Source organism: Epinephelus lanceolatus, chromosome 23 (assembly GCF_041903045.1).
Source record: "Epinephelus lanceolatus isolate andai-2023 chromosome 23, ASM4190304v1, whole genome shotgun sequence".
Classification (NCBI taxonomy): domain Eukaryota; kingdom Metazoa; phylum Chordata; class Actinopteri; order Perciformes; family Serranidae; genus Epinephelus; species Epinephelus lanceolatus.
Genome location: NC_135756.1, coordinates 29,351,379 through 29,639,736, shown reverse-complemented (window position 1 = coordinate 29,639,736; position 288,358 = coordinate 29,351,379). Strand labels below are relative to the sequence as shown.

At 41.5% G+C, this 288,358-nt stretch overlaps 5 protein-coding genes and 1 pseudogene across 9 annotated transcripts in view; 3 read left to right on the top strand and 3 right to left on the bottom strand.

The window, feature by feature from the left end:
- Positions 1-29,507, bottom strand: part of LOC117249299 (NXPE family member 3-like) — a 58,945-nt gene extending 29,438 nt beyond the window's left edge. Inside the window, exons 1-7 of one of the 4 annotated variants that reach the window (XM_078165064.1) lie at positions 28,541-28,812; positions 26,668-27,108; positions 25,573-25,868; positions 22,812-22,882; positions 4,965-5,168; positions 4,394-4,882; positions 1,777-2,498 (exon numbers count right to left, since the gene is read on the bottom strand). In XM_078165064.1, the coding sequence (XP_078021190.1) occupies positions 2,470-2,498; positions 4,394-4,882; positions 4,965-5,168; positions 22,812-22,882; positions 25,573-25,868; positions 26,668-27,108; positions 28,541-28,642 (1,632 nt within the window). In that variant the 5' untranslated portion in view covers positions 28,643-28,812 and the 3' untranslated portion in view covers positions 1,777-2,469. Of the gene's footprint in view, positions 1-1,776; positions 2,499-2,931; positions 4,883-4,964; positions 5,169-22,811; positions 22,883-25,572; positions 25,869-26,667; positions 27,109-28,540; positions 28,813-28,833; positions 28,904-29,399 lie in introns of those variants that run through there. The other 3 variants (XM_078165062.1, XM_033614868.2, XM_078165063.1) reach the window with 3 other exon arrangements.
- A 37,053-nt stretch (positions 29,508-66,560) lies between these two features.
- On the top strand, positions 66,561-107,618 carry LOC117249638 (NXPE family member 3-like). Of its 2 annotated transcripts, none has more exons than XM_078165326.1 (7): positions 66,561-66,698; positions 83,375-83,523; positions 83,701-84,144; positions 87,461-87,756; positions 101,947-102,017; positions 103,075-103,278; positions 103,366-107,618. In XM_078165326.1, exons 2-7 carry the CDS (start codon positions 83,422-83,424, stop codon positions 103,917-103,919), a joined length of 1,671 nt encoding a protein of 556 aa, XP_078021452.1. In that variant the 5' UTR covers positions 66,561-66,698; positions 83,375-83,421; the 3' UTR covers positions 103,920-107,618. The 2 variants fall into 2 exon arrangements, with proteins under 2 accessions (XP_078021452.1, XP_078021451.1); XM_078165325.1 differs by having other exon boundaries at positions 83,698-84,144.
- Positions 73,297-74,748, bottom strand: LOC144461823 (general transcription factor II-I repeat domain-containing protein 2A-like). Its single transcript, XM_078165498.1, has 2 exons — positions 74,569-74,748; positions 73,297-74,039 (listed from the first exon to the last, which is right to left on the bottom strand). Exons 1-2 carry the CDS (start codon positions 74,746-74,748, stop codon positions 73,362-73,364), a joined length of 858 nt encoding a protein of 285 aa, XP_078021624.1. The 3' UTR covers positions 73,297-73,361.
- Positions 107,619-107,949: 331 nt separating the features above from the next.
- LOC117249140 (uncharacterized) lies at positions 107,950-148,379 on the bottom strand. The gene is made up of 19 exons (XM_033614545.2): positions 148,256-148,379; positions 148,114-148,172; positions 147,962-148,022; positions 146,514-146,668; positions 146,364-146,428; positions 146,158-146,251; positions 143,424-143,687; positions 138,543-138,836; positions 137,130-137,381; positions 132,350-132,664; positions 132,127-132,248; positions 128,667-128,883; positions 128,411-128,569; positions 124,830-125,020; positions 121,380-121,531; positions 121,003-121,260; positions 120,736-120,889; positions 117,267-117,399; positions 107,950-109,313 (listed from the first exon to the last, which is right to left on the bottom strand). The coding sequence occupies exons 1-19, from the start codon at positions 148,306-148,308 to the stop codon at positions 109,189-109,191; spliced, it is 3,123 nt and encodes a 1,040-aa protein (XP_033470436.2). The 5' UTR covers positions 148,309-148,379; the 3' UTR covers positions 107,950-109,188.
- LOC144461770 (E3 SUMO-protein ligase ZBED1-like) lies at positions 109,521-115,999 on the top strand (annotated as a pseudogene).
- A 4,359-nt stretch (positions 148,380-152,738) lies between the features above and the next one.
- LOC117249433 (cAMP-regulated D2 protein) lies at positions 152,739-181,187 on the top strand. The gene is made up of 8 exons (XM_033615087.2): positions 152,739-153,293; positions 156,916-157,117; positions 157,621-157,754; positions 161,286-161,413; positions 161,667-161,785; positions 162,347-162,487; positions 165,739-165,911; positions 179,932-181,187. Exons 1-8 carry the CDS (start codon positions 152,808-152,810, stop codon positions 180,382-180,384), a joined length of 1,836 nt encoding a protein of 611 aa, XP_033470978.1. The 5' UTR covers positions 152,739-152,807; the 3' UTR covers positions 180,385-181,187.
- The last annotated feature ends 107,171 nt before the right edge of the window (positions 181,188-288,358 follow it).

The following is a 288,358-nucleotide window of genomic DNA, read 5'->3' as shown; positions in this document are numbered from 1 at the left end:
ATTCGCCTTTCGTTTCTGCTGTTGGCTGAAATCTGTACTTGCACAGCGTGCTCCTGAATGATTTCTTTTGCTCGCACAAAACTATTTTTAGTTCGGTGGCTGTGGATAACAGCAATGGATAATTGGATATAACGTCTGTCAGTGGAACGCGCTTTCAACTCCATACCTATCAAAGAAAGACCAGCTAACATTAGGCCTACACAGGATTAAAGGGATAGTGCACCCAAAAATGAAAATTCAGCCATTATCTACTCACCCATATGCCGATGGAGGCCCTGGTGAAGTTTTAGAGTCCTCACATCCCTTGCGGAGATCAACAGGGGGAGCGGCTAGCACACCTAATGGCAGACGGCATCCCAGACTAATGTCCAAGAACACAAAAATGAAACCACCAAGTATCTCCAACATGCCCATCCATAGTGATCCAAGTGTCCTGAAGCCCCGACATGAAAAGTTGTTTAGTAAAACGTCATATGAACTCTGTTTCTATCCTCATTGTAGCCTGTAACTCTGACTGCTTCTCTGTGCTCCGCGCTCACGTGTGCGCGCTCAGGGTGATCGGTGATGCACAGTCTCTGAAGAGCAGAAGTCTCGTCAGCACTGATGTCCAGATTCTCAAGTGCAGGCATCGCGAATTCCCAGTCTGAGCAGCAAAGACTCTCATCCGTTGGTATTGCTTTGCATCTGAAACAACTACACCACCAGGTTTCCAGTGCTCGACTCCGGTGTTCTGCGGCTGGCTGAGGGTTAGGCTCATGAGCTGCAGCGGCTGCTTCGTCCAGTAGCCTGAGTTCTGCGTCCGTATACACACGGACACACGTGTGTGTGTGTGTGTGTGTGTGTGTGTGTGTCAGAGCATGTGAGCGGAGCGGGGAGCCGGAGGATTTTGTGTTGAACGAGGAGCGGCTATTTTTTTTAAAAGGTGGAGTGGAACCTTATCTCTTGCTCCAATTTCGCTCCGGTCGCTCATGCCCCACCCAGAATGCATCTATGCACCTGCGCACACCCACACTATTTTCTTTCAAAACTATAGAGTTTACTGTGTACTTCAGAAAAGAAACTGAGAAGAAAAGCAGCGGTACCTTGGAGAATGGTCCCTAACTGCAGGGAGAGGCGAGAGGGCTTCGGAGGTCGGCCGCTTAACCTGGTCCGTCTCCTCTACACTTTGACTTATTTCCACCCTGCCAGCGGTACCGTGTAGAACGGTCCTTAACTGCGGGGAGAGGGCTTCCCCGGAGAATCTACCAAGCTCATGTTTTATTGGTGCCGTAGCATTGTTCTGACCTCTCATTAGTCCGACGTGTGATTATTACTGTATTTGTGTACCATAGAGGATCAGCAACGCGACAAAAGTAGGCTACTGGTCGAGATACAAGTGTCATAGAGAGGAGAGAATGAAACACCATAACCTCCTGTTATTAACTCTGGGGTCGGGGTTGTGTGGGGAGCTCTCCGCGGTGCTGAACTGCTCCCGGCGGGCGTATTTCTGCCTTGATGGTGCGCCGTGACCGGCTCTGGGTCAGCTGGGAAAGGCTTGAGGCGAAGCAGGCTCACGGCTTATGTGTTTGCCACTTTCTTTTTCATTTTAACCCACACCATGATCTTTTCCTAACCCTAACCAAGTGTTTTTTGTGCCTAAACCTAACCAGACCTTAAACACAGGGCATCATGATGATTTCGGAACAATGGGACTTCGGAACAATGGGACTTCGGAACAATGGGTTTAATATGGTTGGAACAATGGGTTGTCAGACCAATGGGCTGCCGGAAAAATGGGCAGACCCCGTTTTATTTGTGAATAGAAGATTACAGGTTAGGGTAGTACAACGCAGTTTTTTTGAGCGGAGTGGTGAGCGAGTGGAGCGGGATAAAATTTATGATGGAGCGGAGCGAAGAATGCGCAGAACCAAGCGGAGCGGACGAGCGGCGCAAAGTGACAGGTCTGCGAGCAAGGAGCAGAAATTTTCACCGGCTCCGCTCCGCTCACATGCTCTGGTGTGTGTGTGTGTGTGTGTGTGCGCCTCATAACTTGTAACTAGGGCATAATAGGGCCCCTCATAATAGCGTGCACTGGGGCCCATTACAACTACCTTGCGCCACTGGACCATCTCTAAATGAAAAGATGCTGAGAAATTGATTCATGCCTTTATTTCAAGCCCACGCGACTACCATAACACACTTTTTACTGGCCTCCTGAAAAACACCACTGAGAGACTTCAGCAGCTAGGCTATTAACCACAACCAAGAGGAGAGAGCACATCGGGCCAGTCTTAGCTGCTCTGCTGCTCCTGTTACATTTAAAATTGATTTTAAGGTTCTCCTTGTTGTAAGCACTTAATGGACTGGGACGAAGCCACATTGCTAAGTCCCTTGTTATCAATTTGCCTCCATGAACAGTGCGATCATCTACTGCTGGTTTAGTGGAGGTTTTCAGCAACAACTGGAAGATCGGGATGCAGCCTCTGTCAATTATGCCCCAAAGCTATGGAACACACTACCTGTAGATATCAAGGAAAACAGCTCTCTAAATATTTTTCAAAAGAAAGCTAAAATGTATCTGTTCACTTTAGCCTTTAACTAGCTCTGACTTTCCTGATACAGATCTGAAACTCTTTCTTTTTATGCTTCATGCTGCTGAAACTCTTATTTTAAATTGTGTACTTTTACAATTCTATGATTGTATGACCTTTTCTGTTTTATGTCCATTATTAACAATTTTCATGTGAAGCAAAGCCCTCATTGTAAAGCACTTTGTGTTGCATTTCTTGTATGAAAGGTGCTATTAGATAAAGATTAAATTTATAATATAAAGTTATAGGCCTCCAGTTTTCAGTTATCCATAAATCTTTATGTGGTTATGGTATTAAGGAAATAAGCTATTGTGACATATTTGGAGGTAGCTTCCCAACTTCAATTGCTTCCTTAAAAAAAAGAAGAAGGAGAAGAAGAAGAAGAAGAAGAAGAAATAAATATATATATATTTATTAGGACATTAACAGAAAAGTCGATTTGTTGATTTGTCGACGTCAGTGGCACAAGTCGACACCCCCCGGGAAGAGTCGACAAGTCGTGTGTTTTTTCCCCTCTCTCTCTCTCTCTCTGTGCTTGTGTACGGAATGCAAACGCTGCCTCTGATTGGATACTTTATCCTTTTTTTTTTCTTTTTTCATTTTTTAAAGATATTTTTTAGGGCATTTTGCCTTTATTGGACAGGACAGGTAAGCATGAAAGGGGGAGAGAGAGAGGGGGGGATGACATGCAGCAAAGGGCCACAGGCTGGATTCGAACCCGGGCTGCTGCGGCAACAGCCTTGTACATGGGGCGCCTGCTCTACCACTAAGCCACCGACACCCCTGGATACTTTATCCTTGAGTGAACATACTCGGGCGTACTATTAGCGGAGCGGACTCTGCGAGGAATGTCCGCAGTCATTCGGGCTTTCATAGTCGAGCGCACTTCCGTGTTGTAGTTTCCTGTAAAAATGTCCGTGAAAAATCCCCGCGATGTGAAAAATACATGCCGGAGATACTTCACTTTCCTCCGCCGTGTCAATGTGATGACGTCATCAAATGACTTGTCGACTCGACTTAGACTTTATTGACAGATAAGTCAACCTGAAAAAATTCAAAACGGCTGTCCCATGAGTAGAGAGAGCTACAGACACAGTGGAGATAATGTTATATAAACAATGTTCGAAACGCTTAGTATGCTATCTACAGAGATAGCACTGGCGATCTGCACCGGTCAGTTGAGAAAAAAAACACTTTTAATGCGCAAACTTATACGGGACGCATTTGCCCCCGTTAATGTTTTAGCTTGTTTCGTGGCTCCCAGTTGCATCCGCCTCCCTCAATACTGAACCAATTTTAGAACGAGTTGTACCTATGAATCATACGCACACATACAGTACACATGGGGAAATAGGGCCCAGGTTGAAAAATACCGAAGTTATCCTTTAACTACTCAGAGGTTTGCTACCTGCCATCATTACAGCAGCAGGAAGCTGTTGCGATAACTTGACCATAATTTAGGTCACAAAGAAGAGACAAATTGGCATCATGTGAGTACAAAAAATTTGTAGATATTATCCTTTGTCCTTAATTGCATCACGTTTAACACATTAATGCTGACAACCCTAATTATAATGCAGTATTATTACAAAATTATCAAACATACTCTGAATAAAAGTTGATTTATAAACACTGTTGTCGGTCTGGTCTGTGCTGGTGACTACTGAAGGCAAAATGCAGCATTTGGTAGAAACACAGAGACAACATGTAAACTCAGTGTGCACTTGAATCTCCACTTCTCCCCCAACACACACACATCTAACCACCCTTTTGAGGACATACATATGACAAGAGAACATTAAGCATATTCTTAATAATGGTACCTGATGGATGGATGTCATGCGGCAGGTGGTGGGCCACGACCATCTCCCAGGCATCAACCAGATGAACATTCAGTCCTTTGAACATGGCTCTGAGCATCTTATCATGCTGCAGCGAGTACCAGTCACCGAAGGTTAGCGCCACGTCAAGTGCCGGAGCTCTTGGGTTCCCTGTCCGGATGATGACCACTGTGCCTGGAGCCCTGTCGAGCAGCCGCACCACTGCCCTGCGGATGTTCTGCAGCCGCCGGATGTACACCTCCATGGGGAAGGGGCAAAAGTGAGCCCCGATGCCAAAAACTACAACAGTACTGGTGCCTCCAATTAAACCATCTAGTTCATTGGCAATGTAACGAAGCTCGCTGATTGGGACAATGGTAAAACTGAGAGGAGGACCGTGGCATCGGAATGTCACCAAGATGTTGTTTGCATAGTCCAAGGAAATGTAAGGTCCAACTTTCCGCGGGCTGTGCAGGTCAAACTCCTTAAGATCTAAAAGTATGACAGATGGAACAGATTACACTGCAGTGTGAACAAAATCAAACTGTTGCCAGAAATCCTGTGGATCAGCTACCTGGTAGTATGGCGTTGAGGTATTCAAACCACTGCCTGATGGTGGAGTCTCCATACATGTGGACCACCTTGTCTTTCAGACACTGACTGATGGCAGAAATGTTGAATTGGTAAACTGTGGTGCCATCCAGTGTTTGCCACAAACCCTGGTAGTAATAGCCAGAGGGTCTAGATGTCACATTGCTGCTCTTCACCTCTGGTTGACCTGAGAGGAAGTCAAAGGACAAGTATTGTCCACAAATCTCACGAAAAGACTAAAATCAAGGTCTCTCTTCCTTACCTGCTTTATCTGTGGCACTCTGCCTCAAGTCAATTTGTTACTACCAACATATATTTTCTAAACAGAACTGAGCACTGTTAGACTATTTTTAGCAAAGCATGATTACACATTTGGTGCACTAATGATAAGCAGGAGAGTGAATGTGAAAATGCATTGCAACAGTGCCCACATTCATTGTGGCAAAAGAACATGCCACTCAGCATAATGGTGTCACTCATTGATGTATTTGTCATAGTTGTAGGAGCTCTGTGGCACAGAGGAATAATAATAATAATGATTAGGGCCTAAGCACAAAAGAGCACTGAAACTGCGAGGAACCTGTTGTTTTAGTGGAGATTACTATTATGATTATTAGGGCCTGAGTATGAAAGTGGCAGGGCCTAATGGTCCTAGGAGTGAAAGTGCTAGGAACCTATTGTTTTTGTCAAATTTTTTTTTTTTTTTTTGGGCTTGAGTACTGAAGTGTGAGAAACTGTTGTACCCAAGTTGCCTCAGCTCGAACCAGAAAAGTAGACTTTTGCATTGACCAGTACTTTGCAAGAAATTATTTTCATTATTAGGTCTAGAGCGCTGACCAGTGCCCATCCCTATTGAGGCTGAAGGAATCATCATCATCATCATCGTGCATACACTTTTTGGGGTGCAATCTCCGGATACCTTACGAGGTACCCGTAGCCTTCAGCCAGGAGCAGATGTCCTCAGGTGGTACCCAACCTTCATTGAGTGTTTCGACCCTTGACCACAACAGTCTCCATTTGGTGGGCCAGCAGCGGTGGCCAAGTCACTGCCCATTTCGCTCCTGGCTTCCAGCTTCCCTCTTCCTGTCTACTCCATATCCAGTAGGAAGCTCGTTATGCCTCCCCATCCTTTGAGATGCTTGTTTCTTGCGCCTTTCGTCCAGGCACAGAGCTGACAACAATCCCCATGCTGACTTGGCTGGGAAACCTCTGCAACTGATCTCCACAAGGAACAACTATGCCTGCCATTCCTAATCCCTGCAATCCTGAACCAGGGACTGGTACTTTCAAGGCCTTTCTCTCATGGGCCTCTTCGCATCACTCCTCCCATGGCACTGTCAGTTCAACCAGAATTTTCTTGTCTTCTTTTGACCACAATACAATGTCCAGTCAGAGGGATGTGTGCACCACCTCTGGGAACTGCAGCATTTTCCCAACATTGCTCCTCATCTCCAAGGAGGTGGCAGTTGCTGTCAAGTTATTCTGTCTGTTAAGCTTCTGCCCAAACTTGAAAATGGCCTGGTCAACAATAAATAGGCACAGGAACAACTCTTTTCCTCTTCACAGTTTTATTTTGCCATTAGGGGTATAATAGGTTGAAAACCTTCAAATAGAAACAGAAATTTACAATCATCAAACAATGTTTTAACTCATTTTTAAATATTCTAAATAATATAACTTTAACTTAAATGGTTTTAACTTGCAATATTTGCTATTTTAACATTTCAAACATGCTACATCAATGCATCTTAAATGACCAACGTTTAAAGAATGCAGTCGTACTGGCCTCCACCTGCCGAAGGTGTTTCAGTGTGTAGACTCTTATATTACAGAGGAGCACTCCAAAATATACCTTCATAGTGTTTAGCTAACATTGACTACTGGAATGCATATTTAGTGAGCAACAAACTACTATTTTGGCAGAAGCATATGCACTGCAATACAGTTTCTTTACACACAGGCCATTTTGTTTCTTGAAAATAATTAATTCTGATAAATATCCACTCCTTGTTAAATATTGTATAACTTACATCAAACTCTAACTCACAGACAGAACATTTATTTAACATCATTGGTTACTTTAACATTGAAGAGTGAAATCAATGTGTAACCTGTAGCACTTTAAACAGTACAGTATTTTACACAGAAACATAAGTAAAAGAGAAAATCAAATCTAAGCAAGCCATTTCATTCAATTAATTAATTCATTCATTAAGACAGTAAACATTTTGTCAGTATCAATTCATACCAGTGGCCTCTTTGTGGTTTCCCCCAAGCTGAACAGTTGTCTCTCTGTTGCCTGCTGCAGCCACTCTGAGGTGCAGAGTGAATCTGTTGGTGCACTGCAGACAGGTGCTCCCACTCAGCTGATGAGCTGATCAGCCTGGAGTTTCCTCACCTCAGCAGGGAGAAATGTACTGCTCCACACAGCCTTCAGGGGGCAGCATTACTGATTGACTGGGGTGACTGATCTGACACTGTGACTGTGGACCTAACAGTTGCAGAAGATTTGGCTTTGGTCTTTTGGTTGAGAAAGGCCTGGGCCCCTCCTTAATGAAGGTGATGGCCTTTATCAATCTAATACTGGTTGGCCTCTTCTTGCATCTCTCCTACTTGAGTGTGTCAGTAAGAGACAAGAGGCACTTTGTCATGGCGCCCTCTATACCGTCCATGGGTTAGAGATGTTTTGCAGGCAGAGAGTATGTGTGCAAATATCCCCTTTTGACCACAGAGTCTGCAGTTTGGGTCCTCTCTCAGGCCCCATGTGTGCAGGTGTAATGGTGAAGGAAGGATTTCGTACACAGATTGTAAGAGAAAGGAAATACAGAGGGTCTCCAGTCTCCACATTCCTGCCCATGAGATCTTGTGCTTCAGCAGGTCCCATTTTGTCCATGCACCCTGAGAACCTTTTCCTACTGCTCTTGCCATCTGCCTTTCCTCCTCGCAGGCCCGTACTTCTGTCTGGACCATGTCTTGTCTGTTCCTTATGTCTACATTTCCTCACTGCTGAAAGTGTGGAGAGCCAAGTCCTTGCCGCTCAACACATGGGTTTCCCAAGACGTCACTCACTGCCTGCTCTAAGGCTGCACTGACTGCTCACTTTTGCCCAGATCTGGTCGTCACACCTGCATACCTGCATACTAGGCCGTTGTTGGAGTCCCTCAGGCTTAGTAAGACTCTGCATTTAGCCACCCTGAATTCCTCCACAACTGACAACAGGAAGGAGCTGTAGTTGCCCGGAGTGGAAATGGAGGCCCACTGATTAGAAGATTGGAGGAATTCCCAGCCATCTACGCAGGGGCTTGTTGGTTTTCCTCTTGTTGCCCTCTACAGCACTCATGGGGAAAATGCAGATTGAGACGGCTATTTATGTTATTTACCTGGGTTACAAGCACTCACTTAATTTCAGCTTCTATTCAGTCTTTCTGTGGTGCAACAGTGGTCTGTTACACTCACCACTCCACTGTACAGGCAACAAAAGCCCCTTAAGCAAATGGCCAATAAGGGTTAATATGCTGATGTAGCCTAATCTGCACAATAAGATGGACAGACGACTAAGGTAAACACTGAATGGAACACATTTCATTCAGGTGGGATATCTCAGTATCTCAGGCAAGGCTGCAATGAAGCAACAAACACTGGAGAGTAGTCTCCTAAAGAAACAGAGAAATCCCCTCAAGTAACAAGGCCAAAAGGATTACAGAGAGGGTCTGTTATTGTGTACTTATTTTGTAAAAAATAATAAAATAATAATTTTAAAAAAACCATAAACGAACAGCTCAGAGGCATTCATTGCTAATGGACGGTAAACACAGCCTGTAGATTGATTTTATTACGCTGTAGATCATGAGGCGGCATGATGGAGTGAATGGGCGTGTCTTCTCTTTAACAGGAAGAGTAAAGTTACAAAAGCTGTTACGCTAAGGTAGTGAACAATGTTAACGCATTGAAGAAGTTATCATTAATTACTTCTGTGATACAGCCACAAATGTTATCATACTAACATATGCTAACTTAAGCACGGTATACACCGTCCAATTCTGGGCTATCCCAGACAAAAGATGACCAATGGCGATATCTTTGGTTGTAGCTGTTCAACGGTGGTCCTACGTCACATAGTGAGAGAGGTTCAAGGATGGCCATTGTCACGTTCTTGCGATCAAAGGCAGCCTGGGATAAAATTCTGCAGTGTCAGAAATTTGGGAAGACCATCTCACTGTGTGACTGCTGTTACGACCTACATCTACTAACCAACCAATAGAAATGCAGCATTAAAGGATGCACTGGTGCTAAACCCAATCAAATAGACTGATAGCAGTTCGCCTTGGAGGCAAAACATGCTAAAAGAAAGGTGTGGGATTTCAGCAAAGAGGAAAACCTTGTCAAGTTGTGGCAGCAGAAGCCTTGCCTGTATGATGTGTCCTCCAGCTCTTACCATGATCAGAGGGACAAAATATGGAGGGAAGTAGCAGCAGAGTTGCAGCTGCCAGGTGAGCAACCTAGCAGCTAGCAAACACACACACACACACACACACACACACACACACACACAGACACACCACAGTATACAGTGCCCACAAAACTTGAGGTTATTTAATAATGTGAGCCTTGTTGTGCTTCGCATTTAGAGAAATAATAAACAGAGCTGTGTATCGCCACCGATTTCGTAAATTGATTCGATTTTGATTCACAAGGTCCCGATTAGATATGATTGTTGACTTGATTCAATATGGATTTGATTGGGGATATTTCAGTTAAAATACCTATTTTTGCTAGTGTGCGAGAGAGATTCTCAGAGAAGTAATACTGTAAATTTTACAAGGAATTCTTTCAAAAAAGAATACATTCAGTAATAAACTGAATATTTTATAACCAAATCTTGTTTCTAGAGCAGCAACAGTAATATTAAAACAGCCACAAATTGAACCCAATATCTCACTGGAAAAAATCTAAATCAACACAAACATCAGTCAATGTCAGCCCTTCTGTCCTCTCTGCTCCTCCCTCTACTACTGAGGCGAATCACTGTCTGCAGGTAACATTACCGTTGGTAATGTTAAGATCAGTGGCAAACTAAGCTAAGCCATTAGACATAAACAGTTGTTTCAGCTTGTTAGTAACAATTTGCTATTAGATGGAAAGCGCTCTGTACTTGTGTATAACATAATATTAGCGGTGGTCATGGGCGGATCTACCGGGGAAGCATAGGGTGGCAAATGCCACCCTAAAAGAAAGCCATGCCACCCCTGCTGCCACCCCAGTTGGCAGTAACGAATTCAAAGAAAAGTTATGGCCAATTTGACATTTACGAGCGCGAATCTCCAATGTCTGTCTGCAGTGAATGCAGCACGAGATAACGCCACAGCGGCAAGAGACTGCTTTGTTTGGAAAACTGAGTGGAGCCAGAGGGGTAGCCTATTCCAGAAAGCGGGTTTAGTGAAAACTCTGAGTATGTTAACCCTGAAATGAGGGAAACTCTGGGTTTTCAGTTCCAGAAAGAGAGGTAAATCAAACTCTGAGTCAATCACCATGGCAACTGAGTCTGTCAACCTAACCTGCTCGCTGGTTGGGTTTTTTTTCTGTCTCCTCCCTCTTGCATGCTGTTTCATTTCCTCATTCATTCAGTCCGTGTCAAAGCTTGTATCGAAACGCATTCATTAGCGGAGATTTACCGCCTGTCACAGTCTAAATCCTGCTGGATATTAGTTTGTTACTCAGGACTGTCTTAAGTTACTGAATTTATGCACATCAATCATTTCTTTGGACATTAGTTTTTGTCTTTACATTCAAATATTACACAGCGAGAATTCACCTTCAGCTCAGAATTAAACCTCTGTCCTTTTTATATTTATTATTTTTTATAACACTGTGCACAAGGATCAGACTGTCAGTCTGCTAAAGCAGCTCCTAAATGATTATTGCACATAATGTGTAGGTCTAATTATTTAAATTTTAAAAATCGGTATGAAGCTTTAGACACGTAGTATCAATGACTAATGATCTCTATCACTGATGTCATTGGTCACATTGATGGAACATAATTCCTACGGCCTAATATTGGGGATTATATGTTAATATTTCTGAGTGAGCAATGGTGCAGCGTTTCAGTGTCTTTAAATTTACTACATTTGTAACTGAAATAAAGTCACTGAATGCTGTTGAGTCAAGATACAAATAGATGTCCAATATTTTAAAATCTACTGTATTTTAACCTCAACGTCTTTTCAAGTGCAAATCACCAAACATATTATTACTGGGTCAGACTGTGAGTTTACAGTCACGTCTTTATGTCTTTGATCTATAGCCTAGCCTATATGTTTTAAATCTTCCTATTTTTCAGTTGCTGCCTCCTGTGTTTTTCCCCATCAGATTAAATCTAACAAATATATTATTATATATTATTAATATAATGTAATGTATCGACAGCCTGACACACAGTCAGATTCCACCACTTTATCTCCATTAAGGAAATGTAAGTCTGGTAAATGATGAATAAATGGACAACACTGAATAAAACTTTTTTATTAACTTTATAGTTAACTTATTTACACTTTCCTCACTCTGACTCAGGCTCTTCTTTTAAAGATAAACGTGCACCGTCTGCTACACATGCATTAATATCTCTACATCCACTGGATTAAAATGGAGGCGCTGTCTTTTATTTACCTGTTGCCATGGTGAATCGTGGAGTCGGAGCTCCATTGATGATGGCTTTTTATTGTCGGCTTAACTCAGAGTGAACATACTCAGAGTTGACTGAACTAACTCAAATCAGCTGTTCTGGAACCGGTAACTCAGAGTTTCCCATCTCAGGGTAAAGCAACTCAGAGTTCAGGGTTAGACTCGGGGTTTGTTTAGTCTCGCCACCAGACAATCAGAGATCTCCGCCTTCTGATAGTCTGGGGACATTCCTTTCTAAAGTGTGTTTAACACACCGGCGAAAACGGCTGGCAACAAAGCAGCGTCTCTTGTATTTTTGAAAAGGACACGCCTTCTCGGAAATGTGCGCTCCTCCTTTTCTCGTCCGCAAGGAAACAAACACACAGAGAGCTTGAAAATGGATGCCGAGAGATTTAACTCCGTTTTATCAAACGTGTGCTCATCCGTGAAGAAAATATTTTTGCCAGCGGATGTCTTAGTTACAACATGATTGAGCTAACTGGAGTAGTTTCATGTCATATCTGACAACGGGAGGCTTTTAACAGATGAAGTCCTGTTACCTTTGCTGCTGCTGTTAGCTGTCCCTGTTGTAGTTTCCTAGATATACTGTTGTAGTATAGCTTGACTCCCGAATGCAGGGTGAGTATATGTTCCTGTGAAACTCGTATAATTACCAGGACACGGAGACGATGTTCAAAGTATAACGGCAGCCTTTACTGGAAGCCATGTCAATGAACACAGACACGAGCAATCGAGCACTGATCAAATACAGTACAGGTGAACATAGTCGAGTACTGAGTGCTCGATCAAGATATATCACATCCCACTTTTCCAAATTGGGAAATAGACTGGATCATGCTATATTAACTCTTACTGTAACCTCTAGTGACAAGCACTTTCAAGAACACTTCAATAAATGTATCTCAATTAGTTCTGTTTGTTTTTCTCAATAAGAACTTCAATAAAGCATCAAGATAACACTCTCAAAGTATTGCAACTTGACATTTCAATAAAACATTCCTGAACATTTCAATCAGAATTCTCCTCCCTTTTTTTTAATCAAGCAAACTTAACTTAGCAACTAACTCAACCGCTCTATTACTTGTCCATGACATAGTCTTTGTATCTGGCAGGGTGCCTGACTGCCCTACCACTCCTGGTGCAGTGTGTGTGAGAGCGATCAGTGCTCTCTGCTGGAAGATCTTGTGGTGGCGGGTCAGCTGACCTGGGTGTCTGAGGACGCATCTCCTCTGACAGTTCATCAGGGTTATTGTCTCTGTACAGACTTGGGTGTATCTTCCTTAGATGACGCCTATTCCTCCTGAAAGACTTTCCGGTAGGTGTCTGCACAGTGTAGGAACGCGGCTCGTCTCTTTGATGTATCACTACAGCAGGTTCCCATCCACGCTGTGTCTGCATGTGCACGGTGGTACCTGGGTGCAGTGCTGGTAACGGCTTGGCGTCTTGGTTGTAGTAGCGCTGCTGGCGTGCCTGCAGATCCTGTAGTTTGCTGTGTACATGCTGTGGAGTTGACTGCTGCAGCACAAGGGTGGAACATGGGAGTGTGCTCCGCAGGACTCTTCCCATCAACATTTGTGCAGGTGACATGTGCAGGCCTGTCACTGGTGTGTTTCTTAGTGACAGCAGGACAAGATGCAGATCTGTGCCAGTTTCCAGTGCTTTCATCATGGCATGTTTGACAGTCTTTATGGTTCTCTCGGCGAGCCCGTTCGATTGTGGATATCCTGGGCTGGAGTGTGTGAGCTTAAATTCCCGTGATGTAGCAAACAGCTTCATCTCATAACTGGCAAATGGGACATGGTCACACACCACCTCTTTGGGGATGCCATGCCTGGCAAAGACAGTCTTCATTTTTTTGATTACCGTGTGGGCTGTCTTATCGGACAGGTTCAACACTTCTGGATACTGTGACAAGTAGTCCACCAGTAAAAGTTATGACTGTCCTCTCAGCTCGAAGATGTCTGCTCCGACCTTCATCCATGGTATCTCTGGAACCTCATGTGTGATTAGGGGTTCTTTATGCTGCTGTGGCTGCAGCTGCTGGCACTGGGCACACTTCTCCACCATCACCTCAATATCACGTGACATTCCAGGCCAGTAGAGGACTTTTCTTGCTTTGGCTTTTGTGCGTTGAACTCCTTGGTGAGCTAGATGTAGCTTCTCCAAGATGATTTTTCTGAAGCTCTGTGGTATGATAATTTTGTCTCCGACCATCACAATACCATTTTGAAGGCTAATGTTGTGTTGCATTGGCCAGTAGCTGTGTAGATTTCTGTCCACGCTGCGTCTTTTAGATGGCCATCCTGTCATGTGTTTTTCACACACAGCTTGCAATAGATAGTCTGCTGTAGTTGCCTCTCTCAGTTTGGCAAGCGTCTCCTCACTCAGTGCATCTGTGGCTTCCACAGCGTACACAACTCTTTCTTCACAGGGGTTCTCATCTTCTCCCTTCCTTTCCACTGTTGCACGTGACAGCGTGTCAGCAACATACATGTGCTTGCCAGTTGTGTATGTGATGTTCAGGTCATACCTCTGCAGTTGTAGCAGCATACCTTGCAGCCGTGCTGGTGCCTTGCATAGCGGTTTCTGTACAATTATCTCTAGAGGCTTGTGGTCTGTCTGCACAGTCACTGCCCTGCCATAGATGTACTGATGAAATCTTTTGGCTGCGAAGACTATGGCGAGCAGCTCCTTCTCTATCTGAGCATATCTCCGTTCAGTCTCAGTGAGAGCTCGTGATACATAGCATATGGGGTGACCTTCCTGAAGTAGATATGCTCCAAGCCCGTCTTTAGAGGAGTCTGCCTGCAGTGTCAGTGGTTTCTTGTGGTCATAGAACCTCAATACCGGTGCTTGTGCGAGGGCAGTTTTTAGTTTGTCCAGTGCTGCACTGTGGTGTGGATTCCACTGCCACGCAGCATCTTTCTTGAGCAGCTGTCTGAGAGGCGCTGTCAACGAGGCTTTGTTTGGGATGTACTGTGCTAAGAACTTTGTCATTCCCAACAGGCGGTGCAGGCCTTGTTTGTCCTCTGGGGGTGGCATGTCGACTATTGCTTTCACTTTTGCTTCATCAGCTCTCTGTCCTCCTGCTGTGATGATGTGCCCCATGTATTTTACTGTGTTGACTTTGAACTGGATCTTTTCTCTGTTAAACTTCACATTTGCTGTCTTTGCTCTCTCCATTACCTTGTGCAGGATTTCGTCATGCTCTTGGTCTGATGACGCTGCAATGATCATGTCATCTGCGATGATATGCACACCCTGTATGTCACCAAAGGTTTCACAGTTCTTTTGTTGGAACACTTCACTTGCAGATTTTATCCCGAAGGGGAGCCTGAGGAAGCGGAACCGGCCCCATGATGTGTTGAAGGTGCACCGTTTTGAAGATGGCTCGTCCAGTTTAATCTGCCAGTATCCGTCTTTCTCATCAAGGATGGTGAAGATGGATTTTCCTGACAATTTACTGCGCACATCCTCGGGGGTGGGAATAGAATAGTGCTGGCGTTTAACGGCCTTATTCAGGTCACAAGGGTCCAAACACACCCTCAGTGAACCATTCTTTTTTGTTGTGGCAACAAGACTGTTCACCCATTCTGTCGGTTCTGTGACAGCCTTTATGACCTCCCTTCTCTCTAGGTCATGTAGTGTGTCTTTTAGTTTGTCCAAAATTGAGAGGGGAACGTTCCTGCAGCCATGTATCACAGGCACAACATCTGGGTCAACATGTATGTGGTGTACCCCGGGAAACTCACCCAGCCCTGTGAAGACCTCTGCAAATCTTTCAACCAACTCCTCTTTGGTGGCTGGAGGTTTTGGTGGCTTCGGCAGTGTTGTGAGCGCCTCCACCCTTTTAACCAGGTGTAAATCCACACATGCTGTTCCGCCCAGGATCGACGTATCAGTCCGACTAGTCACATGGAACCGCAGAGTTGCTGTATGCTTGGCTGTCTTGCATTCCAGAAACACAGCACCTTCTGAAGGCAGGCAAGCTCCCCCAAAAGCAACTAACACTGTCTTTGTTGGCTGCAGCTGAAGGGGACCTGGCAGCCGTTGGAAAATGGACATAGGCAGCACATTTGCATCGGCTCCTGTGTCAAGCTTGAACTTTATGTCCATGCCTCTGACGCTGGCCATTGTGTACCATGGGTTGACATCTGTCTGTGCCTCAGCACCCTTTATATCACTTCCTAGCTGGCCAATATACAGAGAATCAACTTCGCTCTCTATACAGTTCATAGTCCTTGTTTTATTATTGCCAGTGTTGTGGCTGGCCGCTCGACATACCTTGGAAAAATGGTTCTTCTTTCCACGTGTGACACACTGCACCAAAAGCCGGACACTGGCGTGGCTCATGTTTTCTTCCACATTTTTGACAGTTGTTGGTTGCTGGCGCTGCATGCTTTTTGCTGCTCTTGTTCCAAGCGCCCACTCTCTTTTGTCCTGATGCTTTCTCTATAGCTTCCACTGGAGCCTCATGTATGACATGTGTAGCCTGCATTGCCTGTATCTGTGTCTTGGCTAGCTCTGTTGCTCTGCATATTTCTATGGCTCTGTGTAGTGTTACGCCATTTTCACGTAACAGTCTCTCTTTCAGGTGAGAATCATTTATGCTGAATACGAGTTTATCTCTGAGCATATCATTTTCACTTATGCCAAACTCACAGTCTTTGCTTTTCTGCCGCAGCTCTGTGATGAATCTGTCCACGGATGTACCTCCTGTCATCGGATGTGACCAAAACTGATGTCGTTCAAATACAACATTTTTCAGAGGACTGCAGTAGTCTTTGAATGCGTTGAGAACGTCTTCCATTGTCACATCATTATCAGCTGGAGTAACTGTGAGTGTATTGTACACTTCAAGTGCCTCCTCGTCGATGGTGTGAAGAAGGATCGCTACTTTAACCTCCTCTTCCTTGTCACACGCACCTGAGGCTGTTACATACAGCCGAAAATGCTGTTCCCATCTGCGCCAGTTTTCAGCGAGGTTACCGGTTAGATTCAGCGGCGATGGCGGTTTGAACTGCTCCATTTTCGCGCTAGCCTGTTGCTATCCCCTGTTAGCTTCTTCTGAACTTCGTCAGTCACTCCGTAACTCCGTCTTCTGACACCATGTTGTAGTTTCCTAGATATACTATTGTAGTATAGCTTGACTCCCGAATGCAGGGTGAGTATATGTTCCTGTGAAACTCATATAATTACCAGGACACGGAGACGATGTTCAAAGTATAACAGTAGCCTTTACTGGAAGCCATGTCAACGAACACAGACACAAGCAATCGAGCCCTGATCAAATACAGTACAGGTGAACATAGTCGAGTACCGAGTGCTCGATCAAGATAGCTGTCAATCAAGGCTATCAAGTCAGCTGCAGCCACTGATGCTTTCTAGACATCGTGATTTCCTAAAACTGAATAAATACCACACATAGCAACACAAAACCGCTTTGCTAGCTCAATCATGTTGTAACTAAGATATCAGCTGGAAAAAATATTTTTTTCATGGACCGTTTAATGAGTTATTACCTATTACAGACACTGCTAACGGCTAACAGGGCTAACAGCTAACAGTTAGCCCAGCTAAACGTGCACACAGAAATAGTAATGTTTGTTCAATCATTGTGTTTATAGATTTTACAAACATCGGATTAGTCCAAACGGTGATACAGTGATGTGAAAAACGTGATATATAGGCTATATATATAGCTAAAAGCTCTGCTGGTTTTCTACGCAGAAGTATTTGTAAACAACAAGGCGATTCCCTCTATAGTCCGGCCAGACGGATGAGTCATGGCCTTGTAAAAGATTATGTTTGTTTCTTTTAGTTGGCGAGAATGTGTCGCCGCAAACGCGACAAACACCCACTAACTTTGACGGCGTTTTCTGCGAGCACGGCTGAGCCATTTTGTACGTGTTTCTAGTGGGACTATGTTTACAAGCACAGGAGTTCAGCGAGCCACCGAAGGACCGCCCTGCAGATTTACTATTGGTTCTGCAACGTAGGGAGTTTTTTTAAACTCTGAAATTGTATCCGCCCATCTAAACACAAAATCAGGGAGAAAGTCATCAGTCTTTAGTTAAGCAAAGCGTCTAAAGACTGACTTGTGAGTCTAGGGTTTGTTGAACCTCCTTCAACACTTATTCCTAATATGAACTGTTTCACATGAAACCTCAAATGCAAGACATTGATTGCATGAGATTAAGTTTGCCTGTATGAGTTTGTAAATGGCAGCCCGTGCCCTTATGTAGTGTGAACATACTATTTCTCATCAAGCTGTGATAACTGCGATTAAATTCAGTATATATACGTCTGCCATATGTTGCCACCCCTCAAAAATTCCTGCCCCCCTCTTGCCACCCCATAAATATTTTTCTAGATCCACCACTGGCGGTGGTGGATGAAAGACTGTGCACAGAGCAGATAGAAATATGGCTTTCCTACATGTTTACATGTTGCTGAACAACTGTATTAATAAAGAACTGACTTTTTTCATGGAGGTTTTATTGCACTTACAGTATCAAGTGTAGCTGTTGTCAGCTCAAGTTATCTTCACTTCCCTGTCTCTACCGCGGCATCTTTACTCCATGTTTGTGTGTTTATGTGTCTGTGTAAAAGCGGCGCAGCAGCCCAGACGCACGGACAGCAGGAGGAGAGGCTGTTGCAGCATGATAATCAATAACACCAAAACATAAAAAAGTAAGCTTAGAGTTGCAAATAAAAAAGCAGGTAACGTTGGAGCTTCTTAATACTACAGTCATTAATAATCTAGCGCCACAACCCATTTACTAGGTTAAATTAGGGCCAGAGGACCCTATTGAAATACAAGGAATAAGTATTATTATTATGTACAAAAGAGTCTCTTGGAGCCATACTCCAACAGGAAGTCAGCAATTTTGTATTTACTGAGCAATTCTGGTGAATTTTGGGCCATTTACAAGGGTCATACTTTAACAAACCCTCCAAGATATATAATCCCTTTGACTTCAAATTTTGTCTGTCCCATTTAAAGGATAACTTCGGTATTTTTCAACCTGGGCTCTATTTCCCCATGTGTATGTGTGCGTATGATTCATGGGTACAACTCGTTCTAAAATTGGTTCAGTATTGAGGGAGGCAGCAGCCGCAAGGTAGATATGGGGGCAAATGCGTCCCGTTTGCGCATTAAAAGTGCTTTTTTTCGACACTGACCAGTTCAGATGGCCAGTGTTATCTTTGTAAATAGCATACTAAGCGTTTCCCTGACCCTTCACCTTCTCCCGGCTGTGACTGCGTCATCTTGCGAGAGCTTTGCTTGTTGCTGGAAGAAAACAGGGTACAATATATACGAGGGCAAAGTATGCAACAGTAAATGTGCGTCTCGGAGACTATTCTAGGTATCAGTATTACATGCATAAAGACATATTAGTTATACTTACTTGATGGATAGTTGACCATTTGGTTCCTGTGGTTTTGGCCGCCTTCTCCAATTTATAAAACTGGGTTTTATTTTTTGAGACCGACCGGACCGCATACTCAGGCAGAACGTACGCAGAGCGGACGCCGCGGAGGTCCGCCCGGTAAAAGTGGATGTCCGCAAGCCCTGTGTGCACAAAGCACAACCACGCGGACTTCGCTCCGCGCACCAGTGTCACACAAAAGACTGTTCGGCATGTATTTTTCACATCGCAGGGATTTTTCACGGACATTTTTACACATAGTCTGCTCCGCTTATAGTACGCCCGAGTCTGTGAGCACCTGTGTCTGCCTCTTCACCAAGCGCACAGCAAGCAGGAGAGAGAGGGGGGTGGGGCGGGGACTGAGCTAGGAGGTGCGAATGCACATGCGCCTCTACTGTAGTCTGGAGTTTATTTAATAGTGACGGGGAGTCGATAATGGCGGACAATTTAGTCTCGACGAAATCAAGGAATAGCTACTACGGCAACACTTTGGCTTTGAACCAGACAAAGGAGGCAACCCTTATTTGCACTGATTGAGTAAGCTGCAAAATTTATTTGTAAGGAATAAAAGAAACAACTTGTTACTGTCACTCTGTTGTCCTATGGTAGTTTTTTATTTTAAATGAGTCAATTGCGCCCCCAAGTGGCGAAAATCCGGTATTACCGACTTGATGCGTTTTTTGGGGGTTTTTTTACAAAAACCGGACCGTTTTTTTTTTTCTCATACCGACCCAACCCTGCTCGTTGCAACACAGACATTCTTCCTCTGTGGGCATGGAGTCACAGCAAGGAGCACCACCAGTCTTCGGAGATTCGCGTTCATGCAGCCACTGCTTCACCCTTGTCTGCTCGTTGGCTCTCTCTCTCTATCCTCGTCTGCTCTTCAATTTGTAGGAGCTCCTCGTTCGTATACTCGGGCTCAAATAAGTACGGGTGACCATCGTAATAAAAGGGCTCATCCTCATTCTCGAAATCGGGTAAATATGCAGAAATGACACTGATGCAGTAAAACTCTCAACTGTACGCCGGGACAACCAACGCCACTCTGAGCGGCGCTCAGCATGGCTCCTCTGTTTTCTTCCGACAACAAGCAAAGCTCTCGCGAGATGATGTCACAGCCGGGAGGAGGTGACGGGTCAGGGAAACGCTTAGTATGCTATTTACAGAGATAGCACTGGCGATCTGAACCGGTCAGTGGCGAAAAAAAGCACTTTTAATGCGCAAACTTATACGGGACGCATTTGCCCCCATTACCGTTTTAGCTCGTTTCGCGGCTCCCAGCTGCATCCGCCTCCCTCAATACCGAACCAATTTTAAAACGAGTTGTACCTATGAATCATACGCACACATACACATGGGGAAGTAGGGCCCAGGATGAAAAAATACCGAAGTTATCCTTTAAAGACCTTCAACATGAAAAGTTGTTAAAAGCTTGAGTTTCTGTCAAACTGTGTGACTGTGGCGTGGCATCAAATTTCCATGTTTCGCCACAAAACAAGAAGTGGTTTGTAACTCCCCTGTAGATGTTCAAATCTACCTCAGACTTCATATGTTTGATAAGTCACAGCCTGAACACATCTACATGCCAATATTTAGTTATTTCCTGTTGCCAGTAAGTGGCAACAGAAAAACAGGAAACAGCTATTTTGTTCAACAGTGTTGCCACAATCCCACTTCCCTGTTCAGTTTTACAATGCACAGCTGCATCAGCCAGTGCCCTGCCAGTACCCACATCAAGCACAAAGGTGAAAGGGCCTGTTCATCACTGCTTGCCGCTTTAATTTTAGTTCCATTTTGTGTTTTTCCTTATGTAGCATAAAGGGACAACAACTGCTTTTGTTGTCAACTCTGCTTTGTACAATGACAATAAATAAATAAAAACAACCTGAATGATTAAATAACAAAAATATGAAATACTATTATCCATCCCTTGATGCAATACTTTTATCTACAATGACAATCAAACTCATTATTTATAGACCCAAATGGTGTAAAAATGTTGTAGCTTGTACCTTTATGGGGATCAAAACCTATCTGGAATTAATATAAGCCTCAGCTACCTCACCAGGTGTATGAATGTAGAAAAATGTTCTTCAAAACTGGGAGAAACAATGAGGATGCTAATAAGAACATGAGAGCATCTATTTTAACTGTTAAATGTGTAGGCTATCTGCAATAGACAGGTAGTTGTTCAGTTGTTGTGCATTGTAATGATACGCTGGTACATACAAATAATCAATACTCCCTCCACACAGTTGTGAGAAACAAAGCACTAAAGCAATATCAAGCTAAAACCAAGTGACGTTAAGCAGTTGCAGCTCCTCATTATGGGGATAACAGCTGGTATTCACTGACTGTATAAATGTCTTATGCCAGGTACACACTATGCGATATCAGCCCGCTTGTAGCCCGACACAGCGAGGTACGGTGGGCATGGATGGTAAACGCCAATGAGTGTTGTAAGCTTTCCAATCCACAATCCATCGTTTCATCTCATGTAGAGTGTCATAGTTAACGACGTTCAAAGCCACGTCTGAGACACCTCACAACGATCAAACAGAAAGTCCAGCATGTTTGATTTTCTTCTTTTCATTCAAGACTGCTCCCGTCACAGCCGTCACTTTGACCATAAGGAATACAGAGCGATAAGCTGCCGTAGACAACTGCATGACAACACCAGCCCAGGGGTGTTTGATATTTCCTCTAGGGATGTTACCACACAGAGTAAAAAGGGGAAAAATGATGGTGATAAACAGCAGAACCACTTTAGCAACCCGGTGAGTACTGTCATTAGCATGAAGTTAGCAAACAATGTTACTTCTTCATAATGGAGATGGACATTAAGTAAGAAAATGTAAAAATATTGGATGGGGCTTTTACTCACCACAACTGCAGAGGCTACGAGCTTCATTTGAAACAGACTACCTTATAAACGGGCCGTTATTTATTATTCCCTCTGTATTTGTATATTTTTATCTTTTTATCTGCTCCTGTTTGCCTTGATAAAGTTAATACATCACATCGTCATTTAAAACTCAACACTTCCTGTATCCGTTTCAAATTAAAAGCCCCTTATAACTTCGGTTGAGAGAATCTCTTAATTTTCTAAATAGGCTTTTATTGTGAAACATTTGCAGGAACTTGTTGTGGAGGATTCAGTGACTTGTATGTTTGCCTAGGGTACTTCAAATGTAGCTCCTGCCACCTGCTGGCACTTTTTCTCTTACTACAACAACATTTCAGCTGGCACATGAGCAACCAAAGTGACTGGAATAATAGTAATAATAATAAAAAATAGGACAAGAATAACCTGATGACATCATACACATCATGATTGGTGTGGACCATCGTGTAGTCTGTCAAGTCACGGCAGGATTTTATGACTCCACAATCGTGTAATGTGACATAGTGACTGTCGGAATGGACAGAAATGTTGCATAGTGTGTACAAGGCATTATGAGCTAACATTACTCCAGAGAGACTGGTCACACTGCTAACAGCTGGTGCCATGTTTGATAAACTTTTAGCGTAGTGCTCCATGTTCCCAGTGCTCTTCACAATTTGGGCTAAATGCTTCCCTCTACAGAGAAATGCTACCCAGAGTTAAGTGGCAAGTTGTTCATGTATGTTTTTGCGTCTGTTTTACATTCACTGTCTGTAGCACATTCAGTTTTGAATTATAGCCAGTGCTGGCAGTAGAAAAAAATGTGCCTTACCTATTGTTTTTGGCAACACATCGACATTGGCAGGTCCTGGTGCCCGAATGTAGACTTTCAAGTTGACATCCCTAAGAGGAGATCCACACGATAAATTATGTCTTACACACACTACAACATTAACAACATAAATACAATACTGGACAAAATCTGAAATCATCGTATGAAGTTAAAACTACAAAAATCAAACACTACAATAGGAAACAACTACGTAAGAGTTCATTTTTAGCTTCTAAACATCCACTTTGTGAGTTAACTCTGCACTAACTAATATTTTCATCTAAGCAATGGTTCCAGTGACTATGTGTAATGTGCAAGGTGCTGCTTGCAGTGCTCAACACACAGATAATTATCACTGGAGTTTGCAGTTACCCTCAGCTCTAATGTTGTTTTGGTTGTACAATCTGCAATGTTGCAGACCTAAACTGTATGCCATTGCTGTATCATATTCCGGTTTAATTCACGTCAACCGGAAAAACCGGAGGAGGAAAAAAAAAAAAAGCTTTTCACATCAGTGGCGTGTCAAGGGACTATATTCAACTTATCTTGCATTGTAACATGCATTATGACAAGTTAATAAGATTTATGTTTGTTTATAAATGAAGTGGAGGAGCCTACAAGTGCTCTGTTTAGTTTGTCTCAGAGGCTTCAGAGGGACTCTGCAGCTCCACTCAGCTGTCTGCTGCTGCTGCAAGAGATCAAATTTCATTGGGGGCGGGGAAAAGTGCGAGGGAGTCAGCAGTCATTCAGTTTGTTGCCCTAGTAACCCATTTCCACTTAAGACGTTCCTGGTATTATTTGGGGGACTGGAACTACTACAGGAACGTCCTCTCGCTCGGCCCTCTCAACCGCCGTGTCTCCACTGAGAGAGCGGAGTCGGAGGAAGGTTCCTTGGTGTCCTTCTGCGTCTTCTTCTTCTTGTGTAGCCTTGTGTGTATTGGCAGTTAATACAGCATTACCACCACCTAGTGGATTGGAAGCGTATTACACCTATAATGGGCTTTTATTGGGAAAAATAGCTCAAATGCGACCCCCAGTGGTACAATTAGGTATAATTCGATATATCGGTTCGGTTAGATATTTGGCTTTAAATCAAACCAGTTGGAAAATTTTCAAACCGGCACAAGCCTAGTGTGTATCTTAAAGTTTGTGAGAAGACCACATGTAAAATAAAATGTAAGACATTACAATAAAACACTGACTAACAGCAAATACTATCCAGTTTTCCCTATGAAAGTCAACTTTACATGTTCACATATATTGTATAAGAGGCGGGACCAGGGGCGGACTGGGACACAAATTAAAGCCCAGGACATTCAGGCACACCGGCCCACACGTTTCTACCTATAATCCTCTATATGCTTGTACACACTACACAAACGCTGTCCTCAGAATCAACTGCATAAGAAAATCAGCAGTTATTGTTTAATTCCAGACTATAAAATAAATGCAATAATGAATTGGCCACAAATGGCTATGTGCTTATGTCCTGCCCAGTCCTGCTCTTGTATTACATAACCCCAGTTTATATCTCCATGGCTCACAGCCATGAACTAAGGAGGTATAAATTGGGCAATAGGCCCTATAGTCAACTTTTAGTCAACTTATTACTACAACAAAAAAATCCCACTTAATACTACTAAAAGGGTTTTCCTCTGGCTAAAATGTAATGCATAGTAAGCTATGCCTTCACATTGCACCTGTCATATTTCTGGTCTCATCCTCCTCCTCATCACGACTGGGGTTAGTCTGTCCCTCAGCTTCATTGTCCTTGGGACTGGGAGCACCACTTAATGTTAATTACATGCATCCACAGGAAAAAAGCAAGCACATATTTTCTGTTAGTACAGGTTTAAATTATAATGACTTACAAAACCTAATAGGCTAGTTGGCCTCTTGAACCAGACACCTAGAAGAAATACGCAATTCGCCAAAGTCAACCTTGCACATTACACACTAACATTAATACACCTGCTATAATGGCACTGTTGGCTCCAGCTCCATCTCTATCTCCGTCATTAGCAACACCAGCGGCCTCAGCCCGTCAACCAATGCCGCGGCCAAACAGGTCGGTTATTTTGGAGCACTTTGCTGCCTCTTCTTGTACAGAAGATTTTTTATTCAAGTTTTTTCCACGCCACCCTTTCTTGTTTTACTGACTTTATCCATGTTTTCTGTCTACGGTCAAACTAGCCTGGTCTGCCAAGAGTAATGACTGATGACTACAGCTGAGCCAGTCAGATTTCAAGAAAAACCAGAGCCTCTTTCGCATTGGAGGAGGCCGCTCTTATCTCCTCCTTCAAGCATCGAAACACAAGATTGACACCTACATTCCCTCTGAACATCTCACAGCAAACAAACAACATGGGAGGGACGTGCATTGCAGTACTGACAGCTAGCAACTAGCTTGACATTCACTAGTCTCACCGGGCCACTTGGTGACTGCCCTCATGAAATGCCCACGCGCATATGTTCGCTTCCCCAAAAAAAAAAATTTTATCATTGGATCTACACGATTCACGTACGTCACCTATTTTGTATTCAAAACGGCGAATTTCGCCGAAAGGTGAGCAATTTTCATGCCTGGACTGATTAGTTTGATTTGTATTATTTTTAGAGCATCAAACATTATTAGATTTCATTTTAACTGCCTACACTTATAAACTTCTGGAAGTTCCCATCAAGGAGACAAACAGGTAGCATTGGATGTATGTCATTGGAAGTTAAACAAAATGCCAGTCCTGTCTCTCTGCTGCCTCACCTTTGAAAGAGCTTTGTCTCATTGGCCTCAATGTTTACTTTGTATCTTGCCCTGGAATGGTTGATCCTGGAGTCACAGCTCAGCTTCTTTGGCTTGTAGCAGAACCAAGGCTCGCCTGTACGGACGTCAGTGTAGTTGCACAGCGGCTGCTGGGTTGGACGCAGGCAGACGTTACAGTCAGTAGTTTCAGAGAGTGAGCCTGAGCGGAAGAGGCTGTGGAAGTAAATCCTGTCAGGATGTTCTCTGGTCAGCCTGCTCAGCACAGTGATAGCCTCACTAGGATGAACCAGCGTCACCTGTTTAGATAGAGAATTAGAGTTTTCACTAAGTCCAATCATGTTCACTCATATCAATAAAAGACAAATAAAGTGAATACTACTTAAAGCCGCATACTGTGAAACGTTTTAAAAAATCATTTCCTCCAAAACCAGATTGACTTGGGATGAGAATCTCCAGAGAACTGTCCATTTACTAAACCCCTCCCCCAAATGGCAATTGTCCAATCATAGCTTAGCAACCGCAACTAGGCGTGGCAGGTCTGTCAAGCTTTGGATTTCTCCATATATTGAAGTAGTGTGCATGGGGCTGTAGTAACCGGGATACTCTGCATTTAAAGTGTTTAAAGAGGATTGTCTTTTTTTTAAGCCTTTTGAAAAGCAAGAACACATATGGGAAAGTGCAACAAATTAATTAATCAAGACTATTAAAGGTTTGTTGTTTTAAAACATGTCTACTGGTGACAACAAAATTTCAGCTCCACGAGTTACTGTTTTCATCCAACTCACAGAGCTACAGTATTAATTAGCAAGCTACAGCTGATAAAACCTATTAGTGACAGTTTGCAGCCAAAAGATCTACAGTTGACGGCCAGAAATGAGACCCTGCTTTTGTATGAAATGAAACAGTCCCATTGTTTCAAAAACGTGTGGTAAATCTGTCATTGTTATTACAAGCTGCATCTGTGCTGTTATAAGTAAATGTTAACAGGTGTAGCAACAGTAACTAAAAGGGGTGGAGCTTGGTGAATAATCATTTAGAAGACAGGTTTAACACCTGCAGTACAACCACATTTAACATAGTAGTATTTAGCATCACCTCAACCTGCGCGTCTCCTTCCCAGGGTAAAGAGAACACAGCAGAGTAGCTCCCATTGAGATGATCCAACACTTGCCCAGCTACACCTGCACCAAGCTTCAGGTTGTGGAGCCGGGCGAGTAAGAAGTCCCCCCCATACTTCTTGGGACGACCATGGAAGTCAGACATTTTTATCATGACCTCCAGCTGATCCCCTACATGCCACTGTCCTCCTCCCCTCCTTGGGAGAATGGTGAAGGTGCTGTGAGCTGGATCACTGGTATTCTCCAGGGAAACAGGAGCTGGCAAAAGTGGAGTTTCAGGCCAAGCAATGGAGTCTAGTAGGAGGCGTTCCTCCAGAGCGTCCTCACCGGAGAGTGGCTGGAAGGTGCAGAAGCTGTGATTCATGTCAGGATCAGTGGAAACTTTTGGGACGATGATGGACTTCATTATATGCTGAAACTGGCAGGGGGTCAAGAGAGAGAGATGGTGACAAAGACGCATCAAACAAATGCAAATGCAAGCTAATTTACTAACGAAAGCAAAAGGGTCAAGAAGGCCCAAGGTCAAAGTGACTGAATATATTTGGGGGATTGATAAGAACAGTTGATCTGTTAGCTGGAGGAATCTCTACCTTTCCCAACTTCCCATGTGGCCCTTACTCTGTTGTTGGTTATTGAGCCATGGAGAGCATGCATTTTTTTATGCTATTCAAATTCAAAGATTGTGTGTGTGTGTGCATGCGTGCGTGCGTGCGTGCGTGTGTGTATTTTAAGGTCTTGTTCACTAAAGTTCATGTTTCAGGGTATTTTATTTCATTTGCCCAGAAGCCATTTTGAGGCTGTTTCACTTCTGATGGTGTGACATGAGAGTAAGATTTTCATGGCCAAAAGATGCATTGGATTTTGTTGCATGCACAATGGACTGAGCTGGTGATGAAGAGAATCCAGGAAAAAAACATTAAACCTCATTGATTTTTCTCTCATTAATCTTTACAGATCACAGTGGAGGAGAAGGTAAAATGAAGTTGATGATTAAGGAGGAACAACTGTGCTCGGAAGTATGTGTTGTTGGTTATGTTATCTGTGACCACATCCAGTGATGTCATGATGTCATCAGAGAGTGTTGGGTTACTTTTTCTACAGTGCTGTGTAGATTTATACAATAAAAATCTTTAATAAGATGTATGATAAGTGCAGGATCTTTTACACACAGACTCTGAAAAAATAAAATCATTGACAATGAGTCTGGAGTAGGAAGCAGTTTTCGCAATTGTGTTATTTTTCATTGTTTTGCCCTCCACTCCAGTTTCTTTTTAAGGTGAGTGTGTGAGTATTTGACCTGAAGCTGCTTTGATATTGTTGACAATATTCAGAAAGATTGTAACAGTTCAAATCTTAAGTATTTCTTTTTAATATCAAATATTCATGACCAAACAGGAAAAAAACTATTTTGATCAGATCTGATTGACATTGACAACTGTCATCAGATTTTGATTCAAATGTTGATTTGTTTATGTGCATGATTGGTGCATGTAAGTATATGGCATCAGCTTGTTCAGACTGAGCCCTGCCCAACTCAAACCACTGAAAAGAGCACAGAGGAAAACAGAAATACAGAAATCTCTGATGGGAAGCAACCAAAAAGTAGGACAGAAAACACTGAGGATTTTTATCTTGTCGGGGGTTTACAGAATATTGCCGGCATAATCACAGGACTGGGAGGAAAATTAACATTTAACTCAAACTGCATTTAATTACAGTGAAGCACATTACTGTTATCTTGAATCACAGTGAAACACATATTTAAAAAGTATACCCTGAAACCTGACCAACATTAAACATTTCAAATGGGGTCCATCATTCAAGTGATCCCACTAAAAACAGGTTCTCACCTCCAGAACGTCCATGTTGTGTAGCAGTAAGATTAAGACAGCCACGGCCAGAATGAGGAGGATGGTGCTGTACTGCCTTCTTGTACAAGCTCTGACCTTCATGACAGTCCTGATCTATGGCTGTAGCACAACACTGTAAGCACTTCCTCTGGTACTGGAAACATAAAAGACAAAGAACAAAGAGGTAACTGAAACCTTGTAATGCTGAGACTTGAACCTACTTGTAAAATTCTCTCTATACAAGTAGTGTGACATGTCCAACTTTCAGCTATCACGACTACATCCGGTCTTACAGGTAATTCCTTTGATCAGCCATCAATCAAATTCACAACCAAAGACAGCAGCCTCTCTGTCTCTCTTGCAGTTTAACGCCAGTCATTAGGTGACCACATAATGAACACTGCAACATCATGTAAGTATTTGAATAATACAGTTGTTACACCCCTGAAAAACAGGTCGTAAGAATCACAATGAGCACTTAACTCAAACAATTCTTCTATGTAACTATTTACAAAGAAGTATGGGAGAAACATCTTTGTGTAGAGAGTACACACTTTTTCAGCTAGCTTGGTAAATACACACAGTATTTACCAAAGGCAAACTCCTGCTTGGTCAACTATTATACAGCAAAACTTCTTAACCTCAATAAACTCTCACAAAGGGTCCCCAAAGTGCATGAAACGGTGTTATTAATGCTGATAACAGTAAAAAAGATACCACAACATGTGAGTTCACAGTTTATACAAAATGGCGGTGCCACTCTGCCTGGCTGCGGGTTGGTCTGTGCTACAAAGCGGGAGAGGGACCCAGCTGCAGACATGATGGCGGACATGGGCGCCGCCATATATCCAATCCATACCGGAAGTTGGTCTGTGTGTGTATTATTCTCCGCAGAAGAAGAGGAAGAAGACAACGGAGAGGATGAAGAGAAGAATGCAAACAATAGGCTCGTTCGAGATGAACTGCGCCTCGCCTGGAAAGTAGACGAGAGCAGGCGGCCGCAGCGGGGGGCGGTGACAAAAAGCTGCGGTGAAGTCAGACAGTTTCCAGCAGCCTTCAGTCCGTACAGGAAGTCACAGACACACTAACATCCCGTCTGGAATGATGTCAGTTCATTAAAAAAGTGATCAGACCCATATATCAGTTTGTTTTCACCATCAGTCACACAACATGTTTTTTGTTCACAGAATAAACCTTCAGGTCAGACAAATACAATCTTAATCTCTAAAATTCAACAAAAATGAGTAGTTTATCTAAAACGTCATCTCGTTGAGTTGACATCTAAACCAATCAGCTGTTAGATCAGGTGAGAGCCAGGCGCTGCAGTCGGTGGAGAGCAACTGCAGCGCCTGGCTCTAAAAACTGCGGCCGCCTCACTCTCGCGGCTTTATCGCCGTCCACTTTTGTAATACGTCAGAGCAAGTCGGGATGAAGTCGGACACAAAACTAACCGGCATGCACTGTGCGCCGATCGCCGGTGATCGAATCTGCGCAGGACTGGCTCATCTCGAACGAACCTAATACACGTACGACCAAGAGAAAGAGCGGTAAGGGAACGAGTTTTTTTTAATTAATTAGACAACTTTATTGTCATTGTACATTGTACATTGTACAATGAAATTCTGTTCGGCACTTAGCACTAGCAGTACTAGCTAGTAGCTAGCACTAGCATAGAGTACCAAGCCGCTGCATTTATATGCGCCGTCATCTTCATTATATTTTAACACGTGTGTTATGTTCTCTAAGATGCAATTTTACGTAATGTATCGAATTATAAGGGGGACGTCTGTGTGGGGAATCTTGGTATGCACAAATTACTACCACCGGATGGTGTTGTTAGCTACATTTGTCGTTTTTTTCCCCGTTAAAGGGTGTTTTTTTGGGGGGAGTTTTTCCTTATCTGCTGTGAGGGTCCAAAGGACAGAGGGATGTTGTATGCCGTAAAGCCTTGTGAGACAAATTGTGATTTGTGATATTGGGCTTTATAAATAAAATTGATTGATTGATTGATAAAAACCAGGGCATGATTGGTATTGTAGTGAGTGACGTTGCTAGGAACTCGGTGCGTTGCTCTGGAAGAGTGTGTTGGCACTGAGGGTGATGAGCCAAGTGATTGCAGCTGTGAGTGTGGCAGGTAAGAGTGAAAAGAGGGGGAGAGAGGGGCGGCAGTTGTCTCTGGGGAGCGGAGCTTGGTGAGTGTTACCGGGCTAAAGCCCAGCCAGGCAGTGATTATTGTGCACTCGATCTCGGGGGGAGGGTGTTCGCACGCTGTTTAGGGCTGCCAGTGGCGAAGATAGTCAGCGGGGAGCAGGGAGAGGTTCCTGAATCCGACAGGGACACGGGGAGGATAGTGGGGACCATAGGAGTGCTCCTGTCCGCTCTCCAGCCATGTGTAGAGGCTCTCCTGTAGCCTGTGCAGTCGCCTCGCTGGACTGGCCGGTTCCCCTACCACAGTTAGTGCCAGTGGCCGTCCCGCGCCAAAGCTCAGATCCCGGGGGAGGGTCTCAAACCCTGGGAGAGATAAGTAGCTTTTAAACATCATTTGTCTGTGTGTTAAAGTGTTTTCTTGTGTGTGTTATTGTTAGTGGTTTTAACCAGAGCAGTATTTCACTCTTGAGCCGAGCGTGCCACAGGCGTATCCACAGGTGCCTTAGGGGGCCCGGGGCCCATAGCCCACAGTGTGATTTGATGTGTTTTGTAGTGCAATATGGTGACATGCCCTGCGGGGGCTTATCCTCAGTGTGAGTTGCAGTGTGTTTACTGAGTTGCAGTGTAGTGAGAGTTTTGCAGTGCCTTATGGGGGTCGTTGGCTTGTGCCCTTACGCATGTATAGGCCCGTTTCCACTGCAGGAACTTCGGGGTAATTTTACGGGGCCGGGGCCGTTGGTGCGTGTCTCCACTGCAGGAACCACCGCCGAAGGACAGAGTTCCGGAACTTTTACAGGGGCTAAACAAGTCCCTGCCTCGGAGTAGGTACTCAGGACGGCCCCGAGAGACTCCTGGCTGGAGCTTGTGCTGATTGGATATACTCAAGGAGGGATGTGATGTCAACAGAAAGCAACAAAATAGCCGGCATTTTTAAAACTCAGCAGACAAGGGTTAGCTCGTTCTTATAGCTTCCGCCGCCATGTAAAAACACTCACTAAATGGCCCGTGAAAAAAATATTTTTTCCAGCGGATATCTTAGTTACAACATGATTGAGCTAGCAAAGCAGTTTTGTGTTGCTATGTGTGGTATTTATTCAGTTTTGGGAAATCACGATGTCTAGAAAGCATCAGCTAACAGCAGCAGCAAAGCTAACATCAGGACGTCATCTGTTAAAAGCCTCCCGTTGTCAGATACGACATGAAACTACTTCAGATAGCTCAATCATGTTGTAACTAAGACATCTGCTGGAAAAAAAAAATTTCACGGGCCATTTAGTGAGTTATTACAGACACCGCTAAGGGCTATCAGCTAACGGCGTCCCTACGTCGCCCCGGTAAATGGTCGCGCAACGATTACGTCACATCCAGAGCCCGTAACTTTACAGGAACCTTTCTCGTACTCCGCTCTCTCAGTGGAGACACGGCGGTTGAGAGGGCTGAGTGAGAGGACGTTCCTGTAGTAGTTCCTGCCCCCCAAATAGTACCAGGAACTTCTTCAGTGGAAACGGGCCTAAAGTTACTGGTCCACAGGTGGTTCTGAGGAGAAGCCTACAGTTCATTCAGGATCTCATCTGCTAGTGGAGCTGTTCTTAAATGAATTTAATGCTATGAAATAAAGATTGATTGTTTTTTGACTTACCTTCGTGGTTCCCTCCTTCTGTCTGTGCACTTTACACTCCCATGCAGATGCCTACTTCTTGTATCAAAAAAGGTTTATTACAGTATTCACTTAACGTTAGCTGCTCAAGGTCTGTTGTGCTCCCTTTCATCAATGTCTGTGTGTAAACAGTGTTAATGTTGGTCAGAGATTATTACCGTCCTTGCTTGATGTGTTGGTTAATTTAGATGTGTAGTTTGCAGCGGGGTTAATATGTGTTCCTCTGCTTTTTGTTGTGTTGTGGTGTAAAACATCTGTGCACACACTCACTGCACACAAGCAATTTTTTTCCCAATTTTTGGTTCACCTGGTCTCCTTGTGTATTAATGCTTGTATAACTTCAACCCTGCACTGCTCAATCAAGTTATATTTATCTTTTTTTTTCCCGGAGATATTCTAAAAATAGTAACGAGAGAGGGCCACGCTTTTCAAGGCACTGGAGGTCAGTCCAGCCTTTGCTCCCGATATTGTTGCCTGTTGTGCCTTCTTGCACAATCTGTGCCTTAAGACAGATGACATCTTGGAGATGGAGGACATCGAACCCGAAGACCACCCAGTTCCCCTCCATGTCGCACCTGGCAGAGCTGAAACATCCGGACATCACATCAGGGAAAGGATAGCTGCCCAGTTGTCTGCACCTGCCCTCCTTCCACAGCACCTGCAGGAGCATGATTATTTCTGAACATTTCAAGGTCATTGTAACCTCCACATTTTGTGGAGCGCTTTGTTTATTCTGTGAAGCATTTTGTTTTATTTTGTGAAACAGTTTGTGTTGCATTTTTATTGTATGAAAAGTGCTATATAAAGCAAGTTTGATTTGATGTAACCTATTATGTACTGATCCATACACATCTAGAATGTGTCTCTTTCCTTTTTGCATTGTTCCTGACAAATAAACCAGTCTATGAAACAAGGTCCCAGCAAAAATCATTTTATTTTTTGCTCTGAATAACTTAAATTCACTGGACAAAACTATAAATTCCAAGAAAAAACAAAAGCAAAAAAGTGCTTACTGTATCTAAGACAAAATAAATTCCTGCATATTTCATTGATAAAAATAAAAAACAAATTACATTTTATCCACCATTTTCTCAAATGCCGAAACTAAACGTTCAGTTTGTTTATTGTCTGTCTCTGGTCCTCTTTTGCCGACTCCTTTTCCAGGAATTGTAGGACACCCTGACGTGCATGTCTCCTCCTTTTGGAGACTGGTGGCTGGGGAGAGTCAGGTGAGGGCCTAGGGCCAGGTGTATGATCTGGGCTTGAGGGGCAGATGAGGGAAGGGGAACTAGAGGGGTCAGGAGGGCTGGTGGGACATGAGGGTCCAGGACTGCTCTCTGCAGGTGAGGGAGGGAGAATGGTGGGGTCTGGCAAGCATGATGACACAAGCACTGGGGGGGGATATTGAAGGCCTTGCCCCCAGTGCCTCATGCATTTCAAGATAATAAGGCCAGGTGCTTGGAGTGTCCTCTCCCCGGTCAGTTCCTGACCCTGTTGGGGGCTTTCTCAGTTCCTGTGGGTAATGTACAGTATGTTAGCTCTCAGCAGCAATAACACTAACGATTAACCAGAGATAACATGATTCACCTTATATTTCTTTTTAAGATTTTCCCACTTTTTGGAGGCCTGCTTGTGGGATATGGCGTCCTGCAGCCCCATCTCCTTAATCACAAAGCTATTGTACAACACAACATAAAAAGGAGAGGAAGATGCTTGTCTTTGGTGTAAGAACCTAGCCCATTTAAGCAAGGTAAAGCTGGGCTGCTTTAATTGTACAGCACACTTTAAACTCAAGACAATTCAAAGTGCTTTACATAAATAAAGAACAGACATGAGGACAGAACATAGAAGCAAAACAGTGCAATATGAAGGACAAAACATTTAAATAGGATTTGAAATGCGTTAAATCAAGACTAAAATATGACATAAAATTGAACATAGGAGTTACAATGTTATATAATCAAAAGAATAACCTTGTTCATGTGTTCTACAAACAGGATTTACAAAGTGCCATGTGAAATTGATTAATCAAATACTTACTCCCATGCCTGTTTTGCAGCATTTCTCTTCTTTGTGAAGAGGCTGTCATTTTTCATTCTGAGCTCTATCAGCTGTTTTGTTTGCTTCACTGTCCCTGTAAACACATAATATCTCAAAACATGAGATATGAGGTAGATGATGTTTATTTATGCATACAAGTATTTGTGGGTTTGCCACAAGTCAAGCGACCTTAGGGACAATGTGATTATCTCCTTTTAATTTATGTTTTTTTGTTGGTGATCTTTTAACTCTACATATTCTATGATTTAGTTTGAGATGTCAGTGTGAGGGAAATAACGGTGTGTGTTTGATCTAAAATACTTGAAAAATTAGACGGAACTTACACTTGAATGATGTTTCCTCCATTGTCCGGACGTAGTTTCTGCTGGAACCATTGGGGAGCCTGCACCTGTGCAGACTCGCTATTTAAGGGTTTGACAAGCCACTTCCACTCAGTGGTAATTGGTTTGGGACAGCCCTTAATATGGCGGAGCTCCACGTGACCGCGCAAACGGAGGGGGAGTGAATAGGGCGAGGGGATAGGGGCCGGTTTGGGATTTGGCCTGACAGTGACATTTCCTCAAAGTGAACTTTACACGGATAAGGAATATTTTGCGAGTTCCCAGGTATGTGGGCGGAGACAGAAGCAATCGATCTCAGGATCTTAATCCCCATTTCCATCAAGCAATATGGCAGGGGCGTAGCCATCATTTCAGAAGTGAGGGGGACAAACTGTTCAGAGGTCTACTGAGTGATTTATCATCCTCTCGTATTCAGTTGCACCTCTCCTTAGTGGCTAAAGAACCACATAACCACAGACAGCCACAGTACAGCACCAGGGTACCGACTTTAGTTCTTTAAAATTATATACTGAAAAAAATCTAAAGTTTTAGATGAGTTGACACAGAATGACCTTCAAGCATCTACAGGGTAAGTAGAGATAAGATAAATAAAGCCCAACTTACAGGCTGGAGACCATGGTGAATAAATGTGTAGGAAAATGATGTAGAAACTCGATTAAAACAAAAAACAAAAACATACACACTACAGTTAGTAGTCACGTTACTTGTTCAATAGGTGAAGGACCCTGGACACATACGGTAAATACACCAGTTGTAAGTAACTTTTAACATACATGAGTCTTTGTGACTCTTGGCTCTTGTCCCCTAACTAACGCTTGTTTCTGTTTCACTAACAATATTTTCACCCGATTAAGTCACATCCCGTTATTTCCCGTTATTTCCTCTGTAAACCTAACTTACAGCAGCCTACAAGCATGCTGTGTCAATAAACGCATGTCCTTACTGTGCATATTGAATCTTGAATCTATATGTTTTATGAAGACCCTATGTGCACTCAAAGCTGTGGCACAAGTTATGCACTGAAATCTGGCAGAAGAAAAATAATAAGACGAAAAATAAGTATGAGGAATAACAAGTGTGTTCCTGTACGTGCTGTGCACATCAGGCACACAAATAAAATGAATCATCATGACTATAATTTATCATAATTTGTCCGCACATATCCCACATCTGCATGCAAATATGAGATAGTTTATCGCATCCAAAAAATGCGTCAGGGCAGAAGCACATCCATCCTCCAAACCTGCGGCATTCAGATATCAGGCAGCTGACAGGTGTAATTGAGCTCAGCTGGAACCTCATCAAGGGACGCTCCACCCGCTACTCTATATTAAGGCGTTGCCACATCACACGTGTGTGAGATACCATGGCTGCTTTACAGCATATTCTTGCTGCTAACCAACAGCGTCGAGTGTGCGAAGTCAAACCGTATATGTAAATGCATTTGTGCATCAGCCCTTCAGCCCACTCGACGTGCTGTCAGACTGGGCTGTCCAAATGAAGTACCGGCTGCCCCGTGCTGAGATACAACGCCTTATCAACTGTCTCCACACATCCGGAGGGCAACCTGGTGCAATTTCGCCCTCAGCCTGGAGGTGCAGTGCCTGGCTGTGCTGAGTTTTTACACAGTGGGGAGCTTCCTGGAGGTGGTGGGAGACGGCACCGGCCTCAGCAAGGTGTCTGTGTTTTTTTTTGTTTAAATATAATACATTTCCTCATGATTATCTTACCAAGACTACTTCTTATTTAGTTGTAGTCTTGTTTTCGTCATGAAAGTAGGTAACAAATATTTATCGTCTTAGTTTTTCATTAGAATTATTAGAACACACAAACACACAAGCGGCAGGGAATTGGTGCGTTGGGTAGCAGCACTGTGTGTGACTTATGCGCTGATTAAGTGGTGGGTAATTGATTTGCCTGACATAGATTGATTTAGTTTCAGCACCGTGGTAGTGGGCAGCTCCTGTTAAGAGCTTCTTAAAGGAGAACTATTATGCTTTTCCTCTTTTCTGACCTATAAATGTTGATACAATGTTGCATACTCGTGTTAAACGATGCCAATGCATCAAATAATGAGGTTCGTGCATTTGGAAGTGAGCCCTGCAAGCTGTTTTGGATGGCTCTGCACGCTGTGTTTTACAGTCTTTTTTAAACAGTGTAGTCCGTGTGACGTTAATGCGTGCCGGACTTACTTATATGGTCATGCCGGCAGCGCTCAGTAGCCCTTTGGAAGTCCTCGGGAGTGTGACCAATCACAGTGGAGTGGGCTCGGCGGGAGGCGAGGGGCAGTGGGTGGAGTAAATTACACAGACCGTTTTCGCGGGATGCAGGAAATACAAGGAAGCAGTACAGCAAGAGGCACAGCGTCCTGAAGATCCACAAAGCTTTGTGTGCAGGTAATCGTGTGTAGCTGCTCTATAGGAGTCCAGAAATCAAATACAAAGGCCCGAAAAAGAGTGATCTTAAAAGCGATCCTAAGAAGGGCATTAAGAACTCATCTGGGAAACACTCTTATCTTGGTGACCCTTCTTAGCTAAATGTGGCCAATGTAGGTAAAACACCTCATATTTAGGTTCATTTTCTTGTGCAACAAAAGCACATGGTTCGGTTTATAAAGCTCCTTAGATACTGTTCTTTTCTTATCAGAGGAGGGTGGTGACTGGGGTGTGACTTCGTTTTTTGTTTTTGTTTTTTTGACCCATATTGCCCATTGTGTTTTTCTGTCCACCAGGATTATCTTTAGCACCTCATGACAGTGTTTTAATCACCCTCTTTCCCTTTTTTGACAGGTGCTGTGGGTGCAGGGCAGCAGTCCAGTCCCCTGGTGGTGGTGTTTCTCACGATACCTTTTTCATTGGTGTGCAGTGTCACAGGTGGTTAGTTTGCGAACCCCTCTCCCCTTTTTTGGTTCCCTGCCGCCATGGTAAGCCCAAGCCCTGTCCTCACTCCCTTAAATTCCCCTGCCTGACTGCTAGTTCTTATTAGTTTGTTCACATTGATTAGTTTAAGTGAATCATGCTGTTCATGACATTTTAGCTTTACATTGCACCTTTTGTTAATTTTTGTTAAATACATTTGTTTTCTTTTGGTAACGGGTCTCTGTACCTATGAACCTGTGTGACCTGAGTTGCCTAAACTATTAACTTATTGGGTGAAATTCCCAAGGTGGTGGTGTTGCAACAGCAACTTTCCTTGCTTCCCCACGCCACAGACGGTACCGATAGAACCGTTGGTTCTATCGGTACCGGTGGAGCTGTGAACACTGCAGTCTGTTTGATCAATACCAGATGGTCAGTCCTGCTCAGGACTGAGCTGGTTTTGTATCCACTGTTCATACCGTGGAGAGTTTTACACTAGTTAAGTATAACTATGAAAATAAAGGATGTTTTGCTGCCTCTTGCAGCAGCTGTAGGCCGAGGGGGGGGGGGGGGGGACCCTCCAGTGAGTGCTGGATGGAGCAGTGAGCGACAACAACCCGCCAACATTTAAGGGTACTGTTTGTGGTGGAAATGCTAAACGGGTCTATATGCCTTGTATGAAGGGTTACTTTTGGTTACAAACTTACCATACCCAAAGTGTTTGGTGGAAATGGGGCTTTAGAATAAGACCATGCTGTAGAGCACAGAAAAAAACACTTGAGCTTCCTAAGCTGTTTGTAAACAGGCTATGGGTATTAACTCATCAAAAATGTCATCCTGACGTTAATCAAATATTTTCCTTTTTTACAAGTCTGTGGTCTAAACTTAACGTGGGGATCCTTTTCTGCAAGTTAGGACTTGAACAAAGGTCAAGGGTCATAATTCAAAAAGTCAACAATCCATATTCACAGTCCATGTCTTTTGACTGGCTACTGTATAAACAGTCCATAAACAGTCTTTCCACATGCTTTTGATCAACAGTCCACCAGGTTCAATGATCTGTATAAGCAGACTGCAAATCGTCCACTAACACCGTCTGTGGAAACGTCTATTTAAATAGTCCATGGTTCTAGTCAAACATGTCACCTCCGTAGGGTGATGCTTGCTGGAGTCCATACATACAGGGTTGCTGAAGATAGTATGGCTTTAGTGGTGGCAGCCATGAGACCAGTCCTGGTGCAGGGTAGACAGGAAACAGCTGCAGTGCTGTCTGGATGCTGTAGCAGGAAGGCATACCAAGCTGATCATAGGTGAAGTGTCTCTGTGGGTGCTTCGTGGCAGCTGGTAGGTCAGCTCCTCAGGTTTGGCAGCAGTATTTGATGACAAAGTATCTGGTGGGTGATCATTAGGAAGATTTCCAGCAGGTATGCTGAGCTCTTCCAGTTGCTTTCCAACAACAGGCTGTGCTAGAAGCGCAGCAGGGACTGGCTCTCCAACTGTTTTACTGCTGGGGGACTGTGTTCAATCTTCATCTCTGGTTCAGCATCTCTGGTTTCCTGCAGGCAATGTGGGGACCTGAAGTGACTCATAATGAAGGTCATATTCATCCTCATTGTCTTAATAAGACTCTTGAGGCTGTGATGTAGGCTGGAGTTTCCTTTTCTGGTTGCTCTTGTCCTCTTTGTTTACTCCAGAGGCCTGTACTACGGAGCTAGTTCAACTTACCCAGGATATCTTCTTGCTATCTGGTTTGACTAACCCTAACATTTGCCATCTGGATAACCGGTACTACAAAGCTGGTTATCAACTAGTTCAGTCAACTCTGGGTTTTCTTATCCAGCCACAAGCACGTAAAAGGGGCAAGGTTGTTAATTGCGAGCGTCATCATCAGAACCATGAATGAAGTACCCTGCTTCATATATGTGATGAAACGGTAGCGAAAGTGTTTAATCGAGGAGACAGTAACATGTCAGTAGCATGGGATTTAAACAACAATCTGTAATCATAAAATGGAAGATCTAGAAACATTAAAAACAATATCCAAAAATTCACAGTCACACCAGACTGAAATTACATGCAGGTATCACTGAGCTGAACTGACATTTGTATAGTAGAGTATTTTTGCCGTTTAGCTGGATGATGATAATACTACTCTGAACATGTCACATAAAACACTTTAAAGTAACACCAGACGGTTTCTGCTACTGATGTATAGGGTGGATATGCAGCCTAGTTAATGACTGATGAGGTCTATCTGATGTAAATGTTACATTTATAACAACGGGAGCCAATTAACTGATTATTTTACTAATAAAATATCTGTTTTATCCCAGTTCTCATCACACAGGTGTCTCCTGTTATTTTGAGCTGCAGCGATGGAATCAGAGTGTAAAAGTAGCAGCACTGTCAGCAGTCACTGCAGACTAAAATACACTTCATTATTTCAAATACTACTAAAATCATGTGTTTAGTGTGTAAATGATCAGCTGTTAGAAGTTCTGTTGTAAAACCAGTGGAAATAAATCCCTGAAACGATTAAATGATTCTACTGACCTATAACAGCATATGGGCTCCTCTTTTTTACCTGTCACTCCAGACTTTCATTCACGGACACTTTTTTCATCGGTGATCTGATTGGTCAGTTGTCCGGGTGTTGACAGTCTGTGATTTGATACCCTAAAGTTAACCTGCTCCAGAGCAGGTTAGCTGTTCAGCATAAGTTACCACGGTGATTTATCCAGGTAAAAAGAGAACCAGCTTCGTAGTACTGAAAACCCAGAGTTAACCCAGAAGTTACTTCACTAACTCCAAATCCTGCTTTGTAGCACAGGTCTCGGGTTGTGTCTCAAAAGGTAAATAGTCACAGGACATGAGCAGGTGTCTGTGCAATACTATGGAGCGTCCCTGATCCTTTTCTGGTCTCACTTTGTAAATCAGGAGGTCAGACCCCATTTGTCTAACTAAAGTGTAAGCTGTGTCTTCCCAATAATCACAGAGTCTACCTGGCCCTCCTCTTGGTGTTAGGTTTTTGATCAGGGCTTGGTCACCAGGTTGCAGCACTCAACTCCTTTCAATCTTTTGAGTCATAGTGCTTTTTACTCCTTTCAGCAGCTTTCTGAGTTTTTCATTTGTGATGGCGTATGCTTCCTCCATTCCTTGTTTCCATTTCTTCACGTACTATCGCTGGTTACTGGAGCCTGATTCTGTGTTCAATCCAAAGAGCATATAAACTGGAAGTCTCAGTGACCTCCCGAATAGAAGGTAAAATGGTGAATAACCTGTCACTTCACAATGGGTACAGTTACAGGCATACACCAGTTTGTCCAGAGACTCCTTCCAGTTTAATTTGTGTGTCTATCAGTGTCTTAAGCATTTGCAACAATGTCCTGTTTATACACTCCACTTTGCCATTCCCCATCGGGTGATAGGGTGTCATTCTGGTCCATTCTGGCCATGCCACTAAGTTTCTTTAACTGAGAGAACAACTGATTTTCAAATTTTCCACCTTGGTCATGGTGGATGAGGGAGGGGAAACTGAACTTCAGAGCAAAGTCATGAGGGTTGCAGCAGTTATTCCTGAATTTGATGTGGTGGCATATGCGTGAGAAAAACAGGTGAAATGATTCACAATAACAAGGATATTGTAGTGTAATGTACCTGTTTAGTCTTATGCTTCAGTATCAGTTGACCTTTAAAAATACATGTCCAGGCAGTATACTCTGCTTGATCATAACCAGTCACACCTTGGTTTATTGTTTCATGTATCCACATAATGTGCACGCACACACACCCATTGGTGTGGTGGACAGGGGCAGCAACAAAACGTATTTTAGCCACCTAAAAAAAAATCAATATCAGTTTAAGTGAATGCTGTATTGAGAGTATTTTTCACCACCTTGCTTTTCCATCAGTCAGCCTGTTCCATCAAGGAAGCTGTTAACAGTTTCAGCTCCCCCTCTCTGCTCCCGTCAAAGTCACTGGACTCCATTGACAAAAACAGTCACTTAAGCTAGCTGAAGCTACTGCAGGTGCTGGGGGGAGCTTGACTATTAATTGGAGGTGCTAAGGAGTTGTGGATATAGCCTACCAATATAAGCATGCAGAGTCCAAATCAACAAAAAATCATGCACATTGTGGAATTAGAGGGACCACACAGTGTGGCTGGTCAGGGACACCGTCCTTGGCCCTGAAAGAGCCCACACTAACGCAACACAACAACACTATCACTATGCCAGAGTATAATAAAAAATAATCCTTGTACTGTGCCTATGTCAGGCTAATACGTTGTTACTCACCCCTAGACGTCTTTACAGGAGAACGATGCGTCTGTTATTCCTGAATTTGATGTGGTGGCATATGCGTGAGAAAAACAGGTGAAATGATTCACAATAACAAGGATATTGTAGTGTAATGTACCTGTTTAGTCCAAGAGTACCTTGCTGCAGTCAAGATGGCCGACAAGGCGCCGCCATACATCCAATCCATGCTGGAAGTCACAACCGGAAGTTGGTTAATCGCCGCTCGATCCCGGAAATATGACCGAGCTAAAACAAAAATAAAAGCTTAAAAAACACGTACGTTTACACATAACATAATTTTATGCATTTTGTGCAGTTACATGTTTATCGTAACGGTATAAGTGACTAGTTAATTGTCTCGCCACGACTTTATAGGCTACTGTAAAACTCAGAAGTTAGTTAAAAGCCTACAATAATATCACTAAGTTATAATGCTAACGTTTCATGGATTTAACTTTAATATCAACGTTATGAATACAAATGTAAATATTATGTTTGTTTGGTGGTGGCCACACACACACACACACACATACACACACACACATTCACAATAGGACTGAAGAATAACTAAAGTTAAATAAACTGAATTCTCAGATTAAATAAACTGAGAATTAATAAAAAATGAGAATTTACACAACCAAATAAACAGCACTTTCAGATTAGGCTGCAGTTGCAACATGCACACATGATCACAACAAATGTCATACTTACTTTCACATTAGCATATGGTTAATATTAATTTATGTTAACAGTAAAAAAGAAGGCACTGTAAATCATTGGTGGTACAGTGTAAGGGTTGTACTGCCTAGACATTATGCATTAATCATATGATCCTTCCTTTATCTCCTGGATCACAGATTACCTGAGAGGAAGCGCACAGTATGTCAGGTTGGGGAACTGTGCTTCTGGGACATTAATGAGCAGCACGGGGGCTCCACAGGAGACTGTCCTGGCTCCATTCCTGTTCACACTGTACACAGCAGACTTCAAATACAACTCTGAGTCCTGCCACATCCAGAAATACTCGGACGACACTGCTATTGTGGCATGTATCAGGAATGGGCAGGAATCTGAATACAGGGAACTGATAAAAGCCTTCAGTGACTGGAGTCACAAGAACTGTCTCCTACTGAACACCTCAAAGACCAAGGAAATGATTATAGATTTCTGCGGGTCCAAGCCCCCTCTTCAGCCAGTGAATACCTGTGGGATGGACATCAAGGTGGTGCCAAGTGATAAGTATCTAGGTGTACACCTGGATAATAATTTGGACTGGTCCCTACACATAGACGCTCTCTACAAAAAGGGGCAGAGCCGCCTCTTTTTCTTAAGGAAGCTCAGATCTCTTGACATCTGTAGTAAGATGCTGCAGATGTTTTATCAGTCTGTGGTGGCAAGTGTGTTGTTTTATGCTGCAGTCTGCTGGGGAGGAAGGAAAATTGTTGTAGATTCATGGTGTATTAATCTGCCTCTGCTACAAATATCATTCAAACACTGTGCAGACACAGCTCCCCACACCCCGTTTGTTCAAAGGCACAGAAGAGCAGCTTAGAGAAATGACTTCAACCCTGCTGGTTGTATTTTCATCCACCAGGGATCTTCAGGGATGAGCGGGGACATCATGGGCAACACAATGGCGCCAGACATTTGTTACTGCAACAGAACAGGCATTTCCTGGGTCTAGAGATGTGTTCATTATCCAGTTTAGCTATTAAATGAATGCAATAATTATATTTTCCTATTGTCAGTCTTCTGTTAATTCTATTTTATTTCTGGAATCCAATAAAACACAATATTACACTATCATACTGGCAATAATAACTTCACTTGGAGTTCTCTTTTTTGTAAACAACGTCTTTACTGAGTTCAATCACAAATCAAAAACAAGGGAAAAGCATAAAACAGAACAGGCAAACAAATACATGAACATACAACAATGTCGCCTTTTTCAATTATAGAAGGGTGCATCTGGAAGAAAAGAATATATCAGAATCAGAATCAGAAATACTTTACTGATCCCCGGGGGGAAATTGTTAGTGTTACAGTTGCTCCTATTCAACAAAGACTGTAGTATAATATATAACATATAGAAATATAAAATGTACAACAATATATACAATACAATAGAATATATGCAACAATATATACAGCAGTGGCACACATACTAGTGTAAAAAAAAACAAAGTGTCGTTGCCATGGTGACATGATTGAAGGATGGATGAGGATGAGGAGGGATGTACACAGTCATAATAATGGCATGTGAAAACTCCTTTGGCAAATAACACGGCCTGAGTCCAATAGCCAACAGTTCTATGTCCGGGCAACAGATATGTTCCTTGATGGTAATAATAATGTGACCAGGATCACATTAACTATATACATATATATATATATATATATATATATATATATATATATATATATATATATATATACCGTTATATATCTTACCGTTATATATATACAGTACAGGCCAAAAGTTTGGACACACCTTCTCATTCAATGCATTTTCTTTATTTTCATGACTATTTACATTGTAGATTCTCACTGAAGGCATCAAAACTATGAATGAACACATGTGGAGTTATGTACTTAACAAAAAAAGGTGAAATAACTGAAAACATGTTTTATATTCTAGTTTCTTCAAAATAGCCACCCTTTGCTCTGATTACTGCTTTGCACACTCTTGGCATTCTCTCCATGAGCTTCAAGAGGTAGTCACCTGAAATGGTTTCCACTTCACAGGTGTGCCTTATCAGGGTTAATTAGTGGAATTTCTTGCTTTATCAATGGGGTTGGGACCATCAGTTGTGTTGTGCAGAAGTCAGGTTAATACACAGCCGACAGCCCTATTGGACAACTGTTAAAATTCATATTATGGCAAGAATCAATCAGCTAACTAAAGAAAAACCAGTGGCCATCATTACTTTAAGAAATGAAGGTCAGTCAGTCCGGAAAATTGCAAAAACTTTAAATGTGTCCCCAAGTGGAGTCGCAAAAACCATCAAGCGCTACAAGGAAACTGGCACACATGAGGACCGACCCAGGAAAGGAAGACCAAGAGTCACCTCTGCTTCTGAGGATAAGTTCATCCGAGTCACCAGCCTCAGAAATCGCAAGTTAACAGCAGCTCAGATCAGAGACCAGATGAATGCCACACAGAGTTCTAGCAGCAGACCCATCTCTAGAACAACTGTTAAGAGGAGACTGCGCCAATCAGGCCTTCATGGTCAAATAGCTGCTAGGAAACCACTGCTAAGGAGAGGCAACAAGCAGAAGAGATTTGTTTGGGCCAAGAAACACAAGGAATGGACATTAGACCAGTGGAAATCTGTGCTTTGGTCTGATGAGTCCAAATTTGAGATCTTTGGTTCCAACCGCCGTGTCTTTGTGAGACGCAGAAAAGGTGAACGGATGGATTCCACATACCTGGTTCCCACTGTGAAGCATGGAGGAGGAGGTGTGATGGTGTGGGGGTGTTTTGCTGGTGACACTGTTGGGGATTTATTCAAAATTGAAGGCACACTGAACCAGCATGGCTACCACAGCATCCTGCAGCGACATGCCATCCCATCCGGTTTGCGTTTAGTTGGACGATCATTTATTTTTCAACAGGACAATGACCCCAAACACACCTCCAGGCTGTGTAAGGGCTATTTGACCAAGAAGGAGAGTGATGGAGTGCTGCGGCAGATGACCTGGCCTCCACAGTCACCGGACCTGAACCCAATCGAGATGGTTTGGGGTGAGCTGGACCCAAGAGTGAAGGCAAAGGGGCCAACAAGTGCTAAACACCTCTGGGAACTCCTTCAAGACTGTTGGAAAACCATTTCAGGTGACTACCTCTTGAAGCTCATGGAGAGAATGCCAAGAGTGTGCAAAGCAGTAATCAGAGCAAAGGGTGGCTATTTTGAAGAAACTAGAATATAAAACATGTTTTCAGTTATTTCACCTTTTTTTGTTAAGTACATAACTCCACATGTGTTCATTCATAGTTTTGATGCCTTCAGTGAGAATCTACAGTGTAAATAGTCATGAAAATAAAAAAAACGCATTGAATGAGAAGGTGTGTCCAAACTTTTGGCCTGTACTGTATATCTATTTATACACACACATACATATATATGTAAGAAATAAATATGCGTGTGTGTGTGTGTATAGGGTAATACACACACCAAAAACGCTGAAAAAATTGCCATACGACTTTGCCAAATCCATTAGCATACTTTCTTTGGCTAAGCTAACGTTAGCCCAGACCATCGAGTCAAGCGGAGAAACAGCCTTCACGAGACGTGACACTCTAATTCTTCGATGCATTGCATTTGTAAATAGCACGAATTACATCTTAGAAACCATACCACACTCGTTGGATGATAATTAAAAGACTATTTTTCTTACCGTTCTCTCGTTCTCTGAACACAACCCGCTAATTCAATTCAATTCAATTCAATTTTATTTATAAAGCCCAATATCACAAATCACAATTTGCCTCACAGGGCTTTACAGCATACGACATCCCTCTGTCCTTAAGACCCTCACAGCGGATAAGGAAAAACTCCCCAAAAAAAACCCTTTAACGGGGGAAAAAAAAACGGTAGAAACCTCAGGAAGAGCAACTGAGGAGGGATCCCTCTTCCAGGACGGACAGACGTGCAATAGATGTCGTACAGAACAGATCAGCATAATAAATTAACAGTAATCCATATGAGACAATGAGACAGAGAGAGAGAGAGAGAGAGAGAGAGAGAGAGAGAGAGATGCAGGTAATGACAGTAGCTTACAACAACATTAATGAAAGTAATAATATTATAGTTATAGTTCTGGCTACTGTGGTACAATATGTTGAAAGTATGTATTAGTATCAGACAGTATACTTGTGTGACAATAGTCATATGTGTATAATAACAGTAGAAGTATGACTAATGACTAATGATGGCAGCAGCAGCAGGAGGCATCTGGCAGGACCACGGCAGCAGCACAACCACACACGTCACACTGTCCAGGCACCGCTGCGGTATGAGTTATTCTGAGAGACAGTGGAGCACAAAGGCTCCGGAGAAGAAGCCGAGTTAGTGACATCCAGAATGGCCGAGTTAGCAAGATGCAGTAATAGGATGAGAGTGAGAGAGAGAGAGAGAGAGAGAGAGAGAGAGAGAGAGAGAGAGAGAGAGAGAGAGAGGGAGCCCGGTGTATTATAGGGGGTCCTCCGGCAGACTAGGCCTAAGTCAGCCTAACTAGGGGCTGGTACAGGGCAAGCCTGAGCCAGCCCTAACTATAAGCTTTATCAAAGAGGAAAGTCTTAAGTCTAGTCTTAAATGTGGAGACGGTGTCTGCCTCCCGGACCGTAACAGGAAGATGATTCCACAGGAGAGGAGCCTGATAGCTGAAGGCTCTGGCTCCTGATCTGCTTTTGGAGACTTTAGGGACCACGAGTAACCCTGCGTTCTCAGAGCGCAGTGTTCTGGTGGGATAATATGGCACTATGAGCTCTCTAAGATATGACGGAGCTTGACCATTTAGAGCTTTATAAGTTAACAGTAGGATTTTAAATTCAATTCTGGATTTTACAGGGAGCCAGTGCAGAGAAGCTAAAACAGGAGAAATATGATCTCGTTTCTTAGTTCCTGTTAGTACACGTGCTGCTGCATTCTGAATTAGCTGGAGAGTTTTTAAGGACTTACTAGAGCTACCTGATAATAGAGAGTTACAGTAATCCAGCCTTGAGGTAACAAAAGCGTGGACCAATTTTTCTGCATCTTTTCGGGTCAGGATAGGCCTAATTTTCGCAATATTACGCAGATGAAAAAATGCAGTCCGTGAGGTTTGCTTTAAATGAGAATTAAAAGACAAATCTTGATCAAATATTACTCCGAGGTTTCTTACGGTAGTGCTAGAGGCCAGAGCAATGCCATCTAGAGAAACTATGTCATCAGATAAAGAGTCTCTGAGTTGTTTGGGGCCAAGAACAATAACTTCAGTTTTGTCTGAATTTAACATCAGGAAATTGGTGCTCATCCAATTTTTTATGTCTTTAAGGCAGTTATGGAGTTTAGTTAATTGATTACTTTCTTCTGGCTTCATCGATAAATACAACTGTGTATCATCCGCATAACAATGGAAGTTTATAGAGTGATTTCTAATGATGTTACCTAAAGGAAGCATATATAGAGTAAATAGGATTGGTCCGAGCACAGAACCTTGCGGAACTCCAAAACAAACTTTGGTACGTAAGGATGATTCATTACGAACGTCAACAAATTGAAAACGATCAGATAAATAAGATTTAAACCAGCTTAGTGCTGAACCTTTTAGGCCAATTAAGTGATCCAGTCTCTGCAGTAGAATTTGATGGTCAATTGTGTCAAACGCCGCACTAAGATCTAATAAAACAAGAACAGAGACGAGTCCTTTGTCTGAAGCAATCAGAAGGTCATTTGTAATTTTAACTAGAGCTGTCTCAGTGCTATGATGCACTCTAAATCCTGACTGAAATTCCTCAAATAAATTATTATCCTGGAGAAAATCACACAGCTGGTCTGCGACTACTTTCTCAAGGATCTTTGACATAAAGGGAAGATTAGATATTGGTCTATAGTTGGCTAACACCTCTGGATCCAGGGTGGGCTTTTTTAGGAGAGGTTTAATTACAGCTACCTTAAAAGACTGTGGTACATAGCCTGTTAATAGGGATATATTGATCATATCTAATATATGAGTGTTAACTAAAGGAAAGACCTCCTTAAGTAGCCTAGTTGGGATGGGGTCTAAGAGACACGTTGATGATTTAGATGAAGAAATCACTGCGGTCAATTCTTGAAGAGAAATTGGGGAGAAGCAATCTAAATATATATTAGATTCTACAGCTGTGTTTGAGGTTAGATAGGTAGGCCTACCATCCGAGGGCAGGAGGTCATGAATTTTGCCTCTAATAGTTAGAATTTTGTCATTAAAAAAGCTCATAAAATCATTACTGCTAAGGGCTAAAGGAATACAAGGCTCAATAGAGCTTTGACTCTCAGTCAGCCTGGCTACAGTGCTGAAAAGAAACCTGGGGTTGTTCTTGTTTTCTTCTATTAATGCTGAGTAATAGTTTGCTCTGGCATTGCGGAGGCCCCTCTTATAAGTTTTGAGACTGTCTGTCCAGATTAAACGAGATTCTTCCAGTTTGGTTAATCGCCAATTCCTTTCAAATTTTCGCGATATTTGTTTTAACCTACGGGTTTGAGAGTTATACCAAGGAGCAAACTTTCTTTGCTTTGTTAACTTCTTTTTAAGAGGAGCTACAGAGTCGAGCGTTGTTCGCAGCGAGCCTACGGCGCTATCAACAAAATGATCAATTTGGGAGAGGTTAAAGTCGGCACGGGAAACCTCTTTTACTGAAGGTATTGGTATTGAATTTAACGACGAAGTAATCTTTTCCTTAAATTTTGTGACAGCACTATCTGATAAACATCTAGTATAGTAACTGTTGCTAAGTGGCGTGTAATCGAGTAAAAAGAAATCAAAAGTAATCAGATAATGATCTGATAGCAAGGGATTCTGTGGAAAGACTTTTAGGTTATCAATTTCAATTCCATACGTCAGAACTAGATCGAGGGTATGGTTAAAACAGTGAGTGGGTTCATGTACACCCTGACTGAAGCCAATGGAGTCTATTAATGAGATAAACGCGGTAGCCAGGGAGTCATTATCAACGTCGACATGAATGTTAAAATCGCCTACAATAATAACTTTATCTGATTTAAGAACTAAACTGGATAAAAACTCTGAGAATTCAGATACAAATTCAGAATACGGGCCAGGAGCACGGTACACTATAACAAATAAAAGTGGCTGCGAGGTTTTCCAGGTCGGATGTAAAACACTAAGAACGAGGCTTTCAAATGAATTATAATCTAGTTTAGGTTTAGGGCTGATTAACAGACTAGAGTTAAAAATGGCTGCAACTCCCCCTCCTCGGCCGCTGCCTCGAGGAATGTGGGTATTATTATGACTGGGAGGAGTGGACTCATTTAGACTAACATATTCATCTTGACACAGCCAGGTTTCAGTGAGACTGAGTAAATCAATATGATTATCTGATATTAATTCGTTTACTAACACTGCTTTAGACGATAGAGACCTGATATTTAACAGTCCGCATTTAATTCTCCTGTTTTGTCTTTCTGTCACAGAAGAGGTTTTAATTTTTATGAGGTTGTTATGCACAACTCCTCTTTGTTTAATTTTAGATTTAAATAATTTAGGTGGTCGGGGGACAGACACCGTTTGTATAAAACTATGAAAACTATGGCTGGGTAACTGAACTAGAAGCTCAGAGAGGCGTTTAGGACTGCAACTCTCTGTCCTGGTCTCAACTCTGGGTTGTCAGGGATTTAAATTACTAATAAAATTTGCCAGGTTCCTAGAAATGAGAGCAGCTCCATCCAAAGTGGGGTGAATGCCGTCTCTCCTAATAAGACCAGGTTTTCCCCAGAAAGTTTGCCAATTATTAACAAAACCCACATCGTTTGCTGGACACCACCTGGACAGCCAGCGGTTAAATGATGACATGCGGCTAAACATGTCATCACTGGTCAGATTTGGGAGGGGTCCAGAGAAAACTACATCGTCCGACATCGTTTTTGCATATTCACACACCGAGGCAATATTAATTTTAGTGACCTCCGATTGGCGTAACCGGGTGTCATTGCCGCCGACGTGAATAACAATCTTACTGAATCTACGTTTAGCTTTAGCCAGCAGTTTTAAATTTGATTCAATGTCGCCCGCTCTGGCCCCAGGGATACATTTGACTATGGCCGCTGGTGTTGCTAATTTCACGTTCCTCAGAATAGAGCTGCCAATAACCAGAGTTTTATCCTCAGCGGGTGTGTCGCTGAGTGGGGAAAAGCGGTTGGAAACGTGAACAGGCTGGTGGTGAACCGTGGACTTCTGCTTGGAGCTGTGCTTCTGGCGAACCGTAACCCAACCTCCCGGCTGAACGGGAGTTACCGGAGGACAGTTAGCAGGGGCTAAGGCTATGCTATGTGGCTCCGCACCGGCTACAGGGGGCTGGCTAACTACCGCAGCTTTTGAATGGTTTTCCATGGTGCGGAGCCGCGCTTCTAATTCACTAAGCCTCGCCTCCAACGCAGCAAATAAGCTACACTTATTACAATTACCACTGTCGCTAAAGGAGGCAGAGGCATAACTGAACATTTGGCACACCGGGCAAGAAAGAGCAGGAGAAGGAGAAGCCATGGCTAAGCTAAAGTAGCTAACAAGGCTAAGAGCGTGCAAACAACAGCTAAGAGATTAGCGAGAAAGTCGTAGAAAGAAGGAGAGCTATAAGTGCTTAAACAGAACCAGTGTGGGTTATGACTTGAAGTAGACGTTAAAGCAGCGTTAAAGCAACTGAGGTGAGAAAGCAGGCTAGCAGAATTCACCAGAGCAGTACAGAGACACTGTCACAGAAACACCGGAAATGACACAACTCGCTTACCGCAATACGTCAGCACGTGAATCAGTATGACCGCCGAATAAGCAAAAATTTACACGAAGAAGAAACTTCCGCTTGGGACTTTCCAACTTTCCGGTATAGACTAGATATATGGCAGCGCCCTAGTCGGCCATCTTGACTGCAGTTGGGTCCCTCTCGTTTAGTCTTATGCTTCAGTATCAGTTGACCTTTAAAAATACATGTCCAGGCAGTATACTCTGCTTGATCATAACCAGTCACACCTTGGTTTATTGTTTCATGTATCCACATAATGTGCACACACACACACCCATTGGTGTATTGTATTGTATTTTAAGGGAGGTTGTCTGGGGTACTTAACCATAGTCAGTGTATTACATACAGTAGATGTCAGTCAGCACACTCCTAGTTTGAAGAGGCAGGATGGAGTCCAGCATGGAAGCTAAGCAGTGTAACGCTGTGGACAGGGGCAGCAACAAAACGTATTTTAGCCACCTAAAAAAAATCAATATCAGTTTAAGTGTATGCTGTATTGAGAGTATTTTTCACCACCTTGCTTTTCCATCAGACAGCCTGTTCCATCAAGCCTTTTGTTGCCGCACCCATCCACAGCAGTACATTGCTTAGCTTCTGTGTCACACTCCAGTCCAGCCTGTTTCTCTAAACTGGGGGTGTGCCAACTGACATCTACTGTATGTCCACAGCAGTACATTGCTTAGCTTCTGTGTCACACTCCAGTCCAACCTATTTCTCTAAACTGGGGGTGTGCCAACTGACATCTACTGTATGTCCACAGCAGTACATTGCTTAGCTTCTGTGTCACACTCCAGTCCAACCTGTTTCTCTAAACTGGGGGCGTGCCAACTGACATCTACTGTATGTAATACACTATTGATAAGCACTCCATACAACCCCACGTGAAAAAAAAACAAAACTATCTCTTTAAGCATCAAAAGTAAAAGTACTCATTATGTAAAATCTAATTGTAATTTTTATTCAACATTTATGTTAAAGTTATAGTTTCTATTCTTTACAGTTTGTGACAGAAAGTGACATTGTTACAGAATTGATATGCACATAATGTATTAATATACTGTAATACAATAGTGTCAGATTTCTGACATGGGCCATTCTGCATAATGAGTACTTTTTCCTTTTGGTATTTGAAGTATATTTTGATGCAAATATTTTTTTTCTTTTACCCACATGAGGTCTTGAATACATGTAACTCCTAACTGACAAAGTATACAGTAACTATAGTACAGTAAGTACAGCTTGTGAGTCTGTAATATATAACATGCATGTTTACAAAGCAAACTAAGGCTACACCAGTTTGTAAAGTGCTTACATTCAAAGCAGATGAAAACTCTCAGGTCTGCTGTGTCTCAGGTTGGTCGGTATCTGAGAGACTTTGGCCACAGTGTAGGCTAAATAGATAATCTGATCGGTCAGAATAAAGGAAAATTCAGTATCTTATTCTTTGGCAAATGGTGGGATAATGATATTATATTTTGAACGACACCCTAAGTTGCTTTTTAAATGTAACTGCTACACCAAGATGATTATTTATATATTTTAGTCTGCTGAGGGCTGTGCAGTACATTTGACAACAGAATATTTAAAGGATAAACACATAAATTATTCATGATTCTTTGTGAAGAAGTCAATTTGCAAAAAATATATTTAACTGGTTTTTATTTTTTGTAATACCCTCTGCCTATATCTCTAGTGTACATATTGTTCTGTTAATAGAGAGGGAAAAAATGTGAACCGAAGTGTACCAACATTCACCAACAGAGGGAGCCCTCGCACCGTGGCATACAGTAAACTGTCTGCTATCACTTTGCAGAGGAGGTGTGTATAAGACTGTCATAACACTTGTGGGAAATGAACATTTGAGATTGCGTATTGATTTTGATGATGCCTATTTGATTCTCTGTGTTTAAGTTGTGAGATAGTCAGGTGGCAGCCAGCTGAAATTCAACAGAGAGTTGACATTACAGGGCCATTGTACTGAGGAAGGCCTAATACACATGATTAATACTTGCATGAATCAACCTTGTCATGTGGTCAGCAACTTTTCTTTTACTTACCAGATCATATGTAAGGTAAAACAGGAAGTCTGGAAGAGAGAACACCATGTTTGAGTCTTCTCTCCATTCTCCAAGTCAGATTTGAGTTATCACACTGAGTCTGTAATTTTTAAGAGAACCAGCAACTCTCAATATTTGAGAATTTCTTCAACAGATTTGGCGATGAGGATGTGAAGGACATTACGTTGATCCTTACGTTGAACTTACATTAAGTTGGGCATACACTGAGTGATTTCAGCCTGTTAAGTGTTGTTTTTTGTTATTAACAGTTATATTCTTATTTCTTTCTTTCAGATTTAACACATAATTAACAAAGGAAAATCAGATGGGAAAAACAGGAATGGAAAATAAACAGGACAAAACAGAACTATATGTAACATATGTTTTTATTTTATTTTTTGTAATACCCTCTGCCCATATCTCACATATCTCTAGCGTACATATTGTTCTGTTCATAAAGAGGAAAACAATGCGTACGTAAGTGTACCAACAGAGGGAGCCCTCACACCATGGCATACAGTAAACTGTCTGCTATCACTTCATCATGTGTATAGAAGACTGACATAACACTTAACATAACACCTCTTGGTGGATAGGCAAGCCAGCATCCACAGGTGCTCAACAGTTACCCCAACATTATTGTCCAACTTCAGGCCCAGCAAGCATACTTTAGGGCACACAGGGAAAATGACATTAAAAAAATCTGACACAAGAGACACCACTTCTGACCATAGTGTTTTAAGAGATGGACAGTCCCAGAGTAAGTGAAATAGAGAACCTCTGTGGCCACAGTTATGCCAGCATAAGTCTTGATGTTTATCATCCATCTTGGATAATCTCACAGGAGTGATACATGCTCTGCACAGAATCTTATATTGTGTGATCCCAAATCTCACACACTTAGAAGAACTTAAAGCTGATCTCCAAATCATGTTCCACTGGGAGGCAGTCAGAGATGTATCATGATCATGCTCCCAAGCCAGCTGGACAGAAAAATATGGATTAGGGGCAGCTATGGACATTATGTTATAGATATCTGAGACCACACCTCTTGCCAGGGTTGCCATCTTTAGAAGCTGATCCCACTCTGGACATGAGGCAGGAACCACTCCCTCGAGTCCAAGAGGTCAAATTGATTTTTAAGTTGTTGAAATGGTAACATTGTTCTGCTAAATAGCTGTCCAGCTTTAGTAATGCCAAGTTTCTGCCATAATTTATTACCTCCACCAAGGAGGTTATGTTTTCGCCGGCGTTTGTCTGTTTGTTTGTTTGTCTGTTTGTTTGTCTGCAAAATAACTCAAAAAGTTATGAACGGATTTTGATGAAATTTTCAGGAAAGGTGGATAATGGGACAAGGAACAGATGATAAAATTTTGGTGGTGATCGGTTGAAGCAAAGTGGATAAAATAATGAATAAAATCTATTGTCTGACATCCTCAGCAGCAATTCCAATTTCTAATGAGATGGTGAAAATAGCGCCATCTGGTGGCCGGAAAGCACGTCTCGTTCTACTTGCTAAATATTGTTGTAATTCTAAAGTTGAAATTAATGTTCTGTGTTGCAAAAATAAAGTGAAAAATACAAAAAACATATTATATTCTGTGTTGGTACAAAATAAAAATGAAATAAATACACCACAGTGTCTCCATGGTGAAGGCATATATAACCTAATAATGATAGTGATGCAAATAACCTAATTGTGATGGAGGCTACATAATCTCATGCAGAGGGGGAGGGAATATCACCTACTTGGCGGAGATCTGTACTCTCTGGCCTCTAGTTTCGCAGACCGGGTGAGGCGGGGGCACAGCGCACCTGAGCTTCGCCAACTGGGTGTGGCCAGGCGGATTTTGCAAGTTTGGCATACCGTGCGCCTGGCGCAGCTACTCCTCTTTCCCACCTCCGTCCCTCCTACCTGCGCAAGTCGGAAAGAGGGAGGAGAGAAGGCGTGGAGTGGGTTTTACACACATCACACCAATCAAATGAGCCCCTCTCCTTGCCCTTAAATGCGCTGCGCGAAGGCGTAATGAGAGTTTACTCAATTCGCCATGGCAGAAGAGAGCAGCAGCGTCAGACGGCCAAACTTCTCCCAGGAGGAAACTGATGTTTTGGTCCAGGAGGTCCAAGCTCGCAGTGTCTGAATATACGGAACTGCGAGCAGACCTCCACGGGCTGATGATGCAAAGGTAGCCTGGGAGGAGGTCACCACAATTGTAAATCAATGCGTTTTTCTCGTGCGCGCGCACGCTTCTCTCTCTTTCTCTCTCTATATTTACATGTATATGTTCATTAATATGCACTGTCTCTTCTTAAATAAATAAATTGAAAATTGAAAATTGAAATGAACATGGCCGTGATACTTGGTGCACCCAGTCCTTGTCCTCCTTTGCCTCTGCTACTGAACCTGTGATAAGTTACTCTGTTCAAGTGGCCGCTTCTTCATTCAGCACATTTTAATTTCATGTTTAAATGTAAGCTGTTATGTGGCCAATAAAAAAAATGCTGAGTGTAAAACCTGACTTACTGTATCATACTGATTGTAACAAATTTATTGTGTGGGCGTGTCTTTGTAGAATTTCAACCAAGTTAATTTTTTAACTCAGAGTAAAGTAACTCAATTACTTGTAACACAGTTGATGTAATTTTATGAGTTTATCTGAAATTGAAAAAATGCATTGCATTCGTATACAGTATAACTTAGGACCCCAATTCAAGTTTTCTTCTTTTTTTTCCTTTGTTGAGATTTGACAGGGAAAATTGATTTCAGTACTGTTTTGTATGGGTTTACCAGACACTGCTTTAATCAGAAAAAACTTTATACTAAAGCCTACTTTACACTACATGGTTCAAGTGACCCAATTCCGATTTTTTTCCTCTCGAGTGGCACAGATCGGATCTGTAACATGAACGTGTAAACAGGAAAAAAACGCATGATATCAGATATTGTCAGATCAGATTCAGGCCTCTTTCATATGTGGAAATATATCAGATATGAATCAGATATCTGACAATAGGTCTGTAATCTAAACAGACAAATCGGATATTTCCGGGGCTGCATCCCAAGTCTCTTATTTTTATAGTGCTACTGCTAGCTCCTTGCTTGAACCGGAAGTCGTTCGAGGTCCGCCATCTTCTAGGCCGTCCCAAGTCTCTTATTTGTGCAGCGAGGAGCTAGCGCTAGGAGCTAGCAGCAAGCTTTAAGCAGCTACGAGCCTATGGGAGCGATGAGCGAGCATTCTCGGGGTGCGTCCCAAGTCTCTTATTTTTATAGTGCTACTGCTAGCTCCTCGCTTGAACCGGAAGTCGTTCGAGGTCCGCCATCTTCTAGGCCGTCCCAAGTCTCTTATTTGTGCAGCGAGGAGCTAGCGCTAGGAGCTAGCAGCAAGCTTTAAGCAGCTACGAGCTAGGATGGTCGAGAGGTTCCTAACAGGAAGTCTTTTTCAGCTTGAGGCTCTGACGTATAAATACCCACCCCCTACATCTGACTCATTTGAACGGGATGGCGGAGAAATAACGCAAGTGTACCCGTTACATGCATTCTTTGCAATGAAACGCTGTAATTCACATGCCTACGTGACTACAAAGAGTAACGTTAATGATATTTCCTGCAAGACTGTCATGTTGTTATTAAGTTTATTTCATTCACAACCCACTGCGTTGTTCAGCGGACTGTTGGTGATGTGTGGCTGTTAAATGTGCAGCTGCTCATGTCCAGAACCACACGTGCTGATATAATACTACGCACACACACACACACACACCCACACACACACACACATTTGCCCATCATTAATTGTCCTGCATGTCATGTGAGTGGAATAATGTTTAATAGCTTGTTGGTAATATTAATTATTAATATTAATATTAATAAATATTAATATTAATAGTTAATATTATTACTTTCATGGTGTTGTAAGCTACTGTCATTACCGTCTGTCCTGCGTCTCTCTCTGTCTCTCTCTGTCTCTCTCTTTCTGTCTCATTGTGTCATGCGGATTACTGTTAATTTATCATGTTGATCTGTTCTATACGACATCTATTGCACATCTGTCCGTCCTGGAAGAGGGATCCCTCCTCAGTTGCTCTTCCTGAGGTTTCTACCATTTTTTTCCCCGTTAAAGGGTTTTTTTTGGGGAGTTTTTCCCCTGCGAGGGTCCAAAGGACGGGGGGGCGGGGGGGCTTTGATCAGCAAATATAATTTTGATCAGCAAATATAATGTGACTTGGGATGTAGATATGCAGCAGATGCAGCTGTGCCACCGTCATCAGAAATGGACGTCGCTTCACGTGACGCTACAGTGGAAAGGACGTCTCATGTCTCTTAAACCGACAATGCTAGCTCATCGCTCCTAGCGCTAGCTCCTCACATTTTTTCCTAGGTGGGAGGGGCTAAACTGCGCTGTTTCTCCGCCATCTCGTTCAAATGAGCCAGATGTAGGGGGCGGGTATTTATACGTCATGGCGTTCAGCTGAAAAACTCTTCCGGATAGGAAGCTCTCGACCATCCTAGCTCGATCGCTCCTAGCACTAGCTCCTCGCATTTTTTCCTAGGTAGGAGGGGCTAAACAGCTAGCAAAGTCAGCTAGGTAAGATAACTAGCAGTAATTTAAGAGACTTGGGATGTACCCCTGGCAATCCACGTTGTACGTCATGAATAATGCTACAACAGCACATTTTGATGACGTGCTCATGAGCAAGGGAAAGGAAGGAAAGCCAAATAAATCGCACGTTAATCAAAAGTTATGAACCAAAAAAAAGCACAATCTATCCCGAGTGAGACAAACTGCTTGATCCCCGTCTCCAGTGTACCAGCAGAAAACCTGCAGAACCGAATCAGCGAAAAAACACACCGGGCTACACAGCCTCTCTACCTGAGCAACTGAAGCTGCGGCTCGCACCCTTGACACACACACACAGACGGTGCTTCTGCATGCCAGCCAAACGTGTGTGCAACTGTGAGAAATAAATATGTGAGGTGTACGCTGCTTTTCTATCTTTTTTTTATTTTTCTTTCTTTTTTTCTGTCAGAGACATACACTCCTAACACAGGACGGGTTGTTTTTATTGACTGAGTTAATTATTAAGCCATAGTGATGCGCGGATCGGCTCTGATAGCACCCGAATCAGCATGTACCTATCAATCATCCAGCCGCACCCGTCTGCAGCTGCACGGACATTCCCACCGCTCTGTGTAGGCTAAGTTACCTTTTAAATTATGTGGAGCAGCGCCAGCTTTCTAGGTGATTTATTCTTTAACGATTAACTTCAAATATTTAAAGTTAGTCCTTAAAATTGGTTTCAGTAATGTAAACATTTTCATGCGTGCAGTAATGTCACTGTAGCAAACACCGTGGGACATTTACACCGTGGTCAAGAGTGCTGGACCGGAAGTGTCGTACAAAAAAACGGAAACTGGCTGCGTTCTGTTTTGCCTCCGTGTCTCCGTGAAAAATAAGGTGAATAGAACATGTAAACAGCAGTCAGGAAAAATCGGATATAGGAAACAAATCGGATTTGGGCATCAAGACATTGTAGTGTAAAGGCAGTCTAACTGTCTTGTGTACCCGCATGAATCACGTGACCAATCAGTACTTAAGAACACCTGTGTATGCTTGGACCACACCTGTGTGCACCTGATGACGCTACACGCGAAACGCGTTGTTCACAACGAAAAAAAAGATCTAGAGTAAAGTCTACATATCAGTGTGCGGAGGTTTATCCCTATTATTGTTGTAAACATATTCCTGCCATCTACCAGCACCTGACCCTACCGGCTGTGCACGGATATCCACCTATCTACTAACTGTCTTGTATTTGATTAGGTGGTTCAGGAGGATATAACGTAGCTGAAACAGAGCATGAGGACTATTAAAAATATCAGGTTTATCATCAGGGAGGAGGAGGATCTTTTCCAGCCACTAATGGCATTGGTAGCATTACTGACTATGCCATAGTGTAAGCTTGTTTTGCTAACATGTATTTTTATTTGCACATAAACCTATCAAACCAAAAGGAAGTTGTTTCGTTGTTTGTTTTTGGAATTGTTGACTCAATGCACTTTAAATCTCTGAATAGGGGCCTACCTCAAATACTTGATATCACTTAAAAGAAGAAATAAATCTAGTTGTTTATTTCTGATGTAAAAAGTTGTCAGAATAAATGTTGTGAATATTACTTTGTGTTTGTGTCTTTGGAGAATGTTGACCAAGTTAATTTTTTAGATTTGAAATGAAGTGACTCAGTTATTCTTTAAATTGTTAATGTGATGTCATTAGTTTTTGTGACAGTGAAAAATGCATAGTATGCATATAACTTTCTAGTTGTGTAAGACTTTGGCTCAAGCCTGGCTTAAAGGGAAATTTCAGTTTATTTCAACCTGTCTCCTATCGTCCTAAATTTGTTTCAAGTCACTAGTGACATAAAAATAATAGTTAGCATGTTAGCATGTCCGCGCTTTGGAAAGCAGAGCTAGATGGTAAACAAACATGGCAACACACAGGTAAGGTAAGACAACACGTTTACATGTTGTTTTCTATATGTTCTCTGACATTTATCCTAACGATATGAGGTGGTCTTTGTGGAGAAAAAGCTTGTTTAGTGGACTAACTTTGCACTTGAAGGTATGCCCGTTCACTTACGTTTTAACAGGTCTGACGCTACTATGCGCCCCAGCTGTATCTAGGCTAACGGCTAACATGCTAACTATTATTTTTATGTCACTAGTCACTTGAAACAAATTCAGGACGATAGGAGAAGGGTTGAAATAAACCGAAATTTTCCTTTAAAATATATGTTGATGCAAATAATAATGATATAAGTTGATATATATAGTGCAGCCTTCGCAGAAGTCTTTTACCGACCGACACACCCCCCTGATTGGATATCAGTTATTGATTGGACAGCTGATCGGACTGATCTCATATGTCACAACGTCACTAGAGTTTCATACAGAATGAAGACAGATAAGTGATTTGTACATTCCTGAGCGTCATTTTGATGAGTTACAGAATTTTAATTTTCCCTGAAACATTTAACCTAATAGATCATTTCCAGTGTTCAAAGACATCATGGTCATATTCTGTGTTACTAAATAATGAACTCACAATCAGAATATCAATAAATACAGATGTAAATAATGAATACATTATATAAACATATTCTATGACTCTGAGCAGGACACAGGACAGACTATAGATACAAAATGCAGGTTGTTGTTCACGTGCAGGTGACTGTTAGAGAGAGAGAAAACACTGCTGCTCTGCTACTGAGAACTGTAGCTGTATCTTTATCATTATTTAAGTGAATAGAACATTATGTGTGTGCAGACACAAACTCATTAAAACTTTCTACAGCTGTCAATAAAGACTCCTGACAGCTGATCCACCTGTGATCAGATGCCGCCGTCATCACAAATGGATGTCACCTGACTCGCCTTACGTGACGCTTCAGAGGGAAAGACGTCTCAGTTCTCTGAAGACATATTTCCTCCTCTCTCCTTGCTTCTAATCCTCGCATCTGTCCCCCGTTGTTATACTTATAATTGATCATTATAATTATAATACTACTATAGTTATTATTATTAATCAGAGTTCCAAATTGCTAGTTAAGTGAACTTCATGAGACTGATTTCATTAACTGGCTATCATTGTTCCCTTTTTGGGAATGTTGCCCCACGAGGTGATTTAATGTAAATTGCACCATATAATTTAATTAAATCAACAATTAATATTAATAAATGTCAATAATTTCTGATAACCGTTTTGACACTTTGAACCAATGACTGGTGTGACCTGTTAAGAAGTGAGGTCCTAACAGTAACAAGAATGTTATCTATCTGCTTGACTCTAAGCGTTCCTAAGGTGTAGTCAGAGGGCTTGGTTTTTTATATTGTGTGCTTGCCAAAAAAACATCATCAGTGCTGGATCTGATTACAGGTACAACAGGTTCTGCTGTCGTTAGTGTCAGTGTTCCAGAACCGATGAAGTGCATGTAGCAGCATTTCTTCTTTTATCACCCATTCATTCTTTGTGAAGGCCTACCTGTGGCTCTTATTAAGAAAAATTAGTAATTATTTTACTATGAATAAAATGATCTAGCAGCCAGTGCTAGATCAGATCAGATCAGACAAGACAAGACACGACACAATCAGATAATCCTTTATTCGTCCTACAGTGGGGAAATTTGCAACATTACAGCAGCAGAGGGATTGTGCAAGCAGGACGCATCAGTAGAAAAAAAAATATAAGGCAATATGAAAGTACGTATCAATAAAAAGAAAAACATAGGTCGGTGTAATGAGTAAACTGTACAAAACAAAGAGCAATATAATAAGCAAACAGTGCATAAAAACACAGAGCAATATAAAAGAAGCAAAATATAATAAAGAGACAGACTGAGTGGCTGATTTCATATTAGTTACTGATGGGATAGATATTGCACAGTTTAGCATATATGTATCAGGGCAGATAAAATTGAGTATTTGCGTCACTCTGCAGGCATATTTTGAGGCAGACCACTTTGCCATGACCAAAAAGGGACTAGAGTAGGCTTAGAGTAGATGCCATTCTTTGTGCATCGCACTGAGATCATAAGGACAAGGGCCCTTACACCACACCACACCCTGGATCTGTAACAGCATTGTCATTGCCACTCCTAAATTCTAACATTAATGGTCCTCATCCTGCAGCATCACTGTAGTGTGATTCCTTAAAATATTTATTTATATTTTATATCCTCCTGAGACCCTGCACCCTCAGCTTAACTTAGACATGTTGTCCATGTTTGTGGACACTTTTTTGTGCTAGTGGTAGGAAGAGCACAAGACACAAATCCATGTAAAAACAAGATGGCAGCCATCCCTGCTAAGTCAGTCTGCAGCTGGTCCAAACACAAAAGCAGACAACGTTCAAAACCTGAAAAAAAAAAAAAAAAATATATATATATATATATATATATGGTTAAAAACTTGTTTATTTATGATGAATAATGTTTGCAGTTTGATATTGCATATAAATTTGACCAATTTTAGCCACAGTAACAAGCTAGGACACTGTTAATTTGGAAGTATCTGTTTGAGGATACTGGAACTTCATTATCATCTCGTCTGTGGACTTTGGGACATTATTATTGCAGTATTTCACACAGGACAAAATTGGTGTGACAGACTTTTCCTACAGACAAAAAGGACATTCCTAGCTTAGAATATGGAGCAAGGAACAATTATACAGAGTTACAAAAATGAACAAAACGTAGTTTTGCTTCTGCACAGTCAGTCAGGGTCTCAGGAGGATTTTACATATTCATTGTAATTACTTCTATAATCAATATAAAATGCAATATAATACATGACCTCATCAAGGTCCACTCAGCATCGATCTGCAGCATCCTCCATCACATAGCAGTCCTGCAGCACCCCTACAGTAGGTTACTGATATACACTAACAAGACTACATATATAATACTGTAATGGCATGTATGTTTAGCACGATCACTTATATAATACAGTAGTATAATGCTTTTAGTATTTATAATGATTCCCTATTTGGCCTAGTATGTTTCATTTTTCAAAATGACACACCCTGTGTTTTAAATCTCACTCAGGTCCTCGATCCCTAATCTACTATGTCTTTACCAACCTCCTGGAATATTTGACATCATGATGGGGTCTAATTACCAAAGACTTTAACATTTGTCATCCTTATGTATGTTACCCCTCTATACTGGTTCGAACCTAGCAGGCTGAAGAAACCATTCGCCTTCACTGCGTTTATTCTGACAAGAAGCACAGTAATGTAGTTGGTGATGATGTACTACACAGTCAGACACAGCTCCTGCCCCTACACATTAAAATAAAACGCAATAAATGCAAAGCTGCCGCCATTTCACATTAGCTGTGCAGTACTCCACAAAACAACAGTAAGCTAGCAAACTCATCTTCAATTGACCAAAACAAAAAACATAACAATAATTTATGCTTTCTGACGGTCACAAAACATGACAAGATAACTCATGACACTTAATATACACTTTGATTTGAGTGAAGTGAGGTTTACAGGGTAATATCTGAAAGAAAATCACGGAGCTGTTCACAGTACTGCAAAAATCAGCAGCAGCAAAAGGGGACGAGCTGACGTTTTCCAGTCGCTATAGTTACCACCACTGCCACAAGAGGGCATTCAAATAAAACACATTTAAAGAAGCTTGGCCTAGATAAACATATGATATTAAGCCATTTCTTAAACACAAAACAATGAAAATAAGCGCCAGCAAGATAACTTGTTTACAAAATAAAATGAACGCTCTATGATTACCGGAATTAATTTTGACAGACTTCAGTTATCAATAACAACTCAGTTAATGTGCACATGTAAATGAATATTCTTTTTTTTCCCAGAATGAATCTCTCCTGATTGAAATGGTTTAAAAGAAGGACATCTTACTATATAATGACGAAAACTCTGTCTGTGTGTGTGTCTGTTCCACGTTTTTCTCCTCACTGACTTGGTCAATCCATGTGAAATTTGGCACAGTGGTAGAGGGTCATGGGAGGATGCGAATGAAGCAATATTACATCAACTGGCCAAAGGGGGGGGAGCTATAGCAACCGACTGAAATTGCAAACTTTGAATAGGCATACTAGGCACACTTCAAATCGATCTCTTCCTAGGAAGTTTGACCGATCTGCATGAAACTGGGTGAACATAATCTAGGGACCAATATCTAAAGTTCCCTCTTGGCAAAAGTTGGAAAACTTACTAAAACTGCTTCTATAAGGCAATGAATATTGCGGAGGGCGTGGCTCATCACATAAAGGTGTATAACATCTCAAGGGTTTCAGCGATCACCACGCAACTTTGTAGGCATATGACCACACATAATCTGAGGGGACCCCTCCATTATTGACCCGATCAAACAAAATGGGGGCGCTAGAGAGCTAATTTCTTATCTAGGCCTAACCGCCATATTGATTTTTACTAAACTTGGTAGATATGTAGAACAGGACGCCTCAAGGTGACTGGAGAAATTTAACTCTAATTGGCAACTGGGTGGCGCTATAACAACAGAAAAATGCTTAAAATGGCTAAAATGTGACCGATCGCTGTGGCTCCCCCTGTGGCCAAATGTTTGGTTTTTTTTCTTCTAATTTTTGGTATGACTAAGTCATGGTATGGTATGCTGTACATAATCATGGAAACTGTCAGTCAGTCATTCTGTCAGTCCCACGTTTTTCTACTCACTGACGGGTCAATCTATGTGAAACTGCACATAGGCATGAAGGATTGGCATAGGTAGAAGGTGACAAAGCTACTTTTTCCAAAAATTACACTATTAGTATATGCTTTTACAAAGTCACTTTTAATTGAATTGTATGCATTCACCCCACGAGTTACTGCGCACACGCGTGTTGATATATGTATCCACCTCAAACAGACATCAGCTGTAGCTGAGCAGCGGAGTTACACTGTGCACGCGTGTTAATATATGCATCCACCTCAAACAGACATCATCTCAGCTGCAGCCGATAAAGGTAGGCTTATTAATTACTTAATTACATTTACACTGCTAAAACGTGCACACTGATGTCAAATTGACAAGCTAACCAATTGCCATGCTGTGTAGGTGTATGTGCGCGTGGGAAGTTGCCCCATACCCCTCAACTTTGCGTGTCTGTGTTTGTGAGTGTAGCTAGGGGAGACTTTAGATTTTGGTCAATTGTACTATCAAATCTCCAAAAAGTCTGTCTGAATACATTGCTCTTCTTAATGGGTTCAGTTGACTATTTAATCTGCAATTTCCTATGACCTGTATTCCAAACACACACCATGTCAAACTGTACGTGGACAACTGTGCACTCACTAGGTATGGACTAGTTTAAAGTAATTGGCTGCTCATGTTCAACTTTATGTGTATGGTATGTAGCCTACAGTATGTACAGCATTCTAGACTAATCTGTTAACATTATGTGAATCCACTTATTCAGGGGAGGATAATCCAACATGCTTTAATGCACATGTGAGTATGATTAAGATATGCTTAATATATAACATCTGTTTCTTCAGACATCTTACCTTTAACAAGTGCATCACAAACAGTTTTTTTGCAGCAACTCCACCGATGCTTACTTCCAGGAAACAATCAAGAGGCTCCACAATACACCGTACGGAGATGACGTGACTTTGATGAAATGGCACTTCAGGAGTTGTTGTAAAAGCAACAATATCACACCTGAGGCCATGCTGTTGTACTAAATATCAATATATTCAGTAAAACAGCACTCCCTCTCCTGCAGACATGTTCAAAGTGTGGCACAGGGGCCAGTAATGGCCCGCAGACTGATTTTAAACAGCCCTCGGCTTGTCTTTCAAAAAATACTAAATTTTTAACACAGTACTGGATCATCGACCAACATTACTTTGCATGTTTTTCATCCACCTCATGATGGCAGGACTATTATACAGTCTGTAGACATACACTAGAACTACACAGGCATAACTAATGTGTTTTCATAGACAGACGGTAAGAGCAAACCAACAGCAGACACAGCAGGTGTGGCAGAAGCAGCGAGGGCAACTGCCTCCAGGAGTGGCAGACAGTTGAATCGTTTCTTTAATTAAAGATTAAACTGTTGCATTTCTGTCATTTGAATGTAATTTTTTGAAAAGCAGCTGGCCCCCAGGTATTTTTACATCATCTAATCTAGCCCCTGTGTCATTACAGGGTTGGTTGTGTGAGAAATTAAAACTGTGCATTGACAATATAATAACACATCCATGAAATCTGAGTTCATTCAATAATCAGTCTTTATTTGTTGGTTGTCAGGCACTTCACTATTATGAACTGCAAAGTCAGATATACCGGTGCATTGTTTTTACGTGTTGGTTCTATTTCTAGCATTCCATCAATGCAAATAACCCCGCCCTCTGTCACAGCCTTTACAGTATTTCAAACCATGTGTGTGTCATTGCTGTTGCATTATCTGCGCTCATGCACAAGACAGGAGAAAAGCCATGAACGTATATTGAGAAAGGCAGTGAGAGCAAGACAATAAATCCAACCCACTAAAAGAGCATTGATGAGAGGGGTGAATTTGTTTGAGTGTTGAGTTGAGTATCAAAAATCATTCCTCAGAATTGCTGACCTTCATGAATCAGAGAACAAACTTTCCTGCAAACCAGCAAGATAAAGTGAAGGATTACACCAAGATTTCAACATTGTGTTCCCTACAAATTAATCTCTGCTGAGGTAAGACACATTCAAGTTTGATTCTATAGACAAAACTAAATGTGGCCACTAACCATTCTTATACATGTGTATACTTTTTAGGTACATGTATTGTATTTTTACTATTATTCTACTTAAACTTTTGCTCCACTACTCAGAGGGAAATACTGTACAGTACACTTGAGTGTATTTACTTGACAGGCTTCTTTGTTGATTAAAATTTACATACAATTATCACTTTGTTTTTGATGATGTTGATCAGCATGGTTCCAAGTTTAGTTTTGAGAACTCAATCAATGTGAGGTTTGAAGGCAAGTTCAGGGTTAAGCCATAAACAGTTGTTGAATGATGATGTCTAAGTGTAGATTGTAATGTTTATATAATCATGCATTCAAAACGTCTTGTTAGTAAAACTGCGGCTAATTTGATCTATATCAGGTTTAGCCTAATACTTGGATAAAATGAGTATCTGTGCTTTTTACAAGTATGCGTATCATCAGAGTAAAATATGACAATATCTTACAATTTAATGACAAAAACTCTGTCTGTGGGTGTGTGTGTATGTGTTTGTTCTACGTTTTTCCCCTCACTGACTTGGTCAATCCATGTGTAATTTGGCACAGTGGTAGAGGGTCATGGGAGGATGCGAATGAAGCAATATTACATCAATTGACCAAAGGGGGGCGCTATAGCAACCGATTGAAATGGCAAACTTTGAATGGGCATATCTCATGCCCTGTATGTCGTAGAGACATGACACTTTGCCCAGAGATGCCTCTCCTCATGAGGAACAAATGTGCCTCAAGAACCCATAACTTCCGGTTATATAGATTTTCTACCATTTTGAATTATTTGAAAAACACTTCAAATCGATCTCTTCCTAGGAAGTTTGACTGATCTGCATGAAACTCGGTGAACATAATCTAGGGACCAATATCTAAAGTTCTCTCTTGGTAAAAGTTGGAAAACTTACTAAAACTGCTTCTATAAGGCAATGAATATTGCAGAGGGCGTGGCTCATCACATAAAGGTGTATAACATCTCAAGGGTTTCAGCGATCACCACGCAACTTTGTAGGCATATGACCACACATAATCTGAGGGGACCCCTCCATTATTGACCCCATCAAACAAAATGGGGGCGCTAGAGAGCTAATTTCTTATCTAGGCCTAACCGCCATATTGATTTTTACTAAACTTGGTAGATATGTAGAACAGGACGCCTCAAGGTGACTGGAGAAATGTAACTCTAATTGGCAACTGGGTGGCGCTGTAACAACAGAAAAATGCTTAAAAATGGCTAAAATGTGACCGATCGCTGTGGCTCCCCCTGTGGCTGAATGTTTGTTTTTTTCTAATTTTTGGTATGACTAAGTCATGGTATGGTATGCTGTACATAATCACGGAAACTGTCAGTCAGTCTATCTACCAGTGTGCCCCACTTTTAAGTCAATACAACATATAAACACTTTAACTATCTGCCTTTCAACGTGCTACCTTAACTACTAATGTACAGCTTTAGCCCACTAACTATTGTTGGATTTTGGCTCACTCTATCACTAAATGTTGACTATGTGAGAGCCTGGTCCTGCGTGTTCTTTCATGAAGAGAATAGAGAAGATATTCGGTCTCAATCAGTAGATTTATTAAGCAGTAAAGGAATAAAGTTACAGAGCTCTGGGTCTGATCTACACATTCCTGATGAACAACAAAGTCTGTCAGTTCACCAAGTCTGACCTCCTGTCTCTCCCTGACCCAGTATATTTTGGCGTAACAGAGTGTCATTGTGCACGGGCGTGGTTCAGTCTTCTCATTGGTTGCTCGCTGCCTGCTTCCTCATTCTCTTACACTGCTGCCTCGTGTTGATCTGACTCGTTGGGGCTGATTCTTCCTGTTTTGAAAAGACAAGAGCAACATTTCCCCACCCCCAATGTACAGAATTATCTGAATACAACAAGCTCTGTTCTTTCTGCCATACATGATCATAATTATCTATTCTAGCTGAATGTTATTATGTGAGCTCATCCGTTACATCACTATACTTCTCCTTCTGTACTTCTCCACTCTGTAAAGCAAGCACATTTCAATCAGTTAAATCATCACAGTAGTTTTCCATTATATATGTCACACAGTTCATGTCTTAAATGCATAAGCAACACACCTATATTCCATTACTATCCCACTACTGGCAATGGTATTAAATAAAGACAGTATATGTTTGTACACTCTCCCCACGAATGCTTCAGTAGTTATTTGTAGTAGTCATAATTTGGATTAATTATATGTATGTAATGTATATGTTCCCTCATATTTTCTTTTGTTTGTAGCTGCACAGAATGGCATTTAGGTGTCTCTATATGTTTCTTAGCTCTACAACATTTACCACAAGTGAACACAAAAGTATCTGTGCATACTAAGGACGAGCTAAACTAACCTTGGCACACTGCTGTAGTACCCCTGAACATTGCATCAAAGGATTTACAAAAGAGTTGTTGCCTGTTATTGCTGCATGTCTGCTGAAATGGTAACCCTAACTCCATAACTTTATCGTAGAGGCCATGAGATCAGGTTGTCTGAACTGTTTTACACTGCGGATGTACTCTTTATGATACAAAAAAAAGAGTTCTGACCAGTGCTGCATTTCCAGATTGCACCCAGGGGAACAGGAGAGTAACAATGAAATTAAACCAGGGAAAAAAAGAGCAGGACAAATGTTAAATATGAGAACAATAGTTAACGCTTATTTACAGAAAACAAATAAAGAATACAAGCATGGTAGCTGGTAACTGGTAGCCAAACAACACCCAACACTAAGGCTGCCTGGCTGGCCCAGTGGTGCTATCTCCTCGGTTCTCCAGTCCTTTTCACCAGCCTGTCCCTGATGAACGGATGAAACTTGGGGTGCTCAACCACTTTTTGATCAGCATTAAAGGGAAGAGTGGAACATAGAGTGATGGAATGAAAAAACAAATGAACAATAGATAGAAAAGGCACACCCTACAACCTAATTATATGTACATTCTGGACAAACCAGTCTGAATACTTTGACAGACTCTCAAGCTACGCTAACAGGCTGTCCCAGTGGAAAGGAAAATTCTAAATAAGAGTATAATAAGTGTGAAATGATTACACAGGAGGCGATGTAACTTTAGCCAAAGCTATATTTTTTTGGTAGCATGGGTACAAGGCATACATACACTTGCGATAACATGCAAGATCTTGTAGTCTCTTATTAGACTTCACTGCAACTGTGTTACCGTGTAACACTTAGTAGTGCGCAGGCACATTACTCATGTTTATATGACATCTCCCCTTTTTTGTGTTATTGTCTCAGTAACATCAAAGACACTCTGCAACTGAAAATGGCTTTCTCGACAGCTCCTATCATAAATGTAAATGTGAATGTAAACTCAAAACGAGACAGTTCGGTAACACTTTACAATAAGGTACACAAAATTAGAGTAGTTACTGAGGAACTAATGAGTAGTTACTGAGGAATTAAGGTACACAAAATTAGAGTAGTTACTGAGGAACTAATGAGGAACGAATGAGGAACTAATGATGAACTATTAATTAGTTAATGGTCAGTTCTTCAGTAACTCATGATCAAATTTCAGAGGAGTAGTTACTGAGGAACTAATGAGGAACTAACTGTTAGTTAATAGTCAGTTCCTCATTAACTCATGATCAAATTTCATAGAGGAGTTAATCATGACTTAATGATTAGTGAACTAGTTACTTCATCAGTACAGAATCATTACTCAATAACCCGTCCATTAGTTAACCTTTTTATGTCCTAAAGTAAAGTGACACATAATGAGTAGTCTTTCATTACTTCATCATCATCTTTACAATTAGTTCATTAACAAAAAAAATCAGACAGCAGGATTCTTGAGAAGGGTTTTATTCATTATTTTAGTATGGTAAACATAAGAGTAGTACACTGAGTAAGAGGAGTATACTTTGGGTATAAGAAAAGTAAAATGTGAGTATAAGGTTAGTGTACTGTACATAGGAATTGTATAATTTAAGTATAAGAATAGTGAAAAGTGAAAAAATAAGAAAAGTGTAGTATAATGTAAGTATAGGTGCAATGTACTTTTAAGTATATGCAAAGTATAATTTGAGTTTATGAATAGTGCAATTCAAGTATAATGTAAGTGTAGGAGTAGTATACTGTAAGTATAGGCAAAGTATAATTTGAGTATGTATTAAGTATAAAAATAGTGCAATTCAAGTATAACAGTAGTATACCGTTAGTATTAGAATAGTATAATGTAAGTATTCGAATTGTGTACTTTAAGTATACACAAAGTATTATTTGAGTATTGAATACTGAGTACATATTTGAGTACATGTTAAGTATAATGGGGCGGCAGTAGCTCAGTCCACAGGGACTTGGGTTGGGAACCGGAGGGTCGCCCGCTCAAGTCCCCGTCCGGACCAAATATGGAGTGTGGACTGGTGGCTGGAGAGGTGCCAGATCACCTCCTGGGCACTGCTGAGGCGCCCTTGAGCAAGGGGAATTAATAATGTATAATTAAATAATGTATATAAAATTAAGAATTAAAAAACATAAGAATAGTGCATTTTAAGTATAGGAGTAGTGTACTTTAAGTATACACAAAGAATAATTTGAGTATATGAATGGTATACTTTAAGTATACGAATAGTACAGTTCAAGTACAACAGTAGTATACTATGAGTATGAGTAGTACACTACAAGTTCACTCATAGCATACTTTTAAATTTACTCAGCATTTACTTACATATATTTCAAGTATAGTCAGAGTTTACTTAAGTATACTTAAAAGTGGGCCAAATTAGGACACTTTTAGTATACAAGTATACTTAGTAAGTATACTAACAGTATACTTACTAGTACATGTGTAAATATACTACTAGTACATCGATATAAGTGCTACTTAAAGTATACTTGGGAAGTACACTTAAAGTTTACTTAAGTATACTTGAGAAAATGAACTTAAAGTATACTTATTTTTGGTATCACACTAGCCAAGTAGTATGCCACAAGACATGTGCTAGCCAGTGGGCTGTGTGACAGGGTGTTTGCAACAATGATGGTTTTTCCTGGAGTGTACTCTGCTACTGGGTTAAATCTTATGAGCCTCATGAGAAGATGCTGACATCACAGAGGTACATTGTCCAGGCTATGGCTGTTAATGAGGGGTACAAGCAGCTTGTGGTCAGTTACTAGCTTCAGCTGCTCCAGTCCAGTGAGATACCTGTCAAACTTCTTGCATGCCAACACACCTGCCAGAGCTTCCTATTCAATCTGGGCATAGCAGGTTTCTGCTTCTGTGAGGTGCCTGGAGCAATACACCACAGGTTTCCACTGCTCCCCGTGGAGCTGAAGTAGTACGCCCCCTAGTCCATAACTGCATGCATCAGCTGACACAGCAGTGGGCTTGTTGACATCGTAGTAGGCTAGTACAGGTGCGGTTGTCAACAGTTCCTTAATGCATTCAAAGGCTGTTTGCTCCAACCCCATGCATTTTTGGTTTTCAGGAGCTCATACAGTGGCTGCCTACTGCTGAGAGGTTGGGGATGTATCTTCCCAGATAATCCACCATCCCCAGTATACTCTTTAACTCCTGCACATCTGCTGGTGGTGACAGCTGCCAAATAGCCTCCACCTTGTCTGGGTCCGGTCATATCCCAGACCTGTCGATGAGGTGCCCAGGGAGCTGCAGCTGACCCTGCTTGATGGAACACTTTTCTCTGTTGAGCTCCAGACCAGCTGACTCAGTGCAGTGCATTACCTTCTCCAGGCAGCTGTCGTGCTCTGCCTCTGTGGCCCCATACACCTGGATGTCATCCATGAAGACCTCAACACCCTCCAGCCCAGGGGTGGGCAATTAATTTTTGAAAGGGGCCACATAAGAAAACTGAGTTGTGTTGGAGGGCCGAACCAACAATAACTTGAACTTAATTCTGCTCAGTATTAATTTTTCCCATTGTAAAAAGCATTAAATTATGTATTTTTGATTAGTTGCTACTGGTATTCAGAAGAATAAGGATATTCTGTAAATATTTATCTAAATATATGAAATTGTGGTGTAGGTCATATAGGAAAATACTCCTATAGAAGTAATAAACAGTAAAAACAATAATTGCATCAATGTTTCATTTTATTTTTAACATGTTAATCTTCCCAAATACTGAAAAGGTGTTTTACAGTATGTTAAAGATAAGCAACTGTCAACTTGATGCAAAAAGCAATAAATGCTTTTAATGTTTTACAGTTCATTTTACTTGTTCAGTGGGAAAAATCCAGCCTGCTTTGGGCTTGAGCAAGTGCACTGAAATCTGGCTGAATGTCTGAGGTGGATATGGGAAGGACAGCTGAGAGGTGGTCATCAGTGATAGAGGATCTGTATCTGGATTTGTTGAACTTCATCACTGAGAATGTCTGTTCACATACGTAGGTAGATCCAAAGAGGACTAGAATCTTCTGAGCATGCCTCCTCATGTGTGAAAAGTTCTCATCTTTGCGGGAAGAGTAGAAGTCAAGCAGTGAGACTGACAAGTGCTCTGCCAGAAGTGTGTCAGACTGCAGGTCAATCAGTTCCATCTGAACATCACTGGGTGCATTCTCCACACTGCAGGTGAAGGGAGAAGAAACCATGTGCATTTCACTCTCAACTGTTTAAAAGTCCTGAAATCACCTTGAAAACTCAACATGCAGTGCTTCTAACATGGATGAGTACTTGTCGAGGTGATCAGCTGATTCTGTGGCTTCCTTCAGTGTTGGCAAGTGGGTGAGAATGTTGTCCTTCATTTGGCTTGAGAGAAGCTGCAACTTCCTCATGAAAGCCTTTACTGCGCTGTACATTTCATGTACAAAAAGGCCTCTGCACTGCAGTTTGACATTTAGTTCATTCATTAGTGCCGTCACATCTACAGCAAAACCAAGGTCTGCAATCCAGTCTGCATCTGAAAGCTGTGGAATGTCATTTCCTTTCTTCACACAGAACTCATGAATCTCTTCTCTCAGGTCCCAGAAACTTCTCGGTACTTTTCCCAGGCTGAGCCACCTGACAGCTGTGTGGAAGCCTATGTCACAATGTTCAGTCTCACTTTCCTCCAAAAGTGAAACTAACTGTCTGTGATTCAATGCTCTTGCCCTGATGAAGTTAACTGTTTTAGTTACAACATCAACAACATGGTTCATTTTTAACACTGACTTACACAACACTTCCTGATGTATAATACAATGCAAAAATGTCAATTTCTGCTCAGGGTTCATTTCTGTCACTTTATCCTGCATTCTCTTCAAAAGTCCAACATTTTTCCCCGTCAGATTTGGACAACCATCCGTTGTCACACCTGCCAGCTTGTCCTATTTTAGTCCCAAACGTGCATTTACCTCTGTGAATAAATCGCTCCTGGTTGTTGTCCCTTTCATTGACTGCATGGCTGCCAGCTCCTCTGTGATTTTAAAGTCCGTAGATATTAGGGTGACCATATTTTGATTTCCAAAAAAGAGGACACTTGACCCGGCCACGAGATAGCCTACTTAAATAATACTCGCAGTTTACTCAAAGATGCCTTATTTAAAGTTTTTATATATGGATAGAAAATTCAGGTATATTACAAAATAATATCTCTCAGAGACAGAAATTTAGATAGGCTTCTCAGAGGTTACTCAATTTGCTTTTATTATGCCTAAAATAATCTTTTTGCAAGTTTCAATTGTACAAAAATAAATATAAATGTAAAATAAATGTAAAATCTCTGGAATGAAATAATGATAGAAATAATGTCTCTTCTGTATTAGAAAAATCAACTTGTAAAATAATAGCTATCTTTTCAAATCTTACTGGACAAATAAATAAATAAATAATATGAAATTATGTTCTAAATAATACCTCTTCTGTATTAGAAAATCCAACTTTGAGCTCCCCGGCACCTTTATTAGACACAGAATCATATGTGCCAGCTTTGCACACGGTGCACTCAGCCTCCCATATATCCAGACCGGGTCGGGACGGTAAGTTGGTAAATTTTTTCTGCAGTTCATCTATGAAGCTGCACTTGCACTTCGGCATCTTGGAAGCTAGAATAATGCTGCGCCGCGGGTGTCTGCTGCTTCCTCGTTGTGAGTGTTGGAGATCCGCCGATAAGGCAGCCTCTTGGGGATTACGCGCGCGCACACACACCCACACACACACACACACACACACAAGGAAAACTGGACATTATCATCGATTTATAAACACCCCCCGGACGCCCGGACGCCCGGACGCCCCGGACGGGACGTGAGAAGTGGACATGTCTGGGCAAAAGAGGACGTTTGGTCAGCCTAGTAGATATTCCACGTATGAAAATGAGTAGCTGGGCAGTGTCACATACATCGCAGCTCTCATCCAAAGCCAGGGAAAAATAGTCGAAGCTGACCGCTCTCTTCTTCAGCTGAAGTTCTAGATTCCCCGCGATGTCCTCAACCCTCCTCGTTACAGTCCGTCATGAGAGGGGGGCACGTTCTCAAAAGCTCCCTTTTTCTCCGGGCATATTAGGGCAGCAGAGTCCAACAAACACTCCTTAATAAACTCCCCATCAGAAAACAGTTTACTTTTTCTAGCGATTTTGTGAGATATGACATAGGCCTAACTTGTCTTGGCAGCTGCATCTCTGGATGTCCTTGTTGGTTTTGCAGCTTAGCTAGCAAAGCATCCGACTCAGTTGCGCGCTCTTGATCAGACAAGTTCTTGTATTTCTCCTCGTGTTTGGTCACGTAGTGGCGATTCAAATTGTAATCCTTGAACACGGCGACCTGTACACCACAAACTAAGCACACGGCTTTACCTTTGACTTCTGTAAATAAATATTTAGCAGTCCATGTCTTGTTGAAAACGTGGCATTCTGTATCGATTTTTCTCTTTTTGCTGTGGGCTGACATGTTGAGGGCTAGCTTAGCATCACATGTAGCTGTTAGCCTACACATGTGCGTCACTACGTAAATAAAAAAAACGTTACGTTACGTAAAATGTTACTTATTTCGTGTCGGGCAAACATGTTACAAAAGTAATGCATTACAGTAATATGTTTCATTTTAGCAGTAACGACATAATATAACGCGTAACTGATGGGATTTCGTGTAATATTATTACATTAACCAGGTCATGTAACGTGCACCTGAAATAAGCTGTTTATTGTATTCATTTTTCATTCATCCACACTGATTAACACCGCTCCATTTCTGCCAGTGCACCAACAGAAACAATATCCCTCGAAGGTTGTTGTGTGTTGTCATGTCATTATACTCTACAAGAGAGGTGCCGCCGGTGATAGGCACATCTGGGTCAGGCCATAGCCTGCTGGTAAAGGGTAAATGGACTTACACTTGTATGGCACCATTCTAGTCTTCCAACTACTCAAAGTGCGTTTTACATTACGAGTAACATTCACCCATTCACACAGACGTTCACACAGTGTTGGCCAAGGCTACTGTACAGGGTTCCACCTGCTACTCAGCTTCAGCGCGCTCACACGCCGATTTTTATTTATACAACCTTCTTTTTCTTTTTCAAGGGAGACCTGGCCAAGACAGCAGCGATACAGTCACATAGTTAGAGTTGACAATAATTAGAAAAACATTTACAAACACAGAACAAACATTCATACAATCAGATAAAACATTTACAGACTGATAGCCTAGACTCCAAGGATTTCATTCTCTCTTTAAAATCAGTCAAAGGAATCAGTGTGTGTAAATGTAGTTCAGACTGATGCTTGTTCCAAACATCAGGAACTGAAAACCTATAAGACTTCTTTCCTAATTCAGTCCTTATCTTTGGAACAACCAGTTTCAAAATGTCCATTGAGCGGAGATTGTGACTTCCTTGTTTCCAGCTTAATAGTGAACTTAAATAAGAAGGAAGTCTGCCCAAATTTTTGGGGGGCACTTTGCCTTATAATTGATTGGACAGCTAAGCATGAAAGGGGGGGAGAGAGAGGGGGAATGACATGCAGCAAGCCGAAGGCGAGGACCCTATTGTTTTTGCTCCGTTTATTCTTTATTAGGGACCGAGCCTAGAGGCAGAGGACTGCTCACAGAGCAGTCCTCGCCGAAGTCGAGGACCCTCTTGTTTTTGCTGCGTGCGTTTATTAGGGACCAAGCCCAAAAGCAGTGGACTACTCACAGACCAGTCCTCGCCAAAGGCGAGGACCCCCCCTATACTTTTTGCTGCGTTTATTCTCACAGACCAGTCCTCGCTGAAGGTGTGTTTATTATTATTATAAGGTGTGTTTATTATTATTTCTTTCTTTCTTTCTTTCTTTCTTTCTTTCTTTTTCTTTTTTCCGCCGCCTCTTTGAGCTGGAATTTGACCCCCTAAACATGCTCAAAAACTCACCAAAATTGGCACGCACATCAGAACCGGTGAAAAATTTTAGAAAATCATGACATTAACCCCTAAAGTGCCAAAATGGGCTCTCTAGCGCCACCTAGGCACACAAAAATGGCCACCATGGCCTGTAGGAACGTCGTAGAAACATGAAACCAAAAGTGGCGTGTTCGTCTCATGAAGACCTAAAAATCACTCGCTGACACCCGTGACCTAAATCCAACAGGAAGTGAGGTATTTGCGCTTTCAAAGTAAGATTTTGCCTTAAAACTGCCTTTCCTAAAAAATCTTCTTCTCATACACCGCTTATCCAATCGGCTTCAAACTTGCACACATGACAGATCAACTCGTTCTAATCAAATCTTATTCGTAACTTTTTCATTACTCGCTTAGTTTGGATTTTATGGCCTCCATAAGGTGAGATTTCAGAAAAACGTCCTGACGATCTTCGAAAGCTGTCCCATAGGAAATGAATGGCAGCAGGGGGGAGAAAGACACCAGTCTTAGGGCTTTTTCTAGCATTTACAGCATCTCCATACTTTGTGCTACAGACTCCATTCCAACTCTCAAATGTTGCCACAGGTCTCATCTATTACCATTTTTCATCTGTGCCTCTCAAAGTACCATGAGTAAAAGTGGAGAAATTGTCAGTTTATAATGGGTGTGTATTGCACGGAATGCTGCGCGCTAGAGTGGAGAGAGCTCTAAAAATCGTCTAAAACTTTTGTCTTTAACTCGCTGCCATGGCCACAATTTTCACTGTACAGACACAATTTATACCACAAAACGTAGGAAAATTTGTCCTGGTCACAGATATGTTGACATGGAATCTCTCACATGTACACATTTTTGCTGAGTGGCTCCAAAGCGAAGGGAGCGCCGACTCAGAGGAGAAATTTCTGGAAACAGCTTAGGTGCAACACATTTTAAACTTGTTCCTCTGACCACATTTTTGACTCGAGAAATATAAAACACAACACGAGCGTTCACGAGAAGTGGCTGGCTCTCACCATCACTTTATTTTCTTGATTGGACCAACGGTTTGGGAATGGGAAGAACTTCTTCGAGGAGTTAAATCTCCACTAAAACAGGTCTCTCTCTGTGTTCTGTCTCTCTCTGCTCTTCTGCCAAGTGCACCTACTTCATCACCATGGCAACCGCTGTCACACACAAACTCACAGAAACATGATGTGTGTGTGTGTCTAAATCTTACATGCAGACATGACAGGGGCACAATCTCCATTTTAACCCTTTAGGTGCCAGAGTTATTTGAGGAAAATATTCCATTTTCATTTCAACATTTCAAAAGACTGTGGCTTGAAAGTGGCGAGAGATAAAGGCATACTGTAAATGAGAAAACTATTCATCATAACCCAGACTTTGTCATGGGAGTAAATTAACTTATCTAATTTGCATATTGTGACATCACTAGGCGGCAGCCATATTGGATTTCATACATCTCAGTAAAACAACATTTTGAACATATTTACACAGTAAATTTATTTTGTTTTGTGTTGTTTTTGTTGTCTGTTCCTCAAAATAAAGGACGAGGAATCTGATGGGAATAAATTCACTCATCTAATTTGCATATCGTGACATCATTTATCCATACCTACAGCTACAGAAAGCATTCAAACATCAAAACGTTCAGCTCTGTAAGGATTTTCTGATGTTTGTGGCAACATGTTTGATATTTCTAAATAATTCACAGTGACGACATAAGCTGGGGGCCGAAACGGGCACGAGTGCGAGGTCCCGCCAAACGCTGCTTGCAGCTTTAATTTTGTTTTAGTGTTGTTCTCAATGTTGTTTTGTTTTGGGTATTGAATATTTCATGATTTAGTTAATGGTTTATTATTTAATAAATACATTATTTACATTTGTTGGAATGAGGAACTATATACATAAGCTGATTTGTAGTGTTTGTTTACATTGGGCAGAGTGATATGTGTCAATGAATAGTCAGTTGTCCTACTTTTCTAAACGGACATTAAAGTATTCACATGTTTTCCTCCGGTGAAGTTGTCCCTGTGCTGTTATTACCCACATTACCCTATATACAGTAGGCTATTATACAGTTAATGCTAACTCAATACCAGCATTACACTATATATGGAACCTGCGACACATTCCCTCTCCACATTTATTATTTATTTGTAACCAACAACAACAACAAAGGAAACAGTGCTACACTGTGCACACTTTAGTGGTCTATAAAATAAATAACCATTGAAAATTAACAAACCCTTGCACAACATTGAATAACGCTGTTCACTGAATAAATAAAATATTAAACAGTCTACACTCCAAACTACAAAGGCCTGTGTTGAGTTACAACAATCAGGCAAAGTGCATTTTCCTCTCCTCTCCTCTCCTCTCCTCTCCTCTCCTCTCCTGGCTTCCTTTTCCACTCCTTTCCATTGCTGTCCCCTTCTCAATTTGTTCCCCTCCTCTCCTCATTCTCTTCTCCTTCTTTTTTTTTAGTCACACACTAATTGTTAAAATAATCTTCTAAATAAAATGCTAATGTTCTTAGAATCCCATGGAACAGACCTGTGCAGCTCCTGCTCTTCATGTACCACAGATCCACACTGCATGTCATTTTTGTTTCATTATCAGCAAGCACATGCACAGATTGACCCCAGGTGGTGCCCAAGCACCTGCCCTTTCTGTCTATAAGTACCCTTTATGCAAGACATTTTTTCTTTTTCTTTTATCAGTTCTATATTTTTAAAATTTAGAATTTGGCCCATGGCATCAATTCTCAATTAAAAGTGTCTTGTGTACCCAATTACTGCTTTTCCTTCCATGATGGTTCATCCTCTTCTCCATTCTCAGGTTTCTGCTGCCTGAGGTATTCACTTAGCAGCTCATCTTTGGGGGCCATCTTTCTAATGTATTCCTGGATTTTGGTTGCCAACTTGATGTCATCCATGTAGAGGAGGTGACTGATGGTTGCTCCACTTCGGAACTGGTATTCATAGCCACTCTTTGTGATGAGTTGACTAAGGGAGTTTGGGCCTATGCAGAACAGCTCATCACCTTGGTATATGCCGTACTTGATGGTAACTTGTGCCGCTGGCTTTGAGTTGGCCCCCAGAGTCGTTTTCCCAGCCCCATTGAGTTCTTGATGAAGCCTCTTAGTGTCCTGTTGATTTTGTACATTTCCAAGCAGGAGATCAGGTGTTGCTGTCCAGCTCTTCATGCCCGATACTCTTTTTTGGATGTCTGGCATTGTGATGGTAACTGGCTCTTGTTCTGGGAGATTGCTGTGGTCTGCTCTAAGATCCACTAGCCACTTAGCATTGGTCTTATGTGATGCCTTTTTCTCCCATATGCTCTGCCAGTATTGTTCAATTTCAGCCTTGGGTGGATTTCTTCTCATGTTGTTAGTTTGCAACTGAGAGTACACTATGGATGGTTCGGTGGAGAACATCCTGTTTCTTCTCCTGGCTTCTTCTTCTCTTGTGTATCTCTTTAAGGGTGGGTAGCCAGAGCTGTGAGCCTTTGCTTGACAGTCCCCAGTGCCTCAGATATAGACAGTTTGTGGTGTTTGTTGTGTGCTGTGTTGTATATATATTTATTTATATAAATGTCCTTGATTATGGAGGATGATGGAGGAATTCCGGAATAGCTGTCCCTCAGTGCACAACTTATCCACAACCTGGCCAGCCTGTCCACCCTTCTGGCTGCACTGTGTGAGGATACAATACAGTACTTTCAATCACTCATTAATTTCTTCAGGAAATTGATCATTAATTCCAAATGCTGTCCCTTTCAGCTCCTATCCCTTCCTCTTGACGCAGTCCTTCTGCTGGAAATGTTCAAACTTTGCGATGATGGGATGGATTCGGGTTCTAACGCAGGCTCCAAGTTGGTGGTTTCTGTTGCAAGTTTCATAGTGGAGTGCGCAAAGTTTTTGAAAAGTTTTTCATGGTTGTCTGTTGTGGGTTTGGTGATGCCAGAAAAGATCAGATTATCTCACATGCTTCACTTTTGAATGTCAAGAACAGCTTCTTTCAGTATTTTCATTTCTTTTTGAATTGTGTCCATCTGAGAAGTGAGCAGTTCAACTGAGCTGTGGAGTTCTGTGTCATTTCTCTGGAGATCATCTATTTGATGGTGAGTAAATTCGAGACTCAATTTCAGGTCTTTGATCTCTGCATGAAGCGTGCTCAGAACATTGAGTTTTTTGTTGATGGATTCGAGAACACCGACCTGTATATTGGTGGTGTGTAGGTTGTCTGTGTCGGTAGATGAATCTTGTTCTTTCCTTTTGGTCGTGTTGGGAGTCAGGTGGTCCGGGTTGTTGATTTCTTCCTCCACTGCACACTGGTAGAAGTAGTGATCGATTAATCCTTTTAAGTCCTTCATACTTAATGATGTACAGAATTGTCTTGTGTTGGCTGGTATGAAAGCAGGAGAAATGTTAAATTTGATCTAGCACCAGGGTGCTACCATGTTGAATCACAATCTTCCCACCATAGTCTTGCGATCTTAGCACATTTCAGCCTCTCATAGAAGGGTAAGATGCTGTCTGATGTTCGGAAAAACACTGGGTTGTAGCTTACTGACCCCTTTAGACCACCCTTCACTGAGCCAGAACCCTGACCAACTAATAAGAGTCACTTGAGCAAGAAGGACAAGAACCTTCCAAACATTGTAGTTCTCTCTCTGTCACAGTGTCAATCTTCCAGACAGATGTCGTTTCAAATTACTTTAACTTTCTGGCAGTTACAAAGGCAAACTTGATTTGTCAGCAGCAAAAGCAAAAAAATTAAAAGTCAGACACCCTGTTTATAGAAAGCCTAAATTCTGATTTGACGCCACTGTCCAACTCTGCAAGTACACTTGGATTCATTCGTCAGTAATATTTTGTCAGTAAAACCCCTATTGCAAAATACTATTTTAGGACACCAGGTCATTAGAACAAGAACCCCAGTTCTTTTAAGTTGCACATCCACAATGGTTGACAGCCCGCTTACAAACAGCACAACAATGAAACTGTTCCCTCCATTCATGAACTGGTAAAGTAATAAGTGGACATAGCACTAGAACAGTATTCAGGCTACACAAGACTGCTTAACTTCTATCAATGCACAGACATTAATATAATGTTATTCAATGAGTTTAGTGTTGCATTGTCTTTGTAGTAAGGATATTGGGTGGTTGGCATTGTCAAAGCAAAGTTGATGTTAGTTAGCTGATGCTTCACACAATTTTTTTATACCACTTAACATCCTTTACTAACTCTGCAACTTTATACAGCATAGATTACATACACATATATTCTAATTTGGCTTTTGACAAAACAACACTCAGAGAGGAAACTGAAAGTTTCCATTTCAAAAGTTCCTCTTGTTTTTCCAAGCAAACCACATGTGGTCAGAAGATCTCTCTCAGTGGCCATCTCTGATTTTGCCATCTTCTTTGTAGTTATTTCTTGTAGCAATATTAATGGGTATGTTAGAATTTAGATTTTTCAAGGGTCTTTCCCAGGGAGGCTGTCGTTTTCAGCTCCAGTGGTGTTGGCCACTTCACGGCTTTCCAAAGAGGTTACCCTCTTAAAAGCACTGATGGCCAAGCAGATGAAGGCAGAACGCTTAGCTGGCCTCAGGTATCCACCACAGTGCGGAGGTAAATGTCCTTAAGGCAAACCAAACCACCCAGTAGTTGTTAGGACATTTCACTTACTACCATAAATTTTGCGAGAGGAGAAGTCAGGACATCACCGAAGTCATCGTCAGAGAATGAGTGTGAAATTGTGTGCCAGTCCATCTAATATAGGTTGAGTTATTTCACTGGATACATAAAACCTTTGTCCCACAGTAGCACTACAGAAAAGATGGGATCACTTAAGTCATGAGACTTCGTCATCTGGGAGCCATATCATGTTTCATGACAATTCATAAAATATTTGTTGAGACATTTCAGTCTGTACCAAAGTGGTGGACTCACACTGCTTGTGTCGCTAAAAAAATAAAGAGAATTATGTGAAGTGTCATGGGAACTAAAAATCAGTGTTTGTCTAGGTTTGCCGAGAGTAAGTAATGCAATACTTATAAAACAATATTTGTCTAAGGCTCTTAATTTTCTGGCTTGCAAGCAAGAGCCATCATCAGCACACAGGTATGACTGACGAGGGGCAGTCCCTCCTCAGCTTTTCTTCTCTTGAGGATACATTTTACACCTTTTGACATGGTACTTGTGGTTGCCAGCAGGTATATGTATTTTTCTGTCTCTGCTCTTAGTAACAATAGCGGTAATATTCTTTAGCATCAAAGGTGTTGTTACCCTGTTGTTGTTTTTTGTTTAAGTTTTGATCCAGTGCCAGAGGAAGTGGTCGTAGTGCTGCAGCCATAGCTGAAGACTATCATGAAGGTTAGAGCTTGTACAAGAAGGGAGTTTACTGTCATCTTCCTCTTTCTGGCTGTGGCTGCCTTAATCTTTGGGCTACGTAACATGGAGGTCCTGGAGGTGAGAACCCTCAAAGACTGGACCCTATTTGAAATGTTTAACTTTACACAGTTTTCAGCATATTGTTTTCAAATGTGTGTTCCAGTGTCTATTTCTTTTTGCTTTTTTAGTTAATGTGCTTTAAGTGCATTTGTTTGATGCAACTTTGTCACCATCTCTCTCTTGACCCCCCAGCAGTTTCAGCATAAAGTGAACTCCACTATCATCATCCCGAAAGTTTCCGCTGACCCAGACATGAACAACGGCTTCTGCACCTTCCAGCCACTCTCCCCTGAGGACGCTCTGGAGGAACGCCTCCTACTAGACTCCATTGCTTGGCCTGAAACTCCACTTTTGCCAGGTCCTTTCTCCCTGGAGAATACCAGTGATCCAGCTCACAGCACCTTCACCATTCTCCCAAGGAGGGGAGGAGGACAGTGGCATGTAGGGGATCAGCTGGAGGTCATGATAACAATGTCTGACTTCCATGGTCATCTCAAGAAGTCTGGGGGGGACTTCTTACTCGCCCGACTCCACAACATGAAGCTTGTTGCAGGTGTAGCTGGGCAAGTGGTGGATCATCTCAATGGGAGCTACTCTGCTGTGTTCTCTTTACCCTGGGAAGGAGACGCGCAGGTTAAGGTGATGCTAAAGCCTGTCATGTTAAATGTGGTTGTATTGATGGTGTTTTATGTTTTATGTTTTATGCAACGCCAATCAGTTATTGGTGAGATATTTCATGTACACAAGTCAAACTTGTGCTGCGTCATTCACCGGGTTTCAAACGCAATATCCTCCCACGTTCGTTGCTTCATATTTGTTGTATTTTTGGATCAAATTTACTCGTCAATATGTTTTTTGTTTTATTGAATTTCTCTCTAAGTATGTTTTTTTCTTCCTCTAACCAATCTGGTTTTTGTGTCTTCTGATGGACTGAGAGTCTCATCCTACTCTCTAATGTGCTATGTGTGAGCTCAGTCCTGCGTGTTCTTTAATGAAGCAATAGGAGAAGATATTCGGTCTCAGTTAATGTAGTTTATTAAGCAGTAAAGGAATAAAATTACAGAGCTCTGGGTCTCAACTTCACGTCCCTGACGAACAACAAAGGTGTGTCAGTTCACGAAGTCTGACCTCCTGTCCTTCCCCTGACCCAGTATATTTGAGCGTAACAGAGTGTCATTGTGCACGCAAGGCGTTGTCCTCTTCTCATTGGCAGTTCCACTTCCTCCTTCACCACACCACGCCCCTGCCTCCTGTTAATCTGACTCCTTCCCGCTGGCGGTGGGGGCGTGGTTCCTGTTTTGAAAGACAAGAGAACAACACAACTCCCTACACGTGCTGTACCTTACTATCTGTATATCACTTTCTATTCTTTTTACCGTATATGAAACTAATTATCTAAGCATTGCGGTATGTGCTCCTCAGACTTCATGTCTCTTCCTCTCCTGTACTTCTCCACTTCTGCAAAGCAAACACATTCAGATCAGCTGAAATCATCTCAGTATTCTCATTGTTCACACATCTAAAACTTATATAGTGAAACACAATTTATAGTAAAACACATAACATCATTCTATTCCCAACACTTCTTATCCTCTGCAATTTTTTTTTTACTATCAGGCCAACTTTGTAAGAGGATACTTAGGCGTGACAACAGGTAGCCTCGGCCACTACAAGCACATGTTCAAGCAAAAAAAAGGCCTCCGTGGAAACAGTATAATTTTACTGCTGTAAAAACTCTTTCAGTACAGTGAATATCTTAATGCCTTTCCTTGACAAAGGAAACCTTTTAAGACATTCTGTGCAACACCCTTAAGTAATTTTCTCAGCTAAGGAAAAACTAAACCTTAAGTGTCTGCTAACCACCTTATCTAGCCACCTTATCTAACTGTTTAGTCCCTCCCACTTAGGAAAACATGCAAGGAGTTAGGAGTTAGGAGTGAGGAGCGAGGATTGCTGATTAAGACACATCACCAACAGTCCGCTGAACACCGCAACAGGTTGTGAATGAAATAAACTTAATTACAACATGACAGTCTTGCAGGAAATATCATTAACGTTACTCTTTGTAGTCATGTAGGCATGTGAATTACAGCGTTTCATTGCAAAGAATGCATGTAACGGGTACACTTACGCTGTTTCTCTGCCATCTTGTTCAAATGAGCCATATGTAGAGGGCGGGTATTTATACGTCAGAGCCTCAAGCTGAAAAAGACTTCCTGTTAGGAACCTCTCATGTTACCTTACTCATCGCACCTAACAGAGCCCTCCTAACTCCTAACGCTAACTCCTTACTGGCAGGAATAAGAGACATGAGACGGCCTTAAAGATGGCTGACCAAACGTCCTCTTTTGCCCCGACATGTCCACTTTTCACGTCCCGTCCGGGGCGTCCGGGGGGATTTTATAAACTGATGATAATGTCCGGTTTTCCGTGTGTTTGTGTGTGCGTGTGTTAGAGTGCGGCACGGGCAGCATATTTCTGTCCGAACCCGAACCAAGCCCGACATTATTTAATGACCAAAGCACTGAGTTTGTGTCACACAGTTGTTATGGTTACAGGCTATTTAACAGTGCCGTGGGTGCTCAGCTGCGGAGAGGGAGACCTCCGTGTTTGAGATGGGAGCGGGAGGCGGGAGGTCTGACGCTTCCAGCGAGAGGAGAGGGAGAAATAAAACAAAATAAGATAAAAATAGGAAAAACCTGTCTCCCTCTTTTATTTTATTTTAAGCGTTTAATCAAGGCGGAGACGGGCGGCTGGAGGTCCGAGACTTCCAGCGAGGAGAGAGGTAGAAACAAAAAGCCAATGTGTGTCTGTGTGTGTTATGTTCAGGTGTTGTCACGTAAATAACAGCGCCCAAGCAATAAACAGGACAGACAATAGGATTTTAATTATTTTTACACTATATTTTCACTGAAAGCTGACCGAATCCGACCCGAGCCCGAATACAATTTATAGCTACATTTCTGACCAAACCCGGCCCGACCCATCGGGTACCATTGGGCATGGATCGCCACACTCTAGTGTGTGTATGTGTCCCCTATTGGGGGACTGAATTTCTGTCTTTGAGAGGTATTATTTTGTGATATAACTGAATTTTCTATCCATACATATAAATTTTAAATATATTAAAATTATAAGGCATCTTTGAGTAAACTGCGAGTATCATTTAAGTAGGCTATGTCGTGGCCGGCCGAATGTCCTCTTTTTTGGAAATCAAAATATGGTCACCCTACCTTAAAGATGGCGGACCCCGAACAACTTCCGGTTCAAGTCAGGAGTTAGGAGTTAGCAGTATACAAGTAAGAGACTTGGGATGCAGCCGAGGAGTGCCCTGAACCCAGGGTCTTATTTATAGCAACTGATTGAAGATTTTGTCAGCTGCAAATGGCCACCAGCAGTTCTTATGAACTGTAGATAGTTAGCTAATTAAGTTAGCTCAGTAGCTCTATGAGTTAGATGAAGACAGCGACTCATGGAGCTGAGATTTTGTTGTTACCGGTAGACTTGTTTTAAAACACAAGCCTGTAAAGGGAGTTTTTAAATGAGTACCTAACAGCTACATACATGATATTGGACTGAAAGATGGAAGCTAAAGCTGCATGACAAACAGTCAACATAAACACAGAGCATTGTTTTGGTATTATGCTCCCATATAGTGGTGAAATACTGCACAGTATATGTGCTAGTTCTTTTGTTTGTTTTTTTGCTACATAATGTTACCCTACAAAATACTGTAGTATGAAATGATCCTTGGCGAGTGAGTTTGGGGGAGGGGTTTAGTGAATGAACCATTTTCCAGAGACTGTCATCTGAAGATCAATCTTGTTTATGTAGATGCAAATCTTTTAGATGTGTCAAAGTGTGGAGCTTTAAGAGGTATCGACTTAATTTGTCTTTGTTGATATGACTGAACGCAATTGGACGTAGTGAAAAGTCTGGTTCTCTATCCAATCAGGTGATGCTGGTTCACCCTAATGAGGCTATCACAGTGCTGAACAGGATAAACAGAGAACAGCCCGACAGGGTTTTCTTCAAGAGCCTCTTCCGCTTAGGCTCACTCTCTGAAATTACCATCTGTGACATCTGCCTACGTCCAACCCAGCAGCCGCTGTGCAACTTCACTGACCGTCTTACAGGCGACCCTTGGTTCTGCTACAAGCCAAAGAACCTGAGCTGCAATGCCAGGATCAACCACGTCATGGGAGGAATCAAACAACAAATTGGAGAAAATGAGACGAAGCTCTTTCAAAGGTGAGGGAGCAGAAAGACAGGACTAACATTTTATGTGACTTCTTTTTTTTTTAATACTCTTTGTATTGTTTTTTCAATTTTATAAGCACAAACAACAGAAACAGAAAAACAAAACAGGCAACAACAAAACATACAGAACAAAAAAAGTCCCACCCCAAACAAACAGTGAGCGCTGCAATATATATACATACAGTGGTGGAAAAAAGTTTTTGGACACCCCATGCATTTGTGAAATATTGCATTAAGAATCACTCTTAGGTCTTCAAGTGCAATTTCTTTTAGTACAGTCACAGCCAAAATACTAAATAAATCCTAAAAAAGCCATTAAAAACTTAAAAGTGATTGGTTCCATAAAAATACATAAGAAACTTTGAGTATTGGGTCATTTTGGTACCAGTGATGAAGGTCGTTCTTTTTATTAAAAGACACAATTTTTGTTGCCAAGCTTCGTGTCTACATAAAGCCAGCACATTTGAAAGTTCTTCAGACACAAAAATGGATAAAACAAGGAACCTAACGCAGGAAACACGCCTGAAGATAAAGATTCTCAGCCAGGAAGGGTACAGCTGCCGCCAGATAGCCAGGAAGTGCAGATGCAGTCCTTCAGCAGTTGGATACACTCTGCAGAAATACAGACGAACCAACAGCTTGGAAGACAAACCAAGATCTGGGCGTCCAAGGGTTTCTTCAGCAAGAAATGACCGCATCCTGATCCGCATGTGCAGGCAAAACCGCCAAATGACATCACAGGAGCTTCAGCAGCAGTGGTCAAACCAAACTGGTGTCCAGTGTTCCACCCGCACTGTACGTGGCCGACTTTTAGATCATGGCTTAAGGTCCTACAAGGCTATCAAGAAGCCCCTGATCAATGAGAGACAGAGGTTAGCCCGGCGTCGTTGGGCCCAGGCACACAAGAACTGGACAGCCAGGAATTGGAAGAAGATTTTGTGGTCAGATGAGTCCAGTTTCCAGCTTTATCTTCCTCCTACTAATGTGAGGGTACGCAGAAGGCCGGGCGAAGCATTATCTCCAGCATGTACAGTACCTACTGTCAAGCATGGTGGAGGTAGTATCATGGTTTGGGGATGCATGAGTGCTGCTGGTGTTGGTCATCTCACTGTCTGTGATGGCACATTGAACTCTACCAAGTATTGTACCATTCTCGAAACCCACATGCTCCCTTCTGCGCGTGCACTGTTCCGTCGAGGTAAAAACTGGATGTTTCAACAAGATAATGCCCCTTGCCACACATCCAAGGCCAGTAGAACTTGGCTGCAGGAGCACAGTATCCAGGTCTTAGAGTGGCCAGCTCAATCCCCAGACATGAGCCCCATTGAAAATGTGTGGTGGATTATCAAAAGGTCTGTTTCAAAGCATAAACCAAAGAATTTAGAAGAATTAAAAGCAGTAATTCAAGAAGAATGGGACAAGATTACCCCTCAACAGTGTGAAAGACTCGTGGGGAACATGCCAGCCAGGATTAGAGCTCTACTACGTGCCAATGGCAGGACTACTAAATATTAATTTGATGATGTGATGGTTTATTTATTTTTTGTTCAGTTTTGAACATATTCTCTGTTATTTGTTGACTTTGATACCGACAATGTTGAGAACTGACATATTGAAACTGTCAAGAATTTAGTTTTGTTAGTTTTTCTTGTAAACAATAAACAAAAAAATATAATTTGTATGTGTTTGTATCTGTCTAATGCAGCCACACCTTTTGAAACACAAAAAAGATTTTTCCACAAATATTTCATGATAATATTTGAGATTGTGTAAAATTTTAAGGGTGTCCGAAAACTTTTTTCCACCACTGTATATATACAGTACAGGCCAAAAGTTTGGACACACCTTCTCATTCAATGCGTTTTCTTTATTTTCATGACTATTTACATTGTAGATTCTCAATGAAGGCATCAAAACTATGAATGAACACATGTGGAGTTATGTACTTAACAAAAAAAGGTGAAATAACTGAAAACATGTTTTATATTCTAGTTTCTTCAAAATAGCCACCCTTTGCTCTGATTACTGCTTTGCACACTCTTGGCATTCTCTCCATGAGCTTCAAGAGGTAGTCACCTGAAATGGTTTCCACTTCACAGGTGTGCCTTATCAGGGTTAATTAGTGGAATTTCTTGCTTTATCAATGGGGTTGGGACCATCAGTTGTGTTGTGCAGAAGTCAGGTTAATACACAGCCGACAGCCCTATTGGACAACTGTTAAAATTCATATTATGGCAAGAACCAATCAGCTAACTAAAGAAAAACGAGTGGCCATCATTACTTTAAGAAATGAAGGTCAGTCAGTCCGGAAAATTGCAAAAACTTTAAATGTGTCCCCAAGTGGAGTCGCAAAAACCATCAAGCACTACAAGGAAACTGGCACACATGAGGACCGACCCAGGAAAGGAAGACCAAGAGTCACCTCTGCTTCTGAGGATAAGTTCATCCGAGTCACCAGCCTCAGAAATCGCAAGTTAACAGCAGCTCAGATCAGAGACCAGATGAATGCCACACAGAGTTCTAGCAGCAGACCCATCTCTAGAACAACTGTTAAGAGGAGACTGCGCCAATCAGGCCTTCATGGTCAAATAGCTGCTAGGAAACCACTGCTAAGGAGAGGCAACAAGCAGAAGAGATTTGTTTGGGCCAAGAAACACAAGGAATGGACATTAGACCAGTGGAAATCTGTGCTTTGGTCTGATGAGTCCAAATTTGAGATCTTTGGTTCTAACCGCCGTGTCTTTGTGAGACGCAGAAAAGGTGAACGGATGGATTCCACATGCCTGGTTCCCACTGTGAAGCATGGAGGAGGAGGTGTGATGGTGTGGGGGTGTTTTGCTGGTGACACTGTTGGGGATTTATTCAAAATTGAAGGCACACTGAACCAGCATGGCTACCACAGCATCCTGCAGCGACATGCCATCCCATCCGGTTTGCGTTTAGTTGGACGATCATTTATTTTTCAACAGGACAATGACCCCAAACACACCTCCAGGCTGTGTAAGGGCTATTTGATCAAGAAGGAGAGTGATGGAGTGCTGCGGCAGATGACCTGGCCTCCACAGTCACCGGACCTGAACCCAATCCAGATGGTTTGGGGTGAGCTGGACCGCAGAGTGAAGGCAAAGGAGCCAACAAGTGCTAAACACCTCTGGGAACTCCTTCAAGACTGTTGGAAAACCATTTCAGGTGACTACCTCTTGAAGCTCATGGAGAGAATGCCAAGAGTGTGCAAAGCAGTAATCAGAGCAAAGGGTGGCTATTTTGAAGAAACTAGAATATAAAACATGTTTTCAGTTATTTCACCTTTTTTTGTTAAGTACATAACTCCACATGTGTTCATTCATAGTTTTGATGCCTTCAGTGAGAATCTACAATATAAATAGTCATGAAAATAAAGAAAACGCATTGAATGAGAAGGTGTGTCCAAACTTTTGGCCTGTACTGTATATGTATATATATATATATATATATATATATATATATATATATATATGTATGTATTTACACATAAGGAGACAGGTAAATGAGTAGCACATATAAAATAAATGAAAGGGCAGTCAGCCCTCATCTTTCAGGGACAGATGATGAGTTATAGTTTCTGTAGGAATAAGTGCAATGGTTCCCAGATCCTGCAAAGTCTGTCCGATTTGTGATTAAGGTCATGAGTCTGCTTCTCAAGAGGAATAAGAACAGAAATCTGCGATATCCACATGTCGACTGTAGGAACCTGGGGAGTTGACCACCACAGCAAGATACATTTTTTAGCCAGAAACAAAGGAATTATTAACAGAGATTTGGTATCCGTGTCAGAAAAATTGTCTGGAGTATGGTTTAGAAGACAGAAAGAAGGACTTAGTGAAAACTGTTTACCAGTGACCTCCTGGATTACAGAGTGAACCACCTTCCAGAAAGTCTGGACGCGGTCACATGACCAAAACAGGTGGATAAATGTACCTTTGTGTATTTTACATATATAACAAAGATTGGAGGTGTCAGGGAACATTCTCTGGAGGCGAACAGGTGTGTAATAAGTTCGGTGAAAAAATTTAAAATTTTGTTCATGTATAGAGATTGAAGTACATTTAGGGAAAACCCCACTGCAGATCTTGTACCGGTCTGCAGGACCACCTCCACATCGCACTCCTACAACAGCTTCAGACAGTCATAGCCTGAAGAAAAGTAATGAAGCATGAATCTTGGAAATCAGTCCTTTGGGAGATTTGGCCCAAACTATAGTGTTTTCCAGCTCTGACAGTCTCATGCGGTTACACTTTACTTGAAGGTATCTACATAAGAGTGACATGACACTGTCATGACTATGACATGACATGGTCATGATCCTGTAATGAACATTATATACATGTCATAAACGTTTATGACTGCTGTCATTAAGTGTCATTTATTTTTTGTAATGACAAGCTGACATTGTTTGGGTTGTCTTGATTATGACAACTTGACATTAATTAAAGTGACATTACCAGAAGTTGTCTTTGTCATGACAAGTTGACATTAGATTTGTTTGGGATGTCTTGTGATGTCCTTATAATGACAACTTGACATTAACATAAAGACATCTTCTGGTAATGTCATCCTGGTTAATGTCAAGTTGTCATAATAAGGACATCCCAAACAAATTTAATGTCAACTTGTCATGACAAAGACAACTTCTGGTAATGTCACCAAGACAGGGATTCTCGACCCAACCATGAGGAATCTTTCTTGTTCATAAACCAATCTGACATCATTTTAAGTTGCGCTGACCAATAATATAGTTGTAGACTGGGCAGGGACAAGCCTCCCAGATCCTTTGGCTTAGTAAGTATAGAGAACTTGACTCTTTGGTGTTAGTTGTTCCAGATAGCGAGAGATATGAGAGTTCAGTGACTTAAAAAATGCAGGGGTCAAATAGCACGGGAGATTTTGAAATACATAATTCAACAGAGGAAGAATATTCATTTTTATAGTGTTGATTCTCCCAAGGAGAGAAGTTGGTGGGGAGGCCCATTTTGTCAGATCATTCTTAACTTTTTGAATTAGGGGGGAGTAATTAGTTTCAAACAGATTATTTAAATCAGGAGTGACAAAGATACCTAAATATTTGAAAACCCCTCTTGGACAACTGAAAAGGATATTGTATTGACATATCCTGGGGGATATTCAAGGGCGTAGCGACCGACTTCCCTAGGTTAATCTTATAACCCAACTCAGAACTGTCGGAATTGATTTTTCAGGATTATTCAGATATAAAAGAACATTGTCTGCGAATATGGTGATAATGCAGTTTTCTTCACCTACTCTAATTTGAGATATATCAGGGTTAGTTCTGATAGAATAGAATAGAATAGAACAGAATAGAATAGAATAGAATAAGACTTTATTGTCACTCTTGCAGACGCATAGAGCAGTGCACGTGAACGAAATCACGTTGCCTTGGCTCACATTTCCTGATAATTAAAAAAAATCTGCATTTTCAGGGCTGAAAAGTGCTTAGGCAGAATGATTAAATAATAAATTGATTAAAATACCTTAAGTTAAAAAGTACTAATAATAGCTAAAATGGCACAAAAAGCAATTTAAACATGTTCCCAGTGTGAATACTGCAGTATCTCTTCCCTGAGGCCAACAGGGTTAACAGTCCATGGTGAGGGTGGGTGGGGTCATGGGCAATACTCTGGGCCCTGGTCAGGCAGGGCTTACGGGCAATGTCCTGGATAGGGAGAAGAGGAGTCCCTACGATTTTTTTCTGCTGTCCTCACCACCCTCTGCACGGCTTTCCAGTCAGCCGCCTTGCAGGCCCTGCACCAGACAGAGATGCAACTGTTCAGCACACTCTCTATGGTGCTCCTGTAAAAAGTGGTGAGGATCGGAGGGGGTAGGTGTGATCTCCTTATCTGTCGCAGAAAGTGTAAGCACTGCTGGGCTTTCTTTGCAAGGGTTGTGGTGTGAAGTGACCAGGTTAGATTGTCCATTAACTGAACCCCCAGGAACTTAGTGCTTTTGACTACCTCTACTGTAGAGTTGTTGATGTGGAGTGGTGTATTACAGGGCCGGTTCTTTCTGAAGTCGATGATGAGCTCTTTTGTTTTCTCAGCGTTCAGGGCCAGGTTGTTGGTGTTGCACCAATCCACCAACTGCCTCACCTCCTCCCAGTAGGTGAACTCCTCTCCGTCTTGAGTGAGAGCCACTACTGTTGTGTCATCTGTGTACTTTATGATCTAATTAGCTGGATATTGGGTGTGGCAGTTGTGTGTCATAACAGTAGAGGGCTCAAGACACACCCCTGGAGGGAGCCAGTGCTCAGGGAGATGGTACTGGAGGTGTTGTTTCCAACCCACACAGTCTGTGGTCTGTCTGTGAGGAAGTCAAGAAGCCAGTAACACAGGGGGGTGCTGAATCCAAGAGTGCCCAGTTTATTGACCTCGGCCAAAGGTTCAATGAATAATATGAAAAACAAAGGTGACAGGGGGCACCCCTGTCTGCAGTCCCTGCACACCAGGAAACCATCAGACATCAGGCCATTTGTATTAACTGTGGCTATTGGGTCGGAATAGAAGGTTTTAATCATATTAATGAAGTTAGAGCCTAGACCGAATTTTTCTAATACCAGAAACAAAAGACCATTCCACTCGGTCAAAGGCCTTTTTAAGCATCAAGGGAGACTATCAGTGCTCGGTTTTTATGAGTGTTAAGATACGAAACAACATTTAGTGCGCGGCGTACAATATCTGTGCCATATCTTGATTTCACAAACCCTGCCTGATCTGGGTTTATTATTTTTGGAAGGATGTTTTCTAGTCTTCGAGCCAGTACCTTTGCAACAATTTTGTAGTCCACATTGAGGAGACTAATAGGCCTAAATGATGAACAATCCAAAGGCTTTTTATTCCTTTTTAAGAAAACACTAATGGAAGCATATCTCCAGGAGGGGGGGATGCCACCTCTTAAGACACAGTTAATAGCAGGCATAAAAATTGGTTGGATCTCTGGCCAGAATTTCTTTAAAAATTCCAATGGAAACCCATCTGAGCCTGGACACTTCCCGTTCTGCATAGATTGGATTGTGGCCAAGACCCCCTCCGGCATGATTGCAGCATCTAAGCTGGAGCGATCCTCCTCTGCAATGGTAGGTAAGGAAATACTGTTCAAGTATGAAGAGATAGTGGTGTCGGCCTTCTCTGCACTATACGGGGATTTATAAAAATCCTGGAATGTGCTATTGACAACCACTGGATCACATGTGACATCCCCATTCTGTTTTCTTATCATGTTAATTGAGTGATCATTATTTTGATTTTTCAGTTGCTGGGCGAGCAGGCGACTGGACTTATTACCAAATTTATAATATTTCTGTTTAGTGTAAAGTAATAGTTTCTGGACATGATGAGTATGATCCATATTAAGTTCAGCCTTAGCAGCCACTAGCGCCTTTAATTTTGCTGGTGTAAGTGATTGTTTATGTATTTGCTCCAGCCTAGTCACTTCTTTTTCAAGGTTTTCTCTGTTTTCCTCTAACGCTTTTTTTCTGATGAGAGCTATAGGAAATAAGGTGTCCACGTAAAGTGGCTTTAGCTGTGTCACAGATCGTGGCAGAGGATACCGGAGAACTTTTATTATCGAGCCAGAATTGTGATAGGTTGTTCCAGACGAAGGTGCAAAAAGAGTTACTATTCAAAAATGATGTGTTGAATCTCCAGTTAGGGTCAATACAGCGGGTCTGGACAGAATGTAAAGAGTTTTTGGGAATACAAAAATAGTCTAGTCTAGAATACGAGTTGTGAGGATGTGAATAAAACGTGTAATCCCTCACTTTAGGATTTAAGTGTCGCCATGTATCTATCAATCCGGCATCTGTGCATAAATTTTTAAGGACTGCAGACAATCTCGGGTTAGATATGTTTGCAGAGGAGGATTTATCCAGAGAAGCATTCATTATACAATTAAAATTGCTGGCTAAAAAGCCCAGGCCATTGCAATGGTGGTTAAACATCAAAATCATTTGTGACATAAACTGGGGTGAATCATTATTCAGGGCATAAATATTGAGAATAGTTATATGTTGTTCAAGAATCAAATCCCTAATCAGAATAAATCTCCCTTTCTGAATCCTTTTTTTTCATGTTCCAAGATGTAGCAAAAGGACTCCCACACACTGTCCAACTTGCAATAAATCATTTATTTGCGACGTTTCGGTACTAGACCTTCATCAGGCAAACAGTTTTTTGTTCATGAGAAGCCATCTTAAATAGGGAGTGGTCGTTTCTCCATGACCAATCCCATTCCCACGCGTAAACACAGAGGGACAAAATCATCATCGGGTAATTAAACCACACAACACAAAGAGACAGTAAATAAACAACAAAACGCTTTGTGTGACATCAGTCTAAAGTAATCTCCACATGTCCAGAAGAGAAATACATAATATGTGAATCGATAATAAATAAATCAGTATTTCAAAATATTTTTTAGCAGATAGGTTTACATTCTAAGTTAAAAACAGACATATTTAATGAACAAATCTCCATATCTAGTACAAAAAGGCACATCATCGAAATATACATATAATAACAATGATCCAAAGTTCATTTTGTTCATTTTGATCTACACACACTTACAATGACAATAAATGACAAAACCAACACATTATGGCTGTGATCACAGAAATATATTTAGGAGCAACTCATCGTTCAAACCCTGGGAGCCAATGTTTGGAGGGTATGAATCCAGTAAGCCTCACGTTGCTTTAGAAGCTTGTCGTGGTCACCTCCCCTAGGTGGCAGGTTTACCTGTTCAATGCCACAGAAACGTAAAGAGGAGATATCATGGTGAGCATCATTAAAATGCACAGCCACGGGATAATCCCGGTCATTTCTACGTATAGAGCTTTTATGTTCACTCATCCTCTGTTTAAGTTTCCTAGTTGTTTTTCCCACATAAGCAAGACCACAAGGACAGCGTATCAAATAAATCACGTGTGTGGATGCACAAGTGATCACACTGTTGATGGAAAATAATTTGCCTGTGTGATGGGCAAAATGGCTTGTTTTCATCGTGTTATTGCACTGCGCGCAACTACCGCAACGGTAGTTGCCGTTGGGGAGGGGGTGCAAACGTGTCTGCGTTACTTGACTGGTTTTCATTTTATCATCAAAGTTGGCGCGGACCAGATGATCCCTTATATTTCTCCCCCTTTTATTTACAAAGAGAGGAGGATCCTTGAACAAGGAGGCAAGTTCCGGATCAGACTTTAGAATATGCCAGTGTTTTTGAAAAACAGATCTTATTGCAGCGGAGTGGGCAGAATACTGAGTGGTACACATAACGGAGAATTTCTTTTGTTTTATAGCGCTCTTTTTTAGCAACTCGGAGCGTGTCTTTTTGAGAGCCAATTCATATGCTTGATTAATCCACAAGGATGGGTATCCTCGCTGCGCAAATCTGTTCTTCATATCCACTGCCTTCTCAGTGAAGTCCTCTGTGGAATGACAGATTCTTCTCAATCGGAAAAACTGACTGATAAGAAGACCCTTCTTTAGGGGCGTGGGATGACAACTGGTGGCCAACAGTAAGGTGTTTTTACCTGTGTCCTTACGATAGATAGTTGTGATGAGAGAGCCACTGTTTTTAATAACCCACGTCTAAAAAACTGACTTTTTCATCACTGTAGTTTGACGTGAAATGTAAATTACTGTCGAAACTGTTTAGCAAAGTAATGAAATCTGCCAGTTCATCAGGATTTCCATTGTATACACAAAAGATGTCATCAATAAACTTGTACCATTTTATAATCTTGAGCAAATGTGTGTTTTTGTCCAGATTAAAAACGAAAAACTTTTCAAAAAATCCAACAAATAAATTTGCATAATTGGGTGCACAAATGGTGCCCATGCTTGTACCTGAGACTTGTAGATAGAAATCATTTTCAAAACTGAAATAATTGTATTTCATCACAAAACTGGCCAAATCAATAATGAATTGATTAGGAGGGTTCGATGTACTGTCTCGGTCTTGTAAATAAAAACTTAACGCCTCCAAGCCCCCCTCGTGGGGTATGTTTGTGTAAAGGCTTGTGATGTCAAGGGTTAACAAGAGGGCATCATCTGGCAAATCCCTAAGGTCTGAAATTTTATCAATGAAATCAGTGGAATCCTTGATGTAAGCTGGCAGAGTCTGGACGAAAGGTTTAATAAAAGAATTGACAAACTCAGACAAAGGAGAACATAATGAATCTGTTTGCGCCACAATGGGACGACCCGGAGGATTGGTGGGTGATTTATGCACTTTAGGCAAAGTATATATCACAGGCCGTATTGGGTGCTTGCAATATAAGAACTCATATTCTGATTTAGTGATCCAACCTCTCTTTTTGGCATCTTCAAGATATGAATGCAATTCATTTTGAAAGGAGATGGTAGGGTCATGATTTAATTTTTTGTAGAATCTGGTATTCGACAAATGAGAAAGAATTTCATGTTTATACTTTTCAGAATCTTGAATACAGATACCCCCCTCCCTTATCCGCCGGCTTGATGACAATATCCTTGTCATTCATCAGTTCATTCAAAGCCATTCTTTCACTTTTAGTCAAATTAGGAGAACTGGTGTGTGGCTTAACAGTCATCTGCAAAATATCCTGCTCCACAATGCGACAAAATGTGTTTATGGACGCATTGTTAGTGTTGGGGCAGAAAGTGCTTTTGGCTTTAAAGACAGGAGCATGAGTGGCACTAGCCGAGTCTGTGTTTTTAGAAAAGAAGTGACATAATTAAATATGTCTGTTTTTAACTTAGAATGTAAACCTATCTGCTAAAAAATATTTTGAAATACTGATTTATTTATTATCGATTCACATATTATGTATTTCTCTTCTGGACATGTGGGGATTACTTTAGATTGATGTCACACAAAGTGTTTTGTTGTTTATTTACTGTCTCTTTGTGTTGTGTGGTTTAATTACCCGATGATGATTTTGTCCCTCTGTGTTTACGCGTGGGAATGGGATTGGTCATGGAGAAACGACCACTCCCTATTTAAGATGGCTTCTCATGAACAAAAAACTGTTTGCCTGATGAAGGTCTAGTACCGAAACGTCGCAAATAAATGATTTATTGCAAGTTGGACAGTGTGCGGGAGTCCTTTTGCTACTTTTTGGTCTTTTTTCTCCAACGCACCTGTCTTGTTTTATAGATGTGCGAAGTGCTTCCTTTGTTCATGTTCCAAGATGAAAGGAAGGTTCTTATTTATGAGAATGGCTGTGCCTTTCTTGTTCTGTGACTGGGAGGAGAAGTGAACTTTACCTACCCAGTCCCTCTTAAGTTTCAGATGTTCTGTATCAGCCTAGCTTCCTGAAGTAATGCTGTATCAGATTTTTGTTTTTTCAAATATGTTAAAAAAAATTTGACATGAGAGCCACAAAGCTGGAAAATAATTGAATAACAGGTGCTGAGTGCAGAAGAATTAATCAGGGTGCAAGAAGTTATATAAAAGAGTAAACCTGGGCTCCAGTCGTTTAACAGAAGGAAAATAAAACACAAAAATCTTGAACAGCAGCGCTTACCCTCCCCTATCCTGTCCCCAAATGACAGGAAAAAACTACCCCAGAAGAAGTCACTGGGCAATCTAAGCATAGTCCAAATCCTGATTTAGCAGTTAGATCACAACTAAGACACCTGAAACAGTGTCCATACTCCAGGCTGAATAATGAACACCACTGTGAAACTGAAACTGAGATGGGTTCCCAAATTGTGCTTGGACCACAACATTTGTGCAAAACTGACCTTAAATAAAGACTATACACAAGGCTGATACAAGAGCATATGAACTATTAAAGCTAAATTCAAAATGCAAGTGCTGTATTTGTAAGAAAACATCATGGAGAAGAAAAAGCACTGTAGTAGAGTGTGAGATCGAACTGAGCACAATGCAAAATGAACAGTTTTTATGCATTCTGTGTTATAAAGGGCGAAAAGGTGAGGGGAAAAAAAGAAACTGAAATCACCTTATTTCCAAGGTAGAGAGCTACAAATTGAATCAGCTCCATTATATATTCTCTCAGAGTCCATATGGTAGTCACAAAAAAGTGCACAGTGTTCAGTGGGGGCTTAGTATACATGAGGTCCATCTTTCTTCATCTCTCACTGGTAACATTAGAGATGAAGAGATAACCTCATTTAAGAGTATCCAGGAATGTAGCATGATGGGTTCTCAGGGGTGTCAAAAAGGCGCAATTGCCCTTCGTGGAGACACCAGAGACGGGCTACGTAGACAAGTCCACAGTACTTATTATGACGGGCCAGCGTTTTCCCCACGGTGTTGAACTCTCGCAGCCTTCGCAGGACCTCCACAGACAGGTCAGGGTAGAACCGTAGTTGGGAGCCACCGTGGAGGATGTCACGTTTCTTCAGGGCTGCTCTGAGCACAGCCTGTCTTTGGGAATATCGTAGAAACCGCACCAAGATGCTTCTCGGGGGCGTGTCTGGAGCCAGAGCAGGAGCCTGGGCTTGGTGGGGGCGTTCAATCTCCAGCGGGGGAAGTCAGCGGGCAGGCCAACTAAAGTCAGCAATGTTGTCTGGAGAAAGTCTGCAAGAGGGATGCTGCCCTCCATTTTGTCTGGAAGGTTGATAATTTTCAGTTTTTTTTGTCGGCCACGATGTTCTAAGTCGTCAATTTTCAGCTGCAGCTGCTCCACTGTTTTTTCCATGGAGGCTATACGGGTGCCGTGAGCACCATGGCTGTCCTCTGCAGCAGAGACCCTCTCCTCAGCCTCTTCCATGCGCTTTTCTAGGTCCATCACTTGGTTAGAGAGAGCCGATAAAGAGCTCTCCACTGAGGTGACAGATACTTTTATTTCGCTCAGTGCGCCATCAGTGATGTCCAGGTGAGCGCCGACTGATTCATCCATGTTGTTCACCTGGGAGGCCACAGACTTTATTTCAGCTAGGATCTGCTCCATAGTTACTTGGTCAGTTAGCATTAGCATTAGCAAGGCATCACCTTGCTCGGCCTCACTCGGGATGTTTGAGGCCGCTTGAGACCAGACGATGAAAAAATAGGAAAGTCCTTGTCGCGCTGCGGTCTAGGCATCTCTAAAGTACAATTCGGCTGATAGTATTGACTTTACTAGGAGAAAGTAACAGATTTATTTGAAGCCTGGAGTGGAGTTAAGTCTCAAGTGTCCATCTTGATCCGGATCACATGACCAAACCCTTATGTGACTTCTAATACAGTACATCAAGTGTATATGTCCTTCATGGGTGTTTCAGAAGTTTAACTCCTGGCAAGACTGAATCCAAACATGTTCACATTTTAAAGACAGTAAGTTATAAAATCATGTAAATTCATACACAATATTCTGGATGTTTTCTTCCGAGAAACATTGAGATGCATGCTAACCTTTTTTGCTATTTGGATAAACCACAAACAGCGATTGACATATTATCACCTTATAAAATTGATATGATAAATGTGTTAGCAAACATTTCCCCGTCAACATCCAGTCCATGTGGAGCAACATTAGCATTCCTTTGGAGGTGGTATAATGTCAAATGTGAGTCCAATATTCATTCTCTTTTTAGCTCTAGTTTGGTCTCCACTAAGTCCTGAGGGGAGATCTGATTTAGCTTCAAGATGCTCTTCTATTTTCACCAGCTAGCTGCAAGCTTTGTCTGTTGTTTAGAAGGAGGTGGTTGATCAGAAGCAGCGCTATGTACCCGCACATCATGTGCTGTGTGTAGGGTATCGGGTACTGGAGGGGGCCCCAAAACAGCTATGGATCATCAATCATAATCAGAAGTATGAACTATTGAATTTAAGTGAACTACAGTAGGTACAATTAGACCATTGTAAGCAATATGATATACATAATTGCTTGAAATGATAAAGTGAATCATGCGTCAGGGTCATGCAGCTCTTGCTCTACCAGAAAAACAGTGTGCTGGAAGATGATGCAAGTGACAAGTTGCACATCACACATGCTCACTGAATCCATAATTTACATGAAAATATTGAATAGTGCAGCTTTAACTCACAGAATAGATTTTTGGCAGCTTTGTTGTTTTCACTTAATAAAATTATTTCAGATTTTTGTCCTCCTGTCTTGTTTTTATGTTGTTAATTCTATAGTATGTGTAAGATACTGAATATTTAATACGTTAATGTTTTATTGTGTGTGCTTTTCTTTAGTCGTGTCAACTTGAAAGTCGAAATTCGGGCTTCAGGACCTGCCAGCGTCACTGTGTTGCCAAAACAGAAAGGTAAAGCATGATTTCTCTTACCTAGTTTCAAAGACCAATAAGTGAGGTCTGTGTATGTAGGTCTAATAATGGCTGTATGATTGTCAAAACATTGTGGACAGAGTATTGCTTTAAAGGAAAAGGTTGATAATTTTCTATATTTTTCTAAGTGTAAACAAGTTCCATTAAAAGACCAAAACCAATTATGAATAGACTCCTCTAACAAGTATTGCCTGCTTGGCCAAAGCCTGATCTGTCCTATGTGTCTGCGTCACAGAGCTCAGTGAGTCAAACTGTTGCACTGAGTAACATGTTCCTTTATCACAATAAATGTGGACACTGTTTTTTTTTTCAGTGCAGTCCCACATACTCTGTCCTGCTGATCAGTACTGCACCAAAATTATATAAACTGTTGCTGAAAACAAATGCACCATGTATGAGGAATGTCTCTTTGTTTATAGCCTGCGTGGTAGGTAAATCTAGCGCTCTCTTGCTGAAATCTCAGTAAAATATATTCATGGAAGTTCCACGCTACAGCAGCTGTAAAAAAAAACAAAAAACAAAACCCACAAAAAAACAAACAAACCCTGATTAACTTGATGGAAAACAGAGACTGGGCTGGTAACTCCAAATAAAATCCCTAAGTTTTTTTCTTTCTTTCTTTCTTTCTGTTGTAAGTGAGTGGAATTGAACTGAACTGAACAGACTGTAGTACTGAAAGTAAAAATATTTTGTTTGGGGGATTTATTGGAATTGAAAACCCAGACTAGATTTTGGGGTTTCTGGAGGGGCAGTACTTTTTTTTCTTCCTTCACTTGAACTATTAATACATTTAATCTGTTGTGGTGTTTTGCTATTTGTTGGCTCATGCTATGCATTTTGCTTTTGGGTATGTGTTCTTGAGATCAGTGCTGTGTTTTATGATGCTCTATACCTCTTGAGTCCTTTGGACAGTAACTTAAAACTACTGGCTCATCACCTGATGAAAATTTTGTTTGGCACAGTCAAGGGGTGGGAGAAATCTTTGTAAATAATAATATAATAATAAACCCACCCATATCCTTTGACTTCCTCTTAGATCAACCACAGTTGAAAAGCAGCATTGTGACATCTGGACCCTCTGGCTATTACTACCAGGGTGCATGGCGATCATTAAATGGCCCCACAGTTCGCCAATTCAACATCTCTGACATCAGTCCATGTCTGAAAGGCAAGGTGGTCCACATGTATGGAGACTCCACCGTCAGGCAGTTTTTTGAATATCTCAACGCAGTACTACCAGGTAGCTGATTAAGCCACAGGATTTCTGGCAACAATTTGATTTTGTTCACACTGTTCACACTAATCTGTTCCTCTGTCGTACTTATAGATCTTAAGGAGTTTGACCTGCACAGTCCGAAGAGAGCTGGACCTTACATGGCCTTAGACTATGCAAACAATATCAGGGTAACATACCGCTTCCATGGTCCTCCTATCCGTATTGTCACTGTCCCAACCAGGGAGCTTCGTCACATTGCAAATGAAATAGATGGTTTAATTGGAGGCACCAATACTGTTGTACTTTTTTGTGTCTGGGCTCACTTTGGCCCTTATCCCATGGAGCTCTACATCCGGAGGCTGCAGAGCATCCGCAGGGCGGTGGTGCAGCTGCTGGACAGGGCTCCCGGCACAGTGGTCATCATCCGGATTGGGAACCCCCAAGATTTGACGGTTTATTCGTCGCTAAGCAAAAGTGACTGGTACTCACTGCGGTTCAACAAGGTGCTCAGACTCATGTTCAAAGGACTGAATGTTCATCTGATTGATGCCTGGGAGATGGTCCTGGCCCACTATCTGCCACACATACTCCACCCACCACCTGCCATTATTAAGAATATGATGAACGTTATCTTGTCCTATATATGCCCTGCAAAGAGCAGCTAGATGTGCATGTGATTTGGGGGTGGTGGGGTGTGTGTGTGTGTGTGTGTGGGGGGGGTGTTGCTCAGTTTACATGGTATCTCTCTGTTGTCTGTAGTCCAGTTTTAAATGTTGAGCAATTTTATAATAATTTATAGTAGTCAAAGTGGTAATATCAGATCTAACTTTACCGAAACAGCTGCATATTTATGACAGTCTCCCTCAAGAGATATGAATTTGTGAAGACAGTGGGTGGACTCTCATTGATTATGTGATATGATATACTATTTTTATAATAGACAGGGTTTTGCTTATACTGTATATATTACTTCTTCACTTTATCTCTGTCTCTTCCACTGTGATCTAAAAAGATTAATTACGGGGATTCAGTGAGGTTTAATGGCTTTTACCTAGATTCTCCAAAAAGAGTCCTTGATGTTTTGCACATTCAGCGAAGTTGAATCCAATGTGTATGCAGTAAGGGTGTTTTCACACTTGTCCCTTTTCAGCCCTCTGAGGGGACTCAGAGCAGTGACTCAGACTTGTTTGCGAGTAAGTGAGTAAGGTTCGCTTCAAGTCCGTGGTGCCGTTCGCTTAGCCTGTGCATTATGAACACAAAGCACTCCAGGTTTACTTTGGTCTTTGCCATTGTATTTAGCCCTCTGGATCACATGCTATTGCACTGGAATGCCTAAAAAAACCTGACTAAAACACCTTGGCCTGTTATGCAGAAATGCTAAGGTTTTCCTCCAGTTGAAAGTTGATCTGAAAGTGAGGGGCTTCATAACTGCACTGCAGTGCCACATCAAAGTAAAAACAAAACTACATCAATATATAGGCTATAGTGTGAACAGAAGGACTCAGTCCCTTTTCTGTTGGTCCACTTTTTGGTGCGCTTTAAGAGGACTGAGTTCAGTTTTATTTAAAAGGACTATATGTGAAACCACCCTTAGGGTGTTTTCACACTTGGTTCTTTTCAGCCCTCTAAGCGGACTCAGAGCGGTGACTCAGCATTTTTTGCGCAAATGTTAACACTCCAAGAGAACTCAGACCCCTCTGAAGCGAACTGAACTCAGACCACCTCGCGAGGTGGTCTGAGTTCGATCCGCTTCAAGTCTGCAGCGCCGTTCACTTAACCTGTGCCTTGTGAACACAAAGCACTCCAGGCCCACTTTGCCTTTTGCTATTGTATTGTAGCCCTCCAAACATGCTGTAGACACATCACACGCTATTTCAGTGGGAAGCATAATAAACACAATGGAACCATGGCCACAGGTAACGACGGCACGACCAGTGGACGATGAGTACTTTGGTCTGATGATGAAACAACTGCACTATGGAACGAGGAAAAGATCAAACAGCAACTGTCCACAACTCACACAAATGCTAAGGTTTTCCTCCAATTTTAAGTTCATAACTGCACTGCAGTGCCACATCAAAGTAAAAACAAAACTGCGTCAATATATATTATATATAGGCTACAATGTGTAGGAGCATACCCTTCCTCAACTTTCCATTTTCTGGTCTACCAGTAAATAAGACCATGAGAAATCCACAAGCAGGGTCAAATGTTTATTACTCTGCCCCCGAGCTTACTCCAGTCAGGGGGGATGCGTCCTCCAGACGTCCTGGCACTGAAATGGGGTTAGAGAGTTCATTTGAGGTGCTTCAAATGCTTTGTAAGTCATTAACTTATAAAAGGGTCCCCTCCTCCGCCCTGAGGCAACACCTTGATTAACAGCCCTGCTAGGATAAGACAATGCCTCCCTTTTTCACAACATCCTATCCCTTCCTGTGACCCCAGGGGGCCACGCCATCCCCTCTCTTACCAAATGCTTCTGTGTGATAAAATTGAAATGTATGTTGGAAGAGAGATTATTCTTTTTGTTCCTCTTTGTTGGTCGTTTACCATGTCCTAACTTATACATGTGCATAATCATGTTTTTATCTGAATGATACTTTACTTTAACCCTGTAAAACAAAAGATCGATAAGTTGCAGAATTCAATTTCAATTTCAACTGTTAACCCTTTAACTTTTAAATTTTGTTGATCCAGTTTTCTTTTATCTCCAGTGTTTTCAACATTTTTTGCACATTAATAATAAATGACAACAATATCGAACGGCCAACGATATTGTTTTCACCATTATTATAAGCGAGTAATCAGAACGAAGTAGACCAGCACCTGCCGACCAACCTCTTCACCCCAGATTCATCGGAACCAGCGGCTGCCAGCCACTTACCACAGTGGTCCTTGTGCCAAGCCCAAAAGCTTTCTGGAGCATAAAACAACCAACCTGCGGTACCCACTAGGGCTGTACCCAAATATTCAGATATTCGTTTCTATGGGTAGGTATTCGTTATGAAAATTCGATATTCGTTTTTTTTTAATTTACTTTTTTTTTTTCATTCTTTTTGGTGCAAATGTAGTCTCTGTTGTTGGTAAATGTAGGTTATCAATAAAAATCAAAACTTTTAAATTGCATTGTTAAAAATGTGAAAATGAAGTATAGCCTACCAACTGAGCTTGTGCGCACGGCACGCTTGAGCGCATCGTCTGAGGCTGTGGATCAGTGCCAAGTTTTACCACTTTATCACTATTCCCTCTAACTTATAGCTGTTTTTTCGTTATCTTTTGAATTTAATATGAATTATGGAACCGTTTTTGTCAACGTTTGTTTCTCCCGTTTTGTACAATAAATTATTGTTTAAAGTTTCAACAAGTTTCTTTTGGAGTGCGTGACACAAGTGTGTTTTGAAAATGGCCACGGACTGTCACCTGCTCAACGCATCAGTACCTTCGGATGCCATGACAGTATTGCCAATAATGTCAAAATATAATTTACAGACTGATTTAAGAGACGATCACTGCTGCCCGACCCGCAGGTCCATTTACGGGTCCCGTGGGTTATGGGTCGACCCGCGCATCACTACTCAGCTGAGTCTATAAAGGCTGTACACACAGCCCCGTGAACGAATACTCAAATATTCGTTATAAATTCTGCCGAAGGTCCGAATGTTAGAAAATGGTATTCGGGACAGCCCTAGTACCCACAAGACATGACAGACTCAACTGCTCCCACCCTGCCATGAGACAGCCTGTTCCATTCCATTCTGCAAAGACCAGGAGCTGCGAAGCAACAGTCCGGGGCCCCAAGAGGAGCTTCGCCTTTGATCCCCGCTGCTAAAAAGTAGGAAAGAACTTCCATAACTTGAGTGCACCACTGTGCGGTCAAGAGTGAGGTCGAGCAGGAGGCTTAGTTAATTATCCTGATTTTAATTTAGGTTTCATTAGGCCCACATGAATGGTTTTGCGCATTCCTGCGTTCCCCATTTATAATATATCTTAACATACTCTGTCCCACTATCGGCAAACTAAATAACTCGTGTTACTTCTCATTTCATTCCATTTATATACTGTTGATTTTATGTTGTGTCATATAATCATCATTTGCTATTCATTTATTCAGTTGTTACCTATTTAGCTTAAATAAATCTTCATTTATCGCCAAGTCGTTGTCTGTGTATATAACTTTTGGACAGGAGCTGAGATCACTGTATCGAGAATTCATAACCCAGATATTGAGATTGATTCATTATTAATAAGCGTACTGACGAATTAATAAGTGACTTACGGAGTTACGAATTTGATTAGTCGCTTCCCTCATTAGGAGGGTGGTGCCCCAAAATTTATTACGAGTGCAAATATTCTCAAAGAGGTATTTCCCCTACAAGTGTGAACAGAAAGAGGATTGAGGCAAGAAGTTCCCTTTCTGTTGGTCCACTTTTTGGTCAACTTAAAGAGGACTGAGTTCGGTTCATTTAAAAAGGACTAAATGTGAAATTGCCCAACCCTCTGTCATGTCACACTGTTACAATCCCCTAAATTAGCTCGTACCCAAGAGACCAAACACAATTAAACAAGGTAAGAGTTGCATAGAAACATGTTTTTATTCATTTCATTTAACCTTTATTTAAATCTCGAGAAATCATTGAGGGCGAGCCCTCATTTACAATGATGTCGAGAGCACAACAAACAATTAAAAATCACAAAGAACGAGCAAATAACAACAGACCGAACACCTTTAAAAACAGTTACATTCAAAAGTACAGTAGTTGGTAATCATAGTTTTAAACTGGCCTATAGTAACCATTGTGTTGAGTTTGAGTGTACGCTGCAAGATGTTTCAGGAAGATGCTGCAGAAGAACTAAAAGCAGTTTTACCAAATTCAGTCAATTTAGTGCGGGGAGCATCAAGCATTAAGCAATCAGTTGAACGTGTAGAATAATTACTATGCGACCAGTTCAATAAAGTGTTGAGGTATGGTGGCATGCTGCCGTTCAAAACTTTATGAATGAAAAGTAGCCAGTGCATATCTCTTTGCACAGATAAAGGTGCCCATCCCACCTTATCATATAAGACACAATTATGGGCGAAGTAACTGGAACCGGTGATGAATCTGAGTGCAGTGATAAATTGAGTCCAATGAATGAGAGTGGAGGCAGAAGCATGTCTATAGATAACATCACCATAATCCAGAACTGATAAAAATACAGCCTCAATGATCTGTTTCCTACAAAGTAAGGGGAAATTTAATTTGTGTCTATATAAGTATCCGATTTTGTGTTTTAGTTTATTTGCCAGTATGGCAGTATGGAATTTAAATGTTAGTTTCTGATCCAACCAGATGCCCAGATACTTATATTCTGAAACCCTTTCAATACTATGTCCTGTAAAAGTGGTGATGTGTAAACTGTCATCTGTAATATTTCTGGCTCTTGAGAATATCATGTATTTGGTCTTGTCTGCATTAAGAACTAATTTCAGATTGAAAAGTGAATGTTGTAGTTTGTCGAAGGCTTGCTGGAGGATTTCAATGGCTGAGTGTGCAGTGTTAGAGGTGCAGTACAGAACTGTATCATCGGCGTAAAGATGGGCATTAGAACTCATGATCATCCACACGCCAGTATCATTCCAATTCAGAAAGGGGGTCAAGCCAGGAAATCTGAGCAACAACTGACTAGGCCATAGGACTTGAGTCAGAACCTCTGGCAGACATAACACACGCTAGCCAGTCAGGCTAATCCAACCTGCTGCCAGCCTGTTTCGCCTATACCGTCCTGGTGTAGTCCCCCTACTGCATCCACTTTGAGAAAATTGACAGTGTAACAAGTTTCATGAAAATTATGGAAGGCTTCATATCTGTCATTTTATAAAGATATTTCTGCCTTATTACAGTGAGCTGTCTTCACCATTAACATACCACACTCACAGATTGTGTTCCAAACACTTTATTGCAGCTGTAGTCGCTCATAGTAAGTCATGATTGCTTTGGTTGCGCTCACTGAGAGCACAGTTACTCCCAAAAAGCCTATTGATCCCGCCACAATGGAGATCATTGTCATGTGCTCTGCCCCTGTGAAGAGATGGACACAAGTAATGTCATTAACTCGGTATTCAGACTGCACATATATGCCTCACACTTAACTTTACGTCACACTTACAATAAACTAAAACACAGTTTCAACTAGGGCTGGGCGATAAATTGATTTTATCGATTTATTTTAATGAAAATCGGCTTTTTTCTTGAACTTCCACCGCCAGCACTCCCCTTGGGCTCCCGTCGGTCAGAGTGCGCTGACCCCCTCCCCCCGCCTCTCCACAGATACGCAGTACACAACATGGCAGCAAGCCGGGAAGAGTTTGTCCCCAAAAAAGGCCCGGTGTCGTCGGTTATTTGGAACTGGTTTGGTTTTAAGGTGTCCAACATCGAACAAACCACGACCTACTGCAAAATTTGTCTGAAAGCTGTTGCAATCAAAGGGTAGCAGTACAACAAATTTATTCCAGCACCTCAAGCAGAGGCACGCAGCTGAGTGGGAGGAATGTTGTTCTCTGCGAGCTGCACAAGACCGCAGTGGCAGCCCACAAACACCTGCTAAAAAACAGACTAAATTAGTGGATTCATTTTGACTATGTATCGCATATGATAAGGACGGGACCCAGTGGAAAGCCATTACTGATGCAGTCGCGTTGCATATTGCTAAGGACATGGTTACCATTTACACAGTGGAAACCCCGGGGTTTATCCACATGCTAAAAACTTACAACCCCAGGTATGTGCTACCAAGCCGCAAGTATTTTGCCCGAGTTGCCTTGCCTCACCTGTACAACTGCACACGGGAAAGGATCGCTAGAGAGCTGGAGGTGTCATTTTACTCCACCACAACAGACCTATGGTCCAGCCGTACAAAGCAGCCCTATATGAGTTTAACTGTGCATTTTATCACCAACAACTGGGATCTGCGAAGTGTCTGCCTCCAAACGGCTTATTTCCCAGACGACTGCAAAGGTGAGATAATTGCCCAGGGGCTAAAGGATGCTCTGAGCTCCTGGAAACTTACTGAAGACTGACTCATCTGTATGACCACAGACAGTGGCACCAACATAATCAAAGCTCTCAAAGACAATGAGTGGCCCAACCTCCAATGCTTTGGACATAGACTGCACAACGCTATAGGTACGAGTCTAATGGGCAATGATGCATTCAAGTGATGTGGAAAAAATGGTCGACACGCAAATGTAATAAATTCCCAGTGATGTAATGAGGTATTACATTATCAGTCACCTAACCTTTATATCAACAACTTTTCAAATAAACACAAGAAGTTTGTGCTCTAATAAAAAAAAAAGGGATCAGCACTCAGTGAATAATCCTCCTAAGCCCTACGATAAGCTATTATGGCAAGGCTTAACTATACAGACCCATGAGCAGTGATAACTAACATGTCTTTGGGGTCATCGGGTGGGAACCTCCTTTCACCGGTGTTTCGTCTAGTTAGTCCCACGACACCTCCAGGAGGCTAGACAGTGATCTCTGGCGTCCCAGAGACACTCCCCTAATGCCAGGTCTCACTGCTCCCCACACTAACCGAACAACCTCCTTTACCTTACCTATACTACCACAGAGGAGGTAGACCCAGGGAAGGAAGCCTTGTTAGGCTATCACACTCCCCCGCCGGGTTAGGCTGTACAGTCTACCTCCCCAGGACGAGCCCTCACAACAATGACACCTCCAGGAGGCTGGACAGTGATCTCAGCCCAAACAGCACTGCCACCTTCAACCAAGCCCAGGCTCCGTTTATGCGAGCTCCAGGCAGAAGCAATGCTGATACTACCTTTACTAGCACATTCACCATACTCTATTTCACACGCTACATAGCATAACTACAATGTAAGCTAAAGTTAAAGGAGATAAATGAACTCACAGGATCAGCAAACACACTCACTTTGCAGCATGGTCTCAAACAAAATGGATTCAAATAGGCCACTCCCACACTTAAATAACCTTCCTCTTCCTGGATTTCCTTCTTACTTACACATGGCTTTCTCAGCCCAAACAGCACTGCCATCTTCAACCAAACCCAGGCTCCATACATGCGAGCTCCAGGCAGAAGCAATGCTGATACTAGCTTTCCTGTCACATTCACCATACTCTATTTCACACACTGCATAGCATAACTACAATATAAGCTAAAGTTAAAGGAGCTAACTGGACTTACAGGATCAGCAAGCACACTCACCTTGCCGCATGGCCTCAAACAAAATGGATTCCAATAGGCCACTCCCACACTTAAATACTTCCTCTTCCTGGATTTCTCCTGACAGGAAGTGGATCTCTCCACCTGATCTCAAGGAGTTATGTGCCCTGCTTAGTAGTTCCCCCTGCTGGCCCCCAGCTGACATTATTTCTTCTGTAATAGATAAACTGGCTGCATTTAATTGCTTCATCTGACATTTCCCTCACTGTCTTCCTCAAATTCTGTCCCCGCACTCCGAGTTCCCCCAGGAGTGAGACAGTTGATCTTGCTATGAATCCCCTACACCCCACTTCCACTGGACAAATCCTAGTCTTCCATCCTCGCTGCTCAGCTTCTGCTCCTAAGTCTGCATATCTAAGCTTTTTTCTTTCATAGGCTTCTTCCACTGAGTCTTCCCAAGGAACTGTCAGCTCAATGAAATAAACTATCTGTTGACTCACTGACCACAACACTAAGTCAGGCCTCTGCCTGGTACAGACTATTTCCTGAGGAACAACAAGCTTTCCCCCTAAATCTACGTGCATTTCCCAATCACAAGCACCTTCTAGGCGGCCACACCCTTGCCTCCTCACTAACTTATCCCTTCTGTATTTCTCTCCCTCACGGACAAACTGAATTACTAAGCCCCTATCCTTAACACCTTCTGAATTCACCTGTCTTCGTTTCCCTTCGATGCCTGCAGCTAAACATTTCAACACCTGATTATGTCGCCATGTATATCGGCCTTGTGACAAGCTAACTTTACAGCCTGACAAAATATGCTTTAAAGTTGCGGTACGTGAACACAATGGGCATGATGGGTCCTCATTTACCCACAGTTTTAGGTTCTGGGGGGTTGGTAACACATCGTATGTAGCCCCTACCAGGAATCTAATACGATTCTCCTCCATACTCCACAGGGCCCTCCAACTAAGCTTCCTCTTCTCTACACTTTCCCAATTCAACCACTGTCCCTGTTTAGCCTGGGCCACTACCTTTGCACCCCTTACTATCTCTTCCTGTCTGCGTATCTGTTCTACAACCAGCTTTCTTTTATCTTTGAGGCCTGCTGTATTCCATACCGGTTTACCTGAGCCAAGCCCCAGGCCTCCCCGGCCAAACTGAACATTACCTACAATCTCTGCATGTCTAAGAGCTGCCTCTGCCTCCTGAACTGCCGATCTTGGGTTCCACTTCCTCCCCTTGGTTGGATTTGGAACCACACTCCTAACTACCACGTCCTTACTCCCAGATAACAAGAGCTCTGTCCTGACCTTGGTACATTTAAATTCCTCTGTTAAACTAGATACTGGCAGCTGAAGTATCCCTTTTCCATACAATGCAACACTACTTAGGCACCTAGGAGCGCCCAACCACTTCCTAATGTAGGAGCTAACCGACCTTTCCATTCTCTCCACAACAGATATTGGAATTTCATAAACTGACAATGGCCACATTAACCTAGGATATAGCCCAAATTGCAAACACCACAACTTCAACTTTCCTGGAAGTTCTGATTTATCTATTCTATCCAATCCTTCAGCCACATCTTTTCTAAATTTCACCACCTGTTCCTTATCATTCAACTCTACATTGTAGCACCTACCTAAGCTCTTTACTGACTTTTCCCTAATTGTTGGGATGTCCTCATCATCTATGACAAACTTCCTATCACTTAACTTCCCTCTACATATCGAGATGCTTCTAGATTTACTAGGCTTGATTTTCATGCTGGCCCACTTGAGGTTCTTATTTACCTTCTCTAGTAGCCTCTTTGTACATTGTTGTGGTCACCAGTGTCATGTCATCCATATAAGCCCTAACTGGTGGAAGATGCAACCCATTCTGCCGTCTCTCCCCACCTACCACCCACTTAGAAGCCCTGATGATTACTTCCATTGCCATAGTAAATGCTAATGGAGAAATTGTACACCCTGCCATGATGCCTATTTCTAGCCTCTGCCAACCTGTTGTGAAACCTGCTGTACTTAGACACAACCTAATATCCTGAAAATATGCTTTCACTAAGTCAACAACTACCTGTGGCACTCTGAAGTAGTCAAACGCACTCCAAATGAGGCTGTGCGGTACTGAACCAAACGCATTTGCAAGATCTAAAAATATTACATGTAGGTCCCTTTTGTTAATCTTCGCTGCCTGAATCTGGTGCCAGATCATGCTAGTATGCTCTAAACACCCTGAAAAACCTGGTATTCCTGCCTTCTGCACCATGGTATCTATTAAGCTATTCCTTTCTAAGTAGCTAGCTAGTCTCTGCGCTACTACACTAAAGAAAATCTTCCCCTCCACATTCAAGAGAGAAATCATCCGGAACTGGCTAAGGTCCACAGACTCCTTCTCCTTAGGAATGAGGACACCCCCTGCCCTACGCCATGCTCTTGGTATAATTTGTTTTTCCCAAACTATTCTTAGCTGTTTCCACAAAAATTTAAGGGTATCAGGCGCACTTTTATAAACCCGGTAGGGGACTCCATTAGGCCCTGGGGCCGAAGAAGCCTTTGCACGCCTGACCACCTCCTGAACTTCCTTCCACCTAGGTGGCCTGACATCCATCTCATGCTCTATCCCTCCTAATGGAGGGATATCAGGTGGGAAACCTACTATCCTATTCTTCTCCAAATCTGAATACGTGTTTCTCAAATATTCTTCAACCTCTAACCTTTCTGCTTTAAGCTGCCCTCCCTTTTCCTGGCTGAACAATCCTTTAACAAACTTAAAAGGGTCCCTGAAAAAACCTGTCCTAGCATATTCCTTCTTCCTCCTCTTTTTCCTGAGATGCTCCGCCCTTCTAAGAACTGCTACTTAAACATTACAGACGCTGCCATCATTAAACAGAAAACATCAGTGTAATAATTAAACACAATAGGCAGCTAGTTGTACTACTGCATATCTGACAAATGTTCAGTCCACTTTGCACTGCCTCTGGGCCTGTTACATGGGTACACACTGCCCTCAAGTGGTCAAATGCTGCTACAGACTTTAAATTACCTCCCTTTCAATTAAACAATTAACGTCTTACATTAGTCAAACTAGCAATGAAAACACCACACAATATACAACTATACAGACTAATAATCATTTCTATGGTTATACAAAGGAAATTCTGGGAGAATTTGGTAATATTGTCTGCATTTAAATCTCCTCAGACCGCATGGATTAGTAAAGGGAAATGTAGCATACAAGTGCCTAATGCAGATATGAAACAGTAAAACAAAGCACATTTCACCAGCCAAATTATAAAGAATAATAATTCTTCAGCACTTACATTATCATGGATGCACATCTACACAAATAAAGTCCACACAGGTTAGTCAAGCAGCTCGCACTCCGTCCATGAGGCTTGCATAACTTCTCCATGGAAAAAAAACTCCAGAACTCCAGAAACCAGAATTCTCTAGGGCTATGATGTCATAGCAGTGTATCATACAGCTCTATTCACAATCTCTTGGCCTTTTTTACAGTATTGCATGCCACAGTAAAAATTGTTTCGTTTCTTTTTTCTTTCTTTCTTTATTATACAGAGAATGGTGGAGGACCCACGGATCGAATGTGCCGCTGGGGTTTGTAAAAAGGCTGTTGCTGCCTTTTCCTATAGCTGGAAAAAAAGAAGAGAGATGGGTGAAGTACAGGCTGAGCTTGGTCTACCCTCTCATCAGCTAATAACGGAGTCCCCTACCAGATGGGGTTCATGACAGAAAATGATAGAGAGATTTCTGGAACAGGAGAAGGCGATAGCTCGTGTCCTGGGCTCAGACAAGAAAAGTCGGCATCTCGTGCCCACATGGCAAGACATTGAGGTTTTAGAGTCAGTAAATAAAGCTGTCAAACCACTCCAAGACTTTACTGACGCCCTGTCCGGGGAGGGTTATGTTAGCGTTTCCTACATTAAACCGTTGCTCCATTTGTTCAAAACCAGTCTCCTACAGCCAGAGGAAGAAGATACTGAGCTCACTAAAACTATTAAAAAAAACATTCTGCTGTACCTCAAGAACAAATACAGCAACCCTGTGATGGATGAACTCTTAGACATGTCCTCACTGATGGACCCCAGGTTCCGAACAGCCTACATTGACCCAGGAAAGGTGGAACAAGTAAAAAAAACAGAGCAGTCGCTAAGCCGTTGTCTCTGCCTGCTGAAAAAAGTACACCACAGCAGCCTGGTCCAGCTGTGCAGGTGCGCCAAGAAGCCAGCCTCCACCCAATATGAAAATTACTTTAGCTTCCTTCTTCAAGAAGAGTATGCCGGTGCCATCTCCCCACCAGTCAGAGGCAGGTAAAATAGAGACTGAGCTGGCAACCTACCTGCTGACCCCTGAGGCAGACCCAGACACTGATCCACTTGAGTGGTGGAAGCGCCATGAACCAAACTTCCCAAGGCTCAGTAATCTGGCCAAGAAATACCTTTCTGTCCCTGCTACAAGTGCCCCGTCAGAGAGGGTTTTTAGTGTGGGGGGTGGCATTGTTACTTGCAACAGGGCATGCCTCAAGCCAGAGGTAGCAGACAGGCTTGTTTTCCTTGCCAAAAATTTGTAAAAAGAAAAAAAAAAACTAAAGACAACATGGCAAGCACCTCATGTCCTGTATATCTTCTAAAATCTGATGTTGACTATGCAATGCATGCAGATGTTTGATGATTTTATTTACATATTCAGGGATTCAAAATAGGGATACAGAATAATCTTTGTATACAAGAGGCACCTTCTATTTATATGCACATGTGAACTTTAATGAAGGTTTTGTTTGCACTATGTCAATACCAATGGGGGAAATTATCTATTTTTGTAATGACATACAATCTGACATGTTAAATGTTAATGTTTTCAAAAAGTGTTTGATCAGAAAGGGACTAATTTTTTCCAAGAGGAAGCACTTTTACGTTAGTTTGAAGGTGCGCTGTATCACTGTCAAAGAAGTGAACGTTTTCTTAGTTATATTTTCAAAACTGGGAGATTAGGTCCCTGGAAGTTTTGACATTGTTTGAAGCCAGTAGAAAGCTTGCTGAAAAGTTGAATTTTTGCTGGGGCGTCGGTAGCGTGGAGGATAGTGTTGGCGCCCCATGTACAGAGGCATTGCCTCGATGCAGCGGTCGCGGTTTCGAGTCCGGCCCGCGACCCTTTGCTGCGTGTCAGTCCCCACTCTCTCTCTCTCTCTCTCTCTCTCTCTCTCTCTCTCTCTCTCTCTCTCTCTCTGTGTCTCCCCATTTCACACACTGTCCTATCCATTAAAAGGCAAAAGCCCACAAAAAATAATCTTTAAAAAAAAAAAGTTGAATTTTTGCTGTTGTTTAAAATGGCAGGGCCTGCCATCTTGTTTACAAGCTTGTTTCAAGACTTGTGTTTTATTGTACTTTAGCCCTAATGGGAAATTTTGTGCAAATGCCAGAAGGGAAAATCAAAACAAAATAAAAGCAAAACTTGTTTTTAATAATTTCTTTGTCATTTGTAGTGTGATTTAAGAAGGAAAAAAAAAAAAATCGATTAAAATCGTAAATCGGGTTTGTTGTGAAAAAAAAAAATCAGAGATTTTATTTTTAAGCCATATCGCCCAGCCCTAGTTTTAACCAAAGTGTGTGAGAAATTTTTCAAGGTTTATATTATACATACACATCAGGTCAATCATTTTAATTAACCTAAATACAGTGGTGAAATTCCAGGTAGGTATAAAAGGTATGAAAAAAAGATACCGCCCAAGCCTGATGATCATGTAATAGTGTGCATAAATTCAGTAGTGTGGACTGAGACTCTGCTCAGCGTCCTCGACAAACTCACACTGAGATGGTGGGACTCCTGTCGTCATCCTCTTGTTTACCATCAGAGGTCCAGCAGACACAACGGCAGCTCGTTTCCCCTCTCGGTCCATGTGGCTCAATGACCTCTTGGTGCGCTGCTGGCTGCTGCAATTCTATTAGAAAATTAGGCAAAGCTACTCATTTTCACAGCTTTACTTAGACATTAAGATTTCACATTCAGTTTTTTGAATATGATGCACGGTTGTAGTTACCCAACACGAACCCACTGTATCTGAAATAGATAAATAGCTCCACCTTAACCAACTACAACAGTAAAATGTTACTACTAAAAAATGCATAGTGTAGTAGTAGACACGCCAACATATATATAACATGGTGTGACAAGGGGTATTTGTTCTATAGATGCGGATGCTTCCAGCTGTCTCTCTGTCAGCTCTGCTAAATTTGGGCTCTTGTTTATTTTGCACGTGTTGTTGCTTTTTGTGGCTGGTGTTGGACAGTAATGGCATGTGACTGCGAATTAATCATCAGGATGACAAAATCAATTCACCAGTCTGTAAACTCTAATCCTTTCGATTTACAGAAATGTACACATCAAGGAAAGCTGGTGAGGAAATGGGTACAAGCTTAACTAGCACCGTGCTAGTCAGTGTACAGGTTTTTAGAAAATCAACTGGACGACATCAGTGCCACATCAGTTTCCAACAGGATGTGAGGAACTGTGATAGCCTTTAATTCACCAAAACTTGGCTAAATGGATGGTGCCATTCAACCAGAGTACTCTGGAGCAACCATGCAGCTGTCTTGTTGGAGATTTGTGGACAGTTAAATCATTCCACAAGCAGAAGCCATGGATTACCAGAACCAACTGGAAACCTGGACAATGATAAAGCTGAACTGTATTATCCTTTGATTCACCGAAACTTGACTAATCCTAGACAGCGCCATTAAACCAGGTGATTCTTTCTATATGCCAATTCCAACAGAGCAGAGAGCTCTGGTGAGAAAGGAAAGAAGTAGTGTGCTATGCGGTAGGTAAGGACTGGTGTGTCGGTGGGATTGTGAGGTGCTGGCCCAGTCCTGCTGTGGATCACTGCTGCCTGTGTTTGGGAGGTGCAATCATACGGCCATCTTATTTAGGTCAATATGTGTGGACAGTTAAATCATTCCACAACCTTAAACCACTGACAACCAGAACCATCCAGAAACATGGACTGTTACAAAGCAGAAGCTAATGATGTAAGATTACAAAAAGGACTGAATCACAGTGCACAAGTTAAAGGGGCTGATGGGATCACATTTTTATTTATTTTTTTTACACAGTTTTTCCTTAAGACAACGCATCCCTGCAGCCTTGGTGCTATAGGGGTACTTACTGCTGCCTGACTGATGGCACTGCCTTAAAGCCTCAAGTCAGGGAACAAAAGTCTTCCAGTTGCAATTAATGCCACAAACAATGTGAAAGACTGCAACATGATCACCTGCAGTTTTTAACATGGCAAGATTTACACTGATGCATATCTGTGTTTGTTTTAGGTAGGTATGTGGTAGATTTCCCTGCCCAGAGGTGGGTATACCTTATGGCTGTATATATGCACAGGGGTTAAAGAGGAATTTGGCAGTAAGTGGAAACCTAAGATCTGGTGCAGCAGTGCAGCGTGGAAAACTGAATCACTTAAAATTAACTCCCAAACTGATTTGTACTGTGAGCTCCAGTGGACTTGTTTTCCTTATGGATAGGCTATGTAATCAGTTGACCTTCCCCTAAGCCTGCTGGGGCTCTGGACTGTACTCTGCACAATATTAGCAGATGTTACATGGGCTATCATAACATCATGGCTCCTTTCCAACCCCTAGCCACACTGTACAAGTGGAATTTGGCAAGTGATACTAAAGACCATCATTGACTTAAGTTGAAATTGATGATCACTGTCTTTGCCCTAACCTAACAGTAACCACGGATACCACAGCCCGCCCTGCACCAGACCAAATCAATCCATTACAGTAAACTTTCCCACAATACTGCAAACTACCCAGTTCAGCCTGCAATTATTTAAACTGTCCAGTATTCTCACACAGCCTTTGAATAACACAGAAATGATTATCATTTACTCTGTTGTCAAAGTCATTTCACATATAAATTAACCAGATTACTTCAGCAACACATCATGTACAGATCTGTATGATAAATAACTAGAATTACCGCCTCGCGATGTGTTACTCTGCAAACCAGTCAAGTTGCAGTTACAGTTTACATCCAGGTTTGTCTAGACCCATATGTGACAGTTGACAATGCTTCAAATGTTGCTGTAAAGAAGCTACAAATTTTAAAATATTGATGCTTCACACACATCTCCAACCTGGCAGTGCAGTTTCCAGATGGGCAGTGTCGACAGTTCAGCATCCGACCAAATGTCTCCCCTTCTTTTTCTAAGTTATGACGTTAACAATTGCCAGAAAAGTGGTTTTTTTAAGAATGTTACGATGTCACAGTGAAGTTGACCTTTGACTTTTTGGATATAAAATGTCACTTTAATTTATCCTGTTAGACATTTGTTTGAACTTGTATCATAATTATTGTATTTATTCTTGAGTTATGGCCAAACACGTGCTTTGTGAGGTCACAGTGACCTTTGACCACCAAATTCTAAATCAGTTCATTGTTGAGTCTAAGTAGATGCTCGTGCCAAATGTTAAGAAATTTGCTCAAAGCATTCTTAAGACATCATTCACAGGAATGGGATGATGTATGTACGCTCTGACAGACGGACACACCGAAAACATAATGCCTCCAGCCACAGCTTTTGCTGGCATGGAGGCATATAAAGATTGACACTGAAGATTGACATTACTTATGCAAGCTTTAAATTTCTTCTATTTAATCCGAGCAGTTCTACCCTTGAAAACAATCTGTCATCTTCCTTCCATCATCCTCCTATCGCCAGCAGGGCCAGTCAGAATGATAATTAGCGTGCCCCGGATATCTCCCTGGCCAGCGCTGCATGTGATGTCCATCAGGAACGCTCTTAGTAGAGCCCCCCTCCCTCTGGCCTAAAGCACTGAACTGCAGAGGCAGCCATACTACCATGCTAAAAGCTAGCAAGATAGATTAACAACCAAGCTGCACAGAAAACAACCCACTTGGTGATATTTCTTGAGCTCTGTTTGAAATGTTTTTTAAGTACCTACCACTTAAGAAAAAAGCAATTCCATTTGTAGCTAGCTAGATGCACATAGGAACCACTACACCTCTGGAGTGTACCACGGGTTCCATTACTAGCAACTCTTTAAGACTCCCTGAGGCCAGCAAGGCCATCATCATGGGCCTTTTTGGACAACATCATAGGCCGAGGAACGTCACCAGTATTACACACTAGTGCAGTGGCATAGATCAGCAGCTGGAGTTGACTGGTAAGTAGAAGAGCTGCAAATATGTCAACAGGTAATCGGCAGGTCTATCTCAATCTTGAAGCGACACCACAGTTTACCTTTGTACAGTCTTCAACAAGTCCACAAACATTGGCCAGGCAGTGAATGTAGAGAGGCAACCCTTGAGGCATGGTGAACATCTGAATAGAAAATCTGCTTTTCTGTTCCAGGCCGTTAACAGAGAGCCAGTGGAACGTGCTGTCAACAGCACAGCTGGGGACAAGAGAGGATAGCATTCAGTATCTGTGTCATTCTTGACAAATAAAGCAGCTCAAATGCATTACATCCTGTAAAACAAATTGTTTAGGATGAATGTTTTCACCTACCCATCCTGAAGAAGAACACCCTGCACCGCGTCCTGTGGGTTGGTGCTCTCAGTGGCCCAGCATGAGTCCACCTGCAGGAGCACGTCTGAGGCAAAAGAGTTGTTGGTCTGCAGGGCCACCTGGAGGAACAGGGTGTCCTCTAGCCCCAGGTTTATGACATCCCTGTAGCTGGAGGTGTATGACTCATCAGTGTACAGAATCATGGTCAGACCCAGCTGCAGTGAAGAGTTGAACTCCACCAGGGAGACTGAGGAGATCCTACAGCAAAAGCAAGGATTTGTTTGGATGGTTCTGTCCTTCATTTATGAACAGTGCTTTTTTTCCTTTCTTTTTTTTTACCCAGGCAAAGAGACAAATTATGAGGATGTTCTTCTCACCACTCCATATCCACACCAACTTGAGCATTGCGAACATAATGTCGTGGGTAGACACACTTCCAGACGACTTTTAGGTCCCTTCGGCTGATCGTCAGCTCTCTGGTCAAGGTCACACTCAGAGTGTTTTCATATTCTATGTGGGTTTTGTTTACCTGGAGACACACACACAGTTAGGCTAAACTCATAGTTTACAGTTTTTAAGCTCCTCATTATTCAGATACAGGGCTTGAAATACTTTCTTCAATGTACATGCACCATTTGGTCCATCTGTCCTGTACCTGCACTTTGGCCACGGCTGCAGCCAAATCCAACCAAAAAATTACAGTAAAGTGCAGTAAAACTACTTCAGAGTTTACATGATCCTGTTGGGACATTCTGAGCAGCTTCTTAGCAGACCTATTATGAAAACTTTTTTTTTTTTTTTTTTTTTAAAATCACCTTTGGGGACTTATTTTCCTCTTTTTTATATACATATTTATTTACATTAACAAATAAATATTACTTATTAAATATTGACCCATGAATAACCAACTTCTCCTGATAACAGCTTTCAGTGCTGTTTCTGAAGATAAATGAAACCCATTGTGACATTTGAAGTTACTGAAAAAAAAATCATTTTTCATCAAAATATTTATAAAAAAACAATCAAACTTATTTTCAGTTAAAATATTAATGTAAAATAAATTAACACATTTGTAATAAAAAATAAGTGTGCTACATGAGACCAATTTAGTATAATTTTTAATCCTAACTTTCACTAATATTGTCAAATCAGCATGGAGTTAGGTCTATTGAAAAACATAATTTTGGTGTTATTTGAGGAGTAATACATCCATGATCCCTCAGTAAGCCCCAAACAGTTGAACAGAGGGCTGGAGGTCTGTCCTCCTCCTGCCAACATCAGACGAAACTGAGAAGACACCACTTGATCCAAAGTAAATGTCTTTCTTTTATCCAACCTAAACTAACTTCACTGCACCGTGAGTCAGCCACAGCTGGCTTGACAGCAGTGTTTCACAGTGCTGCTGTGCTGCTCTGTCTGTGTGTGTTGGTGTCCTCTTTTCGCTCTGACATTATTGGTTATAAATGTATTTTTCACTGCATGGGATGGATTGGGTGCATAGACTGAGGGAACAGTGTAATTTCCTGAGTCTTTCAGTCAATGCATGAGTTGGCAGCTGTACCACACTATGTGATAAGTGTATGTGGAGCTGAGAATTATGTGTACAACTCAAATTTTAAGTGGACTGCCGTGCATTATGGTACTTCAACCCAATATAGTTGTGAGATGACACTAAACTGCTGTTAATCAGACCACAATTGAGACAAAAATTTGCACAACACGCTCGCTCTTGTCTTTGCTGTCAATGCCGCACAGCAGTCACAGCAGCCACAGCAACGGCAGATTTGCAGTCAAAGTTTGCTGTTTGAAATGCAGTTATATAATGTTGTGGAGGTGTACCATCCACAAGAATCATCTGCTCTTGCCTCAGCTCCCAGCAAAGACACCGACTGGACAGCACTGTGATTCTTTTTATTTCTTTATCAAGACTTTTCTCTTGTTGCTACATGGAGATGTTCTTCATGTCTGGGCTAAAAGTTGTGCACTGCCCAGCATCTGGACCTCTTAAGGCCCAGAAACACTAAACCAACAATAAAGAACCAGCAGCGACGAAAGCCAGCTGTTGCGTTGCCTCACATCGCCTGTGTCTCAGTCAAAAAGTTGCACATGAACACACTACAAAGACTACAGCTGATCGTCAACCAGCTTGTATGTTCTGCGCCTGCATGAAGGAAAAAAAACCCTCTCCACACCAGCAAATGGCTGCAGTCTGCATTCATCATTCAACTGCAAGACTGTCTTAACACTAGTTAGCCAGTTAGCATATCAACAGTACAATCCAATGTTAAAAAACAGAGCATATTTATGGTGCACCAGTGAACAATGACACAAACGCTAATGAAACATTTCTGTTCAAGAAAAATAATCTTACCTTCTGTCACAAATTTGTTTTGGTCTCACTCCCTCTTGACTTTAGCTCTTTGTTTACTTTCCCGACTTCTGTTTTGATTCTTGTGCGCTGAGCTGAACTCCTAATCTGATTTAATTCACAGACGGGCTCCGCAGTTGCCGACGCTGAGTCAATATGCTGAAATGGCTGAAATAAAGCTGACAAGGGCCGACGAGGGCCACCAGTGCAGGACACACTAACAGACAAGGGCGGCAGATGCTCACCAACGGGTCCATGTCACTGGTTCGACAGCCCATTGGTTCGACATCCCACTAGTCTGACTGTCCGCGGTGCTGAACGGCTCGCGGTGGGCGTATGGTGCGCCGTGACCGGCTTGAGGCGGAGCAGGCTCACGGCTTATGCGTTTGTCACTTTCTTTTTCATTTTAACCCACACCATGATCTTTTCCTGACCCTAACCAAGTGGTTTTTGTGCCTAAACCTAACCAGACCTTAACCACAGGGCATCACGATGATTTCAGAACGGACTTCGGAACAATGAGTTTAATATGGTCGGAACAATGGGCTGTCGAACCAATGGGATGTCGAACTAATGGGCAGTTCCCCTCACCAACTGCCTAACATTAACTGACTGCTGACCCTCTGTTAGCTAATGCAATAAATTCAGACTGGCTAACTATGCAACTACTAAGTTAGCTAACTACTGTAACTAGAAAGCCAAACTGCCAGGTGGATGGACAGACTGACAGATAAACAGACACACCTATACAGAGAGATAACTAAATCTACAATGCTACAATTATTCTAAAAATACAAGATAAGTTGACCATTGAGCTCACAGAATGACAGAAGACAAGAACCAAGACAGCAAACAAGGCAGAAGCAAGCTTGGACGAATGACTTGTAGTTTCTACTATGGTCACAAGTCATCTGGTGAACAGTGTGGTTAATTAACATTGTCAGGAAATGACTCGGAAAAATATGAAATATAAAAAATGCCGAAATACATTGGTGGTGGGATTTAAGCACTGATGTCTCTGGATTAGAGTTTAGATCGGGCCCAAAAAAAATCCAGCCCGGCCCCACCCGAGCCTGTGCATGCTCTGTCCGAGCCCGTCCCGTCTCGTCTCGTCCCTTTAACTGTAATTATGAGCCTCAGCCCAATTTAAACCCGACATTTTTTTTAAGAATACAAACATGGACACTGAAGGCTGACTCTCGTCTTTCTTTCCATGGCAAGCCTTCGTCACGTGCCTCTTAGGTGTTGAGGTCCCCGTCTTTTTGCTGTCATATACCAGCATCATGCTGCACTTGATACACTTGACGAAGCCGACACACACTTTGTCACCGTCGACGACTCACATGTGCGCGGCCAGTCTATGTTTATGTTCCCATTACATTAAGTGGTAAGTGCTGCCCTGCATGTGCCTGCACAGAATCCATCTGTATCAGTTAGTAATGCAACATCAGTGACTCACCCTCCTCTTGGTTCCACACTCAGAGGGTTTTCGTGAGGTGCGGAAGTAGTAGAACATCTCACTTTCATCCACACTGCACCGCCCATCGTTCAGCCTCAGGTCAACCTTTCCCCCGACATGAGAGGTCAGGTAGGGTTTTGCTATTCCACCAGTTACCAGTTTCTCCAGACACTGGCTGAAAAGGCCTTTTTCTGTTTGAAAAGAAGGGTCAGAGTCAAAGAAACACACTTGTTACAGACTCCGATAATAAGGAAGTAGAAATTTTCATTGTTTTATAAAAGCAACAGCTATTGTAAGTGAGTGCTAAAGCCACGGGGAAGGGCCTCAACATGCAGTTCCTCTGGTGGCCACTAGATGCTAGCTTATAGTATTTAGGGAGAAGAGAAGTTGGGATGCTAAAAGTCGAACACACTTTTCAGCATCCTTATAATTAATTCAACTTCTATGTTTCTTGGTGGCTAGGTAGGAGTCTAAGGAGTGTACCGGGGACCTGGAACATGGCAATGATATTTCAGGAAGGGGTTTCCTGGTGGCCTAGAGGTTACAGCACCAACCAGTCAATAGTTCACATCCAGCTGGGGACCTTTGTAACATGACACTCCCCATTGCCATCTTAGCTCATTTCATGTCATGTCTCGACTGTCACTGTCAAAATAAAGGCATAAAATGTCACGAAAAATAACAAATAAATTTAGACCCAGCGGTGGTGGTCAGGTATTTCATTTCTGAGAGCAGACCCTATGTAAACCTTGGGGTTTTTTTTGGTACCAGCCCGTCCCCTCTATAAAAGCTATATTTTGATGCTTTTTTCATAGGGCTAGGCAATATATGGATACTATGTCAATATCATAATATGAGACTGGATCTTAGGTTTTGGATATTGTGATATCATAAATGTTATCTTTTCCTGGTTTTAAACAGACTGTTCTAGCTGTTCTACTATTTGCCTTTACCCACTTAGTCATTATATCCATATTACTGATTATGATTTATCAAAAATCTCATGTGTAAATATTTTGTGGAAGCACCAATAGTCAACCTTACAATATGGTCATAATATCGATGTATTTGTTCAAAATAAAATATTTGATTTTCTCGAAATCATCCACCCCAACTTTTTTATGCACTCTGCCGCCTTATTTCCATGCAAAGTCAGTCTACACTCTCATTTTGAAGAACACGTTTCAGTTTTTCAATAACTCTTGTGTACTTTCCAGATTAAATGTGTCTGTGGTAATTGCATCACAGTTCAGTTAATTAAGAGACCTGCATTTATTTTGACAGGCTGTTATATGACATTCACTAAATGTTTTTTTTTTTTTGTTGAGCTTCGCACTGGCTTACATCTTACTATATCTTACTATATAATGACGAAAACTCTGTCTGTGTGTGGCTGTTCCATGTTTTTCTCCTCACTGATCTGGTCAGTCCATGTGACATTTGGCACAGTGGTAGAGGGTCACGGGAGGATGCGAATGAAGCAATATTACATCAATTGGCCAAAGGGGGGCGCTATAGCAACCGACTGAAATTGCAAACTTTGAATGGGCATATCTCATGCCCCGTGTGTCGTAGAGACATGAAAGGAACAAGAGAGAGAGAGGAACCAATTTGCCTCAAGAACCCATAACTTCTGGTTATATAGATTTTCCGCCATTTTGAATTTTTTGAAAAACACTAATCTGCATGAAACTCTGTGAACATAATCTAGGGACCAATATCTAAAGTTCCTTCGTGGCAAAAGTTGAAAAATTTACTAAAACTGAGCTTCTATAAGGCAATGAATATTGCGGAGGGCGTCGCTCATCACATAAAGGTGTATAACATCTCAAGGGTTTCACCGATAAAACTAAACTTTTTCTAAACTTGGTAGATATGTAGAACAGGACACCTCAAGGTGTTGTTTTTTTTTTTAATTATTGGTATGACTAAGTCATGGTATGGTATGCTGCTGCAACAAGGGCTAGCCGCACCTTTCCCATGTGAACTACCAGTGCGCTCCACTTTTAAGTCAATACAACATATAAACACTTTAACTATCTGCCTTTCAACGTGCTACCTCAACTACTAATGTACAGTTTTAGCCCACTAACTATCCCACTATTGGCAATGGTACTACTGTACTTTCAATAAAGCAATCGTACCATCAAATTCACAAAAACTCTGAATACATTGCTCTTCTTAATGGGTTCAGTTGACTATTTAATCTGCAATTTCCTATGACCTGTATTCCAAACACACACCATGTGAAACTGTATGTGGGCAACTGTGCATTCAATGGGTATGGACTAGTTTTTAATTATGTTATGGTTAGGGTAGCTGAAAGGGCCTGAATATATATATATATATATATATCTCTCTATATCTCTCTCTATCTCTATCTCTATCTCTATCTCTCTCTCTCTCTCTCTCTCTCTCTCTCTCTCTCTCTCTCTCTCTCTCTCTCTCTCTGTGTGTGTGTGTCTCTCTGTGTGTGTGTGTGTGTCTCTCTCTCTCTCACTCTCACTTTTGAGTACCAACATTTGCCACACAACATTGTGTAGTTGTATGAGTATTCATATTAAATGTTTTGGCAGTAAAAAAAAAAAAAAGAAGACCTGTGACTACAGCCCAATAGCCAGGCCTACAAAAAATGCCATCCTTTCACACTGGCATGTTATGCGGCCAGTTGACATTATCATTTAACAGTGCCTGGCAGCATCAGGGGAAAAAACACGACCAGACAACAATGTAAGTTAAGGAAGCACAAAGTCCGAGTAGGACAGGCAGGAAGGCTGATGGATGGGTCCGACAACCAATGATTTTAATCAGAGAGGCCCATGTTGACCTTCGTTTTTAATGTAAGCCAACCCCTGTAATTTTCATCTAAACCTGACCCCGTGTGTGTTGGCTAAACTGCATTTGTTGTTGAAGGAAACAACATGTCAATTTGCAGCGCTGTACCGACATAGTTGATTTACTTTGAAAGAGACTGTATGCAAGCTGTACATTTCCTGTGAAAATGGAAGTGTATTTAAAAACGCACACACACACACACACACAATGTAACAGGCTCATCTTGCACGTCGATGTGGAAAGTAACCAAAATAAATGAGTGAAGTGTCGGCCTTTATCTGTGAAAATACAGTAGTTACAGCAGCAGACAGCATAGCAGCAACAATGCTGTCTGTGTGAACATTGCAAGCATGCATGCTGCAACAGTTCAATAAGGGAGCCGTAACATGCTGCTCATGCATGCAGTGTATCCCAGGCTTTAGGGCATCCACAATAGCAGTATTGCTTAAAGGACAAAACAATAAATAAAAAATAACCACTAAGGAGTTTTTTTGCCCCCCAAAACTTCACACAGTAAGCAGCAGGATATAAATGTCATAAAGTCATTTAACTTATTGTTGACTTCAAAAGTCTTTAAATGTTGCTGGTTTCGTGCATTGGACATAATAAAAACACTTCAGTATTGTATCTATAGAATTCTGAATGCATCGCTGGTGTTTGAGAGCATTAGAGCAATAAAACAGGATTTTCACCTGTTCAAAGGCAACATGTGTAGCTTTGGATAAGATATCACTTCAAAAGTTTACCATTGCAAATGGGCTGTGATGCTGCTGCAGGACGCTCGATGACAAAGCTCACATCGTAGTAGCCTTGTTTGCACACGCAGGTGTAGGAGCCCAGAGTGTTGATGCACAGAGAATTACGAGGACACAGAGTTTGCTCGGAGGAAGCACACAGATCAAGACCTGACAGTCAAAGCAAATTAAACAAACACAAGAGCATTAGTTTCCATTTTTATGACAGACTTGAACCAGTTGAGCTGGTTTTTCCACAATCACTTACCGTCCCAGTAAATGACCCCATCTGTAACGGTCATGTTTGCATTCAGGGAGCGAATGTAATTCAGCTGATCTTCAACAGGCAGCGGCACGTCCTCTTCGGTATTGGATGCATCGAAAGACATAAACACAATCTCTGTTTTGTCTGGCTCGTCTGCAGGTTCAAAGCTGGCCAGCTCAACACGGGCTGGCTGATCAAAGTCTTTCATCAGCTCCTGCAGCTGAAGGACACACACAAAGATGTGATGCATCAAAAACAAGAATGGAAAATGTATTTGGAATAACATATAGGCTGAGATGAACTGGTCAGTAATGTTTTTATCTTACTGGAGAGAAAAGTTATTTAGTTCAGAAAATAAATCTATTTATCACAAACCAGGAATATAAAACAGTAAATAAAGAACTACAAAGTCTCTAACTGGCTAAATGAATCATGACTCACTTTAAATGTTAAGAAAACAGCAACCATGTTTTTCACCAACAAAAAAAAGCACAAGGATTATCCCTACATAACTGTAAATGGAGAAAAAAATAACTAATGTAACTAAATTTAAATACCTGGGTATCATTTTGGATTCCACTCTCAGTTTTAAAAAACACATAAAACAGATGAGCATCTGAAATACAACCTTGCAAATTTCAGATGTATCAGAAATTCACTTATGATGGAAGCAGCCAAAACCTTTTTTAATGCCATGATTATGTCACATTTTAACTACTGTATCTCATGCTGGTCCCAAGCTAACAAGATGACCCTGAAGCCCCTTGAGTCACTGTACAAACAAACTCTTCAAATTTTGGATAAGAAAACACGACAGTATCATCATTGCCACATACTCAACATACTAAACTTTGATAACATGATCATGTATGCAGATGTACGTCTGGTTTTTAAAATCATTCACAACACTGCACCTCCACCCCTCAAGTCCTTTGTTCAGCTGACCTCTGAACAGATGAGCAGGGTATTGAGAAGTACCTCTAGGTGGCAGTGTTGTATTCCCAAACGTAAAACTGCCTTTTCATAAGCGGTTGATCGAGTTACTGTTCCATTGCATATTGGTATAGGTACCCTGTATGTGTCTCCTATTTTAGTGTGTAGATCTATTGCTTATATGACCTGTGATTATCTTGTTCTCATCTTGCACCAGGCATCTTATGTGGTAGATTAATCGCCATTTAACACCTGTGAATATCCTGTTCTTATTTTGCACTATGTACTTTATGTACACATTACATGAAGACCAAATGAGACATGTGGATGTTCTATCTGCCCCATTGCACTGCTGGCTCTGTATGGGCGTGTGCACCTTGTATGACGGTTTTCTCTGGAACTGTGAGCACTAGCACTTTGGATGCTGTGTGTGCGTCGTCCCGTGGATTTCAATGCACTCTATTTTCTTGTACCGTTTCAGTCTGTCTTTTTATGTCTCTTTGTAATATTTTAATTTTTCTTTTGTTATTTCTTCTTTTGCCTGCCTCAGGAACTGCAGATGGAAACTAGCTAAAAGCTATAATCTGGTGGAGTGCATCTTTACTCTGTTGAGTCCAGTGTTCTCTGTACATGGTCCCTGATAAAAAAAAAATAAACAAATAAATAAATACATGGGTGCAGTTTCTTTGGAGTCAGTTCAATTGAAGTACCCACATATGTACTTGTGAGTGAACCTCACATAATGTCACCTCATGTTTTCTGAGCTGGAATCTCTCCAACACCCAAACAGGTCTGCAGCCATGCTAGCAGCTCTGTAAGGATGTACTTAGGCACAGTTGTACATTGAGCTAAATGCTAACATGCTTCCAGTGACAACAGTAACATGATGATGTTCAACATATGTAATATTTCCATGTTCAAGGTCTTAGTTTAGCTTGTTAGCATTTCACTAATTAGCAAACACAAAATATAGCTGAGGCTGAAGGGGGTGTCTTTGGTTTGGCAGGTATTTGGCCATGACGTTCTGGACAACAGATGACCTGATGATTCCACTAGAGGATAAATTAAGGGTACTCCAAAGTTTTTACGATTTATCTTCTGGGGACCATCAATGTCAAAATTTCATGGCAATCCGTTTGATCCGTGTGCAGCACTCCCTCTCTCTCAATACTGGACCAATGTCCCAAACTGTCTCCATTAGAGACACGAAAACACAAAAACATGGGAAAAAAGGATCAAGGCTGATAAATCCCAAAGTTTCCTTTTATATAATCTTTTTGACTTCAACTCAATGGGCTCTAGTTTCCCGGCGCAGTGCAGGTGACGCAGGGTGGCGAACCCCGCGCAGAGCTAGTTTCGAGCAGCGCAACCCGAGGAGCGCTCAGTTTGGCAGTTTGGCAGACCGAGGTGCGCTGAGATGGGTGTGGCGGCGCAGCAGGGGGAGGTGTCGACAGATCCAGCTTGGCGCAGTGACAGTTTCGTGCCAAAAGGCTTCGCCAAAGGTGTGCTAAAAGCTCGCCATCTGAAACCAGGTCTACTGTCAGCGCAGGTGGAGTGCAGCCGGTGTAAGCTGAAGTTTGGCTGACCGGCGGACAGTGCACACATGTCACCAAAACCTCACAGGCAGGTTTCCAGAATATCAGGCACATTAACAATGCAATAAATAGCCAAAAAAACACTATTCAATGCAACTATCTGCAATCAGCACATAAATGTATCTCTATATCGACTGTCCCGTCACATCTGATGTCAGGTCAAAGGGGATTGGCACCGTTTGGCACGTTTGGCACGCGTAATGGAAACCCAACCTGATTTGATTAAACAGCTGCAAACTAATGAGTTCACATCCCTCTCAGCCAACCACAAACAGTCACAGCATCAGATAGGGAGTATATATTCAACATCTGTCATCTTAGAAAAGTCAAAAGAAAAGAAACAGAGTGAGACTGCGAGAGAAAGAGAGAGCGCGCGCCCGAGAAAAACGCAACATTGATTTACAATTGTGGTGACCTCTTCCCAGGCTACCTTTGCATCATCAGCCCGTGGAGGTCTGCTCGCAGTTCCGTATATTCAGACACTGCGAGCTTGGACCTCCCGGACCAAAACATCAGGTTCCTCCAGGGAGGAGTTTGGCTGTCTGACGCTGCTGCTCTCTTCTCTCTGCTGCAATGGCGAATTGAGTAAACTCTCATTACGCCTTCGCGCGGCGCATTTAAGGGCGAGGAGAGGGGCTCATTTGATTGGTGTGATGTGTGTAAAATCCGCCTGGCCACACCCAGTTGGCAAAGCGCAGGTGTGCTGTGCCTCCGCCACGCCCGGTCTGCGAAACTAGAGCCCATTATGTCAACAAAAAGAAACTGACACTGCCTAGATCTCAGACAAAAACTGATTTAAAAATGTAAGATAATCTTGTGGCACAAATCATGCAGAAACACCAATGGTGTACTGTTACACAGTGCTGTATACAGTAAGGATGAAATCTGGATCTGCAGTCTGTGATTACTGATGTCAACAATTTATTTTCTCTCACCTTATCTTTGAAAATCTTTCCTATTTTAACTCTAGGCTCCGAAATGTCATCCTGCAGATCCTCAGGCAGTCTCCAGGGCACGACCATCATGAGACCAATGCTGGACATATTGACCTGCAGCTCTACAGAAGCCACGAAAAAGGAAACAGAGAATTAGGTTTATCATTAGGGATAAATAACGAACTGCAGCAGCTGTGTTGGACTAATAATACCTCAGACAGACCTTGGGTCAGAGCAGGTCCAGCAGCCCTCACGATGAGCTCAAAGGATGAATTTACTCCCTTGAAGCCCATGTGAGAATGTTCTGACTCCCACTGCCCATCACATTCCTCCCACACGTCGAGGACGTAGGTCTTCCCTTCCTTCAGCCCTGGGAGATGTAGCTCTGTGTCAGTCACACGACTGCTCTGGATGGTGGTGCCGTCTTCCAGAGACAGCTCATACAAAAAGGCAACAGCTGGGCGGTGCGTGGTGCCTGGCGTCCACACGGCGGTGGAGTCGTTGGAGCGATATCTCAGCTCGGACACACCAAGAGGTCCTGGATATACACAGTATCAGGCAATATAAAAACAAAAATAGATACTATCTTACTATATAATGAGGAAAACTGTCTGTGTGTGTGTCTGTTCCATGTTTTTCTCCTCACTGATTTGGTCAATCCATGTGAAATTTGGCACAGTGGTAGAGGGTCATGGGAGGATGCGAATGAAGCAATATTACGTCAATTGGCCAAAGGGGGGGGGGGGGGGGGGGGGGCGGCTATAGTAACCATTTGAAATTGCAAACTTTGAATGGGCATGTTGTAGAGACATGAAACTTTGCACAGATTGCACAAATTTGCCTCAAGAACCCATAACTTCCAGTTATATAGTTTTTCCGCCATTTTGAATTTTTTGAAAAACACTTCAAATCAATCTCTTCCTAGGAAGTTTGACCGATCTGCATGAAACTCTGTGAACATAATCTAGGGACCAATATCTAAAGTTCCCTCTTAGCAAAAGTTGGAAAACTTACTAAAACTGAGCTTCTATAAGGCAATGAATATTGCGGAGGGCGTGGCTCATCACATAAAGGTGTATAACATCTCAAGGGTTTCAGCGATCACCAAGCAACTGTGTAGGCATATGACCACACATAATCTGAGGGGACCCCTCCATTATTGACCCAATCAAACAAAATGGGGGCATTAGGGAGCTAATGTCTTATCTAGGCCTAACCGTCATATTGATTTTTACTAAACTTGGTAGATATGTAGAACAGGACGCCTCAAAGTGACTGGAGAAATTTAACTCTAATTGGCAACTGGGTGGCGCTATAACAGAAAAATGCTTAAAAATGGCTAAAATGCGACCGATCGCTGTGGCTCCCCCTGTGGCTGAATGTTGTTGTTTTTTTCTAATTGTTGGTATGACTAAGTCATGTATATATATATATATATATATATATATGTCACAAAAGACAAAAACAAGTAGTGACAATGAAGAGATTCAAATACACAATACTGAAACTGAAGCCAAGATGTCACAAATATGACCCATCACTTTCCTAATGCAGTGTGAGTCAAATGAAAATGGGAGAAGTAACTCACTTCACTTTCTGACAATATTCAAGATGCTAATTTAAGTCACATGTTCTTATGAGTCAACCACGTGTGACTGTTGCACATATTACTTGAGTTTAAAGGGCAATGTCGAACTGTATGCCAGAGAAAACTGTCTTTAGCACTCCGTAACATTGCCTCTTCAGAGTGGGTAAAACAAGATTAAAAGGGACAGTCATTTTGTCCCCAGCTAAATGTATTTGATTTTCATATACCCATAAATGCATATAGTCAATTAAAAGAAGAATAGGTCATATTTTTATAGCACACGCAGATGTTTTGGGACATTATACATGGAAAACAGGGGAGGGACGGACGGACGGACGGACGCACGCACGCACGCACGCACGCACGCACGCACGGTTTGACTTGGCATGTCAGCCCAGCATGACAGGGACTTGCAACTTGCGTCTCCATTACAGCAAGATTGCCCACTTGAAGGTGTGTCTTTAGCTGGATGGCTTGTCTTAATATCAACATCAACAATATCCACATCTCACTGTGGCTGTTTCTGCTTTTACTGCTGCTACCAAAGTTCCACCAATTCCATGATAAACATATTTCCTATAGATTCCTCACAATAAAAGTCCCTCGTTATCTTGGTATGTTAAAGCTTTGATTGTGAGGCAGCAAAATCAGGAAATGGACATGACGGAGTAAAATAAAGCAGATATCTGAAGTAAAAACAGGACGCAGGAGAGACCACAGAGATTCAGTTAGAAGCTACAGAAGTATTGAGAGCTGACTACACAGAGACTTTTAAAAACACCCTTCTCTCTGGTCTCCTGCAGACAGAGGTGAATGTTGCATATGTATCAGCATAAACAAAAATAAGTATAGAAAGAATATGTAGACCTGTACAATACTTGCACACATGTGTGCATGTAGGTCTGATACTTTGTACAGACCCATATTTTTGCCATTATACATGTAATTGATAAACAATAAATGAATGATGTCTTTACATGAGAAAAAGACGATAATGTAACCTAAAACAAACCGAACAATACCTAACTAAAATCCCAGAAGTGGAGTTCCAGCACTCCAGTGCCCTGATCTTTGAGGACCCCCTCATGCTCATCAACTTTCCCAGATCCTTAAAGATCACAAGAACAATTTGCACATACGTCAGGAAAAAAAGAAGAGAGAAAGAAAAAATAGTTTAGGTTTGGGCCTGGAAGTTGGTTTATTCTACCATATTTATGTGGATAAGGCCCTACCATATTAAGCCTGTGCATTACTCCTGACCTAAATTTGATCCACCTTTCCATATAATTTTACCCACACCCACCCATAACTGCATCCATATAATCTCTTGCACCCCTACACACAGGCATGCACATACTTACAAACACACACCTACTCCCTTCTCCATTCAATATTCTAGTTTGCATTATCTCATATGATCATAAGGTTTTTTTAATCCTGTCCCATCTTGACTCTTGATATAGGGCTACTAATGCCCTATATGTTGTTTTGAGATGTAGTTGCATGTTGCTTCCAGTAGTGAGCACAAGACACTATAGCCCTTTTTAGACAGGAATTGTGCAAAATTGCAGGAAAGCCCAATCAGTCTTCTTTCAGCATTGGCAGTATAAAAACAAAATCAGGGCGTGTGGCAAAATGCCGCTTACCTACTTTTGTTTATACATAATGTGCCTTTTTCGGGGCAATGGGGGGCGTGAGCAAGTAACAAAACCTGTAGCTCAGTGTGTGCCATAAACAGCCTTGCTCCGAGGGAAGCCGCGGCTGGTCAGTCCTTCGGCGATTCTCTCATAAGTCGGCCCATCCTTCACCCTCCCCATCATCTGCCAGTTAATGGCCTCTTCGTTTGCGAGGGCAAGGAGGGCGTGCAATTCTTTGTCTCCACAGTTGCTCATCTTTACTGTAGTATCTGTCAGGTTTGCGTTTCCCTTTTGCTACAAGTACTAGCTGCTCATTCTTGCTATCAGCTGTTTGGTGTTATCCACTGCCAGTGGGTCACACATGCGGCGGGATCAACAGCTCCTCCAGTGAAGGGGAAGGCCACCTCGTTCTGTTTAAACCAAAAAGGTTCCGCCAATATGCCTACCCTACAAGGCGGAAAATTGGGCACCTCGCATCAATTTGCCAATCCAGCTCTGTGTGTCTAAACGCTTGCAGCTTGCCGGCAAGTGACCTTACAAATCTCGCAAGACCAACCGCCATAAAACACCAAAGAAGAAGAAGAATAATCTTGCGAGATGTGAGATTTCAGAGCCAGACTTTCACCCTCTGAGTGAGTGTTTTGACTTGCCACAACAAACATGTCTGAATTTTTACCCAATTTTGACCAACTGGATCTGGATGAGCCATTTGAATTTGATGACCGCCCTTATGTATTTGAACACGGAGTACACCGACGTACGCGGATGCAGAACTCATTGAAATTGAAAAGCGGACGAGGAGAGAGAGGGAGCAGCAACAGGCAGAGGAACATGTCCGAATCCAGCTAAAGGTAAACACAGACGTTCATTTCTCCTTTCCGTTATGTTGTCGGATAATTATACTACCATCCGAGCCTATCTGTGTGCACTTTTAGTGGACGTATTTTGACGTTGTTTGACGCTGTCTGAATGCCCTATTATTTAATATAGCACACACTCACGAGCTGCAGGCAGGTCAGCCCGAGCTTCATACTGGAGAAATGTCAAATATATAACATCCTATCACTCATTTAGACAAAAGTAGATCGGAATATAGGGCCCAGGTTGAAAAAAAAACATTAGTTCCCCTTTAAGGGCTTAGATGCTTTGTGAATAACTTTTCTTTGCCAGGATCAAGTCTTCTCTGTAAGGGAAAATTTTGAGAAATGTCAGAATTCAAAGAATTTTCTTAGAATTTTGTCACCAGGCAATCTAGCTGCCTTGTCCCTCTGAAAAAGTTTAAAAGGAACCACCTCAGTCCATTTTAAAACCATTTTCTTTAACAAGTTTTCTATTTCATTTTTCTTGTTCAGAAGTAACAGAGATAGCCTGTTGTTTATTTTTGGATCCCTGGTGAATACTAGTGCTTTATGTTAAGTTGTATACTTTCCTTTCTGATATCAACCACTACACTCACGTCAGAATAAACCCCATAACTTCATAATCCAGTAAGTCACCCAGGAGGAATTTAACTGTCATCTAACAGACCCCTTGTGGTCAACTTGTTATTCACAACAGCCTGATGTTTACTTCGTCAATTGCTGAATACCACACAAACAGGACATCCAGTTCCTCTTCCTAGGGGCTGATGGGAAAGGGGTAGACACTAATATATTTCACTGCAGGCTCAGCTATCTCATCACTTTGTCCAGCTTTCTCTTGACAGAGTAATAGTGCACATCAACAGCATGTATGTGTGGGTCCAGTCTGTGTAATCTTCCTATCAGTTTCTGCATTACCTGTGTGTGCGGTGACCGTCTTGGTACTCATGAGCACAGCATCTCCACACAGCGCCTCCACCTTGGCTTGGTGCTGTTGGCATGGCAGCAGGCCCCCTACAGAGAAGTTGGTGAGGAGTGTTGTGCCCTGCAGCTCCTCCTGGTGGTAGACTCTGAACATGGAGATGGATGATGTGTTCCTCACTTTCCAGCTCAAGGTGTAGCTGTCGGGGCCAAATGATGTCTGACGTAAGGCTTCGATGCTGGAGTGAGCTGAAGAGCAGAGGGAGATTGTGTTAAAGGGAGGTTTGGATTTTTTGAAGTGGGGTTGTGTGAGGTACTTTTCTATAGTCTGTGTATTATCACAGAAGCAAGGTCCTGCGTCTTTGAATATCCAAAAAGCACTATATAACACTAATGTATTATCATCATCATCATCTTATTATTATTACTATTATCATAATTAATATCATTATCATCATTATGATTATGATGATTAATATGATTACTATCATTATTATTGTCATTATCATGTCTGCTCAAGCCTCCTATTATGTACAGTGACGGGAATAGAGAGATGCTGCAACCAAAGAACAGTGAGTTTGGTAGTTATTTCTTTCCAGTAGAAAACTTGAAAATATCCGAACTGTACCTTTAAGCACTATAGTTTGTTTTTTTCTACTGGACTGCATTAGCAGGATGAAGACAAAATTGTCTTTATGGTTTCTATAGCAGCTGCTTGTAATATCCTCTCAAATATATTATATTTTCATGCACTACTCTTGTGTACATTTCCCTCTCTTTTTGCTGCAATGACCAGCTTTCCCCAGTAGGGATCACTGAAGCTTCACTTAAAACTTTCAGATGTGAGACTCAGTTTCTTGTATTACTTTGCAGTGAGTGTCACAAATATGTGCGGCTTGTGGTCAGTTAACTGGCAGCTCTTTAAAGTGAGATTGTAATTTCTGCTGAGAGACCACTGTTGTAAATGCTAGGGCATAATAACTGCAGCACAAGAAAAGGAGTTACATGATATCAACAGACATTTTGCAAATATTAGCCATCGTGAGCTACTGCTCATATCAGACCAAGAAGAGTTCTAATCAGCAAAATCCCTGAGTATTCAACTGAGGAGCAGCATGTTTTTATTACTTACTCTTATTTTAATGTGTTATAAGTTTCAAAGTCTCATGTAAAGCAGGGAAATGATTGCATCAACATCAACTGTGGGTAACAGAAAAATAAAATGTGTTGAGAAATTAAGATCACTTTGGATTCCAAAGATCATACAATTACTGAGTGGATCCGTGGTTAGACCGTGATCTCAAACATAGTAGCACTGTAAATCAGTGACTGCACAGTTTTTAACTTCAACACAATACAGTGTACAACTTTAATGGGCTCAAATGGACAAACACATGATGCAGGACTTACCAGAGTTTCCATCGTTCAGGACCATCTTGCTGTAGCGGGACTCCATCCCTGCCTGGCAAACCGTCTGCAGGCCAAACTTAACCCTGCTACAGGGCTCCAGGTCCGATAAGGTGAACACAAAGTTGTCCTCCCTGTGCCACAAGAGCGCCTCCTCTGTGATCTGATCCACACCGTTGAGGTAGAAGGCGGTGAGGAGGAAAGAGGAGAACTTGCGGTTCAAAGGGCAGTCCCAGGCCAGCGATATGCTGCTGCTGTTCCATGACGTCACCTCAAAGTCCTTGGGAATGTCTGGGTCTGTGGGAAAAAGGATATAGAACTGGTTAGCATTAGACAGTCCCTTCAGGTGGTTTCACACTCATTTCTCACTTTTATTCTTACAGGAAAAGATTAAAAGTAACATAATAAAGATCAGTCACAATTAATCAGGCCTGACTCAGTTAAAACTGGTTTACAGCAGGTTCCTGTTCTGCAGCACATAAAGACAGAAACACATCACAAAAACAGTGACATCTAACAAAAACATAAAAGAAAAAAAACAGCAACATGAACATATAGAGAGGCATGGACTTGAATGAAGTACGCACAAATTATGGGTTAAGTTAGTGGTTGCAAGTGTATCCTTCCATCAGGCAGTGTTTGTATGCCTGTTTAAAATGTACAACAGAGGTTATTGTTCTAATATAATATGGGATCTCATTCCAGAGTTTGGTATACGCGTGAAAAAATGATCTCTGACCATAGCTGTTTTTATAAGCTGGTGCTGGGGTATGTGCTTGGGAGACTGATCTAGTGATGCGCTCCTGTCCTATGCTGTGTCTTGGAACTAGATCAGCGAGTGCTGGAGACGTGTTATTGTTTTGTATCCAATGATAAAATTTAATAGCCTGATTATTTGTGTAGTTCTGAAAGGTCAAGGCATTCAAATTTGAAAGTGCAGTGCAATGGTGAGTCCAGAGGGGAAATGTGGCATGGATCTTATAAACTCTATTGTACAGTCTGGCTATTGGTTCAGTAATTTCTATTGTGGTGAGGGACCAGATTGGGAGACAGTAGGCTACTGTTGAGAGAATGACTGCATGTAGATACGTGTTAGAGATAATGTTGGTAAGGTATGGTCTGATCTTAGTATGTAAGTACAGTTTCTGGTTGAGTTTCTTTGTTAAATAATGAACATGATTACGGTAAGTGAAATGTGAATCGAGAGATACTCCAAGATATTTATAGGTTTCTGTGATGGATAGGTTTTGATTAGCAAAGTGGATTGGGTCTGAGATGAATACCGATCTCTTGGGCGAGTGGAAGTACATACATTCCGTTTTCTTGACATTGATAGTTAAGTGGTTAGCATTCAACCAGTCATGTAGGATACCAAGATCAGAGCAAAGTTTAAAGTTTACAATATTAGGCTCTGTGTCAGAGAGGAAAATGACAGTGTCATCGGCATATAGCAGACAATTGGAGTATCTGCACACATCAGGAAGATCACTGATGTACAATAGAAAGAGTAAGGGACCCAAGATGCTACCCTGTGGAACACCCATATCACATATTAAAGGGAAAGATGTTATACGACCGATTCTGACCACCTGAGACCTGTTTGATAAGTATGATGAGAGCATCATTACCACGGAAGAAGAAACTTGAAATGAGCTAAGTTTGTGCAATAAAATCTGATGATTCACTGTATCAAAGGCTTTGCAAAAAATAATAAAAATGGCTCCAGTGACATGGTCTTTGTTGAGAGAAGTACATATTTGTTCGGTGAAAAGTTATATTGCAGACGTGGTTGATCGACAATTAACGGAAAATCAGCCAATCGGCGTGAATTTTGCATGACCTCGCAATTTTGCCCAATCAAACTATTTAAAACGGATAAAATCTCATGTCATTGTAAAGCTGCATGCAGTGTATTGATTCATTCAGCCCCTCTCTATCTATCTGTGTTTATTGTAAGAGTGCTGCTACGTGACAGGAGCTCTGTGCCTGGAGTTACAGACACAAGGCTAACTGTTAGCATCACATGACTAACGATACCCAACAGTTATTAATGAGTTTAACAACAGTCGAGTCGTTCTGCTGATAGTGTGAATATAACAACTCGGTGTCAGATGATAACTGCTGCTGCAGGGCTTTTCTTCAAGTGGCAAAATATGATGAGTAGGATGAGATCATGTTGTAGTGTGTTAGCTCCTGGTATCCGGGCAGAGAGAGCAGGAGGAAAGCACCTCACGGGGATGGTCCTTCAGCGCTGCGTCGAATGGCAGCAACTGCTGATTGTTGGTGATCAACTGATGCTGCCCACCCAACACCACAGATAGATTCTAATTCTGTAGGTCATAATAAGCTCTGGTTCCCAGATAGCAGCAAAGCTATTTTGGGAATTTCACTTGCCCGCGCAATTTAACAGCAGGTCTGGAAACACTGCAACATGCAGTTTTGTCTTAGAAGAGCTGCAGTGAAGTCAGGCATTTCAGGCCACAACAATCACAAAAACAGCCTGCAAAATACTGGCGGGACTGATGACATTTTTTACCACTTGGGGGGCAGCAGAAACAAGCTGTAAACACAACACTTGCATAATACTGGCTGCCTCCGAAAGGGCCACTAGCATACTGCATACTACTACTACGTACTACCACTAGATACTACTCCTACCTACTAAACAAGTTGGGTCCATTCGGACATACTAAAAGATTGGTGGGAAAACACTCCATCCGCTGGCAGAGCAGAGGTACTGCACATGTGGATTTTGGTGCAGTACCGCAGCCAAGCCAGCAGATGGGGTGCTTTCGTAGGCACTCCATCTGCTGGCAGAGCAGAGGTACTGCACCAAAATCTGAATGCACCTGTGACTATTGAAATTGCCCAAAAATGAAGCTGGCCACTCTTAACCCACCAGCAACATGTCTGCAAGTTCTCTCATGCTTCTCAACATGCAAAATGCGAGGAGTAGGCGAGCCAGAGCTCGCAGACGCCTCCTTTTGCACATAATTAATTTACTGCCACAGTAAGCAATGACATGACATGCCACATTCAAAAACTCAAAAAGATCCTTTATATTGTTTTTGAAATAATCCAACCTGTTATGGTGATGACAACCATCATCACTTCTCATAAGTGTCACAACGCTAACATCATGTGTCAATCAGTTCATTGAATATCAATATCTAGATACAGCATTTCCACCAGCACATTCTGTCATGTGTGTAGGCTGAGTCACTTTGAACACCTGTCACCTCACACAGTACAGTGACATCCAATAAAACTGCTCTGCTATGATGTACTTTCATTATGCCATTATGCCTATTATTACTTATTTTATTATTGTTGTTTGTTGTTGTCTTTTGAATGTCAAACGAATGTGAATGTCCAATATCAAACTAACTTAATACCGGTATAAAACAGACCGCTTTGTTCATAATCATAATAGCAGAAATACATTTTTGACCAATGAAAAATGTGTGTGTTGATAATTGTATATTTGTGCAACTTAAATCTTTAGCGTTTTGAATCTTGCCAGGCAGCAACCACGCTGCATTTAAATAGGAGACTGATAATAGCAGTAACATGCCGTGCAACGTCTACAATGAAGTAGAAGATGAAGAAGAAGCCCGTGGTGCATTTTGGGTAAGTAGTAGCCCTGCAGTATGCTCTGCCATCATACTTCAATGTAGGCGTGTTTAGTAGGGGTGGTAGCATACTACTCCTCCCTACTACGGTTTCGGACATACTACATACTAATTTGGTCTACTACAATCCATACTACTTGGCCTTTTGGACGCAGCCACTCCCTTTTAGTATGGTAAACTGAAGAGTAAACTGGTAAACTGAAGAGTTGCAATACGGTGCAACATTAGCATGTCTGTCATGTCTCTGGCCACATGAATTTCCCTCTCCTTTCAGCTCTGTTTCCCACCAACCTCAGAGAAATGTTTCTCCAAATCACTCTTAATATTTATAACATGCACATTTGCCCCCACCTGCCCTTAAAGACATTTCCACCATAATCTGATAAAGAAAAAGGTGAAAAAATTCTGCATACAAATTCACCAGAATGCAGGAAATTTGCGCTCAAAACTTCCTGAGGGAGGACCCCAAACCCCCATTTCATGTGTGTCCACCCTAATGTGAAAACAAAACCAACACCCTTGGGTGGGCATTACTGTTTCTCCACAGCTCTGCTGCCATTATGCACAGTAACCACAGTGCAGACTGGAGGCGATTAGCTACACAGTGGGACACACACAGGATTAATATGCACTGACATACTCACACAGTCAGACCGTCTACCACAACAAAGAACAGAGAAGCTCAGATTACAACACACAAAGAGGCAGAGTGACTTCATTCCCTGCGCAGGATGCCACTTGCATTATATATTTACATAGCAAATAGTGGTTTGCTGCTATATTAATGTTCCAAGTGTCGTATCAAGCTCTTTTAAGTCAAGAGCTAAAAAAAAAAAAGTCAATTAAATGATTATCCAGTCAACAGAAAATTGATGATCAAAAATGTTAATCATATTTCTTGAAAAATTCCTTGAATTTGCTCCTCTTTACAGATCTCCTCTTTACATTTGTATTATGATAATTAACTGAATATCTTTGAGCTGTTGTTTGCGCCAACTTGCAGATTAAAGAATTCACCTTTAGCTCTGGAAACTTGTGTCAGACATTTTTAACTTATCAATAGTGGCAGTTAAAGTACACATTGATTAGTTACTTCACCATTCACCTCCATTGAATCAGGGTGGTGAAGGAAGTGTTGCATGGATATCACAAATATACCAAAATTATCTGCATGACTCAATGCCAATAAAGGTAAGTGACACTGGCTGCTCATTTCTGTTGTCTGCTCATCCATCAAACCACCAGTCCATACCAGTAATAGTGGAGAGGCAGGTGAAGGAGTGAGTGCCTTCAGTCTCCACACAGGCCACGTAGGTGGTGCAGGAGTCCAGTGCTGTGAAGCGGTAGTGGTTGTTGGCGGTAGTGTCCATGCTGAGGGTTCTATAGGAGCCCAGTTCAGTGTGGTACAGGGTCACAGTGTGGCTGCTGCTGACCGCTGGGAGGCTCTCCACCCAGGAAACCAGCAACATAGAGGTAGTCCTGGACTCGAGCTTGACAGGGAGACGTGTAGTGTGGCCTAGGATGAGACACATTGGTGTTTTAGTCTTACAAAGTGTTCATGTCAGCATAAATAGGCATTACATCATTATCACCATCAACCAGAAATGATAAACACATTTACTTGCATAGATATGCTCAGTAGACTTCAATGCAGTCCAGATTGATCCATCTTGACTTTTTGGCCTGCTAGCAGAGCTAGACTAAAGGTCAGGGGGGGGTCACCAAAAACATAGGGATTGATCCTCTACACAGTTAAGTCAACTACACAGTTAAGTCAACACCAGTCTGGTCAACACCTTTTGAAAGTAAGAGACACCACACTGTACCAAATGTTGCAGTTGGCTTTTTGGCAATTATTATCCATTATTATTATCCATATCCGTTATCCACTTTCTTATTGAGAGTTTACTGACAGGATCAATACCACACTGGTCTGGTCTACCACTGGTGGGATGGTCTTCACTTGCTATGCGCAGGATGCAGCACTGGTATGTCATAATGTAGGGCACAAGGCCATGTACATATGTTCCAAGTGAGTTTAATGTCTTATCCATCCTCCCTCTGGTATGTAACTCCAGTGATTAAAGGTCAGCCAGAAAGCCCTCTGGCTCAAAAGTTACCAACAGCTCAGAGTATGGGCCGGGCCGGGCCTGGCCTATGACGTCTTTTTTGGCTACGAGAGATCATGATATGTGGCTCTCTCCTCGACTGTCAAACAGCTCCTGCATCTCTGTGTAGACTGACTGGATTGACTGCAGCGTGAGGAAGACCGTGCTGAATCGGGTTTCTGCCATCGGTTTGAGAGAGGTGGGGAGCTGACATGCTGGGTCGGATGCTTGCTTTACATATTTCACTACAGCCTTGGCCGCCAGTAGGGTTTCCTTTACTTCTGGGGCCGAATCAGCAAGTTCATCTGTGTCAAGAGTGTGCCGAAGGACAGTGGCATTATATCTTTTTTTCTGGGCAAGTTCGTTTTGTCGGACAAATTTTTGACACTTTATTCTTGGAATAATTGTTTTTCAAATGTTGTTGGAATATAACCAATAGGCTACAATAAGCAGCTTTTTTTTCATTCATGGAGCTGTTCAGAAATTATTCTCCTCTCTGTAATTTCTTTTTCTCCTTGTGTAGACATCTGAGTGATTTTGAATATTAATTAGGGCTCCAAATGATTCCCGAGCGCAGCACCGCTGCTGCTCACCACTGCTGCTCACCGTTCCCTCAGGGGATGGGTCAAATGCGGAGAACAAATTTCACACACACTCGGGTGTGTGACAATCAGTGGGACTTTAACTTTAGGGCCACGGGCCCGTGTCTCTTAGCCTCTACTCGGGCCAGGCCAGGCCAAGGGCTTAACACCACGGGCCTACTAGGGCCTCGGGCCTAGTTTTAGGCCCGAATCTGACTTTTAGTTGCGATGCATCAGATCAGTCCAATCAGCTGCAGCGCCACACTGTCCAATCACTGAGGGGGGCGTGTCAGTCAATAAAAGACTTCCGCAAAGGCTGCACTTGTGTATCCTTGCTTTCCCCTCCTCTAAAAGCCTCCTATCTCCCCGACTGTGAGCGCATTTAATGAATTGGGACGTCTTAGAAGATGGCGAGTCTCGATCAATTTTAGGGTCCAGTGATCGATGATAGGAGCCAAGGAGAAGTATTGGGATGAACCCTATGGTGCAATAATTGTCTATCCTTAAAAAGGTGTCACCAAAGGCGTCTATTTTACAATGGCCCTGGGTCTTAGAATGACCTGCAGGCTAGACTCTAAACTCCCTCATCTCGCTAACCAGTTCTAAAAAAAAGTTACCAGCAGTCCTTACAACAAACTGTTCTTGCTATAAGGCATAACAATGTTGCATGTCATCAAGCCTTTGTGTCTGTATGGTACATAAATCTTTTTCTTTAAATGTGTGGACAGTGGTTCTTACTCTGTACCTGCTGTATTTTCTTAAATGAAATCGCGTGTATCGATCACCACTGAAAAAGACATTTTACCTCAGTTGTGTTTTATTTGGTTTAATAAAACAGGTAAAAAACCCTCATATGAACCATTTTATATGAAGGTAGAGCCAGCAGCTGTTAAGTTAGCTTAGCATAAAGGGAAGAAACAGGTGGAATCAGCTAACCAAAGTGTCACAATGACATGTCATGGAGTGTTATGTGTAGGGCTTTTTATTGTCTGGGAGCACTAACTTCCTAAAGCCTTCTCCATTTCTGGTTTTAATGTGAAGCTCAGCAGGCCAACACTGCCAGTCTGACAGACACTAAACCAAATTCTAACATTAGTCTGGGATGACCAACTTGGGTTCTATAAATGGGCAGACTCCACACAGTATCATCCTAGCTTAACTGAATCTCTGAGCAAATTTTGCAATAAAGGCAATGTTAACCCTAAACCCAAACCCTGAAATTATTCCCTTTAAACTGAGGGCTGGCCAGTGTTCAAAGACAGGAATTCATTAAATACACACAAACAGATAATCTCACCAAATGCAAGGAAGAAGTTTTCATCCTGGTGGAAGTAGACCGTGCCATTCTCACATGCAAACACCTCAGTGGGACCCACTGACTCCAGGATGGCCTGAAGAAAGAACAAGGGATTGTCAAAGTAAGCAAAAGAAAGATGGACTCTGTGTGTAAAAATCATCCATCTGTTTATTACTGCAGTTTGATACGCGTTATATCAGAAGTACCTTAGTGGCACTTGTTGGTTGCCGTAGGGGTTTCTGCCGACCTCTGACCTCAGTGAACTTTGTACCTTAGATAAAAACATTTCATTTAAAATTTAATAATGACTGGATCTCAGTAGGTAAAAACATGACAAGAAGTCAAAAGCTGCTTACGTGGGGTGATTCTAAAAGTCCATGCCTGAACAGAGCCCCCATACAGAAGGGTTAGCTTGTTTTCTACAGCTGGGGACACCGTCAGGGAGGTCACTTTACCCACCTTCCTGATGGATTTCAGTGCCGTGTCATTGAGCCATAAGTTTCCACTGTGCCTAAAAGGATGGGAAATAATGAAGCCTTGGTATTTTCTACCTTAAAGAGGTTCTAAATCACATGTAAACATCTGTCGGTTTGATGCTACCCTGCTTAACACCACCTGGATACACCTGGTAAAACTGTTCTTAAATTACAATGTATTCCTTTAACCAGCTCCTCTTGAATTTATATCCATCTTATACACTAAGTCAGCTTGTCCAAGATGCACTAGAAGGCCAAAAGTATGTGGACACCCCTTATGCTTTTCTGAACTTTCAGTCTGGAGCTGCTTTTTGTGGCTTTCAGCTGGGTCCCTTAGTAGGGAAATGTTACTGCTATATGTTTTGTGGAAGCACTTTGAGGAAGACCATTTCCAGTTGACATGACAATGCCCCAGTGCACAAATAGAGACTCAGAGAAATAGTTTTGGTGGGGAGGAACCTGACTAACCACCACAGACCCCAACCTCAACCCATTCAGCACTTTTTAAGATGAACTAGAACACCAACTGCGAGACAGACCTTATCATCCAACGTCAGTGTTGGACCTTACTGACACACTTGTGGCTGAATTGGAACAAATCCCTGGCACAAGGTTCCAAAATCTGGTAGTAAGCCTTCCTGGAGGAGCAGAGGTTGTCACAGCTGGACGGCTAAATCATTCCACAACCGGAAACCATGAATTACCAGAACTGTCCAGAATCATGGACAATTATAAGACATCAGCCAATAATTCAAGAAGATGCAATAAAGGACAAGTTAAAGCACAAGTTAAAGAAGCTGATGGGACCACATTTCACAGGAGTTGCACCATGTAACATGTTTTCCATGTGACGATTAAAATGACTGAGATTAGTTCTTATGGTTTTTGGACTGGCATGTTCAACAGTAACATACAGCTCTACATTCAGGTATCCACATACTTTTGGCCAATGGAGAACAACAAATAAAATGTTTTTTTAGAGGGGTTCATCTGTTTTGACTTGGTAACATTACAGCTGTTAAACTTTATACTTTTTCATAGCTGTATGGAAATTAGAGTATAGTTGAGAGCACATTCATAGATTCAAATTACATTGACATACTGTATGCCGAATTTACCAGGAGTACATAATGATTAATAAAATCTCTAAATTGATGTTTTACCATTTGCCGGTTCACAGACGAACACTAAATTGTGTTTTTTGTAAATGGACTTTGGCGTGAGGTTCCCTTCAAACAGCAGAGAACGCACGTGATCGGGCAAAATTAAGCACTGGTGTGAAAAACTGCAGACTACACGGGTACAAAGCGAGTTTTTCGTGTGTTTACCTCTCCAGAGCATCGCCTTTGCTCATCCAGCACACTGAGAAGGAAATATCGTCGCAACGTCCTGTAGGAAAATAAAGTGAAACATCTCTACATGTTACAAATTCTGGTTTGTCCTAACTCGGTCATGTGTCGGATGCAGTGTTGCGACTCACCAAACGATATAGTATGGGGCACCAGTATGAAAAAGATGAACGAAATCACGAAGGAGGTCCTGAAAATATAAAAGCTGATTAACTGGCTGAATTAGAGTGAGACAAGTGAAAACAACCATTCAATGTAAATGATTTTTCTTACATTTTCTGTGTAAGTTCATCAAAGGGAAGCATGTTACGTTTAAGTCTGAGCATGGCTGGAAATGGCAGAGTCCTAATGAGTGCCAGGTGTGCGCTGCCTTCATGCACCTGCTCGGATTCATCAAGCTCCTGACGACAGGAAACTACCTCTGTAGGCTCATCATATATTTTAGTCTCCAATACTAATATCTACTGTTTTAAATGTCATGAAGAATTCACTGTCAGAATGATTAATTTAAAAAAATGCCTTGCTCAAACAGTTAATGGCAATAATCAGTGCCGAAGCTAAGATGTAAGGGTTACCTACTAAATAGCTTTTCATTTGTTATTTTTTATTTAAATTTTGCCTAAAATAAGTTAAAGAGATAGAGTCTGTATCACAATCAGCCTCGAAAAGCTGGAATACAATTTGTGTGTTACTGCAGAATGTAAACTCCTCCATAGGTTGTTCAGTTCCCCATATGCACAGTCCTAAAAGGGAGCGGCAGACCTCCAATCCACAATGTTAGCAGCAGATTGTATACATGTCAGTACATGTATCAATTTAAAAAAAAAAAAAAAAGGTAACAGTTTTCATGAATCTTTTAAATAGCTCAAACTCGAAATCCTATTAGTCTCTGACTATCTGACAAACTCAATTAGTTTAATACAACCAACATGATTTGCTTTCATCTTGAAATACTTAATCAGGTTAAATCAACCAAATATTACTCAGAAGTTGTGTTGATATTCAGTAGTCAAACTCTAACTCATTTATTTTAATTCCATCTTACTCAAAAATGTCCAACATGCTTTTGATTTTGACAGACTTCTTAAAATAAGTTTTCAACTGACTAGAACATGTTAATGAAACAAACAGATTTATTTAGCCTATTTTTTTTATGCTGCAAAACTTCCTCATTTAAAACAGACCATACCTCTCCAACCCTTGCTTCTCTCCACTGGCTGCCTGTGAGTTTTAGAATTGATTTTAAGATTTTACTAATTGTTTTTAAAGCCCTGAATGGTCAGGCTCCTGCCTATATCCGTGACCTGCTTTTACCCTACGAGCCCGAACGCTGCCTGAGATCCGCCGGCACAGCTTTACTTATGGTCCCGAGGTCCCGTCTCATTACAAAAGGTGACCGGGCCTTCGCTGTCCGCGCTCCACAGCTTTGGAACTCCCTGCCCGGTGATCTCAGGCAGGCTAGCTCAGTGACTTCTTTTAAATCTCTTCTAAAGACTCACTTTTATCGATTTTTTCTCTTAATTTTGTTTTATTATCATTGGATCATTACCTTGTTGAGGATGCGTGATTTTAATTTTTCTAAATTTTAATTCCAATTTTATTTCTTGGCGGTTTTATTATGTTTTTTTTTTCTTTGTTGTTGTTGTCAGGCAATTGTATTTGATGTTTTTATTCCTGTTTTTATTTCGGTTGTACAGCACCTTGTAACATGCTTTTGAAAGGTGCTATATAAATAAAAGTTATTATTATTATTATTATTATTATTATTATTATTATTATTATCATTATTATTATTATCCGCTAACTCCATGAATCATTTTTTTCATCAGTGTGGGCCTCTGGAGCAGGACTGTAATCACCCATTTAACATTGAGGGGGACCATTTCAATTAACACCTTATGCAACCCAAGGGGGTCTTGGGGGGAATTCTTCCCAGTTACATTTTTTAGAAACTTAACCGCTAAACTGCGCATTGTATAGAATTGTGGGTAACACTTCATAAAACAGCCCGCGTTTTAGAGTGTACCTCTCGCCCACTTTCCCGGGAGTTAGAGCATAATTCCTCCCGGTCAGTTAGCACATACTTTCCCGGGAGTATATGCTAAGTGACCGCGTCGTTATACTCTAACTCCCGGGAAAGTATGTGGTAAGTGACCGGGAGGAGTTATACCCTAACTCCCGGGGAAGTATATGCCAAGTGACCACGTCCGGGAGGAATTATGCTCTAACTCCCGGGAAAGTACATGTTACTTCCCGGGAGTTATACGCTAACTCCCGGGAAAGTGGGCGAGAGGTACACTCTAAAACCTGAGCTGTCTTATGAAGTGTTACTGAATTGCGCGCGCGTCTTTGTATTTACCCCACTATTTGTCTCTACCTCCATGTATGCTAGCTAGGAGGAGTTATGTTTGAATAGAGTTTGAATCTGATATGTTTTAAAAAATAATGTTGTGACAGTGTAATGCAACACAGTTAAGTTTCCATACCTTTGCCCCAATAATCCCTTTGAAGTGTGCCACATTCTCACCATGGAACAATTGACATAGGCTGCCAAGGGTGTCACGTGGAGCCTAGGCTGTCATTCATTGGTCATGGAAATGTTACTATGGGTCCTTAAAAAGTCATGTAAACGTTTTGACATTTTGACCATGAAAATGTGTGGGTTCTCAAAGTTTTGATGACTGAGTGCCATTTTAGGGAGCCAGCTTATGATTGAGGGCCATCCAAGAAAAATACACACCCTGACTTTTTGCATAACAAACGATAACAGTAACACAGACACAGTAACACGATACCAAAACTATAACAATCAACTTTGGTATAGCCTACCCAACACTCTTAGACAATGGGGTTCAAGTCTTGGACCACTAGCCAAGATACTTCTATTTTGCATTTGTTTCAAACACTTTTTTCCAGTACAAATGATACTATCAGCTTAACAAATTAAGTTGAATGTTTGAAAAATGTACATGAATTTCAGAATATCTTAGTCTTAGGTGTGTCCCAGCATGCACTCAAGCTGGCATGGACTCCACAAGTTGGTGCACACCCTGATGACCCATGTTATCCCAGTATGATTTGACAATGTCCCAAAGAGCTTCTTGTGATGGAACAAAATGCCCAGCTTTCTCAGTCCTCAAGTGCCCCATAAATCTTCAGTGATGTTGAGGTCAGGTGACTGTGGAAGAAATTCCACTCCTTGATCTTCTTCAGTTTTCATTGTAAATGGAATAGACCTACATTTGTATAGCGCTTTTCCGCTGTTTGGGGTTCCCCTTCTTGCCCAAGGATACTTGGAGGAACTGGCAATCGAACTAACGATCTTATGATTACTGGATGCTTTTGTGGCTCTACCTTCTGAGCCACAGCCAGTCGAGCAGTTCTTGCAAAGCGTTTTAGAGTTTCATGCACTGACTGCCCCCTTAGAAACGTTTGGTCCAGCCATGATTTGACGCATAGAAAGCCTTCCAAGTCTTTGCTTGGAAAAACGATTTGATCAAATGATTTCAAAAAGGGTTAGTATTCTGTAAACCCAAATGCCCGGCAATGTCAAAATGACATAAAAACTTAATGTTCACTTGACACAAAAACTCATCCCTAGTGAGCTTGACATAATTTTTTTTATGTGAAGTCAACAGTTTTTTTAGTTTTGAGTTAATTTAACTAAAATGTATAAAGCTGATTTTGCCTAATTAGTTTAAGGCCAATAAACAACACTATCACTGTGCACTTAACAAATTGTGGTAGAGTTTCCCAGCATGCCACAAGACAATGTGCTTAAGGCCATTACGCAGTGATTTACAGTATGTTTAAGTATTTCACAATGCTTCTAGTGGGTTTTATGTTCATATGACAGACAATTAAATGCTCAGACAACAAATTATGTTAAACTGACATAAAATTGCTGTCAGTTAAGTGTCATGTTACACATTTACACGTTTACAGTATATGGAGTTTTGTCCACATTTTAGAAAAGGGAGAAAAATAAATTGATACTGATCCTGCACAGTGTGAGGAGACTGTATGTCAGTGTTTTGAACCTTTTCAGCTGAACCTCTTAAAATAAAGCAAAGTCTTCGTCATTACTGGGGCTATAATTTTAGTGTGAACATGAGCTGTGAGTTTTCTCCTCTCAGATTGCTTGATTTATTAAAGGGTTTTCTGCATCCTCAAGAGGTAAATGTATTCAATATTCATAGGAAAACAGCAAAAAATAAATTATTAAAGAAGCCATTAAACATAATTTTATGTGACATTGTTTTATTTCTTTCCCTCTATCATGAACCTAAAAATATCTGAGAAATCACTACTGCATATTGTGCTGCAGGCGGCCTGTAGGTGGCATTGTGCACCACAATGAAATCTGCAGTCCACTTTCTGCAGTTAAGAGGTACACTTGTTTGTTTCAATTTAACATCAGTAACTGATAAACCTAAATATAAGATGCTGATTTTAAAGAACTGTGTCAGTTATTCCTTCATGATGCCTGCTGTATGACCTATCCACATTGACCCTGTGTGTGTGACTTTGTGATTACATTAAGCAAAGGAAAGACGACTTGTCCTCTATTAGTGGTCCTGCATCACAGTGTTCGTGTCCAGCTGTTCAGGATCTACTGGACACCACTCAGCTATCAGACAGAGCAGCTTTTGTGTGATAAATCCTAACAAGCAACTAGCTAAATTGGAGTCACAAGTATGCACAGTCTGTGGAGAGTTTCAGGCTGCAGGCTTGTGGGGGCTGCAACTTTTCTGCCTCTGCTGGATCATAATTCAAGGCAAATCATGATCTGAGCAGCAGTGTCTGGGGAGTGTTGTAACGCAATATGGAGAGCTGGCACTGTTTGCTGCTGCTGTGCTCACTAAGTTTAGCGCTGGCCTCTGGAGAGGCAACGAAAAATGATGATGAAATCGACATTTCCAGCTTTCTGAGAGGTATCGTCTCCGGGCTGCTGGTGAGAGACGAGCCGTTCATCATCAACAGAGACTTTGAGATAAACTCCCTCAGGGAGCTGGAGCGCCCTGAGGTCCTCTCAATCACAGAGCAAACCAAGGTCAAACCAGTCAGTCAGGATACAAACGGGGCTCCTGGACCTGTGGTGTTAACCAAAGATGGCCAGATCAAGGGGATTACTGTGGACAAGGCCCATATATTCTATGGGGTACCATATGCAGACCCCCCTGTTGGGGCTTATCGCTGGAAGCCTCCCAGATCTGTTAGTCCTCGGCAAGGGGTTTACGATGCCTCCTTCCCCAGGGCATCATGCATGCAGGCCTGCAGCGGACCCATCATTGAGGAGTGTCCTCGAATAGTAAGGAGCAACTTCTCACTAACTTACATGATGCAGTAATATTTCACTTTAGGATGTAATAACATTTTTGCATATTTGGTATTTTGGTGCATGGTGACTTAAAGTGAGGGCTACAGCAAAATAAGTTTCACCCACTAGATCACCAACATTAAAGGTGACAGTTGTACTTAAGAGACAAAAAAGAGCCTTATTGCTTTGAAAACAGATTCAAGTTTTGGTTGTATAAAACTTTCTGGATGTCAAGGATATTGTGGATACATAAATCTAGTTGATAACGGAAGGAACTGAAGAGCCATCAATATTTTTGAAAGTGTGAGCTAAGCCATGGATGTATTACAAGGACTGCAGTCTGGACTCCAAGATGGTGCCCATTCATTCCAATTAAAGCTGCACACCCACACTAGTGTTTCTCTCCTTCTGGTTTCTCTTCCACAATGTGCAGCTCATGTCACATGCACAGTGCCATCTCTCCCTGCAGGGCCTGAGCTAGGATGTTACAAATACTGAGGCCATGAGCCCAAGTTCCCCTAACACACCATAAACATCTCTAGTATTGTAATTATTTATATTTAGGATTAAAGGTCTACCGTGGATGAAATACTGAATCTTTTATTTGTACTTTATTTGCCTAAAAGTAGTTAAAATTAAACATGTTAAATCTAAAAAGACCTTCATCTCCCAAAAGACCAAATCACAATGTTTGTCTACAATAACATCTAGGTAGAAAATCTCTATGTCACACAGATGAAATAAAACAGTTGATTAGGTTTTAGCTGACTAAAAAAGGCCCAGCTTTCCAAAGGGGAACTGAAGCCGTTTTCTTAAAACCACCAAACCTCATTAACAAAAACAGTCATTTTACTTTGCAGAACACAGGAGTTGCTGAGCTACCACTACCTCGATTGGTTAGTGTGTAAGGTAAAGCAAGGAAATATTCCAAATATGGTGTCCACTTAAAGTGATTTTTTTTCTCTGCCATTGTCATTTGATACGTATTATGCCCTTTTGTTGTTGGTTATAGTTATGATTATTTTATTAAATTAAACAATTTTTACTAATCAACTGGTCATCAGTCACCTGAATGTGCTGTCATCTGTCATTGCGGTTTCTGATAGCCGTCCATCAGCTGTCAATGAACTGTCAAGCTGTCATCAGTCTGCAGCTCAGTGGATGTGAGACGTATCTTTTTAATTTTTTTTAATAGTATGGAAGTATGGGTATTGGAACGCACTAAAAAAAGGTGCAGTACCACAGTTGACCACTGGGGCAAGCCACGCTACAGCTGCATTAATGTAATATCATCTGGACTAATTATGAGCAGCATAATGATAGCCTGCGGCCTTTAATATTGAGTCAGAAATATTGAGAAATTTCTGACAGCTAAAACATCTTCCACTTGGTAAGAATAGCTTAAGAAGTGTCAACAAATCAGTTGCAAAATGGCTTAAGAGCTAAAAGTTACATGGCTTGCACTGATGGGGCTGTTTTAAAAGAAGCTATACATTGTATCTGGTTTTACTGATTAATTAAGAAACTTATAAAATAGCTAATTAGGGCTATTTAAATGATTTGACTATGAGGCTACCACTGGGGGTAACCATCTTGGAATAATGCATGAATTAATTTCTAATTTAAAATAAAGATGTATTCTTATTGTGTGTAGGCCAACTTGCTACTTCATACGAGCTTATTGGAAAACACACTAAACAAAGATGGAACTTTGGTCAAATTCTTAGCCTATAAACAAAAAGGTGCATCACTGACCATTATTCTTATGATGTTGTTTAGCAGGCTAGCTAAGTAGCTATGGCTAATCTGAAGCAAACGACACCATTGGGGGCTGAAAAATGGAGCCAATGCTAAAGTGCCAAAATTTGCAGTTCCTCAAATGGCCTCTTCAGCCTGACTCAAGAAGCAAGTCAGTCCCCATAGAGTGCTGCAGGGATGACGTTTTTCTGCAGGCCAGCCAGAGGTTAGCATCGCCCAGGTTCCGTCAACAAAAAGCCAATGGGATTTATTAGATTTTGGATTATTGCAGAAAGCTCTGTGGCAAATAGACATTGATGATACTTGCACATTTCGCTCAGCAAGATAATCTTCACAAATAAACACCACTTTTATGATTTTTGAAATGTAAATTCAATCACCAGAAGTAAAAAGCTAAGGTTAAGCTAGGAACAAACTACACAGGGTCACATGACTAAAATATTGCTACCACAAGGCTGTAAGCCATGCTCAGCATGACACTGCTATGTAGTCTCATTTTAGCCACTTGTTAGCGACTACCTTTTTTAAGACACGTAAAGGCTTCAAAATCTACGAGTGGGATATTTACTGATGTATTTTATTTTGTAGAATAAAATGTGAAAGTCTCTTGTGTTAACCACAGAGCTTGTTTATGGGGCTTCTAACCAAAAACCCCTTTAAAAACCCATTGACTCTGAGACGAGGCAACTGTCAGTGCAAACATGTTGACTCATGTCTGGGATTTAGGACTCTACAGTGTTAAATGCCCAACTTTACAATAGAAATAAACAAGTTTACAGCCTGGTACAAAAACCTTATTTCCTCAATTCCTAACATTAACTGTTAAGTAGCTTACATTACGGTTCGTTGCAATAAACTCTGCGTAAAGAGGAACATATTTCCACAAATGACATTTGAGTAAAAAAAAAAACCAAACAAACAAAAAAAACTAAAAAAGGACAAAGGAAAATAGAGAAGCCTGGATATTTCACTGCAAACCTCCAGGTGCAGATATGACATCAGGAGACGACAAAACCACAACGCACCTAGCAAGCTGTTAACTCATTAGCATCACATCAGTGCTGCAAAAGCTGTCAGCAGAATTTTATTTCATAGGTCACACAATAAACGGAAACATACAGATTAATATTTATGTATTACTTGGCAAAATTCTAGTCCCCATCCAGTTGTGGAACTATTTGTGTTGGAGGAGCCAAATAAGTCATCAAATTTACTGTTTTGCTTTGCAATTTGCTTTTTACTGTTAACTTAATAATGGCGCTTGTAAAACTGTCGTATAAAAGCTATATCACGCTCAAGGTTGTGCGGTCATACTGAATATCAGCATGACTGTAATAACTTATCTACGACCAAATCACAACTGTGCTGATATTCAGTACAACAGCACTCCCTTAATGTGATATTGCTTAATTAAGGCTAAAGTTACACATATTCAAGGGCGGGGCCTCGCTACAGTCTGTGAGTACAAACCACCCCTTGCCTCTCCACAGCTCTAATCCAAATACAACCACTTATGGCTCCAAAAATCCAAAAAGGCAGGGGCGAAAATGTCAAACCCAAGGCTTCAAAATGGGAGTCCACAAACCAATGGCTATGTCCATTATTTTAAACAGTCTATAGTTTGAACCAAGAAGGCTGAGTGGTATATTCTCAGCTAGTGACAAGAATGCTAGACTTCATATTAGCCTCCTCTTCTACCACGCCAAGCTTCAGTCTTTAGTTACTTAGCCAAAAAAAAGGAAGCAGTTACACTATTCACACTGTGAATATTTCTGCACTGACAATATAACCCAGAACTAAATAAATACTGATTTTCAACAAATACTGAATGAATTTCATCTAATGTCTCCAACAGGTCAGTGAGGACTGTCTCTACCTCAACATCTTTGTCCCTCTGGATGTGAACTTCAGCTCCCCTCTGGGGAGCCCACTGCCTGTCATGGTGTGGATCCATGGTGGGGATTTCATAGCTGGCTCTGCCTCCAAGCCGCTGTACGATGGGCGCTTCATCAGTAACTTCACCCGCACTGTTGTCGTAAGCCTGGAGTACCGACTGGGTATGAAATCTGGTGGTATTTCACCTCTGTTGGCTGTATTTCACAGTAGTGTGTATAACATATAGGCTGAACATTGTTACATATTTACTTTACAATGTATATAAAAATGGAAAAATGGATAATGCACAATAATAATGCTATAACAGGGATCAGTGTATTTACCAGTAATCTGCCCTTTAATGGCCCTTTACTAAAATGCATTGGATGTGCAGGGATAGAGGGAGGATGACGTTTAGCACTGGAGTCGGTTTTGGAAAGGCAACAAGCAGGCATCTCGTGGTAGACATTAGTTAAAATGAGAGTGTGTTTATTGTAGAGGGCATGTGTATGCGTGTGTGTGTGTGTGTGTGTGTGTGTGTGTGTGTGTGTGTGTGAGACAGTACGAGGCTGGCTAATGTGCGCGTGTTATTAGATATGTGGATGGTAATTTGGGAATTCAGAGGAAATGAATGTCTTGCCGGAGTCAGTTATGTCTGATCATGTGAATGTCCGCATGATTTAAGGTGCTTTTGGGTTCCTTGTGTCGGGCAAAGACCCTCACTCCTCAGCTGCTGGGAATTATGGGATCTTGGACCAGCAGGCGGCTCTTCTTTGGGTCCAGCAGAACATTGCAGTGTTTGGAGGTGATCCTGGCAAGGCAAGCGCATGCATTCACGTACATACACACACACAAAACTGGGCTAATTATATGGGGAGGTCATTCAGTGTGCTTTTTTGGGCACTGTATTTGATTTTCCTGAAAGATTTTGTCTTTTTTTTTTTTTTTTAAATGTGAATATCTCCAGTACAGTGTGATGGGTTTCATAATCAGTCGCTCCAGGAAGCTGTGATGTTGCAATTGCAGTTCCACCACAAATTCAGCCAATCCCCATGGACAACCTTTGTCCAATCACCGCAACTTTACTGCAAATCTGACTGTTTGAAATGAGTAAAATCACATTTTGTTGTGGAGTGGATGGTCTCTTCTTCTGTTTATCATGAGACTACTGCTGTGGGAGAGGTGTCAGCTCTATGCCTGGGACAAAGTTACACACACAATCAGTACATTTACATGCACAGTTAAGTCGAGCTGCAGTTCTACCTCAACTATTTAATCTGACTCCTGTCCTTGTCCCAGTATACAAGCATGGAAGGAGAATCGATTTATTGACGTATGTAGTATAGGTGGTGATATGCCCCCTTTCAACTTGTTAGTATCGGACCTTTTTTCCGGTTGACCTGTTACGTCACAGACCAAACAATCGACAAACAAGTTAGCTACGGTTAGCATAAAATGTGTCCCCCCTCCTGTCCAAAATTGCACAGCTCTGGATGTAAATTGTGCCATATTAACACAGGCTTGTTCTTCTGTTTTGCATTTGATGCTATTTGACTTCCACATCAAAGCATGGGGCACTGTGGGGCATGTGCAGAGTGCCCAGGCCAGTTTGGGTCCGATTGACTGTATACATTCAAGAGTAATTCGAATCCCAATCACATTATCTGGGTGTGTTAGTCTGACTTTGAGAAAGTCAATTTGTTTATACAGTACAGGCCAAAAGTTTGGACACACCTTCTCATTCAATGCGTTTTCTTTATTTTCATGACTATTTACATTGTAGATTCTCACTGAAGGCATCAAAACTATGAATGAACACATGTGGAGTTATGTACTTAACAAAAAAAGGTGAAATAACTGAAAACATGTTTTATATTCTAGTTTCTTCAAAATAGCCACCCTTTGCTCTGATTACTGCTTTGCACACTCTTGGCATTCTCTCCATGAGCTTCAAGAGGTAGTCACCTGAAATGGTTTCCACTTCACAGGTGTGCCTTATCAGGGTTAATTAGTGGAATTTCTTGCTTTATCAATGGGGTTGGGACCATCAGTTGTGTTGTGCAGAAGTCAGGTTAATACACAGCCGACAGCCCTATTGGACAACTGTTAAAATTCATATTATGGCAAGAACCAATCAGCTAACTAAAGAAAAACCAGTGGCCATCATTACTTTAAGAAATGAAGGTCAGTCAGTCCGGAAAATTGCAAAAACTTTAAATGTGTCCCCAAGTGGAGTCGCAAAAACCATCAAGCGCTACAACGAAACTGGCACACATGAGGACCGACCCAGGAAAGGAAGACCAAGAGTCACCTCTGCTTCTGAGGATAAGTTCATCCGAGTCACCAGCCTCAGAAATGGCAAGTTAACAGCAGCTCAGATCAGAGACCAGATGAATGCCACACAGAGTTCTAGCAGCAGACCCATCTCTAGAACAACTGTTAAGAGGAGACTGCGCCAATCAGGCCTTCATGGTCAAATAGCTGCTAGGAAACCACTGCTAAGGAGAGGCAACAAGCAGAAGAGATTTGTTTGGGCCAAGAAACACAAGGAATGGACATTAGACCAGTGGAAATCTGTGCTTTGGTCTGATGAGTCCAAATTTGAGATCTTTGGTTCTAACCGCCGTGTCTTTGTGAGACGCAGAAAAGGTGAACGGATGGATTCCACATGCCTGGTTCCCACTGTGAAGCATGGAGGAGGAGGTGTGATGGTGTGGGGGTGTTTTGCTGGTGACACTGTTGGGGATTTATTCAAAATTGAAGGCACACTGAACCAGCATGGCTACCACAGCATCCTGCAGCGACATGCCATCCCATCCGGTTTGCGTTTAGTTGGACGATCATTTATTTTTCAACAGGACAATGACCCCAAACACACCTCCAGGCTGTGTAAGGGCTATTTGACCAAGAAGGAGAGTGATGGAGTGCTGCGGCAGATGACCTGGCCTCCACAGTCACCGGACCTGAACCCAATCGAGATGGTTTGGGGTGAGCTGGACCGCAGAGTGAAGGCAAAGGAGCCAACAAGTGCTAAACACCTCTGGGAACTCCTTCAAGACTGTTGGAAAACCATTTCAGGTGACTACCTCTTGAAGCTCATGGAGAGAATGCCAAGAGTGTGCAAAGCAGTAATCAGAGCAAAGGGTGGCTATTTTGAAGAAACTAGAATATAAAACATGTTTTCAGTTATTTCACCTTTTTTTGTTAAGTACATAACTCCACATGTGTTCATTCATAGTTTTGATGCCTTCAGTGAGAATCTACAATGTAAATAGTCATGAAAATAAAGAAAACGCATTGAATGAGAACGTGTGTCCAAACTTTTGGCCTGTACTGTATGTACTTTAACAGTGCAGTTTCAGTCAAACTAACACAATAAATTGATTTCCTCTTATGTTATGCAAACATACTGAGTGACAAGCCTAACTGTTAGCATTGCACAGCTAATGTTATCCAACGGGTTCAACAGCAAAGCTGAGCTGGCTCGGTGTCAGTGTGAGATCGTTGGGACCTTTTAGTGGCCCGGTATTGGATAGTAGCCGCTGTTGCTGTGTTAGCTCATGCTACGTGGACAGAGAGCAGGAGGAGAGCTGCTCATGGGTGGTCCTTCAGCAACATCACAAATAGTTTCTAATTGTGTTTGAAACACTGAATCTCATAATGACAGGCACCAACAACATAGCAACTATTTTTTCAATGTTCCCTTGCCCCCGTAACAGTATAGCAAAAAAATGCATAAACATTTCAAGTCACAATAATCCGAAATTTGGCCTGGAAATCCTGTAAGGACTGAATAATGGTTACAAAACTGACCAATTTTTTTCAAACTGTGGAAACTTAAAGCTTACAAATTAAACGGTGTCATGCTTCACTCAAATTAATTTCCAAAGGCCTTAAAGGGACCGTCAAGAATGTTTCCCTGTGCTTCTTCAACTTTAGGAACTTGTTTTGTTTCTTTTTCATTTTATCCCTCTTTCCAGCTTTCTTTCTGTTCCTTCTTTCCTCTCCTGATACCTCTGTTTATCTTCCTTTTGTTAGTACTGTCTCCCCATTTTGCTCCCTCTCCCCTTGATATCTGTCATACAGAAAACGCATCTACCCACATAAAAACAGTCATACACAAGCACGCGCACACACACATACACACACACGCAGATGTCTTAAAATAAGAAAATCTAACCCATATGTGTATATGTATAACTTGTATTGTCAGTGATTGAGCCATAAAGTGAATTATGTACTTGATCTCATTTAAAAGTCAATTGCAGTAAGGGTTACCTCTTGTTGTGAACACACAGACCTGCTGATGTGGCTTTTAATGACAAGCCTCTTCACTGTGTTTTTGTCCAGGTGACAATATTTGGGGAGAGTGCAGGTGCTCAGTCAGTGAGTCTTCACTTGATGATCCAAAGCAGCAAACCTCTGTTCAAACAGGCTGTCCTGCAGAGTCTGCCGTTCTCCATCCCTCTGAAGACCAGGTGAGGAACCATCAGATGAGGACTGATATGATCATTGATGACTGATCTGTGCCTGGCTGAAGTTACAAAATACAGTAGACTCAAAAAGCAGTTTTTTTTGTGTGTGTGTGTGTGTGTGTCTGAGATAGAAAATCAGACTGAAATGTTTTCTTGAGCTGTTGCTGTATTTCAGACCTTGCAGGGGTGTTCCCAGCATGCTTATAGACAACATCAAGCTGTACTGTAATTTTGTATCCCTGCATCTCTTTCCCAGACACGATGCCCTGAAGCTGGGAAAAGACTTTGCTAAACAGACCAACTGCTCTGTGAGCGACATCGTCTGCCTGCTGTCTCTCACTCCACAGGCCGTCCTGGCCGCCCAGATGAAAACAAGTAGGGCGCCACAGACACCAGCCTACACTCACCAAATTTAGAGCAGCGCTCAGGGCTGCCCACACGGTTGCATAAGAAGGCAGGATATAGTATGTTTATCTGCAAAAGATGATGAAAAACATTGTTTGTCTTGAGTCGTGGCATGTTGGGAAACAAAATTGTGAAAACTGAGGAATAGTGGGCCTCTGAAGGGGGAATTAGAGGGACTTTACTGCCTCACAGCACCAAATGACTGTAATATATCTGCACCAAATGACTGTAATATATCTACAGGCTTGACAGGCTTATTGATCGATAACACTGATGATCACATCATCAGCTGCTGTTTTCTACCTGTCTGAACTCACTTCCAGGCCCAAATATCTGGAGCACAAACACAAAGGTGACTAGACATTTCAGCTCTGATGGCTTAAGAAAAGTCTCAAGACAATAAAGTTTAATCAGAAGCAGGTTTATTACTACAGTATTTAGCATTGCAAAGCTTTACTGTCTCTTAATTATAAACTTCAGTGCTTTCTGTTGTGGAAAATTTCAGTCTAACCAATGTGTTTTTGACCTCAGGTTCCAAGGTTGTGAACCCGTTCAGGTTCCTGGAGGTTTTTGAGACATGGGGTCCGTACATCGATGGGGAGTTAATAAAAGAGCAAGCCGTCACCGCCTTCCAGAAGGGCCACTGGCAGAAGGAGAAGCCAGTGCTGCTGGGTAAAAGGAGACACACACAGACAAAATTAACGAGGGTTGTATTCAACAAAAGAAAATCTTGGTAGACTAATCTTCTCTTCAACCAATTGATTGGTCGATGGGGGGAAAAAATTCTGCACATTATCTCTAGGTCAACTAAATCAGCCACAGTCTGCACTCTGGTAGCCGTGTGTGTCCACCAAAATGATTTTTTTTTCCTGTCACAGAGCTCGATATTAACACTTGCCCTGGGCAAGTTAAAGCTATGGTCTACGTTTGGAAAGATTGATCATTATTATTAACATCATTTAGATGGTGGTTATGGCCCAATAGTGCTAGCTACACAATGTGAAGAGCAAAAGGAACCAAAAAAATCCATTCTCTCTGGCAGCTGCAGGCCTGCGAAGAAATTGACCAATCATAGCCATCCGGTCAGCATGGGAGTTACTCCTTGCTCAAATTTGCGCTCTCTCTCTCTCTTACCCTCCGTCCAATCCCCTCGCTCCATTTTGACACTCCTCTGCTCCTCGTCCCAACCCACCTCCGCATATGAAAGTACGAGTGGTTTGTAAGGCCCTGAGCGATTCAGCTACACGAGTTTCGATATGGAAAATAAAGAGAGCGACAGCAGCAAGCGGCCTCTGCTTTGCAAATTGAGGGCTCAAAGCAGAGTAAACATCGCGTCATCCTTTGACTGATGGAGAAAGCTCCGGCAAGATCTGGGCCTGAAAAGTGATGCTGTTTTTGTTGAACAGGTAATATTTCGGTTTTATTGTGGATGTTGTGACATAGATAACTGTATGCCAATGCTGGCATATGACTGTGAAAGCTGCCGTTAGTTTTAGTTTCCAAGGGGAGGGGGACACGAGCTTGGAGGGGGGGGATCATGGAGCACAGAGGGAGGGGTGTGTGTGTGTGTGTGGGCGGGAATGCTTTTTTCATATCTTTCTCATCGATCTCCACTGTAATATTATCTGAAAATAAACTGCGCAATGTAACATTTATCCAGCTGAGCTGTGTGCACGAGCCCGTCTCACCAGTAAGCATTAAACAGGACTGCTGAAAAAATCTGACATACGAAGTTAACTCTGGGGTTGATGGTGTCATGTACAACATAGTGTTACTGATGTTAAATATCTCTGTAACGCTTCATACAAGACAGAAAGACTATTTTTAGCCCAGCGGCTAATGTTAGCCATCCTGCCACTCCAACAAGGACTCCAGGGTGATCCTCATCCTTTCAGAAGCTTTCTAATCCAGCCTACAACTGCAGTGCCTTTTTGGAAATTTAGTTAAAATAAATCCATAGTGATAAAATCTGACACCAAATGAGATTTGAAACATATTTAACTTTGGGTAAAATGCTTGTCCTGTCACTGTCACCAGCTGACCAATCACAGAGGAGAATACCACAAAGACCAACTGTCACAGAGGACAAATACAAGCGCTGAACATCAGCAACCACTGTTTTTGGCTGGTAAAACAAACGCTATGGTGGACACACAGCCTTATTAAAGTATCACCAGCAATTGTCTGACCAATGAGAATTTAATCGTGCAAAAGCATATCGACCAACCAATCGACCAACCGATCAGAAGATACGTACAGTACAAGAAAAATTGCACCTTATCACTATGAAGCTGCCTTACATTTCACCAATGGAATTTTGCCAAGTGCTGTACTTACTATGAAACTCAAAGCTTAGTCCCAATAAAACCCAGTCCCTTTTTCTAGCCCGCTTGTGGCTACATAAACGCCTGTCTCAATTAGACGCTTGGTGTGGTCACCAAGCAGTTACATTTTTTAAATAGTAGTTCTTTGGATGTATAAAACCAGGTTACTGACTACTTCAAAGGATGTGTCCATTCCTTCATTACCCTGTAAGTTATTCATATTCCTTTAGTCCGTAAGGTCCTCACAGGAATCAAAAAGGTTTTTTCATAAAAATTAATCCAAGTTATCCTGTTATTGTTTTAACAGGATAAAGTGGTGTTGTGTTGGTATGCAGTGCTCTCTCTCTCTCTCTCTCTCTCTTTGATGCCCTGTCTGTTGGAACTAGATCAAATGAATGATTCATCATTGATATATTATCTGATGCCTTATTTTCATACAAGTAATATTCATACCGGTGGGTACAGTTTTGAGGTACTTGAGTATTTACATTTTTACATTACATACAAACACACATACAAAACCTTAAGCTTATAAAATGTGATGCATTTGTCATGACCCTGGGCCATGGCAAATAAAGGGATGAGGCAGCTTTAATAATGGCTGGGAGCATTGCACCCAGGTGAAGAACAGAGAGCAGGCACACACATTGCTATACAGTAGATCAAATGCCCAACAATACCAGATTAAACTGTTAGGGGGCCTGGGGCAAAATTGAGTTCATGCTTCTAGTCAGACCCTTCATTATATAAGAATATGCATCATGAAAGCATTAATATTAAACACTGAATAGTTCAGGTACTTTTACAAGCCTGATTTCTTAATAATACCTTTGCTTTTACTTGACTAACATTCTGAATGCAGGACTTGTAACAGAGTACATTTTCATTGTGGTATTTTTGCTTTTATGCCAGCAAAAGATCTGAATGATTCTTCTGCCACTGCTCAAATGGACATCCTGCAAACTGTCATCCAGATTTTGACATGGAGATCTAGAATTGACCTATTTGCATTGCTTGGCCTAAGGTGGAAACTGTATGAATCCACCAAAAAAAACCCCTATAAACATATACTGAAATGTATGCTTTAAATGTGTACAAGTAACAAATAAATACTACAACACCCATTAGATGTTCTGGATTTGAGCCCAAGATTATATTTGTGGCCTCTTTTCCTCCTAAAATTACTTAATGTTATTCTCATGTCTGCTTTTACATGTATTACCATTAACGTTAGTACTGTTCTGTGCCCAGAGAGTACTGTCTGGCCAGTCTCTCAGGTGTCTGCTGTCTGGTGAACTCCCTTTGGTTCTTGTTATAACCCAAATTTTTTCCTAAGATCATAATAAAGTTGAAGGGAAGTGTACAAGGAAACCATGCTGCCTCACGGATCAACATATCTTAAACCTGATTGCTTATTGATATACAGTAAGATACCCACAGTCATAATTAAATGTAAACATGTTTAAGAGTGTTTTTCCCCCAAATGACAATCAGACAAGAGAAAGTTTGTTCAAATAAGTAACAGAAAGGCTACAGACAACTCTGAATTATTGTTTGTACTTGTTTGTATGTACCAAGGCTCTGTTTTCTGTCCGACAGGTACAACCTCAGAGGAAGGGGTGATCTTTGCGTATGGTGTCTTCAGCAAGCCGGTCTCTACAGTGGAGAGCACTGTGTACATCACAGCCATCTTTAAACAACACACTCTGCGGATCCTACACAAGTACCTGCCCCTCTACAGGGACACTGACCGCAGAGGCATGCTGGCTCAGGTAAGAGGAGCTCAATTCACAGGCTTTACTTTCAGCACTGGGGGACCAAAGCACATTTATTTCAGTCATAATATCTAAAAATATTTGATTAAGTATACCCAGCAAGCAATAGTCGTGATTTAAACGTACTACCTATATTTAGCTCCGATTTAGTCTAGCTACATGTAACCTAAATCTAGCCGATTTAATTTTGAAATTGATTAAATGTAATTTTCACCATTGCAAATGGCGTGCGGTATGATATTCAATCACGTATGGAGAGTCAACAGTAATTTAAATATGTTTATCTCCATTTTTTGGACATGGTCTCTACATAGCCGTATAATTGATGACTGGCTATGGTTAGACGTCAAATTTTCACTGACAGCCCAAATTCAGCCGTGATTTAGCCTAGACATCAGGTCTTCATGTAGACGGCCATTAGACATTTTTTAAACCAAAAAATGCTTCCTGGTTAGGTATAAAAGACAAACTAATGCTTTTTGCCAACACATTCTCACTCTAAACTCGTCAATACCAATGCTTGGTCAGCGGCCCTATGCATGTCAAAATATGATGATTCAGGTACCCCTCCAGCATCAGTTTTGGATGCTTAGGGATATGTCACAAGTGTGGTTTGCTATACATTGTTGCACACTAGGTTAAAATAACTCTGTTGACATTTGGTTTCACACAGGACATGAACAGCAGGCCCCAAGGTTAAAGTCTTTGCAAAGCCTCATCACTCACACTACCTATGTGGACTTTCTCACTTTTTATACTTCCGCGGTTGGTTGCAGTGTCAAAAAATGCTGCTGCTAAAGGGTGCCTCAGTGCCTCAGTACGCCAAGGGCCACAGACCAAGCAGTATCTGATGAGTTTGGAGTGAGATTAGGGTGTTTTTGCTACTGTAGGACAAATAACACACATCTGACTCCACAAACCACTGAAATTTCAAAAAAAAAGAGAAAAAAAAGAATGAGGGATCTTATTCATTCCACTGAAAGCCACGTAGCCTACTGAGCCTATACACTGGAACAGTGTCTACTACTCCACATGTGAATGACATTGAATGACAGAAATAAAATCTAAAAATGGCTATTGGTAGCTTTTAAATACACGCTGGACCTGATATTTCAAATATTGACTGTCTAAAGATTCTTTTTTAGAAATGCTAGTGGGTGGCATTTTTCAACTGGTTGTTTGGTCAGCTGGTTGGTCAGTCCACAACTTTGGTCTCTAGTGAACTATCTCGAGTAATATTGGATAGATTTCAGTTTAAGTTTTGATTTTTTTTCCAACAAGATAAATTCAATTTGGTGACACCCTGAATTTTACTCTACTACAGCCATGAGGTAAAAAATTTAATTGGTCCAATACTTTGATTTTTGTACAGTGACCAGTTGTTTCACCAGATCCCAACAAATTGTTTGTTTGTATGTTTGTGTGCAGTTGAAAAAAATCTGAGAATTGCCTTCCACCGGCTTCACCCAGTAGTAGTTTCCCATTCTTTGATGTAGCTGCATTCTGTCTTTGTGGTAGTAACCATCATATTCTGCATAAATCTGCAAAGCCTCTGACTTTGTGGAGACTGGCAATATTCTGCATTGGGTGTAGTGCATACGATGGTGACAGTTTCACATGCACTGCAGCCACGTGTGCAGTTTGATTACCATCACACTGCACCATGATGACAGCCTTTCCCACTGTCTTCACAGCCACTGGATGAAAGCCAGATTTTAGAAAAGCGTCTGTCCAGCAGGGGTCTGACTTTCCAAAAACAGAGCCAATTAAAAATGCAGGACATCGTCTCAATATGTAGTATGCGGGATAAGGGATAAAATTGCTGCACTGCCCAACATAATCAAGCAATGACCTGGTCACCATTGTTGTACTTTGTGTTTAGTGCTAATTTGCAAACGTAGTCCCCGGAGGATGAATCCCATTGACTTTGGTGATCCTTAACTTGTCCTTCACTACAACTAGTCCATACCCATTGAGTGCACAGTTGCCCACGTACAGTTTCACATGGTGTGTGTGTGGGATACAGGTCATAGGAAATTGCAGATTAAATAGTTAACTGAACCCATTAAGAAGAGCAATGTATTCAGAGTTTTTGTGGATTTGATAGTACGATTGCTTTATTTAAAGTACAGTAGTACCATAGTGGGATAGTTAGTGGGCTAAAACTGTACATTAGTAGTTGAGGTAGCACGTTGAAAGGCAGATAGTTAAAGTGTTTATATGTTGAATTGACTTAAAAGTGGAGCGCACTGGTAGTTCACATGTGAAAGGTGTGGCTAGCCCTTGTTGCAGCGGTGGGGGTTGGAATCCGGCCTTCGTTCTTTGCTGCATGTCTTCCTTGCTCTCTATCTCCCATCCTTCCTGTCATGCTTCACTGTCCTGTCAAATATAGGCAAAAAATGCTGCCATCTTGCCCTGGTGATGTTATTTGGATGCGAGTATGCCCAGTAGCGATCTCCATTATTTTAAATTCCAGCTATCCAACCCAATCACGAATAGGGCCATTAATCATGAGTATTCCGATTGGCACACACAGTTGTCAATCATGATGTCAACCCCCTTTTTAAACGTCAAATAACAAATTAAAACCATACTAATGAGAAAAATGAACACTTGAACACACATGAGCATGATAAGAACTACCGAAAATGACAGAAACCATCTTTGGGAAAATTTTTATTTGACGTGTACTTTAATCTTGTAGTTTGGCCCATGTCCAGGGGTCAATCAAGATGCTTTGGCTTTATTTTTAGGGAGTTGCCATGCTGTCCATCTCCATGTAGTCTAAGTGCTGAACTAAGACGGCAAACATTGTAAACATTAAACCATTTTAGCATCAGTATGCTAGCATTGTCAATGTGATCATGTTAGCATGCTAATGTTATCCACTAGCATCGTTGCTTGTCTTGTTTATTATTCAGTTTTACCACAGTGTGTTTATGTTAGGTTTAAATCACTGTGAAAAAATAGAGGTGGAATGGCTCATGATGACAGAGAAGGAGGAAAAAACCTCCAGAGCAAGGCCTCGGGGAGCTACAGGGGGTCAGGAGGTGACACTCCTGGACATATTTAGTATTCAGTCACAGTTCACTCACACACCTACTGCATCTCTTCATAAAGGGCACTTCTCTCGAGTATCAGAGGGGTCAGGACAAATGTCAGACCATGGTTGTAGATTCTTGTTGGGAAACAAGGAAAAAAGCATTTATGAATTTAAAATTGTAGTCACTATTTCAAAGTCATCGTTGTTCCATTTGTCAAGAGACTGCAAGCTCCCCATCGAACATAGTATATTTTGTTCAAGTCTTGCTTGTGAACATGTGCAGCCAATTTGTTACCTCTCAAAAAGTCATGAGCAAGAATAATGAAAAGTGATAATTGAAAACATGACACTAATCATGAATGCCTGCCATCTCGAGACAGAAGTCACTTAAGAGCCTGTATTTTTTCCTGCTACAGCTGACTCTTATTTAAGCTTAGAGACAATATCTAAAGTTCATAGAGAAATCCTCAGTTCATAGAAGGTGAAGTTACTGAGGCGAGCTGCTTTTGATCAGACTGAGGCAAATTGCATATAATTAATATTCTTCCATTTGACGTGGCTTTGTCTCTTCATCATTAGCTAACAGAGCTTGTCAGGAAACTGTCAACCAGTTTCCATCTGGCTTACATTCAGACAGTAACATCTAATTTGTGAGAAACTGCAAATGTGTGGAACATCTCTTCAGAATAAATGCACCGTCTGTGTTGAAAATAGTGAAGTGGCTTGTGTGGAAAGAAAATAGGTTGCATTTTCTGTGTAGACTGCGTCTCAAGAGCTTTGTTTCCATAGTTTTTCCACGCTTAGACAGTGTCTCCCACACACACACCCAAACACACACATGCATCAATAACCACCCATTTGGTGGCTTTGCGCGGTGGACGGTCATGCATGGATCGATGTCCCACCCAGCCGGAGCTTGGTGTGTAACGAGGACCCAGCTGTCTTCTGGGCTCTCTCCAGCTTGGAGCCTGATGGGGAATTGAAAACAATTATTCTCTTTTGCTGCTGTGACTCGGAAAATCACATTTCCTTGAGACGGGTGTGGTTATGGAAAGACTTTATGTCTATGTGGATGCTGTCTACCTTGAGACCCATCAGTTAAGTCTGTTACCTTGTATAAAAGTATGGCATTATCACCATCATTCAGCAGACTCCAAACACATCAATGTTTCTCCTCAAACACAGCGCATATTGTTTGCCTACAGAGGGAGCTGCAACTCCAGTTTTTCCTCAAAGTCTGACTCCAAAACACACACCACTTTTTCAATTCTCCTCCATAATTTGTATGAGTGAAGCATATGGACCAACTGGAGTCAGGGACTTTCTCTGTTTGAGATGCAGCCTGACTGCTCTCACTAAGAACTGACTTGTTGCTCATGAATATGTGCAGTGACAGAAGGGATCAGCCGTGGAATGACAGATGGATTCTGGCCTGGTCTGTCTCGGACTGCATTTGTTTTAGCCAGGTGTACCTAATAAACTGGCAACTAAGTGTGATATGAAACAGTCTTGCTAACATATTGACATATGTTTTCATATGCTGCATTCATCAATGATCAGGGGGTCTAATGACTACTTGTTATGTTAAAGGTTTTAGTTATAGTGGCAAACCTACAGAGAATTTTCACCTGACTGCAATTCCTGTATGGTAGGCCCTTTTCATACTACACGCCACAGGCTGAAACCCCCTTTCCAATGCACAAAAACCCCACTAACACCTGCTAACGTCTGGTTTTTGTATTTAATTGAAATAATAATCATACAATCAGCATTCACTCCTAGGTTAAATGACTCTGCAGTAGCCACAGGTATTTATCAGCCCCAGCTTTAATCAGCTTCAATCAGCAGTGATGGCACCAAGTTTAAGAGGGAGACCAAATAAAGTGAGAGATATAACAAGAAGTTAGACTGGCCTCAGTGCTGCTGTCTACTGTTTACTAACCTGTTTTCCGGCCTGTCCGTGACGTCAAACAGAATGCCACACTCGTCTGCTGCACAACCATGTACACGTCTCTGGTCTACTGACAATGGGAAAGCGGTCCATTATCTATTTTTAATGTGTTCTCCTACATTTAAAAAACCCGCATACACTCTGTAATTTTGGTAGAAAAAGGGTAGCTATAAGTGAGTAAGCTTTCACACTGGCACAATCCAGGCACACAAAGTGGGGCTAACCCTTTTCACCACATTCACCACATATCATAAAAGTGCTCCACATATCATATAGTGCAGCATCCACACACACAGAGGTTCAAGGTTAGCCTAAAGTTTGCGGGGTTATCTTCTGAAAATCAGCTAAACATGGGGCTAAAAGATGCCAGTGTGAAATGGATCTGTTGTGGTCATTTTTTTGTTGTCCAATCACTTGACTTTGTCACATCAATAGTATATGTGCACTTTCTGTTTACATTGGTAACTAGGATTGCAGCAGGACCTGCAATGCAGTGATCAGGTCCTGAAGGCCATTGTTATCAGTTATCATACCGTGAAAATCTCATACTGTTGCAATGCTATTGGTAACTACTATTTACCAAAAACTGGATGCACTTAGCACACTAGCTAACTAAAAACGATATTATGTTCAGAAAAGACTTACTTAAAGGTAAAACAAACAGGTATTCTTTTCAGTCTCTTTTCGCACCTGTTCTCTCTCTTTGATGTTTTAGCCCCACTCTCCCCACTTGCTGTTAAAGAGTAGTCGCGTGTCCTTCAAGAATGTAAACATTAGTCCGGTGTTTTAATGGACATTTAAACCAGAGCTAGCAGAAGGGTTAACAATGTGTGTGAAACCTGGGCTAAGATTATGCAGTGTAAAAAGTCCTAGAGCATCTTTGTGCCTTTAGGCTCATAGGTTTAGTTTTCTATGGCCCACAACCTACAGTACAAGCCAATTTTGTTTATATCACCTAAATCAAAAATTTGGTTCAGGGGGCTTTACGATCTACTGCAGTCAACACATACAGTTTTGGTTAAGTAAAAAACAAACAAACAAAAAAAACAATGAAAAATAGCCATTGTACACTACCCACCCAGCACCAAATAGCAGATACACACAGTTAGGGACTAGAATACTCCTTACATTTCCAAGAAGAAACTTGCTCGAGGTGAAAGGGAACTTGATTTATCAGCCTATCGATGGTAGGTAACGGGGAGACTAACCCAAATGGCCTGTCATCTCTGACTGCCTGTTTGGCCTCAATAAAAATATGGATGAGTGACTGTCTTTTGAAAATGAACAAGGACAAAACAGAGCTATTGCTGCTGGTACCTAAGTGGTAGAAAAAGACACTTGACAATAAGCTTGGGCACCTGGGTCACCAAACTTTAGCAGAAGTCAGAAGTCTTGGTGTCATTTTGGAGTCTGACTTAAGCTTTAAATCCCATACTAGCAAAGTGACCAAAGCAGCATTCTTCCACCTGAGAAATGTTAGAGATGTTTCTAACAAAGCAGGATTCATTTCTAGCAGGTTGGACTATTGTAATGCTCTCTCCACTGGCCTGAAATAGTTGTCTGGGAAACGTCAGCTAGTTTAGAACTATCCCGGCAGACTTTTAACAAAGACAAAGAAAAAAGAGCACATTTATCCTGTTTGAGCTACAGTACCCTGCACTGGCTCCTCGTTTCTTTTGGAACTGAGGTGGGATGGTATGAACTTTTATAAAATAGCTTTTTGTCATATTTGTTTTGTGCCAAGATGCACTAACATATGTTTTCTGAAAACATCTGAGGTGAGAAATAGGCAATAGGGTAACAAAATCTGGAGTCATATTTGATCAGCACTGCCTAGTTTGACAGTTTGGCCACAGTTCAGTGACTGACATGATTAGCATCTGTGTTAGAGACTCCTTGACTCTGATTATTGCAAATGCCATTAGAAGCACCATGACGAGGCATGAGTTTTTTTCACAGACTATGTGGATATTGTGACAGCTTCAGCAAATATGACATTAGTTATTAGTTATTTTATAAAAGTTACCAACTACAGCTTTAATAGCCTTAGGTAATCTTTTCCAGTCATTTCCAGAGCTACTTCCATCAAAACCATCCAAAGATACAGCTCTTCACCGAACCTGACATCTAGGCGCTGTGTTTACCCTATCATTATATTAGTGGGGCGCCCAGTAACCACTGTTCATGCCGTGGAGAGTTTTACACATATTAGTAGATTATAACTATAAAATGAAAGGATGTTTTACTGCCTCTTGCAGCAGCTTAAGTCGGAGAAAAAAATAACTTAATTCACTGGGCCGACCAACTATTCCATATGACTACTTTGACCATTACTTCAGTTTTTATATGGCATACACTTTTAGTAATAAGTGGTTTTTCAAGTGTTTAAAAATATATATTTATTTCGGCCAGATTTTCTGAACTACATATATTCTAATCCTCCCACTGGGAGGATAAACGAGGTGCAGACTTCGCTCTGTGTCACCGATGATGAGGAAATACAGTGGGTGCTGGACGGAGTAGTGAGTGACAACAACCCCGCCCACATTTAAGGGTACAGTTTGGGGTGGATATGCTAGGGTACCATGTCTGAAGGGTTACTTTTGGTTCCAAAGGTACCATACTGAAAATGTTTGGTGGAAACAGGGCTTAACTGTCCATAGACGTAGGCTGCAGTAGTCATCATATTCATCATTCAAAAGGGGGAATCGCAGACCAACAGGACAGATTCAAGGTGTAATTAGCCAGTTAGCACATTAACAACACAACCTGGTGCTGAAAGTACAAGGGATATTTGCTGTGCACTAGGGAACAATAACACAATTAAAAATTCTTTTTCTAAAGAGCTTAATGGCAAAAAATCTTACCTCATATAACAAGTTTTTTTCAATCTTACTCTCTTCACTTTAGTCATTTGTTTACTTTCCTCACTTCAGTCTCTCTTTATGCACTGAGCTGAACTGTCAGAGTAATTTCTCTCAACGATTGAACATGCTGAACATGCTGAATCACTCAAAAAACAACTGACAAGGGCCGACTAGTGCCAGTGGTGCAGGACACACAGTGACAACTAGGGCGCTGGAAGCTCAATGATGGCTGGACATTGACCAACGGCTAATTGTGGGCTTGGTGTGTCAGAGCCCTGACATAGGTTGATTTTCTAGCCATACTATACCAGGGAGGTGAGTGCCACAACAATCAGTAACTCCAGCTGCTACAGCTACAGTAACGTGACATTAATTCAACATGGATTAATCATCTATGTTCATTACTCATTTTCCCACACAAACAGTTAACTAAAATCTAATTCAAGGACACATTTTTTTTAATAAATATTTTTAATACATCTTAGCTAATGGCTACAGAGTTCTGCTCTTCTTTTCCAGTTTTCATTCACTGTGCTCTATCACAGTGTGTTTATGTCTTACTTTTGAGTTTTTACTGCTGTGAAAATACAGAGATGGAATGAGGACACAGAAGGAGAAGAAAACCTCCAGCAGTTTTCTCTCAGGCTTTTCCATGCAAAGTGCAAGGCTGCGGCCTCAGGGAGCTACAGGGGGTCAGGAGGTGAAGCTCCTGGATATATTTAGTATTCAGTCACAGTTCACGGTGCAGCAGGGAGATGGTGGAGTCACAACAAGGCCTGCCCCTTTATACACACACGCACACACCTCCTGCATCTCTTCTTAAAGGGCACTTCTCTAGAGGACTGGGAGGGTCAGCACAAATTTCAGCCAGTCTGTCACAGAGGAAGCTGATGTGAAGAAATCAAAGTTATGCCTTTTGCAGCATTTACAGGTTGGTGGTGTGTGTATTTTCTCTGCATTATCCAAAACAACATAACTAACATAATCATCCTATTTCAAACTGAACAAACCATTCATCAACCTTATAAGTACGTCTCTGAGAAGATTCTTCTTCTCTCTCTTTACTGAGTGAAAAACACTTCTGTTGGAATACAAGCTAAGGACAAATGACACTCAACAACTTTCTTTTCTTATCAAGGGAAAATCACCTCAGTCACTGACAAGCTCATCAGCTGCAAAGCTGCAAGCAGCAAGATGTGATTCATTAGGCAATTCTATTGAAGAGGGAGCAGTCACTGACAGACTTCTTGCATTGATATGGAGCTAGTGAAGAGTTTCGTTTCTGGTTGAGGCTGATTATGTCCAAACTGGTTCATGTATCTCACAAAGAACAACAAATGGATTAGCTAATCAAGGTGACAAAAACTGGTGCAGGTTTTGAGAAATCTACATAAAGGTCAACAAGAATTGGCCACTGATATGTGGGCCTTGTACATTATCCTGTTAACGACACGTAGTTTGCCAGTGTGGTAGAGAATGTAAAAACTGGCAATATGATTGTAGCCTCAGTACTTTTAAGTTTGCTCAGTTGCTCAAAAAATATTTGTCAACCATAAACAGTAGAAATTTATGCTGTTTACATACAAATTTTCTCTCCTCATAAAGTTCCAGCATTTGATTCCGGGGAGCAGAAGTGGTTTAGTGCTGAATGCTAATCAATTGTGCCTACATTTGTATTCTTTGATAACAAATGCCTTGAGGGAAAAAAATGTCAATTTGAGGTGTTGTACTCATGTTTATTTTGAAAGACACTATATGCAAACTGTATATTTCCTGTAAAAACAGAAGTGTTCTTTTGAAAACACACAATGCATATAACAGGATGAAGCTGACACAGCATCCCAGAATGACAACAGACACACCCCAGCTACCTTGCACGTCATATGTTGACATGGAATGCCCATGACCAAATGTCAATATGTGACAAGGTCAGAGTGAGAATGTGTTGGAGATGCGGGCAGGAGTGCTACCATGGACACTAAACACTGTGCTGCCGTGGACAGAGGCAGTAACAAAACATGGGCACCTAAAAAATCAACATCAGTCAGTGTATGTTATATTCAAAATATTTCAATATGTCATATTGAAGTTGCAATGGCACATTTCTATAAAAATGAGGATTTGTTTCAACATCTTTGGTCATTTGGGGTTTTGTTTGATTTTATAAGGTCTTGGCTTTCAGAATATGAAACAATAAATATCATTTTGAAGCTTGTAAAGGCATCATGACAAGCAGGGAACACTTGTCAACCACAATCTGGTCCTACTCAGTGCCACTCTCCCTCCCTGACCATTATGAAGGACAGGCTTATAGTAGCAAGGCAGGATCAAGGACAGTGGTCTTCATTTGATTTCAAATAAACAAACTCTTGGCTTCCAGAATATCAAAACCTCCTAAATCCCACCAGGTTCCCACTGGCAACTGGCTTGCTAATATTAGTTCTTAACAGCTTCACATCATGCATCAAAGTATAAATGTTTAATGTTAAACATTTGTCAATACAGACATGCTGCACATTGTTAGGTTGGTTAGATTCTCCACAATTCAATCGTTTAGGTCATTTTATGAAAACCATGAGCACCAGAGTGTAATTCATTCAGATTTATTGGTGGGGTAAACAACAACAAGAGACAACAGAGATGAAAAAAAGGTTGACTCCTACCTTTGACGCTGTCACAAAGTCAAAATATGTGTTAATTCCTTGATTGTCTAAAATGGTCCACCAGTCAAAACAATCAAAATGTCTTTTAATCCAAGTTGTGAATATCATCATGTGAGGTCTATTGCAGGTTAAATGTATGCTAACTTAATTTGTCAAACGGACTGCAGTATTACAACTGAGTAGTTTCTTAGCTTCCTGCATAGTTTTGTTGGGTATAGTTATTTTTGTTACCTTGCAGACTACAAAATAACAGTGTCCCCAAGCTTTTCTGTGTATTCTTTACCGCAGGACAGCCCCTGGAGTACAGCATGCATTCCCAGTTTGGAAAGCCCATTGGCCCTGTCATGTATCCTTGTGGCCACCATACTGCTCTCATTTCGTCTCCATTCACTGAAGATATAGACTTACCTTCTGTTGTCACAACTGATCGCTCAAAGTGGAGAATTATTCAGGGCTAAAGAAAAAAACTTTGGGACAACAGCCTGAAATACCCAGGCCAGGTGTCACCCATGGTGGCACATGATGGCAGTCTGACACTGATATTGGGAAAGAAGTGTGCCCAACAGCAAAAACAGATTAGGTGTACAGCCTGAACAGAATATGTGGAAATTAAGGACTGCAAACATAAATAGCTTTTTTAGCAATGTTAAAGTCTTCTTATGATATATACATCATATGCTCATGATGGCCTGTGATTAAAATGTGCCCCAGAAATCAAGTGCTTTGTGATACATGGGTTGCATCGGTCAATAAGCAGAAATACAGGCAGATTTAACAGTTGAGATTTTCTTTCATAGTTAGTAATGGAAAAGAGAGATTAGGCATGAGAAAGTAGGCGGCAGTGGAGAAAAACATAGTGAGGGGGCAAACTAAGAGGAGTAAACTGGTTGAAAAGATGAAGGGATGAAGACAGAAAGGGTGAGGGAGAGAGCAGAGGAAAAGTTAATTTCCAGAACACTATACTTGGAACACATGGTACACATTACATAATTTCATTTCTACCTGTGTTTATACCCGTATGTATGTGTGTGTGTGTGTGTGTGTGTGTGTGCCATGACTGTAAGTGTTCGGGTACAGTATGTTCTTGTAGGTGATTAATACATTTGTGCGTGTCTCTATTTGAAACAGATAAATGTGTGTGTGAGGATAAGAAGAAGTGAATCTGCGTGTGTGTGTGTTTGTGTGTGTGTGTCTGTCCGTCAGCTTCCCACAGTCAGGTGTCAGATGTGGGGCTGTGTGGGCGCAGGTTGTGCGCTGCTGAAAAAGACACACTGGTTTCCAGGTAACAGGCAGAGGAAGACGGTCTACCTCATTTTCTATTTGCTTCCTTTTAGCTGAGAGGGAACAGTAGTTTCTGCTGCTCTGCTCCCAGCCCGCCTCTTTGTAGATGTCATGCTAATTAGTGCTATTCATTTGCTTTTCTACAAATACACTTCAGAAACTATAAGATATATTGTAAAGCATAAACCTTCACAATTCTTTAAAGGGAAATTTCAGTTTATTTCAACCCGTCTCCTATCGTCCTAAATTTGTTTCAAGTGACTAGTGACATAGAAATAATAGTTAGCATGTTAGCCGTTAGCCTAGATACAGCCGTAGTGTCAGACCTGTTAAAACGTAAGTGAACGGGCATCCCTTCAAGTGCAAAGTTAGTCCACTAAACAAGCTTTTTTTTCCACACAGACCGCCTCATATCGTTGGCATAAATGTCAGAGAACATATAGAAAACGACATGTAAACGTGTTGTCTTACCTTACCGGTGTGCTGCCATGTTTGTTTACCATTTAGCTCTGCTTCCCAAAGCGCGGCAGAAATATCACGAGAACAAGCAGCGATCTCATACCATTCCTGAACAAGCAGCAACAGCGGGAAGGCAGAACCGGACAGTAGCCTGAACGGTAGGAGGAGAGAGAGAGAGGCGCAACAGGTAACGTTAGAGGACAAGAGAGGAGGAATGGCTGCCTCAAGGCTGCGTAGCTCTGGAGATTGGTGGTGTACCTGTGAATGCTGTGCCCCAGTGCCCACAGAAGAGGAATGCCTCTGTTGCAAGGAATGGGAGCGGTTGCAGCCTTATTTTCAAGGTCTGGATGTGACCGAGGACGAGACACCTCCACCTAGAGTAACATTAGTATCCAGCTGGGCTTTATCTAGAGCTGCCGAGATATATTTCGGCTGCGCTTTGGAAAGCAGAGCTAGAGGGATAAATAAACATGGCAGCACACCGGTAAGGTAAGACAACACGTTTACATGTCATTTTCTATATGTTCTCTGACATTTATCCTAACGATATGAGGCGGTCTTTGTGGAAAAAAAGCTTGTTTAGTGAACTAACTTTGCACTTGAAGGTATGCCCGTTCACTTACGTTTTAACAGGTCTGACGCTACGGCTGTATCTAGGCTAACGGCTAACATGCTAACTATTATTTCTATGTCACTAGTCACTTGAAACAAATTTAGGACAATAGGAGACGGGTTGAAATAAACCGAAATTTCCCTTTAACTCGCAAAACAGCTCTGTTATACTTTATTTTCCCGGTTTCATGGTCCAGAAAAAGGTGAATGGTGGTCTAAGACAGTCCAAAGACATTAATAAACATGAGCAACCCTCTCCCAAATGCAAAAGCTGGAGTGCTAATACTCAAATTTGTGATGTCATAGGGTATAAGGTCTGGTCATGGACAATGAATTGAGAAAGATGTTCTAAAAGACACTGAGAGTAGCCAGGGGAATGTTTACAGTATATGGCTACATTTTCTGTTTCATAACTGAAAACTCGACAATAGAATAATGTTCTTTTGGTTATAAAAAAAGAGAACAAACATTCAAACGTAAGTAATGCACCTATCCAAATCATAAGCCAGTTATTCACATCACATACCCATCTATTTGGGAAGACTGCGATCACATGACCAATGTGTTGACAGGGGTAAAGTAGAGAGCATGTGAACTTTGAATAAACTTTGAGTCCTTTTAAGGTAAATCATCACCATTTTACTTTTCCTAAATGGAATCACCACACATTTACATGCCTAAACCTAACCTACGTAACTTTACATTAATTATGTGACGTCATTTGTGGAATGCTTATTCGTAGGATATTATGCGATCCTTTGTGTGTGCATTTTTGTAGGATATCATTCGAACTGCTGGATGACAATACGTTGTATTTGATTACATTATCAAATAGCTGTCAAGATATTCTGTTAAAAAATAAAAATGTCAACCTTATGGTGGCACAAGATGGAAAGTCAGAGGATCCACAAAGTCAGTAGAATCCATCCTCTCAGGACTATGACTGCCAGAACAAAATGACATGGTAATCAAACCATTGTTGAGATATTTCCATCTGTACCCAACTGGTGATAGGCTGACCAGCTGGTTGGCCAACTTTGCCATCCATAGAGCTAAGCCGCTGGCATGGCTTACTATCATTCAATACAGTTAAGAACACATCTGTTGTCTGACCAGCTGTCTCTCTCTTCCCTCTCCTCAGATCGTCACTGACTACGTCTTCCTGTGTCCATCCCGGAGGTCAGCGCGTGCTGGCACAGCAGCAGGCAGCAAGGTGTGGATGTACGTGTTCGACCATGTGCCATCAGACCACCGCGTGTGGTCAGGTCTGACTTTCTGCTACCAGCACGCCTGCCATGGTGCCGAGCTGCCCTTTCTCTTTGACTCTGCCTCGGTGGCCAACTTCACCCTGTCCAAACCAGAGAAGCTGCTGTCCAATCGGATGCTGTGCTACTGGGGCGCCTTCACCCACACCGGTGACCCTTCCTCGCGGGCCAAACAAACAACTTTCTGCCGGGAGCAGCGTCTGCCTGTTTGGCCACGCTATTCCGACACCAGCAGCTGGCTGGTCATGAACCTGACAGTGCGTTCACATGCACAAGTGGGAACCAGAGACCATATATGTGACTTCTGGGACCATCTGGGCATCTATTAGTGAGGGAACAGGCTGGGCAGGAAGGTGTTAGGTTACTTTGTATTGAAGTAAAATCAGTACATGCTGTTCTCTCTGTTCCTCAGGATGGAAATTCAGTCAGGAATCCTTGCAGCGTGAAGCTACTGTGTTCATCACAAAAATATACATTCATCAGCATTAAATGTGACCTTTTAGGAACCGCTACCAAGCGGCAATTGTTTCAATAAAGTGTCAGCTTCTAAACAGAAAACATTATTTCTATTTCCTCTCTCTGGCAACATAGTTAATAGTGCACATTAATGTTTTAAAACATCTTGAATTATGAGCATTTTCTTATCATCTATTGGTCATAATTAGGGACTGCATCTCCACCAAAGTCCCACCATTTTCCCTTTACCATGAAAAAGGCTACAGAATGACACGTGTGCTCTGTTTGGGGTAAATTAAGGTGAAGATAAGTTTGCACAAGTCTTGAAGCTATATGATACTACATCATGAAAGTACAGAGTGAATAAACAAAGGGCAAAAGCAATCCACAATCAAAATATGCAAGACAGGCAAAAACCCACAGCCTATTTAACATGAACATACCTTTAGGATGCTTTCACACCTAACCTGTTTTGTCAGGTTAAATAAACTCAGTTTAGTCAATATGGTTCTGGCATGAAAGATTTCGAAACCGCCAATAAATCCATCTACTGAATGTGAAATCTGTTCAGCAAGCAATCTTATAGTTGATCTGTTGTATAAGGTAACCATGGTTAACACACAGGCCAACACGTCAGTCTGGGTATTTTTCCTCATTAAAAAGCTGTTAAAACTGCTGTGCTTGTATCTGACTCTGTGTATTTTGTCAGTTAATTAAGTCCATTTAAAAGTGTGTGACAGTGATCCCACAGTAATAAGCCTGGAATCATTACTGAACAAGATGTTTCTTTTTGTCCGTCTCTACCTGTTAGTCATTATCCATAACATGTGGTCACTTTGCAGTCCTAAAATACTAATAATGCTTATAATGAGACATTTCTTTGTGAGCACTTTGAGACGGCAAATAATATAAATATACATGTCAGAAACATTATTGTGCTGTATAACCTTTTGTCGGTCACTGGAATTTGATTTCCCTACATGGGTTCTGATAATGCACTGACAATGCATGATGACAAATGCCATAAACAACAGGTCACCCGTCATTTGGTAGAACTTCACATTTACTCCTCTATGTTCATTTGTAATAAGTCAGTGTGAACAAGAACCAGACCAGAGCTAAAATGCTACAATGCATTATTTTTTATCCTTGGCTGAACAACAGGTGGGAAAGCACCTGTATGGTACCCTGGAAATCCAGAGTTCTCGCGAGAGCACAATTTGAATTTGCTCAGCGAGTTACTCTGGCAATCAGTAATGATGCTCATTACCCATACCCTTAGAGCCAAGCTGCACCAATCACATCGGTGTATCTGATATAGGTGGGCCAGAGGCGAGCTAAACAGATGACGACAGCACTGCGATAACGAAGTCGGAGTCAGTCAGTAAACATTGCAAGATGGCTACGGATGAACACCAGTTGTTTGAAACGGCTTTGGCTGCTAAAATGAATGAGTTAGACTTGGCTTTTTCTCTAAAAGAGGAACAGAAGACGGCGCTCGAATCTTTCCTTTGCAAGAAGGACGTTTTTGCTGTTTTGCCGACCGGATACGGCAAGAGTCTAATCTACCAGTTAGCTCCGCTGGTAGCTAAGGGTATACGTCACCCCGTGTATTGTTCTGATTGGTCATAGTGTTATCCAATTGCATGCAGTGATATTTTCAAATGCATGCTTGGTGCCAGCCCTCGAGCTGGGCCATTTTTATTACTCATGGCCAGACCCTAAATCTTTCTAGATTTGGGTCTGGATTTCCAGGCTACCCCTATAGGGCTAATATGTAGGATTTAGTGGCATCTAGCTGTGAGGTTGCAAAAATGAAACTTCTCCCAGGTGTAGGAGACTAAGGTTGCCGGTGCAAAAACGTGAAATGCCCTATTTAGACAGATTAAGCTGTAATGCTTATTCCCCTTGATAATGGTGGCTTTGTAGGACTTCTCCTTGAACATTGGTGAATATTTATTGATGTTGTTCACCTGGATCTGGACAGTGGCCTTGTGGGATCTCTTCATGGCGACGCGATCAGGGCACTCTCCATAGTGTTTGATTTGTCCAGTCTGGCCTACTGTAGACGAGGACCGGCTCCCTATGTGGATGCAAATGGCTCATTCTAAGGATACAAAAGTACATCAATTCTTACTTTCAGGTGATAATAAACAAATTAAGACATAGTTTGACTTTTTTTTTTACCATTTCTGCAGATAGATGCCCCTAAATCATCCACACTGGACCTTTAAAGCGAATAGTGTTTTGTCTAGCCTTAATCTGACGAGTTATTGCCTCACAGAATTAATTTTCAGAGGCTTTCACAGTGGGTCCCAATGGTGTATTCACAACAAATGTGATGCAAATTTTCATGGCTACTGGAATGTTTTTTTGGAGCATTTTGCAACTCATGAACATTCACCCTTAACAGCTTTTCTAACGGTTGTGCTAGCTAACTAACTGGGGAAGGCAGCTACCAGCTAACCTGGTTTACAGTGAAGCACAACCGACAGCTGGATGTAAACACAGTAAACACAGAGGCTTCGTACCCCGAAGCAGCGTGAACCAAGAAAGTTACTATTGTTTATCATTCTGTCAAGACAGTGCATTACTGCTTCATGCCTTCCTGCTGTTTACTTTCCACAATAAAAGACCAACTTAAATAGCTAGAGGATTTTGCTAAGAAGCAACTTAACAAAAGCTTACACAAGTCACAAAAACATGTTTTCAGAACCTACCATGCAATGTTATGGTAGGGCTGCTTGATTATGGAAAAAATCATAATCACAATTATTTTGGCTACCCCTATGGTGTGTTCACACCAAATACAATGCAAAAGCATTTTGCACAGCAAGATCACAAATTCAGTGCAAAGAAAGAAAAAGATGTGATGCGATTGACAATCATGCAAGAAATTTGTGACGCTTTGTCACAATAGCCTATCAGTGTTAAGATTCTGGAATGACAGACAAACAATGTTGCTCTGTACGTGCACCCAGAGCTACACTCCACATCAGTGCTGTACTCCTCTCCTCTTTTCACTCCACGAACCAGTCAAGTAGGTGAACTATGAGTAATGCGAGGGGCAGGTGATCGCGGAAGATTTCAAAAACAGTGTGCGGAAAATAGCAGAGGGAGAGCGAGAGAGGTTGGTCTGTGTGTGTATGTGTGTGTGTGTGTGTGTGTGTGTGTGTGTGTGTGTGTGTGTGTGCGCATCGGGGCCGAACTCCACCGTGCGCAATACAGAGAGCAGAGGAGAATTTTAAACGCGCATGTAGAGACAGAAATGACATGCCGTTGTGTAAACAATATAAGTCATTACGTGCGCCGCATAATCGTTTGCATAATCGTGATTTCAATTTTGACCAAAATAATTGTGATTATGATTTTTTCCATAATCAAGCAGCCCTACCATAACATTGCATGGTAGGTTCTGAAAACATGTTTTTGTGACTTGTGTAAGCTTTTGTTAAGTTGCTTCTTAGCAAAATCCTCTAGCTATTTAAGTTGGTCTTTTATTGTGGAAAGTAAACAGCAGGAAGGCATGAAGCAGTAATGCACTGTCTTGACAGAATGATAAACAATAGTTTAACTTTCTTGGTTCACGCTGCTTCGGGGTACGAAGCCTCTGTGTTTACTGTGTTTACATCCAGCTGTCGGTTGTGCTTCACTGTAAACCAGGTTAGCTGGTAGCTGCCTTCCCCAGTTAGTTAGCTAGCACAACCGTTAGAAAAGCTGTTAAGGGTGAATGTTCATGAGTTGCAAAATGCTCCAAAACAACATTCCAGTAGCCATGAAAATTTGCATCACATTTGTTGTGAATACACCATTGGGACCCACTGTGAAAGCCTCTGAAAATTAATTCTGTGAGGCAATAACTCGTCAGATTAAGGCTAGACAAAACACTATTCGCTTTAAAGGTCCAGTGTGGATGATTTAGGGGCATCTATCTGCAGAAATGGTAAAAAAAAAAGTCAAACTATGTCTTAATTTGTTTATTATCACCTGAAAGTAAGAATTGATGTACTTTTGTATCCTTAGAATGAGCCATTTGCATCCACATAGGGAGCCGGTCCTCGTCTACAGTAGGCCAGACTGGACAAATCAAACACTATGGAGAGTGCCCTGATCGCGTCGCCATGAAGAGATCCCACAAGGCCACTGTCCAGATCCAGGTGAACAACATCAATAAATATTCACCAATGTTCAAGGAGAAGTCCTACAAAGCCACCATTATCAAGGGGAATAAGCATTACAGCTTAATCTGTCTAAATAGGGCATTTCACGTTTTTGCACCGGCAACCTTAGTCTCCTACACCTGGGAGAAGTTTCATTTTTGCAACCTCACAGCTAGATGCCACTAAATCCTACATATTAGCCCTTTAAAAGTTGGTGGGAGTCTAACTATCGTGTAGCATAAGTGATAAAAATAAGTAAAATTAACCAAAATAAGTGTAGGTGACAACCTTATTTATCCCCCTGTGAGGGTTCTGTGAAGGTTCTGTTTGTAAAGCAGTGTTAAAGCACTAAGCAAAATCAAACAGTGTGGGAAAAGTTAATGTACTGTGATGTATGTTTGTCATTTAAGGGTTTAAGTTATCAGCTGTACCTTGTGTTCAAATTCATTGCAAAAGCCGGTGCCAGTCTTCTAGCTGTCTGTTAAAAACAAAAGGCTTTAATTGATATATAAGAATGTTCTCTTTTGGTTTTCTTTTTCATTTCACCTGGGTCTGAGTTCCAGAGCTTATGTTCCACATGAAATAAACATTTGGAGTTAACTTGTGTCTGAGGATATGAGATGGGTTTGGTGAAAACCCTCACATCCAGTGTTATAAGTTCTTAAAAGAATGAAGATGTATTGGGCTTTTTGAATTAGGCATTCAAAAAAACAACTTAATTGTTTTTATGCCCAATTTATTGCACCACTCTGACCTCCTTTTGGGTATAGATGAGGGTGTCTCTTATCCTCTGTAGCCAATGTGTCTCTCAAAAGAAATCCTTAAAGATGCATGGATCAATAATGGGTGTAAACAATGGGAAATAAGGAGCTCAGGGGGCGGCAGTAGCTCAGTCCATAGGGACTTGGGTTGGGAACCGGAGGGTCGCCTGTTCGAGTCCCCGGCCGGACCAAAATATGGAGCGTGGACTGGTGGCTGGAGAGGTGCCAGTTCACCTCCTGGGCACTGCCGAGGTGCCCTTGAGCAAGGAGCAAGGCACCAAACCCCCCAACCGCTCGAGGCGCCTCACCAAGGACAGCCCCCTCACTCTGACATCTCTCCACTTTGTGCATGTATAGGTCCTGTTTGTGCATGTGTGTGTCTTTCGGACCTGTGTGTAATTGACAAGCAAGAGTGAAAACATTGAATTTCTCCTCAGGGGGATTAATAAAGTAAATAAACTTAAACTTAACTTTACTCAGGAGTTGGTAGAGGCCAATACAGAGCTAAAAGAGAAGTGACTATATCATGTTTCATGTTTTATATCATCATATTTAAGCCACTTGTGTCCGCAATCTCATTCTTTCTTTCACTACCCAGGGCTCATGACCATAGGTGAGGGTTGGGACGTAGATGGATCGGTAAATCAAAAGCTTCGCCTTCCGGCTCACCACCCTCTTCACCACAACAGTCCGGTGCAGTGCCGGCATCACTGCAGAAGCTGCTCAAATCCACCAGTTTCTGGCAGAGAACTACTGAGAACTACGGCCTCAGAGTTGGAGACGCTGACTCTCATCCCGACAGCTTCTCCCTTCGCTGCAAACTGCCCCAATGCATGCTGGAGGTCATGGTGTGATCAAGCCAACAGAGCCACATCATCTGCAAAAAAGCAAAGATGTCACATGGCCCAAGGCCTGGCCACCAGCTGCCTGCTGGTGAGACTCCCCCCCCCCCAGGTATGGCTTCAGGGGGTGGGCTCCAATGCCCCATTCCAGGTGAGGTCCTCAAAGTCCAAATACACTGTTTCATCAAGGTCCTCTTGATTCGCTCTTAGTCTGGCCCCTCCCCTGGGACCACTTTGCCCCGGACAACACAGCTGCCAGGTTCCCAGGGACACGCAAACCCGTCCACAATGTGAAGGTGGTGATTCGCCATTCCAAATGAATGCCCTAGCTAGTATCAGCGTGCAAGATAAAATGAGTAACTGTAGCAACAGGGACACAGTCAAAATCTCTGTGTATAATATATTTCCAACATTGTGTGCAGTCTTTCAGTGCCGCATCCTCTGAACACCATGAGATGGAGACTGTAAAACACAAGCTGCAAGAGGTACACTGAATTTACTGATACATAGTATCACATCAGTGATCATCTAACATCTCATTCTCTACTCAAGTGCTACTACAGGCTGCGGCCAACACGTGGCTTTTCATTTGTTTGTGGATATTGACTTAAGGACATTGAGATGGCTTGAATAGCTTGCTAGTCCTATGTTAAACATACTGTCAAATTATTTTTAGTGTTTGTCAACCAACCACAGTGTTACTGACTTTGAAACTTGCTATCATAACATTAGCTTTCTGGCTCAAAGCCGAGCCAAAGGGTCCTTTGACCTATGCGGACTAGAACTATCACTCCTTGCCAAGCCATATCTAAGGTTTGTCGTATACTGGAGTAGTGAACAATGTTTCCATTTCATAAGAACCTTATTGGATGGTACTGATTGTTCCAGGTATGAGTCAAACCTGCAGGTATTAGCAGGAAAACAAAGTTATGTCTTCTGAAAAACTTGATGGCAAAACACATTAGGATATAAATGAATGGTCCTAATTTTGTTTTCTTTTTCAAGTGACCATAGTATAAGCAGGATAGTTTGAAGTGTTTATAATCAGGAATTAATGGACTGATTCCTGATAATGGACACCTCTTGGGTTTTAGCCCTTACATATTTGATGTGCATTCACCAGGCGATCAGAAACACAACTCCATATGAATGCTAATGTTGCTCCATATCGTGCAGTTGTTTGCTAATGTGTTTACCTCACCAACTTTATGAGTGAATAAGTGCAGCGGCTGATTGATTGGCCTGTGGTATTGCTGCTTGAGGCTTTCTTGGGAACCACTAATACAAACTTCTTCTACCAGCGCCAACACCAGCATTCCCAGTCAGAGAAAGTGTCAAAAGTAAAGCAAGACGACAACTGCCTGGGGCCCAGAAATCACTAAATCCACCCCTGAAAAACATTCATGTAGTGGCTACTTGTGGACAGAGAGACTGGTAAAATACACTTAGCGAAAATATTAATAAGCATTATAGTCACTTGCCTTGACATAACCACCACAGTTGTAAATGTCGCTGTTTACTTGTTTATTCAAGGTTTATTAAGATTGAACATGTTGCGTGTCCAAATTGCACCAAATTGGACACTGTATGTTAAGTGGGTTCCAAGCAAAATACCCACCAGGTGTGAAGTATATCAGATGAATGGTTCTTGTGAAGGACATACAGACAGTTAGACAAAGATTCCTTGCTTTATAGCATAGATATCTGTGTTGTCTTTCCAGCCTGCCTGGTTGCTCTCAAGTGGCCAAAGTGCAACAACTAAACACAGCAATAACACAAACATGCAATAATGAGGATCTCCTCATTTTTAGATGCTAACCACTGAACCATATTGCTATAAAGTCTATATTAAAAAACATTAGGTGGAATGGATAAAATCTGTCTCTTCTTTGTAGCTTTTTCATCTCCCTTTCTCTCCAGGTAGGGACCACTCATCATTTAGAAAAGCAATACTTTGTATTGATTCGTCAGTTTGAGGTTTGGTTTTATATGGTTGCTACAATCTGAAGAATCTGAAGACTTCCCTCCAGGCAGCTTACATCATACAGATATACAGCATTTTATTTAATGTGTCCTTTTACTAAAACTACATTGGAAGGTCCAGGGTTAAATGGTACAAAACACTACAGTCTTAAAAGGCTTATTCATACTGTTACCTTGCAGCAATATAAATAAAGAAAGGGAAAAGTAAATAAAATGATGTAACATTGAAATATTCTCCTCCAATAGGTTTTAACCCCGAAAAAGGAGAGGGCGAGTCTTTTGAGTGCAAATGTTCTTGGTCTTTCATAATGAAACTTTAATGTACCATCTCTGCAGCCGTTGTAATTAATGCAATACATTCACCCTTTGAATTATCTCCATGGCATTAAATAAAGAGACTCTGGTAACAGTTGTATTTTGTTACGAGGGGGAATATGAGTATGTGTTGTTTGTTAAAGCTGGCCCTTCTGGAGTACTCAAGCTTAAGAAGCGTTTTCCACTGAGTGTAGCCCAAGGATAAAAGAAAGCAAGGCCTTTTAATGCAGAAGAAAAGCAGCGACAACTGTGCTGCTCTTGAGTCACGTCTCATCTTGAAATGTTCCAAAGCATGACAAGGAGACACAGAAATCTATTTTAGTTTTGCTTTGGAGACCATCAGTTTTGGGATATCTTCCTTTGAGAGACTGAGATGATTTGTTTTCTCTGGATTTTAGTTTTGGTAAGTGCCATGCTGTTCATACCAACTGCCCATTTTGTCTTTTATTTATTACAAAGAAACCACACCATTTCCTGTGAGGGAGAAGATTTTTCCATCTGTACTCAAACATAAAAGCTTTTCATTAACAGAGCTATGTTATACCATGTGGGAGCAAAGCAGACCACCACTCTAGCGACATCTATGAATGGTAATGTTGGTCTGTTTGTCCACCAGTTTTGTCCAGACTGAAATATCAGAACAGCTATTTCATGGATTGCCATGAAATTTTGTATAGACACTGATGTTCCCAGAGGATAAAACCCACTGACTAATCCCCTAACTTTTTCATCTAGCACAACCATATGGTTGACTTGTGTGGTTTTGAGTGAAATGACTCCAATAACTATTAGATTGATAAACATTTGATACAGGCATTCATGTCCCCATCAGCATGAAATGAAATGACTTTGATGATCCTTTAACTTTTTATCTTGCGCCATCATTAGGTCAAAACTGACATTGTCGTGAGCCTCAACTGCACTTTGTTGTTAGTGCAAGCCCCCAGGACCAGCGCCGGGCTTTGAAGCCAATTGTTGCAACTGGGAACATAATAGCACTACTCACTCACAACTGGTCACAATAACTCTCTAAACTAGCCAGGGCCCCAGGAAGTGGGGCTGACTTTTAAACCAATTTTATACAGTGGCCAAATCGTGTAACTACATCTTCTGGGTCCATCATGTGATGCCATGGGGCCCAAAAATACTTACTTGCATTGGAAAAGAGACGTCTGTAAATCAGTGGATGTTTTTTTTTTTTTTTTGAGCATCAAAACCCCCACAAAATTGGGACTTGATCCATTTGGTCAGATAACATTTCAAAAGTATAGAAGAGCTGCACAATTAAATGATTTTATCCCCATTTTAGTTAGCAGAGCTAACTGAAGTTAAAACAATGAACCTTTCTTGGCACTTGGCTGTATCCAGTTTTCTTTATACATCCATGGTGTAGTGCTAATTAGCAAATGTTGGCATGCTAGCATGCTACACTAAGATGGGAAACTTAAGTTGGGCCAGATGACTCCGGACCTCGCTTTGCCTTTGTTCAAAACTCGTCTTCTTCACAAAAATGTACAAGGTAGCACTCAAGGAGTCACTAAAGACACTCAGAATCAGGTGCAATCGAGTTTAATGTGTTCACAGGCAACAACACATATAACTCTGGAGTCAGGCTCCGGAACCAGACTGAAGACACACTCCCTGCGCTCTTCCTTTTATGCTCGTGGAGATTCTAATGAGTCTCCGCCTCTTCTCCTTAATCCTTCCCACTAAAGCCAGAACATAATGGTGTATTACCCAGGCATGTCTGGATATGACTTCATAATAGTGTAATGTCTTGGGCAAGTCTGGGCATGCACAGTCATGATCTAACTTGTCCTTCCAATATGTTTGGGCCTAATCCTACTCTATTTTTTAAAAACTATTCAACCACAGTGTTCCTAATACATGATTAGATATGTGGATGAGTGCATTGGTATATGTTTACTAAGTGTGTGGATAAGTGCATGTTGATTAATACATTCCTTCACACTTTCAATCAGCCAAGGCTCATTTTACACAAAGCCCTCGGAAAATGGATTTCTGACTTGGAAAGTGGGAGAAACTTCAAATTCCGAGATGGCTGCTCAGTGCATCAACAGTATTGAAAGTTGTAGTAATATACTGTTTATTAGCACTCCTGTCTTATTTGTGTCTCATTAAATCAGTTATACACACAGTACTGTCCAGCCTCTACAGTGTTTATATGCACAAAATGCATTGTTATCAACTGGTATTGCTAACCTGGCTAGCACTGGTATTGCAAGTAACAAATTGGTTTTCTGACTTGTACCAGAATGCGGTCAACTCAGGTATGATGTCATTCCCACCTTCAGTATTTGAGTAAATGGAACACAACATAAGTAAAGCCTCATCAAGCTGCTAGCATGGTCGAAACACATTAGTCTTGTTCATGTTTTTTTTTTTTTTTTTTTTTTTTTTTACAAAGAAACCCACATAATTTCCTGTGTGGGTGATTTTTCCCACTGAATAAAAATATAAAAGCTTTCATAAACAGGGTTGGAGTTGTGTTATATCATCTGGGAGCAAAGCAGGCTATGAAATAGTTGCAGATTATTACTTCAGGATGACTCAACATTAGCTGTAAAGATATATTTTTTCTGTTATTTAGATTTTTCCAGTTGATCTGGGAGCTAAACTGGCAAGCATCCAGTCCTAAGCCTGTTTCTCTAACCTCCAGGCGCCCACCAGCCTCGCCTGTCTCTTTCCATACCATCTGAAGAGGCCTCTCTGGCCCCACTGGCACAAAGGCCACTGTGAATTGTCCTGTTTCTTTTGGCATCAGTTTAAAATATGCCACATACACATGCACACTCACGCAAGGCCAATTTTATTGGCTGTTTACACACGCGCATAGATTGGTAGAGCACTGACACACAGGGCGTGTCGAGGCCACCTCATTATCTTGGCAGACATTTACTTTGCTGTCATCCACTATCAAAGCGCGGCTCGTGCTGCGACTGAGCTGTCTCAGATAGCCACACAGCTAATCAATTGCAGTTCATCCCAGCACGGTGCCCACGGCTGGACTCTTACAGGGTCCCCCAATCCTGCTGCTCATTATAGTGACAACTGATAAGAGGGAGACAGAGTGAAAGTGAGAGAAAAGAGAGACACAATCCTCTCTATTGCCTGGATAATTTAGGAAAGGTTATGGAATCAATGTCTGGCCATCACTCTCGGCTTTAAATCATGGCTGCTGGCTTTGCATGGGTGCATTCCAATAAGATCTGATTATAGCCACTGCGGCTGCAATTAAAAATCAGATGACAGCTCTCTGTGCCTGGCATGCTGCTCAGGCCAGCTAGAATACTGCAGGGGGGACTGCTGTTGTCAACAGCACACTCTTCACCAACATCTTTCTCATCTTATAGGGCTTCATTCAACTTAAAGGAAGAGTTTGTTATTTTGGGAAATGCACTTATTGATTTTAATGCCAAGAGAACATCTCATATGTCTGTACAGTAGATATGTACCTATAGGCAGCATGCTGCTTATTTAAGCATAAAACAGCTAGTCACAGTCTGTTTAAAGTCCACCTACCAGCACCTTTAAACATGTTTTAACTCATCTGTTTACTCTGTGCAAAAAATAAAGTGCAAAACATCAGGTGATGATTTCACAAGGATATCTGTATGTGATGGACTGTTTCTTTTCCAAAAATTAGGTCTCTTTCAATCTGCGTTTGTTCCTGTGCTCTCATTGATTTGTAAATAATTAGTCACAGCCTAAATCCTGTTCCAATTCAAAGACTGCATCTGGCAGTAAGTATAGTGCAAACAATCATGAGTGTTCTTGCTCCACGCATTTTATCTGTGGGAGCTAACTTGTGAGGACTTGGGGTGGCCAAGGACGTATGCATTTCTAAACCAGCACACTAACTGTATCATTACATTAAGTTTTGATTTCTTTTCAGGCAAGAAAGGAACCATCTAGATTTTATAAATGTGATTACGTTATCGAAATAATGCTTACTGAAAACTGGAAGATACATTTTGGTCTCAGAGTTAAAATCTTATCTTTGTTGCTGCCAAAGTGGTTGTCTGAGGGTGAAGGCAAAAATGTTTAAATATATCAGCAGGCTTGAATGTTATCAGCCCATTAAATGGCCATTATCAGTTATTGGGAGCATAGATTTGAGGTAGTATGGATCTACTCTACCTCCTACATTTACGTTTATTGTTCGGTGGTGACCTGTAGTAATTTTGACAAGAGCAAAGTAGGAAGTCAGGTTATGTAGTCTAAAGAGCGACAAAGTCCACATATGGAAGAGGTCAGGGTGGATGGATGGGTCAAACAAACAAGGGACTTTTACCTAGGAGGCCACTGTTCATGTCCCGCGTGAAACCAAGACTCAGCACTTTCATAACATACTAAACTTATGTCTCATTATGTTACGCTACATAAAAGATCTATTTATTTTAACCCAAACAACAACATTTTCCTAAACCAACCACATAGTTTTTGCAATTAAACCTAAACAAATTAAAAGTTAAATGAAACTGAGATCCTTTCACAATGTTGGTTATTCCCCTTCAGGCCCACTGGTAGGTGCAATTTGATTGTTGATCTTGAAGAAGGCCTAAAGGCCAAAACTTCATCATCAAAATATAAGAAATGCATATGGAGCCAGAGTGTGCAACACTTGTTGTCTACAATAAGGTGTAGTTTGCCCCATCTAAAGCATTATAATGTTAGTGATAGCAACTGATAACATGGCCATCCATCCATCCATCCATCCATCCATCCATCTTCATCCACTTATCCAGGGTCGGGTCACGGGGGCAGCAGGCTGAGCAAAGCACCCCAGACACTTTCCAGCTCCTCCTGGGGGACCAAAAAGGCATTCCCAGACCAGATGAGATATGTAATCCCTCCAGCATTTTCTGGGTCTTCCCTGGGGCTTCCTACCAGTGGGATGTACCCGGGACACCTCCAGCGGGAGGCGCCCAGGAGGCATCCTGATCAGATGCCGAACCATCTCAACTGCGGCTCTACTCCGAGCTCCCTCTGGATGTCCGAGCTCCTCACCCTATCTCTAAGGCTGAGCCCAGCCACCCCACGGAGGAAACTCAATTCTGCCGCTTTTATCCGCGATCTCATTCTTTATGTCACTACCCAGAGCTCATGACCATAGGTGAGGGTTTGGACGTAGACGGACCAGTAAATCGAAAGCTTCACCTTCCGGCTCATCTCCCTCTTTACCGCTTGATGGACCGGCACAGCGCCCGCATCACTGCAGAAGCCCACCGACCCGCAAATCCATCTCACACTCCATTGTACCCTCACTCGTGAACAAGACTCCGAGATACTTGAACTCCCTCGCTTGAGGCAGTAACTCTCCCCCAACTCAGAGAGGGCAATCCACCAGTTTCCAACAGAGAACCATCGCCTCAGACTTGGAGGAGCTGACTCTCATCCCAACTGCTTCGCACTCAGCTGCAAACCGCCCCAGTGCATGCTGGAGGTCATGGTGTGATGGAGCCAACAGAACTACATCATCTGCGAAAAGCAGAGATGCAATTCTGAGGTCCCCAAAGCCAGTGAATATAAAGAGTATGAGATGAAAATAAACAGAAGGGGGGTATATAATATTTTGTTAAATTGTAAATATTAGGTGTATCTGTTGACTGCATTTCACAAGCTCAGCCTGGTTTAAATTCCTGAAAAAGCTTATTTTGTTCTTTTGTAAAGAAGCCTGTTGTTGGTCTTTGAGTTGAAAATATTTGTCAGAGTACAGTTGTACCATTGTGTTCAAGTATGTTTACCAGACCCAGGCCCAACTGATGGCTGGTTATCGTTTTAAAAAATACAATGCCAGCACCAATACCAATACCAGTAGCTTTAAAGTGATACCAATACCAATAATGCGTGTGTCATTTGATAGCCATGATGAGAATGGAGTGGCATGTAGTATAGCCATAATTTTGAATGCTTTGGTGGCATCTTGGCATGCTGAACTGCCAGTTCAATCAAATACATCACGTCTGATTTCACCAAACCACATGTGTTTGAGCTCTGCACTGGGGACAGTTTGGAAAGTTTGCCCAACCATACACACACAGTGACAGGGCTAATTGTTAGCATCAAATTGCTAGCATTGACTAACGGTTACTAAAGAGTTTAATGATGGAGTTGAGCCATTTAGGTATCGGTATGCATGTGTTGGGACCATTGAATGGCTTGATGTTGCATGTTAGCTGCTGCTGTTGTGTTAGCTTATGCTAACTGGGCAGATGTCGAACTGACCATAACCAGGTGGTGAGCTGGTCTAGAGATGGTCTTAGCACTAAGTTTCCTGATCTGGCAGGAAGTCTGGACAGTGTGAGATCAGACCCCAGCACAAAAAGGATTGAATCCAGGTATCTTTTGACTAGAGACATTTCGATACTACTTGATACTGGCTTATTTTGCTTTTAAATTGAAACCTCCTAAGACACAAGTCTGAATTTGGCACACAATGTATTGAGAAAGACCTTTGGAGGTGCTGGTAGGTGGATTTTGTTACATTCATACAAGCCCAACTATTTCCCAAATGTTGAACTATGCCTTTACAGGCTTATAGTAGAATTAAAAAAAGAAGGGGAAACTGTCCAGATGTCAAAATGACTGAAATCATGATGTTTTTAAATGTCCATACCAGTATAACCAGAGAATGAAATGTGGAAAAGAAACTGGAGTAAGAGTGCAGACAGACAAGAGTTTAAAGACAAACGAGGCAGTTTTTGCTGTTATAATGAAGCACTTATTGTTGTTCTCTTCTCTGGCTTTGCTCTTGGCTAAATGAATGAAAAGCAACACCAGCACATATGCTGAGATTTGTCTCAACACAGTGAAAGCTCAAGGGCAGATATGAGATGCAAGATGAGATTAGGATTGCTGTTGTTTATTTCCAAGCTTAAAAAAACAGCAGAAAGGCCTTTGGCATAAATGTCACATTATGTCTTCAGTTACAGTTTTGGTTTGAATGTGCCCAAAGTGGGATTCTCTCTCATATTACATTTTAGTGCTGCAGGCGAATATCATTGAGGACAAACTCCTGCTTAAAGACATGCCATTTATTGTGCTCTGAGCAAAGCCGCCTGATCTTTTGCCGTGCAGTATAATCTTTTATACTGTGGTGCTGCAGACTCAGCGAACATTCCACAGAAGGCAACAAGCCAAGTTAACCCAAACAAGTGCAGCAACTTTTCACTTTGTAAACTTAGGTACGACATCTGACTGTACGATGACAATGCCCACTGAATCGCAGGCTAGAACGTATGTCAATCGATGTCAATATGCAAGAACAAAATGTCATCAGCATGCGCCATCCATCTAAGTTGCTGTAGTAGTAAGAGACAAACAAAAACAAACATGAATGAAGCCCTTGCTCTAGTGGCATGTGTGCCGAAAAATCTGAAGAAGAAGGGGAGGAGCAGAATGGAAAGGACGCAGTTGTGACTGGGGAAAAGAGGCCAACTTGGCATGCCAATTTTGCAATGAGAGCTCAAAGTATATTTATTAGCATCTACTAGCATTTAGCATTGTAATGCTGATCATTGTGTCATTTCATGCTGCGTTTCTGTTGGTTGGTTAGTAGACGCAGGTCATAACAGCAGTCACACAGTAAGATGGTCATTCCAAATTTCTGCACTGCAGAATTTTATTCCAAGCTGTCTTTGATCACAAGACAGAGACAATGGCCATCCTTGAACCTCTCTCACAGTGTGATGTAGGACCACCATTTTAGAGCCACAACCAAAGATATCGCCACGATCTGTCACGTTGATCATTCTTTGTCTGGGACAGCCCAAAATCGCACAGTGTATACTGGGCTTTAAATGTGTAAGGATAAGTAAAACAGGGCTCAGAGGAAAAAAATGTTTGTTGATTTTATATATAAATGTTTTATGAACACAGAAGATATGTCTAGAGAGACAGAAAATCTGGAACAATACAGACTCAAGACTGTAAAAAAGGACAAGGCATACAGTAAACTGTAATTGTGCTATGTGAATAAATATTATGGTGGAGAGTTCAGCCAAAGCAAGCCACGACTTCCTGTCTCATCACGTCTTTCCTGTGTTTCAGGATTCATATATCTGTTTGTGGATGCTGCAGCCTAGTATGGTGTGACACCTGGTCCCTACTTTTATAAAGCCCCAACCCCCCAGAGAACTTCGGGGATACACATCCATAAACATCTGGAACACCGAAAATAAGAAGAAATTCAGGAAATACAGACATTCTGGCTCCTTCAGATTGGTTGATTGTTTGTTTTTCACTTAAAAGAATGTTCACTAAAAAAGGTGTGATCTGTGATGCAAGAAAAATATTTGTTTATTAACAAAATGTAAGGTAAAGGATTCCAGTGTGGTTTGTGCAATCATAGTTAGGGAGGCACCGACTGGGAAATTCTGGGCCAATACTGATGTTAAAAACATTATTTGGCTGAGAGCCAGTTCCAGTGTTTTTGTTGCTGTTTATTTTATTTTTGTTGTTATTTATTCCCCCTTTTGTGTACTGTAAGTCATTGAGTTCTTCATTACACTATATGTGAATGGGAACAAATTCAATCAAGAAACAACAAGTTACCTTCTAAATAGCCTTCTTTGAAATTAAAAACATTTTAAAACGCCTTCAAAAGTCTGTTTACTATATTAATATTTCATAATTCCCTCTGTAATATCGATTTTGTTTTGCTGTGAAAACATCAACATATGTCTTCTTCAAACAGCTGTATTCATTCAAGTGTCTTGCCAAAAACTACATTTTACAAGATTACATTTGAACACATCATGAGAATGTTATAATTTACCCTCACTCAATTCTAATTTTTACGGAATAGAGCTGAATGCAACATAATGTAACTCAGTGCAGCCTCCATCAGCAGTTTCACTAGCTGCTAAGTGCTAACAGCTAACAGCTGTCATAGCAGTCATTTTAGGTATATTTTGATAATAATTTGGATAATATTGTGAACTGCAATTATTTTGGCCAGGATAATTGTGACATGGAGTTTTCATACTGTCCCAACGTAGTTGGGTTGTTTTTCCCACAGACAGCTGCTGACTGGCAGTCACAAAGTGCTATTATTTCCTCACTGATAGTCATTTGTGGATTAGCCTGTAGTGTCAGGTTAGAGATACTCTGGGAATGAGTTCATTTAAATATTTATCTATTTTTATCTGTAATGAGCATTCAAGTGGATCCCTGGTACCTGGACAAAACAGCATTAAATACTGAACTTTTAACAGACATTTCTCTATTTTTCCACTGTTTATTAGCTAGCATTTTAGGAAACTGAGTTGACCTTCAGAAAATGTACCAACGTTTTCAGTACAAACACTTTGGGCTATGGGTTGTGAGTCATGCAAAAATGATCATTTCTGATGAAGTATTCCTATCTCTTGGTTCAGTGTAGTGACACTTAGCATTCATCATAATGACAGAGAATGATGACTAAGATGACGGCGCAGTTTGGTTGTCATTGAAAATCATTAGCAGAATCAGTGTAGTAGCGTTAATCAGTGAGCCAAGTACCAGGCCAGGAGAAGAACTGACAAAATGGGATCATTTAAGTAAATTCCTTGTTTTTTTAGAAGTTGGGAGTTGGCTCTGCACCATGAATCCCATCTTGAGAGGAATCAAACTTTGGGATCATTCTCATCAGGCTCACTTCTTATGGCACAATTGTACTGCTTTTAGCTGCAGTTTTCCCATTACATTCTTACTCCACAGGGAGACCCAGACCCTCTGTATATACATATTATCAGTCATGCCCCTCCATATGGTCTGAAAAACACTGGCACATGCACAGTAGGCCCTTTAGACACATAGGCCCATTCAAGTGACAATTAAAAGTGAAAAAGTCACCTAATCAGCTTTTTTATTACTCTATGATACAGAAACCATGTGCATATAAATTGCTGCTTTCAGAAGATCTAGGTTTTTGCTGACTCGCATGCCTCTGTCTCATTCTCTGGAGATTTACCATGTAATGGGAAAGCAGCAGCCAGGGCTTTTTTTTTTCTCCTCCCCAACCTGAATTGAATTGGTCCCAGGAGCTATCAGCGTAAATTCAGAAGGTAGACTACAACGCAATTTGCTCATAAATCACAAAAAGTGCAGTAATTCGGAGCAGTGGCTTATGTAGGGAAGAATGTGTAGGTGGGTGGGAAGAGATAGCACAGCATTCAAGCTGTAGTCTGCTACAGTTTACTGTACTAATAATACTTGAGAAGGCATTTTTACTGTACTGAGCCAAACACAGCATCAACACAGCACTGACGATAGCATCACCAAGTTCTCGTGTATGTTACAGCTTTAAAGTAGAGTGCTGCCTGTGATATCTGACTCAGCCTTGTATCAAGTTGTAACAAAAATCTGTTTTACTCCCCATGTTGAATCATAGGTGGGTATTCAAGGCTAGCGTCAGTAAAACCTTTTAGTTTGACATTCAACCATTACACCAAAAAAAAAAAAAAAAAAAAAAAAGACTATTCAAGACAACTTCTTCAGTCACAATTACAGTATTTTTAGCAACCTGAATCCAGCCAGCGCAAACCCCAGCACGAGGGAACTGGACAGTCCCGACTTTCCACCAGATCAGCAAACTTTCTGTTGCTGCTGTTACACATTTTTGACCCAGCGCTGCACACCCCAGCTTCAATATCCTCATAATGGAAAAACAACTTAATAACAACACAAAGATGTGAAACTAGGGAGAAAAAGACTGAAAAAGAGAATGGAGTGGTGTATGACATTACATGCAATAACTGTAAAAAAAACCAAAACGCTACAATGCTGAAACAGCAAGGACCTTGAACGAAAGACTGAATGAACACCGGAAGCGGACATCAGTTGTCTGAGACCAAAACCGCTCACAGCATCAACCCAGCAGGGGTCAAAGGTTATCAACCAGGACTCAAAGATCAAGAAAGATCAAGGAGAACTCCAAGCACAGACTGTATAGAAGTGGACGTGCCCCCATGACACCCCCCATTGGTTTGTGGGCTACCGTTTTGAAGCATTGGCATTTTGGCTGATCTTTTGGAGCCAGAAGTGACAATGTTTGGATGCCAGGCTGGAGCTGTGGAGGAGCAAGTGGTGGATCTGACTGAGAGCCCAAGGACACCGACGTAGTAGCGACCTGTCATTCACAAGGAAATCACGCCCTAAAGCAGGGGTGTCCATTTGTTACAATACCTGGTGGCCAGCTGCTTCTTGACACAAATGATGAGAAGGACCACCTAAAACAATGGGTCTCAACCTTTTTCATGTCAAGGACCCCTTAATTGGTACACATTACATTACAGACCCCCATTTGATAAGATTTGACTTCAGAAACCTCCATCTTAAATATTTTGGTTGTTAGATATGATAAGGACCAGAATTAGTAGTTGTCAACTACAGCTGAAGCTATAACCCTGGAAGAGGTGAAACCTATAATTAGAACAGTCACCCTCATCACTCTTACTCACACTAGGCTCACTTCTAGGGCTGTACCCAAATATTCGGATGTTCGAATATTCGTTTCTATGGGTAGGTATTCGTTATGAAAATTTGGTATTCGATATTCATTTTTTTATTTACTTTTTTTTTAAACATTTTTTTTGGTGTTAAATGTAGTCTTTTTGTTGTTGGTAAATGTAGGTTATCAATAAAAATCAAAACTTTTAAATTGCATTGTTAAAAATGTGAAAATATAGTATAGCCTACCAACTGAGCTTGTGCACATGGCACGCTTGAGCGCATCCGTCTGAGGCTGTGGATCAATGCAGTTTTACCAAGTAAAGTTTTACCACTTTATCACTATTCCCTCTAACTTGTAGCTGTTTTTTCGTTATCTTTTGAATCTAATATGAATTATGGAACCGTTTTTGTCAACGTTTCTTTCCCCGATTTGTACAATAAATTTTTGTTTAAAGTTTCAACAAGTTTCTTTTGGAGTGTGTGACACAAGTGTGTTTCGAAAACGACCGCGGACTGTCACCTGCTCAGCGCATCAGTACCTTCGGATGCCATGACAGTAATAGCCAATAATGTCAAAATATCATTTACAGACCAATTTAACAGACGATCACTGCTGCCTGACCCGCAGGTCCATTTGCGGGTCCCACAGGTCCATTTGCGGGTCCCGCGGGTTACAGGTCGACCTGCCCATCACTACTCAGCTCAGTCTATAAATGCTGTACACAACAGTAAGGCTATAGACATTATATTCTATTCAGGCCGGCAGAACCAGCAGCGCATCGGCTCTACAGTGCACGGCACTGCTGATTAACCATTTTATTGCAGCACAGAGTGTCTGCCAGCAACCAATTACTTGCAGAGGCTTCCTACAACTTGTTTCAACAGTTCCGATTTAATCAGAAGACAAATTAAACAGGATGACTAGCCAATGTGAAAATCCAAAGCATAGAATAATGTAGTGAAGGAGACTGTTGTGCCATCACATTTTTTCTGGTTTGAGAGCAAAGATCCGGTCTCTGCTGTGTAAAACTCCGCAATACAATGAGGTCCGAAAAAACCCCTGACTTAAAATATACATGTTGATCTGATTGCACTACTTATAGTAATTAGGATGCAATCATTCATGCTCATATACATGCCAACAAGCTACCTGTAGCTTCATTAGTGACTTATTTTATTGTCTTTTGAAAAGTCCAATGGAAAATGTCTAAACACAAGTACAAGACCTAATCTATGTGTAGAATGCTGTGTTGCAACAAGACAAAGTGAGAGGTACGAGGACAAGGGGCTTAGGGTCCATGCCTTTAACCTGGCCCGGAGGTTAGCACTATTTCAACAACTGTCATTAGCAGCCAATTAGTCTACAGCACAGGAGCCAACAGAACACAGCAGCAGCCTCCAGGTGACGGACACGGGAATCGATGCAGCGGACAGGTTCAACTGTGTTGCTGGGTAAATTTATCGGTCTGTCCGTGAGCCCAGGGCTACTCTACTGATGACCGAGACAGTTCAAGGTGCATCTGGCTGCTCCTTAAGTTAACTGTACTGCTCATCAGACACAGTCCCACTGGCCAGGAGGTTTATGGACCCTGAAATAAAGTTAGTTTATGAGGCCATTTCCTCTTTATGTGGAATAATCGTGTCAGTAAGCACTCGGAGCAGCACAGAATTTTAATACATGGTCTTGACAGCTACGGCCTGCTCCGTGAGGTTGAATGAAAATGACCTGCAAATACTCCTATCTGTCAACAAGCATTAGCTTATCATACTGCTTGCCACTCTGAGCCTTCCTCTCAGCGCAGAGGAGTGAATCATCAAGTGAACTGTCGTCAGAGTAGAGCAGCTGAATTTATGTGGTTTTGTTGTAGGTAGAACCTGGATCACTCATGTATTTACACACTGATAGTAACCAGACCAGCCCAGTCTCATAGCAATACATGAAATGGACACAATCTCTTAACAAAACATTACGTGGTGGAGGGCACAAAATGTGTAATAATTATGTGCTAGCAACACAAAAACAATGACAATGTAAAGTCAAAGAGGATCTTTGTCGTGGTGGACACACAGATGAAGTATAAAGAACAAGAAAGTCCTCGTAGTGGTGGATCAGCCCGTTCTCGTCAAAAATTTGATTTTGGTGTTAGACACCCACACCAAGTCTCCTATCACAGCAGTATGATACACCACCAGGCGGTGTCAGTTTGTAACATGGCCAGAATGAACCTTTTGCAGCAGTATGATATGCTGACTGGCAGCGTCAGTAATAAAGTGGTTGGATGGCACCTGTTGCATTGGAATGATATGCCACTGGACAGCGTCAGCTTGAAACAATGCCGATAATGATGTAAGGAGCTAAAAAGTCCCTATAGAGAGGGCAGGAAGGGTAGTGGCTGGGTCTTATTCGGTGACTCTGTAATTTGTTTTCAAACTGTGTGTTTGCAAGTGCTAAACATGAAAAAGGGGGATGTGTTTACGATGTTATTCTTGACAGGTGTTCTAGTCTAGCACTCACTGGTGACACACGCATTGTGGGGAGTAGGATGCAGAAGTTCCTCTTTAAAAACCTTTATTTACCCTAGAAATGTTAGACTGCGGGATTTGTATTATATTTGGGATAATCACTGCAGGCTAAATGAGGTTAAATAAAACTCCACTGAGCCAAAGAACCACTGTTTTTCGGTAAATGTTTGCTTAATATCAAATATGAAACTGAAAGGAGAACTGTGATGAAAATTCAATCAAAACATGGAACATCATGATAGTCATTGCTAAAGGTAAATTAAACTGTCAGAGGCCAAGGATTTCACTTTGACAAACTAGCTGGTAGTTCTTATTTATTTCTTGTTGAAGTGGACGGAAATAGGCTCTGTTATAGCAACCTTCTCTTCACTAAGCCCTTGCATTTTCACTCTCAAGCTTCAATCTAATGTTAATTCGCTAAAATTTCTTTGGTACTTTAGTTCCAACCACTAAGGTTTGCAGCAACCAATGAAACTAAGTTTGCATCCAGTGTATCCTTGTCTTTGGCTTATATGTGATTATTAGCATCCACAGCACGCACTCATTCAACAGCAGCACATATATCTTCCATCCAAGTTTGTTCAGGCAGGACACATGTAATAATCACCAGTCACACACCATACAGTCTGGCATAAGAAAGGGTTGATGTTGATGTTTGAGTGAAGGTAAGAACTGTCAGTCATCAATTATACAGCCAGTTCATCCATAACCTCATCAAAGCACAATGGGTGAATAATGAATGGGATATGAATAATGAATAATGGGAGAGCTTTGCCAGGATATCGTTTTCATGCCATAAAGAAATTAACTAAAACCACTGGATATCTGGAAGGAGGGAAATCAGCCTAGATGTCTCTGCTATGCTTTAAATAGTCAGTAGTATTTGTTTCCAGAGGCCTAAAGCGTATTGAGAATATTGTAGAATGTATTTTTTTATTGTAAAAATACAGCGAGTCATCTTAGCAACAGGATTGTTTTGAAATGACTGACAGTCACTCCTCCCCACCCACTCATGCTGCCCCAGCATGTAATGGAGTGATTGATGTGTGCATACAAGCAGAGCGCCACATAAACAGATGTTGTCAATTGAGCAGAGGCAGGCAAAAGTAGAACTAAGTGAGCAAGTGTTTGCCTCTTAACTTTGTCCGATGATAGATTTAAAAAAAAAAAATGTATAACTACTGGGGAAACATGTGAAACAGCCCCCGCAGATGCCAGTCTAATCCCTGAAAGCTCCTACTGTAAGATCTACTGACAGGCAGAGGTTGGGGACTTAACTTGAGTCAGACTCGAGTCGCCAATTTATTTGAGGACTTGAGACTTACTTGATTAAAGTAGTTTTCTCAACAGGAGATTGTGCATGTCAGAAGCATTCCCACCAACTGTAAGTACTCTGTTTGATTTAGGCAAGGGATGGTGCCTGAGCGTGCAAGAGGCAGGACATGATGCAGATTGCTCTCCAATCATGTAGCCAGTTTGCATTTTGGCCATAAACAATAGAGTCTCTTGCCGTTCCTTGCATTTGTATGTGGATTTCATCGTCAGCACTTACAGACAGAACTTCCCAAATCTTGTCTTCTCTCCAGTTAGACATTTTTGTTGCCAGAACATCTGAGGGAGAAGAAGAGTCTTTTTTTTTTTAATTGAACACACAATAGAACAAAAACATTGAGAAACATACATCTTCTCATAAGGACTATATTTTGTACAATGAAATGTTGTGAAATTGCAAAGAGTCACAAAGAAAAAATACAAATAAAACAAAAACAAGTCTGGGGTTTTTTATAAGGTGCAAGTAAAAAAAAAAACAGTAGCACGTTATTTTATAGATCACCAGGCATACAATTAAAGTAACAAAGACCCTAGGGAGGAGCAAAGTCTTAGGCATAAATCAAATAAGCATGAAACAAGATATATCTCCACAGATCTTTCTGGCTATTTTGCTGGAGTACAATTTTTTAAGAGATAGGAAAAATAATTTGAAATCATTTATAAACCAGTCAAAGGAGGGTTTGCTATTTCTCCATTTACTACATTGAATATGATATTTACCCATTAGAATAATCATATTTATCATATCAGAGATATTAGATTTCAAATTATCTATGTAAAAGAATATATAAGATATATCAAAATATCAAAACCTGGAATGTCATTTATTTTAAAGGAGCTATATGTAAGAAATCTAAAGCAAATAGTCATAAAATCCTCCTAATATGTCACAGAGACTAAGGAATAATGTTCATATAACATACTGATCTCACCGACAACAATAGTACAGCCAGAATATTCGCATTTAAAAAAATATTTTACAATCCGCAAATCATGTTTATGTTTTGAATTTGTGTTTTGGCCTGTTGCGCCACCCACCGCCGTCTACCAGTCACGCAGTCAGTAGAGTCTCAGCATCAGTTACAGTTACGACTGAGCTAAAGCAGCACGGCAAGCAGCATTAGCAGTGTCCCGGTACATAGCATTAGCAGCCGGCTTCTCCTCAGCTGTATCCCGGCAGCAGCGTTAGCAGCAGAGAAGCCGGACTTGCTTGAACGGTCCGCTGGAAAACTGCAGATCAAGGACGCGGTGACGCGGCCCTGCCACGGCAGCTGCCCGTGGGCAAACAAATCAGTCTCCAGCGTGCCGCTGTCCAGCAACCTCGAATCTAGGGGAGGGGGGGCGGACACGACTCGCGGAAGTATTTTGGATTTGAGTGCAGTAACCGTTTTGGCCACATTTTTACATACAGCGCCTTTAAGCAATAACCAATTTCTTATTTCTGACCAAAATTTCCTGGACACAGGGCATAAGAAAAACATATGTTCTAGTGTTTCATCTGCTGCATTACAAAAGGTACACAGGTCAACTTCAAAAATGAGTTTCTTTAATCTTTGGAGAAATAGGCCATTTAATATATTTCGAGTGTGCTTTTTCCATCATAGACACAGTTACCTTATCAGTCACTTGTTCTTTAAATCCTCTGTTGTAATCATAAAATACTATTGATTTCAAAGCAGCGCTAATCAATTTGTTGTTACATTTGTTATCATTTAAATTACAATCCTTAATCATCACTTTTGGTAGTACGAATTTAAAATTCGAATATAATATGGTAATTTGGATTAATTGAATCAGTGGTATGGGGATTGCTTTACAAATCCTATTATACTCTCACTGAGAACAATTTATTTCATATTTTCTAACCAAGTCCTGTAGTCCAAAAAACCTTCATCAGAATCTATTACATCCTTTACCAACAAAATGCCTTTCTCATACCAATCTCTTCTGAATATCGATTTCCTGTGATCACTCTGTTATTCCATAGAATAGATCCATGAGGGGAGAAATTATGAGTAAATATCATTTTCCAGTATTGAAGAATCTGCTTGTGGAAATTAGATAGCTTAATAGGAACTTTATGTACCTCAAAATCACATTTTAAAAGGAATTCAAGCCCTCCTATTTTTTTAAACAAGGATCTCGGAATATGAAACCGCATGGACTCTGGCTGTGACAAATATGTTTTCAGCCATTTAATCTCGAGAGTTCCAACCATTGATTTAATACACCCATTCTCATATTCTTTAACTAACTGTGATCTTTTAATATAATGGGTTTTATTTTTCCATAAAAACTGAAAAAATAATAGATTTGGCTTTTTTAATAATATTTGAAGAGACATACAGGGAGTGACATGGATAAATTAATTTTGAGATACCTTCTGCTTTTGATAAAATAACTCTACCAAAGATTGTAAGATCTCTTGTAAGATCTCCAACTTAGAGATCTCTTCATATCTGTTAGAAGGGTCATTTACATAAATGACCCTTCTTCTTCTCCCTCAGATGTTCTTTTTTGCATGCAATCTGCATGACAGCAATGTCATCAACATACTCTCTGTGAATTCTCCAGACATTTACCTGATCTATTCACACATGGGCTTAATCAGACATTACAAGGGTTTTGTAATAGGAAGCTTGAAAGGTAACATCCGATCCAACTGACTCAGATATTTGTGTTCTCACATACCGCTCCTCCGGTAATTTCAGGTATGCAGTGCATGTGTGAAAGGAGCTGTACATTGATAAAAGACTTGACTATGACCTGATATTCATGACGTGAGACTTGACTCGAGACTTGAGATGGATGACTGTATCATAAAGATGGACGACATGACAGCTCCTCAAATGTGAAGCCAAAACATCTCGATTGCCCCCTGGTGGCTGGCTGCAGTATAGCTCATATTCCCCTCTCACCGGATGGAACTTGGGCAAAACTCAAAAATCAAAGTACGTGTCAAATACATTTTTCCAAAAGAAGGTCTCTGTAATAGGTAGTTCTTACCACACTGAAGCATGTTCAAGTGTTCATTAATTGATTGTTTGGTTTATAAATATAGTGACAATGGGCCTACTAATGTGTTACTATGTGTGTAAAAATGTTCTTACTCTTACTTGCAAAAATCACCATCAGATTCATGACTTGTGTGCTGATTTTGTTCTTACCACTGTGTCTATGTTATGGAATCACAATTTCTCTATACAAGTAAACACCGAGAAGTGAATCATAGAGAAAGTGGTGAAGTTGTGTCTACGCACATATAAAGGCCCTGACACACCGTCAGTGAGCATCTGTGAATGTCAAGGTAGTTGGAAACAGCTGATCAACTCAAACACATCGGTCTCTGATGTGCTCTCTTCTGAAGGCACGCAGTATAATATCTTCCAGCAAGGTCAAATATACCGTCATAACACCTACTTGGTGGTAAATCAGAATCTTTTATATACCCTACATGTCTATTGATAGTCTACCAAATAACTAGTTGGCCACAAATGAATATATGCTCAATTTCTATTAAATAAACACCGGGATCCTCTGTTTTCATAGCTGAATTTTTTAATTAATAATTACTGAGGATGAAAGGATGTCAGTTTCATCATTATTCGATACACTTGACCAATGAATTAGTAAATTAGCACTTGAAAATATTGTCCATTAAGGCCTCTTTAAATTATTACGGTTTTGATCAGCTATGCATTTAGTTAAAAGGTGTAAGTTTACATTTTCTAAGAAAGCCAAGCCTTTATCCTGTACCTGTATGCATGGTCTGAGGCAGTTCTAAACTTTTTGCAGAGTAGGAACAAATTCAGGTCAGAAAATATTTATGAGTTCCAGATTTCTACTAAAACATTCATACACATGATTTAAGTACAGATTTGTGTGTATGCACTGTTTGTGAATGAGGCCCAATGTCACAACTACCTAGAGCCCAAACTGTTTTGTCCAAACAGTCCAAACCTCAACATTGTTACTAATACATTACAGTTATCAACATTGTTAGAGGGAAAAGCGGCAAATCTGCACATTTGTGAAGCTGGAACCTTAAAAAGGTTTTTGCATTAAAAAAAAAAACCTTAAAATGATCATTATGAATATCAAAAATAATTTCCAGTTAATTTTTTTCACTTCATTAAGTGACTAATAGTTTCAGTTTTGTTTTGTGTGCAAAAATCTTAATTTGTAAAGAAACTGGTAACTAAAGCTGTCAGAAACATGTAGCGGAGTAAAAAGTACAATATTTTCCTGTAAAATGTAGCGGAATAGAAGTGGAAAGCGGCATGAAAGTAAAAGACTTCAGTAAGCTGCTCATGTTATTTTATCTTTATGGGTTTGTGAGTGTGACAGGACTTGCTTGATTCTCACAATAGTAACTTGGGTCTTGCTTGAGACTTGCACATGTGTGACTTCCTCCCACATCTGCTGACTGGTGTTGAACACTAACTATCATGTTTCACTGTAACAATCCAGAACTTGGGGAAGGTTGTACTAATTACTTGCATCACAGCAGGAGGGACGCTGCTGGGTGCCAGAGGAGACTCTGACATCTCTCACAGGAGGAAATGTGCATGACTGAGTGTGTGTGTGTGTGTGTGTTAAAGAGAGAGTGAGAGAGAAAGAAAACAGGTGGGGGGCTCCACTGGCCTCATCCCACAAACCCCCTGTATAGCGTTGTGTGTTCCAGACAGCAATCTCAAAGCAGGAGTAACATGTAATATTGCAGGGCCAACCTGTGACAGTGTCCTTCCTTTTCTGGAGTGCAATTACTCTATACTTTCACTTAACGCTTTTATGAGGTGCAATTAAATAGTCATCAGTTGCAGTGAGTCATTAATCAGTGTGTGGAAGGGCTATATTGTGAATACTAGCCCCTACTCAGTCAGTGTTTCCCCAAAGGAGACCCACAACAGACCTTACTGCAAGATGAAATGGTGAAAAGACAACTCTGTGGTAAAGGAGAAGTTTGACAATGCATCCAAAATAGAGAGGACGCCCTTGTTACACCTTACACAGGTGTTCTTGCATGGTTAGACCTCTTGTCAGTAGTGTGTGGACGTACAGTACAGGCCAAAAGTTTGGACACACGTTCTCATTCAATGCGTTTTCTTTATTTTCATGACTATTTACATTGTAGATTCTCACTGAAGGCATCAAAACTATGAATGAACACATGTGGAGTTATGTACTTAACAAAAAAAGGTGAAATAACTGAAACCATGTTTTATATTCTAGTTTCTTCAAAATAGCCACCCTTTGCTCTGATTACTGCTTTGCACACTCTTGGCATTCTCTCCATGAGCTTCAAGAGGTAGTCACCTGAAATGGTTTTCCAACAGTCTTGAAGGAGTTCCCAGAGGTGTTTAGCACTTGTTGGCCCCTTTGCCTTCACTCTGCGGTCCAGCTCACCCCAAACCATCTCGATTGGGTTCAGGTCCGGTGACTGTGGAGGCCAGGTCATCTGCCGCAGCACTCCATCACTCTCCTTCTTGGTCAAATAGCCCTTACACAGCCTGGAGGTGTGTTTGGGGTCATTGTCCTGTTGAAAAATAAATGATCGTCCAACTAAACGCAAACCGGATGGGATGGCGTGTCGCTGCAGGATGCTGTGGTAGCCATGCTGGTTCAGTGTGCCTTCAATTTTGAATAAATCCCCAACAGTGTCACCAGCAAAACACCCCCACACCATCACACCTCCTCCTCCATGCTTCACAGTGGGAACCAGGCATGTGGAATCCATCCGTTCACCTTTTCTGCGTCTCACAAAGACACGGCGGTTGGAACCAAAGATCTCAAATTTGGACTCATCAGACCAAAGCACAGATTTCCACTGGTCTAATGTCCATTCCTTGTGTTTCTTGGCCCAAACAAATCTCTTCTGCTTGTTGCCTCTCCTTAGCAGTGGTTTCCTAGCAGCTATTTGACCATGAAGGCCTGATTGGCGCAGTCTCCTCTTAACAGTTGTTCTAGAGATGGGTCTGCTGCTAGAACTCTGTGTGGCATTCATCTGGTCTCTGATCTGAGCTGCTGTTAACTTGCCATTTCTGAGGCTGGTGACTCGGATGAACTTATCCTCAGAAGCAGAGGTGACTCTTGGTCTTCCTTTCCTGGGTCGGTCCTCATGTGTGCCAGTTTCGTTGTAGCGCTTGATGGTTTTTGCAACTCCACTTGGGGACACATTTAAAGTTTTTTGCAATTTTCCGGACTGACTGACCTTCATTTCTTAAAGTAATGATGGCCACTCGTTTTTCTTTAGTTAGCTGATTGGTTCTTGCCATAATATGAATTTTAACAGTTGTCCAATAGGGCTGTCGGCTGTGTATTAACCTGACTTCTGCACAACATCACTGATGGTCCCAACCCCATTGATAAAGCAAGAAATTCCACTAATTAACCCTGATAAGGCACACCTGTGAAGTGGAAACCATTTCAGGTGACTACCTCTTGAAGCTCATGGAGAGAATGCCAAGAGTGTGCAAAGCAGTAATCAGAGCAAAGGGTGGCTATTTTGAAGAAACTAGAATATAAAACATGTTTTCAGTTATGTCACCTTTTTTTGTTAAGTACATAACTCCACATGTGTTCATTCATAGTTTTGATGCCTTCAGTGAGAATCTACAATGTAAATAGTCATGAAAATAAAGAAAACGCATTGAATGAGAAGGTGTGTCCAAACTTTTGGCCTGTACTGTATAAACACTGTTTCCCTTCGTCAAAGTTATAATCCATTTTTGTTAAGCCACATATTGGCCTCTGTCGTGGATCCAAAACTGACATCCATAGAAGAGTTTGGTCTCATTTTGAACCAGAGGACCTGCAGAGCAATTCCATACCTCATATGTTATGATCTTCTAAAGTTAGACATGATACAGATAAAGAGATAAATAAGTCAACTGTTTTTGTTATTTTTACCGCCATCTTGACTGTGAGGGAGCCGGGAGCGACAATTCCAACAGGCGCAGCTGCGCTGCATTCAAGCTGCCATGTCTGCAACCCAGTTTTGTTCTGTTCCTTGCATGGCATCATTCTTCACTTTCGGAAGCAGGGCATTTTGGCTGCCCAATTTTGTTAGTCATTTTTCTTGATATTTATGCTTCCACTCTAAGTAAGTAAGCCGGCTCCATAGTTAAATTGTTGCTTTTTTAGTCTGTTTTAGCTGTGTTTATTGATGTTACTTTCTACTCCTCACATGGATCAAAGATTTGTGGCTGTGCTTTAGTTATTAAAAATGCATCTTTCCTCATTGTAACATCAAATTCATATTTCACAAAGTGCCTGTTAGCTCTGTGCAACGTGCTACAGCTCCAAAGAAATAAACATGGCATGTATTAGCTTCTGAGATGCTTCTATATTGCACTGCTGCATATCTGCTGGAACAGAATTGTCTCGTGGCTGCAATCAGCTCGGGTGCATTTTTTTAGTTGAAACTAGGGATGCACCGAAATGAAAATTTGTGGCCGAAGCCGAATAAAAATAAACGCTTGGCCGAATACCGAGTACAGAATACCAAATGCCGTTGTTCAGTTTTTCATTAGTGTTTGCAGATGAACCCCCTCCAGATTAGTGTTGTCACGGTACCAATATTGGGACCCACAGTACGATACCAATGAAAATATCATGGTTCTGAGTAGTATCACGATACCACAATGAAAATGAGGCAGATGTGCCTTTTGTCATTTATGAAAAGATAAATCACTTTTCTATAATACATCAATGATATTTCAATGGAATAAATTACTTATTGACTTATTCATACTTCAAAAACAGCATCAATAAGTGATTAACATAGGCGGGATTGAAATAAAATAAATAAATAAAATAAAAATCAACCAGCCACCCTCCTCCCCTGACAAGTAAAGAACAGTCCCTTCATAAGTAAAGAACAGTCCCTAAAGTGCAGTGAGGTTTGTGGACCTGCCACAAAGAGAGAAATGTGAACGGCTCGTTTCCCCTCTGACACGTCACATACCTGTGTGCTGCCACGGCTCGGCTGTTCAGGTACTTCTGGGCAGTCATGACACCAATAAGAGGAAATTATTGGACCTGGAGCCGGGCTTCTCCGTCGCCGGTAGGCCGTTATCTTGCGCCAGGGAGCACTATGGCCGCCGTATTTGACAGGAATACATTCCTGTCTGTGTCTGTGACCCCCATTCAACCCACAACCGGCAGGATTCGCCTTTCATTTCTGCTGCTGGTTGAAATCTGTACTCGCACAGCTGCTCCTGAATGATTTCTTTTGCTGGCACAAAACTATTTTTAGTCACAAATGCGAGTAAAATGCTCGCACTGTAGAGCTCTGTGGAAAACAAATCACTGTGTTTTAGTACCGCGGTCTACCGTTAGTACCGGTATACCCTGCAACACTACTCTAGATAGTTCAGTATTACATTCTTTGCAAACCACTTTTTTTGCAATATTCGGCCGAATATATTCAGTTACCGAATATTCGGTGCATCCCTAGTTGAAACTGTTTTAGAGAGGTGTCAATTCGACTATATGGTCACTTTGGAGGATGTTTGTGCTGCTATTGAACTGTACTGCATTGCACTGACAGGTGTTTCTATTATTTTGTCCACCCCTTTATATTAATGAAACCATATATCTCCAGCCTATACAGTATAAATAACTGACCTATTTTCAGATTGGTGACAAGGCATTTTTACGTAAGCCTGTGATTTTAAATTGTTGTTTTAAACTATGAAGTAGGAGGATTATCTGAAAAAGAAAATCTAAATAATCAATTTTGGAGATACATGGTTTTCATTGAAGAGCATAAGTTAGGTACTGTGTATGTACGATGTACAATGTACAAGTATGTGCACGATCAGGAATGTGATCCAGTTTCCTTATCTCTAATAACATGAGGGAACTAATATTCTGTGTGTAACATGAGAAAGCTTCCATGTAATCATTCCTCCCTCACCCCCTTTATCATGCAAGTAGTATTTGAGGTGGACAACTGCTTCACCAGTGTTTTGTCCATCTCATAATGGCTGAAGTGGGCAAAAGCTCAAACTGACATTAAAGGTGCTGAACACATACAGCCACAAATTTTAAATAACCCAATCACCTTTCCATCAGCACAACCTTCTGGGAAAACTTTCCTTTTTAATGTCTGAAGAGGCAGACTCTCAGGACTCATATATACCCCTTTGCATATGAGAATAGATACGTCCATTTCAAATGTTGTAAACGTCGCTGCCTCCATACTTTCATGGGTCTTTTATGATAGCACATATACAGCCAACAGATAGGTCTAGAGGACAGAGTAAAAAGTTTCAAACAACAACTAACAAGGTGACAGTGGAGGAGGTCGTAATGATGTACCTTTAAACGAGTCAGTGTTATGGATGGTGAGACCATCAAAAATATCGTGACATGTGGACAGTGAGTTCTTTTCACTATATTAATAATTTGTTTTGATCCTATGATGATTCCGTTTTGGTTTTTGTGTGGATTTTTGTGTGCTCTCCCTTCCCCCTTCCCTTCCGTTTCTGTTCCTACCAGGCTTGTATGTGGTAGGGGGCGTGGCTGCTGACGAGGCACACCTGTTTCTACTCAGCTCATCAACCTGCCTACAAATACCTGGGGCCTCATGTACAAAGACTTGCGTGGATTTCCTACTGAAACATGCCGTAAACTTAAATCCAGAAAACGTCGTACGCACAAAAACATCCAGATGTATGAATCTGTGCATACGCATGAATCCAAGCACATTTCCTTTGTACATCCCAATCAACGTGGAATTGAACAGACAATTAAGAAAGAAGTGGTCCGACATTAAGGTGGACGTGAAGCAGAGGACGGCTGCCCACCGCCAAAGTGTGGTCAAAACAGGCATTTGTGGGCGACTCGGATTACCCCCAAGGTAAATACCTATACATTTGTGTAACTTACAACAAATGTGTTCATACAGGTCATACAACAGCCTGCTCACAGCCCTATAAGATAGAGGTTCATGCGTAAATGTTCATGCGTAAATGTTGTATGTATGGTATTATTTGGTTTGAAATAAATCTTTTGAATTTAAATTTAAACATGCCAGTATATCAAAGGTGTGTTAATTGTTCATGTGTGTCTGATGTGCACATCACACTGAGGACTAATTGTTTTCACATTTATTTATTATAACAGTTCCCCAGCATCACTTCTAAGTGTCGCCAAAGGAACAACAGCTGTAGAAACGTGCGTACGCCAGCCATGAAGTTGGCGTGAGGCACCGCACATTTCCATGTTCATTTCACTCCTGATACATCTGAACTTTGCCGTGGAAAAGGACGTACCCCACGTTTTTGTGTGTACGCACCCTTTGTACATGAGGCCCCTGGTCTCCGCTCTACCACTCCACTACAGATAATGCTATCTGTGTCGGTAATGCCAAATGTACTCTTTTCCAGAATTTTTTTGTGCCTCGAGCGTTCTTGTGCTTACTTATATTTTAGCCCTGTTTGCCATGTGCTCGGCCCTTGTGTCATCTCCAGAGATCCATCTTTCTTCACTGGTGGACAACTTCCCAGCCAGCCAGCACCCTGCCTCCACTAGCTTGTTTTTTACTTTGTCAATAAGCCCTTTTTGTTTCTATAAACCTGCGTCCATTTCTACTTTGGGGTCCAGCCAGAAATCAAAACCCAGCAGTTCCACCGTTACTTAAAATTTCTTAGTTTTCTCTTACCGTCATATCTTGTTTAAACTACGCTACACTTCCCCCACAATCTCCGGTGGTACTGCTCCGTTTTAGAAAAGGTACACAAGTATGGAAGAAGTGAACGAAGAATTCAGACAGAAGGCTTTGTCCGCATCCATATCCATGTCTAGCAATGAGCACAAATGAGCCTGAAGAATACCTATATGTAAGTGAGTATGGTGAGCATGTTTGAATATTTTATGCCTTTAAATCGTACATGCAGCCATTCCATACATATCTGTAACTTTAGCAACAACAGAGTTGGCACTGGCAGGGTATATTTTCTGTAAGATTTTGAGGTGTACTTCTTTAGCCTCATTTGAGATTTTTAGAAGGTAAAGGCTCCAACCTCCAGTCCTGGCAGTGCAGTCTGCCCTAATGTGTTCATCAGTAAGTGATCCTCACAGTCAGAACATGCTGGAGCATTGATGGTGAAGAGGTGTGCATGTGGAGAGCAGTAGAGTAAGAGAAAGTATAAAAGCCAAAAGCCATCTAGGGAGCAGTATGACAGAAGAAAAAAAGAAGGTATAATAATCCAGTCAGGCTGTTCTCACAAAAATTTTATGTGTTTTCCTATGAAAAGTAATGCACCCAAATTTGTATGTATCCCATCAGAGCATGTGAGCGGAGCGGGGAGCCGGAGGATTTTGTGTTGAGCGAGGAGCGGCTATTTTTTTTAAAAGGTGGAGTGGAGCCTTATCTCTCGCTCCAATTTCGCTCTGGTCGCTCAAGCCCCACCCAGAATGCATCTTTGCACCTACGCACACCCACACTATTTTCTTTCAAAACTGTGGATTTGATGAGTTTACTGTGTACTTCAGAAAACAAACTGAGAAGAGAAGCAGCGGTACCTTGGAGAACGGTCCCTAACTGCGGGGAGAGGCGAGAGGGCTTCCCCGGAGGTCAGCCGCTTAACCCGGTCCGTCTCCTCCACATTTTGACTTTATTTCCACCCTGCTAGCGGTACCGTGTAGAACGGTCCCTAACTGCAGGGAGAGGGCTTCCCCGGAGAATCTACCTAGCTCACGTTTTATTTGTGAATAGAAGATTACAGGTTAGGGTAGTACGACGCAGGTTTTTTGAGCGGAGTGGTGAGCGAGTGGAGCGGGATAAAATTTATGATGGAGTGGAGCGAAGAATGCGCAGAACCAAGCAGAGCAGATGAGTGGCGCAAAGTGACAGGTCTGCGAGCGAGGAGCGGAAATTTTCACGCGCTCCGCTCCGCTCACATGCTCTGTATCCCATGTATTCTAAAAGGCTGCAATCACATTACCAATGATGGGATGGCAATAAACAAGCTGTCCTGAGTGCTCTTGCAAGGAGGCAGGTTGAGGTGTTTGATGGCCCCCCCCCCCCCGGCCCGCATGTTTGGCACCGTGTGAACTCTGAATCTTTTTAAGACACATCATCACCATGTTTCTTTTCCTAGCCCTAACAACAGTAACTTTTATTGCCCAAACTTAACCTCTTAATGCTACGTTAATTACATAACTGTACGTTAAGGATATTACATTAAGCATAGGGCACTTTGTAGGAAATCATACCAACTGTTGTACATGCATATTTCGTAGGATATTATACGAACTACTCTATGAGAATACTTTGACCCAGTAATAAGTAGTTTCAACACTTGTCCTGTCCTGCATTTGATAATTTTTGTACCCAGATATAGAAAAAACTATTTATTTTGCTCACAGCCAGTCACTGCAAGTCTTCTTTAATTAAATGAAGTATGTGATTGGCCAGCTACCACAGCAGCTATAACCCACACAGTCCATGGTGAAGTTGAGAGTTGGCCGTTCAGCATGCTGAGACGTCGTACCATTGTGATACCATTGCTATCTGTATCACCTTACGTGGACTGGTACGGGTACAGTTCTATTGATTAATCACTATTGTTATTGTTTGTTATGTAATTCTGCTAGGTCCTGCACTGGGTGAGACATTCAGACATCTGACTTGAAATCTAGCTGCAAAACAGCACTGAACAATGAAAAATGAGAAAAGCTTAAAATCAGACATTTACTGTATGCTGTGAAATGATATGAATTTGATCGTTTCTTGCTTTTCAAAGCTTCCTGTTTGGCAGCCGATTCCCAATCATTTGGATTTTGAAGTTTCCCACCAGCACCAGTATATTATTTGCCTCCTCGTGGTGAAGTCTTGATTTTTAATCCTGTCACCCTCCTGCAGATAAGTATGGTCATTCTGAGCTGTGGGTCAATAAATATCTTACTTATGGTGCCTTTCAGCTGTTTACTCCCTGAAATCGGACTGCTGCGGTGCATGTAAGCCTACTCAGTTGACAGAGAGCCAAACAGACAGCTTTTCTCCTAAAACTAGCCAACAAACTCAGTGTGGTTGCAGTGTTTCCCACCCACTGCTCGCCTTTCTTTCCTGTTTAGCCCTGAGCATCTATCAAAACACATTACATTCTCCTGCGTCAGTGCCGCCGCAGCCCGCCTGCGTCGGCTCTCCAGAGTCTGACGCTGTTTGTTGTGGTGCCCTTACCCCGGGCATCATGCAGACCGGCCACACTGAGTGTATGAATGTGTGTGTGTCTGTCTCAGGGTGGGTCTGAGTTTATTCAGACTCTCTGGCTGGTTGAAGGATGGCCACAACCAGCAAACCTCAAGGGCTGTTGACATGACACCACATACACACTCCATACTAGTGGACTGACACGCACGTATTTTTAAGGAAGATAGTCTGTCACCATCCATCTCTCATTCCATAATCTTCCACTGAGCCACTGAACAAACATGACGAAGCTGACAGGTAGTAGCATGTAACTCCAGTCCCTCTCTTCCACACACACACACACACACACACAAACTCATTTGCAAGTACGCTGTCTCCAGAATATATCAGGTTTGTTATTGTCAAGGTCACACAGTGAAGAATATAATGTTTTTACACTTCAGGTGTGTAATTAACGTGAGCTGTAAAGCAGTGAACTGACGAGGGAATTCACCAGCAAACCTTTTCAACATTCTCTCAGATTCTATTTCAGTTTTCAACCCGTATCTGAACTCAGCTTCCCACCTCACAGCAGAATATCTATGACCAGATTTCCTCCACTTCCTAATGAGTTTCAGGTTATCCCTTAAAGCAGTTACATGTTGCTTATTATCATCAATAAATCACTACCTCATTAATTTTCAACAAATTATTAAGGGACGGGTACTTTAAATAATTGCTTTGATCAATGATTGTTAATTTTTATGAAGGAATAGTCATTAAAGGCAATTCTTTTAAAGTGCACCAATAAAAATGTGATCTGTCGTCTACTTGATGAGCAAGCCTGATGAAATACACGCAGAAGATGTCGTAAAAAAAAAAAAAAAAAAAAAAAAAGGGAGTTCTGATGTGGAACAAACCCTTTTCTCATTTAATTTACTGAATTATACTGTTATAAAGATGATTTCTACTTTTTCTATACATTTCAACAAGCAGGTGCTTGTTTGTTTGTTTGTTTTTCGTTTTAAAGACTAACTTAAAGGTGCTGTATGTAAGAATGTGGCCAAAACGGTTACTGCACTCAAATTCAAAATACTGCCGCGAGTCGTGTCTGCCCCCCCTCCCCTACAGATTCGAGGTTGCTGGACAGCGGCACGCTGGAGACTGATTTGTTTGCCCACGGGCGGCTGCCGTGGCAGGGCCGCGTCGCTGCATCCTTGATCTTCGGTTTTCCAGTGGACCATTCAAGCAAGTCCGGCTTCTTTGCTGCTAACGCTGCTGCCGGGATACAGCTGAGGAAACTGCTAATGCTATGTACCGGGACACTGCTAATACTGATTGCTGTGCTGCTAACGTTTGTTTCTCAAAAAAATCAGTCGGGTTGATGACCCACCTGTACATGGGCTACAATGTACAATCGAAAATGAATAACAGTTGAAAGTATTCGAAATGTCAATCCTCGTCTAGCTATGATGCTAGTTAGCCAACTTTGGCTAAAGCTTACCTGTCGAGGAGAAGAGTAGCTACTTCAACATCCGATTTCAAATTTTTCTCCGCTTTCAACCATCTCCACTGTTCAAAAGCATCTCCTATAGGGGCGTTGGTGGCTTAGTGGTAGAGCAGGCACCCCATGTACAAGGCCATTGCCACAGCGGCCTGGGTTTGAATCCAGCCTGTGGCCCTTTGCTGCATGTCATCCCCTCTCTCTCTCTCCCCCCTTCACACTTACCTGTCCTGTCCATTAAAGGCAAAATAGCCCAAAAAATAGCTTTAAAAAAAAAAGCATCTCCTATATAGACCCTCGCTTTGCATCGAGTTTTGTCTTGGTGTTTTTGGGAATCGTAACAAGGTCGTTTTGGTTTAGTCGCACCGTCAGCCATTGTAGCTCAGTCGTAACTGTAATTGATGCTGAGACTCTACTGACTGCATGACTGGTAGATGGCGGTGGGTGGCGCAACAGGCCAAAACACAAGTTCAAAACATGATTTGTGGGCCGTAAATTTTTTGATATGCGAATATTCTGGCTGTACTATTGTTGTTGGTGAGATCAGTATGTTATATTAACATTATTCCTTAGTCTCTGTGACATATTAGGAGGATTTTACGACTATTTGCTTTAGATTTCTTACATATAGCTCCTTCAACAACAGCCCAGAAATCAGTGTTGATTTGGTCAGTCAGCCCAGATGCAAGAATAAAATGTTGGCATTATATGTTTCTGCAAACCACAAATATGTTTCTAAAGTGACGTCGTATACGAGCTGACGTCACTGGGAGGTGGAGGGGGTGATGGATGGCATGTCACCTTGGTGAGACGCCTGCCAAGCTGCAGACCACTGTCTGAGACCAACAAACGACAAAAACAGTTGTGTTTTAGTACATCATTGCTGTTTTGCCAGTGAATTTTTAGCAACAAATTGTAGGCTTTTTTTAGTTTGCAAAAAGCAGCTCTTTTTTTTTTCTTTTAACCAAGACATCACTGAGATTCCTGCCAGGACACAAAAAGTGATTGTTTTTTACTTAGACATCATTGCATTTCCTGCCAGAATAGTGACGTAAGAAGCAGTTGTTTTTCACAGAGACTTTGCTGCGTTTCTTGAAGGGATAGTGCCAAGAAAACAATTGTTTGTCACTAAGACATCATTGTGCTTCCTGTTGGGATAATGTCAAAACATCTGAGTTTAAGGTAGTGCCATGAAAAGCTGTTGTTTTTTACAGAGATATGTTTTTCTACCAGGTTAGCTGCATGAAAAGTGATTGGTAATGCAATGTAATGTATCTGAAGTTTGCAGAAACATACAATGTTAACATTTATTCTGGCAATTGGGTTGAGTCACTACCTCAGTTTCAGCTGTAACCACATGTCATGGTGTGCTGACACATCCTGGAGTACACTTGTACATCAGCAGCAAGCCGAGAAGTTAAACCTGTCAGGGGAAAGTTTAGTTTCTCTGTCCAGTTCAGTTTTGGGACACAAAATGTCAGAGCAACTGTTTCACAGGAGCTTGCCAAACTTATTGGCAATATTACTTTTACAAACAGATATTTTACCCATTTAAAACTGTTACAGCTTCCACAGTTTGAATACCACATACACTGATTATACATCAAAAGTATTGAACCACTCATGCTAATTTAACTTTTGTATAATCTCTAACCTACCAAGTAAATACAGCTTTTCACAAAAATATTGACCTTTTACATAACTGTGAACTGTGGGAAAAAAGTAAATATAACCTTGTACAATATTACTTACCCTTTAATTTCTAAATTAATTCTTTGTTTAATCAAAGAGCAGCTAGCCTCCGCTGGGAATCTTGTTTTCACTGACTCCCAGTTTTTTGCTGACCACTTCCCAGTACAGGTTTGTAGCCTAAACTGTGACAGCACTGGTAAATCATCCAAAGGAAAAACAATTTAAAACTATGATGTTTTTTTTCTTTCTCTTTTTGACATTGAAAACATTGTCTCTCAATGAAGGATGAAGTCTCCTCTAAGCTTATGACAAACTGCCAAAAACAAGCCAATAAAATGTAGCAGCCACACCTGGTGTTCCTCAGGCTACCTTGAAATAGAAATGGCTGCTAGTGATGGAGACAGGAAACAAATGCTTCTTTGAACATTAACTCTTCTAACTGATAAATGTGAATAACAATAACAACAACTACTGTCTAAGTCAGGGGTGGGCAACCTGCGGCTTCTGAGGCACATAAGGTTCTTTCACCCCTAATTAACATTTTCATTTTCAAAATAAATAAAAAAAAAAGATGTACATCATTTAAAAAAAAGTTAAAAAAAAATGTATGTCATATGGCCCATCACCTTTTCCTTTAAACCAATAGCAATGGCTTGGAGGACAATAGAGAATTCAACAGTGTGTGGACACATCCGTTTTGCTTTTACCATCAACCCTGCAAAGTTAAAATACCAAAAACAATTGTAAGTGGCCCACTGTAGAGTAACCACCTTATGGTAAAACATATTGATACATGCTCATTTAGACCTATATGTAATATTGATTGACAAATTTAGACTTACTGTTACTCTCATTATAAGGCTTAAATATGTTTTGTGGCTCCAGGCAGATTATTTATGTCATAATTTTGGCCAAAAACGGCTCTTTTGATAGTAAAGGTTGCTGATCCCTGGCCTAGATGCTCATGACAATGCACTTGGACTCTCAACATACTTCCTCAGTTTCAAACAGTAGACCTCTGCAGCTCCCAGGCACAAGCATAGATTGTCTAATAGAAGTGGACATAGTGAAACAAGGCGAAAATTAGACTTCGAAAATTAGACTTCTTTTATACAATCAGACTTCCTTTTGCAACCAGTGGAGTCGCCCCCTGTTGGTTGTCTGCATTGGCTTTACTTTTCATACTAGGATACAACCCCTTGGGTATGAGGGAGTATGTCAGAGTGAACGTGAAGCGGGGTGTTGCTGTAAAAGAGCCCAAACTCGGTGAAATTTAATAAAGGTAAAAAAACAAAAAAAAAAAAAAAAAAAAAAAAAAAAAGCAGCAGAGAAAGTATAAAATTTCCTCTGCAAACAGTTGCCTTTCATGGTAACAATAGTTTCTCCACTCTCTGTGTCTAATGTCTCCTGACTCACAGAGGAGGGTCCCCCTGGGGGAAACAGGAAGCTGACAGCTGCACGACACCATCTCCACATCTTGCTTACATCCCTGCTACCTGATCGCCTCTTAATTTAAAGCTCCTCAGAAAGCACCCATTACTGTGACTCAGCCCCTTTCTTTCCTCACATGAATGAACACCCACACAGTATACTCCACTGATGACATTCATTCTCGTTTGTTCCTACAATTTTGTACCATTTCCTTGTCTATAAAATGTACCTGTGAGGCATTTTTCAAATTAAAATAATTTCTTAGAATTAGCAGTCATTTATTCCCTTGTTCCCCTTTCTCATAAGCTAAAGGCCATTTTGTGGAGTGATTCTCGCGGCTGCAAAGAGCTGCTGATTGGAAATATGTTGGATGACCTTTACCTTTTCACTTATGAAGCCTAAAGTGCTCTAAACAGCTGTGTGATCTTTATACACACTTAAACAGGCATGATACACAGACAGGGACAGAAGATAATGATTTCAGGTAAAGTCACCGGCGCTTCTATACCCACCACCCACTCCATTACCTTGTCATTCAATACCACCAGCCCCTCACAAGTTGCTGGGAACTGAGACATTATACTGGTGGGAAACCTTGAAGACAAGAGTGGAACCTACACAATAATAAAACCCTTTGGTACATTTATTGAGGGTTACACACTGAAAATGGTCAATCAAATTGGATGATCTAATTTGTTACACTATGTCTCTGGGGAAGTATCAGGTATAAAACCGCTTTAAAAATAAGTCAAATAAGTCAATTTTAAAGAGTCAGGACAGGATAGGTGTGAGTGATCTAAAGGACACAATTAACCTTTCCTCAGTCCCACTTCTTTTTGCTCTAATTTATAATGTGAGCAAGCTTGGAACCCAGCAGAACCTCATTCAACCTTCCCCTTTCTGTTATTTAGCTATGTGCTCGTTAAAAATGCTATAAAGAAAACCAAAGTTTAAAGATGGTTAAGACATGTGGCTCGCAGACAGTCTTAATGGACATATTACATTACATAAAGTCAAAACTTGAGTTAGCTAATGTTCGCAAAATGCTAGCTACGTAACGTGTAGCTAGGCTATATCAAGAGGAGTTAAGCGGGATTCATACTTGTGTGGCAGACCCTACGCCGTAGCCTAGGCACGTGGCCTACGCCGTTGTGAGCATTTATACTTGTGCGGTGGTGTGTCTGTGTGACTCAGCAGTTACACCTCCAAAACACTAGCCGGCGGCGGAGTTTCTGTGAAATGCTGTTTAGTTAATTCAAAACACACATTAAACATGGCTAGAGACTATTTCAAATCGAAGTACACAAATTAGTGCACTTGCAGCACTCACAAAGAACTTTTGCTGAAAACATTTTCCCCACAAATGTGACATGATCCTAACGTTATTATCACAAGTCTATGTCATTTTACATTGTATAAATTAGCCTAGCAGCTAGCTAACTTTTTTTCTACTCATATGAAGCCAGAGACAACAGTGACATTAAGACAAAATGCTATTTTGTGGGGACCTTATTGTCTTCACAATTTATTGTTTCTTTTCTGTGAAATTAAAATGAATTATAGCTTTGTCTCCACTGAGGGAAATGGTTTCAGCTTCCAAAAACAGACAGGAGGTCTTTGTCACCGCAATTTGTAGTAACATCTCTGGGAAGGTGCACGTCAGGCTATAGTGTAGGATACAGCGTAGGCTCTATGTTAATGCAGAGCCTACGCCGTAGGTATGGCGTTGATTCAACGCATAAGTATCAATTCTGCCTAGTCCTAATGTCACATCACCAGTGCCAGCCAGGTTTGCTTCCTCCTCATGTCTGTGGTATTGTTAAAGAGATCTGAAAAAGGACAGACAAGTTGCTGACGTATCTCTAAGAAGTCACAAATTATTGTTAGCCAAATCAAGGCTAACTTTTCTTAACCTCTGTAAGGCTATGTAAATAAAGAGTGACAAACATTAGGTCTGCATTATGGTCTGTAGTCAGTTATAAATACATAGAATATTTTACTGATCTCCAGGAGGGGAAAAGGGGGGACATACCAGGCAGTGCAGGAACAATGTTTACTGATAGTCTTATGTGACCTTCTTGCAAGATAAGTGCCCTTTTTTCCATTTCTTTTTCTAATTTCATGTTTTAGGTTAAACGTTACGGCATCAATTCTCAATTAAAAGCAGAGTTTTAATTCTGTTAGACTACAGGACCCTCTGCCCCTCTCTCTTTGACTTCCCTTGCTGTCAGAGCCAACACAGTTGATGTACACAACCAAGCACCCTGCAGAGCAGCATCCACGTCTCTCTGACCTGCCTTCATGGACAGCCAGGTAATGATAGTGTTTGCCCTGCCCATTATTTGTAACTGTTGTGAAATTAAACCACTATAAAAACACCTCAATACAGCCAGACTAATTTAGGCAGCAACCCATGATTAAGCTTGACAACAAGCAGGATAGTCTGGCATAAAATCACACCATCTCCCTCCAACTCTTTGGCAGATTCAGGCCCACCAGCTGCCCGGTGCAAGCGGAGACAGACACTGAATTGCTTTCCTGTTTCTACATGCCTTCAGAAACCAAAACTGAAGTTGAAATAGTTTGTAGTTTTTGCGTCTCCCACACCACGGCTTTGATAAGTCATTTAAAGAAATCTGACATGTGGTTTGGTGCTGCAGGAACATTCTGTGCACAAAGAGTGTAGAGGGGAAGAATGCAGAGCTGCAGCCGCTGCACGCATCTTTTTTTCTGGTCTTCATTAAGAATATTTAGAGCGTATTTAGAAGATAATTATAAGAATTAGTACAGTATTCTCATACACAAAACTACACTGTTTACAAATTCTAAGGCCATGGATTTAATTTAAAAAATGTGAATTTAATTTTAACCGACAGGAAATAAAAACGGTAACACTTCATAAGTCAGCCCGCGTTTTAGAGTATACCTCTCGCCCACTTTCCCAGGAGTTTGCGTATAACTACTGGGAACTTACATGTACTTTCCCAGGAGTTAGAACATAATTCCTCTTGGTCACTTACCACATACTTTCCAGGGAGTTAGTGTATAACGACGCGGTCACTTGGCATATACTTCCCCGGGAGTTAGAGTACAACTCGCGGTCACTTACCACATAGTTCCCCAGGAGTTAGAGTATAACTAGTCACTTATGTAATTTCCCGAAACTTAAGGTTTAATTTCCTCATATGAATCTGTATATGTATGAAGTGCAAAAAAAACCCCTTTGCTCATGGCAGTTGATTCAGTCACTTTTATGTAGCCTATGTGTCATCAGGCAATTTCACCCACACTCCAGCGTTTTAACATTTATGTTTTGTTTACATTTCATTGTATGAGTTTGAATAGAAAGCGCAGTATACTTTCTCTGTACGTAGAGTTTATTTCTTACCATATTCCCGTATCATCCCTCAATTGTCTTCAAGTTGCTTGAATGTTTGTTTGTTTGTTTGTTTGTTTGTTTTTACCTGTCAATCTAACTACATCGCTCTGGCATAGTCTTATTGATCAAACAAGGTGTCAATCACAGTCACTCTGCTTAGACCAACTGTCATTGGTCAAACAGGGAGGTGCACACTTCCCATTGGTTAAAGGTAGAAAGTCCCACCTCTCAGCGAGGAGCTTGTACCCATAGGTGCAGAAATGACACGAGCAGACGACAAAGAGAAACAAGTGAAATTACACAATGTCTATGGTGTGAAATGTTGATGTAAACACAAAGCTAACACTCCAAGATACTCGCAGGAGACATGAGGGAGGAACCGAGGACCTGTGCGATGTGAGTTTTACCGCGTTTATCAACGTCTTGGTGAGTCAATGCTAATGCAGCTAGCGATGTTAGCTCGTGCTGGAGATGATAAAGGCGCCCGCTGACGTGTAAAGTGTGTGCTTCCCTCTAACTGTGGCGTTGCGACCTACTCCTAACAGTAAAGTGCAACAGTTGTTTTGCCTCGAGGTCGTTGCCGTTTGTATTTGTGTTAGTAGTGTACTGAATACATCTGCACTATTACAGTTGGTTATGGATGTTATTAACGATGAATAGTCAAGCGTAACACAGTGTGTGTACTGGTGTAGCCCACAGTTTCAAAATATGTGTGTTAATAGCATACATGATTTTATTATTCATAGTTAAGTTGAACAATGTTAAACAAATGGTTAAAAACATTAACTTTGTAGTTCAAAAGGAAATACGTAGTATTTGTAATTGATTAATATGCTTAATAATCACAAGTTATGGATTAAAAGGCTAATAATTCATGATGTGAAATGTAAAGACAGGATAAAGTATTCCATGCTGAGAAAAACTGTACAGTTAAAAGTTATTCATCTGCTCACTTTGTGTTACTATGATGTATTTATGTGAACAGTTTATAACAGAAGGAACAAAACTGAACTTGAATAAGACAACCAGTGGAACTCTGTTATTTTTTTCCAGGGACACTTTGATTCGTCTTTGTATTATTTTCTGGTAATATTGTTAACTTGTGAAGCATTGAACTAACTGTTTTTAAAGGGTTAACATCTGAGTGCCAAGCTACAGACTAAGGACAGGCAAACAGTGCAAACTTCATAATCCAGCCCGGTCTCTTTTGTTGGTATATACTTAGGTTGAAAGTACTGCCTAGTTTCCCTGTAAGTTTTGGTGAAATTACCTAGTACTTTCAGACTAAGGACAGGCAAACAGTGCAAACTTCATAATCCAGCCCGGTCTCTTTTGTTGGTATATACTTAGGTGGAAAGTACTGCCTAGTTTCCCTGAAAGTTTTGGTGAAATTACCTAGTACTTTCAGACTAAGGACAGGCAAACAGTGCAAACTTCATAATGCAGCCCGGTCTCTTTTGTTAGTATATACTTAGGTGGAAAGTACTGCCTAGTTTCCCTGAAAGTTTTGGTGAAATTACCTAGTACTTTCAGACTAAGGACAGGCAAACAGTGCAAACTTCATAATTCAGCCCGGTCTCTTTCGTTGGTATATACTTAGGTGGAAAGTACTGCCTAGTTTCCCTGAAAGTTTTGGGGAAATTACCTAGTACTTTCAGACTAAGGACAGGCAAACAGTGCAAACTTCATAATCCAGCCCGGTCTCTTTTGTTAGTATATACTTAGGTGGAAAGTACTGCCTAGTTTCCCTGTAAGTTTTAGTGAAAGTACGCTGTAGATGTGAGAACAGCACCTACCATGTGGTTTCTGTGTAATTAAATAATAAAACATTTTATAACTTTTAATGACTCATTATTGTGTATTTTAAGATATACGTAGGCTATATTATTACATTACTGTATTGTTTGTGTTTCGTCCTCGGATGGCACTACAAGACTTCCATAGATGTGCACTTGAGAGAGGTAAGTTAGCTTTGTACTCCAGCCTGCCCGTTAATTAGGCAATTCGCAGAATATAGACCCATTTCTTGACATATTTATATTCAAACTCATTCAATGAAATGTAAACAAAACATAAATGTTAAAACGCTGGAGTGTGGGTGAAATTGCCTGATGACACATAGGCTACATAAAAGTGACTGAATCAACTGCCATGAGCAAAGGGCAAAAGCATTTGTTTTTATTGCACTTCATACAAATTCATATGAGGAAATTAAACAATAAGTTTCGGGAAACTCCTGGGAAAGTGTGCTAAGTGACCGTGAGGGATACTCTAACTCCCGGAAAGTATGTGGTAAGTGACCGCGAGGGATACTCTAACTCCCGGGGAAGTATGTGGTAAGTGACCGGGAGGAGTTATACTCTAACTCCCGGGAAAGTATGTGCTAAGTGACCGCGAGGGATACTCTAACTCCTGGGAAAGTATGTGGTAAGTGACCAGGAGAAATTATGCTCTAACTCCCGTGAAAGTACATGTAAGTTCCCGGGAGTTATACGCTAAACTCCCGGGAAAGTGGGCGAGAGGTACACTCTAAAACGTGGGCTGATTATGAAGTGTTACCAATAAAACATATGTTAACTAGTTCACAGGTTAAAAGATTCTGATGGGAAAGTAACAAGTGAAAACATAAAAACATTAAACATAACAACAAGCATGTTTTTCTGCATGCCTAGTTTTTTAAATATTGAAATCTTTAATTTGACTCTTTACCCTTGACTGCTGTAACACTGGAATTTCTCAATTATGGGATCAATAAAGGTGTATCTTATCTTATCTCTTATCTTATAGGAGGCTGAATTTGATGTAAATACTCAAACTTCCCCCCCAAAAGACTCATTATCTTCAGCCCCCTGTGGATTTCTAATCGAATAACTCTGACATAGAAATCCTCCTCAGCGTGTCTGTGTGTCAGAGCAGTTTCAAGACATTGTCACCTGAACTGATGCAGAAAAATTCACCACTCTGTAGGAAATTAAGTGATGCTCAAAATTTTTTAGGGGTGGACCCCCTGCTTAATACGTGTCCTCACCAATGTTCATCTACCAAGCTGACGCCCTGTCTTCTTGAGTGTAAGGATATTGAAATAAATAGCTTAAATAAATATAAGTAAAAGGTGTGCTACTGTATGTAACTTGATTTTTTATAAAAAAATTATGAGAAGGGTGCCCTTTATTTTGGCTTGAGCACTAGCCTCCAAAAATGTCTGGGCATGGTGCTGTTGCAACCTATGGCCTTGTTCAAAAAACTTTACATCATGAATATATCCATATATACTTACTTGATGTTGGCTTTGCTAAGCTATATTGCCAGACACCCAGAAACTAATAAACACTGTGGCACCTAGCTAAGCGGAACCAGCATATTTGTCAAGTCTGTCCGACTTAGCAACAGTAACTACGGGGGATGGGATTTAGGATTGCTCAAATGACTGTTTGCTAACAATTACTCAAAAAGCAAATGTCCAATCATAGCTTGGCAAGTGTAACTTGGGGGGGTATGCTGGCGTTGAAAGGGGTCAGTGGAAGTGGTTCGGGCATCTGATTAGGATGCCACCTTGGCGCCTCCAGTTAGAGGTATTTCAGGCACATCCCACTGGTAGGAGGCCCTGGAGCAGACCCAGAACACGCTGGAGGGATTATCTCACCTGGCTGGGGAACACCTTGGGGTCCCCCAGGAGGAGCTGGAAAGCGTTGCTGTCTGGGTTGCTTTGCTCAGCCCCAGATAAGCAGATGAAAATGGATGAATGGATGGATGGATAGATGGATGGATGTACAGTAAAGCAATACTCAAAAACTTTTGTCTTGCTTGTCCAAGAATGAGTCAAACATTATTCGTTATCATCTTTATAAATCTAGCCAGCTCTAAACTGCAATACAAGAACATAGCTGTTTATTTCCATATCCTCTACATGGATCATCAACCAATAAGGATGTTGTGTTTTTGCTTGTGACATGCCACATTGCCCTCAGTCTTTTAGCATGATATCAGGTATGTAGCCATGAAGTGCCTTAAACCTCCTCTGGTGGGTTCCTGTTTTCAATTGACTCAACTGGAAACATATTAAAAGTTAGCCAGAAACATTCGTCAGGTAGCTTGCTAGAGCAAATACAGGTTAGCATGTCAACTGGCAAATTGATGGTTAGCCAGAAATGAGAAGCCTGATTTTGTCTACCTCTGTCTGAAATCAAGAACCAATTGTTATAAAAGGTACTAAGACTAAGGTACTAATGTACTTCTAATGGTTATTATAGACAAATATTGAGTTCTACCTCTATGGTAATATTTGGATCTAGTAAACAGCTCTAATAAACCAACTGTACACTACCTAAACAGCACCAGATAGCAGACACACAAAATAATCAGCTAGCTCCAAACTATTTGCCATAACTGGACCTCTGTAGACTGATCTCTGCTTGATGGTAAATGCTAGGATACACTAACTGAACAGTTTTGTCTACTGTAGTCCTACCCTGCTGTGCTGCAACTACATGCAGCATGTGTGTTATTGATGCATCAAGGTTGGAGCCGCTTGGGGTAAGAGAAAAGAGGTCATATTACGGGTTAGCACTGGCCAATCTCAGCACAGTAGGGTGAGACTAGGCGAAACAATAATTCCATGGGTACACTCTAGCACCCTGCTTGAGGCTCAAGGCTATATTAACCACTACTGGCATAACACACCTAAATTTCCCGGCAACCTGTCACTAGTCTAGTCGCATTGTGGATACTATAGCCAAGATTTTGACTGGGTAGAATGCAGAAATTAAAAAAAGCTTTGGTTCTGGTGCACTGATTTGAATATTTTTTGTTTTAAGATGTCCATCATGAGTCTGGCTATGTTAATGTAGTGCAATGCTATATCTTTGCATGGGTTCCTTTTCGAAAACCCACACCCGTAACCAACCTGTTACCTGTCATTATTTCTTAGTCAAAGCTGCACCTATAAATAAAAGTCACAAGACCTGACCCACGCTCGTGATTAAACACACACAGGCTAAAGTCACTCACACTGGGCTGGGTTCTCCGTTCTTGAATAAAAAAATTCAGTTGAGGAAAAGTCTCTTTCAATGGCTGCGCTTGATGTCAGAAGTATTGTCCTTGGGTGTCTTGAACTTGACATAGGCTGCCACCTCATCCTCGGGCTGCAAAGTTTCATTCCTGGAGTCCTCCATCTTGGTGACAAATGTGACAGTGGCGTCAAAGGTTCCACTAGTGTCACTGACTTTTAAAATAAAAGGAATTGTGGCTTGAGAACAGTGATTTAAATGTCAAAATATTACATGTATACTGTACATATTTTTCATTTGTTTTACTCTGAAAAATAAAAAATATATTTTTGTTCTCACCCACTGCCCGCTCGCGTGTAAGTCATTTTTACGCATGCCCGCATACCTGTGAATTTATAAACTTGTATTTTTTTTACCCGTTACACAGCTTTTTGTGGGTTACCTATTGGATTCCCCGATGCAGGACTCTGCTATGCAGTAGTCATTTAAGGTAAGCTTATACAGGCAGCACAGCTCTATCTATAGGACAATGATGCTTCAGCAGGTGCAGAGTCATTTGTCAGCTGTCCAATCAGGGCAGAAGGTTGCATACTGAAGCTTCAGCAACAATGTGTAAACACAATAAACAAGAAAACATACAAATCAACCAGATAGCTTAGATAGTGACATACTTGACAAAGATGGATTGTCAGGATTTTGGTGAATAGATAGCAAGCAGGAAGTGGTGTGTATTCTGAATGTTAAAGAGTGCAAACAGGGTTTTTTTTACAAGATAAAGGCAGATGTGTGTAAATTTAATCCAGACACATCAGTTCTTCACAGTCTAATGTTATGACGTAAATAGGCCTTCCTCACTCTGCCTCTCTCTTGTCTCTTCTTCCTTTTACCTCTCGTTCTCAGTTTCCCAAATTGACAGTAACAGGCTATTTCCACTTCCCACCTCCTCATTATCCCATTTTCTCTCTCACCTTGGCTTGCTCCCACTTTCCCAAAGAGAGAGAGAGAGAACAGGACGTGTGGTTATAAAATGGCGGGAGTCCTTGGCAGCTGCCTCGGCCCGCTCTGTTTCCAAGTGCATTCACACCTCGGAAGGTGTAAAATCAAGAGAAAGAGGAAAAACAGAAAACACACCCGCAGCCTCCCACCCATCACCACCTCCTCCTCTCCCTCCTCCACCTGCTCTGCAGATATTGGATTCAGCTCGCAAAGTTTGCTCCCACATTTGATCCCGTCGCTCCCCTCCTGGGATTGAGTGGCGTGCCGTGTGTGTGTGTGTGGGTAGGTGTGTGTGTGTGTGTGTTAGAAGGGCAGCCTCCAACACTCCTGCCTATCAAACAGTTTCCATAGCAACATCTGAGAAACGTTTAGCAGGTATGGGGACGCTTAAGCTCAGAGGAGCCGTTACCCGTTGGCCTCGGAGTAAACTGTCCGACGCTGGCTGACTTTAATGAGACGGGTAGAGGTTTGATGGAGGCCTGTCATGGAGTGTTAGCAGAGCGGCTCCCCAGGGTGGCAAAGGATGCCATCGAAAGAGTGACAGAAAAAAGAAAGATTGATAAATGGCTCTCAGATGTTCTTAATAATTGACCTTTTAAAGCATGACTTGAACAATGCCTGGGTTATAATTCATTATCATTCAAGTCAGATGGTGCAGAAACAGTGATACAATGTAGACTAAATAAGTGTAGAAACCTACTAGATATAAACTAAATTTTTTTTTGAACCTTTAGAGTTAGGTGCAAAATGAAGTGTCACTTTCTTCCTGACTCTCCATTATAGTACATGCACATTCGACAGCTAGTGCCGCCCGCCCCACAATGCATTATCAGTCACCACATATACTTTTACATTAAAGGTCCAGTGTGTAGGATTTAATGGCATCTAGCACTGAGGATGTAAAACTGAAAGGGGCAGAGGTTAAGCAGGTCGTCCACTAATTGGAAGATCGGCAGTTCGATCCCTGGCTCCTCCAGTCCACACATCAAATTATCTTTGGGCAAGATACAGAACCCCAAATTTCTCCGGATGGCTGTCGCATCAGTGTGTGAGTGTGTGTGAATGGTTAACTGAGCAGCAGGTGGCACCTTGTATGTTAATCTCGGCCACCAGGCTACCATACCTACTGAATGGGTGTGTAAATGGGTAAAGGGGTAAATGTGACAGCGTAAAATAGGGGGTGTAACAATACAATAGCTTACATCATATTAATTCAATGATCACTGATGCAAAATGAAGAGATACTGTCATCTTTATAATATGCCTTTATTTTGAGATTCCCTGCTAAGCAGACAAAGACGAGCAGCCAAGAAAAGGCCACGAGGATATTTACTGATATCGTCTCATTGGTCTAAGGCCCCTGGATTGAATTGGATTGAACTGAACTGAACTGAACTGAATTGAATTGAACTGAACTGAATTGAATTAAAATGAACTGAACTGATGGAACCCCTTGAAAAGGAGATGCTACGTCTTTAGGGGCTATCCTTTAATACATTTCAATTTCAATTTCAATATCATATCATTGCAGACTTTGTGATGTCAGCAAATATTGTATTGTGGTCCAAAGAATCAATAAAATATTGTATCGTAATGAAACTTCTGATTTACACCCCTAGAAAAGCACTTTGTGGTCGGAAGACTAGAAAGTCAAAATGCAAGTTTGCCAAGCATGTAGGAGAACTATGGTGGCTGATGTGAAAACATGAATGGCCCTATATGAAGCCAGTGTTTGGTTTGTCTGTTCTGAGCTACTGTAGAAACATGGTAGCTGATGTGAGAGAGGACCTACTCCCTATGTAGATATGAACAGCTTATTCTTATTTTCAAGTGATTACAAACCAATGAAAACATGAGTTTATGAGTATTAAATCCAATTTCTGCCTAAAGATGTCCCTAAATCCTACACACTGGACTTCTAATAAAGATAAAATATTTATTTAAATGCATTGATTCAGCACCTCACTTGTATGTAGTAGGTAGGCTGTATAACTCAATATGATGTTACATAAATGTCACTGTGAGACAGTTGTTTTCAATTTACAACTTAAAGCTCAGGAACACACCGAAGTCGGGAGAGTGACCAACAAATGTGCACATGCACCACTGGCTGGCATAGGTCTCGACTTGAGTCTGATTTAATCGCTCCCTATTCACTCATTGCAGCACGCAGCATGAGCAGTACCCTATGATTACAGTGAGAGGGCGAGTGGAAAAAGTCTTCATGAGCACGCGGATGTTTGACAGGTTGACCAGGTACTCACGGGACACTAAAAGAGTCAGTCAAAAATATTTGTTCATTCAGTTTTGCCCATCACTCACATCTGTACCTTTATCATTTGTGGGGCTGCAGCAGGCTGGAGACATTAGACAGGAGGCACGGTACTCCCTGGACAGTTGAGCAGTCTATCAGAGGGCTGACACATTTAGACTATTCACTCTCACATCAGAAATTTTGGCCCACACAGATACAGGGAAAATATGCCCTGGCCAACTGTGAGGCTACACTGCTAAAAACAACTGCCTCACCACTTCAGTCCAAATACAACTACTGCTGTAGAAAGTGGTTGGTGGTTACAAATAAAGGTGTTTTCCAGCGTTTCACCCGCACTGCTACTGGCACCATCACTACTAACAAGAAAACATGAACAAAAACACAGAATAGAAGCTGTGTGCAGTCACACATGAACAATGCCAGCTTGATTGGTACATTGAACATATTTCCATACATAGCTAATATTTACAATACTCCTAATCACATACAATATATGCATCACCATGTGCCGGTGTGTGGCAGAGAGACAGAGTATGTAAACAGTGCATCAGGGGCTGAGTCTGCATAGTGCATACATCACAGACAAAAGATGCCCAAAACACTGACAGGTCCAGTAATTGCATTCAGTGGATCATAAAATTGCACGAATTGCATCATTCTTGCCCCGATGACAGGGGAGGAGGCGAGGGGATGCGGTTCGGCCTGGGTTTGAATGCACAACGCGTTCCAATGCAGTTTCACTTAATTAAAAACCAAGGGGCACTGTGTGCATAGCAATGCGTCACCTCGCCGCTGGCCTTCACCGAAAGTCTACCGCATGTGGAGTTTCAATGGGCTGTTTACTTTTCCCTGCGATATTTTCACCTCCGACCCACGCCCTGAGACTCCATTAATTGCCTGCACCCTCATCTGTGTAAATATGGTGGACACACATGGATGTTTACAATGCTGAATCTTTTTGTCCATCTGCAAGAGTGTTCTCGGAAAAAGAGAGATGATAAACTGTATGTATGTGTTTACAAGGCAACACTGCAGTTTACCTTGACCCAGAAACCAAGTGCAATTACACTCTTCAAGAAGAAAATCTTATTAAGATTTACCATTCGGAATGTTTGCTTATTCAGCCAAGCATCATTCACAAGACCCACATTCAGAATGGAATAGGAATAGGTTATTGATCCTTTGTATTGATCAAGGGATATCCTTTCTTCAGATCCATATCAGTGATCTTTACAGGCAAGACTAAACATGCTGCAGCCAAGGCAACCATCTCAGCTGAGGTTCTAACTGATGACTCCTGACAGGTGTGTGACACAAGGGTTGTTGCCCACACTTAAAGGCCTTTCACTCTGTGAGTGACTGGGTAACTCTATTCTGACTACATTACAGTTGAATATAGTCATCACTTAAATCATGTACATGACACTTAAAGGATAACTTCGGTATTTTTCAACCTGGGCCCTATTTCCCCATGTGTATGTGTGCGTATGATTCATAGGTACAACTCATTCTAAAATTGGTTCAGTATTGAGGGAGGCGGATGCAGTCGGCAGCCGCAAGGTAGATATGGGGGCAAATGCGTCCCGTATAAGTTTGCACATTAAAAGTGCTTTTTTTCGCCACTGACCGGTTCAGGTCACCAGTGCTATCTCTGTAAATAGCATACTAAGCGTTTCGAACATTGTTTATATAACATTACCTCCACTGTGTCTGTAGCTCTCTCTACTCGTGGGACAGCCGTTTTCTTGAGGAAGAGGTGTTTCGGGATTGGATGTCTTCTCTTCTTCGGCTAGCAGTAGTCATCTTGTCATCATCAAGTGAGCACTGCAGACCCGATGGTCTGCAAGGCGCAGTGTCTGGACAGGAGTGTTAGCATCCATTTGTAGCACAACTAGCCACAACTTCAGCATCTTGCCATCCGACAAAGGCAGCCTATGAAAGTTGTACGGGGTGTTGCGCGACATCCTGTTCTTGCAATTCAGATAAGCACAAACACAAACCATTGTTGGACAACCAGCGCCACTCTGAGCGGCGCTCAGCATGGCTCCTCTGTTTTCTTCCGACAACAAGCAAAGCTCTCACGAGATGACGTCACACACAGCCCAGAGGAAGTGAAGGGTAAGGGAAACGCTTAGTATGCTATTTACAGAGATAGCACTGGCGATCTGAACCGGTCAGTGGCGAAAAAAAAACACTTTTAATGCGCAAACTCATATGGGACGCATTTGTCCCAGTATCTACCTTGCGGCTGCCGGTTGCATCCGCCTCCCTCAATACTGAACCAATTTTAAAACGAGTTGTACCTATGAATCATACGGACACATACACATGGGGAAATAGAGCCCAGGTTGAAAAATACCGAAGTTATCCTTTAAGTTTCTTCTTCAGCACCAACTCAAATCACACCCCCAGTTTAGCCTTAAATGACTGAGCCACCAGGACCATGCCACTTTCTGAGAATTTAAACACTGGCTGTATTCTACATTTTTCTTAAAGTCATCAAATATCATAAAAATAGTGCATCAAAACCACCAATTAATTAATTCTACTACAAGGACTATGTGTGTATCATAAGCCTTATATATCTCCATTCCTTTATGTCATTAGGGATGTCACGATTACTTGATTTCACTGTCAACCTGATTTTAAACGCCACAGTTAATTATTCGTAAAGATTCCTCAACACGTCACTCTCCAAAGATTATGCCGGGACGCGGAACCATATACAGTAGGTCAGCGCAACTCGCACGGAACGAAAACAAAGTTACACTAGCGGCGTCTTGGAGTGATGAAGTATGGATGAAGAAGACTTATTCCCCCCCAAAAAAATGGATAAGTCAGCCGTGTGGGATAATTTTGGCTTTCGCAAAAATAACCAAGGGGTCATTGTTGACGACGGCTTTCCAATTTGTAAAACATGTCGCAAAAAAGTCATGGCCAAAGGATCAAACAAGAGCAACATGATACAACACTTGCGGGACAACCACCCGGCTTTACATGCGCAAGTAAAGGTAAATGCACAATAACTGGGTTAAAATACGTCAATCTCAATTTGTCTAATGTAACACTGAATTAAAAAAATATATGTTAGCGTGTCATTTGCAATTAATGGCGTAGTGGTATGATACGAGTTGGGCTTACAGTGCAACGTGACAAGCTAAGGCACATCTCAAAAACTTTTTTGATGGATAGTTTTGCAGTTTGTGTGCACACAGCGTGAGGTTGTAATGGTTTTGGGTCCGTGTAGCTCTTTGGAGTGAGACGACAGGCAGAAACTCACGTCCACACGAGTGTGGGATTTCACAAATGCTCGTCGTTTATTTTTGCATCAACTTAAAAACACTCCAACCTTACCAAGCCCGGTTGTACGGCTACTACAGTATATTTTCATACATGAACAAAATAGTCGCCACACGTTCTTATAACCATCACTGTTGTGTTGAGAGATAAAAGAAAAAGCAGGAGCACATGGAAATAAATGAAACTTAAAGATCTATAAGGAGTGTTCATGTGATTTTACACATTTATAGTGTGAAATTAATTAATGCATAATAATCGTAATAATCGTAAAACCGTGATTATTTCTCTGACAATAATCGTACCAAGAAAATCTATAATCGTGACATTCCTATATGTCATAGAGCACTACTGTTGTCAAAAGCAGCGGTTTCCAACCTTTTTCGTTCAGGGGCCCCTTCTCTGTCACTGCATAAAATAATAAAAATTGACTGGAATCTCCACCACCAAAAGGGAGAGCACAGAGAGTCTTCAGTCTGGTTCTGGAGCCTGACTCATGAGTTGTATGTGTTGTTTCTTGTGAACACATTAACTCGGTTGCACCTGATTCTAAGTGTCACCAGTGACTTTCTGAGTACTGTTTTTTTTTTTTTAATTCCAAGATACATCTTTGGGAAAAAGACGAGTTCAAACAAAGGTGTTGAGGGCGAGGTCCGGAGTCTTCTGGCCAAGCTTCAGACATCAATTTTTACCTCTTCTCAATGTTAGTCAGGCAAGGCTCAAGTCCTAAAATTTGCAACTCGAGTCTGAATCCAGTCATGTGACCCAAGTCCCCTACCTCTGTCAAAAAAATTCTCTCTAATGGTGTTGCCATATGACAATTCAGGGGATCAATAAAGTCATCAAGATTCATTCTCTTGCAATTATGAATGTCTGTACAAATGAAAATCAATCCAATAAGTGTTGTGAAAATACAGTCTGGACCAGTGTGTTAGAAGACACATCAGTGAGCCACATCGTTGCATTGGGTAACATACTCTGTCGTTAATCAAGAGCACGAACACTGTAATTCATTGTTAGGCAATTTGATACACTGCTCCATTGAGGGAAATACTCCCTGAAGTACCATATTTACGTTGTGGCTGAAAACCCAACAAAGGCAGTATTTCCTCCTGTTTGCTAAAAACTACAGTGCCCAGCTGTTTTAGGAAATGACTGACCCTTTCAAAAAGATAAAACTATTTATTTCTAATCTGTTTTTATATATTTACATCTTCAGCAGGAGGGAATGGGTTGGGGCTCAGAGCCTCAGAAAATATGATATATAATCCTCAGTTTAGCTGTGATTGGAGAAACCAATACTCAGCAGATTCATCTGTAATTGAACTTTCTATAATTGAAATGCGTTGACCGTAACAAAAATATAGATTTTTTTCAGTCTTATCCTTCAATACCCTTGTATGTGGTCCTACCAATTAACATAAACAAGCTGGGCAGCTGTCTTTCTCAGAACAAGATGTCAGCAGCAGGGATGCAAGTAAACCTAATTGGCTACTGATGGTCAATAGTTGTGGGAATTCCTAGTTTCAATGGATCCATAGTAAATAAATGGACATGTGATAACTTGTTAATTGTGTTACATGTTAGGACAATGCAGGGTAACAGTATGAACACACAGGGAGTTTAATGAGTTTGTCAGTTCCTCTGTGTCCCATGCTGCCTTTATTAACTGTTCCCAGCATGCTTTGTTTTATTCAAAGCTGAACTATGGGAGGAGAAACAGGAGAAGCCTCATGTTGTTTATCACCATGCTGTGCTGATGGTACAGAAGCTGTCTGCATTTTTAATACATTTTATTGCAAATGGGCAGAAAGCAGCTCTTTTTTTTAATTAATATTGCTTTAAACATGTATGTTTATTGCTCCAGCCAATGCATCATGTCATGTTTCATCTGTTCCTATGATGATTCTCAATCATAAGATACTGCCTGACCTTTAGTTTCCCCCATTTATTCCTACCTATGTATGTGGAACAAAATGATTATGATTAATAAATGTATGATTATTATCTTCGAGGATGTTCTTTACAGTAATTATGGGTACTTCAGTGTTACAGACGTTAGCTGTAAGGAAGGGTTCAGAAAAACAGCTCCCTCCAGCCTCCTGTATTAAACTGTTTGTCCCTCTGCCTGGGCAATCAGGTGTGTATTGTGCTTCTAGAAAAAAATTTACTCCACACAGAGAGCATCAATTGTGTGTTGAATATTCACTTTCAACAAGGGGGAAAGAGAGTGAAAAGAATTGCTAAGTTTCCTTCAGTTTAGAGGAGGAGGAGAGAGGGCAGTTGTAATATTTTAGAAAGAATTGTGCGAATAGTAGTTATAAAACTGCAAACATCTGACCTCTTTCATGTCACCTCAAGGGATTTGATCAGGCTGTTTCTCATGCACTGTTTGTACTCATATCTACGACTGACTGCTATCATGCGAGTAAAAAAAGGAAGTAGTATAGAGAGAGAAAGTTCACATAACAAGGTAGGTTGGGGTGGTGGTTCAGTCAAGCAACACAGGACTATCCCCAAGGAGACCGGTGTTTGTGTCACGTAGGAAGCCATGTCAGCTTTGAGCTATTTTAAGGTACATCTTCACCCTGTTTCTTTTCCTCAAGCTAACCTACATAACTTTACCTTCCTAAACCTATCCTATGTAATATTACTTGACTAAACCTAGCCTTTGTAACTAAAACATTATTTCTTATGAAATAATATGTTCTGTAGTCATAACTTAAAACTGCCTTAACCATGTGTTACAGTGGGTTTCAACTGTGTGTCACATAGATGCGCCAAAGAGTGCCTGTGTGTTGCTATGAGATGCCAAGGGGCGTGACAAAGCATCAGTGTCTGACGATCTGGGAATGAGAATGGGTTCCTGACTCCTGACAACATTTGGGCAAGCTCCTGATGATGGATGGTGTCCCAGGGGATCTCCTCCCAGACCTGGACCAGGGCATCAGTGAGCTCCTGCTCAGTCTGTGGCAGTACTTGGCGGTGTCAGAGGCACCAATAATAACATCCCATAGGTGCTCAGTTGGACTTAGGTCAGGGGCACAAGAGGGCCAATCAATGGCATCAATGCCTTGGTCATCCAGGACTGCCTACACACTCTGGCCACATGAGCATTGTCCTGCACCAGGAGGAACCCAGGGCCTACTGCACCGGCGTAAGGTCTGACAATCACTCTGAGGATTTCATTCTGAAACCTAACAGCAGTCAGGGTATGGATGGCTATGATGGGAAGTCTGTGCGACCCCCCAAGGATATGATTACCCAGACTATCACTGACTCACTGCCAAACCAGTTATGCTGGATGATGATACAGGCAGCATAATGTTCACTATGGCATCTCCAGACTCTTTCACGCCTGTCACATGTGCTCAGTGTGAACCTGCTTTCATCTGTGAAGAGAATGGAGCGCCAATGGCAGACATGCCAGTTCTTGTGTTCTCTGTTCTCGATGACTAATCGACTATTAAAATAATCGGTGACTATTTTAGTAGTCGACTAATCGGTTTGAGTCATTTTTCATAGAAAAGTACTATAAAAGTACCCCAAAATACTCTTACTGCAGCTTCTTACGTTCAGATATTGGCAGCTTTACACACTCTCCCGTGACAGTGAACTAAATCCCTTTGGCGTGACTATGAAACAAGACATTAGATTACGTAATTTTGGGGTTTGGGCGAGACAGACTGACATTTTTCAACATTTTAACACATTTTTCGATTAAATGATTAGTCGACTAATCGAAGAAATAATCGACAGATTAGTCGACAATGAAAATAATCGTTAGTGGCAGTCCTATCATTTATATATGTTTACTTCATGGCCTACACCAGTATTCTTCTCTATGGCTGATGGCCAGTGAATCTGCCATACCTCATCACAGGCTGCAGTAGAGGAGACACTATTCAACATCAATTGACAGTTAACAAAGACTTCATAACAGGCTGCTCTTTTTTACTCCAGAACAGTCTTTCTCTGCCACAGTACAGATAATGAGAAAACAACGCATAGCTGCTGAACAAAAGCAATTGCTCTCTTTTTATTCAGTGAGGGAGACAAAAGAGTTATTGACAGGCACAGACAAATGGTCGGGGTTGCACTGTTACACAGGGCTCCAGGTTTTCAACCAAAGGCTGTGTGCAGACTGAACACTGCAGGCAGGAAGCCTGTGGCAGCCATCTGCTTTTTCGTGAATTTATCTAATGTTGCAGCATTTGGAGGTAATGAAAGCCCTGGCAGTGTCCGTGAAAAGGGACAGACTCTTGGGAAGGTATACACAACAACCTTGTTCTGAGCAATTTGTCTCCATTAAAAAAAAAAAAAGCCTCAACAGGAGGCGCAGTGAATAAATCAAAACCTGATCGAACATCCTTCATGCCAGACGCCCACGTGCATTTTGTCATTCCCTGCAGCCATTTAATAAAACAAAGGCTTCTTCTGCAACCTTTGAGTGTTGTGATTTCCATGGCAACCACATGTACCGTGGCCATAAGGTTTCTGAATGCAGCCCTAGATTTCATCGAGGGTCACAGTGAAACGCAGCTGAGTAGGGCACGGATGGTAAAGAAGCATGCTTAATATTTCAAAGGCATATTAAATTAATTTAAAGAAATACTGCGGCATGTGAGCAATGCAAAGAAGATTGAATTTTCTGGTATTTAGATCAGTCTACTTACTGTGCTGAGAATTTCATTTCATAACAGCCTGGAAAATTTTAGGATATTAATCTTTAAAAAAAAAACAGCCTGCATATTAGATATTAATCCTGTTTTTTTAATGATGTCACTTTTAACTCTAAGTGTTTACGCACCATGACACACCACTTCTCCCACTGTGCAAAAATGAAGCCAAAATACCCCTGATGCAGCCCCTGTTATCTTGCACCAGTGATGGCACCTGGAGCCGTTAGGGTCTGCGCAGTAGTGACCTCCGCAGTTCCCTCCCATAAACACGTTTGACCATTTGCGAGCAACGCCATATATTGCGAGCACACCAATTGGCACACAGAGCCGTTAATCATGATGTCAAACCTTTTTTTAATAGCATCATTTAAATAGTTTTAATGAAACTTATCAGTAAAATGAACACTTAAACATTAGTTTAAGTAGTTAGTTTACCTAAACTCTACCTAAACTGACAAAAAACATCTTTGGGAAAAATTTACTAGGCACATATTTTGATGTTTTAGTTTGGCCCATGACCCATCTGCTAACATGAGGGGACAGGGATGATGGCCTTTACTGTAGCCAGCCACCAGGAGGTGATCATAATCCTGCATTTATAATATGGGTGGGTAAAAAGATCACTCATTTAAGTGTCGCAATTTTACTTTTATAATTTTTAATTGGATTTTTTAATGTCTGAATTGACATAATTCAAATTAAGAGGTGGAAAGAAGTTACCGCCTCTATTGTGGTAATCTACAAGTAAGGTGATGTCATATCCATTTCAAGAAAAACAAAGTCAAAGTGAGAATGCAGAAGATGGCAGTTCAAGGCCACAGAACTTTAGCTGCTCAAATAGCAGCTGGAATTGAGCCAGCCCAGCGCAAACTTCTTGCCGACCAACTTTCTGTTGCTGCCGCTGCAGAGATTAGACACAGCCTGCGATAAATTCCAGGGCTGTCCTGGTGGGGTTTGTGCCAGCTAAATTCTGGTTACTACAGCCACTACTGTGAGCTCTGTGTCAGACCAGTGGGGAGAGGTGAGGTGGTGGGACCTGTGCTGGAGGTAGCTGGCCAATTCTTATCTCAGTTGTGGTCTGAGTGTCATGGGTATCATGATAATACCGAATTGGGAGATAGGCATTATCGTCCCAGCCCTGATTTATAATCTAATTTACAATCATTTAGCATTCAAATAACACATAATAAAAACAACAACAGAAATAACTTATGTTCAGTGATAAATGCCTCCATGTAAGACTATTTTGTGACAAACATGGATACAGAGTTGACTGTTAAGAAGCCAAGTGACTATCATGGCCCACAAGTCATTTACCAAAGTAAATGCCTCATGCATGAGTAATTTTACTGTTGGCATCATTACCATATTTATCTGCAAGTAAAGAAAAAGAACTGTCAGATAAAAACACAATGATCCTGTGTGAAGAAAATCTGTTACACAGTCAAATTGAATTACTATGGATTAGTAGATTGCTGTATTTTACGCAAACATGAATGTAGTCCCAAAGTGGTGGGCTGAGATCAATATTTGGGGGATAGGAATGCCTTTTCTAAATTGATTATATCCAACAGAGTCTGCTGAGAGCAAGAGTGAGAGAGCAAGATCTCTCTGTAAACTGATTATACCTGTCAGTCATTGAGGTCACATGATTCACTTTAACCACAGATGAAAGAAGATATTCAGTAGCAGAAACCATGACCTCATCTTTCTGTGTATAATGTAGACAATCTAATCTACAAAAAGACAAAATGTTATACTATGACACGGCAATAAAGTAATTACACAGTTTGACAGAGACCAGTAGGGCTGTAGTCAACCAAAGAAAATCTTGGCCGACTAAAGTCGCACATAATCTTTAACTAATCGATTAGTCGTGGGAAGAAAAAAAAATCTGCACGTAATTTTTACTTTTGCGGTGGTGTGTCTGTGTCACTCTACAGTTAGACCTCCAAAATACTATTCAGCGGTGGAGGACTGTGTTAAGTGCTGTAAAGTTTAGTTCAAATCAAACTTTATTTATATAGTTGATTCAAAACACACATTAAATATGGCTTAACAGAGACAATTTCAAACACAAGATCGCAAATTGGCTTCACTATAAATCGCAGAACTGACAGACAAACACTTGTCTTTATCTGGACACATTTCCCCCACCAATACAACATGCTAACGTTATTAGCACAAGTCTACGGCATTTTACATTGTATAAACTAGCCTAGCGTCTAGCGATCTTTTCCCTCTTCTCATATAAAGCCAGGGACAACAGCAGCATCTAACAAAGGTAACGGCACATAATTTGGCTCCATTTCAACTCACAACATTCACCGACAAAACAACTGTCTTACACTAAACGCGTTTTCCAAGCAAATACAACATGCTAACATTATTGCCAGCCTATGGCATTTTACATTGTATACATTAGCCTAGCAATGAACGGAGATTTCCTCTGTTCATATGAAGCCAGGATAAATCCCGAAGTGTGAATCCCCGTTTCTTATCTGTGAAATACAAGTAAATACAAGCTACGTTTCCACTGAGGGAAATGGTTTCAGCTTACAGAATCAGATGGGAGGTCTGTGTCACCGCGACACTGAGCGTGAGGTTGGGCAAGTTCAACTTTGTCAACAACTTGGGTGTTCTGAAAATTTTCACAGGTAACTTAGCCTGTCCCCCCGCCGCAGGAAATAATGGATTAATCCTGAAAAGCTGTTGATGTAGCACTTTTCTCCTTATGAAAGTAACACGGCGATTATTCAACCAATGAAAATTTGGTCGGACAAGAGCATAGTGACCAAGTAATCGACTAGTCGACCAGGAAACTACAGCCCTAGAGACCAGCAAGCACAAATACACATAACACACACAAAAAAAATGAAAAACTAAATAATAACTATAGTCCCACAATGTATTTTTCATTGCTGGTGATCATTCTCGATGTGTGTGATGTTATTCTGATTAATCTTTTTATTATTATTATTATTATTATTATTACCATTATTATTATTTCAGTTACTATGGGTTTTAATGTCCCAGCCGAACACCAGATGGCAGGAGTTACATTTAAGTGCCCCAAGAAAACTGTGCAAATTCCTGAATTTTTCGCATCAAGTTCCTGAAAATGTTTCACAATAAAAGCCTTTTTAGATAATTAAGGGATTTTCTCTACTGAAACAATAAAAGGATGCTTTAGCTCAAGAGGGAGAAAACCTACAACTACCAGAATGCACTACACTACACCAGACCAATAATTGCTCCCTCTGGTGGGTGATGTAATGCGAACACGTCTGTTTGAAACAATGGCAGCTGGCTGGCAAGACACGGTCTCAATCTCTTACAGTTGAACAGTAAGCTAAAACATGTTTCTAGTTTTACCGTTTGGTCTCAGTTGTTTCTTGGCCTCCGTTGTCACTGTGCAGGAAACAGTATGGCGCCCATTTCCTGCTCACAAAGTCTCACTATTACAGCTAAACACAGCACTAAAATATGTTTTTTAAAGACACTGGGTCTCATTCACGAAAAGTGAGTAAATCTGTGTGTAGATTTGCACATAAAAGCCTACGCTACTAAAAACATACTCCGGATTCAGGAATGCCGTGGGAAACTCAGATTTGATCGTAAACACGTGTGTATGATCATGAATGCCAATCCATCATAAAGTGACATCGCGCTCCCGGTAATCAGCAATTAGCATAAATCCCCGCCCATTAATATCCAATGACCACCATATAAGGAGGTGTAGATGCATCCAGTCGACCTGTCAGTCATGGCACAAAGAAAGACAGAGAGAGAAAGAAGAAAGAATTTTTCCAAAGCAGAGATCGAAATAATTTTGGGTGAAGTGGACTTAAGAAAAACATTTTATTTTCTTCAGTTAGTAGTGGTGTGACAGGGACAGGCAAAGCGAAGGCCTGGAGGGAGGTAACAGATGCTGTTAATGTTGTCTCGGTGGTACAAAGAACCATGTCAGAGGTGAAGCGTAAATGGTTTTATATGAAACTGGAGGCAAAGAAACGTATAATAGGCCGTAAGGTGAATCAGAAAAAGTCTCACACAAACTGATTTCCCCTCCGACATCTAAGAGTGGGCTACAATGAGTACCGGGCCATCAAATCACAGCATCCGCGGTGAGAGGACACGGGATTGTGTGCGCTTTTACGCACGCGGGTGTAGGTGATCACGGATATTTGATGTGGGAAAGATGTAGCCAGATGTATTACCTGTTTAAGATACGTGGCTGTCTGTCCGTCCGTCCGTCCGTCCGTAGCACGAGTCATGTGCGCCACTTCACCACCAACCCAGCCAATAACACTCAGGCGGAACAGATCATTACGCTCAGACGGAACAAGTGCCGAATTACAACCCCGATCACAGGACTCTTGCAGGGTTATGAGCTACGAACTCCCGCTGATTAGCTGAACATGTATCGACCTTTTTTATGGAGTAAAGATTGTGTAGTCCCCAGATGTCGGAACGAGATGAAACGATAACTGCATTCACCTTATGGCCTATAAGCACACACAAAAAATACAGCGGTCACCAAACAAACATAAGATTCATTTGTGGGGTTTTGAATGAAGTGGGAACGGCCGAAGGCTGAAGAGGCTGTGATCCGGCTGTCCTTACGGATATTTTTATTATCATCATTCAACATGTAGAAAGAATGTGTAATCTATTGAGTCGATTTACATAGATAATTGTAATAATTCACAATTGTGAACCTAATCTGGATCTTAAACCTGCTAATTGCCAACTACTTTAACTAAATGTGTTATATTTTTAATATTTTGTCATGTTTAGATTACGTGTTTCAAAGGCATTTGTGTATTGCACATATGTCGGCGTCTGTAGCTGCCTGTCTGTGCTCTCCCTAACCCGCGATTTTAAACTGATTTATTTTAGCTTTGGAGCGACTTTTAAGCTATCTGTTTGGACATCTGTTGTTTTTATTTTTGTTTTTATTAATATTATTTAATCGGACGTTATTTTAATCACTGGTTGTCCAAGCATTAGGGGTTTCAACAGCCAGACACGGCCTGCTTGACAGAAAACCAGCATAGCCTATAGGCCTATATGGCTACATCTAGCTATGCACGCCGATGTGGACCCCCAGCTTGTAAAAGCAGACAAAAAGATTTCTGACCTGAAAGAGGACATTCGCCGGCTCTCTGGTGAGCTAAACATCAAATCATCCATGCTGACCGCCCTCCAGGAGGTGGCTCATGAACAGTCGCTCCAGATCGCCTCACTCACGGCGGCCCTCCAGGACACGGTGCACCGGGATCCCAGCGCTTGGCCTCCACCATCCTCCAGCTCAACACCGAGTCGCCGGTGGTCTTGGGTAACATTCAGCACGCTGTTCAGTGTGCCCCATGTGGCTGACGTACATTGGAAGTACACCCCCCCCCCCCCCCCCCCCCCCGTGCGCTCTCTTTTAAATAAAACTTTTATCATAAATGACCTGATTTTAGATAACAAGTTGGACAGTATTCTTTTAACAGAGACATGGCTTGGCACTGACGCACCTGTTGTTCTCACCGAGGCCTGCCCACCTAATTTTAATTTTTTATTTTCTACTAGGGGGGGTAAAAAAGGAGGCGGAACTGCTTCAATCACTAAAAATTCACTGCACTCTACTGAAGTTTCTTTTAACAGCTACTCATCATCTGAGTATCATGCCTTTGTTTTTGGCAGTCCTCCTATTCTTTGTGTCACAGTTTACAGGCCACCCCACCATTCCACCTCTTTTATCACTGATTTTTCAGAACTATTAACAATCATACACACCACCTATAACAGAATTTTAATAACTGGTGATTTTAATTTACATGTTGATAATACCTCGGATCCAATGTCCAGAGAATTTTTAAACCTTTTAACCTGCATGGATTTTAAACAGCATGTCACACAGCCGACTCACAACAGAAGACACACCCTGGACCTAGTCATAACCTATGGCCTGTCCACTGGTGTGTCCTCTGTTGTTGACCTGGCTGTGTCTGACCACTACTGTGTGTATTTTAACATCACCAGTTTTAGCCATCAGGAGGCCCCGGTGAGAACGGTGAGGAAACGCTACCTAACTTCTGAAGTGGCTGCAAATTTAATCGAGATTTTACAGAGCACTCCTGCTGAAATTTTACTTGCACCCTGTGATTTTATTGTGGACAATTTTAACAGTAAATTAAAGTCAACACTTGACTCAGTGGCTCCACTTTTAACCAAAACCATAAAAACAAAACCTACATCCCCGTGGAGAAATGATAACATCAAAAGACTGAAAAGAAAATGCAGGAGTGCAGAGAGGAGGTGGAGAAAAACCAAATTGACAGTTCATTTTGAAATATTACGCAAACAACTCAAAACCTACAATAAAACAGTCAAACAGGCAAGAATATCCCACTTTTCAAAACTCATTTCCGATCATAAAAACAACCCCAAATTTCTTTTCTCCACCTTCGATCTTTTAACCAGCACCAATTTTAATAAACCATCCAACATATCAACAGATGCCCTCTGCAAGGACTTTGCAGACCACTTCAGAAGTAAAATCGATGATATCAGGTCCAGTCTTTTATCCCAACAGAATGTAATTTTTAACACACCTGGATCATTGCTTTTACCTGAGGAAACACTGGAGAGTTTTGTCCTGGTTGATGCAAGGACACTTAGTCGAGTTTTCTCCCAGGTAAACCCAACAACTTGCCTTTTAGATCCGATTCCCACATCACTTTTAAAGACATTTTATGGATTATTTGAGGAACAGATTTTAAATATAGTGAATTACTCTCTTCAGACGGGTGTCTTCCCCGCTGCCTTCAAAACGGCGGTGGTGAAGCCCCTTCTGAAGAAGAGTAATTTAGATCCCAACATTTTTAATAATTACCGACCTGTATCCAACTTACCATTTTTAATTAAGATTTTAGAAAAACTGGTTTTTAACCAAGTAAATGATTTTTTTTAAAAGAAACAGTATTTTAGAGAAATATCAATCTGGTTTTAGGATGAACCACAGTACCGAGACAGCCCTTTTAAAGATTTTAAATGATATCAGGTTGAATGTTGATTCACAAAAACTCACAGTCTTGGTACTACTGGATCTAAGCGCCGCCTTTGATACAGTAGATCACCACATTTTATTAAACAGACTCAGAAACCTGGTGGGCCTCTCTGGTACTGTTTTTAACTGGTTCAGCTCTTATCTCACAGATTGTTGTTTCTTTGTAAGTATGGATACATGTTCCTCCAGAACGCATGAAATTAGGTGTGGGGTGCCCCAAGGGTCAATTTTAGGTCCAATTCTTTTTAATCTATACATGCTTCCCCTTGGGGACTTCATCAGGAGGCACGGCATCAGCTTCCACAGTTACGCAGATGACACACAGCTGTACATCGCCGTGTCTCCTGATGACACAGGGCCAATTGATACCCTTTTTAACTGCATTTTAGATATCAAGTCATGGATGGCAGTGAATTTCCTACAGCTCAACCAGGACAAAACAGAGGTTTTAATTATTGGTCCTGAAGGCCAGAGAGAGAAACTTTTACCAAAACTACAAGATTTTAAACCTTCACAATGTGTAAAGAACCTGGGCGTCATTTTTGACTCCACACATCAAAAATGTAACAAAGACAGGTTTTTATCATCTTAAGAATATAGCCAGAGTTGGGAACTGCCCATTGGTTCAACAGCCCATTGGTTCGACATCCCATTGTTCCGACCATATTAAACTCATTGTTCCGAAGTCCGTTCCAAAATCATAATGATGCCCTGTGGTTAAGGTCTGGTTAGGTTTAGGCACAAAAACCACTTGGTTAGAGTCAGGAAAAGATCATGGTGTGGGTTAAAATGAAAAAGAAAGTGACAAACACATAAGCCGTGAGCCTGCTCCGCCTCAAGCCGGTCGCGGCGCACCATACGCCCGCTGTGAGCCGTTCAGCACCACGGACAGTCGGACTAATGGGATGTCGAACCAATGGGCTGTCGAACCAATGACATGGACCCGCCAGAGTCCACCCATTTCTCTCTCAGGCTAACACGCATGCTGATGCATGCTTTTATCTCTTGCCGTTTAGATTACTGTAATGCCCTGCTCTCTGGTCTTCCCAAAAAGACCATCTCTAACCTGCAGCTACTCCAAAACTCAGCCGCACGAGTGCTGACGAGGACCAGAGGGCGGGAGCACATTTCACCAGTTTTAGAATCGCTGCACTGGCTCCCCGTGTGTTTCAGGATTGATTTTAAGGTTCTTTTATTAGTTTTTAAATGTCTTAACGGCCTTGGGCCATCTTATTTATCTGACCTGCTTTTATCATATCAACCCTCACGGATCCTGAGGTCCTCCGGCACCGGCCTTTTAATTGTTCCAAGAGTTAGAACAAAAATCCACGGGGAGGCTGCATTCAGCCATTATGGCCCTCACTTATGGAACAGCCTGTCGGAGAGCATCAGGACTGCAGAGACTGTTGATGTTTTTAAAAGGAGGCTCAAGACTCACCTTTTTAATTTAGCTTTTAACTGATTTCTTTTACTCTTTTAATTCTTCTATTATATGTTCTTTTTACTTTCTAATGCTTTTAAATGATTTATTTTTAAATCTTTATGCATTTTAGTTTCTAAATCTTCATTTATTTATTTATTTATTTATTATTATTATTAATATTATTTTAATCTTTAAATCTTTAATTTTTCCTAATCTTACATTTTTATGCATTTTGTCATTATTTTATCTCATACTTGTTTTATGTTATCATATTGCCTTTTAGTCTTTTAGTCTTTTAGTTTTTAGCTCCAGTGTTTCCTCATGGGGGGCCTCCACGCTGAGGGGTGTGTCTGGTCTGCCCGCGGGGACGTCGCCCTGGAGATCCCTCAGGTCCAGGGGACTGGGGGGCTCTGCACCATGTGTGTAGTCCACCCCGGTCTGTCTGGGTCGGGGTGGTCTCTGTGGCGGCGCTCCCTGTGGCCGTAGGCTGTAGTGCCTCTCGGTGTGGATGGCTCCCCATAGGTGGTTCTTTCCTCACCTGGTTCCTCAGTGCCCAGCCATGTTATTGACTATATTGACTGTGTGTGTGTGTGTGTGTGTGTGTGTGTGTGTGTGTGTGTGTTTATATGGGGGGGTGGGAGGGGAGGGTTTTCAATATGTATGTATTATTTTTGTTTGTTTTTACTCTGTGAAGCACTTTGTGCTGCATTTTAATGTATGAAAAGTGCTATACAAATAAAGTTTGATTGATTGATTGATTGATTGTGTACATAACAGAGCGCAATATGAATTAAAATTGTAATTTCCAATAGTGACAAGCAATATTTATGTGCTTTACTAAATTTATACAAGCACTACGAGTGGTCAGGAGCAGGAGTAGATTTTGTTAGTAGCTACGAAAAGATCGGAGCTACTAAAATATTGATGAATGCGGACATGCATGTAAATTTCTGTCTGCGAACAGTTTACACACAAATTCCATCTGCTCATGTTTCATGAATGAGACCCATAGTAGGCGAGAAATAGGCAATGCAGTAACATAATCTTCATTGGATTTCAGCCCACGTTTGAAAGAGAGAGAGGGAGTCTGTCTCTTGATCTGCCTCTATACTCAGTGTCCACGGCAGCAGTATGGGTGATGGGTATTATGTAAATGCAGAAGTACAATCTGTAGTTAGAGCAACAGCCCAAGAGCCAGTGAAACTCCACCAGATGATGTAAATTATGTAATCTCCAGCGGAGTTTCACCCTGGGGCGAGGTGGGGTATCAAAGCACTGGTCAGATGGACTGAAGTTTACCACAGTTAATTTACACATACTACCCTCATTGTTTTGATACAAAGCTGGTTGAAAATCTGCAAAGTACCTTTTTAAAAAGCTTGTTAGCTGGGTTGGTAGCGTAGACTTATTTCACGTGGGTTATTAAAGAGACATACACTCACCGGCCACAAGGTACACCTTGCGAGGTTGGACCCCTTTTGCCTTCAGAACTGCCTTAATTCTTGGTGGCATAGATTCAACAAGGTGCTGGAAACATTCCTCAGAGATTTCAGTCCATATTGACATGATAGCATCACACAGTTGCTGCAGATTTGTCAGCTGCACATTCATGATGCAAATCTCCCGTTCCACCACATCCCAAAGGTGCTCTATTGGATTGAGATCTGGTGACTGTGGAGGCCATTGGAGTACAGTGAACTCATTGTCATGTTCAAGAAACCAGTTTGGTATGATTTGAGTTTTGTGATATAGCATGTCAGCCTCCTGGAAGTAGCCATCAGAAGATGGGTACACTGTTGTCATAACGGGATGGACACTGTCAGCAACAACACTCAGGTAGGCTGTGGCGTTTAAACGATGCTCAGTTGGTACTAAGGGGCCCAAAGTGTGCCAAAAAAATATCCCCCACACCATTACACCACCACCAGCCTGAACCGTTGATACAAGGCAGGATGGATCCATGCTTTCATGTTGTTTACACCAAATTCTGACCCTACCATCTGAATGTCACAGAGATGGTCTTCTTTTTCAGACCATCCTTTGTCAATCCTAGAGATAGTTGTGTGTGAAAATCCCAGTAGATCAGCAGTTTCTGAAATACTCAGACCAGCCCGTCTGACACCAACAACCATGACACGTGCAAAGTCACTTAAATCACCTTTCTTATCCAGTCTGCTGCTCAGTTTGAACTCCACCAGGTCATCTTGACCTTGTCTACATGCCTAAATACATTGAGTTGCTGCCACACGATTGGCTAATTAGCTATGTGTACCTAATAAAGTGTCCGGTAAGTGTATTTGTACAATCTAATCCTATTTATGTTACAGACCACTTTATACAAAAGGAGGGTTAACTTAAAATGGATGATGCAATGGTTTCATTTTTTCAGATGCTGATGTGACCAGGCCTTTTTGACATGAATGATTATTTGGTCTAAGTAAAACAAATGTAAACAAATCTCTTCATGACAACAGCAAATATTCATTTTGAAGTGAGCACAGAAAGCTTGATGGAAAGGCAGGGTGACACACTGAGAGAAGCCCTAACTTTACCTTTTTATGACATTAAAGCAATATCCACGGATGATAAAACTGTCTCATATCATAAAATAAAAACATCAAACCCATGTGTTACTTCTCATTACCCAGCAGGGCAGAGTCAAAGCCCAAGGACACAATTAAGAGAGGATAGAAAAGGACCTGTCGCTGCATCGCACATGAATTTGAATGAGCAGCGAGAGCATCAACTAACAAAGATGACTTTACCCTTTTGCCAGACGCACAGAAACTGACTTTGTATTCTCTTTGAGGAAATAATAGAGAATAATCTGCCATGGTTTGGAGTTTCTTTGATAATGTGAGGCAGTCTCTGAAGCGTGCTGTGAAGTGCAGCCAAATGCTCTCTGGGAGCAGCCTACTGAGGTCCAGGCCCCCAGCCCCTGGTGTCATTAGTTAAAACGAATGAAACAAACAGCATTCGATATCTGATTCTTTTCAAAGTCTAATTTAATTTTCTTGATGAAATGTGTAGCCACATATTCAGTCTGTTTAGTCTTTGGGTTTGTACTTCACAGAGGAGCAGTCAGTATCAAACATCGATAGCTGGCAATTTCCCCCTGTAACAACCAGGAAGTAAAGAGTTTCAGTACAAACTGCAGAGCGTACAGCACTTCAGCCATATCTGACCAGAGGCCGGCCAGGGTTTGAATAATACATGTAGTCTGAGAATTCAGCATAAGAAAATACTCCTCCATTTTTAGCTGTGCAAAAGAGTTTAACTTGCATGGATAAATGTGTCAAGTGAAGGAGGAGAAGAGGCTTCACAGTGAAAAGTGACTGGGGGAAAAAAGTACATTAAGGACAAATCGGGGAAGTGGGGACACGAAGTAAACAAAGCTGTACCCCCGTTTTCCGACCAGCCCAGCGCTCCACGATTCAAGAAGTCCATTCCAGTGACCCGCTCCAGCTCTTACTATCAATCCACCAGACCAGAATGCAGACGGCAGACACACACGGAGGGTAGGAAGAGTAGCGGTCAATTTAGTTAACTGACTATTTGTTTTCTGCTCTGGTTTTTTGAGAGTGATATTTTTATTTGGTTTACACTCTTACTGTTTAAGTAAAGAGCACTGATGGCATTGTTTTGGGCACAATTAGTGAAACTGGACCCATGGATGGACTATTGCTTGTTTAAACAGTTGTACAATATTGTGTGTGGTTTTTTGTCCCCTCTGTTGGTCCCAGGAAACAGCAGCACCAGGCTGGCACTGACACTGCTAAAATAACTGAAAAGGAAAGCCTGCATTGTTTGTTAAATGTCAACAATGTCTTGTGGTGTTAATCTATTTTTTATTTATTAGGGGGCCAAAGCACTAGTGTGTGGAGTCTTGCTGCTATTTTAATTTCAATATTAGACATTTTAAAGATTTCTTGTGTTGATTTATTTTCTATTTATTAAGGGACCAAAGCAGCCAAAGCAAACCAACTATATTTTTTATTTAATGTTAATGTTCAAGTTTAAAGTTTGTTTATTTAACCCTGTTAACAATAAACAGGTCAGTTTCTCATACCAACTGTTGTGCATCATTCTAACTAACCCGATTAAGTAGTTGTTCTTGTTAGAGTAATATCACTTGATCAAACCTTTTCTAACATGACTGACAACAAAATAAGTGAATACGTATAATACGCGCTTGGATCGGATCGGTATCGGTATCGGCCAAAACTCAAGGCTGTAATATCAGTATCGGATCGGAAGTGGAAAAAGCTGGATCGGGACATCCCTAGTCACGTGTCCTCCAAATCAGTTTTTCTAGCTGAGAAGGCCAGTTGTTGTACATGTACTACCTACTTCTGGTGTCAAGATGACGATGGCCAAAATGCCAATCTCAAGGCTTCAAAATGGGAATCCACACAACAGTAGGTGACATCACGGTGGCTGCGTCCATTAACATTTACAATGTATGGGCTGTTGTTAGATACAGCAATGCTTTGAGCTAATCGCTAACTTCAGTATGCTAACACGCCGATGTTAAGTAGGTATTACTGTATGTTTACAATGTCCACCACTTTATCATGATCTTTGTCATTAGTTTTGCAGGTACTTAACCTTAAACCAAGGTGTTTAACATTTTGAGCTAAAGGTAATGTTTGATGAATAGGCAGGAAATCTATTATTATACATATAATTCAGCCTGAGCAGAACATGATTGTGTACACCAAATTTCATAGTAATCCATTCAGTATTTGCCAAGATACATTATTTCAGTTTGGACCAAAGTGGACTGACTGACACAGCCATCTGTAAAGCCATGCTGATAGAATTCAGATTATCCAAATCAAGCTCAACATATGTACTAGAGCAGCAGCTCTCATATGTTGTTGACTCCACATAAAAATGTTGCCCATTCAAATAAATCTATCATCAGTGTGCTCCTGTCTCAGTGGTTAATTTGTGATGTACAGCCTGAGCCTGGTCAACCACTTCTTTATTGATGGACTTTGGTGATGGACCGGAGGATCTAAAATAATAGACAGATGCGGAGAACTTTTGGAGTAAACAAACCCACTGACTTTACACTCCAGAGGCAGAGACTAACAACAGGGAAGCTGACAAACATATACTGACAGAACAGCAGGGATTTCCACAGGAGAGCAACCTGTTGCACACATTCAATGTTTGCAACAGGTTTAACTTTGTGTACTGTACCCTCCACAGGTACTATAAGCTTCTTTTGTCTACAACCTGGGTCTTCAACAGGGGGTCCGTGACCCCCAGTGGGTCCTAACAGTTACTGTAGGGGGGCACCAAATTACTTTGTTATTACATTAACATGAATCCATCATATTATTAGCAAAGTAAAATAGACTTATCGATTAAAAAAATACATTTAATCTACACTACATAAAGTTAACGATAAGCTTACTGTTACCCATGAATCCTTGTGCAATCAAGTTAGCTAGCCAACACTAAATCATTGTGGGGCAAATATCCCAACGGCGAGGTAAACTAGTTAGCTAACATCTACATACTATTGAAACATATTGGCCAACTTGAAAGAGTCACCCAGTTGTAACATTTTTCACTTTTCACTCTTTTACTTAGACAGGTAATATTTTCAGGCAAATGGCCTACACGTGTCTGCTTTTAAAGGACACTTTATTCTTTTCCATAGAGAAAACAAGTCTCAGAAAGTAAAACAAAAGTAGACACTGTCCGATGTTACACAAGAAGCACATGAGAGTCTTAACAGCATGAGTTAGGTTGCTTTAAACAAATATTTTTAATGGCAAATCAACAATATTTTAGTCAAGCAACTGTTTCAACGTTGATTTCATACCAGGGATATGATCAATCATTTTTATTTAGAAAGCCCAATATTACACAGCATCACAATTTGCCTCAGAGGGCTTTACAGCATACGACATCCCTCTGTTCTTTGGACCCTCACAAAGACCCTTTGGACCCTCCAGAGCACAAAGGCTCCGGAGAAGAAGCCGAGTTAGTAACATGCAGTAGAGCTAGCGTTAGAGTTAGCGAGATGCAGTAACAGGACATGAATGTTAGCAAAAGAGAGAGAGAGAGAAGGTGCTCAGTGTATTATAGGAAGTGTATTATAGGAGGTCCCCCTGGCAGACTAGGCCTATGTCAGCCTAACTAGGGGCTGGTTCAAAACAAGCCTGAGCCAGCCCTAACTATAAGCTTTAGTTTTAAATGTGGTGTCTGCCTCCTGGACCAAAAGAGAAGATGATTGCACAGAAGAGGAGCCTGATAGCTGAAAGCTCTGGCTCCTGATCTACTTTTGGAGACTTTAGGAACCATGAGTAACCCTGCGTTCTCAGAGCGCAGTGTGCTGGAGGGCACTATGAGCTCTCTAAGATATGACCATTTAATCTATAAAAGCAATGGTATTATTAAAACTTACCAGATGAAGCAGCTGTTACATTTGTATCTTTCCTTGTTGGCAAATACAATGATTACACCTATATAGTTGCAAATTTGAATGACAGAATTTGTAAAAAAAAAACACCATGCAACTTTTATCTGATTTAGAATATAACTGAATGACACCTGACTGAACACAGAGTGCATGCTTTTTGGGGACCCCTGGCAGGTCAACGAAGCAACACCTCAAGTCACTAAGCTTTACAATCTATGCTATAGCCACACAGTTTATATCTGAGCTGCTGGTCACACCCGTGCTTTGGCGTTCCTTACAGACCACAGCTAGCATGCATGACATGTAAAAGATCATGCAAACTGATGAAGAGTAGACACATAGTTGTGATACAGTTGTGTGAATTTTAGCTCCACAACATAAATACAAAAATTTAGATTCAAAAAATATCACTGGGTCTTAAATTACACTTTATATGTGTTCAACTGGACAAATTCTGTTGATATTTCTCAGAGATGTTTTCTACTGTACTAGCCACATGCTAGCATGATGACATTGTGGTGACGTTTACGTAGCAAGAAAAAATTGCGTAATGTGTTACATTGAAGGTGACTCTCCCATGTTATTCTAAATGCAAGGACACTTTTCAAGTAAGAGAGTGACATACCCTGCATCTCAGATTCCACCGGCTAGTGCAGAGGGTTAGGCTAACCCACCTAGCCATGCTGTAACTGCTGCTGACTCAGGCAAGTGCAAACAAAAGGAGACCCAAAAATATTCAGAGAATTATCTAAAGTGCAACTCAGTTTTACACAATATAGTAGGGGGTCCCTGCTCTGTCTCTCTATGAGCTAAGGGGTCCTTGGCTTGAAAAATATTGGAGAACCCCGACCTAGAATCTCCTGCATTATCTGACACAACTGCAAACCCTTGTTATGATTTCATGTTTTTCACTGTGTCTCTTGTCAACCTCAGAGTGACAGAGTTATTATATCAAATAATTCTCACATTTTGGGAGGTCAGAGCAGTGCATTTCATTAGATAGAATGTCATGCACTCCCTCTGAAGGAGATAGCATGCATCTTTTCTGATAACTACTCTATGTGTATGTTGTTTTTTTCCCTCAGGTGTACCACTGGCTCTATCTTCCTCCCTCTTGCTGGCCTCTGCAACAGCAGTTTTCTTTTCATTTATTTCTTTGTTTGGGGCGATGGGTCTTATAGTCCTGTCTTCACAGCTTTGTTTCAGACTTCCCATTGTGTGTCTTCCCTCCTCTCTGTTAAATTTGGCCGGCCTCTCAATCCCTATTCATTTATTTTGTTTATTGATTTATCAACATGAGATAACTGTTTATGTGAGTCCTTGACTTTGAATTATGTTACTGACTTCTTAAAAATAAGAGCCTTTTTTGGGTTGGAACATCAAAGCTTTGACTAGACTGTGGCTTGTGTCTATTTCATCAGATGGAAGGAATAGTATTGTCTGCTTCCTTATAAATGAGTTGGTGGTAGTAGGTGACTAAATGAAAGAACTCCCTTCCACTGCTCTTTCTGCCACATGCAGCCTGTTTGGAAATCACTGGTGGAAATCCAATCTTAGATCCACTGCTGTTCTCTGTTGTTTGCTCTGTTGTCTTTCAGTGTCTGCATGTAAACCAGAGTACTCTGACCATTTTACAATTTCAAACCACCTGTTGACGAGGCCTCATCTGCAGCTTGGAGCTCTCCTGATGGTTGTTTGAATTGTTTTACTCTTCCTCTCCTAAACCGTTCCATGTTCTCATTTTAGTCCATTTTATTGTTTTGCTTGATTGTTTTGACTTTGTGTTTTCTTGTGTCTCTGGCTGTCCTGAAAGCTTTAAGCCTAGTTCACATTACACGATTTTCACCGCGATTTTGACATCGCAGAGGATCTCGAGAGCCACCTTGGGTTGGAGGTGAGTCGGCAGATAGTCTGCCACGACGAGTCCTCATATGTAGCAAGTCGCCCCCTTGTCTACGACTGGGACTGGATATCTGGCATGCTAGAAAACTGGAGAAGTGTGACACGACTGACAAAGACCATCAGCCAATGAGAGGTGGCATACGTCCCATGTCAGCACGCAGGAGGACGGGAGAAATGTGAGGAGGACAAGCCACAGGGTTGCCACTTGCCAGGTCAGCTTATTAGCCGCGACTTTGGGCTTGTTTCTAAAGTGGAGTTCCTTATTTGGGCTTGCTCTCTAAATGCCACCTTTCTCTCTATATATCCGTCTAATAAGTTATTTAAACGCATGATAGTCGCAATTGGGCTTGTTTCTCCTTGATCTCTCCCAAGACCTGGCAACACTAACAAGCCAGCAAGCAACAACAACAATGGCGGCGTCCACAGGATCACAGGGAGAGCATTGTGTTTGGACCCAGGCCCTGGAGGCAGATCTGATTCAACACTAGGAAGAATATCCATGCCTTTACAATGTGTCGTCTCCAAGTTTGGTGAGGTTATCTGGGGCTCTGTCGACGAGGGCTCGGTGGAGAAATCTTGTGATGTGCACACACAGGTCGTAATGCAGTTGACGAGACTCCCGCTGACAGAAACACACGTCACCAGGTACGAACACTCAAAAGATTACGTAGTCTCTGCGACGCAAAATCAGGGTGAAAATCGTGTAATGTGAACTAGGCTTTAGCTGTTTTTCATCTTCTCCATACTAACAAGAGACAAGAGTTATTTAAATTGTTTGTTGAACAGCCCTTTAAGCACTATCAATTAGCTACACAATTCTTGTTTACCAGGAATGAAACAGACAAAATAATTAAAAGGAGTGCAGTTCAGAACTTGAGTTCCTATGTGAAATTTCATTTACTGATAAGTAAGAGATGAGTAAAGCTTTCTGATTGCTTGTTTGTTATTTGGGTTCTGTCATGGACATTGTGTGTACACCAGAAGATGTTCACAGCAAAGGGTGGGCCACCAAACTCCAGCGGGACATTGCAGTCTGGGTGTCAGGGATGATCACATTTTTACCCCAACATGCATGACTGCTGGAACCAGGACTACAACACACTGCAGAGTGCTTCCTCGTGTTTCATGCTGTTTTTGTCATTTTATTTAGCACTAGGCACACCCAGTCAGGCTTCTCCACAATCACACAAAATTAGGCAAAGCATGCAAGCTACAGTAGTTCAGGCAGTCACTCCCTAATCTCTGCCCAGCTTGAAGTTTCCCTGTGGGGAGTGACAAACCCAAGAAACAGTCTGCAGACCGGTTGGAATTATAATTCTGTGAACATTTATTTAAACATCTCTGCAGCTTTACATATAGAGGGGTGTTATGGGTAAACATAAGTTGCAGGGGCTCACAGAGCAGCTGACACACAACTTCACTAATCTCAACAATGCACTGTGTTGCCCTGAATATCAAACAAGGAAACTGGTTGATCCAGCTTCCTTTTGGGAGGTGGGTTTGAAACAGAACAACACACATTAGCTTATGTGCAGGCCTGAGAGGCATGATCTATGTTGACTCTCCCTGTTTTACATTTTAGAGAAGCAGTTTGACATTTTGGAAAATAGGCTTATTCACTTTGTTGCAAAGAGTTAGCTGAAAAGACTGATAGCACTCTTAAGTCTATGCTAAATCTTTAGCTAGAGCTAGGGGGCGAATAGCTTAGCTTAGCATAAAGACTGGAGTCAGGGGGAAGTAGCTAGTCCCGTTCTGCATAGGTTAGGTTTTAAACTAATGCCTCCCTGTACTTTGGGTCACAACATACCTGCCTTGGATGCAGCAGAGATGGTGTAGCTTGTAGCCATTGAGCCTTCCTGCCCCTCCAACTTATCAATGAGAAATGACTCTACCTCCAGAGGACCGTACTCATTCTTCCGTCTGTGCAGGCCTATGCAATTTAAAATCCTTCTAAGTGTGTACAGACTTTGCAGTATCATCCACTGTGCTCAATGACAGCAGCATCTCACGTCTCAACACAAGCATGAAGTAGAATTTAAATCAAGTACATGAGCGATATTGCTCAATTTATCCATTCTTTGCATCCAATCCGATATGAGTCCTTTATTTTGAAACTGAGTCCGATACCAAGTCCGATCCTATACTTTGCAAAGCATTAAGAAAAAAAAAAGAATGCATCCAAGTTGTCCCATAGCACAACATGTAAACAAATTCAATATCTTCTTCTTGTCTTCAGCAAACAAAATAGGCCTATATCTTTTGTAGCGGTTTGACACATGAAAGAAATATTTTTCTTTTACTCAGTCAAACCCCACAGAGAAACCATAAAACCCATAAAACAGGTCCCAAAATTAAACTGTTTTTTACCTGGTGTCTGTAGAACAAAAGAATTAAACTATACTATACAAAAATGCAAATACAACAGTAATCAGTTTCAAGAAAGTATATATTTTTTCCACCAAAGAAAAGAAATGCTCTGCTCCGTTCAGTCAGTTCAATCCAGTTCAAACAAAAAACTCCACTCCGGGATATCCAAATAACATATCACAGTTCAATTCAGTTCAATCCACACAGTTCGCTAAACAAAAGAAAACTCCACCCCAGGTTTTCCTGTAAACAAGGAGGTAAAGAAAATCCACTGTTTGCCCTGACTCAGTTCAGTATCAAAACACTAAATCAAACCAGCCCGAAGGTTCCAAATAAGGAATAATGAAACAGAAAGCAACCCCCGGCTTTTGCCAACTCACAGGACCGTGGGTGAATGCCGTAACACTCCGGCGTGGAGGCTCCGTAGGATCCCTTCATATCCGTGGCGGAATCTCTGAGGTGAGGCCGGTGGCCGTAGGGATAATATTCCACAGGGAAGCACACCTATTTGACTTTGAGCGGTGTAAAATGCCGCTGTAGACTGAATACGCAGAGGACTTCTGGCTCATTTCTCACTCGCCGGCGTCTCTCGCCATACTGCCAGGAGCTGCATAACGTAGGGGGCGGTCTACCTGGGCTCAGCTGATGGAGCCATCCAACTGGCGATAGCACCGGAGGGTGTGTCTGGAGGTACCTCAGTGTCTGGAGATGAGCAAGCCATCAGCCGACTGTCTTAGAAAAAAAATATATTTATAAAATATACAGGATCACCACACTATATATTGGAAAGCGAAGGCAACAGTGAACATAGATGAAAACCTGGCCATTGTTGTTGTTTCGATTCCTCAGATCTTTTATAACCGATTCAGATTTTGTAAAAATAATGTGATCTGCGCCAATACTACACTACGCTATACACAAATTCCCTAGTGACTATGTTATATAACATTTTATGTTATAACACTACATGAATATATTATCACGTGAAATATTTAAGGTTACAGCAATATAAACTGTATATTATTATAACAAGAGGTGCTTCTTGTTATATAGTTAAAAAAAATCTTGTTATAACGTGAAAATATCTGGTTATAATTTGAAAATCATCATGACAATAAACTTTCCCATCTCATTTCTACACAGATTTGTTTTGTGTCCATATTTCTGTATAGTATACTGAGAACGCCCCCAGTGTTCAATCGAAAGGAAATTTATTTCTTCACAGATTGATAAAAGCTCCACCGCAGAAATGGCAAAAAAGTTCATTTTGAGTATTTTCACCATCCAGTCTTGTGGAATGTGCACATTGAACAGTACAAAAATAAAAACAGGATCAATAATGGATGGTGACAAATACTGGAGGAGGTTGTCCACTCAGGTGTGTAGCCAGTTTTGTGAAATATTTTAAAGACATATGATCCACTATGCATGCACAATATTACACAGCTAGCATGCTTCCAATGTTAGCTAACTAAACATGCTGAAGAGTAGGGATGCACCAAAATGAAAATTTGTGGCCGAAGCCGAATAATATTAAACGCTTGGCCGAATACCGAGTACCGAATACCGAATATCATTGTTTAGTTTTTCATTAGTTTTTGCAGGTGAACCCCCTCCAGATTAGTGTTGTCACGGTACCAAAATTGGGACCCACTGTACGATACCAGTGAAAATATCATGGTTCTAAGTAGTATCACGATACCACAGTGAAAATGAGGCAAATGTGCCTTTTGTCATTTATAAAAAGATAAATCACTTTTCTATTATAGGCTACATCAATGATATTTCAGTGGAATAAATTACTTATTGACTTATTCATACTTCAAAAACAGCATCAATAAGTGATTAACATAGGGGGGATTGAAATAAAATAAATAAATAAAATAAAAATCAACCAGCCACCCTCCTCCCCTTCATAAGTAAAGAACAGTCCCTAAAATGCGGTGAGGTTTGTGGGCCGTGAACGGCTTGTTTCTCCTCTGACACGTCACATACCTGTGTTCGGCTGGCTCGGCTGTTCAGGTACTTCTGGGCAGTCATGACGCCAAGAAGAGGATATTATTTGAGCCGAATTCTCCGTCGCAGTAACCCAATGGCTGGCGTATTTGACAGGAATACATTACTGTCTGTGTCTGTGACCCCTGTTCAACCCACAATCGGTGGGATTCTCCTTTCGTTTCTGCTGCTGGTTGAAATCTGTAGGCTGCTCGCACAGTGTGCTGAATGATTTAAGCCTATTTTGCTCGCTCAAAACTATTTTTAGTCGCAAATGCGAGTGCCGTGATGGACGGATCGCCACACTGCCGACATTTTACTCCGCCCGTCACGGACGCTGTTTGATTGCGTTATCAAAACACGCCACTATTATTCGGCCTTGCTTTTAACTTATTCCACCGAATACCGAATGTGTGTTTTTTTGCAATATTCGGCCGAATATATTCGGTTACCCAATATTCGGTGCATCCCTACTGAAGAGCTTTTCATTCAGAAAAAAAATTATAAATAGAGCTGTCTCACACTCATCAATCTGTTAGCTCAACACATTCTCACTCCAACCTCGCCACATAATCGACATTTGGCCATGATCCAGGTACAACGTGTAAGATACCCTGGGTGTGTTGGTTGTTGATGTTCTGGGACACCATGTCAAGTCAAGCCAGTTACATGCATCGTCTTTTTTCAAAATACACTTTAGTTTTCACTGGAAATGTAGCATTTACATACAGTCTCTTTCAAAATAAATGCATTACGTTGGTCTAACACCATGAATTGACTTTTTTTTTTCTTCAACAATAAACGCACATAGTTAGGTTTTGCTAACACATAATGTGCTTGGTTTTAGGAAAAAAAAGAGGGTTTGGCTTTACAATCTTTGTAGTTTATATATGAGTTTATATATGATCCCTGTTATAGTTTAGCGGGTGCCGTTAAACTATAACGGAGACCAGCCGCATGTCATGCCAGCGTGAAAGGACATCTTTTTTCATCTGTGTCTGACGCTGGAAGTCACTGCCCAAGTGCTGGATTTCGATGACTTCGGAGTAAGACTGGGTTGGTTAGCTAATGTGTTTTTATGCTGGAAAAGTTACCGTCTCCCTTTAAATTTACCGTGCAATTAACCAACTTATCGCATATCGCGTCAGGCCTATGACCATTACCACCTCTACAAATTTTTCTTTATTTTTCTCTTTTTGTTTAGGGTTTTTGTCAAGGAGCTGAAAATACCTCTTCATTTTCAACGCGGTCTTGTTGAAGTGAAGTGATGATGGGAGAAGCAGTAACACGCTTCCGTAATATTTTGTTTGTTTAATGTTTACAAAAAATAAAATGTAAAAACAAGTTGTGTTTTTCCCCCCAAATTTTCCAAATTAAAGCTGTATGGCTAAATTACGACTAAAGGGAGGTAGGAATATGTTTTTTCCCTTTACTTTCCATTCATCGACCAGTAAACATGTTCATTCCCTGAAAAAAGGCAGCTTTAACCAGAATATGATAACCAACGAGAATATGGCTAAAATACCAGTGAATCAGAGTACAGATTGATGGGTGACGGCAACATCTGTCGTCCACATCTGCTTGAAGACTGTTTGAAGGACACAGTGTGATTAACAAATGGCAGATGCACTGTGGTTACAGTAGCATCATTATGCTTCAGCCAGTGTAGCTGTTAAAATGTCCAGCCGTTTGCCTGAGCACTGGATATCTAATATGGCTGCCAAAAAAGCCTGTTACATCACCTGACAACACTGCTTATTGCCTCCATCAGTTTAGGATCTAATTATTGCTGTGCAAGTTAACATACTGAATGTTTCCATTACCTTGTCAGGGTGTTTTGACAGGTGCTTGCTTCCTAGTGTGGTATAGAGCTCTGGTGCTGGCACATGAATGAATGTAGTGGTGTGGAACTATTGACATTACGTGGGATTTGTAGATGGTGTGTTATTTCCCCAGAGGCACTTGCACCGTTTTCTCTGCAGCAAACATAAGCACTGTGATTGAAGGTCTTTTGACATCACCAATACCTCCTGACATGTACTGGGCACGCTCCACCGCAATTCATACTAGCCCATAACCTCAGAGGGATGGAGAGAGTCTGTGTGTGTGTGTGTGTGTGTGTGTGTGAGTGGGAGTGTGTGTGTGTGTGAGAGAGAGAGAGAGAGAGAGAGAGAGAGAGAGGAGAAGAGTGAGAACGATAGCAATACAATGATCAAGATACAATGTGTGTGTGTGTGTGTGTGTGTGTGTGTGTGTGTGTGAGTGGGAGTGTGTGTGTGAGAGAGAGAGAGAGAGAGAGAGAGAGAGAGAGAGAGAGAGGAGAAGAGTGAGAACGATAGCAATACAATGATCAAGATACAATGTGTGTGTGTGTGTGTGTGTGTGTGTGTGTGTTTTTGAACCTTTAATCAAACCCCCCCGCATGAAAAACCGTCTGGGAAGCTATAATGCACCACAGCTCTGTCTAAAGTTCTAAACATTTGAAGTTTTCTCTTTCATGCAAAGAGAATATTTGATTTCCAAACAGTCAGCTGGTAATGGGGGAATAGTCCACTGCTGCTCTAAGGGTAACAAGAGCTTTCTCTTACAAAGAGAAGAAGCCTAAGTACATTTTTCACCAAAATACTATTGCTCACAATCTTGCCATTGTGCAGCGTTGTTTCCTTTTTCTTTGGCCCTGGTGTATTGGTAGTTGAACAGAAAGAGAAAATGTTCCTTTAGACAACAAACACAACTGAAATGGATTTGAATGATCCACTTTATCTAACAGGAGGCCTCCAGCATGAGTACTGTAGAGAAGAGGATCATCAGGAAATCAAGATACGGTCAGTTAGAGGTTCAAACTGTCAGGTTGGTACTTCACCCACACTTCCCACATATACTAAATACAAACCCTAAAAATGTCATTTGTAATGTATTTCATAGGGATGCACATCATCTATGTCAGCCAATATTGGCTTTAAAAGGAAATACTGGAATCAGCCAACATGCTAATAATATCTAGTCGAATCGGCCAACATGCTTTTTCTTATTTCACACAATGAATGAATATTACATACATTGAAAAGCATTGTAGTTCATGTCTCCATCTGCTGGTAGGCCATCATGATAAGAGTATATATGCACATTATGATGTTAATTCCCCTACAGAAGAGACTTGACGATCACTAAAATTAGGTGGGGAAAAAAGAGGATACATTGATATCAGTATGGGTTATCGGCCAAATAAGTTGTTATACATCGCCATATTGGATATCAGCAAAAAATCCAATATCGTGCGTCCCTAGTATTCCATTTTATAACTCAAACTAAGTAACATCGTCTAAATATTTTTTGAATACTTAACAGTAATCTTGCTAAACTTATTCGTCTGGGTCTTATATTCCCACACCAAAAATATTATCTTATTAGAAAATTAATACAACACTGAAATAACATATGTTTGTAACCCTTTCACCACTGGCTCATTAAGTATTTAATTACTTTATGTTTTGCTAAATAAAGAATTAAACCCCTTTAAACTCAAATCTGTTATCATATGAAGAAAGAGACATCTCCATGTAAATACACCGGCTAGGGTAAACCGTGACTCTCCTTTAACAAATTATTAATTGGAGAATGATGGTAATACTCATAGGTTTCTTTCGTAAAAAAAATGCAAATGAAATATACGAATTACCTTGTTAATGTAAACATCATGAAATGACACAAACACAGTATATTGCCTTTTTGTTAGAGATATATTAACACATTTCAAACGCACAAAAACACAGAAACCTTTTAATGAAAATAATAAAAGAAAATACCCCAAGTGGTCTGTTTAGTCTGTTCAACCATTTTGAGTGCACTCTTTTGTTCGGATAGTTATTTTTTTCATCAAGCTTGCGTTTCGTTTCGTTTGCGCGCAATAAGGTTGGAGCTCATGAAGAAACAGGGCAACAGTACCTCCATATGGCCAATGGGAATATCTCCTACCGCGAGGAAAATCCCTCATGTGTCTCTCTGACTGTTGCGGCACAGCAGCGATGAGCAGCGCAGTCCTCAGCCTCACCCAGCAGCAAGAGAAGTCCATCCATGACACCCGACACAGTCTCCACGGAAGCTCCGCAGGTCCTGCGATCTCCTCCGACATACATACAGGGAAAAGTGCGAGTAGAGACTCTCCCGCAATGGCGGTGGCTAAGCTAACTTGGCTAACTCAATTTGCAGCGAAGAAACCACACTCGCTCTTCCGGCAAACAGTCTGACTCACTCACTTAAGCGCGAGGTATCTGGCAACTGTTCTCAGTCCAACCTAATAAAGCGATAAACATAACAGTCTGTATCCAGTCTCACATGGCTCTGAATCTCTGCGCCACGCCATTGACCTCTCTGCTTGTCAGCAGCGCGTTTCCTTCTTCTTCCTTTTTTCCGCAGGTGAACCAGAAATACCACTTTCTCTGGGGTCATTACTCCTCAAACATAACCAAAATTTCTTTATTCACCTTATTTTTCACGGAAACACAGAGGCAAAACAGAACGCCGCCAGCTTCCAGTTTTTTGTGCGACACTTCTGGTCCAGCACTCTTGACCACTGTGTAAATGGGAATTGCCTTGTTGTTTACCTTCCTGAGTTTAGCTATATATGTATATCACATTTTTCACGTCATTATATCACAGTTTAGACTAATCTGATGTTTGTAAAGTCTATAAACACAATGATTGAACAAACATTACTATTTCTGTGTGCATGTTTTGTAATTAACATGGTTACCGTAGATTAGCTGGGCTAACCATTAGCCGTTAGCTGTTAGCTGTGTCTGTAATAACTCAATGACTCAATAAACGGTCCGTGAAAAAATATTTTTTCCAGCGGATGTCTTAGTTACAACATGATTGAGCTAACTGGAGTAGTTTCATGTTGTATCCAACAACAGGAGGCTTTTAACAGATGACGTCCTGATGTTAGCTTTGCTGCTAGTGTTAACGTTAGCTGTCCCCGTCAGCTGCAGCCACTGATGCTTTCTAGACATCATGATTTCCCAAAACTGAATAAAAACCACACACAGCAACACAAAACTGCTTTGCTAGCTCATTCATGTTGTAACGGTTGGATGGTTGATGCGTACATGCTGATTCGGGTGCTATCAGAGCCGATCCGTGCATCACTATAGCTAAATAATCAACTCAGTCGATAAAAACAACCCGTCCTGTGTTAGGAGTGTATGTCGCTGACAGAAAGAAAGAAAAGAGAAAAAAGATAGAAAAGCAGCGTACACCTCACATATTTATTTCTCACAGGTGCGCACACGTTTGGCTGGCATGCAGAAGCACCGTCTGTGTGTCGAGGGTGCGAGCCGCAGCTTCAGCTGCTCAGGTAGAGAGGCTGTGTAGCCCGGTGTGTTTTTTCGCTGATTCGGTTCTGCAGGTTCTCTGCTGGTACACTGGAGACGGGGATCAAGCAGTTTGTCTCACTCGGGATAGATTGCGCTTTTTTGGTTCATAGTTTTTGATTGACGTGCGATTTATTTGCGTTTAGAGGGAATTATTTTTACCGGCAATTACCGGATAACAGAAATGTGGGCACAGTTATCTATATAAAATACACAGACTAACTAACTAACTAACTAACTCTGAGTAACATAAACAATTGAAAATTGAAAAAAATTAGCTTGCACCATTAGCTCCGGTAAGGGAAAGCATGAGGGAAAGCGGCTGACTTGAAGTCACGCACAAAAACACGGAAGTTGATCACTATTTACTTCCGTGTTTGAAAATAAAAATCAGTGCTGTTTAATTTACCATTTGATCTGAGTTTGGTCTGAGTTTGAGAGAGATAAAGAAGAAGGGGTAGGTCTCTCTCTTGATCTGCTTCAATACTCTTTGTGTCCATGGTGGCAATCATACAAAAATGAGGGGGAACTGCCCATTGGTTCGACAGCCCATTGTTCCGACCATATTAAACTCATTGTTGCTAAGTCCGTTCCGAAATCATCAAGATGCCCTGTGGTTAAGGTCTGGTTAGGTTTAGGCACAAAAACCACTTGGTTAGGGTCAGGAAAAGATCATGGTGGTCCGGACAGTCGGACTAATGGGATGTCGAACCAATGGCCTGTCGAACCAGTGACATGGACCCAAATGAGGAAGTACAATCTGAAGTTTGTGCAACAGCTCTAGAGCCAGCAAAAAATTTCAGCTGAGAGATGAGCAGGGAGATCTGGCTGCTATTAAGAAGAAGGGAAGTTTAATACAGTTCATTTACACATACTACCCACATGGTTATGATACAAAGCTTGTTGAAAATGGACAAAGTATCCCTTTAATATTTAGCTTCCATGTGCTGGCATCTGCGGAAGCCCTAAACGGCCATGGGTTCAAACATTTTATTACTCCATTTTACTGTGCTTTTCTTGAGATCACAAGTTGTTTTTTTATTATCTTGAAATAACAAATGTTGTCTTCTCGAGACAATAAGATAATTTTCTCAAGATCTTGAGATAATGAAGTTCTCCCTAAATTTTTGCAGGAACCATTACATTCTGTGTATGGCAGATGACAAAGAGCATATTGATCATTGCATCACAATTCTTTTCAATCAAAGCGTGGCAGAGGCTGACCTTACTTTATGCCTTGCTGTTATAGATAATAGACACATCAGTGTGCTTCATCTGAGAGGAAGTTTAGCAGGACTTCAGCGCAGTGCAGCATGCTAGCATGGCATATAAAGTAAGGTGGAAAGACATAATGGCGTAGACCTTTTATGTTTCACGACAGAGGTTTTTTTCACATGATCTCAAACTAATTGCTGCTTCATCTGGATGCTAAGGCCCTGAAGAAAATATGAATTTCACTATTTTAACCATGAAGCATTGAGTTAAAAGAGAGGTGGTTATGGTTAGGTTAAGGGTTACATCTCATAGCTTAAAGCCTTTGGAAACACAGTTTGAAATAGTAAAAATGCATATATTATATCAAAGTCGAGTGTCTCATTAATCATCCACAAAAGTCTGAGTGAAAATAACCATTCATAACTATTAGAAAACCTGGTTTGAAAACAGCTCATTTTGCTGTTTAGACCACTTGCCAGGACAGAGTGGGCGTGGCAGATAACGCTCTGATTGACAGCTCCCTCGTTTTGATTGACATCTCCCTGGCTCAGCAATGGCTGCCACAAATTTAATCCAGCTGTACATGTTTGAGCCCTCTGATGATTCACAGGACGAAGCAGAAGCCCTGCCATCTGAAAATGATGCCTTTCAGGTGGTAAGTTTCAAAATGTTTTGTGATTCATATTAATGGTACTTTGTAGAATAGTTAGCGCTACATATTTTGGTCCGGACAGGGACTTGAACAGGCGACCGTCCGGTTCCCAACCCAAGTCCCTATGGACTGAGCTACTGCTGCCCATACATATGGCAGTTGTCAGCAGCATTACAAACTGCTGCCTGCTGATGTGTTTATAATGCTGCAAAAGGTGCCTTTGTGCGCCAGTACGCAGACATCCACTGATATACAGTAGCACCAGTCTTTGACAACTTTAGTTGTTGCTGCCACAGCAACTGCCGCTGCCTGGTGCATATTGTACTGCCACGAAAGGTGCCTTTATGCGTTGTCATCTTACGCTCAGAAAGCAGCGGTATTTGACGAGTTCATAATGAGAACAGGCTGGAATTCCTTCAGTGTTAATTGTTAAGCTGAATTACCTGAGAGGTGGAGCCAGTGATTTAAACCAATGAAAAAACCCAATCAGGCAGTTTCACGTTAAAAATCATTTTTTCCAATTTTGTTTTGTTTGGCTCATCCTGGATGATATTTGGGGCTACCAACTACGGTGGCTGATGCAAAAACATCAATGTCCCTATCTAGAGTCTATGTGTGGTTTGTCTGTTCTGTGTTACTGTGGAAACATGGCAGTTCAACATGGCAATCTCCATAGAAAAGGACCTACTTCTTAGGTAGATATAAACAGCTCATTCTAACGTAACAGTAACACAATGACTGTTATTTTCAGGTTATTATTCTAAAGGGGCCCCTGCTTCATCTTTCTTTGAGCTAAGGGGTCCTCTGCCTGAAAAACGTTGAAGACCCCTGATATGAGATATACTCAGCCTTCTTTGAATAGTCAAATCTTAAAAGGAGAGGCTATTGTTTCATTGTGGATGGGTGAATTCATGCAAATAAGACCATCCGTCCTTACCAAAAATGCAGACTGAACAGTTGAAGACTGAGGCTCAGCAGTTGGTCCACTAATGTACTCATGCATCCCAGAATAGAAGTACAATGTTAATCTGCATAGTATTTTTATTCACCATGCATCAGGAAAAGCACACACATACTACACACTTGTGTGCACACTTGAAGCTATTGGGAGATGGAAGTCAAGCATGCTATAAATGTGATCCATTATTTATAATGTATCTGAGAGATGTGGCAGGGAGAGAGAAGAGCTGAATTTTATGGTCAGCATGTGGAATCCATTCTCTCATTGTAGAATCACAAAAAGCTGCATAATAGTTGAATCCCACTCATCTCTAACCAGAAAGAGACACTAGAAATCCATTTCTTAAGAGCCAGTGTGTTCTGGCTTTACAAGTACCAGCCCAGTCCATTACAGAGTCTCTCAGTGTCTACGTTTATGGCAGAGGGAGCGACAGAGAGAGCATCTTATTGGCATCATAAAACACTATCACTGTCACATTGATCCAGTTTTATCCACTGGCTGACTGGTCTGGGCACCAGCAGCCTCTATCAATCAGAGACGAGGAGCTTCAGAGAGGTCGTCACCGCCCCAGAAAAGACACATTCAAATGTTTTCATCTCCATTTGCCAAGTTTACAGACCAGAGCTTTTGGCAGCAGATGCTCACAGAGAATTAGTTTTTCTGATATTTATTTATCCACTGAAGGTTAGCTGATAATGTATGCTCTTTTTTCAGCTCTGCTTCTACAGCTGGGAACACACACTCCTCTACAGCTCCACTGGTGCAGTTTGAGTTTAACTGTCTTGCTCCAGAGCGTTGCAACTGAGAGCGTCTTCCTATTTCATGCCTGCTGCAGGGATTCAACCCACTTTTCTAACCTCTATGCCATTTACTGCTCGTAACCTTTATTTAAACAGCACTTTGTTTCCTGCTTTGTTACAGTGTCTACCTCTCAGCCAGCTTAAAGGCTCTGCTAGTGCTGCAAGGGCAATAACAAGTGGTACAAAAAAGACACTCGCCCGCAGTCAGGGCAGATTTCTAACCAAAGTCTGGTGGCAGCCTGTAGAGACAATTTCCCGCAGTCCAGAGCAGAAGCTTCCATCTACTTTTCAATGCATACTTAATCCGTCTGATTCTCTGCTTCATCATCCTCTGTCTCTGCATCTCATTTTCCTTCTCAGTCTAAGATTACCTTTTCTTTCCCTCTACTCCCTCAGTTTCTTCAGCAAAAGAAATAATAAAACCAAGTACTAGCAAAATATGTCACAGGAAAGTGTTGTGAAGGTCAAAAGCCTACTGCAGTAAAAACTTTACACTATAGTAACACTTTAAATAAGGTTGTGGTATTATTCAATTATTTATTGTGCAATGTAATGGAGCTTATATTGTGTTTTAAAATCCTTTCGTCATGTCATTCTGTGGTATTAAAGGTGTACTATGAAGGAATTGTCAGTTATTGTTTCCCCTCTTCCCTGCACTGCTTGTACGTGTACTGTCTGACAAAAAGCAGGCCAACAGCGCATTGTTCTTCATCCCCATCATCTCCTTCATTGAAAGTGAAAGACAACCCCAGATTCACTCTCGTTTTAGAACAAGCTTTTTCAGCTTGGCGTTCTTGCTTTGCTATATTTGAGGATTTGCGTTTTTCGGCACTGTGTTTGTGATTTTCAATTCTTTTTTTTGACAGTGGACAGGAAATCAGGGAGAGAGAATGGGGATGACATGCAAAGGGCCACAGGTTGGAATCAAACCCTTGATGCTGCCAAGGCCACAGCCTACATTGGGCGCACACTCTACCTGGTGAACTTGAGGGCGCCCCTGTGTTTGTGATTTTTGTAGCTTTTTCTTGGATGCTTGCTGCTTACAGTCTGACACCTGGTTGCTACCTTTTTATAAGTCTCCACCTCACCTGCATCCTGTTATTGGTTGGGGGCTACACACCTATTACCCAAAGGTTGCAGCCCCAAGTACTGTAGACTACTAAAATACAAAATTACAAAATGAACTACAATTACAATGAAGTCAAATAATGTAGCTGCTGTCACAATAAAGTTAAAGTACTGTTTTAATAAAGTAAAATAAAATACTATTATAATAATAGTTAAATAACATATTGTTATAATTAAATAAACCAAAGTGGAACCACTGGCTCGTCTCCGGCAGGAAGTGTTGATGATTTTGCTGTGAACTTGAAGCTTCCCGGTAACAATCGAATGTTAGCAGTTAGCACACAGTCAAACTGTTGCTACTGCACCTTTAAACATGAAGATTTATTCATTGTGCGCTGGAAACACACTAACAGCTCTCGAGTCCATATATTAATAGTATTTGAGAGTCACACTGGTGCTCCATGGTTACAAAACTAAATAGATGTGGTCCAGAGCCCTGCAGGTACAAAACACACACTTCGTCTGCTCGTGCTGTCATTAAACTCATTAAGTTAAACTGTTACCGCAGCGGCGTTAAATGTGATGATTTATTCACTGTCAGTTGGAAACGAACTTAAAGCTCTCCAGTCCATATGTTAATAATATTTGCCAGTTGCAGTGGTACTCCATGGTTACAAAATGCGCCGAGTAAGTGGTCTGGAGCCCTGCAGATAAGACATACACTTCGCCTGCTACGTTAGTGCTAAGGAGAAAGTGATATGGATGGGCAGACGATTGTGTGTTACAAATCAGTCTTTCTTTATGTGTGTGAGAGCAAAAGAACCAAAACACTGAAAAAATGACTTAACTTATACTCAATGTTCACAATATAGTCATTTTATACATCCCACATGGAACAAGCCATGATACATTGAGTATATTCGATATATATTGTCCACCCCTAATTGAGAGGGATTACTTGTCTTTAAGTCAATACACTTTTTTTTTTTTTTGGAAAATCCTGCATAGTATATCTTTAACAAGAACCAGACTGCTTGGGATGATATCCACCCTGTTCTTATTCACAAACACCGGCACTTTATCACACTCCTCAGTGTGATGTTGACGCCAAGGGCACCCATTAGTGTTTTTATGAGACACATCGGGCTTTCAACTAACTGCAGTAATACTTAAATGACAGCAACTGACGTGGTAAAAGGTGGAAATGAGTTTCCTCCGTGGGGTGGCTGAGCTCAGCCTTAGAGATAGGGTGAAGAGCTCAGACATCCAGAGGGAGCTCGGAGTAGAGCGGCTGCTCCTTCGCGTTGAAAGGGTCAGTCAGTCAGTCAGTTGAGTTGGCTCGGGCATCTGATCAGGATGCCTCCTGGGCGCCTCCCGCTGGAGGTGTTCCAGGCATGTCCCACTGGTAGGAGGCCCCAGGGTAGACCCAGAACACGCTGGAGGGATTACATATCTCATCTAGTCTGGGAACACCTTGGGGTCTCCCAAGAGGAGCTGGAAAGTGTTGCTGGGGAGAGGGATGTCTGGGGTGCTTTGCTCGGCCTGCTGCCCCCACGACCCGGCCCCGAATAAGCGGATGAAAATGGATGGATGGATGGATGGATGGATGGATCAAACAGATATGCTAAAGGGTGCCCTCTGGGTCGCTACCACACGCCAAGAAGCATGACAAACCTGGAAATGAAAACAAGTTGCTTTTATCACATAAGCATGGAGCCCCCCCACTTGGTTTTGTCCAATGACAATTTCAATAAATATTATTCAAACAAAATGATGGCAGCATTACTTTGTACAATTCTACAAAGAACAGAAACTAAGGGGAAAAAAATATGAAGCCGCAGATGTCTGGACAATGCCAACAGTCTGTTGTGCAATGAAGTTCAGTTTTATATCACAGCCATCTCAATATTACAGTTTTAGCCACAACAAGCAAAATGCTGCTCCAATAATATTAAAACAAGATCACTACAGCTTATATTAAATCTTTGGACAGCAGTCATGTAGGAAATTGAACCAGGAACTGCTCAAACTGCAACAGCCAACCAAAATCTCCAACATGCCAGAAATCTAACTGATTGTCTCAGAACTCGATTGTGGTTATTTAGGTGCGCATCACTCCCCTCAAACTGCACGTCAAACAGCAACTGATGTAGTCAAAATTCAGCCTGATTCTAACCTCATTTTGGGGTTATCGACTCTGAATCAAATCCTTACACTGTCTTTAGTGAGCGATCCAAATGTTCCAGGGTTTACAAGAACAGGTAAAATATTGTATGTCATTTTCACAATATTCACATGAAATCTCTTGTCCCAGATTTCGAGGCATCAAATATGTTAGCTGTTCAGAAGAGGAGATCTGAACCAAAGGTTAGCTCAGAGAGAGATGTTTATCACGTACAATGATGTAAATGTGTGTATATAATGTAGTTGCTTTTGCATTCTGTGTTGCTTGTATGCCTGAAGATGCTATATGACTAAAAGTGTGCAAATGTATTAAATAGAAGAAAAGTGGGAGAAAATTAGCATCCATATATGAATACAAATGAAGCAAAGATGCAGTTTAATTTTTCTAAACCAGCGTCTGCAGTTGAAACCTCTTGGAGAGGGTAGGTGCAGGTTTTCAGCAGAGAGGACTCTTTACGGGAGCTAAATGAGAAGACACATGGCAGGAATACAGAAGACAGGCTTAGACTAATTTATTGGTCCTTGTGCCAGCAGGCAGCCTGACAAGGTGTGAGAAGCCACAGCGAATTTATTTAACTGGAGAAGATGAGCTCCAGCTCCGTTATGGATATCTGACATTTTCTAAGTTCTCATTCAAGTTTATCGCCCTCTATGCATTCCTGATTTACATATCTAGTGTTTAAAGTGTGGCATGAAGAGAGAAAAAAACTCCAGTGTTAGCATATTTGGGGGATTTTTTTCTGTTTTCTTTTGCTTTTTATAATTGCACTCCATGAGAGACATTATCAGCATCATCAGTGCACAGCTACACTGATCTGTCATAAAAGGACAAAATGTTTCACAAGTGGCTTTCAGTCCATTTTTAAATGTTAAATGCTTTGCTCACATAGTGATTGCAGTTCATTAAAAAACCCACTCAGAAATCAAATGAACAAATGTTCACTTGATTTTTAAGTGTTTTTTTTTTTTTTCAAGAAAAAATGACCCATAGCACTTGTTCAAATGTTAATCATTTATACTCAAGAATTTGAAACTGCAGAATTATCTAGAATATGCTCAGAGGTCAATCAGGTTAAACGTATAATCTTTAGATCTTTCATAAAATCAAACCCAACTTTGATACTATTAGGGATGGGTACCGATACCCGGTACCATGACGGCACCGGTGCCGACGTAAACGGTAGTAACCAGACCGGAAAGCAACGCAGATTTCGGTGCTTCATTTCAGTGCCACTGAATTTTTCATTACCACCCCCTTACCTCTATTGCCGTGCTGGTGTTATGCAGAGTTTTGGATCCCTGCCGAGAAGTGCATCCAGCTCATTGGACAGCCGTGGATGTGCGCTACACGTGACGTCACGTCAGTATATTTCACCTGCACCTGCACACAATAACCCTCAATTGGATTGAAGTGAACCTAAAATGCCGAAGGCGAAACGGTCGAAAGTTTGGCTGCACTTCACCTCAAAAGATGCAGTGCTCGAAGGCGATATTGTGCAAGGGAGGTAACACCTCGAATTTGATTAAGCATCTGACAATGCATGGCATTTTTTTAAAAGCTGAGCAATGCACCGTCTTTGATGGCCTGCGAGACCCCACGCCAAGCACATCTTCTGCCACTATTGGAGTTAGCAGCATCCCCGGAGAAGCGAGTCCCACTCCCAGCCCTGCCAGTGTCGTTGACGTTACAGATGATGATAGCAGCCGTTCTTCTTCGGGTGAGTAACTTAATGTTGTTAATGTGTAATTTACGTCGAGTAAATGTATTGCTGCTGGTTTTGATATGCTGCTGTTTTTATTATGATAATTCTAACAGTTTGTTGTGAATTTTTATATCGGTTAATTTCTTAGTCTGTTGTATTTATATTATTTAAGGATTTTAAATTAATATTCTGTTCAACTTGTGTGTCACAAAATGCCTTAATAAAAAGGCACCGTTTTTGGACAAAGTTTGTATGTTTTCCATTCTTTAAGCACCGGTTCGGGCACCGTTTAAGCACCGGCACCATTTCAAAAGTACCGGTTTGGCACCGGTATCGGATAAAACCTAAACAATACCCAACCCTAGATACTATACTATTTATGGTCAGCCATAGTTTTGCAATAGTCTTTCAGTATGTTTAAATTCAGTAATTACCTCTTGAGATAATAGTTTTTATCAGTAGTAGTGGAGTCAGCCATTCCCTTCGCTGGATTAAGATTGTCTACCTAAGCGCAGGGATTTCAAACCTGTTCTCATTTCCAGGCCGCCCGAGAAGCTTTGGGTAGAACTGCAACTACTTGAAAGGATAGCTTGTTGGATGATCCCTCCAAAATGTCTGGGCACCTAATTAAGATGCCTGATGGATGCCTCTCTGTGAATGTTTTCAGGCACATCTAACTGGTAGGAGACCCCAGGGCAGGCCCACACTACGCTGGAGGGATTATATATCCCATCTGGTCTGGCAATGCTTCAGGATCCCTAGTGAGGTGCTGGAGGTTGTAGCCAGGGAAAGGGGTGCTGCCAGTGTGACCCAGACCCAAATAAATGGCACAAAATGGATGGATGGGAGTTTTAAATGTACAGAAAAAGAAAAATGTACACACAGCAAAAAGATTCTGTTCGTGGCTGAAATATTGAGATAGGTAACATTTTGAGCTCAGTGCCCACATGATGTCATGCAAATGCTGCTTTAAAGGAACAAAGGTCAACTAGACCAAAAATTCAAGTATGATTTTTTATGCACATTACACCAAGATAAATAAAAGTAATAAAAGAAGGTTAAAAAAAAAAAAAAAGTTCACTACTATAGCTCAAACAACTACACTGACACTGAGCATGACATGAAAAAAAATCCTGAAATTTGACAGACTGTAAAAATAAGTTGTAAAGGTGGAACTGAAACAACTTTAGTGCATGCACTGTGACCTTTTTATCATCCAGAGAAAAACAACCCTCTTGAGCGCAGCTCATCTACAGCTCCTCACAGATCGTAATGTGCTATGGCAGGAGACAAGCTCCGCTGTCTATAAAAAGGACGATTGTGCCACATGGTCGAAGTCTGCGGCACATCAGACGGACACACACTGGACAGCAGGGACTGTGAGGCTGGAACGATTGAACCCAGATGGTCTATTTCTTTGTGAACTGGCACTGAGTATCCTAATTATTATTCGTGTGAAGAGAGGCTCCTCTTTGAGTCTGATAGCATTGGCTGACATGGCCCGAGGCAAGGCCAAAGCTGACCCCGAAAACACAGCAAAACAACAGAGCTATTCTCCATGCTGGGGATGCCACACACACACACACACACACACACACACACACACACACACACACATCCTCCTGCCTGTTAAATTAAGATTCATTAAAACTAATTTAAAAAGCTGGAATATCAGTGATGGTGACTTCAGTCTCAACCTCAAACACCCTCTGGTTGAAACTACAAACAAAAGAGGAAACACCGGAAAACATAAAGACAAATCCACAGACGTACAGTAAATACACACACTCCCACACATAAGTACACATTCAAACACACACGGTCAAACGCTGGGACTGAAATAGCAGCATTTAATCATCTCAGTGAATGAAACTTTTATAGTCCACTGTCTTTTTATGGTGTTGACTGCGCTGCTCTTTAGTGCCTTTGTCCACTTACACGATGCAAAACACATTTTCGCCTACAATGAACACAGTGTGTGAGTCGTGTGATGCAAACACGCTGTACAGTGTGCAATTATGTGCTGATGCCTTTTCAGTTTCTACACATCATTTGTCTTTAGCTAGCTCAATTTCACTTTCAATCAAGTTGGACTTTCTGGTTTCAGTATTTTTCCTCACATTCTCATTTTAAATTTTTCTTTGATGACCTCCTTAAAGTCCCTCAACATAGAAACATGAGACTCTCCCACATAAAAACAATACAACAGGTTTATGTTATGGACATCAGTTTTAAGTATTTTGACTTGTCTGGGTAGTCATGTTTTTCCTATCATTTTGATATAACTGATGATTCTAAATCCTGCGACACCCATGAGCCTCTACCACCACTATGAAGAAGACACCAGTCAGAGGCATCAATCAGAGCTACAGTGAATTAAAAATGTTTTGTCTTTGAACTCTGGAACATAACGAAGCACCTCGGTTTCATCCAAAATTGATCCAGATTTTTTTTTTTTTCATTAAGATGAATATTTCAGCATTTGGAAAGTATACATATTCACTTCAGTTAGATGAGAAAATTGTGATCAGTCGCAACTATCCAAAAAGAAAGGAGCAGAACCGAGGAGGAAGTTAGCTTAGCTTAGCATAAAGACTGCAACATGGTTATTGTTGAATACGAATGTTTTAATTCAAGTAAACTTTCCAAGGATGGTTTTGTTTTCTAAAGGAACCTTCTGCGCGGTGAGAAAAGAGACAGATTAAAACTGCAGTCAGTGACTTTTATAGAAAAAATATGAACTTTTTGTCATATTTGCTGAAATGTCACTATATTCTGATAGTAGTACATGAGACAGAGAATCTGTGAAGGTTGTTGTATAGCTTGGTGAACTAAGCTTTGACTCCAACAGTTACACTCACTCAACAACTGAATTTAAAAAAACAAACACACTCCACCCAACAGCTCAGTGGCTATTTACTTAACACTACAGTTGGTAACCTTTAAAAAAATAACCTTTTGCCATATTGGCTGGAATTGTCACTATACTCCTGAGACCCGATCTTTTGTTTGGTATGCATTTTACATTTCTCTTAGCTATTTGGGATCAGAAGGACCTGATGTGTATAAAAAAACAAACAAACAAAAAACCCACTGTTAATAATAATTAGGTCCAATTGTCTTCAAAAGCGACAACAATAAAGTCCCACTGTTCTCAAATTATACGATAATAAAGTCATTATATGTCCTTGAATGAATACTTCCTAACTAACAGTGTCTTAGCTTGTTACTGTTGCTAAATTTGGTCAAATTTGTTGCCATATCAAACTACAAATATTATTAATCATAAATAAACAAGTTTCAACCGTAAAATGTGCTCAGGTTTTGGACCTTGTCCACTTTTGTGTCGGGATCGGCTGCAGACTGACTTAGCAGAGATGGCTGCCATCTTGTTTTTACATGGATTAGTATATTGTGCTCTTACTGCCACTGGATGGCACAATAAAATATCCACGAACGAGAACAACATGTTTAGGTTAAGTAGAATGAAGTGTAAGGTCAAGTAAACCCAAAATGTGATGTCCTCATATAAGGACACAGGGTCTCAAGAGGATATACCCTGACAGTAGCACGAGGCAGATAGTCTGTGAAAAACAAATCATGTTCCTCTACTTTCTCCTACTGCTTCAAATGGCATTTGCAAGATTACTATCTGTGTTAGAGACTCCTAGGCTCTAATTGGTTGTTTTACTTTAGCTATGGTAGATTCTTGCAAATGCCATAAGAAGCACTATGAGAAGGCAGAGGAACATGATTGTTGTCACAGATTATCTTTCTCGTGCACTACTGTCAGGATAAAGTGACAGCTTTGGCAAATACATTATAGAATATATTTCTATAAAAGTTACCAGCTGTAGCTATAAGTAAATAGCCAGTCAGGTGTTGATTAAATGTAACAGTTGGAGTCAAAGCTCGCATTGATCAACCTGGACAACAACAGTGCTAGTTTCTAAGAAGTAGCCGTCAGAGCCTGTAGCCCCACCCAGCCCCTTACAGAAAGACAGACAGACAGACAGACAGACAGAGAGATAGACCAACATTCCTTCTATCTATCTTTCCGAGTGAAAGGAAAAGTCAAGGACATGGCAAAAGGTGGCATTAAAAAAGGGCACAGTTATCCATCCAATTAAATTTATAACCCACATTAAGCACATTTGGCAGTCTGGGTTGCAGAAATTGAAAAATGGGGGACGTGTGTCCTCAGGCATGCCCCTCCAACACACACACACACACACACACACATACACTGTACTCCTCAATCAAAGCACCGGCAGCTGTAAGCATCATTTCAAGGGACGCCATTATGCAAGGAAAATGTCATTAGCGATTTTACAATTTCACGCATCGGTGCCGCTAACATGTCTCTGGAAGACGGCGGAGCACCGGCAAAAGGTAAGGGCCCCAAACTCTGAAAGCAAAGCCATGACTGAGATGGAGGAAAGTGAATTCTCTGCAGCACACCCTCCCCTCCACTGGCACTGTATATTATTTATCCTGGTGCCTCCAACAGTGTAAGATTTTTGTTTTAATAACCTCATCTGTTTTTTTCTTAAAACCCATACAATAATAAAACTAGCACAGCCTCTGCACTCACATTGGGTAATGGTGGATCGAGCTGATGTGTTTTGTCTGTATACCTTCCATTTTTCCATAAGGCAGTAAGACTGCCACACTTTTATCTTTCAGAATATTCCTAAAGGTTTAAGCAGAAAGTGCCATTTACACTATAAACATTATAATGTTAACAAGTAAACAAGTCTGTTTTGAACCTCTTTTAAAATTACTTTTGATTATTTTTCCTGAGTCTTAAAAACATGAATTTAGAAAACAATTTAAAAAAAAATGACTGGAGGAAAGCCATCGTGCAACCCTTGAGATTTCTCTTGTGAGCCCTGGGTGCTTTTGGTGTCAAGTACCAATGCACACCCTTTAGTGGCATTCCGAGACGCACTGAGCAGCTGAATTTTTTGAAGCTCCGAGCAACTGCTGTATTTTAAGGAGGAAGAAAGTTTGCATGAGTTGGACAGGATATGAAGGGGATGGGTCTAACAAACTTTGGACTTTCACCTCATAGACCGCTGTTTGTTCCATGTGACACCAAAAATCAATCACATACTGTGCTAGCATGTGTAGCATACTACGATTGTGTCATGTGACATTAAATCACATAAGTAACAAACGTAATTATTTAGAGCCCAACCATGATGTTATTTCCTAAACCTAACCATGTGCTTTTATTGCCTCACTTGATTCTCAGTCAAGACACTCTGGTAAGAATTGCTTCACCTTGTTAATATGGACTTCAAAACTGTTTAGAAATAGAATAATGGAATTATCGAAATTAAAGCAATTAATTACTATAAAAATGAAACAACTGTTTGAAAGCCTTACTAAAGTTTGTTCCGAAAATAGACTGCATGCATTTAACAAGCAGAAACTGTTCAATTTCTTATGAAAACTTAAGTATTTTTTGAAAGACATAATGCATGTAACAAGCATGAGTCAACACAGTGTTTCTGAGTGCCCAAAGTGATGTTGGAGGGGTTTCTAGAGTCTCATATTTTGACCTATAGGCCACTGACCAAGCACTGATATTTGACAAATTGGGAGTGAGAATGTTTTGGTCTGATTGTCTTACCACTCATGCTTCTTGCGCAGTCGGACATCCATTTGGCAGTGTTGACCAGATCTTGTCAAATGACCTGGTGAGAACAGTGTTATCATATCATATGACCCAACCCATAAAAACTGAATTGGTTGTAATAGGTTGTATGCCAGCATTTGTCAGCCCCATATGTCCAGCTTTTTGTACATCTGTCATAAACCCATTGATTATTCTCACCTTTTGACTGTTTGTCAGTGTGATGTGTCTGTTCATTTTTACATAGTAGGTAACTGGTAGGTTTGTTGGCTTCTCTTTTCTGTCAGTTGTCTAATGGAGCTTTAAAAACTAATGTGTAACCACTAACTGCTTCCACAGATGACACACGTATGCAACGAAATATCAATAACACTTAAAAGCTGTGTGTTTGCTACTTAGGTCCTCTTCCATGTGGTGTCGACATGATTTTGTCTATATAGCAGTATCCATAGGAGTAGGATTGGGTAGGGACGGTAGGGACACACACCTACCAATATTCAGCCCCTTCTTTATTGTCCCTACCAATATAAACACTGGCTGTCGGCGTCCGCTCAATATGGTACACAAAGGGTTAACATTGGTGTCTACCATATGTCCTGCCTCTAACCTCGTATTACTCATCGATTGGCTCTACCGTTATTTCGGTAACGCGTGATTGGTCCTCCCCAGCGCCGCTCTCTTCACTGATTTTGTGGGTGCGAGTCACCATACAGTTCACGGCAGTTCGTGAGGGAACGACACATACATGCGCGTCACCGTTAAGGCCCGAACATACTCGGGCGGAACGTACGCGGAACGGACTTCGCGGAGGTCCGTGCGGACTCAAAGCGGACATCCGCAAGCCCTGTGCGCGCAAAGCTCAGATTTTACGACCGTGTGGACTCTGCTCCGCACACCAGTGACTTCACAGATATTTTTACAGGAAACTACGAGTCGGCTGGTTCAGTAAATAAGTTAAACAAACACCTGTTGATGTTAGGCTAACTGAATGGCGTTCCTTGGCAACTCTTTGCTAGATAATGAGATGCTAACGAGCTAATATGAGCTGAGCTAAGTTTGGCAACTATTAGATCAATATTATATGCCAGAGAAGATGAAATTCCACTTCATATGCTCCATCAGCAATCATAGATGTCATGTAGTGATGACACAGTTCAAATTAATCAGTGTTTCCCATTAATTAACGAAACTATGGCGGCCCGTCATAGTTTAATTTGACCCGCCATAGTTTCTAAATAAAATATTTAGGCTGCCGAAAGTATTGACTTCTCATGATATAAATAATATCTCGAACGCCGTAGCGTTTTGTGCCGATGTGCTCAGGCTGTCAGATCCAGCGCTCGACTAAAAATACGTGTGTGCGAACTGTAAAAAATATTTAGGGGCACAAGTGTGCATAAAAAAAAAATCAGCCAAAGCAGCCTATATTTTTGTCAATAAAAATATATAATAATCTAACCGCAAATGTTGGAGGAACTCCGGCCGCCTTCCCTCTTTCCTCTTCCCCGTGTGACACGGTTATGGGCGGTTTTCCAAGCCACTGTCGGCACAATGAATATAAGTCCCACTGTCGGCTGGGTGGAAATAAGCCAAAGGGCTCTAGTTTCTCAGCGCAGCGCAGGGTGGCGAACCCCGCGCAGAGCTAGTTTCGAGCAGCGCAACCCGAGGCGCGCTCAGTTTGGTAGTTTGGCAGACCGAGGTGCGCTGAGATGGGTGTGGCGGCGCAGCAGGGGAGGTGTTGACAGATCCAGCTTGGCGCAGTGACAGTTTCGTGCCAAAAGGCTTCGCTGAAGGTGCGCTAAAAGCTCGCCAGCTGAAACCAGGTCTACTGTCAGCGCAGGGGTAGCGCAGCCGGTGTAAGCTGAAGTTTGGCTGACCGGCGGACAGTGCGCACACGTCACCAAAACCTCACAGGCAGGTTTCCAGAATATCAGGCACATTAACGATGCAATAAATATCCAAAAAAACGCTATTCAATGCAACTATCTGCAATCAGCCCATAAATGTATCTCTATATCGACTGTCCCGTCACATCTGATGTCAGATCAAAGGGGATTGGCACCGTTTGGCACGTTTGGCACGCATAATGGAAACCCAACCTGATTTGATTAAACAGCTGCAAACTAATGAGTTCACATCCCTCTCACCCAACCACAAACAGCCACAGCATCAGATAGGGAGCATATATTCAGCATCTGTCATCTTAGAAAAGCCAAAAGAAAAGAAACAGAGTGAGACTGCGAGAGAGAAAGAGAGAGCATGCGCACGAGAGAAACGCAACATTGATTTACAATTGTGGTGACCTCCTCCCAGGCTACCTTTGCATCATCAGCCCGTGGAGGTCTGCTCGCAGTTCCGTATATTTGGACACTGGGAGCAGACCTCCCAGACCAAAACATCAGGTTCCTCCTGGGAGAAGTTTGGCTGTCTGACGCTGCTGCTCTCTTCTGCCATGGCGAATTGAGTAAACTCTCATTGCGCCTTCGTGCGGCACATTTAAGGGCGAGGAGAGGGGCTCATTTGATTGGTGTGATGTGTGTAAAACCCACTCCACGCCTTCTCTCCTCCCTCTTTCTGACTTGCGCAGATAGGAGGGACGGAGGTGGGACAGACGAGTAGCTGCGCCAGCGTGCACAGTGTGTCAAACTTGCAAAATCTGCCTGGCCACACCCAGTTGGCGAAGTGCAGGTGCGCTGCACCCCCGCCTCGCCCGGTCTGCGAAACTAGAGCCCAAAGTGCGGAGAAGAGGGACCGGGAAAAGCGGCGGACCTCCGGGGAAGCCTGCTCCATTCTCCCCGCAGTTAGGGACCTTTCGCCACGGTACTGCTGCTGGGCAGGGTGGAAATAAATCCTGCAGAGTTACAGAGGACCTGGAGAATGTTTTAGGATAGTAATAACATTATACATTATTTTATATTACCTTATATAATGTATAATGTATAACATTATACATTATATAAGGTAATCATATTACAAAGATAATATAAGGTAATAACATTAAAGACAAAATGAAATTGCAATACTTTTTCAAAACTTGATGACTTTACCTTACATTTTGTATACAAATTCATTTCAATTTCAATTTACAATGTTCAAAATTTTCTTCCAGAATCCTGTGGGAAACACTGTTAATGGTTGTAAGAAGATGACATGATAGAAACAGTCTGAATAAATAAAGTGTAAAGTGACAGTCTTCACCATCCATGGTGTGTGAAGGAGAGACTTAGGAGAATAGAGGTCCACTGCTCCCAGTAAAAACACCAACACTGAGTCATATTCATGTAATAGATATTGGGTGTAAGTGCAACATTTTGCACACAGTTGTATTATAATGATTTTAGAGCATTTACATTTTTGTTGATTTATTTTATTTATGTTTAACATGATGAAGCTGACTAACTTGTGTTGACATTATGGCTGTTCTTTAGCCTATATACATTCAGATGTTGTTTAATGAATTACACAATTGTAAAACATACAGTATGTTTTCCTCAGGCTATAACAATCAAAATCTATGACTGTTGCATCTCAAATTGTCCCACTGTTCACGTCTTGCATCAATATATTTTTTGTCAGATGACAAGTAGTACAGAGACTGGAGGAGATGGAGGAGATGGAGGAGGAGAGGCAGGAAGAGAGACAGAAGGAAATGGAAGAGAGACAGGGGGAGATAGAGGAGAGGCAGGAGCCTCACAGGTGAGATTGAATCGTGAAGGATATATGTTGAAAGTGAGATTCAGCATTGTGACGAGGGGTAAGTAAAAATATTGATTCATGCATAATATATGTTTTTACTCAATATCAATATCAATTCGGATCACTATTACCAACCCAACTGCAGACCGCAGGCTGGTACTGAAGTTACGCCCCTTCAGAGTATACTGTTATTTGATTGGTGGACAGTACCATACTGCCATGTGATTGGTTGAAAGGATTTGCTGGAATCCTGAAGGTGTTTTTTGCCTTTTTGATCGTTGCCTGGCTAAAGCTTATGAGGTCTATATATAAACGACTCAGTATGACTGACAGCTGATTTGCCCAAATATTCCTGCCATCAACAAGTGCGGAGGCTAGGGAGACATCATGGCTCATTTTAAGGAGCCTTTGCAGGTATGTCAAATTTTGCCTGAAAAAAGGACTGCCTCCTGACAATATGCTATCAAGTGGGGAGCACTGGGCCTGAAAAAGATTATATTAAAACTTGATAATCATAGATATTATAGTTTACCCTTGGAAGCACATACGGACAAATGTGGTGAAGTTATCAGTGTATATTCATGTAACTGATAAAATTAGAGAATACATTAACCAAGACATTCTTGTATTTAGAGTAGATATCTAAATATGCATTATAAAGCAATGATCAGTTTCGCATGATGTGAAATTGCAATTAAAGGGACATTGTGTAACATTTTCAGTTGTTTATTGGCAAAAATTGATGTCTGCATTCATAAATATGTCATCACTGGTGTACTATTACCTTCACCAATAATCTGACTTATTCTCGTAAAAGGAGAATTTCGAATTTGTTTGTACATTGTGCGGGTAAGTCGTCTGTGGGGTTCCATTACGTTTTGCCATCTTGAGAATACACCCGCCAGCAAGGGACATACAGCACCGCCTTCGGCGTTTTCGTTGAGAGCCAGGCCAGCACTGCGTGACTGAGGAGCCGAAGGAGAGGAGCAAGAGGCACTTCGCTACTACCCTGACAAATCTGAAACAAAGTCCCACTCTTTGAGCATAATGCAGGATCATGCATATGCAGCATCATGGGAGACAGAATCCTTGTCGCCAAGAAAGCGCAAAAGGGAATAGAAAAGGCAGCGTGACTGGCGAATTAAAAAAAACGAAGGCCCACATCGGGGTAGCCTTTCCCAGGTAGAGAGAGCTGCTGAGGGAGAATGGTAATGCAATCACAGGCCAGCGCCGCTGTTGGCTGTTAGCCACTGTTAGCGGCCAGTCACTAACAGCCTCATCCCTCTCCTCACATCACTGCGCCGCTGTTAGCCGCTGTTAGCGCTGGCCTGTGATTGTATCACCTTTCTCCTTCAGCAGCTCTCTCCACCTGGGAAAGGCTACCCCAATGCCGCCCCTTGTTTTTTTAATTCGTCGGTCACACTGCCTTTTTGATTCCCTTTTGCACTTTCTTGGCGACGAGGATTCCGTCTCCCGTGATGCTGCATAATACATGATCCTGCATTATGCTCAAAGAGTGGGACTTTGTTATGCGGCAGTAGTGCCGCTGGCCACTAACAGCTGTTAGCGGCGCAGTAATGCAAGGAGAGGGATGAGGTGTGTGAGGCTGAGCCACTTGTCAGTTGTCAGAGGACAAGACATGATTGGTTTGTTTAAATTTACATCTGCCCCAACAATCCTACGTTGTAAACACAGCCAGCATGGTGAGGAGGGGGTTTGTCAACTCGCGTCGCGTGTGTCTGTGTAGAAGCCTGAATGAATACTCCATGTAGTATTGGATGACATGATTTCATCAGTGTTATCATAGCTTTTTGGTACACAGCGGCTACAGTTGTTGCAATACGTGTTTGAAACAGTGGGGCACTAGAGTGCGCCATCTGTTTGAATATAATATATGATTTCAACGTTAGATGGGAGAAATTCCTACACACTGTGGCTTTAAAAAATCATCAACGTACAGGTCGCCGCCATAGAGCACTTTTATGTCCATACCAATGTGAAAATCAAACCTACGCCCTTGGCAGTATCCATAGTAACTTACTACAGTAACACTGTCCAGGACCTCTCGTGTGCTGTTTATACATTTAAAATACTACCAAAGTAAATGAAAAAATTTGCATTGCAATTGAGAGTCTAACCGTGGGCAGGGGAGATGGATGACTCTCCCTCCACAGAGAGCCAGACTCTGTCAGAGTTTGCCGATCAAAAGAGGCTATAATTAAGCCACGTCCTCAGAGACGTCTTGCAGGGATCAACCAACAAGCTGTCAGCGCTGTCAGTCTTTTGGAAGAGAACACAGTACCATAATTGAGCAGAGCTGAATGGGTACAGTTGGGACACTTTTTATGAGCAGCAACAAATTAAATATAATGCACAAAAGCTTTGTAGGGAGGGAACACGGTGCTCTGACTAAAATTAGCTGCCTCACTTTTCATGGAACTCCAGCATATTAAAATTCACAGTGACCTGACTGTTAAATAAATAAAAATGTATATCAAAAATATGCTAAGTGCGGACTGTTCATTTCCAAATGTCAGCTTTTGTGTTAGTTATGTTTACTCTTTTCCAGTGTCTGTGATTTTAACTCAGGGAT

Bases quoted from the DNA above. Each gene is read 5' to 3' on its own strand.
- LOC144461823 (XM_078165498.1), bottom strand. From the start codon at position 74,748: ATGCCGAAGTGCAAGTGCAGCTTCATAGATGAACTGCAGAAAAAATTT. The intron at 74,040-74,568 runs GTATTATTTAGA...GGACTAAAATAG, and splicing joins GATTTTCTAATACAGAAGAG to GACAAGCTGGCAGGTGTGAC.
- LOC117249140 (XM_033614545.2), bottom strand. From the start codon at position 148,308: ATGCTCAGACTTAAACGTAACATGCTTCCCTTTGATGAACTTACACAG. The intron at 125,021-128,410 runs GTAAACTTTTGA...CTTTTCAAACAG, and splicing joins ATCACAGCCCATTTGCAATG to AAAAAGGCCTTTTCAGCCAG. The intron at 117,400-120,735 runs GTAAACTGTGGT...ATTTTCTAATAG, and splicing joins TTGTTGAAGACTGTACAAAG to AATTGCAGCAGCCAGCAGCG.
- LOC117249638 (XM_078165325.1), top strand. From the start codon at position 83,422: ATGAAGGTTAGAGCTTGTACAAGAAGGGAGTTTACTGTCATCTTCCTC. The intron at 84,145-87,460 runs GTGATGCTAAAG...CTATCCAATCAG, and splicing joins AAGGAGACGCGCAGGTTAAG to GTGATGCTGGTTCACCCTAA. The intron at 103,279-103,365 runs GTAGCTGATTAA...TCGTACTTATAG, and splicing joins TCTCAACGCAGTACTACCAG to ATCTTAAGGAGTTTGACCTG.
- LOC117249433 (XM_033615087.2), top strand. From the start codon at position 152,808: ATGGAGAGCTGGCACTGTTTGCTGCTGCTGTGCTCACTAAGTTTAGCG. The intron at 161,786-162,346 runs GTAGGGCGCCAC...TTTTGACCTCAG, and splicing joins GGCCGCCCAGATGAAAACAA to GTTCCAAGGTTGTGAACCCG. The intron at 165,912-179,931 runs GTAAGAGGAGCT...CCCTCTCCTCAG, and splicing joins GCAGAGGCATGCTGGCTCAG to ATCGTCACTGACTACGTCTT.